The sequence below is a fragment of the Falco rusticolus genome, chromosome 12 (genome assembly GCF_015220075.1).
Source record: "Falco rusticolus isolate bFalRus1 chromosome 12, bFalRus1.pri, whole genome shotgun sequence".
Lineage (NCBI taxonomy): Eukaryota > Metazoa > Chordata > Aves > Falconiformes > Falconidae > Falco > Falco rusticolus.
The window spans coordinates 11,458,121-11,698,464 of record NC_051198.1 but is presented as its reverse complement, the minus strand read 5'-3'; the positions used below and the strand labels follow the sequence as shown (position 1 = coordinate 11,698,464).

At 38.4% G+C, this 240,344-nt stretch overlaps 2 protein-coding genes, 1 long non-coding RNA gene and 1 other non-coding gene across 4 annotated transcripts; 2 read left to right on the top strand and 2 right to left on the bottom strand.

The window, feature by feature from the left end:
• Nucleotides 1-19,397: 19,397 nt before the first annotated feature.
• BIRC6 (baculoviral IAP repeat containing 6) lies at nucleotides 19,398-202,407 on the bottom strand. The gene is given in 84 exon segments (XM_037405959.1): nucleotides 19,398-20,786; nucleotides 21,820-21,954; nucleotides 25,785-25,973; nucleotides 30,837-30,914; nucleotides 32,452-32,613; nucleotides 33,266-33,483; nucleotides 34,702-34,812; nucleotides 35,685-35,830; nucleotides 42,737-42,947; nucleotides 72,078-72,246; nucleotides 74,213-74,377; nucleotides 76,720-76,937; nucleotides 79,579-79,879; nucleotides 82,040-82,236; nucleotides 85,620-85,793; nucleotides 87,712-87,879; nucleotides 90,156-90,287; nucleotides 93,335-93,464; nucleotides 95,256-95,399; nucleotides 96,310-96,438; nucleotides 96,440-96,469; nucleotides 96,471-96,517; nucleotides 96,520-96,552; nucleotides 96,555-96,635; nucleotides 96,638-96,704; nucleotides 96,706-96,922; nucleotides 96,924-96,949; nucleotides 96,951-97,003; nucleotides 97,006-97,087; nucleotides 100,050-100,275; nucleotides 100,770-100,878; nucleotides 102,071-102,327; nucleotides 104,600-104,879; nucleotides 105,497-105,617; nucleotides 105,619-105,698; nucleotides 107,540-107,734; nucleotides 107,917-108,013; nucleotides 108,522-108,697; nucleotides 111,684-112,246; nucleotides 114,388-114,515; nucleotides 115,539-115,672; nucleotides 122,127-122,237; nucleotides 123,107-123,233; nucleotides 124,517-124,671; nucleotides 125,669-125,785; nucleotides 126,566-126,719; nucleotides 128,358-128,491; nucleotides 128,841-128,996; nucleotides 129,420-129,603; nucleotides 129,976-130,191; nucleotides 132,171-132,302; nucleotides 132,733-132,860; nucleotides 133,629-133,766; nucleotides 136,373-136,506; nucleotides 137,434-137,653; nucleotides 138,614-138,960; nucleotides 139,283-139,491; nucleotides 139,676-139,890; nucleotides 140,342-140,441; nucleotides 140,853-141,167; nucleotides 141,819-142,006; nucleotides 142,551-142,697; nucleotides 143,816-143,949; nucleotides 148,242-148,389; nucleotides 149,672-149,769; nucleotides 150,023-150,154; nucleotides 150,266-150,427; nucleotides 151,304-151,434; nucleotides 152,015-152,193; nucleotides 152,458-152,589; nucleotides 153,790-153,921; nucleotides 156,829-156,989; nucleotides 161,397-161,622; nucleotides 166,172-166,321; nucleotides 173,350-174,744; nucleotides 176,081-176,139; nucleotides 178,031-178,191; nucleotides 178,289-178,511; nucleotides 179,705-179,787; nucleotides 181,018-181,129; nucleotides 183,038-183,231; nucleotides 183,639-183,776; nucleotides 187,212-187,393; nucleotides 202,140-202,407. Coding segments are annotated over 84 exon segments (14,571 nt in total). The 5' UTR covers nucleotides 202,393-202,407; the 3' UTR covers nucleotides 19,398-20,606.
• Nucleotides 40,174-40,363, top strand: LOC119156400. The gene has a single exon (XR_005107122.1). It is a non-coding gene; the product is annotated as a U2 spliceosomal RNA (small nuclear RNA).
• Nucleotides 61,437-65,093, top strand: LOC119156327. The gene is made up of 2 exons (XR_005107073.1): nucleotides 61,437-62,507; nucleotides 63,650-65,093. It is a non-coding gene; the product is annotated as an uncharacterized LOC119156327 (long non-coding RNA).
• Nucleotides 202,408-204,822: 2,415 nt separating the features above from the next.
• Nucleotides 204,823-220,401, bottom strand: YIPF4 (Yip1 domain family member 4). Its single transcript, XM_037405562.1, has 6 exons — nucleotides 220,135-220,401; nucleotides 216,465-216,618; nucleotides 213,327-213,498; nucleotides 211,161-211,238; nucleotides 209,183-209,296; nucleotides 204,823-206,822 (listed from the first exon to the last, which is right to left on the bottom strand). Exons 1-6 carry the CDS (start codon nucleotides 220,217-220,219, stop codon nucleotides 206,685-206,687), a joined length of 741 nt encoding a protein of 246 aa, XP_037261459.1. The 5' UTR covers nucleotides 220,220-220,401; the 3' UTR covers nucleotides 204,823-206,684.
• Nucleotides 220,402-240,344: the final 19,943 nt, after the last annotated feature.

The window sequence follows — 240,344 nt, the reverse complement described above, 5'->3', positions numbered from 1 at the left end:
TCGCTAACTGTATGTTCTTCTAATCTCTCTGGATGTAGATCAGACGTTGTGGTTTTTTAGGACAGTTTCACAAATTTATGCTGAGGGCGGTATGGGTGAAACCAAAACATACTTTTTCCAGAAGTTGTGATTTACACACACACACCCTCTTATGCTTATCCTCTTCTATAACATTGGTGACACAGTGGGTGACCTGTCCGTCTACAAAGTCATTAGAATTGTTGCTCGCTGCATTTCTCACAAGGAATTTTCAGGTACATGTTAGTATTACCGCCAAATTGTTGCCAGCATGTTTGGGCTAAGAGCGTATGACTTGACGTGTGGCAAAAGTCCTACAGGAGTTACTTCTAAAAATTCATAAGCCAACACAAGATGAGAAGAGATCAGTCCAAAGAGGCATAGTGATGGTGCCCTCCTGGATACAACATCCTGTCTTAGAACTTCCAAGGAATAGGTTTTGGGTTTCTGCTACTGCCCGTGTCTTGATAATATTCTCAGATCTTCTTGTCCAGGGTTTGTTTGTTTGTTTGTTTAACTTCATGAACCCACATTTTGCCTTTCTTATCAAGGAAATTGAAGCTTAGGTTATTTGATTTAAATTTTCCTTTGGAGTTGCCAGTAATTCTAAGGCTGAGCGCCAATTCATTGTTCCCATGCTGGATGTTCGCATGCCATTTCAATCTTTGATGCAGTTAAACTTTGTAAAACTGTTTTTGCTGTGTTCTCTTACTGTCAATTAATCCTTATTGGAACACATTTCTAAATTCTTTTTTTCAGTATGAGCTTTTTGGAGTAGTGAAAATGCATTTATACATTACATTTTAATGAGTATTTTTAAATTCTAAGTTACCATACTTGATTTCTGTAATTTCCTCAATGAGATTAAGTAAATGAGTCATCACAGGGTTTCCGAATGCTCCAGACCAAGTTAATTAAGATTTCTTGATTCTCAGGGATGGGTGATTTTGTTTTGGGTTGCGTGTTGGTTTTTTTTTCTGACAATGGCTAAAGAGTTAGGGAACTAGAAGGTTTTGCTTAAATTTCATAGCTTTATGTTTTCCATTAATCAGTACTTCTCAACTTCTCTCTGGTTTCTTTCTCAAATTTTGCTCTTTTTTTTTAATGAACTAGTCTATGAGAAAAGGTTTAGGTTGATATTTAATTCAAAAAAGAGAAGCCTTAAGGGAGTTGATGATAGCCTTCCCGTTTGTAAAAGTTGCTATGAAGAGGACATACAGGTTGTTCAGCACCCCCATTTGGACTTTTGTGGTTTTCTGAGGTATGAGTTTTGCCTAAATGATCTCCTGACCTCCCTGGTGAAGTTTTTCATTGCGATTTTTGTCTCTTAAGTTTTTCTATGAACCTTGAATCACCTTGATGGGAGGAGGTTGTGTTCACGTTTGGCAGCTATGAAATATGCTTTGCAGCTGTACTGGCATAGAAATAGCTTTTATCAGTATAGACCTTTATTGGTCTGCAGTGTTGAGGGTGTAGTCAGGAACAGGGAGATGAGATCTTTCCATAGATGGTTGTGATCAGACAAATAAGCATGTGTGTGGTTTAAAACTCAGTATTGCATTTGTAGTGCTGGTCAATCGTACTTTAATACTTTTTAGTCTAATGATTTTAGACAGATGATTCAAAGCATTAGTCAAATGTTTCTTAAAAAACCACAACAAGAAGAAAAGAACTTTTCCTTCTCTTCTTCCTCTGCTCTCATCTTTTAGCTCATTGTCTCAGTCCCCACTCTGTACCTAGGCAGAGCCACAAAGTGAATAATAAGTCTCACTGTGGGAATGAGACTTACATGACCTTAGAAAGACAAGGTGAAATTACAGCTTTGACTGGAAATTGCTGCTGCTCTTTTACTGGTGGATTTAAAGTTATGTATTACACAATCTTAATGGCATTAGATGTTTCATCTACTAAAATAACGCTTTTTTACTATTCTGTAAACTTAGCAAGGTTATCAACAATCGTGTGTTGCTTTCCTTGTTTTCTATGGGTAAGGATATTTTTTAATAGCCGAATTTAGATTGCGGTGCTGACATTGAGACTACCTGGCATGGAGCCAGATTCTGATAGCATGGAAGTATGGTGTAGGTCAGGACTTAATTTAGTCTGGCTTCTAGTGTGAACAGCTTCTCCTCTAATGTCATCTCTTCGCTCATGACATAGAATAATAGCTATTTCTATTTACATCTCATTTTCAAGCCTTAAATTTTCTGTGTTAGTACTAAAAAGGGAAGAAAGGTACAGGATAAAGATAGTGTCCTTTCTATACTTGAATAGTTTCTAGAAGGATAGAAGTAGGTGTTGGGGACCAGATTTTTGTCCTGCTCTCTTGTAAATGAGTAAAGGTAAGATAAGGCTTGTATCTTTAAGTTGCCTACTTAGTCTAGCAATATATGTTGTTTTATATTGTGAAGCCCTCCAGTTTCTAACTTTAATCTGCTGCAGGGATTTGGTATGTGAAAACTGAGTTTTGCAGAGACTATAGATCCTTATTAGAAGTACACCTAGCTTATACTTGTAATGGTGTGTCTTGATCTTTTTGTTTTTAAACATGTAGTAGAATCACAAACACATTTCCCCATCTTCTAGTTGCTTCTCTGTCCTTGCAACAATTTCCACCTTAAAGTCCTTCTTGACAAAGTAATAAAATGTATTCTCTCTCACACTTTCTCTCTTAATGAGCCATTCTGTCCTCCATTTCTGGCAGTCCAGTTTCCGGTCTTTCCAGGCTTTCAATCAGTTAGTTGGGAGCTCTGCTGCTGTTTTGTTTCATAGTATTCACATCATCTTACCCTTGCTGCTTATTGGGACTTTGGGGTTATTACATGGGATCTTTAATCACTATTTTTTGGCATCTTAACATCTTGAGTTAATTTAAGCTGATGAAAGAGATCAATAGGTAAGGTCTTAAATATTCTTGATAGCCAGATGCTCCTCTGTTTTGCATGCAGAAATCTTCCAGCTGCTGTCAGGCTGACAAATGAACTGAGGTTTAAATGTATCCCCTGTTTACTTTAATGGCTGAGTGTTCAGGTATTCCAAACCATGCTCTTATCTCTCCATCGAAGTGCACAGGCCTAACAGCCAGGAAGGTTCATGTTTATTAGTTTAGTAGATAGTATGCTTCCGTTTTAGTGGCATCAGAAATAGTTAATTTTAAACATTTTTAAGTCTGTGTTTGGAGTTTAAGTCTGAAAATAATCTTTTAACTGCTTTAGGCTTGCACAGGAGGCACTTGGGAGAGGAGGAACTTATTTCAGTAGCTGGCTTTTGAACACTAGAATTGAAAATGTAATTCTTTGTCACCTATGTCCCCTAGAATATTTTTTTTTATTTGCTATGAAGTTGCTATAAATAAACCTGTCTTATCTTAGCATGTATACAGGTGGTTCTGTTAGTCTTAGCTATTACTGCATTATTCCAACCTTTGCAAACAAGCTTAAAAAAATCTATACCAGTTGCTATATTCTCTTATTTATGGTAAGGACTGGTATCAAACACACATGCTGTCCTGTTGTAGGAAGGTCCTACACTCGGAATTTACAGAGTACCTGTTGTCACTATGTAAAGCCTTGAGACTGTTGACATGTAAGTTGGAAGGTAATACAGCATGTAAGAGCAGGATTTAGAACACATTATAAACTATGTTATCATCATACTACTAGAATAATTGTTGTAAAATTCAAGACATTCGATATCATAAAGATTTTATTGTTGTTTAATGACTTAGAAATACAAAAAGAGTGAAATCCCATAGGTCTAAGCACAGCCAAAGTCTCTGCCAAGGTGCAATTTGGAAAGATGCCATTTAACCTTCAGGAAAAAAAATTCCGCCAGAAGCTTGGACTGAGTGTTCAGACTCACTGCCTAAATAAATAGACTTTTACAGTCTATTGGATGATGATGATACATTAAAATATATTAACAAATCCCAATAATGGGATAATACCAACATCTTAGTCCTACATACAACTGAAAATAAACAGAGCACTTAACACAAGGGAGCAGAAAGAAAGTATCCAGCTCCTGTATTACTGTTCTTGCTAACTTGATTTCCTAGGGAAAACAGATCTATGCAGTCATGTCTTGTGGTCTGTCCTCATTTAATACATTCAGAACCCACTGGCCACCTTCAGCCAAACTTAGAGAGGCATAACTTGTCCCTAAGATTATTAAGGGTTTTTTTTCTAGGTTTGTGAAAAAGCTGAAAAGAAATAAGCCCCAGTTTGTGTCTCCAGTGAGAAAACCTTTTGTATTATTATGCAATAGAGAACTCAGCTTTGGGGAGTGAGGGGTGTGGGGCTGGGAGCAGGGAACCATTAAATGCCCTGAGAGCAGAAAAGATTTATTTCGGTTGCAGCTTGCGGTCAGCTGAAACACAAATCAGTCAGAAGTCAGGCCTCAGCTAACTCTTGTGTATGCAAAACTCCTGATTTAGTTATATCCCCGTGAGCCTTAAAATTCTGCTCCCAGCACACAAATTTGCAAACTGTTTACTTTCCCCAGTAAATTTTTCTCTCTCTTAATTTCTCTTTGTATAGTGTAGCTTTTTTGTACTTAAACCTATTACTGATTTTCTAGTGTTGTATTATCCATGTACATCATCTAGGCTAAATTCTGCTGCCATTGGCAACACAAGCCACTGTCACTGTTCACTTTTATCCTGTATTGCGATTAGCGGTATAATTTTCTTTCATGACAAGCTTACGTTCATCATCTTTTCATCAGTAAAAATATGTAGCTTAAAATCTCCAGATTTCAGTTCTGACACAGAATTTGTGACTATAACTCATGCTGATGTCTTCTGGGGCAGGAAGATTGGATTCTGATGTATAGTGATTTTCTTTGTAAAGTTTTTCTGTGTCTGTCATTGTAATGCTAGTTGTTGTCAATGTGTTCCAGACTTTCTAACATGGGGGATGTGTTGCTTTGCTTCAAGTTACTAGTGCAGTCTTGGGGAAAAAAAAAATATTCTAAAAATATACTAGCTAAAGAGGGAGTATAAGAGGGAGAGATAAAGGGGAAAGACTTTACGTTTTGTCTGTTGAGTCAGATCTGCCAAAATACTTGGATTGCTAAGTTGATAACAATTTTCTTTTGATGGTGTCCTAATTTCTCTTGGGATTGCAACATATAATCTTACTGAAATACCTTTGATTGGTAGCAGGGCCTAACAGGGGTTTATGAGTAAGATACACAGTATCATATATGGACTTGCAAAGTTTATAATTTAAACTTTAAAAAAATTGGGAAAATATGAAATAGTTCCATAAAATACTCTCACTATAGCTGTCCTTGCGAAGAACAGCTGAATGTTGCCATTAGATTCTGTTCATTTCAATGAAATTGAAAGTTGCTGCTGCCAGAGGGGCACCTTCATGGTGGTTCCCAGCTGCAGCAGCAATTTTCACATTTAATGCTTTATCTGGACCCAGGAAAACAGCTGTGAATTTCTGGAACAGAGTTTCTTTAAGGAAGGGATTCCTGTTCCTCACTATGTAAGAGACTGCAATGCTAAGTTACAATTTTAAAAATGGGCTTCAGTCTTTGGATGAGTGTTTGAGGCCAGAATTTTCTTTTTTGAAACTGAAGTTATTTTCTAATCTCACTTTAATAAAAATAAAAAACCAAACCCAAACCACAAATAAACAAAATCACAACCAACATAATAATTCCCAACAATGATAACAGATTAAAGCCAATTAGAAATAATCAGTTTTAAAGGAGTTTCCTTTGAACATTTCTTTACGAAAATTTCTCTCGGGCATCAAAGCAATGCTGATAGTGAAAGTAAAGCATAAAACATTCTGTCTTGTTGCTTTTTGGTAAAGAAACCTAAAACAAATTAGTAAACTTAAATAAGATGTTACTACTCGTTTATTCATTTGTATAACTTGCAGGACTCCTAAATCAGTTTGTAGCTGGCTTCACATTTTGACCTAAGAGAATGTGAAATTTAGCTTTCATGGCGAGAATGATTGTAGGTGACATTCAGAACTTTCCTTCTGAAGGAATCCATCAAAAGCTTGGGGACAGCCAAGCTTTTCTCCTCCTTGTCCTTTATACTGCAAAAAGCAGCAGCCATGGACAAAAGTAACTGCTGGAAAAGATATACTGTGGAAATCTCCAAGCTCTTGAGAATACGTAGAAAAATTGTTTGCTGAGTTAGCTGTCTTGTTGGTTCTTAAAAAAAAAAATTACTATCCATGTTCTGATCTTTTTTTCATCCTAATGATGTTTATCTATATACCAGAACTAAGTGAGATAGATTTCTTGCTGACATTCATGTTTGAATACGATTTAAGATGGAAGAGTATGAGACATAAAAAGGATTGGTTACCATAAATAATGATCTCCTATTACTTCTGCTTTAAACAGGGGGCAGTTGGACTAGCTGGTCTCCAGAGGTCCCTTCCAACTGACCATTCTGTGATTCTACAGTCTTTGTAGTTTCCCTAGGCCTGAGTGAATTCACAGCCTCTGTAACGTGTGGCTTTTTGAAGAAGATGGAGTAAAATATAATTAAAACTTAAATAAGGCCAATGCTAAAGCTTACTGCTTTGTGTGCTAATGCAGTGGCCCTCTGCATTTTTTTTGCAGCACACCCTTCGGTACTACTGTTGTCAGGAATCTTCTGCCCTAGGAAAGTTTTACACATTTCTGAGGTGGAATACCTACATTTTAAATTTTCTTACAGTTCTTGTAAGTGAACCTCTTAGCTATTATTCAGATGACTAGTTGAAAAGTGAAAGAAATGTCTTGTTGATAAATCTTGCTGTGTGGTGTGAGGCATTGGTTTTATGTATAATTCTGGCAGCTGGTAGATTTCAAATGTGAGAAACCTTGCAAGTTTAGCATAGGACAATCTGCAAGCTGTGAGTAACATGGGTGAAGCCACCAGGTGAGATAAAAACAAGAATGACTTCTTTTAAAAGAAGTGCTTCATCTACAATCACAGAATGTAAGAAAACAGTGACAATTTTTTCTCCAGCGTTGACAGTGCGGTTCAGTGCCACCAGCTAGAGCTTTGCTTACAGAGTGCTCACATAATAGAGCACTTGTAAATTTTCCGATTTGTCGGTATAGTTTTTTTTAATATGAACATCTCAATAACGGGCTTCAAGCTCACATAAATGAAGGATGAGGTCCTTTTTGAATTTCCAAAGTTGCATTATTACTTATTCATATTAGCGTAGTGCTTCTCATAGCCCCTGCTGTGCCAGTCACTATACAAACTCAGCATAAGGGGTTTGTCAGTTTCCAGAGAAATACTGGTCTAAATTCATTACTGCAGTTGGAACTGCTTTGCCTACTTATTGCTTGGGAAGTAATTTTCTTATTTTTAATGAACCACATTAAAATCCGGCCTAGAAATCTTACTCACAGCAGAAGAATCAGGTAACAGTCCTTGCTGTTATGGCTGGTAGGGCACAGTGAGTGCTGGCTGCTGCTTAAGGCTGGTGACCTGAAGAGGGGGCGCACAGCTGTTGGGGCAGGGTCCCAGCCAGCCAGGGCGGGCTGCACACAGTGCCAGAGCAAGGCTGTGGACAGGTTCAATCGAGCCAGGATCATCACACAAACTCACAGTGACGAGACAGGTCCAAGGGCAGGCTAGCCCATGGGTTGGGATCAACAGGGCCCGTGGCTGTGACAGAGCCAGAGACCAACACTGTGGCAGCCTAGCTCAGGCAGGGACGGGTGGCCCTGGTCTGGGCTTAGAGCTCCAGGGCCTATGGGCAGAGGTGGGTATGGAGGCCCCAGGTGAGGCTTGTCAGGGCTGTTAAGGCAAGACAAGAGCTATTTCAGTGTTTAAGATGGGAAGAGAGAGTTCTTACAACTTGTGCTTGGAGATGCAATGGAGAGCTAATGTAGTAAAAGGCAGAGAAAAGAATGTTTTCATAAGCCAGCTCTGTGAACAGCTGCATCTTGTCTGATTCTATCTTTTTAATGAAAAGATCTGAATGCTATGTAAATAACGGAAATCGCTGCAAACCCTCCGTGTGTATACAATCAGTACGTTGCAGGAGCTGTCATGGTAGATACTGAAAAAGGATGAGAAAAAGAGTGTTGAGAAGTGGCATTGCAGACGAGCCTGGAAGCGTTTTGTTTTAGTTTGTCCATAATGCAGTGTGAAAGATAGCATGAATGTGTTTGCGGAGGAAAGGGTAAACAGGCAATGGAAATGGATGTTGCTAGCTAAGTGAGGGATCAGGCTGTACCAATTTACATACAAATATGTTAAGGGCTCCAGTATCATGTTCAGGAGGTGGTGAATAAGGGGAAGGGGTGGGCATTTAAGAGATTTGATAGATTATTGTTACTGACAAGAAAATAATTATTAATGGTAGCATTTTATGCTGAGAGTCATGTTCTGGAAGAACCACCTAGTAAGCTGTGGCAGCATTGCTTGTAAAGGTTAAGCAGCTGGACAAGAGGTTCAGTGGTTGACCAAGACTATTTTGAAGTCTGCTTTGTTTCTTCGGAGTGCAATAGAATTTTCCAAGCAAATGAAACCTAGTCTTTCCTCCCACACACAATTTACATCCTCTTCTCCAAAACACCTCTTGGCTGTCTTGGAATAGTAAGCATTCCAGCCTCATAGCTCAAATACAGGGCAGATGGTGCCCTTGCAGAATTTAAATAAGATATCAGCATGTTGTCACCTGTAAGTGCAGCGGTTAGAGCAGTTCTGCAGTGCAGTCATGGGGGTGTCAAAAACAGAGGAAAAAGAACTTCAGTAAATGCTGTGTACAACAGTTTTGTGAATTAGTTAATGCTATTCTTTGGCTTGCTGCAGTGCACCTGGCAGAAAATTATTAGATTGAGACACATATGCACACAGAAGTACTTAAAAATAATGTAATTAGTTTGTGCATGTAGTAGGTTGAGAGAATTAGAGGGAATTTAATATATGCATAGCTGGCAGGTTTAATTTGTCAGCTTTTAGCATGGCTTTAGATGATAATGGACTCCAGTACGCATTTAAAAAACATACTACCTTTATCAAGGAGTACAGAAGTATGACTGCTAAGTTTTCTTAAAATAAATACAAGGTTGTCAGCTGCAGTCTGTTCGTGAATTGAATGCAATGTGGAGAATGTGTGCATACATTTCCCTTTGCATTTGTGTCACTACGGTCATTATCATTTAAACATTGCATTAACATATTGCCCCAGTGAATCATTGTTTCAATTACGGAATACCATTTTACATTTTCTTAGAAGGGGCAGAAAGGTGAAGAGCTTGAAAAATAATTTAGATGGAACACAATTATTTAGGGTGCTTTTTTAGGAAAAAATTGTGAAGTTTTTTTACTGTTAACCTTGAAAATACTATAGGAGTTAAGAGAATTTGGCATCCAAGTATGAGGTAAATACTAAACAAGACTTTAATAGTCTGGGGTGAAGGGCCTCACATTACCAGAAGAGACCATTTTTTAAAGAAAGTAGTCAAGCTTTGCACGAGCAAGGAGAATATAGAAGGAAAAGAACAATGCAAACATTGGAAAAGTTGATAATAGTTTTTGCAGTGAGAATGAGATAAGTGAATGGAAAAATCTATGAATTGGTAAAAGGAGTCACACAGGGAAACAGCACTCGAACCCAGTGTTTGAGTTTAAAATGTTTTAGTGAGAGGAATTCATACTCATTTGAGTCAGTGGTTTTTTTGGATCTGATTCTGTGTTACGTCTCTTGAGAGTCAGCAGTAAAGATTCTGTTTTGGGGAGGTATACCACCCAGATCCTGACTGATTGCTACCGAGGATGGTTCTCATTTAAGGTGGCAGCCTCCAAGATGCCACTGAACCAGTGTGCAGCTATAGATAATCCAAAGCAGTTGATACTGCACGTTAATCTGTTTCCATTTCCTTCTCCTGTATCAATATTGAGAAATCAATGAAGCTTACGAAAGCATCAGAAGGAAAGAGACGATGACATCCCTGTCAGAACAAAGCATAATTACTTTATTTGATACAGGAATACAATCTCTCTCTTTATGAAGGGTAAGAGCAAGAGGGGGGGAAAGATTTATTGTCCCTGAGGTGGATGGGTTTTATTTTGATGTGTCATGTGAGAGAAGGATTCCTGGACAGTATGCAGACATAGGGAAAAAACAAGATTTCTGTTTGTTTTCTGTGTGTATTGAGGGTGATATACTGTTTGCTTGGGTTTTTACCTCTGAACTGTGTGCTAAGGTTTTCCCGGTGAAGGGCACGTTAATAATATATCTTACCCACAAAATATATTTCAGAGCACATGTAGAGGAATTTAAAATTGGTGAGCTAATCAAGCTGAATAAAAATGAATAAACATCACTGGTGAAGGGATTAGGTTGAATTCACCAAGAAACTGCCCTGTTGTAATGAATCAAATTACTTTGAGGATCTATTAAAGTCTATAAATAGATTTTATATATATATATAATTATTATTTTTCCCAGAAAAAGAAACTGACAGTTACAGGGTAAGTTTCAAAATTAGCAGGATAGAAGAGCTGAGGCTGTACTTGCATGAGCAGCTGAGCTGGCCCAATAGCTCAGTGCCTCTGAAAATGAGAGGTCTCACCACCCTGCCCTCCTGCGTTGCTTCCGTCCGCACTGCCCAGTCCCATCCTCGGAGGTTGCTCCGATACCCGCAACACTCCTCCCTTGGCAGGCTGCAGTTCTGATGGGTTCATCTTTGTACTGGCAGCTTTTTGTCAAGCTGAGGATGACACTGTCACAGTGGTGGCAGTGGTTAGATGAGCGCTGGAGCTCATCGGGCAGCTCGGCTGTAGGAGTGCAGCTCTGAAGTGAGGAAAAGGGGGCCGTTGCCATTCCCACAGCAGTGATCAGTTAGATCAAGTTGTGCTGTCTCACATGGCGGTCTACTGTGCTTCAGGATGAAATGAGTAATTAAAACACTTGTGTTAAATATCAAACCTGCTTAACTTGTATATACAGAAATAAACTGTCCTGGCAAAATTGATCCTTCTTTGGAGCCAGGTGTTGAACTATAATTTGAACACGAAAAGAAACAAATAATGAACCAATCCGTATTTTTAAGTGTTAGTTCTCTTTTGCCCAGACTAGGTGTTCTGCAAGATGGTATGTTTCTTTGGGGTGTCTAATTTGTCACTGAAGATGTCTTATGTGTAAAAGATAAAGTCTTATGTGTAAAAAGCTGTCTTTAGAGCTGATGAGGAAGCAGAGCTATCGCCCTGCAATCATTAAAGGCTGTGAAATGCATTTTAAGAGCTGGATAAATGCTGAGGGGATATCCAGCTTTCTGTTTTATCTGTATAGGAAATACCTGTTTTTAAAGGGCACTTCTTTCATTGCGGCTTGGCTGCGTGAGCTGTAGCACACCTCTGATTAGATCAACTATGTGGAAAGAGAATTGCTATGCCTTACCCAGCAGGGCTGTGATTACTGGGTATACCCACTGCTGCAGTAAGGAGGGGGGATTAAAGCTATGTGAAACATAGTTTTTCATATATTTTCCGCAGTTTGTTTTTCATCTATTTTCCCTGAGGAGGAAAAAAAAAAAGTAAATAGGAAAAAAAAATGGTTTGAATCAAGCCAAAGTCAGTAATTTCTTCCAGTGCTTGGCTTGGAGAGTTCTTACACAAAGAAACAGGGAGTAATGGCTTTGACTTCTAGGTTTTGCCACAGTCCTTGCATTTTCCATGATGCCATGTATGTATATTTGTTCAACCGTGCTGCTGTAGGATTTTAGTAGATGCATTTTGGTTAAGGTATAGACTGCAATTCAGGCAAGGCTGGTTGCTTTTAGGGGGAGAAATAAAATTCTGTTTCTCTACTGTACTCCTGTTTCATTGTTTGAGAATTCTTATGCACATAGCCAAATCGGATGCAAACCTATTTTCAGTTAAAAGAATTTGGGTGTTCAACTATATAGGTACATGTGCAAATGGTGAACATGAAGTGCTGAATTACTGATCAAAAATTGTCCTTAAAAAAAGGAATGAATTTATACAACTTGCAAAGTTAGTTTTTATTTTAATAGTCTTTTACAAATGTCAGAAAATCTTACTGTTAGCTGGAGCTGGATTTTTATTCTAGAAAGGTCTTGGGTTCTTACTGCTCTAGTATTACGTGTGTATTTTCTCAGTCTGTAAAAGTATGTCTGTGTCAATATAGTATTTAAGTCTCTTTTATGAAAATTAAAATCAAATTTTTCTTACCAGCAGCTGACATCAATCATGCCCTGCCCCCCCAGTAACCTTTAATGCTAAACAATGTTCCAAAAGGAAAATGTATTAGATCACCTATTTAGATTCTCTGACATCATTCTGTCACAGCAATGAAACGATTTACATGGAAAAATGTATTACCTCTGCTTTTAGACAAAATGAGTTTATGATGATTAATGCTTTTACTGCAAGTATGAGAGAAACTGGAAATGGCCAGCCTTTTTAAAGTGAAACATGACCTATGTTCATTTTTCCTCCCCATTTTCTTCACCTTTTGTAAAATGGTTTTGGTTTTGAGTAAATTAAAATGTACAAATTATGCCTTGTAACTGAAGTGTAAGCTATAAATGCAGGGTGTCCATGGTAACATCACTACTTAACTGAAACTAGAGACAAAAGGGAGAAAGGAATTAGTTTGAAGCACAGAGTCTAAACTCGTGATGGCAGGGGACCTGGATCACGTATTCCATGAGTAGTCGTAGTCACTGAGGGAGCTAGATGTCTAGTTTGGGGAAGACCAGGCTAAAGGGTGATCACCTCCAGCATGGTAACAGTTAGCTTTGAGTAGAGAACTTAGTATACAGAATGGTCATACAAATGGCAAAACAGTATTTTAACAAGAAAGCAAAGAGCAAATCATCTTTTCTGAAATGTTGCTGGAAACATTCCTCTTAGCTTCACACAGAACTGTCGTTTTCTTCAGATGTCATATAAATAACAAGTAATACACAAAGGCCTGAACTAATGTGGATGAGAAGACGATGTTGAATAAGAACTCTGAAATATTTTCTTAACATATGCGAATTGAACTAAAACCCAATGACCATTAAGGCAAAAGCTGTTCAACTACGGGAATACTTAAATTTAGGAAAAATTTAAATAGTGGCATTTTTTCTAGAGGGCTTATGAAACAAATTCAGTTTGATTAAAAAGAAGGCAAAGGTTGAGGTGAACACTGCTGACAACGTAATCTGCATGGAAACTTTGTATCAGTCACAGGATGTAATACTTGGCAATGAATAGAGAATAATTTGTGTGACAGATGAAGCATGTTCTGCTGTGAGACCCCAGATTCTGACCAGTAGGATGCTTAATTGCAGCTTGTGATGAATGCTGGGGCACTGAGCACTGTTCCATTGCCTTAGTGGAGCTCTGATGCATAGAAGGTCAGCATGTTCAAATGGGGAAAATGAACTATCAGGGGAAAATGAAAACTGGATGAGTTTACAGGCATGGTTTGTCCTTAGTGGCATTGGCTGGACAACTGTCCTTAAGGGCACACTTGGCAATGGAAAATCACTTGCTGTTGGATTCTGTGCCTGAAAACATATTTGCAAGTCAAAGCAAAAGTGTATTTGAGTAGTAATTAAAAATACTTAAGCAAGTCATACTAACATTTTCAGGAAGACAGCAGTATCACAACAAGCATTTTAACAGTGCTATTTTTATTCAGAGGATTAATCCATGTCTTGCGTTAGGCATCCATTGAATTTAGCATTCTACTGCAGTTCTCTATATGCAATCTTGAAATTTCAGCACTATCCTTCATTGATTTCTGCTGTAGCAGTACAGACTCTTGAGAGCTCTTCAAGATGAGAACCATCTTTCCAGAATTACACAGTTGTTTATCAGGAGCCATGTACTGTTGTTCTCCTATTCTTTGTTTAAATGGCTTGGCTTCTCCTCTGATACAGGTTATTGATGTTCAGTTCCCTGCTGTGTGTGTCATTTGTTCATCTGGCTACTTATTTTCTAACATGAATGATTTCCTTGGAGGAACAGCTAGAAAAGTGTGGGAAGAGGTTTAACACATCAATAGGCAGTGCAGATACAAAAGGGTATTTTGTTCTCTGGAGTGCCTCTGCTTCAGTCTCCATTCCCTGCCATCAATGGCAATTGTGACTGTACCTTTGTAGTGTTTGTGCTTTTTGTTTAAATCAGAGTGAAATCTGTATTGAGCTAAATCATCTTTATCATCTGTAATTTCCACCTTGTCTTCGCTATTCTGCCATATGCATCAGGTGGTCTCTGTTAGATCCTTCGTGTTTCTAATGTTTAAAGCCTCCCAGGGAGCTATATGACAGCAGGTTTTCAGTGTCTGTGTGACCTGCCTGCACATTGTGATACCTTTAGTGACCATAAGGCAGACAGGAGATGTGTTGAATTGAATCTGGAAGATTTTTTTTCTCCCTAGTTTGGGCCTTCTATAATGCTTTGGGACTTAGCCAGAATCCCACATGCTATGGCAGAATTCAGCCAGCCAGATGGTCGCATGATTTCTCTTGTGACTGCTGCTGAGCTGGAGGCCAGCCCCCGTGAATTTCATGTATCACACCGAGTTTCACTAGTTGAAACTGCCTCAAAATCCAGTTGAGATTTGCACAGTGACAAGTCGGTAGTTGAGAGGATGGGTCCTGCTGGCAGGCATCTCAGTTTCTTTTCAGCAATCCTGCTGTTAGCTGTTAGTTTTTGATCTGCCATGTCACCTCCGTTTCCTCTTGATTCATTGCCACAGTACGTTGCCAGCAAACATTTGCAAGGTTTTCAGTACAGCCTGAACTGTAGGTATAGCCAGGATGGAGGCTGGGACTTGCACCCCGCGGGACCATTCCCAGCCAGTGTGCACAGGGAACTGGCACCCTGACTTCCCTAATGTGAAAATGCCAGTGCTTGGTTAGGCTGGTTGCGCATATGTAAGATGATGTCCTTGTTACATCCTAAATTAACCACGCTGGTACCCCTGGTGCAGTGTTAAAGGGTTGCTGTCATACTCTAGGGTTAGCGTTGTGCTGTGCTGGGCTTCAGCTAACACTGCTGTACAGTTGCGTGGCATCCAACTCATTGCCACCTTCTTACAAGCTGCTTAAGTTATTGCTGATTTAGGTAAGAACAAAGGTTTTCTGTGGCTGAAAACTTGGAATTTCAAGGTGGGAGAACAGGACTTTTGGAGCCGTCCAAACCAGTGTTCAGGAGTAGGTTGCAAGACATTTTCTGTTGGTATTCTTTTCCTGAATCACGTACTCGTCTAAATATCTGAAAGAAAATAGAAAAGATGGGAAAAATGCCACATTTCGCTTTTTCCATTTGCTGTTGTGGTAGATGAGAAAAGGCTTAATGAAGCAACAGAGTCTTTAATGATGGCAGATTGGTTGGTTTGTTTGGTTTTTTTATAATGATGAGATTTTAGTTTGTTTTAGTTTTCTGGTTGGGGGGTGCTTTTATTTTTTTTTTTTTCTTTTAAGATGTCTTTATCAGATGTTTTCTGTTGGGTGACCGGGATATGGTTGCTTTCTACCCATAGAGCTTTATGCAAAGAACTTACGAACTACTGAAGACTTCATCCATGGCTGTGGATGTGGGCTGGTAGGTGAGGAGGAGAACAGTGAATGGATGTGTAGGGCAAATACATTTAAAAAACGCAGTAAGTGGTTAAGCTGAAAGTACAGAGCACAGCAGTGGCAAGAGGGAAGTGTCTGCAGGTTTTTAAATGCGGTGAAGCATGTTCTTCATGTAAAACCATGCCTGACTCATTGCTGTAACAACCATAGTGGATCAGCCTGCTTGCATTTATATTTGGTTTAAGTATAATTTTGTGCATTACTCTTGAGGCTTAACAACTGTAGTGTGCAAGTCTCACCTCAGTTACCTCGTTTCTAAATGCCTTTTCTTACTCCTGGGAGATCTCCTTAGTGCTCTGCTTGCGCTGGTTCCCAAGATTAACTCAGCCATTTTCCCCACCAGGAGCAGGGCTGCTAGCTGCCCTGTGTGGTCTCCTGCTTATAAAGAACCTGCTGCATTGCTTTCTGGACCTGTAACTAAACAACCTTAAAAAAATTTGCTTTCTGAATTACAGAAATGTTACCACCCCTAATATTATCTAGACTTTTGAGGATGATACTGTATTATTAAATGATAGACATTATAGGCACTCTTCATGTAAAGGAGTAGCATTAACACAGCTGGAGAACTAAGTGGACCAGGTTATGACATTTTGAGAGCCAGTAAGTTGCTTCTGAGGCAAGAAGCACAGAAAAGAAGAGATTGCAGTCTGTGGAGATGACAGGTCACAACATGCAGAACTCTCAGCTGAGATGGAGCAGGGTGGTTTGGGATTTGTTTTCTCTCAACCTTTATTAAAAATGGAGGCAGCGGTGAGATTATTTTAGAGCTTTGCTATAGTAATTCACTGGGTAGAATACTGTATTTTCTGCATTTGTGTTTTAGGAGGAGAAAACAATGGCAGCAACACAGTCTCTGGAGAATGAACTGTTTTTAACCTGTGATGAAGTGTAGTAATTGTGGACCTTCTACCCCCCTTGAGCTTACTGTATTTCAGATAGCTCATGCTCTAAGTGCTGCACATTCCCCCTAATGTCACTCTCTGTGGAAGAGGGAAAATAAAGCTCAGAAAACTTCTTTTTGAAAACAAGTAACTGCCAGACCTGATTAATTTATACATATATATGTATGCATGTGTGTATATACATGGTAAAAAAGTGAATTGAGAACATGTATCTGAAATAGCTTTTGTATCTTACACTTGATCCTTATAAGAAGATAAATGTAAATCTGTGTCTCCTTTCCATTGAAAAATGCTTCTAATTTCTGTTTCCTAACTACAGGGAGTTGACAGTCCAGGGAGGTGAGTCCACGCGATGGTGACTGGCTTTGGAGAAACAAGGGAACAAGAAAAAAACATTTCTATACCACACTAATACAAAGGCAGCACAGAGGGAGCACATGGAGAAGACGTGCCTAAAGAAGTCCAAGTAAAAACCCAAGCCTAAATAATTCTCCTTCACAGGGATTACAGTAATATACTATAGTCCTGGCTTAAATGTAGGTCAGCTGGATTTCTGTTCAGATATTTATAGGTAAACAAGGTAAATTAATAATATGGTTGTTTTGCTTCTCAAGTTGTTTGCCTCAGGATGTAAACCAGAACATTTGTCTGTGTAACACCAGAAACATTTTGGGGAAGAAAAGCTCCCCTAATAAACACTCTACATAAGGGATTACATAGCTGTGTGGAGTAAAAGATTGTTTTGTAGTGATGTTTTCTTAACAATGTGATTCCTGCTAGAAACTGAATGCCCTATCTGATGTAGCAAGCAGAGGTTAAAGCCATCACACAGAGTGTGGTACATTTCTTTCCTGTATTGTATGGGGGCTTTTCTTTTCCAAGTAAAGGGTTCCAGTAAAGGGTGCTGCTTAACAGATCATCATCTAACCATAGTACTGACGACAGACCCACACTGAAGCTCCCTAGAAGCTACGTAGTCCAGTGCCTTACCTGTGTTGGTGTGATTTTACCTGCTGCAAGGGAGTCTCCTTGACGTGCTAGCAGATGACAGGCTACCTTGAACTTGTGTCAGAGACTTACAGAAGAAAAACAGTAACACAACACCAACAATGCCAAACAGGCTGCTGTAGACCCAGTCAATCTCTAGTCACTCATACTTTATTCTGCAAGTACCTAAACATCTAACTACTGGAGTGAAACTTGGAAGTTGTTTACAGGGTTCATATGTTTCATATTTCCTTGTTGGTTTTTTTTTCCTAGGTTGTCATCTTTGGCTTTTCCTGTATAGCAGTTGTAGGATTGCAGAGAAGCATTAATCCATACATTTATGCACAACTTTAACCCAAAAGAAATTCCAGAGGAAACCACTAAGTCTTGCAGAGGCATCATTCATGTCTGTATATGAAGAGCACTGTGTCTACAACAGAAACAGCACGGTTGCTTAGGCACAGCAAGCGGTATAGCAAGTGGTTTGAGTGGTTTGCTCTCATGGAGCACAAGGTCTCACACATCGCTGAGCTGTTCCCTCTTCAGTAGAGTGTAGACTGAATCAGCCAGAGAAACTTGGTATTATTGTCTGTGAAGCATGAGGAAAGAGACTGACTTACTATGCGATGTGCTTTTCCTTTGGCAGAGCAGCTACAGCGATTCCAGTGGCTGGTAACATCCCACACTGCATTGCACGGCGATGTGTCAGTAGTGAATCTTGCACCAAAGGCAGTACCAGAAACCATAGGGTGAAATTCTGTAACGATCTAATTAGCAGTTTGTTGACCTTTGCGCTTTTGAAATTAATTTCTGTGGATTTTTAAAGCATTTTCTACAAGAACAGTGTAACAGTTAAAACACAGGACTTCAATGCGACGGTTAGAAACTGTGATCTATCTATACACGTTTCTGTTCAGTTTGATAAAACGGTGAAAGATGAGGGGAACTGGTTAAAAAGTACTTTGTTGCCTACATACCCCATAGGATTTACTGTGATTTTACTGCAAAGTAACATAACTACCTCGTGGTTATATCTAAAAAAACTATAAAGCTGTGTATTTTTGTACCTTTGTTGCCAAGTTTTTACTTGCTGGACTGTAATATAGTTGCAAGTTATTAAGGATTGAATCTCTGCATTAATTTGGTACAATACCATTATAGCTTAGGTTGGAGGGAAAAAATTATAATTGCTATGTGGATACAAATTAGAGTTTAATATCCCATGCAGCTGTTTACATCTGCTTAATTAAGCAGCAGTGACTTCACATTAGCATTGCTGATACTGTAAATACACACTAGAGAAAAAGATACAATCACGTTAGCCACCCTCCTAATGTTAAATCAATGCAAGTTGGGTCCTTTTTATTTCTTTGTTGCTTTTTAGTGGTAAAAAACAGTCCTCATGTTTAAGGAGGATCTTCAGATCTGAGACCTTTGGTTTTGGTACAAGTGCTAGGATTTTATAAAAAGACTGCTAGCAGCTTAAGTACTAAATGAAGAGCTTTAATGGAAACTAACTTAAATATAGTCAGTAATATTATATATAATATTTTATTATAGGATAATTCTGCTTTTGGAGCCTTTACAAGAGTATCACAGTCATAGAAGGTAAGTAGATACCCACCTAGAAAACTGCCGTGCCATAGTAACACTGATGAGGACTATGTGGCATAAACTCTTGCTTCATGTATTTCCCAGTAGCTCTGGCACAGAGCTGCTTGTCTTGCTTTTTGATTAAGGATCCCCTGAAGTAATGCAAATGTGCCGAAGTCGGTATTTTGAGAGGTATGTACAATCAGGACAGGCCTTGGATTAACACAACATATCTATACACCAGAAAAATTGTACTTTGATTGTTCTGACCAAAGTCTGTGAACCATCAGCATAAGAACACAACCCTCAGTTGGTGCCATTTTTAATGATTGAAAATAATACATTGTAAAACAAAAAGTGAAAAAATTCCAGCGTGATCTTATAAACAAAGAACAAATAGAAAACAAAAAAGCTTCATTTTTGCCTGATTTATATTATTTATAGTACAACAGATCATTAGTCTGAGGTAATACCAGTAATAACTTTTTAGTCCTTCAAGGACTGCTCAAAATCGAAGAACAGCAATAAGTAATGCATGTTATGTTAAAAGTGAGACTTGATTATTAAATCAAGCAAATCCCTTACCCTTTTTAGTTAGGGATCTGTGGTTGCAAATACAAAATTGGAAATAAGTCTGTACAGCAGGAACTACAGAACGTTAAGAGTCCCGCATGGCACGTCATTAGCCCATGTCAGTACTTAGAGTACAGCTGATTATGTAAAAATCAGACATTTCAACAGAGAAAAGACTTTGTTCCAGAATAGCCCTTAAGAAATTTAGAATACTGTTAGTTTGCATAAAATAGCCAAACAAAAGATGAATTCAGAAGTCCAAATTTTGGCATGAGGTAAACCATGTGCATTTATTTCATCTGCATTTTAGAATTAGTAACCATAAAATTAAATATGTTGACTGCAATGAATTCAGTCATACAAGTGCAAGTCTTCAGCTAGAATGTATTTTATGGCAGTTTATTTAAAAAATGTACCAGTAAATCATAAAAGAGGGATCATGTCCATTTAACATTTATTGAAGTATACAGGAGGTTTTCTTTAGAATCAAATATGAGCATGAATATATGGCCAAACGTAAAATCTATCAAATTCAGTGAAAATTTTCTGACTTTAAATAGTAGCTGTAAGAATGACCAATATATATTCTTTGTTACAACCGCCCTCACTCTACAAGTAAAAAAAAATAATAAACATTCAGTAAACATTCTTTCCTAAGGTAGTTTCCCTTATATATCAGTGATTTATCCATTTCTTGTATACATAACTTTTTTAAACATACCAATCAGTGGTTCTCACAATTGAAAAATAAAAGCACAAAAAAGTTTACACTCTTGTACAGGTAAATAAAAGATCATCTTGAATTAAACTGTATATCCTTAAGGGCATAGTATAGTTTCAATTTCATTACCTATTACATAATTAGCTTCTTACATACAAATATTGACATATTTGGCTTGTGCTTCAAAGCCTTTGTGTCTAGAAAGTCCATGTCAATGCAACTCATAACTTGAAACCAGGCGGGATATCTTTACTGCTGCTGGGTTTAACCTGTTCGTGCAACATAGTCTCTTCCGAACTTGTTGTGGCACAGCATTTGTCTGTGGAGTCATCACTATCTGGATCCAATCCTTCAGGACAGGGAAGTTTTAGTAGTTCTTCCCGCAACTGAGCTGTATGACGCTGAATAAACAAAAAGAAGTCAGTGTGGAAAACCATAGTTAAAACAGTACTTTTCACAATGTTAGACAACATAAAGCAAAAAAAAAAAAAAAAAGAAAAAAGTTAGTTGAAAAGGTTTAAACATACTGTTTCAATGACTGGATGAACTTTTCTCCTGTATTTAAGGATTGGTATTTTCCCTGTAGTGACAGAATAATTAGCAGGTGCTGCTAGGGACAAATTAAAGGCAGTAAACAGAACTGCAGCAAGCAAGTGCATGGATATAAATGTTATGCTATTTGTCTTGCAGGCGAGTCATCTGTGTTCTGCGATCACAGCAGAAACCCGCTTGGATGAGGTAGGTCATACAGTCAAAACATAAATTTACAAGAGTTCCCGATGAGATCTGTTACAGACACATATACAGGGATTTCTATACTGATCATAGTAACTAACAGTAACTTAATTTTGAAGACCAGTCACAGCAAGTCTAGCAGTAGAAAAAAAGCAGCCTTTAAAAAAAAAAAAGTTTTTGTTGCTCCTCAGGGGAAGAAAAATTGAAAAATTATACAGGTCTGTTGTCTGTGTGGACACAAAATACACAAATGATAGCACCTGGCTAGGAAGGAAGAAAACATGTGTAATGGTTATAATTTGATAAAAGTTATTACAATTGTAATGGACCACAGTTTTAATAGCCATGCTTGTCTATTGAAAAAGCTTGCCTCCTGGCAAGGCATTAGTTGTAGTACAACTTTATCAGAAACTCCTTAGACAGAACAGTATGAACTCTCTGGTATCTTAGATAAGTATTTTTAAAAAAACAGGCAGGAGAGGTGCTACAGGAAAATCTAACTTGCAGAAAAAACATGACTGAGGAAGTGGAGTGCACATACACTTTTATCTCGACAGTTGGGAAACAGGTTTGTTTTCATGTTTCAAAGTTGCTGGGTTTTTCTATTAGCGTTATTACAAAACTCAAGCTGGTGAGCAATTTCATTGTCATTTGTCACCTTTGGACTAAAGAACATAAAATTATAAAAGCACATCTCACCTTTAGAGCTGCTGCATGATGGGACATAGTCCTGCCTACCCGTTTGTCACTGCTGTACTGCTGTATGTCTGCTATCCACTCCTCGCACTGAGCCATGATCTCCACTCTTTTCAAGTAAAAATGTTTGTGGATGACCTGCAAGAAAATATTCCCAATGAAGGAACAGCGTTCACGGTTTTCTAAGAACCTTATGTTTTAACAATACAAGATTTGCAAGACCCCTATGAGTCTAATTGGGTATAAGGAAAAAAAAATCACCCAAACCCAAAGAAACAAACAGAAAACCAGTGTGAGGATAATTCAGCCTTGAACCAGGTTGCAGATAAATTGTGGAATTTCTGTCCTTGGAGGTTTCCAAGGCCCAACTGGAAAAAGCCTCAAGGAACCTGGTTTGAAATCAGGTGATCCTGTTTTGAGGAAGTGGTTGGCCCTGACCTCTCCCCCAGTCTGTATGAATCTACTATTTCTGTGCAGGCTGCCATCTCGCCATTCACGCGTGTCATCTGGGGGAAGGGTAAATGAGTGCCAGAAATACAGTATCACACCAGGGAAAAGAAAAAGTGATAGCAGAATGTTAGACACATTCTTCAGTTCAAAGATGATCTTACTATGCAGGCACTATGTATGGATGTTTATGTTTGCATGCATAGTGCAATATTCAGGCTTTTACTGTTGCTTTCACAGCCCCGTTTACTTCCTGCCTATGCTGATTTAAATAAAAGCACCATGTCTTCCCTTGATGCTACCCACGTGCTGTTTGAACAGACAACAGGTAAGCAGAAACACTGTCAACCGTGTGAGCACGGGAACATAACAAGCTTCTGCATATAGAAGAAGGATCATTGCAGCTTCTATGGAAGAGGTGCAACCACAGTTAGATGCCCCCGGCAGAGGCAGCACCTCTGGGGACACTAGAATTCCCAGGGAACAGTAGTTGAACTGCCCACAGTTTGGGTGGGAACCAGTATTTGATCGCATAGTAAGCCTGGTATTTCTGTACAGCCTTGAGTTTAAAAAAACCCCAACCAGTCAACCCTCAGACAAAGCTGTGAAACTACTTAGCGTTGGCTTTCTCTTAAACAGTTTTCTAAAACTCTGCCTGCTGAAAGAAACAATAAACCTGAAATTTTACTGAGCACAGAGAGTTCTTGGCAATATTGCAACATAATTGACAAAATCATCTTTTCCTCTAGAGGTTAGAGAATGTAGCTATCTGTCTAAAGAAAAACCGCATATTGAAAGCATAATTGACTTCAGTTCTGGATGCGCTCCTTATATCCATAATGGAGCTTGGAAAAACTCCCAAAGACAGGCAGTTTAGATCTCCTGAGCCTACCTGTCATTTAAGACACCTCAGATTTGTGAAGACAAAAGATCTTAGGAGCTGAAGGGCGTACACGTTCTTTCTTAGACCTCAGTTTTCAGGATGCCTTTGCATTTATGCTCCTGAATGATCATGACTCTTGAGGTTCCTCACAAAACCTAGAGGTCTTAACAAGAAGCTAGTCTGTCAGAGAAGTGCTCAGATAATCTATGAGAGAGATGCATTTTCATTTGGATGGGGCCGCAGATGGAATCTAGCATTCTTCCAAAATTCTGCTATTGCATCAGGGGAAAATGTCATGCATTCCAGTGCATAACTTCAAATTTTTCATATGTAGAAAGAAAGATCCGTGCCTCTTTACATGATCGTGAATATGTATTTAGAGTAGTAGAAAGGGAGTTTTCATGTTGCACAAGTTGATAAGGCACAGGGGTAGGACCCCAAGCTTAAGCTAGTATGATTGTGGTTTTAAACACAAAAGCAGGCTGTCTTTGCCTCAAACTTCTCCTTACAGGAGCAGGCTATCGTAGCTTCAAACTTCTCAGAATCTTCAGGATTTCATCATAGTGTCATAAAGACCTCAACACAAGGAAAACCAGGAAACTATCGTGGGAAATGAGGAAAACTGCAGTTACCTAAACCAGAGCAAAAGCTGTTGTTAAGTGTTGGCCAGTTCTCTTCTGTGCAGCAGAACTCTTACCTGTTCAGAGGTAGCAGAAGGGAGTTTCAAATGTTTATGATACCTCTGCAAACTGCTGTCTACCTCTTAATACTACTTTTAATTTCTCTCTGTGTGTGTGGCTTAGCTTAATTCAGTCCTAGCTACACACCACATTTAGAAAGCTAGTAGGTGTATTGTTTCCGACATCTGTCTTTTGTTAACTATGGGCGCGTTCTTAAGTTATCTGTTCTCAGGGAACGACTGGTTTTCCACTGAAACATCACCATTTGGATACACCTTGTTACTTCACCTTCCTGAAGGGGGGCAGGATGTCAGCTTACAAGCTGCCTTTTCCGTAAAAGTAGTAGAAATGCTACGCTGAAGAGTAAGAACAATATTGATGAGATTCTTTTGAAGACAAGCGCAATAACAGCAAACTGGGATTCACTTACCTAACACTGTAATACTGCATAGCCTTCATTTTAGTGTATGTGAAAAGAAAGATGGAGCATTACTGTCAGGGAGCCCACCACCTTCTGATATCTTCAATGAATTTAAACTTACTGTAATTTGAGGACCTTTTTTGCAAAAGTGTAATTGTTACCTTCAGCTAGAAAAAAATCACCTGTTAGCAGACATTATTTGATTGTGTGTCAGGACACTATCTTTATCATGGTCTTCAACTTACTGAGTAAAACATGTAAGAGGTAATTTAGAGCCACCACCATGGTTTTCTTCATTAGTTCAAGACACCAGAGTACACTGCACATCCTTATCCAGCTGCATGTAGATAAAATATTTGACTCCTGTCATGCAGGTGGAGTGTCTATAGCTTCTTATGCCACAAGACAGAGTAATTTTAATGGTAAAAGGTTTTTGCATTGCAAAGGATGTTTTTATGGACAGCAAGGAAGTGATGGGAGACTACCCTCTCACTCAGATGCCACGCTTAGCAACGTCCTAAAATCCTCACTTAGCATCACCCTAAAATAACTACACTTTTTCAAAATTTTAGTAGGCAGACAATTGAAAGCATAGGTGATGCTACAAGATGGTACCACACCTCAATTTGGAAGTGGCAACAGTCGTTGTTCAGAGTAAAATGTATTTTTCTAAGTATTTGCTGGTAGTACTGTGAGGTGACCCATGTTTGACCGTCCATTTTGCATTAATATTCATAGAGATTCTCTCAGTGTATCCTCAGCTCTGTTTTCTTTGAATCCTTTGCCATATATGTTCAAGTCCCTGGGATCTTATTGACCTGCTTTGAGGAATTAGTTGGACTAGAGACATCGAGAAAAGTCCCTAACAAGTAAATTATCCTATGATGGTATGGGAGAGGTAGTCTATTTTCAGGAATGTAAACAAACTAAGCAATAAAAATTAAATTTTTTAAGACACTGCAAATGCATGAAGGCTAGCATTGCTTTTATCAGCATCAAGACAGTTGTTTTCAAAGGCATAGATTTCTAGTTTCGCACAGATGCTTTGCAGATCCTGCCGTACATAACATGCAGGCTGGAATTTGTTTTAAGGCACTTTTCCAATTTTTTGGTGTATCCAAAGCATCTCCCAATACTTGCTCCGGATTCATGTTTCTTGGAAAGCTACTCCCTGTTAGCCCTGCAGGCTAACAAACACCGAGTGCCCATCTGCAGGGCTGACCAACAGCTTTCACGTGAAATGGAGAAGGTACCGCCTGGCAGTAAGAACAAGCCAAGGTGTGTGAACCACGTTTTATCAAGCTGTGCACCAAGCTGCCTTACAGGTCAGTCCCAATTTGTCTGCACTCTCCTTTCACAGAAAAGAATCTGGGAAGTCAGATGCATCCTTGTTCACTTCAGTCTCTAGATTCAGTTGCCCCATGGAGTAAAGAGGAAGCTAAAACAGACACCTACCTAATATGTGACATTTCCAAATATTTGCATTATTCTTAACACTCAAACAAAATAAGTATTTCTCATGTTTCACAAAACCTACCTCCTTAAAACATGGCGAGGGATTTCTGATTTGTTCAAGCATTGCCCACTTGACTGTTGCCTGTCGTATATTTCCATCGTATTCTCTGGAGCTCTGGGTACCACTTGGAGTACCTCTTGATCGTTCATAACCTGGTTCATTAAAATATGGTTCTGCTACCAGTATTAGGGATTGAACAGACACTAACACCTGTTAAGAGAAAAAACTAAATATTAAAATTGTGCTACCACTTGTTTTTACAAATGTACATAGTTTTGCTCACCTTATATGCAAAACCACTTCTATGGCGAACTACTTTCATTTGTGATACAAAGCAGGGAATGTCCACACCTCCTTCAAACCAAAACCGTTACTACACATAAAAACATTAAGTCTCACGACTGTGTATTTAGCTCAAACACTGAGAAAATGACAAATATAAGTTAAAAACCAGAACCAATACAAGTATAAGTAAAATAAAATGTTTTAAGGAAGAGATGCCTGATTGCACCCTTTTGTAAAAGGAAAGTGTATTTGTCAATTTCTCAGTCAACAATTCTTCAACCTTTCCTGTGGCTGAGCTTACTACTTCTAATTCTGAAACAGACACAAAAGGAACAAGGAAGGTGAAACATGAGCTGTTGAAATTAATCTTGGTATACATGCTCTCCCATTTTTACTTTCAAATGCATTCAATTGATTTACATCTGTTTTTATTAGCACTTTTGTTTCAGATTGTACATACAACACTGTGTCATATGCCATTAAAACAAAACCTCACTATTTGTTTAAGAGAGGAAAAAAAGATGTTTTCAGTACTGTATCAACAAAGCACCAACTATTCAGTGATAAGGAAATCAGTTTTCCTCCTTTCAATTTTTTAATCAAGTACATGTAGGAATAGATACTTGCATTCATACAAGGCATTTAACTATATACCCAAATATTCCTAATACAAAACAAAGAATTCCTACATAGGGCACTTAGAGATCCAAATGTATATGTACTGCATATTCATGATTTGATGGCTTGCTAGTTTTTTCCAGTATTGGACTGTTCATCCCTGTCTTGCTGTACTTAACCAAAATTATGTTACTGCAAAAATATTATTCTATAGGTAGAAAGGCATAATTGACTTTTTTTTTTACCCCTCAAATGAAGGATAGTTTTTTCTTACAAACTCAGGACCATGAATTTTAGGGATTATAATTCTCTGACACAAACCTAGTTCCAGAACTGTAAAGGATTCAAAAAGTGATTTGAACACTTACATTTCCTCAAATACTGAAAAGCTGATGATATGTTACATGCCTACGAATGGTACTTCCAGCTATCCACTGAAATAGATGAAAAATGTCAGGGCAGCTGCTTCTAGAACTGACTCTCCTCCCAGCCTAGACACAATTGAAAGCTTGAAGCCATTCCCTAATTTAGCAGCCCAGTTTGTGAATCTGGATATGGAAGACAACAGTCATCCTTTTCTTGGAATACAGAGAAAGTACAGCTTCCATCAGATAGATACCATGTCAGCAACGAGACAAGACTGGTTCTTTCACAGGCCAGCGCCCCAACAACTAGAGCAAGGGTCCTTCAAACTTTTTAACCAGGGGGCGGGCGCGCGGATGAAGTGGCAGGCAGTCATCTGCGGCTGCTTGGTTTCCCCCCCAGCCAGGGGCTGGGAGGTCCTGTAAATACCGGGGGCCGGATTGAGGACCCTGGGGGGCCGTATCCAGCCTGCGGGCCTTAGTTTGAGGACCCCTGAACTGGACAGTTGTGCTCTGTGTGGCATTCTCTCACGAGTTTCTGTTGTAGCAAAGCCAGCACAAAAGCGTTCCAGCTTCCCAGCTCTCTGCGCTGTGTACCCATACCATAGACACAACGCCAAACCAGTAACGCGCATCAAAGCAATCGCCCAAGAATCAGCTGACTGACCCCGGTTAGTCTCAGTCCCACCATCACCCCCGTATTCCTTCTGGTGCCGTGACACTTCTCTTTGCAGCTGTGTGGTTGCTGTGCTCAGAAGGGCCATCTAGGGCAGGTGAGCCTTTGTGCTGACGGACAGGGCACACGGCTGTGCAGTGGGGAATGTGAACTGGCATCCCCCGCTGGGATGAGAAGGGAAATTAGACACATTTCTCAGGCAGGTGCTGCAGCTACCTGCTGGTATTGTACACACCATGGCACTGTCTCCTGTGCCTGCCACGCATTCAACTAGAAGTAGCTGTAGCTTTCTAAATCTTAAAAAATTAAATACTTATAAATGCATTAAAATACAGAATGTGCCTTCCAAAGCAAGATTCCAGCAAGAAAATGGCCATTTATGACACTAAAAAAGGCAGAATATCAATGCCAATGTGCTAAGCCAAGGCAGAGTACTTCAGGTCCCTTAGGTGTTTTGGTGATCTGTGGCCTTTACATATGTCTGGAAGTAGTTGGGTTTTGCTTTTTTGGGTCTTTTTTGTTTGTTTTTTTAAAAATAGTAGCAAAATCTGAGACTAGGCAACATTGTAATTTCTTGGCCTTAATAACCAGTTGTTACTTTGAATTATAATTGTGATGAATGAGAAACTAAACCGATCTTCCAGTTTCATTTGGGTTATAAAATTTAATTTCTGAAGTATTTTGGGTGGTCTGACAATAGATTAATCTCTAAGCCAGAAAAAACATGGTGCACTTAATTCTTTCCAAGCAATTTATTTAGTCTTACAGCTGTTTGCCATTTAATAGCTATAAAGTGTTTTTCTCACAGTATGGAGGAGCTTTTTCCAACAGCTCTCCTACTATTTTCAAAATGAAACCCTAAAAAAACTTCTAAATTTGAAACTTAAATGCTACATGAGATTACAAACAATCAAATCTAACATTTTAATCTAAGAAAAAAGACTGGTGAAAATAGGGCTTCCTAATACCTGCACCTTTCTACACAGATTTTATAGTTACAGTCAAAAATTTCAGTTCATCTCTTGATTAACTAGTGGTGTATCTTGGGAGTTAACACTATGTAAGGAACTACAACTTACATCTCCAAGTCATAGTTGTCCCATGAAGGGAGAGAGAACATTAATCTCCCCAAGAATGGAAATTCCCCAGTCTTTCTTGGATGCCTGTCCCAGTGTTTGATCACCCGCACAGTGAAATTTTTTTTCCGAATATTTAATCAAAATCCCATCTTGTGTCAACTGGTACTTGTCCTCGTGCTCTGTATCTTTAAGAGGCGTCTAGCTCCGTCTTCTCCATACCTGCCCTGTTTAGGTACTGAAGACAGCAGTAAGATCCTCCTGCCATTGGTCCAGCCACATTTCCACCCTCTTACAATACATGTCTCGCCGGTCTGGGTACTCAGGGAGACGGCATCAGAGGTTTTGCCCAAGTCAAAGCAAGCTACATCGGCTGCTCTCGTTTTGCGTAAAGCCAGCCACCGTGTCACTGTGGAAGGCAAGCAGGTTAGGCCCTGCTCACCCCCAGTAAATCCCCACTGGCTGTTCTCAATCACATTCTTGTCCTTCGTGTACTTGAAAATAGCTTCCAGGATGATTTGCTCCATCAGCTTCCCAAGGACAACAAGGTGCTGCTGACCAGCTTGCAGGTCCCCAGATCCTCCTTCTTGCCCATCTAGAAGTTGAGCGGGAGATTTGCCAGGAAGCTCCGTTAATTGTTTTGGCCTTTCAAAGGTGAGAGCTAGTGGCTTTGCAGTGATACTGCCTGGCTCCCTCAGCACCTTGGATGTGTAAGATTTGGTTCTATGAACGTGTGGGTCCCGCCAGACTGAACGCCGTTTCCTCTACTGTGGGCAAATTCCTCATTCTCACAGACCTTCCTCTTGAGGGCTCAGGGACATGGGAAAGCAAGCTTACCCCTAAAGAGTGAGGCAGAGATGACCTCTGCCTTTCTCTGCCCTGGTCTGTAGATTCCCTGCCCCACTGAACAGCAGGAAAACCTAAGGAAAACATGTTCATTTGCTGCCAAATACTTAAAAGGAGCCCTTTCAGTTCCTCTTTACATCCCTTACCATTATCAACACCACCTGAGCGTTGGTTTTCCTAATTTCTCTCCTGAATATTTGGCCAATGTCTTTTATTTCTCACAATTAGCCCTTCTACTCCTTCCACTTGCTGTGTACTTTCTTTTTGCAGTCATGCTTAGGCAGGAGTTCCTTGTTTACCCGTACTGGCTTTCTGTCACTCTTGCTTGACTTTCACACACTGGTACAGACCATTCTTGAATTTTTAGGAGACTGATCAGCTGGCTCTGCAAGGGCAATTCCTGATCAAGCTGAAATCTGTTCCGCTGAAGGCCAGGCCTGTAATTCTACTATGCTGAAACAGAAACTATACAGCCATTCAGGATTTGGAACAGAAAATAATTACTCCAAGGAAGGAATAAACTCAGGAAGTGCCTTGGGAAAGAATCCATTGCAAGCTTTACTTTTACTTAACATATGAACTTATCAGTCATTTCTACGGTGTAAAGCTGAAAATTGTAAGGACTCTATGTCCTAATAAATTCTAGTCTAATTTAACACTAATTGTTACTGAACCCAGTGTGCCTGCACTAACTCCCTTCAGTTTTATTCCTCTATTCAGCGTACTTGTAGACTTTGGAGGGGTATCTTTACAGTTTGCACTATTATGCTTCACTTTCCCATCTCTCACAACATGGAGCCTACTTTGTCTTCACCATAAATAGCCTGTGATAGAATTCCAGGAGGTGATGCCCTCTTCCAGTCTTTTTTTTTTTGTGTGTGGTTTTTTGTTGGTTTTTTTTTTTTTTTTAAATACAGTATTTGAAATCATCCAAGCAAAGTCCAGGCAGCACAGGAATGAGCTGCACACATGAACAGCCGCTCTTCAAGACAAGACCAATAGAAATACTGGTTGGAAAAAGCACTTTGAAGAACTTGCCTACTCCACAGTGTTTCTCTAGTGTTCCAAGAATGATTTCTGGACTTTTGTCTTTTTTATGCTTATTTGAGGAAGAAAATTCCGGTTTAAAAGCACTAGAAAAAGAATCCTTAGGACTGACAGAACGCTTAATACTCCAAAATGTCATCTACTGAAGAGAAGAAATGCTCACCTGTAAAAAACTTGACGTTTGGGGATTCCATTTCTCTTCTGGCCTCCCATGCCATGTGTTAAGGATGCTTAAACACACCTGAAAAAGTGACCTTATTAACACCGTAGACAGATATGATGATGAAGTTGTTCTGCTTGGGCAGAACAAAATGTTGACATTACATTTAATTTTTTTTTAACAAAGAAAAACATTGTGACAAAAAAAAGAGACAAATTTGCGTCCTATGAAACTAATTTGAAATGAAAGCGTATAAAAATAATGAAGATAAGAACAGCATGTTAATAAATGAACAAGGCAAGATAGATAACTTCTCTTCAAGGAAAACCTATGGATTCTAGTGGCTCCAAAAATAAATGAGTCCTGAATACTACCCGATTCTTTACTTTCCTCTTTAAATACTGTTCTAACACTTACTGTTGTGGTTTTTAAAGACAGTCATTCTGCTTAAACATGTGAATGGTGGTGGTTTCTGTCACACAGACTATCAAGGAATTGAAAATATTCCTTAACTTTTATGACTGATCTTGACTTTAGGGAAGTCTGTGGTCTTCTTGAACCTTACCATGAAATGGAACAACCAAAGATAGGGAACATAAAGAGAAAAAATAAGCAGAGAAATTTAGAGGCAAGTATTTGCCAAGACTTCAGGCTGGGCAAAGAAAAAAGGAGATAATCTGGTATGAATTACATTCTGTGTCCATGTTAAGAGAAACCCCCGTGTCTAGTACAGAAAAGGAGTATTAGAGCTTGCAAAAACAGGGAGCATGGGGAACCCATGAATGACAGTGGCATAAGGGAAAAATGTTAGACTATGGATTAAATGTTTACACACACCAAAAAAAAGCTGAAGGAGTGCCACAGTGCTACAGCCAAAGCTATTTTGTGGGTCTGTGCTTCAGTGGAGACATGCACATAGCCACCTCTGTAGCTCCACAGAAAATTTCACATGTGCTGGTTTTGGATACAAACAGAAGTTGCATCTCCCTCATGTCCACTTGACTTTTGTTAGCTTTTTGGAGCCTTTAGAATGAGCCACAACATACCAAGGAGACAGAGGTTGGGAAGGGGGAAAACTTGTTTGTTTTAACTTTTAATATTATCTCCAAAAGCTTTACTATTTTTTGAGAAAACTGTCATTAAGTCCATATTTTAGAGCTGCATTTTCTTGTATAAAGGATATAGAGGTTCAGGGAAGTTTTCATCTTCCCTCAAGAAAAAGCACTTTTGCACGACAAAAGAGAGCCAAGGCACTTGGCAAACACATTCAGTTGCAGCTGATGCGAAGCACACTTCGTCCATGGAAGGCGCATTTCAGCTAGCCAAAATAGATTTCTGCCTGGTTAATTCAACAAAGAAGGTGGAAAAGAACAATTTTCTAGGTCAAAATTCCTTGCTTTTTTGGTCCAATCCAGCTCATAAAGGCTTTAAAACAATCTCCAAGACTATTCAGAAAGGAGACGATTCCCATTTGAAACTGGTAAATCACTCTTCCTTTCAGTTTGAAGACCAGTTTTAACCAAACAGGTTCCTCCAGCGGCTGACTGACAGCAAAAGGAAAAAAAAGTTTCATCTGTTTCACTTGTTACATCTATAGCTAAGACCAAAGCCGACCTACCTTGCCGTCATTGTAGAGGTTCGGATTAAATCTCACGCTGTGGCCTCCAGTTGTTTCCAGATTCACAAGTGGAGGGGAATTAGGATAGTCTTGTGGAAAATACACATCAAATTCAAAGCAACCATTTGCGTAAGGGGTGTCTGCAGGACCAGTAATGAGAACCTACCATTGTAAACAAAAGACAGTTTTCAGAAAACCCCTTGTGTTTGTCACACAGTTGAGATTTTTGTAAGTTATATGAAGCATTATATTTCCACGAGCTACTTATCAGAAAATACCAGTAGACATCACAATCATATGCAGGCTGTCAGCCTGTTCATTTCGATGCTATGAAGCCCTCTGCTAACCTGAATTTTTCCAGATTACAAATGGAAAGCGAAACGGGAGCTAAAACTTTACCCCCTGTTGGATGCTATTAAGATTTTTTTCTTCAAACTTGAGGTCCAGAGATGTTCCGTGTACTTCACCATTGCTGATGCTTTTTAGTTGACTAAAATGGTCTATGCAAAGATACACTTTGACCAAAATGGAGTAACAAAATTTAACTTTTCCCTTCAGAACAGCTGAAGAAGAACAAACCTGTGAAGTCTCCTTGGATAACAGAGTACTCCTGGGGTAGATGGGCCCTCCCTGCCCCCTGCCAAGTTTTTGAGAAATCAGGATCAGACTAAAACGCTCCTACTTACACTGACGTTTGGACAGCAATTAAACCACACATGAAATACTTCTGGATTTCCTTAAGATTTAAGGCACCTTCTTAAACATTTATATGCCAAGCTGAAAGAGGGAAACAAAAATAACTTTGCTTCTTTACCTTCATAATGTCAAGCCGCTCCTCATCACAACGTACGAAAACGCTGGATGAAGACGAGAGAGGCAGTGAGGTTGAAAGAGTCACAGCTTCTTGAGCGAGACGTCGGGCTCTGGCAGCGCTGTTGGCGTCACTTGCATTTTTCACCTGAGACATGTAGTGGTAATTTACTTTAAAAACCAATTTCCCGTCATCATCTTCAGAAACCATTTCAAATGTATCTAGAAGAGAAGAAAAATTTCATGCATCAGGAAAACATTGGATTAGTCTTGGATAAAGATTCTGAGCATTAAAATCAGGAAGTTTAATTTGCATTATACTAATGCAAAAAATAAGTATTTTGTGAGTTAACAGTGATCACAGAAACCAAAGCATTAACAGTCCTGGGTCGAATTAATTTCTGCAGCAAATTTACAAGCTTTCATATACAATGTGTCAAACATATACCATTGCTGATTTGGAAAGCTACCAGCTGCTCCAGACCAAGAATATAATGATAACTTATGAATACGTAATAACGCTAATAAAGGAATCAGTGTGAAGCAAACTGCCAGCAGTATTTACTTGTGTGGAGGTTGCAATATTATTAAATAATCATAAAAAAATTAGAGCGAAGCTAGTTTTCTTTAATCACTTACTATGCAAAATCTGCAGCACAGCTGCCAGGGTGAAAAGCCACCATGACAAACTTCCTACCTCCTATTCTTGGCATACGCTCCACAAACATCCGTGAGCAAAATCCCTTACAAATGTAACAGCAAAGAAATATGGTTGCAAATGCTGTCACTGCAACTCAAAAAATACTCATAGAACATGTTTTTGCAATAATTTTATAGCTCTTTTAGGATAAGATACTCTTTGTTCTTTAGGATATTTTTTTTAACACATTCCTTTTCTGTCCAAAATTAGCACTGATTCCCATCACATGTTCCAAATACAACATACTGCACTTCATGAAAGGACACAATGAAGTTTACTACAGTTTCATTTTAAAAAACACATTTTGATCTGAATTCTATTCCATTTAAAAATATAAAAGCTACATTAACAAAAGCTTTAAAAAAATCTACTAACATTTCAATTCAATTTGAGGACTGAAAGACTGACAAATCATTACTGGAATGAAAACATAAACACTATCATTAAATTTGGTGGACTTCATCTTAAAGGTCTTTTCCAACATAAATGAGTCTATGAAGTCATCTGGTCCCTTTAATTAATCTAGCATATGCTAAAAACATTTATTACTAGTTTGAAGAGTACCTTAGTCGGTAACCTGAAAATACAGACTTACATAATTTTCCACATGTGAAAAGTATTGGTCGTCACACGTAAAAAAGTTGGTAACTTTTAAAATAGTTAGGGGCTCTGTCCAAGAGATTACATATTTCTTCAGTATCTGCTTTCTAAAAAACAAATATTCACACTTCTCAACCTACCAAACTGAAGTTTTTTCATGACAGCCACATACTTTTCTTCAAGAGACCGTAAAACAGACAAGGGCTTGGGCTTCACAGCAGCTTTTTTGGAATATTCAGCCATCTTCTTTTCTGTTATGTGAAATGTGATGATTACTTGTAGTTAGCCATGTAATTTTGAGACAAGTACAGCAATCATTTGGGGACTGTTCAACTTGAAATGACATTTTATGGTTACATTGTCTGCAGAGAAGTCTCAGAACTGGGGATCACTCAAAATATATAAATCTGGTTTTCTCACTACCATGTATTTCATTATCTGAACAGCTCAAAGTAAATAAAGGTCATAATCTCAGCTCAGAAATACTTCTTGACTGCTGCTGCTATGAATATTTTTACTGTTTCTTCCAATCCTTTTTTTTTTTTTTTTTTTTTAAATAAAATAGAAAGTATGACATGCTTGTGTGGATGGACATTCACACACGTATGCTTGATGCACTCTCCAAAATCAGGAGCTGGTTATAAACATCTTTTTAAAATCCACTCCCCTGATTAAGCTACTTCATCTTTAGTTTTCTTTACTAGACATCCACATGGTCCTTTGAACATCTGCAGGTTCAATCCATGATTCAGATTTTTGTTCTGCCTTCATCTAGTTAAGAGAATCTAATTCATAAGATCTAGTTTTAACAGCAATGGCTTTACTATTAAAGGACATGTATGTTGCCTTCTGCCTGGGGCGGGGAGGGGAATTAAAAAAAAACTAGGTGCTACATAATTGTGCTGAAAGTCATGAGATGTACTCTAACTTCTTTGAATTAGTCTGTTTCCTGATGGAAGCATTTAAGACTACCACATGGTTCCAACCAACTTTCAAAATTAGTTAGTGGCTAGGGGCAGGAGGGAAGTATTTTTTCTTGCTTTAAGCTAATTTATAAATGATCTGTTAATGAATATATGACAAATAAACGCTACACAATATTTATAAAAGTATTTTATTTTACCTTGGTTTGCTTGTCGCAAACTGGTGGTAGCAGCATAAACTATCTCTGCAGTCTTTTGGATGTCTGGTACCAAAAGTGTCAGTCCCTCTGGCTCTTGATCAGAAGCATCAGGTTTTACTCCTGCTTTAGCTTTGTCTTTTTTAGACCTGTTTGGGGAAAAGAAAGAGGATACAGCATGAGGGAATATTTTTCGACCAGTCTTACAGTACTCAGCATATTTGTCAACAGATAATATATTCAAATAGAGAGATTAAAGGATCAAAATTAAACCAACTCTTCTGAAATGGAATGTCTCTGTGTACCTCCAGGTTAATTACTGAATGTAGCGATCAGCTGTGACCACACTGAACCTACAGTCTTGATTTGACAAACAGAAGCACATCTGATACAAAGAATAAAAATGTACACAAAGCCAGTGATGGTGGTACACTAGTTTCTGTTTCAACCGCTCGGTGCTGTTGATGGCTACGCTGCATGCTGACCTTACATTTGCATGTTTTCAGAAAGTATTAGAAAAGCTTACAAAATCTGCGTAACAAAGATCGTGTCATGAATATGCATTTCATCCACCCACACAGATCCTCCTAAGAAATCAAGCCCTGCATCGGTAATAAAGTACTCCTTCCTACTACACAATACGCGAGCAATTATTTCAAATACACTAACGGTAAAACAATAGGAAACTTTTAGTAAAAATTCATGGCATGACAGCCTGTGGATGAACTACAACCTAGGCATCACAAGGGAGTGGGTCAAGAATGCAGTTTGTCTCACTCTGCAGTTCTCTTCTGGACTATAGAAGTTAAGACTTTTATTTCAATAAACAGTTTAGTGTGACATAGTTTTAAAAGTCTTACAAATATAGAAGGTGTCTATATTATAACAGACGTTTATAATCAATGTATTGCAAATTAAAATATCAATTTAAACACCTCAATTTTTTACAATAAAATATCGTGAAATACAGTATATACAAACACTGTGGTTTGATAGAAGCTAGTTGCTTAATGATTTAGGATGTATTTAAATCTTTAGATTGTGACAACCCAGTCTTTACTAGCATATATATTCAACTGTTGAAATGAAGACGTGGTACTTGATAACACTGTAACCTAAATGTGCATATTTTAAAGGGTCTGTATTTTAAAAGCTAGCATAAATTTACACTGCTACCCTGCAAAACTTACGAGATTTTAATGCTAACAGCCCCCAAATTATTTTACTGCCATTTCTGTAAATTTTTTGTTTTAATAGCACTTGTTCATTTAATGACCCAAACAAGTTCATTAGCCAAGAAGCACTGGTTTTCTCTTTCCCACTACCATCCCTAGAAGCAAAACAGAAAGCTATCTACACAAGAAAAATTAGCAATTTAATGCTTTGATGTCCCAAACATACTTTAGCAAATACCACATACCGTATTTTAATCTAGACTGAAATCATGCATAAAGAATGAGCCTCTGTGTTGAGGAGAGGTGATTACAGTAATACTGAAAGCCTCTGTACTGTACCTAATCAAATGAGAATATCCCTAGAGTGCATTAACAACAAAATTCATTACTGCAGCATGGTACATTTTCACTGTTCCAGATTTAATCCAAAAGCATGTTGGCCCGTTGTTGACTTCAAGCAATACCGAGCTTTCAGATGCTCAAAGCTGGAAGGAAAGCATCAGAGCCAGACAGTGTCATTCAGTATTTGAGGAACAGTTTAAGACAAAGAAGCAGCAGCTCCCTCTCCCACTCGTACTTTCCAAAATCCTCATCACTGCTTTTTTCTGCATCTAAATTGAGGCCAATATTTTTTAAATAACCTATTAATCAGGTTCAAAAATGTCTATTTAAGCCCACTAAGCCTCACCGATAACCTGCTTTAGCATCACAGACATACCAGCAGCCACCAGTCCCAAGGAAGATGTATGGATTTAGAGCTCCTTGTTGTTGATGTAGAATCCTCAAACTATTTGCTACAAAACCCTTGGAGAAATTTTGGCCAAAATGAAACATTAGTGGGTTATCCAAGAGAAAGATGTGTGAAAAGCAATAATACTGTGATTGGTGCAGGTAATGGAAGTAAAATTAATTCTTACAAATTTGTTTTCAAGATCGTTATGTTGTAGGTCTTTCTTCTGCATGGTTTTACTATTTAAACTACTAGGGTTTTTTTCCTTCTACCTGGTCTCAGAATTTTTTTTTAAAAAAAGCACTGACCTCATTAGACAAAATGCTTAACCACATGCTTCAAACCTCCTACAGATATAGTGACTTACTGACAGTCAACTACCCAAGCAGACAAGGAATACATATCTAGTTGAAGCAGCAGGAAAAGGAGACATCTACTCAAAGGCAAATTCTCAGTACCAATAATACGATTTCCTCTTGTTCTCCTCGCTGTCTAGAACAGTTAACACTTCAGCACTTTTGAACTACCAAAAGAGAATGGATTTTCTTAATGTCTCCTTTACCACCCACATGACAATTCTGCCCACTGTTACAATGAGAAAAATAGACAAAACCCACGCTCTCCTCAGAATATACTTTTTAAATCAAGTGTTTGCAGGACAGCTCACCTGTAGTTATCTGGAGCTTGTGTGATGGTCTGCATTACCAAGCTCACCGTAACTGTGGGGAAGCAGTTTTAGGAAGCAAAGTGCAGCAATGATTCCACCTTGGACATTCCCCCTGCCCTGCCCTGCCCTCAGATTTGGCCTTGATCTGCCTACTCGGAGATTTCACTCTGTTTCTCAGGGAGTAAAAGCTAGCTGGCATCACAGAACCCCCAAATCAGACATACTGCCTTATCGACATTTCATTACCTCACCCAAGTCATGCTTGCATATTCTGATGGTTAGGGCAAAGACAGTTTTTCCCCCCTCTCTTTGGAAAAAACACAACTGGCATTGCCATAACTCACAAGACTCCCATTAATGATGACCTCCATTTTTTCTTCCCTCATTTTGTCTTCTACCTTTATTTGATTCAAGTCTTTTGCTGTAAGAATACCAACTTAGTGCGATGAATCCTGCATGGTTTGCAAGATGTCTGCTGTATTATCTTATTCTCTACATATTTAGCGTTATATACAAGTATTTGGAGATACTTAACAGTACTTTACAGTTTCTCAGTTTATTTACAGTCGACATATGGTAAATCAAGTAATTCCCTAGACTCCAGATGGGGAAATCTGTCAAGGGTTCCCCAGTGGTATGTATTTTCACACTGATTATAATTTTTAAAGTCCACACAGTTTCATCATCACTTGCCACCTGAGACAGCAATGACCTTCATTGCAGACATGAGCTACTACACTTGATTTTATATTTCTTTTATTTTAGAAGACCACAGTACCCTTCCTAAAATGATATCCTTAAAACATGATGATGAAATAAATACAATTCAAAAGAAAAAAAAAAAAATTGGGTACACACTGTAAGATTAAAAACTCACTCAAAACAAGTCTGGAACTGAAGATGGAGGTGTGAAGCCCGTCTGTATACCCACCTCCCCTGATGTTATGCCATGTCCTGTCTGGAAAATCTCAATGTCTACACAGTTTCCTAAATGATCTGGTTATAAAAGGAGTGAGACTAATGTAATTCAAGGCCTTGTGCAAAAGTAACTGATGCACTGGTGAACCCTGGAACACGCAAAGTGAACAAAGGCCAAAGTCACTACGGCCTCTGCAAACCTGCTGGGGCCTTGTGGCTGCTGGGTACATCCAAAGTCCTTCAGCTGGCTTTGATAGATTTGATCTTGGAGGTGGGAAGCCGCATTTTCAGCAGAACACAAACATTACTCCCAGGAAAAAATTACAGCATCACTGAAGATTTTTGTATTTTGGTCCATAAACCTATTTCTTAGTGTAATTTGAAACACACAGTATTACTTTGTGTGCTCATGAAAAGGCAACCTGGTGACCATTCTACCATCTATTGACCGTTCTACCATCTGTGAGCGTGTATAACACAGGCAAACCAAATTACTAATTGTGAAAACGTCATCCTCCCTTCTTGGTGTCATCTCCACTTTTATACCGCCCGGATTCAGGGCTGCAGTGGGCTCTCTCCAAGCTGTGTGTGATACACAAGTGTTTCAGGGGGACAAGTAAGAGTCCCAGCACAAGAGAGGGAGCTGCTGGGAATTACAAGGCTCTCCCACAAATATGTACGAACAAGGAGCTGAAAAACCAGAATTCAAGTGATAAAGCCCGTAAGTGCAGTCCTTCCCTGCACTCTAGCAGCCTGCATATAAATTTACATATGCAGATCAACCATTACCAAATCCTCAGCTCTATATGTTTTTCAAAGGTATTCCAACAGCCACATAAAAACCAGTAATACTCCTAAGTAATAAACTATGGTCAAATAGATAACCATATGAATATTTTGCTGTACATTTTCTCTATTTCTAGAAGACATTTAAATGTCTGCCACATACTGTACATTGCTTTCTGCAAGGATTCTGCTTATGAAGCAAAATTTAATGCAGTTATTTAATACAGGCCAAACCTGTATCTAAAGTCTAGTATCTGTTCTAACCAGTTTAATATCTGGTATGTCTTTGGTGAGAGGACTTTCTATTAAATGAATTTTTACGCCTGGAAGTTGGACCTGGAACTTGCTCTCTCTGCTCCACGCATCCGTCCTGGTGTGCAGTGCCTTTGGGAACAGTGCACTAATTTTATTAGTGACAGGACAAGGGGCAATGGGCACAGACTGCAGCACAAGAAGTTCCATCTGAATATGAGGAAGAACTTCTCTACCCTGAGGGTGTCAGAGCCCTGGCGCAGGCTGCCCAGAGAGGCTGTGGGGTCTCCTTCTCTGGAGACATTCAAAACCCACCTGGACGCAACTCTGTGCAACCTGCTGCAGGTGACCCTGCCTTAGCAGGGGGCTGGACTAGATGGTCTCCAGAGCTCCCTTCCGACCCTGGCCACTCTGCAATTCTGTGGTTCTGTAAACATTACAATTTTCAGATTGAAGGAGGAGCCAAATATTTAATTTAGATTTAGAAACTTCCCCATACAGTTTTTCAACCATGGAAGAAAAAGCAGACAAAATCATGTCAACTCATATTTAAAAGGATGACAGTCACTAATATATTTGCTAGAAGAGACAGCAGTGTACATGCTAATAATTTAAGCCATTAATTTAGCTTGTGCTAGAGGATGACAGCCTTCTCTTCACACTGTGCTAAATGAATAATGAATGATATACTCCCAAGGCAACTTTAATTTTTAAAGCCAATACTAATACTTACTCACCCATGCCTGATACTTGGAGGTAAACGTGATGATACGGAATGATACCTTTATCAAAGTGTTCACAAAATGAAGCCAATGAACCATTCAGTCCCTGTGTACTACAGGGACAGTGCTTAGAGCAGAATTCTGTTCAGTTTTATATTGACGCTCCCCATCTTAGGATAAAACTGCCATAGGTTTGCAACCACGGCATCACTCGGCCCTCGTGGTCCCCCACCTTCCACAGGTTTCCGCAGGTACCAAACAGCAGCTCATTCCTTCCAGTAATTCTGGAAAAATTCTGGAACAAAATCTAAACAGATTCTTAAACCAATCTCCTGAAATCAGGCAAGACAAGTAAGGGACCGGACCGTGCCTTTGCAAATAAAGGCTGGGGAAAGCTAGTAACCTGCTCCGAGATGGCTCCACAAACTCCTCCTTGGGGCTCTGAGCACTGTTTTTACAGACACTAAACCGAATCATTCCAAACCAGCAGAGGCTGCAGGGCTGCTCTCTGCAGCCAGCCATCAGCTCGGAACATGAGCTTGAGAGTATAGCAAAAGAAACTGACAAGTTGTTTTGTCTTTTTTTAAAAAAAATAAATTAAACCAAATTAGGCCTCAATTCTTGGGACCCAATTCTAAAGAAAACCTTTTGTTTGCAAAATGCACTGTTTCATACAGACGTTCTGCAAAATTACTGTAGACAATGAAAAGCCGTAGCAGAGAAAATGCCTCAGGCCCACCTGGTTGCATTCTAGCACACACACCCCCAACAGAAAAACATCCAGGTCTTAACAACAATTAGATAGGCAGGGCCTGACACATACAGACAACCTCAGAGTGGGATGTGTTCTCTTAAAAAGTCAGCTGAACTCTGGCAGGTGTGCAGAGCGAGCTCACACAGGGTTACACTGCAGCGCCTGATGGTACCACAGCCCAGATGGGATATTCAGATCTTTCCCATTTGTTTGCTAATTGCTCTGCCAGTCTGCAAGTGCCTGACAAGAACTGTCAAACGCAGAGTTTCTTGGAGGAGGCTGGAAGACCCCAAGGTCTGGCATGGATGGCTCCAGGGCATTCATTTGTAATTTCACATCACCTTCAGCATACCGGCTCACCTCTGACGCCTGCGCTAACGGACAAACTAGCTGTCATAAAATCAGCAACGTACAGAAACATGCTTTTCATATGTACCAACAACAGATACCACAGATCAAAAATTTTCAACCATCTCCATATAGTCAGGGTTCTCACCACAAATAATAACTCCCAGATCTTATGCCTCCTGAAACTTATTCTTCCTGACAGAAGCCAGAGGCTTCTCTCCTAACCAGTTAGCCTCCAATGGAGAAGCCGTTAAGGCACCTGGTCCTTACTCAATGGATCAAGGAGCACAGAAGATAGTTGGGACATTTCTTGTAAAAAACACCATTTGGTTTGGCTCTCCCCAGTCCCACTCTTTACAGAATGGGCTTCTTCAGCAGCTCCTGAGGAATGCTCCTGCCTTCAGACTGACAGAAGGACACGCACACTCCTGCGTAATAGGGAATCACCTCACTGAAGAGGAAAAGGAATTTAAGAAAGATATGAAGGTTCTAGATTCTTAAGCAGCAATCCTCTGATTAGTGGGCAGTTACTGACAAAGTGACAAGAGTATGCAAACCTACCAGCTTCTTTGTGTCATACAAAAAAAGTTCCTTGTAAGTAGTACAGTAAAACAGAATATATACATATAAATGTAAATCTATTCATAATGTGTAAGTACAAAATACAGTTTAAATGAAGGTTAGGGATGATAAAAGTGATTACCTCAGTCGGTTGGTATAGGTATCCACACAGGTCTTCATTTTAGCCAGCAAAGTCCCAACAGAAGCTTGTGACTCCAACCGTTCTTCCTCCTCTTCACTACTTTCTCCCGACAGAGGAAGCAGTAACGGTACCATCGATGTGCAGGATGCAATAGCACGGAGTAATTCTAGCAGAGCTCGGTAAAGGGGAACATGCCGGGCCATATCCAAAACTGAGAGAGAAGAACAGTTTACAAAGATTACTAAAATCGAAGACCCTTCCACTGTTAGTACAGATATTTTAAATAGAAAAGCTAGATTAATGACATTTAATGGTAAAATACAGTATTGTAATAGCCATTTGTAATTTGTGTTTTAATGGACTTGTCCAGAAAAAAATGCATAAGATACCTGGAAAACAAAGGTTAGCAAAAGACAAGAGGACAAAAGGGCTAACAGGGCATGGAACAGGACTACCACATGCTATATTCATTTCTAGTAGCTTAATATACAGTTCTGGCTAGAGTTGTATGCCGACAGCAATTGCACATAAATATCTATGGAGAAAAAATTGTCAGCTATAGTGTAGCAGGGTAGCAGTCGCTGATTCTAATAGCATAAGCATTAATAAGGACAGACTTTCATACCACCCACTTAATTTAGAGTTTTCTCCTTTGGGAAAATTTGTCTGCAGTATTGCAGGAATATTAACGGTCATGAAATAAATGAAGTTATCATCTAGCTTTGCTCCCTTTCACGGAGAAAGTATAATTTTAAAAACCATTAATGCATTCTTCAGAGCATGCAAAGGCTCTGAAGAAGATGCAAATTTTATCTGCATACATATAAACCACAAAATAGTAAAGATGAATAAGAATCTTAGAATAAGAACATCAGGTAAGCAAACCTCGCTGTCTTAGTGCTGCTCAGTGTGATGTATATTATTGTAGAAGTAACTGTGGGTAGAATATAGATATCAGCTCCTCTGACTCGGAAAGACAGGCAGACACGCACAATTCTAATGGATTCTCGAGCACCACATTGTTTATTTTCTTTTCCACTTGCTTGGAAGAATATATGTAATGGATGTCATTTCAACTGACTTTATCGTTAATAGAAATCCTAAAAATGTAGCAATATGCAGATACTTCAACACAGCTGCTTCCTCTGTCCCTAGGACATGCTATTTTTAACCTAACTGCAGGAAAAAAATTGCTCTAGTTCTAAGTATTTACAAATGACTGAATTTATGATAAAATAAATTTATGCTTTTTCCAGAAAAAAAACCACCAACAAACAAAAAGCCCCTGACAACTCACATTAGGACAGAACAAAGCATAGAAGAACTCTTTAATGTTTCATTTAGCACATTTCACCCTCCGAGCTAAAGCAGATCACAAACTTTCATCTCCTGCCACCAAACCCTTAGCTCTAAATACAGCACTATGGGGCAGTATAAATAGCCAAGCAAAATTCAACAAGCCAGTTTATCCAGGTTTAAAGCTGGATTTATCTCTACTTAGAGGTCTTTGATCAACAGTTGTATGTTGAAACTATTACAATGGCACAAACTCTTAACTCGGTGAAGTTCTGTTGTGTTGGAACAGGAAGAAAATTTACTGAAACAAAGCATTAATCTGTCAGGCTGGTATCATGGCTCTGAAAATATCCTTTGTCAAACTATTCACACATTTAAAGCAAACTCCATGGAATTTAAACACTGGCACTAAGAAAACCAGTTTCAATTATCTTTCAATTCTTATATATATTTTTTTATATATATATATATATAAAAATATATAATATCAGTTCCTTATGCTCAGTGCCTAGTGAACAGTAATTGCTCACAGTATAATCCCCACAATATGTAAAACGGCCTTAAAATAAAACACAAATAGATCTGATGATGTGTGAATTTAAAAAAAAAAAGGGGGGTGGGGGAGCAGGGCAAAAGAAAGGGAGACCATAAAACCCCATATAGTGTAGCCCTCACCAAAATCCATCTCCCACCTGTAGTGCTAAAGATCAAGCAGCTCCTCAATTTAATCAATAGCTGTTTATTATGAAGATAGTGAGTGGAGGAGATACAACCTCTTAGATAACCACAGCATTTCACTTCTGGAAAGCTTTTATTTATTTATTTTAACCATGAAATTTTCATGAGGCCAGAATAAATAATTTCAAACCCTTCAACGCTTGCTTGCCCTCTCCTTTGCTAAATGGATAGTTAAATTCAAAATTACTGTCACGAGGGAAACTTTAAAAAGGGAATGTTTTCCAGAAGACAGGAGAGATTTCTGGTTTTAGCAGATCCAGCTCACTTGCACTGCTCTGCAATTGTTCCCATGTGAGACAAATGAAATGCGTTCACTTGGTTTCAATTTAAACAATCTTTTAGAGAACAACTACCAAATTCTTTTACCTTAATGCTAGGCTCTTCTAAACTCAATTTCTTGATACCATTATGTGTCTTACACTATTTTTGTCCAAAGCCTTTATTATACTTACCAAGGATTATCACCCATGGAAGTGGGTTTATCTGTCCAAATGCCAGAATTCCCCCTCCCATCCCCAATCTGAATCCTAAAAATGTTTACCAAGACTGGATGTTTGGATAAGTATCTGAAAAACTTGCCGTAAAGAACTCAAAATTGGCAAGTTACTGTTTATTCCCTTTATTTGGCAGTTCATCTACTCCTTGTGCCTGCTTTGCTTTCAATTGAAACAAGACTGCCAACCTGATACAGTACATTTTCTGAAGATACAGCTCTGCTTTCCAAAATAGGTTAAGAAGACTTGAGCAATTTTTTTAATCTCTACATTTACATTTAGTTAGACGTTCCGAATTGGATAACGCTCAATTTTTAAGACACTATGTTTAAAACGCGAAGTCTACAAGACACTCCTTTGTAAAACACCCCCCGGCTCAGATCTCCTGGGTGCTGACCTGCCCACCTCCTCCCGGCGTACACCTCTGGCTACAGATGTCCTAAGAGCACCCTTCTGGGCTGACAGAGGCTTAGCAAGTCCAGCAGTGTTCAGACCTTCAAACTAGAACCTCAGTGTTCAGGCTGTACCATTCAGCCTCCATCATCATCTTTACTGCTCTTAGTGTTTGCAGCATACTTCATTGGGATTTATGATGGATGTCTTCCCTTTAGATATAATTACGTATCTGGGGAGAGTATTTCAGAAATATAAATGATACAGCTTGGGAAAAAAATAATAGATCCTGTAACAAAGTCCTTGAATTACAATACTAAAAACATGAATAAAAATACAAAATCTGCAAATGAACAAATCCTATCTCCATTAAATAGAAACAATGGAACCTTTGGACCATCTACCTCACATAAAGGTATCTTACCAACTAAGACACCAGCAATTTGGATTTTGACCAAATAGAAACTTCCATGAAGAACAAGTGTTAAAAGCAATCCACTGTTTTCTTCAAAGTATGCTATTCCTTGGGAACATACCCAACTTTCTTCTGCCTGACTGAACTGGGCAATGCAGGTGTAACAACATTTTACTTGAATTAAATAAGGTGCTGCTTGTGTAGGGAAGAAAATCCCAACACATCACAACAGAGAAGGAAATACTTTGGCTTATAGCATAGCTATAATTTGAATAGCATTAGCACATCTTAAATACATCGGAATTCTTTAATATAGATACTTCAGTTGTATAAGGTGGCACTAACAATGTTTGATTTATATGGGCAGGCACATAAGCACACCAAACTGCAAATACACAGCATTCCTATGAAAATGAAAACGGGAGATTAAAATTCTCAGCTTTGTAAAAAAAAAAAAAAAAAAAAAAAAAAAAAAAGAGAGAGAGAGAGACTGATGGATATATTATCCAGGATTCTTTGTTATCCCAAAGGCAAAGATGTTATTAAATAATGACAAATTCCTTCCCAAACAGCTCAGTTTGGTGCTCTCAGACTCCCGCACTGAGCGTAACTGGTAGGTACACACAGACTGTGGGGTCCCTCACATCTGTCTGTGCCTGTGCGGTCAGTGCTCCCCGGTTCTGCAGGGCAATGAATTGCTGAGGAAGGTCCAACCTCCAGTACCAGGGACCAGTTCAGAAGCTCCCCCTTGTTGACTCTGAAACAGAACTGCTGCCCGAGAAAGGGTATCTGAACTTTTGCTGGGTTTCCCGAGCATTTCTTCAAACTACTGCTATATGTGCCAGACATTTAACATCAAAATAAAGGTAAAGATTAAATTATTTTATTACTAGACTCAGAGCAGGAATTTCTACTCAGTTTTTATTTTGCTTCCTTGTCTGCCTTAAACTTAAAACTTAAACTTAAAAGGATAGGGCTGCTTGCTGGCAACAGCGCTGTCTTGGAGAAGGCTCCAAAACCAGTGCCTAGAACGTGGCTTTTGCACCACCTGACCCAGCCTGCTTCCCCCGCGAGCTTCCCATGTACTTCGCAACTTGCATTCAGTAAATATGTATCATGGTCTCACCTTCTGTCTGTACCAGTAATTAACCAGTTCAAACAGTGGAGGATGAAGCAGAGCACAAGCTAAAAAACTGCTGGTGAACCTGGAGCACGACCTGTAAAACGGCTCCTTTTTTCAAGGTCGGACTCCCAGTGCTATGACGGACAGCTATTCAAAGGACAGTAACTGTGGCACCTTTATTACCACGTTTTACTAATTGCAGGAATCACAAGTTCTAGAAGGATGTGTGGACATGCCCCCAAACCAGGCCAATGTCTTACTGTGCTTTATAATTAGCAAGGAAGTTCACTGTAGCCTTTCTGGACAGCATGTATCAAAAAAGTGTCTCAGGTCTGAATTTATTCTGTTGCACTTACAAAAAGCAGAAATCTCAGCAAGGTCATTGCCATTTATTAAGATAGGTAGGGATGGCAAACGTCTGGAAAACATCTCATGGTTTAGTGGGATAAGGTCTCAACCCTCCCTCCCATTCCTTTAGGTAATAAAGGTCATGTTTTACTGGAATTGCTGTAATTCAGTTAGCCTCTTGCCACAATATTTGCAATTCTGAAAGACACTGAAGACTAAAAAAAAAGGTTAAAAAAAAGAAGACATTTCATAAAACCAGATCTCTCTCATACACTAATAATCAGCGCTCTGATTTGGGGCGGGGGGGGGGGGGTGGGTGGGTGGTACAGGGAAGAGGAATCTGACTGAAGTTAATTTTAAGTCTTGACTTTCAGAAACTGCTGAGCATCCTGCCTTTTGAAAACTGCCATCTTTCACAAACGTCTAAAGGTCATAAGATATTACGGCATTGACCACATTTTTTAAAACTTCCAGACACAGCCCACTTATTCCTGGGAAACAACTGATTAACATTCAAAGATTGCATGTGTGAATTCAAAACATTTCAATTACTTTCCACGCATCTATTTATTCATCACCAGTACAGATCTACCTCCTACAAAGACCTAAGACTACCCACATGCAATTACAACCTTAATATAATGAAAAAGCACACGAGGGCAGGTAGTTTCGCAGGATCAAGGTATCACCTTAAATTGCACATATATCTGTAACAAGATAATGGCCCAACTGAGTCTAATACTCCTTTGCTTTCTTTTAATATTATACAATATTCAAACAAAGAATAGCCAGGCCTAATGGCCCATTAAATAGATAGTACTGAAGAGCAATAAATTTTTTTCGCAATTCATTTAACATCCTCAGTACAACTTAACTGGGTATGAATAAGATTATAAAACTTATTTCCATTGCAAAGGACATTTAAAACGTATCAGAAAGAATATGCACATTTATTTTAAAATAAAGGAAACTATTAATATAGCATATCCATTATATCTAAAAATCTTCACACTTTACAGTAGATTAAAGAAACAAATAGAGGGGAATAATTTGTAAGAAAATGATGAAAAGCTCTGCTTTACTTGCATCTAATGTGAAGACCTTCCCACTGTGGTCTCACTGTGACCAAACTAGGAATTCCTACCCCAAAAGGGTCTACAAACTTGATGTAAAATAAAACAAAACAGGCACTTGAGGAAAAAAACCTGAACACCTTTACCAGTTTCAAATACATCACATTGCCAGATGCACACCCTCCTTACCTCTGTGCTACAAGAAAAACCATATATATGCTTTGAATCTCTCTCTTGTACATAATTTCTCATTCACTAGACCTGCACCATTTAAGGACTTCTTGAATTTCAGTTATTTTAGAGGCCCACAAAACTATTGACTATTTTTTTCTTATGCCCAATTTCTTTTTACTTCTGACCAATATACATGACTGACTTTCTGCCTTTGTTGAAATAAAGAAGGGTGTGCTGGCAGCCACAGCAGAAGGCACCACTGGAAACTCTTTCCAAATTACAGCCCTTTTATTTGTTTTCTCAAAGACATCTGCCACTGTAACCATGAGAGGGGTGGTCACTAATGGACAGTTAAAAGGAAATAACTGAAAAGAAAAAGGCGTTCTGGAGAGAATGTGTATCTAAAACCACAAAATGTAAATTTAAACAAAAAAATTCTTGCAAATGGCTACAAGTGTGGCTTACATTTAACAGATCGGGGGGCCGGGAGGGGGGAAGGTTAAAACTTGGAATGAACAAACTGACATCTATAATCAAAGATGAAGTTGAACTGTGATTTTATAATTATGCTCTCATCTTCCATGCTAAGAAGTCTCCTTCTTGCATGGACTAGAGTTTCCAGTAACCCAACAGATGCCTTCCAGTCTCATTTCTTAATTTGTTTTGGAACTGTTTTTCTCTTATTTCAATAAGACTTTATACCTTTCCAGAAAGATGAATGATTGTATTTTGTTAAATATTTGTCCAGAAGTAGCCACCCAATCCTGCCTCTGTTTTAAGTAATGTGAAAGAAAGCCACAGAGTTATGTAGAACAGCTATATTATAAAACTGTTCTATTTGCATCACGCACAAATGCTCAAAGTTTACTACAGTGTATCCAACCCCCCCTGCAAAACCCCCCAAGAAAATACCTATGTATTTCAAGATACTTATTTTTTGTTATATAGCAATAAAGTTTAAAGAGCATCAGTCTCATCAATTTAAGAAGCTGGACGTAAAATAAGACATTCTTATTGCCATGGTACTTACTAAAAAGTTGAAGCCCATTGTTAAGATCATGACTGCAGTAACACATACCTGCCACTGATTTTTTCTTTATTTTACCTTTTTTCACCTCTGAATAGACCTTAAAGTTCTGTCAATTTTACACCATTTCTAAAACACGCTTAGTAATACTGAGGATGTATTTTTGATGCCTTGGTATGTTATTCACAAACCTAAAACCCATAGCCATGATTAAATTAAAGACTTCAGGATCTCATTATCATATTAAAGACTCGCAGTAGCTACAAACACCACTGTTCAAAAAAGCCACACAAAGAAAACACTCATTTTGTATTTTTAATTAAAACCTACAGACACAGTCTTGTGGCCACAGATACTGCCAAGCATGAGTGAGACACACTGTCTTCCAATAGGGCCACACTAAATATTTTAAAACCGAAGCTGTTCCTCAGACCCCCTTTACTGCATCTTTGCAAACATATGATCTATGAATGCAGTCCATGCTGCAGGCAATAGTGTCAGTTCCAAATATGTCATGCTCTGCTGCCTCTTGATTTTCTGTTTCAGAATCAACCCAGGGCAAGCCTCTTTTATAATAGGCCTAATTAACACCCTGTGTTCTGCTCCGTTTTGATAGAAAAAAAGATTGCCCACAGAGTATTTCAAAAGCCGAGGTTTAAGAAAACATTAGCCTTTGGGTAAAAAGAAAACAAAAGCCTTCTAAATATTGTCATCTTGCAATAATTTAATTAGCTTGACTTTTTCTTCATTTTTCTTTATAGGAATAACACCAGGATTTTCACAGTACCATTTTGAGCATCAGAAAAAACGGCACCAGAAAAGATGAGCCCCCTTGCATAATGAAGCAGGAGCAGGAGGGGTTAAGCCCCCCTACAGGCTGTGAGTTACAAATCCCTTGTCAAGACAGTAAAACAATGCAAGAAGGGTGGGCCCCTGAATTCACTGGGTACAGCATCAGGCTCCAAGTTCATTATTGTTATTGTTCAAATACAGCCTTAAAATTTTGCTCTTCTGATGTCAGCACTGAGCCCATTAGCAGTCCCCCCCAAAAAATAAAAAATAATCATATGTTAGGAAAGGCGAAGAGAAATTACCAAAAAAATAGAATGAGACTGCATTCAATTATTAGTACCACTTCAACACCATGTGCATTCTTCCCCGTTCTCAAAGACACAACAGAACTGGCAAAAGGACAAGCGAAAGGTAACTGAACAACCCAAGGTATGGAATGAGCTGCTGTACTATCTAAAATGAAATAAACTAAGGCTTTGCAGCCTCAGTGGCTATGAAGCGTATCAAAGTTTTTTAAAAAAATTATGAGTATTTCAAAAAGTGAATAGAACTGGACTGATCAGGTGCACCATTAGAAGAAATGGTGCCACTTGTGAAAGAACACGCACCACCCAACACATCACTGTTGAGCTTTCAAAAAGCTTAGCACTAAATGCTGGGGCAGTAAATAGCGTTACAGGTTCAAAAGTAATTGGGTAAACTCGCGTAAGAACAGGCCATCAGGGGCTAATAAAGGTGGAGCTGTCGCCCTCGGCCACATACCAGCACTACTCCACAGACGCTGCCCCATTCCTATAGCCTCCCGTAGGCAGCTGTCATTGCCTACTGCTGGTGATAAAGAAATGGGCTAACAACCTCCGTCTGTCTTGGCACTGCTATCTATTCTTTTAAGCATCTTCTAGGAAACTTGGAACAAAAAATAAGTTTAGCCACAAAATAAAAGGAAAACCGTGTTCAATTATAGAAGCAAAATGCATTGCTCAAGTAAGTTGGTCAGTCATCTGCGGTTAGTGTAATAATGTGGCCCAAGGGAGCAGACCATTGCTCTTAACGATTTCTGGTTTGCTTCTTTTTTAATAATATTTGATATTCGTGAAGTTAAGTATTTTCCGGAAAGTTTTGTTTACAAGACAAACAACATTTAAAAACCTATCACAAATCTATCCATGAATCCGGAAACACACCTTTGCTAGAAAAAGCAGAAGATATTATTTCATTAGACAGGTGCGTGCAGTTGAGTAAACAGACACAATTTCCGGTGTTTCCAAAGGACAGGAAAAAGAAACCCGAACAATATAAGACATAAAACCCAAACTCAGCTTTTAAAGAATAACTGACTACTAAAACTATGTGTGGTCCCCAGTTTTGGAGACACTACTATTTCCATGGCACACTCTAATCCCCAATAATGGAATCCGTGAGAGAGATCACACTCTGCCATTAAATAGGGCTTCACATAATCTTGAAAAGGTGGTCAGGTAACGAAGGGATGCTTCCTGGGGGCTATGGAGCCATCTAACATGGGGGGTGGGGAATACGTAATCAAGTAAGAATAATTAATGACATCTAAAATTACAAAATTTTATATTCATTAGTTTTGTTTGTTTGAAAAAATGGCTCAGCAGGCATCAGTGGAGAAACGATGCGAGTGAGTACCGCAGAGGGAGCCCATACTGCCATGGGCCACTTTTCAGAATCTCTCCTCTGAAAGATCGCTGGTTTTACCCAACATCAGTTCTCTAAAACCAACAAAGTATGACCAAACACAAAGCATAAAGCTATGACCAAATCATGTTTGCATCCAAATCTAGAATATAAGTGTGCAGAAGCATCAATGTAAAGCTACAGGATTGCTTTATATAATAAATACATAATGATATGAAGAAAGGCATGTATAAATAAAAGATTAAAAAAAGATACAAAGAAAGATACATATAAAGAAGGGTATTCAGAGAATGCCTGAGAATAAAGTGTTTTGCATGGTCAGGGGATGAACCCCCCCTTAATTATTAATACAACTCTTTACTATAGCATTTAGTAAAATAAAAAGGATCAAAAAATTCTATTTGAAGTAAATGTAATGAAATAAATCTGGTATTAAAGGTAAGCTAGAAGTGTCAAATTAATCTTCCACTTAGCCACGAAAATGAAAAAAATATTTTCTGTAGAGAAAAAAAATTACAGGATTTATATATTCTACAGACAAAATCTTTTCTTGAAAATAAAAATAAACCCAAAACAAATCAGGTGCAAGCTTGCCTACCACCTCATGTTAAGTGTCTCAAGTGCAGGCATTCCACAGAGATGAACAGAAGCATACTGCTACTCTAAGAACACGAAGCAGGATTTTTAAGGAAGTTAATCTGGCTTTCATCATCCCTGCACCGGAGGAAGGAGTAGTGATTTCACTATTTTTGGCAGAGGAGTGGGCAAGCAGCCACCTTGAAATGGTCCTCAGTCTGAGCATTACCCCTTCCAGACCATAAAACAGTCACTAGTATTTTAGAATAAGATGGGAATTGAAAATAAGATGGAAAGCTGCCATTTCATTGCACATGCTGCAGAAATCGACGTGGAAATTCAAAATCAGATAATGAAGTTGTGGAGCGTTTTTAAACCATTACTTCAGCAGATGGAAAAAGGCCAAGACTTGGGTCTTCTGTCAGCAGAGGATACCAGCATCGTTACTGGAATGAAAGGACGTGCCATTCCTGTGCTTTATGACAAACTTTCCATATGTGTGAGCACACCTACAAGATCACATCCTCAGGGGGAAAGAAAGGAGACCACTCAAGAATCTCATTCTGCCTTAAATATCTCATTATTTTGCTTGGCCAAGATGGCAGAGCCCCCATGCATATGCCACACAGAACGTTTACCGCTTCGGCGTATTTTCTAGAGAACAGCTGGTTGTTTAAATACCAAGATGGGCTTTTGGTAAATGTACAAAGTGCACAATGAGGAGAAAAATTCTAGCCTAATAGCCTCCCTGAGTCTCAGTTGAATGAAAGGTAACACTTGCATTCACTGCATATTGATAGTGCCTTAGATCCTGCATCACTTAGTAAAACGGATCATCCTCCACTGTGTTACACTGTAACAATAAAGACTTAAGTCAACAGAAAAAAATAGTCTTTTGTTAATGAGCGGTACTTGTCTTAAAGCTGTTCTCTGGAGAGGACAAGAAGATATAAATACTATTTAAAAAAGCCAGAGTTGGTGTGTTGCAATAATCTACCATAGATGAACTTTTTTTCTAGGCCACCTCCATCAGCCACAGAGATGTACTTCCTTTGCCTTGCTCTCAACACTAGGAAAACCCTCAGAGAAATGGAAGGGGGGGAAACACTATGAATGGGAAGTGTCTGCATAAGAGTACGGGAAATGCCAGATACATTCACAACATCGTATTTTCAAAACCAGGAGACAAAACAAGAACACAAAAGAAATACAAGACAAGTGAGTTAGTGCCTGGCATAATGAAGATTATCGCTTGACCAAACAAATCAGACTTTCAGCCACCGAAAATGAAAGCTGGCTGTCACCTCAACATCCAGTCAGTTCCTTCTCAAATGCCTGCCGAGCTACATGCCTGAGGGGACAAAACTCTTCCCCGAAAGTCCAGTAAGCTCGCTCTTAGGAAAGGCAGGGTAAAAACATCTAGAACTAACCCTGGCAATCTGCTCTGTAATGAACAGAAAGGGATTGCTAGTTTGTTTGGTCAAGAAATTTTTAGCAGGTTATTGACATGTGATGCTACTAATTGACAAAGCCACTAATACGAAAAAGACAAAACCAGTGAAAATGCATTACTTACTGGTGCATACAAGAGGCTTCTGACAGGACTGTAAAACACCTGTGCCCTCTAAGTGGCTAATGTCTTTTTAGCAAAAAGGACCAGGAAGGCATGAGTTTAACTAAAATACATTAAAAAAAAGTAGATTGTACATTCCTGTGATACAATATGGAACTGTAGGACATCTAGTGTGTTGTCACATCCTCCTCTGATGTCATATCCTCTTTTCAAAAAGGGCTGAGTCAGTTGGTAATGAGATGCATAATTTTTTAAATTAATTCTTAATGCCTCCAGTAAAATCTGTGAATATTTGTAACGAGCAGATTCGCACAGCCATCTAACCCACAGACACCCAGCACTCATATTCCCAACTGTGATTACTGAGTCTAAATGAAACCACTTGAGATGTACTAAAGTAAAATGAGAAAAAATTGGAGGCCCAGTAGTGTTTACTCTGGAAATTATGAAAGATGCAATGTAGTATCTCAGATTTTAAAGGGCCTGCTGAATGTCTCTACCAATTACCCTCAGAGAGAAAACCAGTTGTACTTAAGAGATTCCCAATCTTGTCCTCCAAGCAAGGATATAGCTACCCGATGTTGGCTTCCAATTAATGAAGGGAAAAAAGAAACTCCTAGATGAAACACTCATGGGCCTTAGCAATGAGACAGATGGACCAGGAAACCTCAAGGAAAGGCTCTCTCCACTTTAAACAAGGCAGACACTTTACTGCCTTGTGCCTTGAAGAGTCACATCAGTGACCTGCACCGTTTTCTGTAAATTAAACAGCTATCACAAGATGTTGACAGTCTACTGGCAGAGGGAATTTCACGGGACACTTATGGCCAAACCAAAACACTTTTGAAGACAACAGCCCCTACTTTTTATTTCTCACGTGAATAATTCAAAATAAACATACAGAAACTAACTTCAGGAACAAAATGGACACCAACTGCATCTCATGTGTGATTTGTTAGGTTCTGTGTGTCCTTGTATCATGGATCAGCATCTAACCACAGTTCTCCTGAAAGTTTATTAAAAAAAGATACCTCTCTGAGGGGGGCAGGAAGGCAAACACCACAGTTCAGTTTCCTTTTTACATAGAACATATTACACAGTGGAGTGCAAGACATCAAAGTCTGTCAAAAAAAAAAAAAGTACCCTCTCACGTTAGTACCAGAAGAGTGATGTCTAAGTGGATCCAAAAGGGAACAGCAAAATAATTACAGGTCCTTGGCAGGCAGATACAGATGCATAAGCAGGCTGTTGCTCATACTTTCAAGACAGTTACACTATCCTGTAACCACAGAGGTCCAGAACTTCATAGCAGCCTCCAGATGAGAAAGAAATTTTGTTTACTTATGTTTTCAGGATTGTTCTGAAAAGCACCTCCAGTGGCTTCGTCATCGTTTGGAAAAATTTCTGTAATTTAAAGGCTCATAAAAACAGACACCCCCCACCCCCCACCTCAATTTCAGAGTATAGTTTTTTCTGAAAAGTACTCTGTATTAATTAGGCATCAGGACAAAGAATATGTGGGTGAGAAGCAGGTGAAGAACAAGGTGAGATGTGAGAAGCCCCACTGTAATCTAGCCTTTACCCCTCCTATTTCTCACCGGATAATTTCTTGACTATCTTTCCCACAAACCTTACTTCCTTCAGGAAAATCTAACATGCACTTTCAATTCACTGTGATCAAGTGTGTGGGGCCAGAGGTTGCTAGCTAGCCTCAAGTATGCCCTGCGCATGCAGCTGCACAATCCACCACCAGCTGTATAAATCAATGAAGAGCTCTCTAGTTAACGGGTTTATGTTTAAAAGCCATACAAAACAACGTGCAGTACAGAAACAAATAAAGACTGAAGCAGAACTTACAGTCTCTCAGTGATCTTTGCTAAATAATGATTTGTTGAAAAAAAAAAATATTTCCATTAGCTCTTTGAGGTAAGTAAACTTCGGTCTTTAAAGGACCAAGTGCTTTATCTGCCATGCAATCCAGTACCCAATTACAAACCAAATCTCATCTGCTTCATTTCTTGTAACAACTAGGTTCTTAATTCTCAAACATCTCAACGTCATGATGTGTCAATACATAGGTTCATAATTACTCCCTACAAGTTACAACAACTTTCTCCAACACAACTAGAAGTACAAATTTACAATCTGTTCTTTCATAAATCTTTTATATTATTAACAACTGAAATGGATAATCAGTTCTGACATTTAAAAATATTCTATTATTAAAATTCTACTTCAAACCCAGCGTACTATGAAATAGTCTGCTACTTTAAATGTTTTGAAAATATAATAAGCATGTATTCATATTCTTTTGCAATAGAAAATAGGAGATGTCATGAGATAATAATTTCATCCTCTTATTGCAAAACTATTTCCAACTAAAGATGAAAAATCAGAGGAAAGAAATGTGGGGAAAGATGCTGGGATGATGGTATCTTGCAGATTTGTTTTGGTTTTTAAGACCAGTCACCTGAAACTCATAGGGACAAGATTTGTTCTTTCTCACAAGGTAAGATGCTTTGGAGATAAAGAGGAACTTGTTTCAGTACTGTTGTTCCCCGAGAGCCACCCTCCTGGACTAGGATCAGCTCCCACTGCTCTGCTTCCCCTTTGCTTACCCAGTAAGGACGCAGTCATCACTCAACGAACGCCTCTAACACAATAAAACTTATGAACATTACATCTCAAAAACCTGGTACTTGAAAGCCCTAATACTCCTCCAGAAGAATACTCACTCAAATCAATGGGAAGAAAGACTCTGGGATACCTGCTGTCTTTGACAAAATCCCTCTTGAGCTACAGAGAACAGCACTGAATCATGACCGAAGCATTTTAAAATTTACTAACTGCTTTTTAAAGGTATGATACCCACACAAGAGGTTCTTTTTGACACCAGCAGAGAAAAATTAAGATTGCCCGATATCCCATGTGAGACTAGAAACTGAAGAAGAGAACAAAGCCTCCTGCCTTTTTTCCATCATTCCCTTCCACCATCTCCAGAAGGTGTCACCACACAGCTGGGGCTGAAACCCTCACTTCTAACTCAGGAATATTCATCCGTCACCAAATTCTGAGTTGCGTCAGTTCATCGAGAGAGTGATTAAAACAGTTCCCCCAAAATAAATATGCAGTATGACACTTGGCACCCTCCAAAGGCAGATTTGCTCAGTTTTTTTTATTCAGCTGTCAAACTTATCCCTTTTCTTGATAAAATACTGGTGTTCACTCTGACCAGATTCACAGACAATAAACCAGTGGTGGAACTCAACTGGTGCTACGAGAAGCTGGTGTTGAAAGGGATGTAGCAGAAGAACTGGTATTACTCCACATCCGTTTAATTGATTTCTTAACACTGAACTATTTTAAAGCAAGTTCGAGAGGCTGGAACAAGTAAATTTCTGGGAAGTGAAGACTGACAGGTGGGAACAAACTCGAGGAACTTACGTAGTTAGTTAGGAAAGAACTGTGAATTTTTCCAAGGATATTCTGCATCAGTAACTAAGTTACAAAACCAGGAAAACCCCCAGACATCAGCCAAAAGGCACTGAAGTTCCTCAGGCAGAAGGAAAACAAGACGCAGACACATAGCTGAAGTGCCAAAATCATAAGGTCAATGCTAAGATGAAACACATGAAGGAGGTGCCCATGAGAACAGTAAGAAATCTAGAAGTAACTTGTGTTGCTGCAGATGAAGGATCTGCGTTCTTCCTGTTTTCAAGAGAAGAGTGAAAAAATACTTTGAAACCTGGCTCAAATTGGTCATGCCCATCACTGCTGACTCAAGGGCATCACACATCAATCTGTATCATAAAAAATAACCTAACAGCTCCTGCAAAGAAAACAGTAGCTGTGTTTAGTTCCCAGGAGAAAGGGGGGAGGGAGGGGGAGGAAAAAAAAATAAAAAGGAAAGAAGAAAACTAAGGAAGGAGCATGGATATCCACTTCTCTCTTATGCTAAGTGAACCAGTTCATCTTAATTTGTGCACACTATTGCATCTCCCAACAGACACAGCTTTGCTCTATTGTTCTGCAAATTAACTGAAAAAAGTGTCAGACCTCATAAGGAGAAGTTTGTGGAGGCTGTCAGAGAAGAAAACTAGAATGCATCACCTACAGGATCCACGTGCTACTACATTTCAAGTAGTTTCCTGCATCTTAGGGGAAATGCAATACTACAAGGGAAAAGTGTCTTCATGGAAAATTGATGTATGAACGATCTTTTAGATTTCATTACAGCATTTTAACATAAGTAGATTTTTAAGTCTAGACAGCCGTTTACATTTTCTTTCAATTTTTGCCTTCAGATCTTCCACTACATTCTGCTTTACTTTGCAATCTTATTCAGAGCATTTGCTCTCTGTAAGGGCAAACTATCTGACTTAGAACACACTAATGAAAAAATACAGCATATAGAATAATCTTAGAGTACATGAAGAACAGAATTATATAAATCCATACAAATACATGAGGAAAAAGAAAACTGACATTCTGGTTAAGAGCATTTTTTCCTTTTTCAAATGTGATGCTAGGGGTGTACCACATTACTCGTAGCAGTAGCATACAGCAGGATAATGATGATCTAAGGATCAAGACTGTAAATCATTGAATTTATACCACCGAGTTTTTACAAGACAGCCTGGCAACTTGCCCTTGAAGTATGAATATCTTTAAAATATGACATACATTTGTATTGCCTGAGGTCTATTCCCATGCAATACAAATGCTCAAACATCAGCGGTAATGAACAGAATGACCTCTAATTTGTTCTGCTCTTGGGATACTACATAAATCAGTTACCAAGGAGTCACCAGTGTCTTACTAAGTGCTTAAAAACTCTGCCTAGACAGAAGTAACAAAATGAAATTTAGGACATTTTTGGATACCAGTGGCTAAACCCAAATACTATGTAACCATGTAATGTTCACCCCAAAACAGGTGGTTTCAATTACTGACTTGTATAATGCTCCCAGACTCGAATGTTATTGTACACAAAATGCAAAGTGTCACCCCAGCTTTCCAAATATCATCAAATATTATAGATAAATGAAGGCCTTTTCAAATCAACCTACAGTTCTCACTTCAGTCATGTTAGAAAGCTCACATTAAATTTTCTTTTCATACTGGAGATGCATTATAGCTATAAGGAAGTTATTTATAAGTACCAGTTTCCACCCAACATAGATGACTTCCTCAAGTTTTCTGTAACTGATAAACATTAAGCCTGACAAACTTTCTTTTTTTCTTCCCAAACAGCAACTCTTTGCAAGCGCTGACAGCCTAAGAAGCTACTGCCCCATCCCTCTCAGTGTGCTGTGCTAAGTTATTTATTTTTGGCTGGGCTGGTTTTCCAGACCAGTTCACGGCATGTCCGCACAGACAAGCCTATCAGTACAGCGGAAGGATGGCAGGGCAGCAATGCCATCAAACCAAGGGCCGTGGCAAACGCGGGATGTGAATCATGGTGTGCAGGTGTCACTCCCCCTTGACTGCATGCAGAAGGAGCCCAGATGGATTAGTTTCCCAAGGTTCACCTTGGCCATTGAAGTGCCAGTTGCATTGCAACTATGAAACCGGCAGATCGCTGAGACCTCAACCATGGCAACAACCTGGCCAAGAAATAGTTTGTGAATCTTTTGCTGCTTTCTGTGAATACAGCTTAATTAGCTGGTTATTTCTGGTGGAGCTGTTGAATTTACTTTATTGTCATTATTTATACTTCGTAATATTGCAAGAAATTCTTCTGCTGACCTTGAATCTTTATACCTGGTTGTGTTGACAAGGTGCCAGAATCCTACTCTCCAAATACATCATTAATCTTTTATTTAAAAGATGCATTACATTATTTCCTCTCTTTCACAAAAGAAAAGGTTTGACTTTTAACACATGAGGGTTAATGCAGTATGATGGCTTTAAAATTTGGTTACTGCTAGGTGCTCTCAGCAACATGAATGGTCAGAACGTACAGGTGAAAATTTCTCCATCTTTCTATCTTTGAATGGATTTAAATGAATACAGAAATATGTTCAAGATACATAGACAGAAAACAATTCCAGGAACAACTGAAGTTGCAGCAGCCTTTTAAGAATAAGGGAATTGCTTAAGACAAAAGGCCATATACAAATATTAGAATGTATTTTAAGGAATCTATGCTGGAGAGATTTAATCTAATCACTTAATTCTTCTAGAGTCAAATAATTTCACTGAGGCAACATCACTTTCAGGATAAAGGGCAGATCATGTACAAATACCATAGAACTCACGGTACTTCAGACATGGTATTTGCCACTAAAACAATGCACATGTAAAATATGCAGTTTTGTCCATCACTAAGAAACTAACAAATGTACTTAGACCCTTCAGAAATATAATGAGAAAATGTATTTACATATTACAGGGGTTAATTTGAAAATGGAAGTATTTAAAGCAATGACTTTGCCCTCTATTGCCTTCTCACAAAAAGATTACTGAAGACAGAATTCCAAACAATGCCTTGTAATTTCTAAAATATGCTGTTCTGGAAAGTGATCAAGGTTTCCGGTTACATTCCTACTGCTTGTATTCAATGTAATTAACTATCTTTTGATTTTTTGTATGCATAAGCTTTTTGTACTTTTGAATTCTGAATTGCTTGATATTGCAAGTATTTTTTTAGAAAATAAGTTTTCCAATATATGTAAAATATAGTTGCCTTCATAGCATGTAGCTAGGCTATACCGACAAACACGTTACATTGGTAGCCTTCACAGATGAAAGCGATTGAATAAAATTATTTGAAACACAGCTCTCTGCAGAGGTTATTAAAATTGTAGCTTTTTATCTGAAGGGGTTGAGAAGAAGAGAAGACTTTGCAGAGCTCCCCCCCCCCCCTTTCCATTAAGGCAGACAAAAAAATACCTCTCTGATTTACCTAGGAAAAAGCTGAGTTACTGCTTCCTATGAAATCAGAGCAGGAATATTTTTCTTGTCTGCATTTTCATTAATTACACACTAACCTGCATTATTTGGGTGGCAAATAAAAAGAGGAAAAGCATTAGAAGTAGCATTTCCCATAGAAACAATTGCCTGTCAAACAAAGCATAAAAAGACAAAAGGCAGAAACAGTGTTTCAGCTTGAATGCCCTAATGTCACCATTTGTCATGCAGCACTTCCTCAGAAAACCCCAAAGTACAGTTAACTCTACTCCTCTTTACACCACACACTTTCTGTGTCGGTACAGGATTAAAATGTGCCGGGCCTGACAATGAAACAGCAGAGCCATCGCACATTGTTATGCAACTCACTGTCTGCAAGGGTGGCTTGTAGCTCCTTCTTTATTCAGCAAGTGCCAAGTGCATGTTTAATCAATGTCACAGCTCACCACAGTGTGCAACTAAAGCCACTGTCATTCCTCTCTCCAGATCTGCTTGGCTAAGTTATGCAATGCTCCGAAGAATACCTTGGAATTCTTTCCGGAGGCTCTGAATGCAGGTGTGTGACAGCGTTCACACTATTGCCAGTAAAGCAGACTTCTTTTCATCCTTTTTCAGGCTGGACCAAAATTACATAGTGTGACTGCACGTAGCTCACTGCATTTGGAATTGCAGCATGTCAACGTGAGAAAGCCTCTTCAGATGGCTGCCACAAAGAGTAAATCAAAGGCTGGGTTTTTCTGAAGTCTTAATAAATAACAAAGTATAACTGAATAAAACCAGGAGCTGTTTTTTTTGTTTGGTGTTTTTTTTTTTTTTCTCCAAAGACAAAATCGAACAGCATGCATTTCGTTGCTCTGCATCATCTAAGGAAAAAGAATCCTCATTTTTAATGAGAATTAGTCAACAGTGAGGATCATTACCAGAAAGGGTTTTAACTGTTTTTTCGACTACACTTGCTTTAGTGGATTACTGAGAGAAAAGGCCAGTCATTTGGAAGATTCTGTAACATTATTATCCTCACTGATAAACTTCATCAAGGAACTGTTAATGTTCCTATCTGGTCTGTCTGAGAGAGGAGAGCAGCCCCTTCATGAAGATAAAAGCCTGGTTTGCCACTGAATCGACGAGTAAGAAGCATGTCTGATGACATTTTATTCCTGATGCAATGTAGGGTAAGAAACATTTTTTTTTTTTTTACCTTTCTGTGAGATGTGCTCTGAGCTGATGGCTTTAATTAGACTCACAGCAGAAATACATTTATCTCCAATGATTAAAGATGTTTGCCAGGAGAGAAAAATGCTATTGTGCTATAAAATGTGATTGCAAATCTTCAGTAAATTGGGGCTATCTGAACTAGTAGAAATCCCAATCAAATTTTGGTTTAAGGTTAGAATTTTCAGATCAATTAAGGCTAAAACAGCATAGCACATTAGATAAAGTATCAACCTCTCAGCCACTAATGAACATAATTTTACAGAGAATATGTTTCTAGAGAGTATTTGACTGTAAATTAAGAGTACAAGAGCAGCTAAGCAATACAGACAACCTGTCAACCCCACTTTTGCAACAAAAAAGGTAATAAATCATACACACATCTGTAAACATCTATCTCAAGTCTCTATATCGTACAGAATTTTGTTACTGTAAACATACTACTGTCCTTTGGCATACTGCAATAATAAGCATATATAACAACAACCACCACCTTTGTATTTGAAGAGACAGGCATTTTCTGTTAAATGTTTACTGTTGCATGTATGTCCGAAAGCTGATCTATTAAACAAGTAAAATGATAAGATCTCACCTGCAATTGCCTGCTTAGGGCTCACTGGTCAAAAGAATGCGATACTGTATTAAGGAGGCACAGATTCCATGCTCAAAAACAGCAGACAGGAATATTTCCAACTGTTTTTGTACTGTGACAGTGAAATATTTAACCACAGCTGAAAATTCACATAATCTCCCCAGGCATTTCAGAGTATTCGACAATGCTCACATACCTGCTTTCATCAGTTTGATGTTTCAAAAGGAAAGAAATTAGCTGGCTAAAGACAAATTTTAGATTTCTTCTACAATAAAGCATGTTAATTGGCTTGAAACATCAAGCTGTTTTTCACTCCTACCAAATCTGTATCTACAGAACAATTCCTTTTAACATGGACACGTTCATACAAAAAGGAAACAAAAGATGAATACCACTCAGTAAACAAAGCACTAAGAAATACTGTACAAAGAAGTACAGAGCTGTTTTTTGAAAGATCAAAGCTTGCATGTTTGTCAGATCAGATTTACCATTTGCTTTCTTTTCTTCTAGCTAGCTGCCAGAGTACTGGTGAAGGTATTTGCAGGAAAAATGGGGACCTCTGCCATCACAACATTGGAAGATGTAAAAAGGCAAGAGGAGAAAGAGGAGAAAGAAGAATCTATTTTAGCACTGCTTGGGATTATTGGAACTGTGCTTAATTTATTCGTTATTGTTTTTGTGTACATCTACACTACACTTTGATGACATTTTTGAACATCAGTTGCACAGAGCACAGTGCAAAGACCAGCGATGGTAAGAATGATTTCTACATCTAAAGCAAAACCACCCCACTGTCTGAAAAGATTATCAAAAACATTCCAGAGCAAAGTGTCTGGCTAAGGGCGCTGCATCAATGACTACTAAATGTATCTGTGAGCCCAGCTAGGGTGCTAAATTACGTAAATGAATGCAGACAATATTCAACTCCTCATTGATAACAGATGAAATCGAAATCACAGAAACAGAGATAGCACTGTTCTGTTGCCAGCAAACATGCAAGACACAAGAGATGCAAGCAAACACTGAAAACAATCAGAAGATAGAAAGAGATTAATTAAATATATAAATACATATAAGCAAGCCCCATGATGCTTCCTATGGTTTTGTGCAGTATGTCTCTTCATAGCTGAGACCAGAAAACAGACAAAAGAGTTTTATTTTTAGATCACCGTAATTTAGGCTTATAACTTACACTAAAGTATAATAAGTGTGGAAACAGGAAACTGTTATACCAAAAATTGTAATATTCTAAATAAAATTTTAATTATTGACTATATTCTACAGCATCTTTGTTAGTCTTGTGGAAAGCTGAAAAAGGTTAGATTTTCTTGTCTTTACAGAACCTGTATTTGAAATCATCATGCTATACCGATAATGTGCTTTTCTAATTAAAAATCTTTTAAAGTGATGTGAAAAGAACAAATAGTTTCAGTACTTCTTTGAAGAAATATTAATAATTACAATGACACACTAATACATATTCTCCAAATGAAATAAATAAGTTACACTTTCTATATTGCCATTTTAAAATGTGTTTAATGGAAATCAAATACTTTCATGTTTTCATCCTGAAGCTCATTTTGAAGTAAAAGAAAAGGTACCACACAAGGATTCATGGTGTTGCATGGAAAACAGGCTTAGTAATCTTTGCCCAGAAGAGTGTACTCTCTCCTTCTGGACCAGGTCCTGAAGACATTTTCCCTTTTTGTACCGTTGATGACTGAGGCCCAGAACTGCAACTCTTACGCATGGAACATTCAATTAGACTACCAAAATTGATGAAACTATTTCCACATTTTAAATTAAACCTACGTATGTCTTTGAATTAGATCCAAACCTGCAGACAGTCTGAGAGCACAGACCTTTTTGTATACATGAACATATCTCGCATATATCTTCTAATAGAAAAGCTACTTTTGAGAGCTCAGGATTAAAAATACAGTAGAAGAACACAAAAAAAAGAGGAAACACTGATTTTAACAAATACCATTCTTACTATCACATGTTCCACAGAGGAACAACGGAGGGGCTGCATTTCTGAAAATCAACTCAGTTCCTTCTCCCAGGCTGCAAAGCTACATCCAGTCCTTCCATAAAATGACACGCGAAGAAATTCACCACTTGTATAGGTGATAGCTTATTATTGTATAGAACTTCATAACTGCTGAACAACTGAGCCTTTGGAGTCGCTTTGAAACAAGCACATGCATAAAATAAGGTCAGGTATCTAAGAACAGAACAAATTTGACAATGACATTTCAGTCAGTTGCAGAAACTACGCTGTAACGCTGATTTATGGATGAATGAGGTGGAAGATGGTATATTCTGGTTTTGCATCTCTGAGTCAATACTGCCTCAACCAGAACAAATGATAAACAGCACTGAGGCTGCACTGGAAGGAAGCATGTGCAGACAAGAAAATTTATTCACTCTCCATAGTCTACAGCAAGTCTCTAGTATTGTATACTCATTTTCAGTATATGAAGCACCAAAGCCTTCTGTAAAACTAAGCTACATTCTAGAGGAATTATGCAGCAATTCATGTTTATTTAAGACTACAGAAAAGAGTCAATACATTATTAGATTTTTCTATGTACTTCTTATATCTACTTACTTATGGGTATTATTGCATTAATCTCACAATACAAGGATATTTGAGATGCGTCTTAAAATGAGAGATTACAAGAACCTGAAAACTGAACAGAAATATGAAATTCAAGTAGAAATTACTGCTGTTTACTTTGATTCTGAAGTTATTTAAAACTTGTCAATTCTGTGAAATAAATAAACAGTTTTATTTCATGTCATTTCAGTGCATAGCTCTCTTCTCAAAACTGTGAATCAAACAGTGCACCAGCACTGGAGTGAGACACTGCACCTTTTTTTATAAACACTTCAACATCAAAACAGATAAAAAGCAAACCCAAAGTTTTAACGAAATGTGGCAAAGGTTCAGCATCATCCTTTTACCAATGAATGAGTTCATCAACATTAATGAAAACTAGTGGAATCTTTAATTTTGCTAACTATATACTGTCTATCTAAACTGTCATTGTACTTCTGATTTCACTTATAGCAAAAGGCTTTGACCTTTTGAAGGAAGTCACAGGGTGGTATTAATATCAGAGATTGCCCCAGCATACGAGTTATATTCTGTTTTAAAACAGGACTCTAATATCCTCTCTTAATAGGTAATATTCACGCTCTATACTCATGCGGACTTAAATCTAACTTCAGTTAAATAAACTCCAATATACAGCTCTGGTGCTTATATGTTTAATCCAATAAATGTGTAAGGATCTCAACAACAGAAAATATCTTAACAGCCTCAACAGTCTAAAGTCAATAGCCTAGAGAAAAGCAGCACTTTGTGATGATGCAACATTTACACTGCAGTAGTACCTTTACACCTTCAGCAATGGATGAATAAAGATGCAGTATTCTTAGCTGAGTGAGCTCAGTGTACCAACCTCAGAGATCCGTAAGGGAACACAAGCTTCCTAAAGCACTAATCCTACTTGGTCCAGTGGAACTGGACTACTATGCAAAAAAGTAAAGCAACACCATATAAAACCTTGAGAGTAAGTATGTTTAATAGAAAAGAAATACCCTTAACTTCAGCAGGCAATCTAGTGTAGTTCAGACATGGAGGCAAGGCCTGAGAAGTGTGACCTTAGAAGACTCAACTAACAGGTTATCTCAAGACAGGCAGAAAAAAGAATTCAGTACATTCACCTTCAACAGGTTTGTCCACAGTACTTACTAAATAAAAGTTCATTACAAGGTATTTGGCAGCAGGATAAAGTAGCACAACTGTTAATGAATCCACAAGCCCAGGTGCAATAGTACTTGGTAAATTACGAAAGGTGCATTAAAAGCAAATACTGGACTCTTGCAAAGTGGGACATGCTGGTCCGTAAACGCAATCCCTTTAGTTAAGCCCTCATATAGAATCGCATCATCTCTTCTCAGCAGTCAAACCCAAGATGACTGATCTAAGCTAACACCACAAGCTGTGCTGACCGCATCACATGGATGATGGATCTGTCCACCCAAGAAGGAAACGTGGCTAAGAGAGCTGAGAGGGGAGCATGCAAGAAAACCTCAGCTAAACCCACCATTATCACCTGCCTCCTGGAAGCCTGGGAATTCAAGTGAAGAGAAATCAGGCAGAATTCTGCAACTTGCTATAAGGTCTGTCACCCAGGGAAGAGGTGGCAGCAAGCCTCTCTCACTCTTCAGCTTTAAACAAGTTTAAGTCATCTCAGTGTTTGCTAGGTACTAGTTTAGGGACAAACCAGTACAGTACAACTGTATTTTTAGGCAAAAAGAGTCTACCTAATATTGTGGTATCACTGAGAAATCCCCACTTCACTGGGCTTTTTCCTGTCCAAGCTCACAACAAACAGTCCCTGTCCTAAAAGTCACTTGATTTTCCTTCTGCTTCTTGATTCCCTTCCACTGCCTTCTCTATAAAACTTGTTAGCTACAAAGACTACTATTACTGCTGCTTTCTTGTCTCTGAATTGTAAATACTAGCTTGTATAAGTCTTCATAAACCTAGGTCCATCAGTCAAGTAACTCTCACTTTTATCAGCAAAATCTAGACCTTCAAGATAGCCACGTGCTCCGGTTAGAATCTGATGGTCACTCATTTGCCAGGAACCTCTTGTTGCACTGTGCAAATTTTATGGTTGTGCAATTTATTCAAGTGTTCACATATTTGGAAGAGTTCCTACAGCAGTAATTCTTTCAATGAAATGTGCTGTACACAAGACAACAGTTAAAAGGTTTTACATGACAGCTTTTGGTATGAAATGTGCATAAATGCACGGTAATGAACGCATACTAGATGTTTCATGATACAGAAGTTAACAACATCGATTTTACAAATGTTAAGTCCTTAGGAATAAAACACAAGTGTAACAAATAAAATCTCATCATGTTACAATGATAAACTCTTAATTTATAAAAAGAAAGATAATAAAAGCCACAGTAATGCTGCAGCAAGACATGAAACAAACACAGGGGAAAAAAAAAGATCCAAGAAACAGGGTGAGGATTAAGCAGCTATTGCTCCTTGTGACTAGAGCTATCTTGTGTAATAAGGAAAGTCCTTCATTGACAGATAAACCTTCCTTCTCTACAAGAAAAAAGCAGTTATGGAAATTAATGAAAGTGATAAGTTCACAATTTTCAAGGACTTCACAGTCACCTCACTCTGATGCAGATGAAGCTGCAGAATGTGTCAGAGCAATCTGGTTTGTAATGATGTACTTCAAACTGAGGTTTCTAAAAGATTAAATGATATGCAAATACTCCTCTGATCAATATTCCTTTTGTCTAGAACAATCTAGATAACAATCTAGTCCACATATGTTTGGGGCAAATTAAAGAGGGACAGCAAAACACATCTAAGTAACAAAAAACTAGGTAAGTTTCTTAACTGTGATATAGGCCAATTTTATATTGTGATACTGAAACTATTCCAAGAACTTTGTCAAAACAACTTTGCAAGCAGGATACATCATACCTGTAGCTAAATGAACAAAATACAAAGTTCTCGTGAATACCAAAATACTTACTATCCTGGGTCACCACAGTGATATCAGCCTACTGTGCAATAAAGGGAAATGGCACATCCAGAGCTTCATTGCACGTATTTCTTTATAGAAAAATTTTCCTACAGAATTTTATGCATATGGCAGACAGAGATAGATATGTATATATTTGAAGATCATTGTTATTGCAACCACTGATGGCAAAATCTAAAAATCTAGTAGAACACCCCCAGCATAAGGGTAACCTTTAACTGGCCCCACCAGCATCCATTCAACTCCAAGAAAGTTACAGAGTTGCTGAAAATTGCTATTTTCTGTCAGCACTGTGCTGGGCACAGATTGTTCCTGCTGGGATGCCAAAACCTGGGAACACTCTTATTAGCATTCTGCATGCAGTGTCTTAATTTCTCAGCCCAGCATGTTACAGGAAAAATAAATAGTTACCTGCTTCTTTCACATGAAAGTATCTTTTGAGCAAGGTACGCTAGTCTGAAAATTAGAATACCACGTACATGAGCGTTACTACTAATGCTGTTCCCTTTCCTCCTCTGCCTGGGTAGGCATTCAGCGCTGCTGGAGAAGAGACAGGGAATTCAGAGAAAAGATTCAGGATAGGGAAGCCTGAAATTAGATCAGGTCTAACAGGAAAGACTCAAATCTGTTCTACTACAATTGCATTGGTTTCTGAGGTTTTAAAAAATAAAAATAATAATAATAAAAAAGTTGCTTCCACCCTTGAAATGTTTCAATTATGTACACATTAAGTGAATTTTTCGGTCTTACAAACATTGTACCAGGGCTTAACATAGCTCCACAGCTTCTCAACCTTTGTCTCTTGTGACAGCCAGGCTCTCTGTTAACTACACCTCCTGACACTCTTACTAGTGACACTGAGAGCCCCAGCATCACCTGCAACTCACACTCATTAATGTGGGAATTATCTGTCTGCTTTTGAACTAAACAGTAATTGATGCATTGGAATCATGCCTTGGCTATCACCAAGACAAACTGTTTTCACGGATGCCTTTCAAACTGAATGCATCTGTCTCCAATATTCACAAAGAGAAGACATTCTTTCCAGAAGTTACCCTTTTAGCAGCACATTTCCCTCTCAATACTGATATCCTCTTACACGTTCAAAGACAAGCTTCACTGATATAAGCCTGGAAAGTTGTTAGATTTTTGTGGGGTTTTTTGGTGTTTTTTTTTTTTTTTTAATCCAGAACAACACTGTTAATTTTAGTTTTATGTATAGATTTTTGAACAAATACAGTAGGAAACTTTCAAGACTATCGCTTGGATCAATCAAAGCCTAACAACTTCCAGATTTTACAGTTTTGAATTCCAATAGAAATAACCTCATCCTTTGTGAATCTGTAATCAGAAGAGTAGGTAACAGTTCTTCTCTGAAAAGTAAGGTTTTGATTTGCTTTAATATAGTTCAGCTGCTGCATTAAGAGCTACACATCTATTTATGAAACAGCAGGAAGCATCTGCTTTGTTCATTCTTCACTAACTGTTAATTCACAAGCACAACATTTCAACATCCCCTGCCAACCACAAATAACAGTAGTGCAGCAGTGGAAAAACACACCTAAAATGAACCTTTGCCACTGAAACTTTGCCTTTTCTTTGTACTTTGGGAAAACAAATGGTCCCTGAAAGCCAAACTAGTTTGAACTTCTTGCCATCAGCCACATAGCTCATCTCTTCTATCAGTACCTGAACTGCTCTTCCCCAGTTAAAGGTGACTTATACAGACAGATACGTTTTTCTATTGAAAACCGCAAAAAGCAATTTGAACAGCTGTGATTCATCTATAACTCAGAACCAACAGCTTCATCCATTAGATAAAATAGCATTTTTGCCAGGTCTTTCAACGACTTTTCCTTCCTGCCTCAACAAAGAAGAATTTATGAGTATGTTAGAAAGATTACTATATTGTTTTACATTCCATTTTCATTTGCAATAATGAGCCTGGTGTATAAGCTACACAGTTCATTTTCTTTACTTTAATGTGCAAAATAGAACCAACAAATGCCTTGCAATATTAGGGAGAGGTGTCAGACTGCAGACTGGCAAGTGAAACATCTTCTATTTTTAATTTTACTATAAGGCCCCAGCAGACATTCTGAACTACTTCCCTTCCATCATATAAGATTATGCAATGCCGTAGTTACTACAGATTAAAAGAGCCACGTTCTTGTTTTAGTCCTATGTAGCTTTGTAAACACCTGTAAACATCCACATAAACATGGGTAAATTCTCTTTTTTTACCTGGGAGATAAAAATATACTGTGTAATCCAACAAGAAGCTATAACATTGTTTCAAGAAATTCACATCACCACACCCTATAACTGGCATCCAAAAGAACTGCAGTAAATGTGACATTATCAGTTACTCCAAAAATAGGGCAGGCAAAATAAGGCAAAACTCCAAATTATTCAGAATTGGAACAAACTACTCCTGCTACTTAAGCATTAAATCCATCTTAACAAACCAAGTACCGGAACATAAGTCCAACCTAAGGCTCAGGCAGTACTTAAAATCTTCAGGTTGACAGTTATCTGAAGAAAAAATGCTTATCAGTATCTACATGCTAAAGTCTGTCATCTAGTGAGACTAAACATAAATCACAAATGCAGTCTGCTGGTTTTGCCATTAGCTCCAGACAGGCATTTGCTCAACTCGTACTGCTTAAAGCTACCTTGTACAACCAAAAATACTTCCACAGCAAAGTACAACATACTGGATGAAAACTATCAAAACATTTTTGTTTCAAAATTGTGTTGCCGTTACATTTCTACTCATATAACTAATTTGGTTTTCTTTAAAAAAAAACAAAACCAAAAAACCCCAACAATTTCATTATTCCCATATTTCAAGTATTTTGCAGTTTTAGTAAGAGGCTTATTTTTGTATTTCCTCAATAAAGCAGAAAAAGCTCTGATCAAAGTAAAAGAGAATTGCCCTAGTACGTGCAACACTGACCGATTTCAGATATATATTTGCTCAATTTTCTTCACAGTAAGATTCACGGTCTTGTACAAAGTACTCTATGTATCTTCTGTAGAAGAACTAAAATGTAGACTTTTCAGATGGAAATACTGTTTTCCTGTTAGCTTCAACAGTTTAAGAATTAAATTTCAAATTTTAAAAAAAGATATTAAACCAACAAAGTTTAAACTTTACAACAAACAAGTATTTCAAAGACTGTAATTTTGTTTCCTAAGGCACAAGTGAACATTCCATTAGTGTGATTCTAAATTGGCAAATGTACTGGAAGTAGCCAGAACGACCTCTTGTTTACAGAAAACCCCAAACTTTTGACAGAAATAAGCCAACTTTGATTAAGAAGGAGACAACAGCACATTACCTGAATCGTTGCGGAGGTACGATGACATTGCTGGGATGAGGCAAGATTGACTGAGTAGCTCTAGGAGAACGGATGGGAGAGCACTGCTGTTCTGTCCTCTCCCCTCATGGCTAGTTTGGGTCTCTCCGTTTGACGTACTCCCTGCAGGATTTATGTAACTGGCAAGAACCTGGAATACACAAAAATATTGAATCAAAACAGATTTATTTTAGGCAAAAGAACTTTGACTTTCCCCCCTTAAGGAAGACGCCATAATACTTCACCAGCTGTTTTGCTAATTCGGCACTGGTATTTATTTCAGCTGTCCCAAAGATGTCTACAAAGAAATTCTATACAGTTATTAGATCATGTTCCAACTTCTGCTAATGATAAAACTAAATAACTATTATAATTCTGAATGACTTTAAGACATCAATTAATATGAATCTTGACAAACCTGCTGGAGCTACTCAAAGCAGGAGTTTGCCAGCTCACACCACCTGAGACAGGTAGCTGGCCAGTCCCACTCGCTTTCAAACACCAACTAGCAACAAAAGATTTAGCTTTTCTTAAACCGCAGACGTTTCAAAAACCTTTATAACTTCCTTTTGCATGGGTCTTCGGGGTTTACAGATGAAACAACTATATACGATGAGCATGACAGTTACTTGGAACAATCACTTGTGAGCACAACTCTTGCTTCAGTAAAGAAAGAGCAACCTTCCCCCGTGACGGCGGGGTAGTCCCCTCATGGCTGCACCCCGCCTCATCCCAAGGAGAGTTCTGGAAGTTCACAAGCCCTTGCCACCTGCTGTAGCCATACAACCCAATGCACTTCCATGGGGCCGATTTGTGCAGTTGTACTCTCTACCTAAGCAGTTTCAAGGCTTGAAAAGCTGTATTATTTCAAGTCTCAGGGGCTCTACTCAGTTTTTTAGCCTCTTCTCCCTTCCTTCATTCTCCCTCTTTGCTCTAACACCATTACCCACGGTATTTTGCTGCAGCACCTTACCAGCACTCCGTACAACTAAATTTTTCTACGGAAAGGACCAGAGAAAGTCTGCTGTACAAATGACTGACACCTTCAACAAAATGGTGAAGGGTTTTCTACTTCCAATTGCCGACTGCCCAAAGCAAATGCCTCCTTACCTCATCACTTATCGCAGTTATAGCTAAACCTCTGCACGGCCTAATACAGCATACTGCCCAGAAGCTTTGTCGACAGTAATACAGGTGATTTTCCTCTTTCTTGCTTAGGAAAATTACTTCAGATTTTGTTTAGCTTGTGCCTTGTACTCACTCTACAGTGACTGAAATAACTGATTACATCCAAATGATACCTTCATCAGTCAGGGCATGTGCATTTTCAGAACTTCATCTCCTTTGTGCCCTACCCCAGCAGTGATGTTAGCTAATGCAATTGAGCTGACAGTTCTGTGAATGAAATTTTTGATGACTAGATAGAATCTAATTTTCCTGACACTAACCTAAGAGAACAGGGGTTGGTTGCATTTCAAAATGGACTGAAAAGCCTAATTATGTGGGATTTTCTTCTCCTTAGCGTGAGGCATTTGGAAGGTAGAGTTTTACTAGGATCTGTGTGTTTACTGGTGACTTACTATTGTCGTTTAATTGACATACTAATGATTTCATAGTATATCTGAGTGAGATTTTGTTGTACTGGCATAACAAATTCATGGACATCAGTAACAACTATGGGCATTTCCTTAAAGCACAGCAAAAATATACAAGAAATGAATAGGTAGCATTACTTGGCACACAAAACACTGGCTATTCCCACATCCTCCTGCTTTAATGGACAGTCCTGACAGACTGAACGCAGCAATGTTGACGGAGCTATGTGACAGCTCCAGGGAAATACATTGGAATGCCTCTTTGTTCACTGTCTATTCAGAACTGTCACCCACGTTTACCCACACAGGTCTTTATGCAGCAGCCTAGCGATATTTGAAAACAGCCTCAGGCCAAATATGATCTATACCATTTTTCATGTAGACAGGTAGTTGCAAACTATTTTTTACCCAAAATACTGTAATTGCTCTGCTAGATGACTGAAGAAATACAAGCTCCATTTTTACTATACAATCCTAATGTTTCAAGTGCTTATCATTAATCAAAACTTCATTATTACACACCTGTAGAAGGCAGGTCACATGCTCTTCTTCTAGCCTTTGCTTAGTCAAAGCTTGTTCAACATCCCATCCCGAAGCTGTGGAGCCTGTTCCAAAGCCTGTACCCTTAGCCCAGTACAACTGCTGTTCTTCTGTTGATGCACTGTTGTGTGTACTTGACACCTGTGGCTAAATTTAAAAAAAAAAGTCGTAATAATCTCATGTTTTTCATCTTATGAACATTGTCTTCACAAGCTTTTATTCTGCAAAAGAATGTAATCCCAATTAATTAACTTTATAAAGGTATCTTCAGGATCCAGCGAAATTCAAAGCTTTAGACAGGAAAGACTGCCACATACATGGAGTTCTGCTACAGGTCTGTGCTAAATTGTTGCAAGTGATTCTCCAACTTGTCTAGGACTGTAAGCCCATTTTGGTTCTTCTAAGATACTCTCACTGCTTAAACGATGAAAGATATTAAAATGCTACTTAATCAATATCATGCTAAACATCACAGCTTTGTAATTATTACTGTTTAACACCTCGTCATGTTTAATAACATAATTAGATGTAGGGGATGGGAGTAGACAAGTTATCAGAAGTACACAACTGAAATGTTAAGATGCCCAAGCATGTGCTAATTTTGTATAAAGGCTCCAAAACAGCAGGAGCTGTAAGACAGATGCATAGCTCTGACACGTGATCTCTGGGTCACTGAAACACACTATTTCCGCTCCATATAAGAGATGGGGGGAAATATCTTGTTCTTAAAATGTTCTGAGAGAGTGCATTTTTTCAAAGGTGCTTGTACAGCTTTTTCCAACGGTCTGCCTCACTGCATTTTACTAACACAACTCCAATATTATATTGCTTAGCCTCTAGAAAACCATTTAAGTACTTATTTTGAAAGTTTAACAGACCTTTGGTGAAAAGGATGCAGAAAAAAATTCTGATCAGCATTTTTGAACTAATGCTTTCTTAATTATATATTTAGCACCCTAAACAAGTGACCTTGTTTTCTGAAGCAATGAACACTTGCTACTTAAAATACTCGGTGACAATCAGCCTTACTGGAAACCAGGTCATGTAAGTAGGTACCCAACTTTAATTTTTAGTATTTGATTTATGGCTCTGAAAAGTTTCATTTTCTACTCAGATCTTCTTCAGTGACTTTACTAAAGACTATACTTGAAGGAAAAGAAATTATGTATGAACAGACTGCAATGGTAAAAAGAAGTTATCACCCATGAAGTACCATGCTGACAGTAGTCTGGAATCACCATTTAACTTTTACATTGGGAATGTAATGCATCTCGGTGATGAAATACCTGTGTGGTTATTCTCATGTAGACATTACTCATTACATCACTCAAGAACATGTTGTGCCTTTAACACTCAAGAGAACTGTCATGAGCACTGAGTTAAAGCACTTAAGGGAAAGCCTGGCCCCAGAAATACAAGCCTCAGTGCAGGCCTGATGGATGTCTAGTTTCAAGTTACCATCTATCACCTGATAGATATGAATTATGAGAAATCAAGCTGTTTAAGGGGTCATGGTAGAACTGAAGCAGAGATAAGAATTAATGGTTGCTCTTTCCCTCCAGAAGCGCAAAAATGCTAAGGCTTCAATGTGTCAGCAGTCTGATACCCCATTAGAAGCAGAGTATCTCAGCTTCCCCTAAATTTGACTAGCCATTAAAGTGAATTATTCTCAGGCACAGCTTCATCTCTTCCTTGCTCAACCCCTCATCAGTATGAGAGCTGATAAAATATGGACAGCCCCATATTTTGCAGCTATTTAACCATATTTAGGCACCACGAGCTTTTTCATGCAAGCCTCTGCCACAACAACGCTAAAGAAAACAAGCGATTAAGGTTTTTTTAAACACTTTTATAGACAATTGGTATGTTATGTAGAAATGGCAACTCGTAATCCTAAAAAAATCAGGGGATACATATTCTGAATAGAGAGTGGTATAATACGGGAAATACCTTTAAAAAGTTTAATTTTGGAGGTTCACTTGGGCTTTTGAATGCTATGGAAAATTTGTCTTTAGGTCTCATTTCCCCATCAGTAAAAAGGGTATAAAAAAACTTATTACTGCATTAATTCATTAATTTTCACAACTCATTTATATTTGTGAAGCACTGAAAAGCAAATAATTTGCAGCCAGCAGAGTTTAGATGATGAATGCTAAATAAGGTAATGAGGTCATGCTACCTAATGAGGATTAAAGAACCACCATCCATTGAGCATTATGCCTCTGATGCCCTGAAAAACAAGGTCCTGTGAAAAAAAAACTGATTACACTTTAACGTCTTCTTTGTTGGTTAAATTTTATTATTACTATGTTTATTTGCAACATTCAAGGACAATTACCTAATCAAGTACTTTGTAGTTATTTCTATTCTTCATTCAAATGGCAGCTGCAGAAATTAGACTATAATGACAGCAATGAGATGATTTTATTTTTCTATAGTTAAAACTCTTACTACTTCTCAGTGGCAATTATTCTGCCTGCTAAGCTTACCTCTGCCTGGTTGGGACTAGAATTGGGCACTCTCGGTGCATGGTGGCTTAGAGCAGACAGACAAGCGAGGATAAGATGTATAGCACCAATCTCCAGTGCCATCCGCCTGAGCAGCACTCCATCATCGGTAGTCAATGGTGTAGTGCTGAACAAACTGCGCAACACGTGGAAGGGCAGAGTTGGAAGCACGTTTGCTGAAGGAGACTGCAGGATATGACCTAGGTTGAAGAAGACGACTATCAAAACCACATTTTCCTTCAAAAGTTAAATACAGCCTGTTGATCTCTGCAATAGTTTATAAACAACACATACAGAAATCTACTAAGGACTTAAGCATTTGCACATAGTAAGCGGAGAAGAGTATAAAAGAAAGAATGTTTCTTTATTTCCTTTATGGATTTGGTTAAGAACCAAAGTTATAAAATTTGATTCACCATTTCCAGGGATAAAATTTAGTTTGAGAATAATAATGAGTATACTTCTGTATTTGACTACACTTCAGGTCATATTTTGGAATGAGGAAAATGAAGGTAGTTCAGATTAATTTTATTTATTTTAAACATTCCAACTGCAGCAAGCTAAAGAATGCACATGGTCAGCTCAGCTGACAAGGAGCTGTAGTTTACCATGATGTAAGATTGCTTTTTTTTTTCTTCCATATTCACGTGCCTAAAGTTGGAATTAAGTCACTGACACAATCCAAGCTGTGATGCTATTCAAGTTGAATACATGGTGAAATACTAACATCATTTTAACTAAACAAGCTGCATGTTTGAATTTTGTAGTAGATTTTAAATGTTAACCCTTTTGCATTATGAGCAAAAATTACTTCTTTTAAAAGCCGTATTTCAAATAAAAGTGACCTGTTAATGCAACATACTCAGGTTTGGGAACTGTCTCAATTTTTTCTGTATTTAACAAGGCATTTCACATTCCTTCCCCAGTGCATATGTAGAGATACTCAACAACTGAAAATACTTCAAAACAGCCAACTGCTATAAGAAGCAACAAGCTTCTTATTTTAAATATATTATTTTCTCCCTCGTTCTTTATCAGCTATAATATCATCATCCAGAGGTCTAAACTAAAATACATTACAAATATGTATGTCTACATTCGTATGTGTATGTATCTACACGCATATATGCATACACACACTAGTTTTTTCATAACTATCTGATACTCTTTGTAAAGACAATAACAAGAAGGAAGCAAAAAGTCCTCTGACTAGGACCTTCATAAATAAAACTGAATGCCTCTGGAAAAAAGCCCATCTGACAGACTTCCAGAACTGCAAGTGTAGCCAAATGACAAAGAAACAAAACCAGAAATTGTAAACATCTGCCCATGATTTTATCTTTGCAGACAACTGAATCCATGTTTAATCAATAAGCCATGGATTTGTAAGTGCAGCTCTTCATATTATGCGAGAAAGAGATTCTACATTTATGAAAACATGCATTTCCAACAGAAAAGAAAAATATTAATGCTTTATACAGAGAACTAATGTGGACTACTGTGTACAATTGATCCCACTATTTTGTAGAGCTGAATTCAGGCATTTGGCTTAGGGAATGGAGAAATTGACTGTTTAGTCCAGCAGAAACAAAGACTTAGAGGGAATACAACTGCTGTCAACAAATGCATCAGAGAAAGAAGAGCTATTTATGACGAGGAACAATGCTGGCACAATGATAAATGGGCACAAACTGGGTATGAATAAATTTAGGCTGAAAATTAAAGCAGCCCCTACCTATTATGAAAATTATGCTCTAGAACTGTGTTCCAATAGCAACAGTGGATGCACACACAGGAGAAAGAAAGCAACCCAAATTTTAAGGATTTGAGTTGGTCTCTTTATAAATTAAGGGATGTAAAAATTGTTCGCAGCAGCAAGGCACTGGAACCACTCAAGGACATAAAAAGCTGAGGGACTACATACAGTCTTTCCATTAATTACTACTCAAATTAGGTGGGAGCTAGCAGCCAGAATGAATTTTTGTTATCCAGTTTATTCTTGTCTACTGTCCTGTACCTAAATGCAAGAGTAATGAAAAGATAAACAGGAGAGAGGGCAAATGAGACTCTTAGTTTCTCAGTCGGTCTTACGAGCTACATGTTGTCCACCACTCTATAGGCTGCTGAATAGACCGACTTCAGTTGATCGCTGCATAGAAAACCCAGCATTCTTTCCAAAGTTATAATCAAAGGAAATTCTTAAAAGCACTAAAACATCTTTCACATACACTCTTCCAGTTTTTCAGAACACTAATATGAATATTAGAACTATATGCAGAATTCCAGGTTTGGTTGCAAAGACACTGACTACAAATTGTCTCTCGGCTCACTCATTCATCAAAGAATACCCCATTTCTCCCTCCGAACTCACACCTTTAAGGCAGAGCTCCTCCTCAGCAAATGTAATCACTATGATGTGTAGAACCCTCCCTCCTATTCTAGAACAGTATTATTCATCAGTTTATTCTATACTTGCTGTAGCTATGCTCCTATCCATGTTATTCTGCATTTGGTTGCAGAATCATATGTTTCCTCAATTAGTTGAGCATACCCAGCTACTCAGATTGTTCTGTCTGAACACACTGTCACTGTAAGGTTTATCAGCAGTTATTCTACAATTATTCTGACATCTAGGTGAGAACTTGAATACTGATGACTGTGACAAAACTTAGGCAGAAAGAATTTAATATTTAGAGACAACAGACTATTAAAGATGCTAGCAACATAGTTCTGTACAAACCAATTCTAACTTCCTGCTAAAAGCATTACACAGTGTAAATAAATTTAAGAAAAATAATCTAGCCGTGGTCTACAAAGAAACATAATAATTGCAGCACATACTTCCTTCACCATCATCTGTAACTCCCAACACCAATCTCAACAGACACTGAGCATGTTTCCGTTCTTTTAGCAGCACCTCAGCATAGCCCGGGAGACGAAGAAATAAACCAAAGGCAGCCAGAGAATGCGCAGGTATGGGAGACATAGTCTGAACTGTTGACTTGATAGGTGGAGGTTCTGCAGCAATCGTTTCTGGTGCTTCATACACCAATTCCCCTGATTGTTCAATGGTAACCCATTCAAACTGATCACTGTCCTTCTGCTTTTCCTGTGTGGTCGATGTAACCACTGGAGTGCTCACCTTAACAAACAGAAACAACAAAATTTGGTAGCCATTCAGTTAATCACCTAGGCAAAATTTTTATTCACATTAGGATCTAAAGGACATACAATCTTAATATAGGATACCATTAAATAGTCACATGAAATACACTACCATTTACAGATACGGGGCCAGGCTAAATAGCTAAAAAGGACATAGCTGTTGCATTTTCAATACCGTTCTAGAAAGTCCTGCCTACAAAAGCAACAAACTGTATTTTCCCAATCTAAAATCCTCAGTTAAAACACATCCCTTAAAATCCAGAGGCATAAATAACACTGAAATAAACAATACAAAGATTAGTTTATATATCAGACTTAAATAAGAAATACCCCCTTTATTTTTAGCATTGAACACTGAGTGTGAACTCAAGTGTTCTATTTTTAATTATGTATTGCAAAAAGGAGAACAATTAAACATAGTAACTTTAAAAACTAAGAAAATATTTGGGTATCTTAACAGTCTTGCAGCAACTCATGGGCTTCTTTCAGGTTTTCGATTGATTTGGCAGGCTTTATTACTATTATGCTCTAATACAACAGTGTCGTTCTGTTTTATGAACGGGCCTTATGATGGGGATCAGAGTGTAAGGGGGTGACAGTTGTACAATTCCCCAGGAAACGGTCATACACTCAGTTAGAATGAAGGTATGACACTCGGGTCCTTGTCATGATTAAACATCACAGAAGTTTCAAGCTTTTATGCTATTCAGATGAACCGATGCACTGATCTAAACTAGAAATTATTAATCTGAAAAGCCCTTGCAGAATTTATTCAGAATACCAAATCCCTAATTAAAAGTCAAAGCCATGTTTAGCTGCATTTATTCCAATCATCTACACATTAAGAAAATCAGAAGTATCAGTGACTTAGAGAAATATAAAAGTAAAATTAAAGAACTAAGTCTGGAGAATTCATCAGTCTTTACTCAATCTTCTACTCAGTATTATTGTACTTAATTTGTTTTTATGGATCACAGAATTCTTATTTGGTATTTGAATCCAAACTTATATCTCAAGCTAAAAAAATATGAAAAGAAAATAACTTCTGAGGACCACAGAAAAAGAAGGAAAAAAGCGATGAAATTTCTCATGGTCATATGCTGCCTTCATCTGTTGCAGAATTCCATGAATCAGTATTCTTCAATACAGAGTACATGTTATCTCTCTTGCATTTCAAAATACAGTAATTCTTTAAGTGAACACACTTCCTTAACTTTTAATTTTTGAACTGGCTTCATACTAGCCCTCTAAAACATCTTTGCAGAACTATTTACAAAGGATTCATACTAATTATCCAGTCTCACTACAGGGTTCCTATTCCTGCTACAGTTTCGCAGTCAGGTTACTGAACAGCACTATTTACTCATGATTAACTTAGTTCCAAAGGAGTAAACACTCACAATCTTTCCTCTTAGAAGGATCAGCCAAACATGTCAAAAATAGAGCCAAACAGAATTTGAGTAATTCACAGGTTATTTTCTTCCCTTTTTAATAAAGATCGTGTACCTAGAACAGCAGCCAAAGGAGTAATTCCACAATAATGCCAATACTGACACTTTTGAAATGCCTGTCAGTGCCTCCAGAGAAATTATATACATAATGGTAAGTATACAAATAAATAACATATATTATTTTTAAAATTTCATTTTAGATATTTATGAATAAAAAGATAATTAAGATTATAGTTATTTGTTATTTATAATAATAAATAATATAAAATTGTATCATCTGCTTTGAGAACTGAATTTCTTTTAACCATAAAAAAAAAATATCTCAGAGGTTACATAGGCAATTAAATTATAAGCAAGTATGGCCTTACAGTACATCTGCAACTTTATGTTACTGCATCCTCCAAGTTATTTTATGAATTAAGAGAAGCGAGGCAAGCAACAACACTGAATTCATGTGTTCGCTCCTCAAGGACATGGCTACTCAAGCAGTCCAGAACATCTACAGGGCAGCAGCATGTAGACCTGGCCGGGGCTGTGCAGTTATGCACTTGTCTATTTTAAAGCAGCTTCCCCACATAACTGAGATGTCAAACTGAACCACAGAGAAATGTGAGGAAAACATTGCCCTTAAAAAAACCAAACAAAACACTCTTAGCATGTTTTTCTACACTGTTTTTTTCACTCACTTGCTGAATTACATCAGGATAAAGCATAGGGAGTCTCTCTGCAATAAGGGCCAATCCACCCATTCCTGCAAAAACTTGTAGTGGAGACTGAATGGGACAGGTTTCAAGAAGCGATTCGTCTAGAACTGCGTCCATACACTCATCTCCAGGACTGATGGCTTCATCTTCAGGGCAAGGTCCCAGTAAATCTGCATGTTCTACAGAAACACAGAGGTAAGAGAAATTAATACATAATCATCATCATCAATATTGCGTTTGTTTCTTCATCTTCACTTAAAAAGTGGACTTCAAAAGCATCAGTTCCTTCTGAAGCAAACAAGAACCTGAATGAATGAGTCCAACAATATCAAAAGAAAATAAAAGTATTTGTGGTGCCTTTTGCAAGCAACAGCAGAACCATGTTGTAACTTGAGATTATTTATACAGGGTTATATGTTAACTACGAGAATTTTTTTTTTATTAGAATTTGATCTACGCCTTCAAGATTTTGTTAACTTTGGAAATACAACATTTTTTAACACTGTCTTTCAACTAGACCATAAGACTATGTTTGTTACTCTCTGATAAAGAGTTTATAGCTGAAGAAAGGAAAGATAACCTTACTTAAATTAGTCTTGCTTTTTCCTCAAAAATGCTGAGCAAGGATTTTTTTTGTTTCATCTTTCCCATCATTTAACTCGCCGTCCATAAAGTTACATCACCTATTGCTCACCACACCTATCATTCCCACACCTCCTCTCTGTGAAGTGTCAAAATGCCCCTCTAACAAAGCTGTGAAATTTAATTCTATTCTTTCTCATAGAAAGGATCAAGATCTCTATTTTTAATTTTCTACTAGCCTCCATCCTCCCAGTTTATGATAATATTTTGTACAATAGACAAAAAAATGATAATTTTACACACTGATGCACACTGGTTGTATATACAGAACCTTCCCACAATTCATTTTGTCAAAAACCAACCCACTTTGCTCATTATCACAGTCAAACTTCACAGTGAACATTCAGTATATTTACTCTAAAAAATCTGTATTGCAGATTACCTTGTTAAATACTGGAATGCAGTGGTCCTTAAAGCCTTCACAGTATACCACCCACATCAAAAGGCAACACAGATCAAATGGTCTTACCACCTCTTTGCTGACACCCAGCTGGAAATCCATGATCATACTTAGCATGCTTGTATGCACACACGCTATGATTTGTTATATAGAGTTTTAAGTGCAGTTACTTTATCTTTTAAAACCTTTACTTCCCTAATTTGAAAGGGAATAGGAAACAGCCAGTCTTTCCTCATCCTAATGGAAGCAATATGATCATTTTATCAGATCTATTAAGTTCAAATCAGGGATATGTGGGGGTATGTACATTAATTTACCCTAACTCAACCTGACAGACTACGAGAAACAGGAAAGGTCACATACGTTTTCAAAGCAGGATAGTCCTAAGAGCCAGCCCAGCCACAAGGCTTTCAGTAGTTTGTTACAAGTTACAAAGTTTCAGTTTCGATGTCTACTGTTCTTAGGGATACAGGCAGGAACCACCTCTGTGGAAGTTTTCCCTGTCACCACAGACAGTGGGTGACGATGTCTGCACACGTGCAGGTCTCAGCAAGGGACCACCTTCCACCAGACACATGGAGGACTCCACCATGCTGGGCCAAACACAATTTACAGTTTGATTAATTGTGATGACATGAACTGAGCAGACCACAAGAAAGGTTAGGTTTCCTTGACAAGGAAAATTTTAAAATAAAGATTTTGAAGCAAGACTCACCCCTCTGTTTTACACTATAAAAAGGTGTAAGCCTTGCCAAAGAAGGAAAACGAGAAAACAGACACACACAGATAATCACAATGCACAGGAAGTTCACTAAGGCCAAATGCTTTTCTGCAAAAGACACTTGAAAAATACAGTATTAGTAAGGGTACAGGCAGATCTTTTATTATGATAGCAAATACAGTCCTATTCCTTTCACATCTTAAATGTTGTTGCAAGAAGTTACACTTAAGTACGCTTCTCCAGTAATTGCTTTAGCTGGTCCTTTATAACCCAGTTTAAGCCATTTAACCTCCATGAATGTTTGGTGAATTTTCAGTGAAGTCATGCACTTCAGCTGTGAAAAACTGCTGATCTCAAAGACACTGAAGCACACAGAAAAAAATATAAATAACGGACACTTCCTCAAGTATAGTAGTATAAATGCAGCACTAGAGACAACATGTGAAGCTATAAAATCTATCCAGCACAGGTGGTGTCAAAAAATAAACATCTCCTTTAAGGAGCAAGTAAGGAAATACTGATATCTAAGAATGATTTCTATAGATATTAAAAACTAGTCACAAAAATGCAGCAGCATTAACCTTCATAACTGATGAGTGGTGATTGTAAGACATCTGAATGTAATTAATATTTTGCTGTATAGCACAATAGATCAATGGATTTGTAATTACGAAGTCCAAGTTTCAACAGTATTAATCTCAAGTTAAAAAAAAAAGCTTAGGAACTTAATAGAAGTTCAAAGAGGTCCTTCATGTTTTCACATCCAACTCTCCTACTAAACTGAACCTCCTCTAATAATTTTTGAGTTCTATTCAAATATAAAAATATTTATCGTAGCTTAAGAATGTAAACGGCAAAACAAAACAAACATATATTTTCAAAGAGAAAGGCCTCTCACAGTGTGAGATCTATATACCTAGCCATTACGTGGAGTCAATGGCAAAAAAATAATTTCTTCTTTTTTACCTCTTCTTTCTGCTTCCTCTCCTTTCTAGAAGGATACTGATCTATCAAGTGAGCAGTTTTTAAATGAAGCCCCTGTCTTAAAACAAATGAATGATTACCTCAGTAATTTTGTGCTGTGTCAGCAGGCTGGTGATCAGATCACCTTAGCTAATTTCGAGGTCCCGTTCCTCTAAGCCCTTCCCACTAAAGGAATGATATCAAAGTAATTCAAATAGATTCCTGGGACACAGCTTCTCCTTTCCCCTTCCCCAGCACTATGAGTAAGTACACAGCAAGCAATCAGAAAAAAACATTACCAAGAAACAGACCGTATTAGAAAATGTTAAAAGTAATGTTTTTAAAAGCTAAAGTTACAAGGCCTGTTTAGATGGGCTTAAGAAAAATTCCCATTTTCAAGGAAGCATTTAAGTACCCAAGATGCTTCCACAACAGGCTTCTGTAACTCATATGGTTTCAAACTGCTCCTGCATTGCTTAATCTGCCCTGGTTATCAGCACAAACAGTGCAGAGAATCAATATACATGTCAAGAAATAAAATACACAGTATCTATACAATTATATAATCATATCATATATAGCACTATAATGAAAAAAAGAGAACTGAAACCAGGACAACCATACTGCTGTATCTCATAGATACAGTCTGAAGCCAGGCATCATATGAATTTGTTCTTTATCACGACGTTTAGCACTTGTCTTGTAGATGGCGGCTCAGGAACAGAATCCAAAAAAATACAGAAAACTGCTGTTTTTTACCAAGAAAATCAAAAATATTTTTGTCCAAAATTGAAGTATTTTTAAAAGGAAGAAACCAAAAAAGTAAGAACACTCACCTTTTTCCGTGTGAAGACGTTTAAATGAGTCTGTTTTTGACAAGCTTGGGTCAGAGATGACTTTGGAACCAAGCTTAACTGTCAAATCTATCGATCGGTATCCTTGAGGGAGTTTACGGTCATAGAGCAGAGTCAGAAGCTGGGCAAGTGTCATTTCAGCTGGTAATGGCTGGCCTAAACAACATTGGCATCAAGTCAGAGAGGAAAAATCACGATTGAGTTATTTTAATGTACACGTGTCCAGGTGCTGTTCATTGCCTGTACCACAGATGCCAAGTAGACTAAATATTACGTGGCTCCAAACCAAGGCCTTAATTTTACCATTTTTTCTCTCAGGAAAAGGGGCCACATCAGTTTGGAACCAACCATTGAAGAACTATGCCAAAATTCCCGAGGGCAGCTCTGTGCTGAGAGCCTAGGCACTTGGCATACTTAGCAAATGGCTAAGGCTGTAATTTGACGTGCATTTTAAGCAGGTACTGCCTGTCCCCTACTAGTAAACCCTACACCTGCATCACCTTAACACTGGTGACATAAAGGTGTGCGACCATAAGGTAAAATGGCTGAAGTGGAACAAAGTGGAAAACAAAGAAACCTGCAATTCTTTTTCAGTCCTATTAGTCCCCAGCATAGCTCACTACTCTTGTGTCAGGACACAACTCGGCATGAAAAAATGAATGGCACTGCCAAGAAATACTTCTCTCTGCAGCAATGCAGACTTGAAATGCATGTGAAATACAGCCCAAACTGATTATTCAAATCACGATTTTGGCCACTCTTTTGTTTCTGAAGGATATGTTCTTCCCTGAACTACAAGTTACTCTCAAAGCAGAACAATTTTGCCTGATAACAAGTAGACTTACACATGAAGTGAAATGTTTTAGATTCAGATCACGTAATACAATTAGCATGCCCATTTCATCTTGACTGTACTTAAGTAACACAAGTTCCAGGAAGGTCTTTAGTAGCAACCTGTTTCATCAGTGGAAGACACTGTCTTAAATAAAAATTTAAAATGTCTTGTTACTGTGCAAGTGAGTACTGCGCCCTTTTTCATCACTGATTCTGCTTTCTATGGCTTCTTTTTTTGTAACAACTGGCTGTTGTGCAAGACACGTGATTGACCCGATCAGAAATGCAGAATGATCTACATTATCATTAGTAGACAGTCAACCTTTACCAACTAGATGCTGAAAACAGGCCCTGAGTTCTTATCTCCTGTCCAAAACAGCAGCATTAACTGTAACAATTTTAGATATTTTAATCTAAGTATATTTTCCCTCTAATAATAACTCAGAGCCAGTAATTCTGTAGTAATTTACAAATCTATTTTTTATTGGGTGAAAACATCTTTGCTCAGAAGTTTACCACTTAATTCCATAGCTAGTTCCCCGGTTTTATGCTATTAAAAAGATAAGAAGCTCTTCTCCATAATATTAAATTGTTTCACCCACGTTCCTGTCCTTTATCCCTGTTCTAAGATTAAGAATTCCAGTCACACCAATCTCTCTCTACAGGAGAGAGATCTCTACGCCCCCACTACATCATTGCCATCAGCCTTGTCCAGATAGCCGATAAGATGTGAGTACATAACTGCTATACCTAAAACATGACTAACTGCTTAAGACATACTGGTTTTGAAAATACAAGTATTATGGAATTCAAGAACATTCCTGAACTGCCAAATCAACCTTCCAGAGAGCAATGCAAGTTGGCTGCCCACTTAGAACATGAAATAACAGCACAAATACCAGTTCAGCTCTGCCTTGCAGGTGAAAGACAATGTGAGTCACCTTACAAATCCACCCCTCTTATTTCTGAGTGAAAGTGGAAATGTTTTTGAGATTTTGTTCAGGAACAAGGAACTAAACTTCAAGAAAGATCAGCATAATTTTACTTTTGTCAAGCCACTATGATGTTATAATGCTTCACTTCCAATTGAATGCTGTTACCAGCCCAGAAGGACTCTACAATTCAAAATGCTCAATAGAATGATGAAGGCGTCCATTGGCATTGCAGCTACTTTGTGTTGACGTATCAGCCACAAAAAAAGAACACAATGTTTAAGTTTAAAATGGATTATTAAAGTTACCTGGTAGAAGTTTATGGTATAGATGAAAGACTGGAACACTAATAGTCTTGCTGGAAGATTCTCCTCCTGAAGAAGAGGTACCCACTTTATCCGCCATTACTCTCCCTCGCCTTGATGGTGGACGTGGAGGGGTGGATGAAACTGCTCTTTTTGACTGAGATTTCAAACCTAGTACAGAAGTAAAAAATTCAAAGTCATTCTAACATTTAATAACTTCAGTTAGCCAAGATGCAATGTACTCAACACCCTCAATGACAGTGAAAAAATAGTATTTTTCAGCACCGGTTAATTGAATATCAGACTAGCATTCATGTATAAAATCTATTTGGATATAATCCTGGTTAATTTTACAGTTACAAGGCTGCACATCCTCCTGAGCCCCTAACATAAACGAAACTGTAACTGTACTAGGTCATATTATCCACAAAAAAAGTACAAGCTATCTGATTCTGCTCTTAAACTTAAAGAGCCTGTCTACCAATGGACCCTACAATAAAACTTCTTTAGGTTTGGGTTTTTTTTTTCAGTTGAAAGCAAGACAGAAGAAAAACTCTAAATTGAGAGATGTTTCAGCACAGACTATAGATAACAACCACTTGTCTGGCCCACAAAGGTGACTTCAACTGCAGTACTGACAGTACCACATGTGATGAAAGGCATCTTTAAACGTGCTTTTAAAGTTGCCTAGTTCAAAGCATTTAAAGTAAGCACTACATGAAAATTTAAAGGCAGAACAGGCGCATAAAAGCTTACTGAGCTTATACAGCAAGATTGCTGTATTTTTGGGACAGCTTAAGTTGACTTAAGGTACAGGGAAATTACACTACTATCATGTACCCTTCTACACAGGTGACAGACCAAGTAAAAAAGCCAGAGATCAAGATACAAAGACACATACAACCACCGCCTTATCATTAGCCAAGAGCAGCTGCAAAACTAACACCACCCACACCTGAAATGCTCTGGTTTCAGGTGGTCAGTAGGAGCAGCTATAATATGCAATGTATCTCCAATAATCTCAGTACACTAAACTAGCTTGTCTCAGAAAGACCAGGCTCCAAATAACATCTTTGCTCTCTATTAACTTTACCAATAGGGAACAAGTTAAATACTGGCTGCATGAGGCTCTGAGGACACTAAGACAGAGACAAATGATGTGAAGATTTCACAATCAGGCAATAAAAACAAATGCAAACGCAAGTTTACATTTATAAACTGTTTTACTTAACTGGAAAAAATACAAATGAAAAGAAAGAAAACCTTAAGTCTGCTTCTATCTAAATAGGGAATGGGTTAAAACATGGCTGACAATGCTATGCCCTACCTTCAAGCCTGGCATATTATTTTTGTTATTCCTAAATTCTTTATTCATATTTTAACCCTTCACTTGGACCTAGTAATCTTTAAATATTATGAAATCATATTCACTCTTTTAAAGTGGTACCTACAGCAAGTATCTTTCCAGACAAAGATGTTGTAATTAACATTAGCTGTGGTGCTTTACATACCAAGATCCATGAAACCGCTGCCCTATTCAACACTTGAGTTTAGTTATAACTACATCTAAAAACCTGAAATAAAAAGCTGAAGAAATATTGGCGCCAGAAGTCAAAGGAAATCAGCATCTCTTCTTCATGCTTCATGAAGTGTAAATGAAATTGAGGTACCTCAATGAGGCAGAAAGCTAGATAGGAAAAGAGTAGTTTGAAGTTCATTAATCTCTCTCTCACACACACAGAACTTCAAACTGAAAGACTAATGATCTATACAGCCATCATCTGAACTGTGATCTTGTATCATTGCAAAATTACTATGTTCAATCTATAACCTCCATAGTAGTTTTGGAAGAAAAGGGTTTACATGAATAATTTCAGAGGGATCTTCACATTAGTTTTTACAAGGTGAACGCTTTGGAAGAAAATCCTGTATTTGTGGTTTCCAAGTGTAATAACACAGTTTTACACTTACATCTCCATCTGACAGTTTTTAGCAGAGTACCACCAGTTGTTATGCAGAGTGGCTCCTTTCATTTCCAAAGCATACTGCAAGAGCAGAGGTGATTAAACTCTTATACTCCAGCCACTGCAGAAATGCAGAGGCAGTAATATCCGTATCACAGTAATAGTACACAACTGCTAATATATTGCCATTTACTCCAAGCTCCAGATGTGCCTCTACAAAATCCTGTAAAATGCATTAGCAACAGCATCCACAACACATCGCTGACACACACATTTAGGTACGAATTTGTCAAAGTATATAATCCACTAGAGACACCAGCTCTACCAGGAACCAATCTTGGCTGCGTAACAGCCAGTTAGATTATCTGGGCACTACGATTTTTTAACCATCATTAGTAATAAGAAGAACTGTTGGTACAGATTTTCCCCGCACTCGTAACATCAGAAAAATCCATTTTTCAGAAAGGGAAGGAAAAGACTTACCAGAAGCAACAACAACGCTATAATTGTCCTGAAACCCATTTTCTGCTTTAACTTTTTCTTTCTCTTCGTAGTTCTTTTTCTCTTTGTCCTCCTTCTGTTCATTAATTAGCTTAGCTGTAATACTGGGTGTATCTATACCGGGGTGAGGGGAGTGGGGAAGAAGAGAAAGCACAATGTATTTCAATATACCAAGCTCATTTTATTAACAGTTTCTAGACTGTTAACAAGGCTATTGTCAACTATCTTAGTGGCTTAGAGTTCATCCCAGGCAGCAACAGTCTTGTAAATACCTATGAATTAAGGTATTATGATAATTATGTCCCCTCTTCCCCCAAAAATCAGTCTTCTGACAATTTAAAAATGTAACAGTTTAAAACCATTACCTGAAGAATCAAGTGTAAAACACTTCATGTTAAAATTCCAGTGCAATAACCAAAAATGAGATAAAGCAAAAAAACGCTACCCAACCCCAAGAACCACAAATGAAAACAAAACACCAAAAACGCCCAATAAAACAGCCAAAAAAATTCCAAAACTTTTTTTTAAGGACACCTGCAGACTTATATAAATATATTGTTGCATTTAGGTCTGGATAGCTAGTGTTAGATACTGACCCGATTTCAGAACTGGCAAGTATGACTACTCCTTTAGAATTGGAAGATGCCTAAAGTATACATCCAAAACTTGTGCTGTTCGCTTAAGGGAACATTAGGTTACTGCAGTTCAACTGTTCTGGTTCAATCATTAGTGAGGATCACAAATATCAGCAAACAACTATTAAATTATTGATGACTGGTGACAATGGATCATTTCACACCTTGTAAGGTACAACACTGGCACCAAAATGGTCAAATAATTCTCTAATTGCTTCTGAGCAGTAACTTGTTTCCAAACAGACGCTACAGCATTAAGCTGTAACCACAGGCTCAAGACTTAGAAGTACCACCCAGCTACCTTCATCTGTGTATCATCAGTGTGCGAGGTGCTGAAAGAAACTTTGTTTGACTGCTTGGAAATATATTATGATTTGTGCCTAAAGACATTGGTTATATCCGTGTTAAGCAGCTGTGCAGACCAAAAGAAGATACAGAGTGTGAAACTGCTGCTACTCAGTTATATATATATATATATATACATATATATATATATATATACATATATATATATATACACAGACACGCACACAGTAAGACTGGGTATTGGCTATTTTAAAAACTCTATTATTTTCCACTGAGACTATATTACTATTAACTTCAGAGTTGCTCTAGTTTGGTTCCATGGACTGAACGCCCATTTATTGCTGAAGAATTTAAAGCTCATTAATAAAATTACTAAAGCTTAAGCAACAGTATTTTACTACTCAGGTGATACCCAGATTTGTTGTTTAATTCCTCTGACCAGCCAAAAGCAGTAATTTAAGACTAAGGTGAATGAAATACAAAACAACTGGTACCATCCTAGACAATCTCATCTGCAGTGATACTGCACATTTTCTTCCTATGGTAAAGGGATGGGAGTAGCAGATTAGCAATGATTTTTGACTCCCCTCCTGCCTGCCCGCTCAACTCCCCGCCACCCTTTTTTGATATATATACTTGTGATATACAAGTATCACAAAGCTTTTAATACAGTCAGAGAGATAACATCAGACGAGGGATGAAAACATACATGAGAACTGGATCTTTTGCAGAATTAATTCTTCCAATTTAAAATGAGAGTTAAGCTGAGGGGTAACATTTATGTAGCAAAACCCAAAGTTATGGTGCCCTACAAAGTCAGCATTTGATCAATTTCTGTTACAGTCATTAGCGTGTATCACATCATCCCGTTCCCCTCCCCAGTCCCTATTAGCACTGGCTATCAAGCTGACCCCAACACACCACCTAAGGCAGCTATTCAGTACAGTTTATGTCACTGCTCAACAACTATCCCTACCTCATACCCAGTGACTAACCCACCCATTACAGTAATTCTGACCATAAATTGTGCAAACATCTAAAGACTTAGTCACATTCCACACATGACACTGTCTGGACAGTAACTGAATACAGAATTCTATCAGAAATAGCAAACTATTCCCTGGTAAATAAGCTTCAAGCATTTTCCTGGGATTCACTTTTTTTAATTAAAATCCCAAGCACATCTTGTTCCTCTAGTATTCTGCCCAATACCATTACAGTACTTCTATCACCTCGTTAAGTAACATACTTATTGTCCTAATGAATCCATTAATAATTTTGTTGTAAAGTTTTTCAGTAGATATAAAAAAAGCAATAGTTCCTCTGAAGTCCATGAAGATCTGCTTCAGAAATTGAAAGTTGATCTACACTGACTTCCAAGAAATTACACATACAAACATATCTACATATAAGAACACACATACCTAGTCAGATAAGTGCGCAGCTAAATGCACACATATCTGCAATACAGCAAAATCATAATTGCTGTGATGATCTTTGACTTTTCTTTGCTATTACTGAGATACACATCTTAAGAGCAAAAGAAGTAGTGCTGGAGTTCCCCGCCCCCCCCCTTTGTTTTTTAGATTAGATACACTTAAAACAGATTTTTGATGTAACATGACCTAACAAATTTTTAGAGAGCTCTGGCATGGACATGATACCTTTAGTATGAATTCTACTCTAACTACGTTTGAAAAAAGATCACTAACCCTCACCTGTAACATATAGTTCTGTTTTCGGAAGTATTAAAAAAACATTGAAGTTCAAGGTGGGACTAATTTTAAGACATCATTTTAAAGACTAATATTTGGAGTATGATTTGTATGGTTTTTCAAATACCCTATGAGAGATTTGAGAACACCTTAATACTAAAAAGCAAACAAACCCCCAAACCAACCAAGCAACCAAAAAACTCCCAACCAACCAAAAAAACCTGAAAAAAATATTCCACCTTCCCCACCTCAGTTTTATTGAAGGAAAAAATAGCCTTTGACTAGTAGAAGTGCATTTTACACACAATATGTAAGGCAAATGGAAAAGCTTACAACTTAAACCACTGTTTCATAATTGGCAATTACGGATGAACGCTGCAAATATTTGTTAGACATAACGCAGTTTATGTGGTTTTTTTCATTTTGGTTTGGGGTTGGTTTTTTGGGGGTTTTTTTTGAAACTGTACCTTAAAAAAAATTAAAATATGAACTACTGCAAACTTGCCTGACACGCGATCAAGAACCTCTGCTAGAGTTGTTGAGACAGGCAAGTGAAGAGTACGAAATTTGTGTCCAGCTCCATACATTGGATGTTGAATTACATGACTAGTAGCATTAATTCTACCTTTGTACAGCTGAAAGGAAAAAAAAGTCAGCATTTAACATAACTTATTTTTGAATGATACAGTCAAATCACTCGGTTCTTATAAACTTAACTCAGCTAAATAAAACTAAATCTTTAGTGTGCTAAAAAACTGACGTATCCTTCAACTTTGGAGATATACAGTAAAAATGCATCAAATCAGGACAAGTTTAATTTTTTAACTCAAAAGAATTTGCTTCAAAAGCCTAGAATATTTTTAGGATCAGAAACAGTATGATACTGTATTTGTTTTTAAAAACCCAATTATTTTACTTAGCTGTATATGAGAGAAAAATTGAGTGTCTGAGATTTGCAATTATTTATGAAATTAAAACTTAATTCTGAAGTTAAATTAGGAAAATCACAATATACTTGGAGTACAGAAAGATAATTCCTCTATTGCTCTGACTTTAGTATGAAGTTTATTCTGGACTTCGTATCTACTTTTTGCTATTGTAACGGATAACAAAGTCACTACCAGTTAAAACATTTCATCATAACATACTGTAGTCTGAGTTCTCTCTGCATTTTGTATCATTCTTTGCTTGCAGTAACCTTTTACAGGCTTTTCTGCAATGACAGTGCCACTTAATCCCTTCCTCCTACTGTCAGACTTGTCTACTAATATTCACATACAGGACCAACTTACTGTTGTGCAGTACTATCAAAAGCATTTATTTAACAATTGATGACAATCAGAATTTAGCTTCTAAAATACAGTTTTAGTAAGAACTTGAGTTAAAAATGGGGATCTGGTCTTTGAAAGGTTATGTTGTTGGATATACTAGATATATATGCTCCACATAAAACATTATTTTTAAGGTTTCTCTTTGGATAGTAGAGGAGGAATCACCTCAGTAAGGACAGACTGTTCCTGTGTGTTTTTAACAGAACAAACCGAATTCCCTGACAACTTACTTTCAAGATATTTTTACAGAATGTCACTAAATACGTAAAAGCAGATAAAAAAATCTGTTGTATGTAAACCAAATTATTAGCAAATTGATGTTACCCTCACATTACCAATGGCCACGTTAACAATCTCAGCCAGGTTAAACCAAAACATTTAAGTTTGTACTAAAATTGTATTTGTTCCTCCTTTTCTGTTTTATACTATATGCTCTAGTTTCCCTGTCATTATCTCACGTAGTACTTCTGAGATGTAGTAAGAACAGCAGAAACCAAAGCAGAAAACTCTTCCTTGTATGGGAGTACCAGATCTTTTACTAAGTTCTGGTTTTCCTATATTCCTTTATTCACAGCCTTCAACTGAGAAAATAGCACTTCAGTCATTAATTACAATTGTGTTCTGGTGAAGCATGTGGAATTATAAAAGCATACATCTGCTTTTGTCACTCAAGAATTTATTCATGGTGCTTTGGCTAATGCTAAAGATTTTTTGCCAATTCTGAAGGATCAAAACCATGACTGTTTCTTAAAGAAACTGAATGAAGAACTGCTGGAAGGATGAGAACTTGTATCTGTTTTTTCTGCTAATGTATAAGGATACTATTAAAAAGTATTCCACACGATAAATTTCAGTTGTCAGTTCTTTCAGAAGCAGTATATTTTCAACAAGATGGCTTTGTCTTATAACAGTGCCTTAAATTTTCTTTTAAAACACTGAGTTACAATGCACCAACACATTCCTTTCCAAAATTCTGCAATGTGTACGGTAGGAAAAGCTGCCATGTTACATTTCAAAGTTGAATATACCCAGTTTTGGGTTTTTTAAAGGCTAAATTTATTCCATATTCACCACACAGATATCAAAAATTCTTACTGGACACGGGGACTGAAGAAATAAAGTCACTTTCTCATCCTCTAGCATCAGCTGCAAAAAAAGCCTCCTAATAAATCCTGAAATATTTCCAGAGGTTGGGAGGTTCCCACGCTGAGGAGAGGACTGGAACAATTCACAGAGAACCTGGGAATGCAAAATGACATCAGATTTAATATGATTCTACATTTAGATCTCTAAAATACAGCTCTACACAGCCATAATAGGCAGTACTAAGATCTACCTTCCAGTTATTCAAACCAGATCAGAAATGAGCACCACTAAAGAAAATATTAGCAGCAAATTAAGGGATTTTTTAAATGAAAAAACTGACTACAGCATCAAAGTAATTGTAAATGCATAGACCATTCAAAAAGATAAAAAAATGAAGATAAAAAGTATTTAAAAAATAGCTTTTCCTAAAGCAAAAAATTCCCACTGCATAATGCAGTATTACTACCAGCCATTAACAGAGAATGGTACCAAATTTTTTTACTGAAGTCCACCTGTTCCCAGGACACTGTCATTCTTAATGTTGAAAAATCATTTCTTAATTACACTTTTATCCAGCTAGGTCTGCAAGGTTAACAAATGTGAGAAAAATACCTGAATTTGCACTAGAACGTCAAACGCAAAGCCATATTCTGCAACAGCCCACATTTCCCTGGTCACAGACTGCACAGGGTACATGGTTGCACAAGCAAATTTACCTGGAAATCTCAAGTTACTAACATAGAAGATGTGTATGAAGCTTGATTTTCAAATTCCATTTCAGAAGATTTTAGACCTATCCAACTAAATACAGTACTTTGGATTTTGGTTTAAAGTTTATTCCTCTAAACCAAGAAGAATACAAAACTATACGTAGGACTGGATGGCCATGCCAAAACATTTTTTAAAGTCAGACTAACAAGCTAACAATTTTAATATAAATTTTTTCCAGTCAATGACAAAAAAAAAAAGTTATTTGAAAGAAAGCTATAAAAAAGTAAGAAGTTTTGCATGTTGGCTGTAGTTATAATAAAGAAATTAAATCTTATTTTTTTTTCTCTCTCACCTGTGCCATAAGTCTCTGGTTATTAGGATGGCAAGAGATGCATTGCAAGAAGAACGCAACCGTTGCATTTTCAATTGCTGTCCGCTGCTGAGTGGTCAACCCTGTTGTTACAGTTGAAAGAAAGCAAGCTAGATCTTGCACTAGCCTGTTGTGCCGTCAAAATTGTGTCCTCCAGAAGTAGCACCAGAATGGCACAACAGAAATAAAGTGCTGTCCACAAAGGAGTGACTTCAGAGCCCCCAACCAATCCTTCATCATATGGCTGTTGCCAACTTCTGTCAAAAACCTGAGAACAGGAGCAACCAGGTCTGCTGTGATAGGCATTTATTAAAGTGCTGTGGAACATGATGCCTCCTGAGCCTGTCCTGGGTGATATCCGTTGATTGTGCAGTGCAAGTCAGAGCTAGAAGTATGGGTTAAAGCAAAAACTAGCAAGACTTCTTACAGCAGTGAAGGCAAACCTGAGTCCAGTAATTGCTTGGTAGCTTCAGGAGACTGAGATGAGGCAGCAAGAGTAGCCAGTGAGACTCTGGTTAGTGCAAGAGGGGCTTGTGCGTTTTTAGAGTCATCTGTTAAAGATGAACTAAGGTCCTGCTTTTTGCTGTCATCATCTGGACAGTCTGTGTTGACACTGCATTGGAAGGAGGAGTGATACCCATCCACCCCATGAGTAAGGAAAAATAATTTGGGTGATGTGGCACATTGAGCAAAGCAAACTATCAACAGCCTTCTTCAAAACCATGTTGCAGGGAAGAGACATGGACCAGTTAAACATGACCTGCAGAAGACAGAAATCATGTCAACACACAGTTGCCACTCATATTCCCCTTTTCTTAACTGGTTCATAAAACAACTTTACGTGATTATGATTAACTATTGCAGAAGCTGTTGTAAAACACACTGTGCTGAGCTTGAAAGTCTCTTTTGGATCACAGTATCAGCAAGATACTCATTACACAAAAGGCATTCCTCAACTGTATGTTTAAATTTCTTTCATCATAGGTGTATTTAAAATAGATGTAAGCCGACTTTTCTGGCATGCTGCACATGAAAGACCAGAATTCAGTTTTTTGACAGTTTACCACATAATTTATGCATTTTGGACCCAACTGCAACTTCTTCGTGCCTTCAACTCAGCAAGCTGCAGATATAGACTCACAGACTGCGTGCACACATACTCATTTACTAAAGCTCTCTTAGTCCGTTGTAAGAACTAAAGTATTTTAATGTGGCTTTCAAAAAAAATTTAAATATGCTTTATTTGAGTTCTACCTAAAGATGTTGCAAACAATGAAAGCAGCAACAATCTTGTTGAATGATGTTACCCTCACCATCGTTACTCACCTGAATTTTGACATGAGTTGACAACAGATTATTCTTTCGAGATATTAAAATCTCACCCACCTTGAACTCACTTCCATCTAAACACTATCTCACAGAATGCTAATCCAAGGCATATGAAGGCAAAGCTAATTTAGCTTGTATTATTCCAGCTTAAATTTCAGAAGTATTTGTCAAATACTGAAATAAACTTTTGTCATACAGACTTGTTCAGAGTAGCTGAATTATTTAAAAAAACCCACAATGTTCTGAAGCTGCATTCACAGTACCTGACCCCATAGAGTTACGTTATCTTAACCTTTACATACAGAGGTGAATGCCGCTTCGTGCCACTTTTTAAAGAAGTTTGGATGGTATCATCATATATCACAGTCCCATTGAAGACAAGGATTGTTCTACATCTCTGGATGGAAGTGTTATTCTATGCTTAGTATAAGGGTCTAGAACAGAACATGGGTCTAATAAAAAGTTACCTTTATCACCAGTCCAGTGAATGACTGATAAAAAACCCTCTCCAAAATGAAACACTAAAAAGTCAGCTCAGTGACCAAATGACCCATAACTTTGGGAAGAGAGTCACAATTTCCCAAAGCCCACGTATCACAAAGTTACACTTAAACTCTTCTCAAACTATATATTCACAGAATCCTTCTGCCAGAAATTTCTGGGTAAGTTCATGCTCTATGAAAAACAGATTCTTGTCCACTAGGTATAAAAATAACTAAGTAATAAGTCGGTATCCATCAACCAAAGCAGAAATGGAAAATGGGGATGACGAGAAAATACATCCAAGAAAAAAGTGAAATATCACATGGAAGAGAAATCAGGAGTTATAGCTGGAATCAATGAAAATATTTCAAAAGTTACAATATCAAAGAGGATAAGGAATACAAATGAAAAGTAATTTTCATTAGAAGAATTATTACTATGTAAGTATGACAATAATTCTTCCGTTATTTATTAAAAATAGTATTTTATAATTCTCTCCAGATGCTGGTTGATATGATTATAGTTTGATTTGGCAGGAGGTAGAGGAATAGGGCTATACTGCAACATGCATACTCAAAGCTATGTACAATAGTTTTATTAGTATTCCTGCTTTTGTCTGTGATGAAAACATATGCTCCCTCCAAAAGACAGAATTCGTTCTAAAATTCACAATTTTGTATTAGTATAAATCTAAATGGGCTATCCAGTTTTGGAAGTGTAGTTTTATTATGTTCTTCCTTTTCAAATGGTAAGATGTTCCTGAAAATGTAATTCTGTTAAAATGTATTGCTGAAAGACTGATTGACCTGCAATCTAAAATTCTTAAATTGATTACCAAAATGAACAAGCTTATAGTGAATAACAATTTTTATATAACAGCATCACTGAGTATTTTTGGAAAAGGGCTAGCTTGTAGTCATGTATCTAAAGACTGTCATGTTGCACACACACAAGAGCTCTGTTATGCTTATGCCAATAACCGTAAATTGTACATTCCCAGTGTTCGAATGTTTGACTGTGCCTAAAGGAGACAGCTGACGTGTCTTAAGATGATGGAAACATTTCTTAAGGGCAACAACAAATTATGGCTGTCAAAGTTCCTTTCACTAACTGGAATTGTGTTCAACAGTACAAATGAAGACACTTACTAGATAGAGGAATTAACAGCTCTGCTTCTATAATACCATCGTGGTTGTGAAACAAAGCTATGTGGCTTCTCTTTTTTTCGTTTTGTTTCAACAGAAGAGATGGTTAAGCAACATAAATGAACAATGTCAGGTCATATATTTTCAATCTGGAGTTGCTTAAAAGTACACACCTGGGTGTTAGGGTGATCCTGCTTTAGAATCCAGCACATCCAGCAATCACAGCTCAAGAGTCACTCAAGATTTGGTGCTTTGTTTCTTTCAAATCAGACTAACTAGAACAAAAGTGGTAACTTCCAAAAAAAAAAAAATCCTCCCATGCCCTAGATCTTTGGCTATCAGTTATAGATACTGGTACCATAAGTAATAAAATAAGCTTACATAACAGGATACTAATGAAGATCAGGATTTATTAGGGTACTGTGGAAGTTACTGCAACAATTTCAACAAGAACAGCCTAGAGTTATTCATTTAAAAAAAACCACAAACAAAAACACGCCATGGTTTACCTTTTACATTTTGAATTTGCTGTTTGTTTCAAATTTTTGTTTTTAAACCAATTATACCTGGAATATGTGAATGCAGTTTTGAGTTTAGAACGACAAAACTACCTTTTTAAATACCTTTTAAGTAATCACTCTAACAATCAGCTTCAGGGATGGCCATTTCCACTAAATTCACAACGAGCATTCTTCAAGTTGTATCATTTCAGTGAACAAAAATAATTCAGTTATAAAAAGTAGGAGGCGGAAAAGTTCACTTTACTCACTCAAACAGCTCTCTGTCCAGCAACGCTGGTAAATCATATTCAACAAGCAATTCATAACTGTGCCACAAAATTGCTGCTACGCAATGCAAATGTGAAGGAGATGGCATCAAAAGACCATACTCTCTTGTTGAGCTATTCGGACAAATGTAGCTGACCCGGCCACTTTTTTTCATAGCTGCAACTCTTGCGGAATCACTGACCCATTTCAGCAATGCTTGAATTCTGGAAGGCAAGATGATACGGTACATTATAAAGGGTCAAAGAAACACTCAAACCCAAATTATCTTGCTGTCTTTTTGTAGTCGGATTTACACATTTATCTCTTCCTTTGAAGCAAAGTTCAAGAATGAGCCTAAACTATGTTTTCTCAAGACTTAAACCACGAACAGGGAAAAAAATTAATTAAAAACACTTATCATTTTGGACAGCCAAATGTAAACTTTCTACAGCAGGTACCCAAGTTCTAAGTATTTGAGACAGAAGACAAACAACAGAATTATCACTTTTATAAGAGCAAAAAAGAGGAACAGCATTCTCTGCAAAGGATGCAAAGAGCTAGGAGGGAAAGCTGGAAAGCTTCTTTAGATTTCTGCATTTTTCATGCTATCTCATAACTACCAGATTTCAAAAAGTCTGGTTTTGTGCAGTAACATCAAGCCACTATTTAGCAGATTATTGTCGTATATGTTTCCACATGACAATCCAAATTACATTACCTATCTTTTGTTCCAGGGTCTTGAGTTGTTCCAAGCTGATAAAGAATGTCTATTGTGGAGTCAGAAGAGAGACCATTTAATCTTCCAAACAGTAAAGGGCTATTCAGATCTTGCCGCATTAAAAAAAAAAACACAAACAAACAAAAAAGGGGAGGGGAAATAATACAAGTACTTACATACATATTTTTAAGAGTACTAATGAAATTATTACAGAATTGCAATATTAACATTGTATTGAGTTTTGCCATTAACATAAGGATGCAATTTTCACCACTATGCCAAAACTGTGCATTTTGTATGTTCAATGCAATGTTCAGCCTTACTATGAAATGAAAAATCATTGCAACATTCGTCAGATCCAGGACTTAAAAAGTTTAACTAGTAGGATTTCCTTCAACATATTCCAAAGACATGACGAATTCCAAGGTAACTGTCAAACCTCATGCTTCACAGAAGCAAACATTTATTTCAAAATGGAAGCTTATTTAACTCCAATTTCCACCAATGAGACTAAGGCTGAAGATCTCCTTAGATTATTTCCTATTTATCATCTACTCACTGTGTTCACCTCCTACCTTGTAGGAAACTACTGTCTTATCTAACAGCGTTCCAGCAAAAGACAGTAGGTTACACTGAACCATTAACCCATGGCAAAATAAGTCATGGAAGCCATTTTGAAAAGAGTGTTTTCTGTTAGTATCACCAGCTCAAAACACGAAAAATATGAATTCAGTTTTATTTAATTTAAAAACCAGAAAACAGCTAAGTAGTATGGAATCATTAATACAAAACCCCCAACGCATTAGCAGAAAAGCTACTGCAAAATGTCTCTGTGGGACATGGCTTTGTCGTTCAAGTGTCTTGATTATGTACCTCCACCTGTAAATATTTTTCAACACTTGGTGCCGTTCAGAATTTATACTGTCCTACAGACGATTACTGCCCAAATGTTGCTGCATTTGTTTTCCTTAAAACTAGTCATGGATGCTCTTTATCCTGAAACATCTAGACATAGTATCTATAGTAAGACACACTTTGGATATATCGCATGCCCTAATAATGTGTCTTCAAAACATTCACCTAATTATCTGTTCTACAGAAAAATCAAAACAACCCTGGTTGCACTGCTTTACTGTTGTAGAACTACCCACATATGAAGATTATGATACTTAGAAGCATAACAAAACACAATGGCAAACCAAATTCAGAATCAGAGAAGTAACACACAATTCTACTATACTTGTTCATTTATACGAGCAGTATTTTTAAGCAAAATCTGAAAAGAAAAACATTGCACTCACCTGCAGGATCACTCCCTGATGCTGAGCAGTTTCTTAGAAGAATGTCAATCAATTTTAGGCCTATTCTGGTGGACTGAAGCCCAATTTTTACGAGCACAGCCTCAATATTTGGAGAATGCATACCACAGTAAGGTGACATCAGTAAAGCAGCACATGTCTGCAACAGGTTGGCAGTGGGTGCTGCAGCGCTAGCCATCATTCCTTCTAAATCACTTATGTGAGTGAGGCAGTGGTGTAGTAACCTTAACCATCCGATACTGAAAAGGAAAACAAGAAAATGATACATTAGCTCATCTTTATTATTTTAATCTATAACGTAACTACCAGTATTAGATTCTAGGGCAAGTACTGAAGAAAACTGCTATGACATGATCAGACATCATCTGGAAAAGCAAATTAGAATGACTGAATTTAAGACTAAAATGTAAGATACACTAGTAATGTTGTCGTAATCATTGGTTTAAGAAAGGAAGCGTTTGTGTGTAGGAAGAGTTAAGAGTCTGCAAGTTTTATTACTAAAGTTTCTCCATATTTCTTGATTTACATACGTATTTATTCCAAAAGGGCCAACCTACTGAGGAGAAGGTGCAGGGGAGGGTGTTTATACAGAGGGATGGTAGAGGGCAGGTGTGGTATTGTGTGTGGGGGTTTTTTGTTGTTGTTTTTTGGAATATTTTTTTTGGTTGGGGATTAATTTTTGCTTTGTTTTGTTAGGGTTTGTTTGTTTGTTTTTTTAAATTAAAAGGAGCTGGACAAAACATAAATGTTAAACATGAAACATCACACTGCCTCATTTCGGCACCACTGGATTTATTCACATGTAAGGCCAATATTCTGCAATAGTGTTTGGCATTACAATTATACCCCTGCGCAGCTTCCCTGACATTACAAACTTTTAGGGTCATATACAACTACAATAAATGACAGTGAACCTTACTGAACCTGATTTTAAAAGCACACACAAAAAGTGTAGAAATTAAAAACGTGTTAGCCACTGCATCTCTCCCATGTGTCTTGTTCTTTAATAATACTGTTCTGTATTCCTTTTAAAAACAAATCTTGAAAAGTAAGCAAACTGTAATTGAATCCATTTGGAAACAGATAAGCTAGACTTTATTTATAAAAATACACTACAGTGCTGTTTAAACTAGCATTATGAATGAGACAGCAATCTTAAGTTGCATGTGAAATAAATGGCGTCATTTCCCTGACAAGTTCTAAACCAGCAAGGTTAGCTGTGAAAGCAAGTTAACCTTCCTCCCATAGCTCAAAAAAAGGGCAAACTTGCATAGTTTACAACTTTATTTCAGGAATCATTTACTCCTAAACATTTATCATTTTAGACAAGAACAAATTTTCTGTAATGTCTATACTAAAACTATATCTACGTTTATTGAATACATCTATCATATTACTACCATTACTCTGAGATAGTTATAAAACTAAGCTGAAAGCCACAATGAAAGACTTCCAGACATTAAGAATATACACTCACCTTCTTTCTTTAGATACCGATTACTTTTGTGTGACTTTAACATAACCTTTTCTGAAGTACAAATATAACAACGGTATAATTTGGCTACGAAAATTTGTTTTGCTGCTCTTCAACATCAAAGAACAATTTCAGTTATACAGCTTTTATCCAATATACACTGGACAGTATTAATGTTCTCCAGACTTACTTATTCTCTCAATTTTTTTCCCAGCAAAAGAAGAAAAGAATTTCCCAGGCTCTCTTTTCAAAATTAAGGTTCGAAGATTAAATATTTCAAAAAATAATGAATTTTTACAATGTAGTAAGCTAAATTACAGAATCGGGAAATCTCAAAACCCCACCCATTAAATTAAAGTTGAAGGACTCTAACACTTTTTTTTTTTTTTTAATCCTTATGGGTTTATTTGTTATTATTTTAAAAATGAGTACGAAACTAAAGATGCCACTTAGCCAAATAAAAGCTTTTGCAAAGGAATCTTGCTGATATGCCAGAATTGTAACAACATTCAGTTCCTATTTCTCAAGTGTTTGCAAAAAGCAATATTAGATACGACTTCCACAACACATCCCATTGTCCTGTTTCTATTCCTGCTTCAATACTTATGTAACTTTGTTGACTTCAGTAGGGATAAGAAATATGTTGCTACTTCAAGTTTTTTTGACAACTGTCTACCCATTAAAAACAGAGAACGTAACACTAAATGCTTTCCTGTGCTTTGTACCCTTTCATCACTGCCATAGTGAAACATCCCCTTTTACACAGGCAGGTTAAAATCTGCTTACATCTGCCTTCTGTAAAAAAAACCAAAAAAAAAGGCCAAAAAAGCACAAGAAAATAAGGGGGGAAAAGCAAGTTTTCCAAGATATTTGAAATAGATTCTGCAACTGCTACAACTCAACTACAAAAAACAGGTACTCATGAATACAGTTTTTGCTACTGAAAGGTCTGACTCAGACGCAGAAAACATCATAAAACCACCCCAACCCCATGACCTGGACGAACATCCCTCTGGCCGTTGAAACTAGAACCTTACCTTGTTTTAGAGACCTGATCCTCCGAGGGAAGGAACGGATTGTTGACGGTTGCAGACGAGGTGTTCCCGAAGGCAGTGAGGCCTAACAGTTTGATCTGAGAAAGGCCGAGTGTACTGGCATCCCGAGGGCGATGGAGGCGAAGGCAGACAGCTGAGGCAACTTCAGCTTTTACCAGCTGGATTTTTATATAGGTGAGACCGCTTGTGATAACAGGAGTTGACAAAGGCAACATATTGACACCATCTGCGCTTATTTCAACAGATACTGATGATGGGCAAGCTACAGAGTAAGACAAGAAGGTGCAACATAATTTAAAAATCTGTACCGGTTTGAATTTTAAGTGTTAAAACCTGTTAAAGATACAGAACGAGATGATTGAAATGATGGTAGGCAAACGCTACTACAGAACTGCAGCCGGAGCATTTGACCTGTGCGACGGTATATGCAAAAAGGCGTAAGCATTTTGATACATGGTGTGTACAGTTAGTTTAAAAGACTTAAGATGAAGAAAACGTCCTGTCAGTGTAAATGCCACATTTCCCTAGCAGGGCTACAACAGTAAGAGCTGAAAATCTCATGCTTTATTCCAGCAAAACCATTTTGCCTGAAGACCCCTGACCAATATCGCATTCTCACTAGGGAAAGTTCTGAGAAGTTTGACACAGGTTTTTGGTGTTTTAACATTGTGCCACAAGACCTGTGCTAAGCTAGAAGAAATCAGGCAGAAGCAAGGCCTTCCATTCTCAAGGTAAGTACAACGAACAAGTTTTTCAACTATTTCACAGGGTATTTCAAACAACCTCTCCACTTTAGCTCCTCTGATTATACTCCGTGTCACATCTAAATCCTACCCTTCAAATTTTCAAACCGGCATCCATGTCAGTGAATCTACTTACTTGCCAGAGAGGCCAGATGAGGCTGGATGTGGATCTCCTTGAGCAGCACAGCCGCGGAAGGTGAATCGTTGAGGTCACACCAAGCTTCCTCAGGTAAAAATATGTAGGACCATGCAGCAGACCCGAGCGCGCCTGTGGGGAGGAGTAGCCTGCAACAGCACTTCAGCCGGCTGGGCAGTGGGGCTGCTTGAGGTAATTGAACCTTCAAAAACAGCACCAGTAACATCGATTATTAATGTTTATCATAAAACCCAGATTAATTTACAACCTGAACTGCGGGTAATGCTTTTTTTTGGTTATCTCACCTGTTTTGGTTTATTACACTTGGGATGTTATCAATAATGACAAGTGCTGAGGTATTTTTCTTATACTCAGCCTGTTTTACATTGGCAGTTGACATATGCAGGTGCTCGAAAATTTGCTAGGGGACATACCAAAATCCTAAACTTCCTATCAAGAGAGTTCATTACAAAAACAAACCAACCAAAAAGGTGCCGGTTGAACAGTATGCTTAGAACTTGAACTCAGTTAATGCACAGTTAATATAATGATAATATAATGAAGGCTTTAAAGGTTCAAATATTACAATGGTAACATCAATGACTTTATAATCAAAGTCTGCAATCAAAAAGCCTTATCACAGAAGCTACTTATTTTTTTAATCTTAGCATGACTTAAGAGCGAAATAGGAAGTATCTAGGCTATGTCTTCCTTAGTAAATAGTATAGCACAGCAAGACCAGATTTGTGCTGGTCAAACTACAGGTACTTGAGGTGTTTCCCTTCAAAGTAGCTCTAGCCTGGCCCTATGACTGAATGCCTAGTAGCAGCTGGAGATGAATTCCTGGACATATTTTGATAGACTTTCATCCCAAATGAATAAAGTTCGTTTCTCAGAGAACACTACATAATGAGAATGAGAGTGTAGTAACTAAGAACAACCAGAAGGTTAATTTCAAAAGCACACTACTGACAAAGTAAAAAATTAAGATAGATGCACTCACAGCAAAACATGAAGAACTCGGGCACTTTGCAAGTTGGAAGATAAGGCATACAAGAATTCACCACCATATATGCTTATGATTTTTACTACTCAAAGTAATGAAGTACCAACATTTGCAGGATTCTTAATTTTACCTTTTAGGAATTCACGAAGGTCAAAGTAGATGACGTCTAATGGCCCCCTATTCTGCCCCTATTCTGACAAATAAATCTTTTTCTGTGGTGCTTTTTTTTAAAAAAAAAAAAAAAAATCACTATTTTTGACACTCTTAAATTTAAATGACATGTCTGAATAGATTTCTCTCTGGTCTGACAATTTTTCCAGAAATTTTAAAAATAATCCTTTCCTTCTTCCCTCTTGACAGTGAGAAACAGTGTATGAATACATTCACAGACTACGCTAGGCTAGTGGGCAGCAACAGAAAAGATTAAGACATTACTAGTGAAAAGGAGCCTTTGTAAGATATGAAGAGTACATCTACATCTTAAAACACATACATTTTAGTTAACTGGCAGCCATTGTACTGATACCAAAACAGCATTGCAATTCTAACAGAAGTTTGATGCAATCAGGTGCAGGTGCGAGAGCAGCATCAGCCCTATGCTCCAGCTTCTCTGTTGGACACAGCTCCGGCTCATTCTGTGTCACCCAACTTTGCTGTGCTTCTCTTAACAGCTCCATTTAACCTGATGTGCTGTAAGTGAAGTCAGTGAGCCTTAGTGTGTCTGTGGTAGATGGTCAGCTGGAACTGGGTATTCCCTTGACCCAGGGGAGCAGGAAGGGGCCCACCTTGATGCATGACTACATCAGATATAGATCACTCCCTTTCCTTCTTTCCTCTATCCACACAAGGCCTTATTACCTGTGGAGGAGGGGCTAACCTCCTCCCCCAACATCGTCTTGAAACACCAGCAACCTCTCTGTTTAGAAGATTTAATAGTACCGCATCATTTGACACCGTCACAATAGTTTTTGTTAAGAACTTGATAAAGATTCAAATGACAAGCGGATATTAATGTAAAAGAAAGTAGTGTTACTTACCCAAAGGTGCAAAATTGTGAATTCCTTCTGCATTATCAGGCTCAGAAGCTAGGACTCTAGCTTTCAAACTGCTGTCTGTTGCTTTGGTGGGACCAGAATCAAGAAATTTCATAATAGTTGAAACCATACTTCTTGCTGTGTTAACAATAGCTCTTGTGCTCGTTACCATATTGTTACAAATAAGCTGAACACCACCTGTGTATAGCGGGCACGGGGAAAAAAACCCAACACTGTTCAGAAGCATGCAACAGATTCTAAGCAAGCAAAGGCCTATTTAGTAAATTTGCTCCTCCAGACACACATCTATACTCTTTCTTTAAGTGTCAAAAAAATCTACAATAAACCTTTTGCATAATGCAGTTAAAAGACATCCTTACCCATATCATGGAAAGCCTTCAGTGCCTCACTTGTATCCAACACTCGTAAAATAAACCAAAGCAGCGGCTCAGATAACTGACAAGTGGCGAGAGAACCCTACAAGAAAGCCAGTTAAGAAATACATGGTTTCATACAAAATTAGTATGACAGAAATATGCACGACTGCTCTCAGCCTCCCCTTTTAGTAGGCAAAAATCCCAGAGAGGAAATGCCACCACAGTTGACCTCTCCGCCACAAAACAGCAATACCATGTTCCGCGTGTTTCACTCCTTATGTAGGAGAAGTCTTTGTGGTAAGGAAAAGATCAAACTGCCAGCAGCAAGCAGCTGAAGGGAAATAAGAATACTGAGCGTTTTAAATACCCACTACTATGAACACAATAAATGTGTTTCCCACCTGCACATAATAAAATATTCAACCCATCTTCAAACCTTTAGCCAGGAACATTTACTGGAATATCAAAATGTCCTTATACAAACCCTCTCTCCCTCTACCATGGCCAATGGAGGAAGGCTTCCTAACTTCTGTTTAGTTTTCCAAGTTTATTATTGACTACAGTATCAACTAATTTATAATTCCCTTGAAGCACAGCAAGGAACTTACCTGTCTTCCCATGTACCCACAGGCCATGTAGGTAAGAATCGGCTGAAGCATCACTTGCACTGTTGTTGCTTTTTTACTAAGCGTGGTCAGGATAGTGAACAACCCATCTCCAACTGATATTGCATCTAAGCCACCGTGAAAGTTTTCATGTTTAGTGAGATGTAAGCCACTTGCACCTTAGTGAAAACAGAAACAGTTGATAGGTCAGAAACCAAGATCTAACAAACCATTACAGCACATAAGAGAACTCAAGGATATTTAAACTTCTTCTCAGTTAAATGTTCACATGGATTTCACAAACTACAAATGGGCCAGTTTTCAGGATCATATAAATTACTATCACTGTTCCCAGATATATACTATGTTCTTTACAGTATAAATAGGAAGACTTAATGCAGGAACTCAGGGAATTGAAACCCAAGTTAGGTAAGACCATAGAAATGTGTGTAATTAGCGAAGGAAATCAAGTAAGAACTACAAGAATCAGAATCATTCCAAGCCAGAAGCAACTAACAGGTATTAAAGATTTTTTTCAGATAATAATAGAAGTACACTTGTCAGCCAAAAATCCCCAAATGTTTAACACATATATTCCTATCAGAAATATCTCTCCTGGAATTCTCCTCAGTGTTATGTCTCAGGATTTATTAATGAGTATTTATTGAGTATTGATATTCAGCAATACTGATCACACATTGCTGAAATTGAGGATGGAAAGCAAAAGAACAGTCTTCCCAAGGAAGACATCACCTCCATAAATACAACTGTCTTACAAAGCATATGGCATCAAGCTGGAAGAGCTTTTAAAAGTGATTTTAGATTTGAGTGGGAGGAATCAATGGAATAATCCCCTTCCATTTAGAGAAACGGGAGCTATACTGACAAATAACAACAAAAAATAATGTGTTCAAATGATCTTTGGAACATGCCTTACAGAAACATTTTGGCAAGAGAATTGACAGCTGAAGTACTTTAATCACCTTTAAGCTGTCAAGAAAGATAATCTTGATAAGCACTGGATGCATGGAGACAAAGAAAAGTCTTAAGACTCAGTCTCTGCACTATCTAGAAAAGTTAAATGGAATGAATGATGGAGCCTAAGCCAACCAAGGTGAGTTTGCTGTGAAGACTTTGAGGCAAGGAGAAGGTAAGATAGGAGGGGAAGACTGTTGCTTGTATGATTGTATGCCTGTGTCAATGACAAAGCATAAAAAACTAATGAAATTAATAGACAAAATGGTCATAAAAGAAAATCCAACAAATGTAATGTGACAAGTGAATTACTCAAGGCCATCCTGGTCTGGACCAGCTGACCTGCCAGGTGCAGTAAAATAACATTATTAGCACAAAATTTGAGCCACTACTTATTAGTACACATCTGCAGAAAACCCCTTGTTTATCTTCCCTGGGTAGCTAGCATGCTGCACTAGTTATCACATGTTTACTACTATATGCTGATAACAGATTTTTGGATCGAAGACCTTGGCTGCAGTCTTCGAGAAATGTTTTCTTTATAGAAATTGGCTGAAGAGAGCTTAATACAATTCTTCATGAAGGAAGTGAAAATGATGAATAGCTGTGTTACATCTTCCCAAAATACACATACAAATTAGTTTCAATAACCCATATTAATATACATATTGGGAAGAGCAATCCACTGAAGGGTCAGCTGGCCCTGTCCCCTGAATTCAATGAAAAAAACATTTTGAAACAACACTATCTTTCCAAATAGCCTTTCTGAAAATGCAAAACAACTGCTGGACAGAAATTGGTGGTTTAAAAAGACATCAAAGTTGAGGAGAAGAGTATCTGAATTTCAGTCCAAAGAAACACATACTCAGAACAAACTATCATTCCCAGAACAAACAACTTTCAGTCAATATGACACCAACCACCCAGAGTAAAGGAGGAGATGTTCTGGAATTAATTTCAGGAAGGTTCCAACAGCGCAATTCAGGCTTGTCAAATCCTGCCTGCTGTTTAATTTGACTACTGGAGATGACTACTTTTTCCTCAATTGATTTTATGCCAAAATGAACCACAAGTCTAACATTCACATGCTCTCACCCCAAAAACATACTGCTCTCTGGTAATAGCACTGGTTAACACTTTCACACCTGCTTAAAAGAGACTAGCACAGAAAAGGCCAGAGATACTTCTTCAAAACAAGAGAATCACTACAAAGAGAACAAAGTTTTACTACTATGCCTGAAACTGAGTGCAAGCTCTTTGCCCATCCTGCAAAATGTTCTTCCAGTTATTGCGCGTGCCACAAACATCCATGTTATTTCAGCCAGTGGTTTAATTTGTGCAAATAAACTCTACGTTATCATCACGGGTCACAAGCAAGTCACATAAAGAGAGTCTCTCTGAGAAAATGCACCTTAGGTACAGATCTGACAAACAGCAACTTTGCTGTTCAAGGTATCATCAGCTTCCTCACTTGTTGGCAGTAAAAAGATCCCACCCACAAATGTATGACTGGAACACCCAGAATATGCTGTTGATGCAATTTCTGGTAAAACAGAGGAATAGAAAATTTTAAGTATTCTGTGCAAAGGCCACAGCTGTAACTTGTCTTTTACAGAAACAATTAAAAAAAGGAAAATAACGCAACAGATAAAGAACAACTGAGGTAATGTGTCTATAGAACAAACCAAAGACTGATCCTAATTAATGAAAAAAGGCATGTGACGGGCACAGATTGAAATACAGGAAATTTCATTTAAACGTTGAGAAAAAGGCTTTTCTACTTTAAGAACAATTGAACACTGTAACAGGTTGCCCGCAGTGTTTGAGGAGTTTCCACCCTTGGCGAATTAAATGCCCAACCAGACAAAGTACTAAGCAAATCTGCCTCTCAGATGACCCTGCTTTGTGCAGTGAGGTTGGACTAGACAGTCTCTAGAGGCCCCTTTCAACATGGACCATTCTGAGATTCAGCAAATTCAAATGCAAAACGCATTCATGTCTAAGTACTGTCTCCCACCTCATATTAGTTTTTTATCACATACCTATCCCCCCTTCACTTGTTATCAGTCTTTTTTTCCTGTCGTTTCTGTGATACGTTCTTTCATGTCTATACTTAATTAGTGAGTTTGTAGAAGTGTTAAATGTTGCACCACCCCAGAAGGTCTTCCATTTTATTTACAAAATACTTACCGATAATCATTGCCATAGCACTGCTGTTACACTGGCCAAGTGCAGACAAAATCTGGCTCATAATTTGTTGGTTGGCTAACACCAAGTCTGCTACATATGCAGTTGATCCTTGAGTATTAGGGTTGCTTCCATTGCCATCTTTGCCTCCTGAAACCTTTTCTTCATCAGACACACTGTCTGTAGTACTGCTTGCTACTGGAACACGGGCACTATATTCTCGGTTACTGGAAAGTGGCAGCTGAACTAAAATGTTGACCAGCTTTAACAAATCAAACATAAGTTGATCCCTTGTCATTTCTCCACAAACTGCTTTAGCATCACCTGGACGGATAATATTGGCAAAAAGCCCTCCAAAACACGCTCGAGCGCCCACGGAGCTGTCTGAGCCGCTGCGAGACATCACTTTGTCCGAACACGTAATGTAATGATGTACAAGGAAAGTTATAGACTCAATTACTGCGGAAATAGTGCTAACTGATACAACTTCAAAATTCTGTTCCAGGGTAAATTCCAAGAGTTTCACTTGTGCATCCAAGGGGCCCTGGCCTGTCTGGAAAGCACCCCTGAAAGAAAGAAAGAAAAAAAAGAAAATAAAGAAACAAAACCTCCAGATATTTCATTGTTCAATATTAACAAGTTAAATAGGTTTGGCTGTTAGTGGTTTTTTTTTTTGGCGGCTTGATTTTTAAGAATCAAAAAGCACACTAGACTTCCAATAAGTAAAAATCCAGCCATTTTCAGAAATGTGTGTTGAAGCACAGATCACATCTTTCACAAGTCAAGCATTCTTAAATTTTTAATATACTGGTCATTACACAGTCTGTAGGACCTGCTCATGCTATTGCTTTCCTGATACCATGAAGGATTAAAGGTTCCTTTGAAAAGGTCTAGGATCCATATTTTTTTTAAAAAAATAAATATAATCCAGTTAATTTTGTAGGTATAGGCTTAGAATACAGTCCTGTTCAGTTGTGGATGAAAAGTTTCACCTGTTTGCAGGGAAACTTCATGGGAGGAAGTAATCTAATACTTCAATATCACTAAGATTATTTGTTTTCTAACAGGAAATTATGATGTGTTTTTTCTTCCCATAGTTTTTTGGCTTTGGATTTTGTTTCAGCCCCCTGAGGTAGAATGAAGAATGGTCAGGTTTTAGCCATTTCAATAGTAACTCTACATCAGACCATGATAAGTTACTCAAACTGCCACAGGCTGGTGCTTATAGGATCTCTTTCAGGGATAATTTTATCTTCCCAAGCGCTTTTATGTGTATACTGGCAGGCTACAAAATTAAACCTTTTGAATCAGTATGTTTAAAACAAAACTGCTAATTCTTGAAGCATTAGTTACTGATTTTTCATATATTTCTCTGTATTTTTGACACCGATTAATTTTACTATAAATTTTAAAATTAAATACAGAACAAACCAGTTTATAGACATAGCCATGAAGAAAATATTTGGCATTTAATTAGTTCTAACAAATACTGCTTTTCTTCATAATCAATCTTATGCTTTGACCAGACATGGTGTACTTCAATAACTACCATCTAAACTATTTTCTGATATTTTGCTTCCATTTTATGACATTTCAGTCCCACCTTTGATTTGTCTCAGAAAAATCGAACACATTGCAAAAACTATCCTTTCAGTGGTCTCATTAGCTTAATTCAAATAAATTATGTCATGCAGACACACATTCCAAGAACCACTGTGAAATAATGATTTTACTGTATTATGACATTTCTTGTCTAAGCGACTGATCATCAATGTAACCTGAAAAACACCACCCATCCAATTGAAGTTACTGAAGTAAACTCTCTTAGAGAAGGCTGAAACTGTTTTCTGTACAGTTAAAGAATAGGTAACACCGAAGTGCCACCTACTGGGAAGCCAGAAACTGAGGAAGCTCATCCCTATTTGTAGGAAGCCTTTGTCTAGGGATGAGCAAAACATCAATACCAGAAATAAACAGCAATTCCTAAGCTACTTCAGACCAAACAATTGTCACATTTCCAGTGTACTGCTGTACAACAGTCTTGTGCCCACCAACCTAGCCTTGAAGGAGCAGAGCTGTAGAAGACAAGCCATAAGCTCTTATCTCTCCCCTGGCCAGCAGCATTTCTCTACACTAGTGGGGAAACACATCAATAAGCCCCAGAAGGACAGTGGGGCAGAGGAGGTTTTCCACTGTCAGGTGAGGAAAAGAAGAAAAAAACCCAAGGAACACACATATTGCATAAACAGGATTATGCAATTTCATATTTTAATCCTACCATGTTATAAAAGCCATGCAAATTATTTTCACAATCTACAAATAATTCTTAGGAACTTTCATTAATCGAGGCCTCGCAGTGTACTTTTCTCTTTTTAATAGGTAAGCTCTTCCACAGTGCCCTTATTTCAAGGATTACTTTAACAAGGCTTGTATCTTAGCTCTAGATAAGATCAGTCCAAACAACTGTTGATGCCTCTGTTCACTGCCCCTCTCACACCGAGGCTGTGTGTGGATTCCAGTCGCCCTCTTCCACATGCCAGAAGCAGCCCAGGCCCCGCTGGCAGTACTGCCCCAACACCTATGATCTCCATCCATATATAAGTTGACAGTATGACAAGGCGAGACATACACATCTTAATTGTAATTGACACTCACATAGATCTTGAAGACAAAGAGAGCATGAAAGGAAAAAAAAAGTTAAATTTACCTTTCTGTTGAAAGAATATGTATTAATTTCAATAAAAATTCACTGAACATCTGAGGACAAGTTGAAGAAAGGTGCACTTGTAATCGAGTAAGAAACTCTTGCATAGCTTGCGTCGCTGTTGGCCCAACCTGGAGGGAAAGGCATTTTATTAAGTATTGTGTAAAACTGAAATGTCTTCAAGAGCATTAAGTAGTATCTAACAAGAACTTGTTCTAAGAACAGAAAATTATGATGTAGCTTAACTTGCTTTTTTTACAAGGTTTCACATAAGAACTATTCCATATCAATTTATATTGTTTTCCTATCACTAACCATGAGTAAAAAGCAAATAATTCAGTTCTTTGCCTAAGACTCCTCTTACAGCTTGAGACTTGATCTTTTCACAGCAATGTACGACTACACTTCACACAGAATACATTTCTATGCTAATCTGTATGTTTTTCCACAAACTACACATTTACATGTAAGCGCTTTAAATTAATGGTACTGCACAATGCTTAAGTTCTGGAAAAGACCATGTACTTTCTGGAAAGTACTGGAAATAACAGGTGTTTTCTGTCTCCCAAAGTATGTGTTTCTGAGACTCCTGTCAAATATTACATACAATTAATTTAACTTGAGCTTTTTTTTTTTTTTTCCCCCCATCACTATTCACAGATGTTTCAAAGACTGCAAAAAGGAAAAAAGCCATTAGTTGAAATCAGGAGAAACAGTAGACACCACACGAATTCAGAAACAGGCAGAAATTAAACAACATAATTTTAAATTCTGGAATTACTAGATATTTATATTTAATCATCATTGGCATTTTTATCTCAATCCAGCAAGAGTTCAGTAAACTGACTGAACTCTGTTACTTTTTTCATGCAGGCACCTATGGAATCCTAACATGGAACACATTAACTGACATATCACAAAGCATTCTCTCCCTTTGGTAAGTCTCCAGATGCTTGTAAAAACGTATGATTGCTACTCAGAGTGTAACACCAACATGACTTCCCTGTGATTGCTCATCAGAACCCACTAAGACTATAACCATAAAAAAAAGAAAGCAAGGATATAACACATTATGAATGACATACATTCACGTCAACTGTATTGAAATCCTATTACAAAGAGTTTTGCCTCTATTTTAATTGCTAGTTAGTTACCTGTGGACTGTGTTGATTTGTTCCATGAGGATTAGTGCCAGAAAGAAATTTCACTAACACATGAATGAGGTTTGGATCCGACACCAACAATTGGGCAGTACTTTCCTGAGCTCCAATGGCACTGCTTGGACCAGCTTAAAAATAAAGACATCAAAATTAAATCCATAATCTTAAGCACTCAGTGTAAATCAAACATTTACACTGCATATCCCTCATACTTGTTTCATGATGTGTAAATATTCTCAGCAAAATAAGCTACCAAAAGCTGCTTACTCAGGACTACAATTTTAAGAGTAGGGTTTTCAGTAAGTACAGCTAATAAAGCCCCCCAAAATCTGTTCCACCAGCGTTCCAAGCTTGCTAAGGCAGTATTCCTGAAAGTAGAGCTTCCCCTTGTAGAAGCAATATATACATTTTGATTTGTTTCTCTTTGCTATTAAAACACCCTAACAAGGCTTAAATGCATTTGTTAGTTTGCCAAATACCACATGGTCTATTATCCTGTAAACAAGAGACATTTTTGTCTTTGGCATACTCGGAGACTTCTCACCATTGACTAAAACTGTAGGGACCTTAACAGATAAGGACTCTGAAGACCAGAATTAGAATTAAAATACACCCTTCAACGATCAAACAAATGATCTTTATTAATGTGAAGTCTTACTCATCATTCAGTAGTGGTATATTGAATCAATTCAAAATACAACTTGAAAAAAAGCATAGCTACCGACTGAATAAAAAACATATTCTTACAATATTACACCTAGCTAAATGAAGTTACAGGTTATTAACATGCTGAGGATGCAACCACTTTCAGATTACCTCATCATATATAAACTATTAAATCAAGAGGAAATGATGCTTTGGTATGAGAGCTTGGCTGGTACCCTTTTGCATCCCAAGATAAGATTCTTAATTAGGGAGGCTTTTAAAAGAACCAAATCCTGAACTACATGCTAGTCATGCTGTTTACCAGAGTCTTCATCATTCATAATAATTTCCTTCAACTAAGGGAAGTTAAACTAAAGATCCTAAGCAGGAGGGAAACATCTCTGTCAAAACCAGAATTAAACCCTGACTGCTTCCATCCCCATTGTAAAGCTTTCAGAGCAATGAAGTAAAAATAGCATTGCAAACACACTTCAGCAGAATGACACATATGAGCAGAAATGCTTACAGGAAGATGGAAGGAGAAGGTAATTCACAGTAAGTTTTCCCCTTAACAAATGCCATTTTATTTTCAAACAATAAACCAATTTCTTTCTTCAGCTGCATGCAGAAAACTTACACTGGAAGTATTCCTTGTACAGCTACACAAACCATTTTGCATTGATTTAACTACATTAGTAGTGGAACAAGACTGCATGGCTATGACTGATGGCATGGGCAATAGCTGGAGTTGAATAAAAGAAAGCACCCCACAGTATTCCAGTTTCATTGTATTTTAGACAATCAGGCTGCTCTAGTTTACATTTAATAGTGCAAAGGATGAAAAGGTGAAGTCTTGTCTGCTGGGGACAAGTCTATAAAAAGGAAGTACAAAATTTCACAGGTTCTCTGAAACAAAAAGCATTTCAGAACAACGCCTTCCACTGCAGGACGTGCCTTGGAAATACCGGTCTGGGTGAACTGATCAAGTTTATTTTCCCCTGCTGAATCAGCACCCCTGAACATCTACTGAAGTAAAACACACAATACACTGATCCTCCTTCTAAGAAAACTAGGTATGTAGGCTGTTGATGGGGGTTGGGTTTGGTTGTTGGCTTTGGGAGGTGTTTCTGTGCATATCATCATACATGTTAAAAATGAATATGGCACTCAGGTCATTAAGAACACTAACTTGCTAAGCTCAAGCCCTTGCATGTATACTTAGACCTGTTATATTACTGCCTTTTGGAGTTTTTTTGGGGAAAAGTTCCACTTAAAAACTTCTTCGAAGTTTAAGACAAATCACTGTCACTGAAACTACATTCAACTGCAACTGGCATAACTAATCAAAATGAGAAGTTAACCTGAATCTGGTTATTCTGTTTTTTCATAGTTTTCTGAAACATTTCATTGTTTCAATGTAATTGCATCATTCCAACTTTGTATATGACTTCAGTTTTGAGCTACATGTCACCTGAGTTTGTCCAAAAGTACTTACTGAGTATCCAAATTGATTTTAAAATGTGTAAAAAGTGCCCAAAGTTTTTGTATTTTTATTTGAAGAAGGGTTCAAAGTGCTTTTGTGCTTTCCTGCATTCCTGAATGGTATCTTCATTGACAGAAGGTATTTAATTTTCTTCAGAGACACCAAATCACCTACGAAGTCTATAAGGATCATGACCAGTGTGACACAACAAAAAAGTAACAGTCAATGTTGTTTTTTAAACAAAACAAATCAAACTCTCCATTGAAACTACAGCTTTTAGAATACGTATGCTTGCATTTTTCTGAACAGGGCACAATTCGGGTGTAGCTTTAAGTCATTTAATTTGTTCACTTGGTGTTTCTCTGAAAGTAACATTATTTTAAGAACTCCAGCATTTTCGTGCTGTTTGCACCTTCACTTGTTAGGTTTGTACTGTAACTACAAAATTAAATGTGGCTACTTGCAAAGACTTCACATCTTAATACAAGCAGATGTATGTTAGAACTTCCCCCAGCATGTACAGTCCCAGCCCATCTTCTTTTGACACACAATAGCCAAGTCATGCTAAACCTCAACTCATTTCCTTCCAGGATTAAAAGGATCCATAGTTTTCCTACTGTTTTATGATAGGGTTGGTGCCATAACTGAATAAATACAGCTTGATTACTTCATATGTTATTTTATTTTTATATTTTATATTTAACAGCTGAAAATATCCCTACAATGTAAAACCCCACTTTTCTTTCCTACATTGTATTTTTAGTCTGACATGTTTCCTTTGACATTTTAACTACAGATTTCAGGATGCATCTACATTATCTACTCTGTCAGGTGTGTTTATCCTCAAAACACTGCTCCCAAACAGTATTTCTGGTGACAACAATAAAAGATAAGCAAAAGGGCATGTGAGGAGAGCATGAATAGTTCTTACTAAAGGAACAGATGAGTAAAGGCACCATGAGAATGATTTGACAGATTACAGCTGTTTACTTTAGAGCAACTGTAGTGCTGAAATACTTCTTAGCCAGGTATCATTGTAGATTTGCTTCTATCCACCTCCCTTTACCTAATGTTAAATGCTTTTAGACGTCACCCATCAAATACTGATTTTAAACACCATCCTTGCAAAATTTGTCCCTGGAACTTGTAAACTAAGGTCATTGCTCCAAATAGAAATGACGTGGGCATTGGGTTTATCCCTGAAAAATATCTTGCACTCCTCATATAAGAGTTTCTGAAGCACAGAAATTACATAGCCTGAGCTCCTATTCTGATGACATTTATCAGCACATAATGGCATATTGAAGTAAGATTTTCTGACCATGAACTCACCTGCCCTACACAGTGGTTACTCATAAAATCCCAGCACAGGCCAGTTCCCCATAAGAATCCGCCCTATACTCAGGTGGGGGAAGGAACCAACTAAAAAGCTTTGATTAATACTATAGAGATCTGGGGTTTTGGAAAAATAACTAAGAAACGGCTTTGAAAAAAAATGTTGTCAGGATGAGATCTCTAGAACCACCTCATTTCTCATGACAAAAACTTCTAATTCATTGACCTCTTGCAGAAAAAGCGACTGACACCTTAATCTTCAGAGTACAATGGTTCAGAAGTGGGTTCAAAGAGACTACTCATAAAATGCAAATAAGGCAAGACCCTTATCTAGAATGGATGGAGAATTATGAAAAAGCACTGCACACACCCCACACACATACACACACACCCTGCCCCCGCCTTTTCTTTTTCCCTTTTGTTTCCTTTCTTCTTTTTCAATGGAAGACGGGGGGAAAACAGAATGGCTGAATCTATGTATCAAATGGCAATAATGAATCTCAGCTCAATAAAGCAAACCTAAGAAGGAGGGTCTGTGAGAAGGCTTTGAGATCCAATGGTTCAGAAAAAAGGGATAGCGGGATTTTCTCAGTGCTAAAATGCTCACCTGCAAAAAGAGTTTATCGAACCATCTATAAGCAATTATATCTCTAAGTTGTTTTTCAGTTTCTGAAACAGCAAATATGATTATCTAAAAAGGATTATGTCAAGAAGAGTTGCTTTCTTGTTTATTTAAAAGGCTTAGTGCATCTGAAAAGGGTTATTACACCTGAAATCATCTGAATAAAATATTTTTAGTGGTGGTGTTTTTTTCATCAGTGAAGATATTCTGCAAATGAACACGTCTGGGGGCTTGTTGTATTTTGGGTATTAAAAGGGCAAAGAACCTCATTTTATAACCACACACATCTAGCAAGACTAACCTAAATTGTTCCCCATTAACTGTAATTGACATCTTAATGGTTTAAACAAAAAAAGAAAAAAACCCTACCCATAACTTGGCAATACAGTGAAGATATGTGAACAATTTGTACTTCATAGCTTAAAACATTACAGAATTAAAGACAAATGCAAGAGGAAGTTGACTCCAAAGACAGTTGACATGTGACATACATTTCACCAGTCTCAGGACCAACTTGTCTTTAAATTGTTTGTTCTCTACTGGCTGTATATATTTAAAAAAAAATCCAAACCCCTATCTCTCTTGGAAAGCAGGATCTTGCAAACTGTAAGTTGATAAGAACTCCTGTGAGACACTGTCTGCAATGGATTAAGAGACTATTATTAGTCACAGTTCTGAACTAAAGCACATGGAAACCAAAATTTTTGATTGGAAAAGTGCTCTGATGGATCCTACCTTCAATTGTCAAGAACTGAACAGAGATTATTTCACTTCTTAAATGTGATAACTCAGTGCCATTAAGACAGAATATTATCTTGACTCATTGGCAGCTGAGGAATACTGGCACAGAAATTACCTGATGGGTGCTTAAACCTACTTAGCTCCTGGTTCTATCATTGAGTATGGGGAAAGGGGCAGTTAAAGAATATTTATCTGTGTTAATCCACACACATATATAAAAGGAGACACACTTTCAATCCTTTAATTTACCCTCCAGCAAGCTTGCATCTCCAACTCAACTCCAACCTTGGGCTCACAATCCTATATACACAAAAATGCACAACCACATCCATGTGCTGAGGTGTGCCTGCGATGAATCACAGTGATTGCTTCTGAGCAGCTTTTCATTCAAATCATCACTTGCTGATCTCAGGCAACTGCTAAGAAACTCCTGCAAATATGCAGCTGCCTGTCAGCATCACAGCGTAACACTGAGCTTTGTACCACTTGGAAGAGATTCACATATGGTCTCAGTGGTACACACAGCAGTTTTTGGAAATTGCTAGTCTACAGTTACTAATTGGAGTGTTGAAAATATAAACGGGTGTTAACTGCAGGCACTGGTATCCTACAAATCAAGCCACATTCTATTCTCAAATACCAACAACAAGATGGACGTCTCAGTTTGTGAATATCAATTAAGTCTCTTCCATTAGTTTACTCACAGCTCTATTGCTTCACCTAACAGCAAAAATTTCAGTAGACTTTTGAGACTGATCTCTAAATAACATCACAGAAGAGGGACATTAAGTGAAAACTTGAAGAAAAAAGTGCATCCAAAACCCAACAATTTGAAATGGCATATATGAGAAAAGATTCATAAGCATCTTTGAGGAAAACTGTGGGGAATAGCTGTGTCATCACAGGGTGGCAAATTGCTTCATGTAAGTGTGATCTTCAGGTGGCTCTGGGTTTCTTTCTTCTGTAATTACTACATATGTTTGGAGTGAATACAGAATTTAAGAGTTCTGACATGGTCTAACATGTAGGGTTTAAAAGATTCCAGTCTCCCAGTTCTTACTGTTTGCTTACCTTCTTTAGCTTTGAGGACAAGGCCACCAAAGCATTCCTCACGACAGCTGCCCTATGATAGCAAGCCATTTAGAAGCTTAATGTCTTCATTTTAAAGTTACAACCTTTACTTTCTACCCGTCTTGTGGCAAAATCTCATTCACAAAGCAAGATTCTCTCTAGTATGTAATGGAGCAATGTACAGAATGTAAGATATCTGATGTGCATAGGGAAATGAAATGAAAGGGCTGGATTTCTTTTTTAATAGATTCAGCTTCTAGGGGCTCATTTTCAGATAGCTTAACATAAGCAGTAACTAGTGGCTGTATATTTACAAAAATATCCCTACTGCTAAGAAAAACATGAATCTCTCATAGCACCTTAATCCTTCCTCTCTGCTATCTCTTCCCATAGTCTGAAACTAATTCCCAAGGATCATTAGCTAGTCCTAAAATTAATTTTTAGGAGACGCTGTCAAGCTACTTACAATGATATTTTCTTTTACCACTACAGTTTCAGTTTCCCATGGTACAAGCAATTAAAGGACCCCACTGTTAAAAAGCCTGAAGTTATGGAGAACCAGAAAAACTACTTACATGACAAAAGGAAAGTTCTGGTAGTCTTTCAGATGGGAATCAACACTCATTTGTACATCACTAGAACAATCAACATTTAAAAAAAAAAAAACCCACAACCCAAAACTTACCATTAAGCTGCATATTTGTCATGAGAGTTAGGCTATGAAGCACAAGGCACCATGTCCGGAGTAGGGTATTAGGATACCATGCCAGAACTGACAGGAAGCTAGTTACTGAAGCTGTCAAGAAAAACATGTTTTTTCCAAGCTTTAATCTTCAAGGTATTACTATGAAATTCTTATTTTTACTGCAAGCTGCTATATTTATTACTGTTGTTATTATTAATATAATTGTTTATTGTATTTACTTTGTTTTGACAACTATTGTTCCAGGTAATTGGGTAAAGCAGCCTCACCAACACTTCCCAGGAACTGCCCCACAGAACTTTCTACAATGTCCTGACCCTGACACCTCAGAGAAAATGATGCAAAGAAACTGGCTGCAAAATGCTCTCGTGGAAGTCAGTGTAACAGGTTCATTATAGCAAGCATTAACATTTTGGACTATCACCACATGATACCACAAATTTTCTAAACTATACAGTATAAAATTGACATGTCTTTGTACTAGACAGTAGTCTACAGTATAAAATTGACATGTCTTTGTACTAGATAGTAGTCTGATGCCAAAAAGTAACAGTGCTTCCCCCCTCCGTCAACGGCTTTGAAAATAAAGGGATCATAGGACAGTATACAAGAAGAAGAAGTTTGTCAGAGAAGTGCGTACAGGTGCACAGTTCACCTCATACTAAGTAGTAATGGGAATAATTATGAGTTAAGAACCACAGATTTTACAAATTAGTTTCTGAGAAGATTATGCAAAATCAAAGAATCTCAGTTACATATTAGCTACACAGTTTTCATGTCGAGAAGATAATGAGCCCAAGAGCTCTTTAACAAGAACAGAGTAGTTATCCCAACACTGATCTTATCAAGAATACTTATTATAATACTTTTTACTCATTAGCAACAATTGGGTACTTAAAAAAAAAAACCCAACCTGTCTTACACTTTCTGAAAATTAATTTCCCATATTCAATGTATTTTACCTTGGTTCAAGGAAATTACAGGTATTCGGTTAGCGTTATAAAGGAAAACATCAGCGCCACTATCTTTACTTCCAGAGGAGCTGGAATTCAGGCTTAATGTGAGCCATAACTGTAAAAGGGATTCAAGCTGAAAAAAAAAAAAAAAAAAAAAAAAAAGGAAAAAACCACTATCAGACCAAACTCAAGTGTTTTTCCAGAACTCCAAAGCAGTTATCTGTTTTAAAAGCCTTATCTACATTCTCAGCTGCTACTGTTTCACTGGTAACACACGTTCTCTCTCTCCCCTTGATTAGATTTGAAGATTCTGATAAACCTGAATATTCAAGACAAATTCAGCATAACCAGCAAATGCCTCTGCTACGTTTTTGTAATCGAGTTCTTCTAAATACAGGTAAGTTCTCTTAAGAAGTTTCTTTAAACTTATGTTAAAAAAAAGCAGCTTTAAACACTGCCCAGAAATGTCTGTATTATAACCTTACACCTGAAATGCTGGTTTGCATGTAAGCTTTTGGAATGTCTCAGTACAATAAAGTGATTTTACCAGTGAACTGAAATTATTCAAAAGGCCAATGTAATTACTGGGAAACCTCCTTTGGTATCACACACACCCCAACGCTCACACTGCATAAATCCCTTGAGGAAAGTAACTATTTAGATATTCTGGGGAAGTATCAAGACCCTTTACATCACACAACTGTATTTTGGATGAGATATTTAAAGAATGACTGAAGGATGGAGTCAGCCAGCCAATTAAAATATGAACAGGCAGGCAGGCACGCACCTAATCACTCATATATATCACGTATGGCATTCCTGTACATGTTCTGAGGAAAGCATTGCTAAACCAATGATTTTTTCAAAAAGCACACTAGATGCGGTGTTTAGGGACACGGTTTAGTGGTGGACTTGGCAGTCCTGGGTTAACGGTTGGACTTGATGGTCTTCAATGTCTTTTCCAACCTAAATGATTCTATGATTCAGGATCACTGGGTAATTCAGGTTGGAAGTGACCTCCTCTGCTCAAAGAAGGACCAAAGGCGACGTGAGAATGGGTTTCTCAGGCATTTATCCAGCTGGGTTTTGAAAAACTCCACAGATGGAGACTGCACACTTGTTGATACTCTTCACTAATAAGTTAACAATTATCTTTCAGGGAATCTACGAACTTGTTTTTAACTATGAAAATGTATACCCACTTTTTCACTGTAACAAGAAATGTCCAATTTGATAAAAGCTTTCAGCAGCTTGTCTACTAATTTATTGGTACTGTTGTCCATGACAGCTTCATCAGCAATACAGTACATTATGTAACAGGTTACTTGAATTCTAAGTAGTAAGAAGTACAGGAAAAGAACTTTCAAATTTAGAGGGAAATACTGTCAAAACATTCCAAAGTTCACAATTCTATACCTGAACATGGTGGACTTGTAGCATGGAAAAGAGTTTGTTGAAGCATGCACTCAGCATAGGTATAGATGACAACTGTACAATCAACTGAGCATTTTGGCTAGCAGCATGTAATCCTCTTAGCAGTGAATCATCTGTTCCGCTAGGAGACTGGGTTACTAAAAAACAAAAGAAAAAGTACCACCCCCCCATGAATTATTTTGTAAAAGTTGCTAAAAGCAATCTCACATTTATCTCCATGCATTTCATACTTAAGGGAAAGACACTTATAATTCACAAGAACATCTTCAATTTATTGTTCAGCTGAGCTGGACTACTGACTACCATACTGTGAACAAGTACCCTTGCATACTTGAATATCAGGCACCTCCACCTTCACAAAAACTGTTTGGAAAGTGAGCCCGCACAAACACGTTTTCACACTTTTTGCTAAACACGTATTAAAGGAGTACCCTGATAACACCATGGTAAGACAAACAATTGGAATCTCTCTCACGCATTATGGTAAAACTACTGCAGTCAGTAAAACTTCCAGAGAGTAAAGGCTGAGGATGTCACTACACCTATTCCATCGTCAGATATTCAACTAATGACTGCATGCATATTAAGCTATCCAGAGAGCTACAAAAAAGCACATCTTAAAAGATGGGCAGTGCAACTCACTGAAAATATGTTCAAGAGCAAATTGGCATTGTGAGGGTTTTTATAACACAAAGTTTACTGAACAGCTGGGCTCGAAATTGTATTCAAATATTTTCACTTCCACCACTGAATAGGTGAAAGTGTCAAATACAAAGCAGCTTTCAAACAGCTGAAATTTCACAATGAATGCAAGAATGAAGCTTCACAAAACCAGGAAATTTAATGTTAACTTGCATCTAGATCAGAAAATGAAAACAATTCCTCCATTATAGTATAATGCACTGTAAAAGAAATCTTGCATATTTGACCAGATTCACAAAATGTCTTAAACATACGTATACACATAATTAAAATATCTGAATAATGAAATATCTCTAAAGCTTGGTCTAACAAGAAAATTCAAGCAAAATATAACTTGTCCTAAGCTGCTAAATGACTGCAGAAAAAATTAGTACAAATTTCAAAGCATCATGGCCATTATGCGAAGAGGATGATTTGACAACAGGTAGTTACATGTAGGAGATGTGTTTGTTAATGCTTGTAGAATGGAATCAGCCTCCAGGGTGGACATCATCTTCAGCATCAGCTCAGCCTGCTGTTCCAGTCCAACTTCTAGACGTGCATCTAAAGCTACACAAGGCAACAAACAGGGTAAAACTGAATTATATCAAAGACACGTAATTAGTTACTCTAACTTCCTGTGCAAGCAACAGAGATACACAGTATACATTAAAATTAAAAAAAAAAATAATTCTCAGTATCACTAATCGGAAGATTCAGGTTTATGTATAACAGAAGCAGAATGTAGAAAGTTACACTCTGAACTGAGCATAAAATTCTTACAGACATGAAATATGTAATTAATGAAATACTGAATTTCTGTGAAATACACACATATTTCTTTTCACAGTCACTTTAATATGACACATGACCAAATCTACATGTGTTTAAGCCTGTTTTTCCTACAGTAATAGTTCTCAAACAAGAACCAAAAAGCTGTTTTGCTCCAGTGTGGCAGCAGAAAAATCTATTACCCCATTTCAGTAGTGCCACTCCAAACTAAACAAGTGTGCCACCTCAGTCCTTAGGGTAGAGGCAACAATCCAAATTATCAGCCAAACAGAAAAGATGTTCCAAAATTTCCTGAGGAAACAGGAAAGTTTTAAAACTGCCAATAAGAGTGTGTTCAAAAATGTTAGAAAATAAGATTTTCTGTTATGTTAGGCTCTTTTAAAAAACCTAACATAATATTCTTTAAGTTACTACAAAAAAGAAAAACTGTGGCATTTAAAAATGTAATTCTTTCCACTTAACGGCCTTAGAGAATGTTAACATACTCTGCTAAACAAAAGTGTCAAATACCGTCTCACAGAAAAGAGATGCTGAACAGGTTTTCAGTTCATTGCTTACCTTGAGAGACTGATACGCTTACAGTTTGTGATCCATTTTTCTCTGTAGTTACTGGTGGTTTTGCAACTGGAATTCCAACGCCTCCAATATAAGGATTGTAATTGTAGGTGCCATAATCGGCACCCCAGTAATCATACCAGGTGCTGCTTATAGGCTTAAAAAAACAAACACAGACCCCAAACAAAAAAGGAAAAAAGAAAAAAATAAATAGCAACTCTTTAGACTGCCCAAGTACAAAAATAAAATTTGCAATGACTAACAACAAACACTGAAGTTAGAAAAAATTAAAACCAGAAGATTGGATCCAAGAGCTTTAGAAAATTCTGTTTCAATTTTACTTCCAGTATAAACTACTTAATCCTTAGTGATTGTCAAAATCCAGCAATCTAGTTAGCTATCTCAAACATTCAGAAAGCCAATCTGAACACATTATCAGTTTTTATACACACATCTGTATCACACTAAATTTGGAAGTGGAGTGCCACACAGATATTTTGAGAAGTTATTTATCAGGACAGAATACTATATTATTAACTATACCATTAAAGTACCCTGAGGCCTCAGTGAGGCTCAGGGATTATTTGTACTGTGCTCTGCAACAGAAAGGAGTTGAATAATCTTGTTGAATCATGTAAGACACTAAGAAAAGATACAAATCACAGGAAAAGAAAACAGCAACATAAGACTGTATGAAGGCAATTTGTATATGCCTGTCTTTTTATTGGCACGATTCAGTATCAACTGTCATTTTACAGATAGAAAAGAAATCTAAGGAAGGATTAAGAATGAAGTAGTGTTTTTCTGGCTGGTTTTTAGAGGACATCCAATCAGGCAATAAGATTATAAAGATATGTGTGGATGAAGCGGACTAAGGAGTACTGCCACATGAAATGACAGCAGAATAAAAGAGGAGGGAAAACCAGCAACACAAAAATTAAGCACTAAGTGGAATTTTTGCTAAGGTGAGATTTAGAGAAAAAAAGTCTTTACATGATAGGTAATCAGTGGAAGGACACGGGAAGGAATATATGAAAATGTAATGTTGTCTAAGAAAGTGGTAATTCAGGTTAATTCAAATGAGGCTGACTGTTTAAGTCAATAGTGAGAGGAGTAAGAAAGCTCCAAATGAGAGTATTGTTCTTAAGGACAGAGAAAGGAGACTCAGTATTTCGTTAGGAACAGCTGTACTTCTTTACAAGCAAAATACTTCAGATTTTTAATGTACCTTGACAATATACTATTACATCTAAGTGTAATTTTACTACCTCTGATTTGTTTAGATTCCATTTTAAGTATGAAAGCATTTAATAATTTTTTTCATTCCACAGTGGAAAGTTAGTTGCACCTCTTTATAGTCTGAAGCTGGTCTACTAGTTACTTCTGACTTTTTTTTCCCAATTCCAGTACTAGCAGTACTATCTCTCAAGATCAATCACAGAAGCAAATGGCACTCTGTTCTTAAAAAAGAACAAAACTAGACCTTATTTTACCTTTATATTATGCTTTTGTTATCTTTAACATGTGCTAAAATATGAGTAAACTCAGAACCTCCTGTTTATACAGGTATCTTGATGCAAAAGCAAAATATGTTGTGGTCAAGTGAGATATGAATAGATCTGACATGTGAACACAATCTTTACGTTCTTTCCTGTCATTCTACAGTAAACTTTCATAAAAAGCTAAAAGCAGGTCTAAGATATGAAATACCTACCACTAATGAAAAAGTGTAAGAGAAAAAGGATTTTACTGTTTCACATGTAAAGGTTATCCTGAAAACGCAGGCGTGTCATACCTTGAAGACTTTGGCTGCAAGGGGATCTTTTTCCAAATCAATATCCAAAGGATCAATATCAACTTCCATCAGGTCTTGCAGTAATTCAAGTTCAATGTCTTTATCTTTTTCCAAAGATGACAGAGGTGGAGCACCTGTGAATGATTAAAAGAGTATTAATACTACCAAGTACAAACTATAAAACATGGCTATATGATACATTTAATGTATCATTTTAAGGCTTTTGATATTACAGCTCTTAGTGGAAAATGTTAATGAATGCAATCAATTTGCCTTTTTTAAATAATCAGAAAAATAACCATTTTTTACTGATCAGATGCAAAACTAAGTTGAAGAATTGCTCATATTCTGCCCATATTTTCAGAAACTAATTACCCTAACGCCAAAAATCCTTTACTGGATATTTTGATAGATGAGTAACAGCAAAGGTTTTTTTACTTTTTTCAGTAAACATACATACATCAAGACTATGGAATAATTTACCTGTGATATCATGTGTCAAAGGCTCATCTATCGTTTCCACTAACTGAACTGCAGACTGCTGGAGACAGTCATCAGAATCCCCAGCCGAAGCTCCAGCATCTTCTCCCAAAGCACTTTCTTCAATAGCTTCAGCTGCTATAGGTGCCAACAACTCTCCTAGGTATTAGATTAAGCAGACAATTCCATTTCAAGCTTTATTCCAGTTATAAATTAACATCCCAGTGTCTATGCCAACTGTCTGTTTTTCTCCATCTAACTCTAAATTCCTCAAGGGCTACTTCTTCAAGGGGAGTTAGTTCTGACTAATTTTTAAATAATCAGGGTCAGATAAATATTAACTTTACAATGCACAAGTCACTAATTCAGGATTCATTGTAACTGTAATTTTAAATTGTGTTTTTTACACACTAATCTCAATTTTATGTTGTGGTGGTTTTTGTTGTTTTTTGGGGGAGTGAGGGGGGGTTTTATTGTAGTAGTGTCAGCAGATTCTAACAAAACAAAAAAAACCCTAAAACATTAAAGGAAGAAAGCTTCAAGTGCAACGTATACTCTGAAAAATATGAACTGAAAACAAACCTGCTAGAATATCCTGCAGCATACAAGTAAGAGAATACTGAGCCCATGCTCCTCCCCAAGAGATGTCTCCTCTGTTAAAGTCAGTTCCAACAAGAAGCAGCAATAATCTTTCCAACTGAGTCTCATTTACTATCTCACATAAGTGAATTGTTGGTCTTGTAGCATTTGCAATCCTAGCAAGAACCTGTTAAAAAACCCATAAATATATGCCTATTCATATTTAATACTATGATACTACATAATAGCTTTAATCTCTATTATTAGATTTTGCTTACAAGTAAATAATCTGTTTTCACTAGCTTAAATTTTAGAATTTTAGAAGTGTAACGATATGAAAATATTTTTTTTAAAGTTAACTTTTTCTACACAATTTCGAAGCCATCATATCATAGGCTACACAAAAGTTGACAGATCAGAAAAATGACCTCACCAGAAATTACTGATTTTAATGCTGCAGCTAACTTTTACCACCAAGCCAACAAAAAAGCAGTAATAGAAAGTTAATTTAATGTGGTCTCCATTGTAACTACAGAGTGATGTTCCATATTCTGCTTACCTTACAAACAAACAGAAGCAAATCTGCATGACAAGTAAAGTCCATGGACAGGAGAAAGAGTGCCAGTTTCTGCACTACAGAAATACAGCGTTCATGTGACAGTGTAAATGGAAGTGGTTCAATTTCTGGAGTTTCCTTTGCTGTTGATACTTCCGTATCTAAAGTAGAACGGGGCCATTCCGCAGTCCGACGTAACCGTATTAAGTCCTTGAAGTGCTGCAGAAATTAAATTTGAAGCAACAATTACATTTTAAACATAACCTCTAAATCTTTTCCCAGTGAAAATCTGAGGCAGAAATAACAGTAACTGTAAAACTCAGGGAAGAAAGAAAAATTAAAAAAGAAAAAATAAAGACTCTCAGAACATATGAGAATCTGGAATGGAATTAAGGCTTTATCGGCAGAAATTTGTTTTGACATCATTTTATCTCAGGTGACAGACTCATAATCAAATCAACTACTGCATAAGTGCCAATACAGCCTTTATGTTTGCCATAAAACATATTGAGGATATGTATTTTAGAAGTTTCTTTCGTATTTCCACACCTCCATATAAAACTATGGCTACCATGAAGCAAACTGCATATAAAAATAGCTAATACGGAAATTTACTCTTAAAAGAATGCTGACTTCCCAGTTCTTCACATCAGATAAATCTATAATTTCCAACTTTCCTAATACTTACAGGGTACAACGTGTCCACTAGCCACCATAAATCAAACTTGTTTGATTCTTGATCAGGGCTCTAAACTAAAGAGTCTTTGACAGAGGGTCTACAAATTTAGTGGAGGAAAGAAGGTGCTTTTATTAATCTTCCCATCCACCAAGGGCAGACATTTAGCAGCTCAGTTCGTTGTATCAGCTACACAAGCAGTCTAATATTAGATAACACAAATGCCTCTTATAATCTCATTTAAGTAGTAGCTACTGAAGTAAACCAAAGAAAGAACTGTTTACTAACACAAAGGTTTCAGCTTTCTCCTAAATGCAATAGATGTTTTAAGTTACTCACAGCTTGTCATAACTGAAAGTGATTAGTAGGCAAAGCAGTAACAACTGTACGAAATGCAACTATCAGGTGTCCAGTAATACCGTAACTAGATGTTAAAGTACTGCAGGGGGAAAACAAAGTACTGCAGGGGGAAAACTCTTTAGCTCAACATGCTTTTTTGATGCAACATGGCTGCTATAAAGTCAAACTTAAATAGCTGGACAGCATATTTCAGTCAGTGACTCATTTAAAGATGCCTCAAGGGGGCCACCAGTGGAGTAGCCCCCTTGACATAACCTGCTGGAATAAAGCAGAAGATAGGGCAGGAAAGAATAGCTCATGACAAGCAGAGTTAGTGAAAACTTATGGCTTTATTTTTATGCTGGTGTTTAAATTTTTTCCCCCAAAATTACTGGAATTTGTTGTAAGAATTCCCTTTGGATTGCCTGTAAGGTCCAACATTCTATAATCTCTTTCCACAGGCACTACTTTCAGTCATCCTAATGAACATGAGCACTTCTGGAACTAAAGAGTAAATATTTAAAGAGACACCTAATTTTGGTAGCTAGAAAGATGACCACATTTTTTTGTGTTCCCTGCAAAGTCCATGTTGCCATTTCTAGAAATCCATAAATTTCAGCACCTCAACTCATAATCAAAAATAATTCTTTAACTACCACATCCACCCTCAGTATCTGGGGGCTTACTGCAAGATGCCACGACTTACGTGATACGTACTTCCAGGAAGCCAAGAAGCTTCTGAGAAAGCTCAGAAAACATTCTCAAAGTCCTATTTATTAGTCTGGGGAGACCACCGTTGGCATGACTGTTTTCTGATTACTCAATCAGGAGAGCATCCAGAAAAGTATCATGCATAAAAGTTAGCCATACAAAATATTATTTCACACTTCTATCTGTATATGTTACTCAAAGTTTAAAGATATGACTGGCATTCCCAAAATTACAAGATTATTAGTGATTTTGGCCACGACTACCTAAAAAAACCCTGTGGAATGATAAACTATTTTTCACGATACAAGAAATTTCCAGATGGCTGCTGTTTTCAGCATCAGAATATACTTGATAGCAGCCATGATGAAACAGCTTTTTAAAATAAGGTCAACGTAGGACAAAAATGACTTTGCAGGAACAGGTCTTTTCACACAAAGGACAAGAAGTCAGTTACAGTTTCAGAGCATCATACCTTTGAAGTAGCCTGCTTTAGTTTTGCCTGTTCTACTAAAAGTTTGTATGATGATCCTTTGTTGCTTTGTATTTTCTCTTTTTCCATCTGTTCCACCAAAGCCTTCTGTTTTGCTTTTAATAAGTTAAGTTGCTAAAAGAAAATGTTAATAGGAAAAAATGAAAATTTAAGCAATAAGATGTTAAAAGGATCAGTATGTTTCATACGATAGTAATCTTCAGTTCAAATTTTAACTTGAACTTTTAGAATATTTTAAAATCACAGCTTTGGTGCTTGCACTCAGGTACACCCAGATTTATCTAGAAAGTAAATTATATTTACTGTCCAATATGGGCCACAGAGTGCAACAGTACACTCCAACATACGTTCTTCCAGCAGATCCCATGCCCCATGGTTTGAGACTAATGTCAAAGAAGTTAGGCACCCTTTAGCTGCAGAACCAGACCTATGCAAAAGCAAGGCTGAATGAGTCCCAAGGCCAAAGCTGTTCTTTCAAGAAATGAGATATACAATAAATGTGATATACTTCCATGAAAATAGCTACTACCATGCTGGAAGTCACCTGTTTATGATGCACCAGCTGTTTTCTGATCTTTCGGGAATACAGTCTATCTAGGCTGCTGTTGCCTTTAGTAGATCTGCTCAGACTCTGAGTGTGAAGGCTATTATTTATAAAACTCCACTGGTTTCCTGAAAGAAATAGAAAAAAAAAAAACAAAACCAAACCAGATATTAATCCATCTTATTAAACCTCACTTAACTCCAGAGAAAAGCATTTAAGTTGCAGCAATGGTTAACACCCCCATATACTAAATACTAAAGAAACAAGCAAAATCTAACTCTCTTAAGTGTTATGTTAGTTACTGATGGCAGTATTTGTTTAATTCTAAAATGCAGTGGTACCACCTTGTTTTCAGTATTTTTAAAACATATGAAAGAGGTAATCAAGACTGTCCTAAGTAAAAATACCTGAATAGTTTCCATTACACAAAAGCTCTGCAGTTTTCATTTTTAGAAAAGATGTTCAAAGAAAACCATAGCTAATCCACGTCAGTAATAATAAAAATACAGACAAAAAACGCATTTAAAAATACCAGATACAAATACCATGGCAAATACTAAAGCCATTAGTTATGAAGTCATATTGTTGCCCTTTTTCATAATACAAACTGTCTCAACATGGTGTACTCTCAATTGCCAGGTTCTGGAGTCACAGGATAATATACAGACATTTCACAAACTAAAAGTAATCCTGTATTTTTCACTTTAAAAAAAATGAAAGAGATCGTATTTCTAAGGAGACGAGGACATAAAGCAGCAGACAACAGTGCAAATAAAATGATCACATCTGCTTTTAAAATCTCATTTTTCAAGAGAATTGAAAATACATTCGAAGTATTTGCACAGCTCCCAAACCAATACCCACTGAGGCAAGTTTTGATAGTAAGTGTTATATACCTGTCAAAAATCGTTCCCTCTCTTTTCCATTTAGAGGTTTCTTGGCTGTGGCTGCTTCATCTTCAACAGTAGCTACATAATCCAGTAGCCTGGACACCAGCATTACAACCCAGCTGATCATGGGAATGTCTAATACCCCTTCAAAATAAATAGATTGAAGTGCCTTAATAAAGTTTTGAAGCCATAACAAACTAGTTTTAAAAGAAAACATAAAAACCATTAGAGCGGCACACATTTCACTAGGCCACAAAGATTCTGCTCCCCCTTTTTTTTTAAAAAAAAAAGAAAATTAAGAGTCTGAGCACTCCTAAATGAGGCAACAAATCAAACATTTAGTATAGAACTCTGGTGCAAAACAAAATGTCACAGGTCTTAGTCTGACAAAATCAGAAGTCAAAAGCTTCACCTCTACAGTTAAAGCTAAAAATTAAGGCGCATTTTTTTTAAAAAAAAAAAAGTCCAAAATTGTACCTCTAAATTTCCTAAATACCAAATGCAGAATGACAGCTGCTTGCGTTAAAGCACATAAATTAGATGTCTCAAATTCCACAGCATGAAATTCCTCCAACCACTAGGGCTCCAACAAGACAGTTATAACCTATGCACTAACACATATAATAGATTCATTTTTATTCATTATTTATTGTTAGTGTATTTTCACATAGCCATTTGAATAAGATGCAGGAAAGCCAAGGCTGAGTTCAGACTAATGAACCACGCTGGCAACACTCATGAATGGCTATTGCCTGTTTTCAGTCTCACACATTAAATGCAGTATTTTTGTACAGGCAGAAGGGAAAAAACCCGTATCTTACATATCATGCAAGAAAAACCTTGGTGCGCATGAGTAAATCTAAAGGAACAGTTCTGAAGTGAACTCAAGAATGCTCAATAAATACCAGAAACCTACAATTTATAACTGCTTAATCACAGTCATTATGCAAAGGGAATATTTTTATGTAACTGTCAATAACAGCAAAGTCATTAGTACTAGAAGTTACACGCACATTTTCCTATCTGTGCACTGTGCTGAGCCACATTTAACTACACTACATTTTTCATGCACTGACCTCAAAAAAGCTTTAATTAACTACGATTAATTCCAGATCAAACAAGAAAACTAAGGCACAGAAATGACTTGTCCAAAATCCCAAGTAGCTGCTGGCAGCCCAAGCAACAGGATGCAGCCCCTGACTGCTAACTCCAGTTTCACATCCACACTGGCAGAAAGCAGCCCACTCCAAGCTGGCAGAGGAACAGGAGACCTCCTCATTACACTTCAACAGGACTTGAACAGGAACTGCAGACTAAGTTGCAAGAATAGAAATGAGTAGCACTGGTGACCACTAACACTTTTTTGTTTGGCAGAATAAAAAGAAAGGAGCCTGCTAAGAGTGAAGTATATACCTTTTCATACTTCTTTTTAAAAAAGTGCATTTCATTTCCTTTTACCTCTTGAAATAAAATAAAACTTTAAAAAAAAAAATACAACCAAACTTTCCAGCTTCTCTCCCTCCCTCCAAGTGTCTTTCACTTATTCTTTTTTTCCTCCCTGTGCCTCAAAGTTCATAACTTCTCTCTGGCCACAACACTCACCTCTTGCTCTGATTGTCCTTCATTTTCTGACTTCTTCCCCAGTAAGTTTTCACCCCTTTGACCCTTAGTTATGCATGATAGTTCTCAAATAGGAATTTCTTCTGCCATACCTGATGCTTCCACCACACATAATAATGCCCTAGTACTCACCTGTACTGTCCAGGAGGAAGGAAGCTGGAAGACCAGCAAATAAAACTCTGAAGTATCAGTTACTTCTGCTTCCTAAAGTCCTCCATGAGGACAACTAGTAAGGCAAGAGCTATGAAAGGAATTGGCAGCTGTGGGGAGAGTGCAAACAGAGGTAGAGGAGACGTAAGCTTGGGTTTGCCTCAGACTAGTTAGAGACTACAGCAGGATATGGCCACGATACAGAAAGTACACGGTAGACCAATGGGAAGCAATAGGACAGCTTCTGACACCAGCTGTAGGCTTGTTTACATCAGGAGACAAGGTAAAAAGTAAGGACAGTCTCAGCTGGCATTCACCAACTTCACAAGGCTAACAATTTTAAGCAACATGCCTTCTACAAGGCTCTCATGTACATAAAAATGAAGTAGCCTGGAGTTTGATGTTTTCAAAAGCAAGCATTTTCTTCAACCTTAGGGCACTTAAGAAAACACTCAAAGAAAATCAAGTTTGGAGAATGTAATTTCAGTAAATTTTTTAGGGTCAAAAAAATGTAAATTCCTTGTGATTGTAAAAAACCCCGTGTAGTTTGCAGACACCATGCAGACAGACCTAACAAACTTGTCTTCATAACCACGTTTCACCTCAAAAGCTTGAAACTTAGACAGGATCTCATGAGCAAAGAGGGGCAATTCTTTCCAAAATGCTAAATTCCAAAGTCATGCGCTAGAGCATTGGATGTTCCCCCCACTCTGTTAAAAGTTTAAAGCTTCCTAGCTGAATGAAAAGCAACCAAATAGATTTTACTCAGGTTTAATCAGGGGTGGGGGAATGGGGGGAGGAATCTCTTTTAGCACCTAAAGAACAAGAAGTTTCAGCACATTTTAAAAGGCAACTGTGTTTTGGAAATACAGTAAACAAGCAATTTCTTTTTTTAACATACCAAAAATTGTGAGCTAGTCTCTCAAGTTTTCTAGCTTATAATGAATATGAAAATATAGTTTCCCAAATTAGAGGGCTACCTTCAGTTCTTCTGTGCACAGGTAAATGAGGCTGCAGTGGTGACAGCAGATTATCCAGCAGATTAAGTAAACTTTCTAACACACCACTGTTGCTGAGCGATCTTTGGCCAATACAAGAAAGCAACATGAAGACCCTAAAAAAAAAATTCACAAGTTTGAGATTTTATTTCTTTTTCAGATCCAGTAATATCCTGAAACACCACTTTTAGAACAATATTCCCTTAGGCTTTAATTTGAGACACAAGTGGACTGCTGCGGAACGCCGTACTGGGGGCCAGCAAGTGAACCAGATTTCATGTTCTGTTGTAACAATAATGCAGCATTTTAGGGTGAACATTTTCTCTTTCACCCTCAAGAGGTCAGCAGAGCATTCCACTTCGTACACCTGAAACAAGATCTCATCCTCTTATTTCCTATTACATATGACATACTGAATAGTAGGGATGGAGAATTAAATGCATGTATTCTTGTATCACCTAACTAATTAATTTTTAAAAGTTATAAAAGTATAAATGTTGCTGTCCAAAGAAGGCAGAAAGCCACAGAACAGCAAATATGTTAAAATAAAGCTAATGTTTAGAATAACTATGACCTCAATCAATAATCTGAAATAATTAACACATCTAACATTCAATGCTCAACTCTATGCCTGCTCTTATCTCACAGAAATCTTTTGCATTAAATGATAATAGCATGCTTTCCAGTCTCAACCCCGCTTCCAAATGCATTAGAAGAGCAGCTCTGTGATGAGTGTGCATTTAAGCCTGATAAGGGAGAAGGCAATTTTTGACACCGGGGAGCAACTCTGCTAGGGATGCAAAGATCTCCAAGTAAGGAAAAATAGCAACTTCCTGTGGTGCAAGCACCAAAAAGGTGCAATACATAACTGCAACCAGATATTTATCGTTTGCAGTGCTTTTTGGGGGCCTGTTTCTTAAATCAATGAAATAGATGGATAATTATCCTTCACTCAAATGTCATCAATTCCAACGTTAAGTTATGAACAATGGAATTATTTAGGTGATACACAGACAATATATCAATACAGACTTACACCTTACCTGTCTTGTGGGAATATGAGAAGTTGCTCTGAATTGTATAATTCCTGCAGTACATTTGAAAGAAACTGACCCCACCATCTTTCTCCTCCACAGAGCTGAACAAGCAGAAGACCTGTATGCAGTCGTATCTTTGGGGTTCCACTGATACATAGGTGTTTAAATAATTCTTCACAAGCTTGAGCATGGAAAGTACTTTGCAGAACCACAGGAACAGAGTGCCCTTTTAATAAAGGAGAACAAGCAACTATATTTAAGGAGACAATTGCTTGAAAACGTCGGAGGAAAAAGTTTGCAGGAGGTTTTTAAAACTATTATTATTAGATTAATTGGCACAGAGAAGAAGGAGGAGGGAACACACGAGGAGATGGTAATTTGCAGGCCATAAAGACCAGGCCATTTGGTCCAAACCAAACCATTTCATATCACTGTGAATACCCCATAGAATCTACACAAAGCAAAAACCATACCATCATTATGCTTAAGAACAAACTGGCACAGAAAATTACAAGACAGAAGACAGACACACCTATACATGAACAGAATGATGTTCTGCTTTTTTTTTTCCTAAAAAGAAAAAGCCACCACTCCTACTCAGGCTTTTCAATTTCAATTCTCCGATAACTCTTTCAATGGCAAGTTTAGCAAAAAAAAATCCTTACAGGATATTAGAAATAATGAACTGAGCAGAGATACTGGTTTTACGACCTCCCCCCACCCCCAGAAGCAACATCTGCTTCCCCTCCCCACTTCCAACTGCCTAATCCATCCCCCAGTGTTAAACAGGCTTCAAAGCTCACAGATCCTTCCATAAGCTGATTTTACCTATGAAAACATGAGTATTATGCCTGGACAGTCTTTTGTTACTTCAGCAAACTGAATCAGCCCACAGAAGGATCAGCTGACTGCCTGAACAAAGGAATATGCAGCCAAAACTACGGAAAAGAGAGAAGGCCTTCGACACGCTCGGCTATCCTTTTCGGAAGCAGAAAGTGGTTACGTCAGCTTGGTGCCATGGGTGAAACTTTACACTGTATGTTGCCAGTTACTAAAATCATAATAAAACATATCTGAACATAGTTTAAAAGCTTTATAGTGGGCAAGCACAGATCAAGAAATAGAAACTCTTGCGAATTGTTACTACTAACTTGAAAAAAATATCAAAACCTTGAAAAATACTAACCGTTGGAAGAATGAAGCAAACTAAGCAAAGTATCCAGTAAGTATCTAATGATGGTGCGTAACTGTTCTGTGGATGACATCTGAATCAATTCTTTTGGATCAGATTGCTCCTTCAGCGTTTTCCTGCTTGCACCTAAAGCTACTTTGAGCCTCTGAACAGCATGGTGAGCCAAGTTGAGTTGAAGCTGTAGCTGAATGCAGTCCTGGTAAGCAGAAAATACTCTGCTATCTTCTTCTACAGCCTTGTCTGGCTTTCGTAAAAAGTACTGGGCATTGTTAGCACTATTGAGTGGTGGCAGGTCAATACTCTGCAGAAGGATTTCTAACCGATGACAGGCCAAATTGTACCTAAAGGGAAATATTCCAACACACAATTCAATAGACATTAGCAAAGAGCAATACATTTGACAGTCACCCTGCCAGAAGACGACTTCTCGTCCATTTTGAATGCACTGTTAAAACAGATACTAAAAAAAATAAAATACAGTATAGTCTTTGTTGCTACTATAAAGATATTCACTGCAACAACTCTACAGCAAAGGCAGAGCTTTCTCTGGTCTGAAGAATATCATGGGAAGAAACAAAAACAAACAAACCAACCACAACATTATGATATTCCAATGTTTCAAGTTAAAATAACTAGTAAGTACACATATTTTTTTCTTCTAACCTGCATTGTATATCTTCTTGCAACGCAACCATCATTGCCAAATGTTGGTCAATTTCTGGCTGATTTGCAGCTTCACCTTCTCCTCTGAGGGGATCATGCATTAGTTTCAGCTCATTTTCAAAGGGTAAGATATAGGTATGGCCATAATAAAATCCTAATGGGATTTTTGCTCTTGCATTTGTGCTACCATATCGACCAATAACAGTGATCTGAAAGAGAACACAACTACATTATAACACAATCTTATCAAACCAGGCAAAATAAACACCCAGTCAGTGACACATAAAAGAATTTACAGCCAACTAAAGTTTGTGTGAAAATAAACTTAAGATAAAGTTCACACACCAAAGATCACAACTTTATAGACAGAGTATGCAGTTTATCTCCTTTTACCTTCATAAACCTGCAAACTGGGGGTGGCAACAAGTCATGTAAAATAAGTGAATGTGTGCTAATGTCAGTAGCCACAACCAGTCGCCTTCCATCCACTTCTTCTCCTAAAGTCCAGATGTCAATTGACAAAGAAGCCAAATCTCCACAAGTGGGAATCAATACATCCGTCAGTAATATAGGTCTTCCAAAATCTAACGTCACGAATCTTCTTGCTCCTAGGGGAAAAACACAGGATTGCCTAAAATACCAGTGCGTGCTAACAAGCAAAGAGATGCTACTTCTCAAACAGTAAAACCTTGTTTATTTATTGTTCAAAAGGTGTATATTTGAGGTTGAAAATAGCTGCACAACTTCAGAATCCCTCACCACAGCTTGTACCCCTTTGAAAACAAAATTTTGGCTTCAACTTAATTTGTTATGCTTTTCATACATTTTAGAACAGGTGCTTTGTCCAGAGACCCAACATATTCCTGCAGTCCCCAGGACTTTTCAACTTGATAAACATCACCGAATGCTGGGTCTTAAAACTTCCAGAAAGAATAAAAATATCTTTTCTTTGGAAAGCCAAGTGGGACTACAGCTAAGCAACTTACTTAAGACCCTGGAAAATATTCCACTTCTTATTAGAAAATGTGTCAAAATTATTATTAGAAATTCTGGTTTTACCTGAGTGCATACGCTCTATAATAATTGACTGATGAGGTGGAGGTTGAAGAAAATGTGAAGCGTGAGATATTGCAAGAGCAAGACCGGATCCAAGTGGGTTCTGAGGAGTGGGAAAACATCAGCAAAATTAAGTCATTAAAATCTATGCATTTATAATAAGCTGCTCTTTACAAAAGACTGTAAGAAAACCTCTTATGATTTAAAGAATCTACAATTCTGATAACACTTCACTACATTTAGTTTGAAGTATGAACCATCAAAATATATTAACTACTAAGTTCAAAGGATTAGTAACACCTTAGTTAAGCTAGCTCCCACTAAACTATCTGAGGTACTGTAACAACACTATCTTGCTTTCATAAGTCTTCCTTTTCATATGGTCTAAACTTAGTAATATAGCTTTCACATCTCATCTAAATAAACAGATATTTACTAGCACTCAAGTACAAATTACACCCTGATAAGGCTACGGCATCTTGTTTCTGTAAGAAAAACAAACAAAAATAATTACCGTTCTAGACTTGCTGGTATTTTTGTTATGTGCTGCAAGGTTAACTGTTGGGGGATCAATGACTGAACCAGGGAAAAGCTGAGCAAGCTCCGCATTAATAACAGCAGAGACTGCCTCATTAGGTGGAGTTAAAGGTGGAGTCATGAACAGAGGAGTTGTTTTTGGTGTGGGTGGAATGACATCTGAAGGATGGATGAAGAACCCTGGGGCTGCTACTGGATTAGAAGGCACAGAGTTGTGAACAGGACCAACTGCTGATGCTGCTGCTGCTGCCGCTGCTGTTGTCTGATGCAGTTTTGCTTCCAGCTTAGCTTTCTGTGGGGAAAATGAAAGCAGTGTATCTAGTCGATAATACGGCTTGTGAACACAGTAGTAGTACTGAACTACAAGTTCAACTTTTGTTACAGAACTAGATTTAATAAATCCAAGCTACCTTCAACACAGGCATGTTACATGTCCAACTATAAGCTGAAAAACAAAACTTTGTTCAATTTGACCTCACTTGCTGAGGAACATGAGTGTTTAATTGAAGTAAGCAAAAAATAACAGAAAAACTACAACTGAACAGTGAAGTAGAGTCAACACAGCCAAGCTTCACACTGACAATGGCTTTATGACTGCTACTTCCTCAGGTTGGCAACTGCACTTTTCATTTCAGTGGGCTTTTTCAGACTTACATACTTATGTATTAAGACTTAGTTTTGATTACAAACTCCCAGCCCACCCTCAAAATACAGAAAAAACAAGTCTGAAAGACCAAGGCAGCATGGGAGACACTCTCAGCATTTTGCTTAATAAGAGTGATCCTCAGTGCAGAGTTGTTCCTTCCTCAAATACACTCTGGGGAAAAAAGAAAGAAAAAAAAAAGGGGGGGGGGGGGGGGGGAGGAGTGACTAGCTCTGCAACTACTTTCTCAGCTTTTGAAGTTTAGAGACAGCATTAAAAAATAGCCAAATAGCCTCCAACCTGTTGCTGAAGCTTCAAAAGCTGCTGCTGTTTCTCTTGCAGCACCTGGAGCTGTTGCTCGGCTGAGGCCATTGCATGAGAGAGAGACTGCAAAGCTACCTGGGCTGCTGAACTCAGTGCTGTCGAGGCTTCCCCAACCGTTCCAGAAGAGAGGCCACCAACTGCTGGGGTAACCCCAAAGGTACTCACTGGCATGAAACAAACAAAAACCAAACAAAACAAAAACATGTATGTAGAAAAGAAATGATAAAACACACCTTTAATTTAATTCCTTACTAATGGCTAAGAGAAATGTAAACCCAACAGAAATAGCTCCTTTTTATCCAGTCCTTGCTACAAAGTAACATCATTTTGAATTACAAATTATATGGTTTATAGACTACACATACATCAAGCATGCAACATTTTCATTACAGAAAAGCCACCTGATGTCCAGGAATTCTTTCACCACATAAGGCTGCAAGGTAAAGATACAAGCTTGCATTTCATTCTCTTCCATAGAAACAAACGTATTCAAATTAATAAATTTGGAATCCATTGTGTTTGTTAAACTGTAAGAAGTTTAACTTCACAGAAAGTAACTATTTAAAAAAAAAAAACCCAAACCACAACACATTTCAATATTTATAAAACTACAGTCAATCTGTTTGTCAAACAGTGCTCATAATGTCCAATTACAAATATCGTATTGTGGAACTATGCTACGTAGAAAAAATGAAAAATTGTATATACCAGTAAACGTACTTGCATCGTCCCTTTCTATTCTAGTTCCATCACTTGTTGAAACACAGGTAAAGTGCAGAGGTTCAACTTCCAGAAGTCCAGTAAGGGAAGTAAAACTACCTTCAGCAGCTGCACAGCTACTTATTTTCCCATTTCCTGAAAGAGAAATAAATCTCTGCACAATCAGCTAATATTTTCTTGATAGTGACATCCGAAGTCATGAAGAGTCAAACGGGACAGCTAAATGTAATCCACATGTTTTATTACTTCATATTGTGGAACAAACACTTTAACAATATCACATCCACAATATAAATGGAAGCGTATTTTAAATGGATAATGCTGCCAGATTTGAATAGAGTATCTCAGTAAGTCAAACTATCAAATGTGACAGCAGAAGCATAGCGTAACCTTGTTAATTTCAGAAATAAATTATATATGGATGGTCTATTCTTTCTACACTGTGAGAATATTACCTTGCAGAAAATACATTGCTGTTACTGGAAAGGAAGAAAAAGAAAGTAACAGACCAAGTAAGATTATACACCAAGTTAGTATAAAAAACAGACTATTAATCAATATGCTAACAAATTCACAGTATGGAGGGAGGGATGGGAAGGAGATGGACAACAGCATGCAAGAAAGGAAAGAAGTCACTACAACCGATGAATATGCTTGCTATGGAAACAATCTCCTGTCAGGTAACAATTGTCTCGTTCTTAGGACATTCCACGGTCTAAATATTCACTTATGAACTAACCTGAAAGGATAGATACAAATACACTTTTAAGGTATTTTAATGCCTCTGAAACAGAAAAAACACCTCATTAAATCTGTTACATTTAAGTAGAAGACTGTCATATGGCAGCTTCCCAACTTCAGAAAAATCCACTTAGTTTTTTGCCTATGAGATGGTTGCTAGTCTAAATTAATAATAACATATCTCAAGAAAGCTGCTCAATAGAAGTGACAGATGCTTCCTAGATGACTCTGACCCAGGGAATGATCGCAGCCTTTCTGTTTAATCTCTAGCCTTTTCTTAGATCTTCTACAGGATAAGAAAAGAACAGATTCGAGAAACAGGCTTTTTCTTGCCCTAAGGGATAGAGGAGATGTAAGAGATCTCATGAAGGAAGAGAATCTCTTGAATTTCATTATGTACATCTATAAAACAGATGGAAAGTTTAAATCCACATCTTCACTAAAGGAAAAATTTAAGAAAAAAAGAGAGAATTACCATTTCTTCCACAATAGATTACTGTAAACATACATACCTGACAGAACATCAGACAAATCAATTTCATCTGACTGTACTCCAATGCTGCTGTTGTATACATTTTTACAGGAAGAGCCACTTATTTCCAAATCAAACAGAACTGGATCAAAAGGCGAACTATATAATCCATATCTGCAAATGCAATAAGACAAACAGCACTACTCAAACAATAAGAATTTATCTAAAATTACTTACAGAAAAAGGCCAAGTATTTCATCATCAGGATTTATTATATTCCAAACCATTCTTTTCATTCAATTGACATCTCTTAGACATTATCATTTACTTATACTCCATTAATGTAATTTATCAGATGTCCTTTTCAAACAGCTTATAATGCTAAATAAGTAGCTCTCTGTTACTAGTTTTGAAGATGTAATACTGTCCTGGAAGCATGACACACAACCACACTCAGACATGGAAACTAGAACTACAAGTCTTAAGACAATTAGCCATAGCAATACGCACGCCTGCACATGGTAAATCAGACATTTATCTGAAGTAAATAAAAACACAGTACTGTTTTCCAAAACAGCAAAATAAATTCCACCTCAGCTTGTTCTTCCAGCTGAAGTAAGAAAAAAGGAAAGGCTACTCGGGATACCAGTCAACACTTTTAAATATCTCAACAGATGAAAATCTCATTACCCCTACTCTGGCTGTACTGCAGGGAAAAAAATGATATAATCACTCAGGTAACAAGGTGGTCCCAAATCAATTAGGGCTTTATAAGCCAAGAAAAAGGAAAATCCAAAGCAATAACAAAATCAGTGTTAGTTTTTTTGTCAGTAAACTGACAAGGGGAGAAAAAAATGAAAGTCAGGCCAAATTATTTAGGAGGAGTAGAAAGAATGCATATGTACAGAAGCGAGAAACATGTAACACCTTGTGCTTTGACTAGCAAGAGCCAGAACAAGTATGAAATATTTCCATTAACACACCGGCAGTGACAGGAAGTTCTCCACCCTCTTTTCCCTCTGCCTCTGAGCAGCTTCTCCATTCTTCAGCAGGCAAGGAAAGCCCGCAAAGGTAATGTACCAAGAGGGCTGGAGTGTTTAAGTGTCTTTTTTGATCAAGTTTGACCAAATTTATCCTTTCACCAAAATGATAAATGCGTCCATGAAAGCTACAACGCCAGCAACAAGGTAGAAAAGGTTCTAGACTTCTCTGAATGTTAAAATGCTTCCATGTTGGCTTGGGTGGGCTCAGTGCTTTTTGCCACACAATATTGACTGTAGCTGCAGTTACACAAAAGGGCAATAATTGTTACTGATCAGGGAGAGAAAAAGAGAGAGAGCACAAAGACAACTGGAGAATTACAGATCAACTCATTTAACATACATTCCCCAACCCAGTTACTTACTAGTACCTACAAGGTAGCAGATTTAAGATGACAACTTTATACTAAGAACAACACATTAGATGAATCTAGGTTGCACTCTACAGGCACGTATTACACGGAAACAGTGCATACTGCACATCTAGCAAGGTGTGTTTGTTGCATGACCTTTTTTCACAAGACAACATGCTACTGTAAAGTGGTTACTAAAGCACACAAAAATGCTCAGACAAAATTCAGTAGGGTACCTTCACAGCCTGTTTCAGACCTCAGATTTACAATCTCAATAAATTAGGTCACTCAACACTACCCCTGATTAATTGCACGATTTAAGTGAAGAGTTTGACTCATTAAGAAAGCAGGTAGTAAAACCTAAAAAGGGGTTACAACAGCTTTGTAGAACAGGATCAGAATTTGAATGTACTGCAGAGAGTTAAATATATTGTCCAATACGGATTTATTTCAATAAGCATAGTGCCTTTTACCGATCCTTCAGCAGGAATGATCAGGTTCACAGTTCTAAGCTACTTTAGCAACACTTCAGAAAAGGATATAGAAGTTACATCACAAGAAGCAAAGAATGAATCAACAATGTCACATAAAACCCCCATCACCCTATTCATCTATGCAGCAAGGAATATAAACTCTGTAATATACCTCTTCTACTTCACTCAGAGATCTCAACTGGAATAACGCTTACAATTTTGTTACCACAATTCAAGGAAGATGAGGACCGAAGAAAACAGCTTAAGGAAATGCTTTAAGAATGACTACAGATCTGGGGAATACAATCAAGCTACAAATATCCTCTAGACATCCAAAACTTGTTAAGAATGAAGTAAACTGTTCTTTATCGCCAAGGTGGATGGGACACAAACATTCAAAGACTTTAGTTGTAGCAGGAGAGATTTCAGATCAGATGTGGGTAGAAGAAGTCAGGTCAAGTGTTAATGACAAGAAGAATTAAGCCATGTAATAGCTTACAATATTTAGAATAATTAAATGCCTCCTCTACTTTTAATCAGGTGCTTCCAAGAACAGGCTGGAGGAATCAGTCGCATTTGCTGGAGACAAAGCAACGTGGCTTTGTTGTAGGACAGCCTAAAATTCTGTCTGAAATTCCTGTTCTGTTGTTCTCTGAACTGCAAGTCATGTAATACACCCATCTGGCCTTATCTTTGTAAGTTTTACTTGCTTTATTGTGCCACGATAGTATACTGAGTAGTACTCTGCCTTACGACAACATGAAAGTGCAGATCCTTTAAGTAGACATCTGCTTTTATTTGATTACCAGATGTTAGGCTATTGTACCTGGGAACAATGACAAAGAAGAATAAAAACAATACTAGAAACTCTGCAACACAAATACATACAAATACGATAAAATACAACTCAGGAAAAGGGAAAGGAGAAAGAGTAAAGCAATGGCTACCTATAATTTGTCTTTAAAAAAAATATACTTATCTTCTACATAAGAAACACCAAACCAAGAAATGACAGTGTTCTTTTGATCTGTAGACATATAAAGAAAAGGCCAGTAAATTCTGCCTAAATTAGTAAACTAAGCCAAGAAATAGTCCTTGCTAGAGAGAGAGCTATAGTAAGCAAATATGGGATTAGACAGATGTGTCTGCTACTATTCTTATCCTAACTATGGGGATACAGAGTTAAAAGAGAAAGCAGATTTAGCTCCAAGAAGAAAATCAGTACAATGCCATCTAGAAACATTCAGAAAACCTAAGCCTGAAGAATGCCGAGAACAGGGGCTCACTTCAGAAAGCTTCCCTTTACATGCACACAGCTGTGTTCACCACTAAGTGACCTGAAATGTCGTATGTGCCAAACTCAAAAGTGGGCACTTTTTCTTTTGGAAAGGAAAAAACCTTCTATTTCAGATATGCTGTTTAAAGGAGGTACTTGGAAACAATCTGTATGAAGGAACAAGTCAGTTCCTACAGAGAGGTGTCATTCTCATGTCAAGTGGAATTTTCACATTTTTCTCCTCCATTGGGTTTCTAAAGAAATTTCAACATGAAAACAAAGTAGTATTTTATTTTTCCAGGTAATTTTGTGTATTTTTCAAAATTCTCCATTATTCAGTCACCATTTCTATTGCTGGGCTAAATATTCTAATCCATTGCAAGGACTACAGATGGTGAAATAAAGTAACAACTGAGAAGAGGAATGTAGTACAGAACATGATAAGGATCCAAGTACAACACCTGAGAACAAATGTCTGTCAAGTATTTTGGGATTATAGTCCTTAAAAAATAAAACCACTAAAATTAAACAAACATGCCCCCCCCTCCAAACTTAGGTTACTAAATTTTAAATTTGATCTGAAGATTCTGAACTAACCTCTATCAAACCTCTTCTACCTTGATCTTGCTTGATTTGGAGGAAAACTCTTGACCACAAATCACAATTGAAAGAGCTCTCTTAACAGCAGCGTGTTCCCATCACTGTAATACAGCTTTGGAAACTGCTACAAAACTGTGCCACCAGAGACTTCCTTTAGAAATCCAAAGCTAAACGGCCAATCAGTTCAATATATAAATGATGCAACACCAGTCTTAAATTACGTTGATACATAATTTATACAAAGAACCTGTATTAAATTATACTAAGAACCTGCATTCCCAGTATATTAATCCAGGTCTCCACACTTAGAATCTGACCTTTAGTAGCAATACATTAAAAGTATGGTCAGCTTACAGAGACTAAAATTTTGTGTAGCATTATGCAGAATTGAAACTATTCAGTGTATTTGATTCCCTCCCATACTCAAAAATAAGACACATTTTGTAAATCCTTAAACTAAACCCCATAAATACTAACTTAAGCATTGCACAGACTTCAAACATTACATACACATTTGCAGATTTAAAGTGCACTGTAAATTGCAAGACAGCAATCAAATTAATCTGTAACTTTGCACAAGTCAAAACTATTTTGCAGAGCTGTATCAAGTTAATACTTGCTCAAATACAGAAAAATGCAAACTTTTTCAGAACACCAGAGGATGGCATCAGACAGTTCATATGTTTGTTTTCATTAAGTTTACAACAACCACATTTCTTAGTACCTTGTTTGAAGCAATGCTTCCATAGGTGTTAGGCGGTCCTGCAACTGCCGGGACACAGCAGTTAGCAAGGATGCACAAGCAGTACTACATCCTGCCAAATCTTCATCCTTTACATAATTCAGCAATACAAAATACCAATACACGGATCCTGCATTAAAAAAAAATAAATTCGTTTCAAGTGAAACATGATGTGAATTTGCCACTCAGAAAGCATACTTTGAAGCATAATCAATGGAAATGGTAAATGAAGTATCTAATAGTTACTGGATACAGACTATGAAGTGTTCTCTCCCTCCCCTATTTTTGAGAGACTTCACTTTAGAAACATTCTGTAATCATTAGTTTCCACAAGTAATTCAAACTCTCTTATCAACTAATTCATAAATGAATTAAAAAAAAGGTTCCCAAGAGACAGCTTTGCACACATTTCTTTCATTGCTTCTGCCCACTGCTTCTACTAAGCACAACAATCAAAATGCTCTTGACACACTAAGGTGCTAGGCTAGGGGTTCCACCATCTTCAGAGCCAAGCCTTACTCTAGATTCAACTCTTCCTTCTCCTCTTATGCTCTGTTTTTGGCTGCTGTCTCCTTATTCTGTATTTGTTGGAGGCACTGTTTCCTTACAGATCAGTTCTGGGAGCACAGTGCAGTGGTTCTGTACAGAAACACAAACCTCAGCTTCCTCCTCTTCCTCCCCTTGTGCATTCCACACCCTCAACAGCAGCATGTTCCATGATTCTAAACGGGGGGTAGCACAACAAACGTTTTGAACTGCAAACTGATTTTCCTGCAAGACCCCTTGGTGATGCCAATCTAGATGCAATCCAACAATGTCATACTGTGAAAAATGCAAAGCAGGTCTTGCCACCCCAAATACAAGCGCTGAAGTCATCTTCCCATGCTATCTGGCATTCAATGGCTTCAAAAAGGTGCCAAGATACCACTACTCTGCCATGCAGATGAGGAAAGAATTTATTTTACTTAAAAATCTCCTTTTGGTGCAGAAGTAACAGAAGTGGATTACTAGTTGGAAATCATTTGGATATCCAGGCTCCCTGGAATAAGTCTTCCAATTTTCAGAAATAACAGACAATCCTGACTCTCCTTTACATCAACAGAATCTGTGGTTGCTGAATACCTTTGAAAATTCTTGCAAAACTTACCTAAGCTCTTCCAAAAATGTCAGTGCCTTAGTACTCTGTTTTAAGCAAGCTAAATTGCTTACAATTCCATCTTTTAATTTGTAAAAAATTGTTCAACTCCAAATGCATACTTCATACTTGGATACCACCCGATCAGACCACACCAAGACGCAGTTTGTACTAGCTGAACAATTACCTAATTCTTATTCCACAAGATAGCCCAGCAAAACATGCCAAACATAAAACGTACTGCATATTTTCCTGACAACAAACATTGTATACATACCACCTGTTGCAGCAGCAGGCAAAAGAGGCATGTTGTCAAGTAAAGCTTTTAGAAGAACTGATCCAAACCCCTGTTGACTTGGGTCACACCTGCCATTGCTGCGAAGAAACACATAGACACTTTAACATTTAATGAAGTAAGAACAAAACATGAAATCTCCTCCAGAAGATGTAGTTGAAAGACTGATGTTCTTTGCACTCATACCCTACTACACTTTTCCTCAACAGATCTTCCTGATCTTGTTGATTTATAACTTCAATGTTAAACAATAATATACACATGTATATAATTCTGACTGCATGCAAACCCCCCAAATATAGATTAAAATACATATAAATAAATAGCACTGACCTGATGCATAGTGCAAGAAATCGTGCACACTTGTGAGCTATGCTCCGCCCAGCTTCAAAGAAGCAAACACGTATTATATCAGAGACACATTTACGTGTTTTAGAAAGTAAGCTGTCATTTCCTTCCTTTGAGCTGTAAAAACAAGTTGCACACTTTATTAGAGAATCACATAAAACTCTGGTTTTTTAACAGAGTTAATACTGAGAAATAGCCATGCTAACTGAAACACAATTTCTCTCTTACCTGCCGGGTCCATTTGAATACACTCCAGCCAGCCAACAAAGAGCATCCAGTACAAGACTCTGAGAGTGTTCTGTAGTCAGACCATCATCTGTCTTCTTGCAAAGAGTGGCAAGCAGCTTCTCATGGAACTCTGAAAACTGTAACATGGCACACCGTTGAACTCTAGTGAGGAGGGGAAGGAAATAAAACACAGAATTATCCAATATGGCCATTCTTCCATTAAAGTGTCCCCTTCAGCTTTGTTTCCTATCTTAGGAGCGGCGAAAAAAAGATGCCTAGATGAAAGTAAAACTAGTACACAAGCATATATGATACATTCCGTGCACACATTCCCGATCTTCCTATTTTCTGCTCACAGAACTTCCTAGGTTACTATATATTTAGTAACCTTCAGAGAATATTTTTTTTCCCTATTAACTTCTAAACCAAAACAAACTTTCACCATCTACAACACTCTTTGGCAACCATTGGCACAAACTTCTTTGCAGCCTTCTTGACCACTTTAAGCCCATTACAGCCAGTGCCGCCACTGTGGGGTGGCAGTTGGTCATACAAATTAAATACTGTATTATTTGTATTTAGGTCTGTAGTACCAATCCAGAGAGACTTTAACCACACTTTTGAGTAACAGTTTGTCAGTTAAATTCGATTCTAAGCTTTTTGACAAATAATATACACTCTGTTGTAAGAAACAAGACAACTGGAAATAGAAAGGAAAGGTGCTTCCTTAAAAAAGAAAAATATATATATATGTCCAAATAATTTATCTAATTTGCCAAGAAAACTTAAATACATTTGCCTTTTCAAGTCAGGCAAATAAATCGCTCAACACAGAATTTCATGCATGGTGTTACTCTACCACAACTGGCACAGCACAGCACCCCTGAAATCACAACTTACAGGATTTTCCATATAGAATACATTTATGAAATGACAACTTGCAACAGTGGTTTAACCCGATCTATTTTGAGAATTAAGTATTTTATGAGACTTGTAACTAAAGCCGGTATTTTTTAGAATTAAAAAACACCTACTAACCTTTCCTTGGAAATAGAAGTTTTTTTAAATCTTCGAATTGTTACAGAGACTTCTTGAAGTAAGTCACAGCCTCTCAGATTATCTGATTTTCTTGAAGAATTAGTGGCTTCAATTTTGCTAGATGGCTTTTCCTGATTTTGGCAGGGGTAAAAGAATTAATTAATAAATCACATTGGTTTTGACTGCTTCATTTGTATAACTTGTTCAGTGAAATGCATAGAGTTCAGTAAAGTCTCTCACCCAGTTTGAGTGTTGTACTAAAACAGACCACTTTTATTCACCAATTGTTTTAATAGAGAACATCAAATTTAACCATGTTCTGTAATTTATTATCTTCTAACCATTCTAATAATGTTCACAAGATGTACAATGCACCATCTACAATGTATCAACTACAATGATAAAGAGTAAAATGCACCCACACCGAGCAATCTTTGTAAGAGGATGAGGTGTGTCTATCAGCTACTGAAAACATGCATGGAAACAAGTTTCTAAAACAAGTGCTCAGAATTGGGAAGTGGCAGAACAGACCTTTTCAACTAAATTTGCACAGAAAAAACAACTTAAGAGATGTTGAACTCTGATTCAACCCTTTAAAAAGTCATTTTTAATGGATCTTAATCCTCCCAACAGCTGTTTCATTTTCATGTTACATAAATCATACCAATTCTACAACTCCTAACACAGATGTCTTTCTCGGCTATTCATTACCTTGCCTGCTGCAACTTTTGCCAACAATGAAGCAAGCGAATGGCCCTTGTTAGTCTGAGGTTTTAAAGGTGGTATTCTAACTACTGGTCTAATGCCGCCATTGCAGATTTCTTCTGTTCCTCTGTCATTCACTGATTTAACATGAATCAAAAATGAACGATACTTGCCACCAGCCATGCCTAAAAGTGGAAAAAGAAAAAGGGGAGGGGGGAGGAGGAATTTGCATAGTTTATGTGGGCAAGTTGTAAACACATTCCAACTTCACAGATACAGTGCACAAGCAGAGCTCAACTACATCAACTACAGTACTTGAGCATCAGTTTGAAAAGGTAACTCACCAATTATGTTACACAGCAAAATTTGTCAATGCAAAAATAAATACAATTCGAAGTCTGACTTTAGTCACACATACCTCATGTGAATAGCATAGTAAACTGGTTTACCTTTAACAAGCTTTGGACTTGTTAGTGTCAACATTCCTGCATGTCCTGACAGATCAAGTCCAGTAGCCAGCCATACTGGACCACAGAGTATATCTTCCTTGTGTTCCTCCAGAAACGGACACAATCTCAGACCTTAAAAACCATGAGTAATATGGACCTGAATTACAATTAAGTCACAAAATCTGATCATTTGCATGGGTTAAAAATATACCGTGTCAAACTCTAATCACTAAATACATCTAACTCTACATTGAAAAACTAACAGTTACTTGAGATTCATTTTTAGCCATTTTCCAGTGAAATCAGTAACGGTAAATTACAGCATTTTCAGTTATATTATATGGGTAATACGTACATTGACTATCTCATCAGAGCTACAAAATACACAACTGATAAAATGATGAACCAATATATATTGATCCACAACTCTCACTGCGTCTTTTCCAAAGCAGAACAAAACTGTTTCTCCTGTGTATATTGAAATTCATTCCTTGCTGCCTCCTCCTCAGCATGAAACATCTCCTTCCGGCACTTTTTCTTTTATCACCCGCTTTGATCCCTCTGATCCCTCCCCTCATCCTTTGCAACACCTTTCTTGGAATCATAGAACAGTTTGGGTTGGAAGTGACCTTAAAAGTCATGCTCTAGATAAGCTCCATCACACGAAAGAAAAGGAGGTGTAAAGGAAAACTGTTGAAAGGACCAAGAAAAAGAATCATAGTTCTGGAACTGATTCACTCCAACTATCCATTCTTAGTCTGTAGCTCCCCTCACTGATCCAATCAGACTGCCTTCCACAGTCTCTCTAACAGATTCTGTGGAAGAGTACTGGTTAACAAAAAGTTTATAAAAACAGGCATAGCAAATCTGATGTGGCTAAAAGTCAACATGGCTAGTTATGAATTCTTTAATAGCTGTTTATTATTTTTTTTGTGGTTTACAGCACCAGTCTCTACAAAAGCCAGGTATGCAAAGAAAAATTCTATTAAAATTAGCTAAGGAAACCAAGTGAAATACTGCTGGAACAGGGTAAGAGTTTAAGTTAGAAAGATGTCACATCACACTATTTCTGAATTCAAATAAATACCATTCTGCTTTTAAGCACCAGAACTTTCTAGTATGCTGGGGGGTTTCCTGGTGTGCTTGCATTTAACTTTCAACCCATACAGTAAATAGACCAGTGAGAGAGGCAACATTCAAGAGGGCTGAGAAATTAGTCTCTTTTAAATGGCTGAGAAAATTTTGCAAAGAAATTCCAGTGTATCATTAAAAAAAAATGCGAAAAGCAAGCTTATATTTTAAACAAAGTATAACAAGACAAATAAAACTTACATTGTGGTTCCTCTACATCCATATACTGCATTTCTTCATTGAATTCAACCAGTCCTGGTTTTCCATTTCTCTCCACTTCAATATTATGAGCTGGAGATAAAGGAAATGTAATCTGTCTATCTACAGCTGCTTCTGGAAATAAAAATATTAGTGAGATTTCATAAACATTGCTTAAGGCTCACTGAAAACAGAAGCAGTAGTTTTCATAGGAAATTTATCAGCTATGAATTCTAATTTATAATACTACTTCCACCATTTCTAATATAAGAACCACTAATATACAAAGGCATGTTTTTCATATGAGGATTGCAATCGAAGTTGCAGCAAATAGTTAAAAAGGAAATATTTCTTTGCATGACCTGTAAAGCCTGCTTGGCTTTAACACTGCCCAAATTATTTTCTCCCAATAATCAACGGTGGATTACTCCTAAGTAATTAGATTCCAGTATTGAAAGTTTGAGAATTTAAACTGAAAATAACTGGATTGCTCCTGCTGAACGTCAGAATCTATTTTAGTAATACTTAAGTACAGCCCTTTTTTCAATTAAATGGTTTTCATGAATCATAGATGAAGAGGACATGCAAGCAAATGAACAAGCATATACAGTGATTTAACTGCCAGATCAAAAACGTTAGTTCCAAACCAGAAGAATTATGCCTCTGGCCGTTATTACACACTACATGTTTAACTGGTTTCAGGGTTCCTGTCATACAAAAAAAAAAATGACTGAGTAAATTCTCCCCTACACATCTTCCTTAGGTCTCATGATCTTAAAATTTCAGTTCCCTCCTACTACAACAGAAGGAGTGAATGGGGTGGGGGGGAGGGTAGTTAACAGAATTTCGGTCTGAAGTTTTTACACATTTTCAAGAGCCACCAAACAATGCTAAATATTACTACTCCCTGAGATCAGAACATTTTGGTTAATATCCAGCACAGATATAAATTATCTAGGTTTGTCTTCCCTTATAATGAAATCATTAGTACCCTATTACTTCATTCAATAGTTCATAGAAATACAGCAAATATCATTAAGGTCCTTTTTTCCAAAACCCAAGAAATTGAAAAAGGCTAGGAAACAACTGCAGTAACACTTGAAAAGGTGCCGGTTAGTTGAGGCTCCCCAACGCTACTGAATAAAAACCAGACAGACCGACCTGGCTAAGGTTGCTTTGCAGGCACACTCATATACCCTAGCTCTTTCTAGGCTGCCGGTGTATAACCTGGCCCTCCACTCCATGCCTTCTCCACCCTGTCCTTAACAGGAAAAAAAAAAAAAAAAAAGAGCAAATTCCACTGCATTGCATGTGAGGAAGTGAAATGCCATTTTCTGGAAGAGCTCTGTCATGCCTTATGATTGGTAAGCTGTACTGTAAAGCATCCACAGAAAGCTCTGGCCATCTATTTCACAGCCAAATCAAAAGTCTTTAAAGAATTACCAACTCATGGAACTGTTTGCTCAAAAATATTTAAAACTGGAACATTAAGGAAAAGCTTAGCTTTTTCTGTTACACAGGTGAAGACTTTCAGATTAATTTTGACATCCAGATCTGTAAATGAACTCAAGTCTAAAATTCTGACAAGCTGAAAATGAAACATGTTCTGTTCAGAAGAACAAAACGAACTATCTGTCCTATTTTTTGCTTTGATAGAACAAAATACTGCTACATGTTAAAATTAAGATTTTACTTCAAGCACTAAACGCAGGAAGAACCTGCAAGAACAGCTCTTAACTGCTATCCTGCAGTCACAGCTAGCACTTCTGTTAGAACTTTTAAACCATCTTGTATCCTAAAAGAACAACTTTTCTCCAATAATATTACTATGCTAGAATATTTTATAAGATTTACAGGTTTATAAGATTTCTTCGAGGGAGCATCTCCGGTATGTTTTTTTCCTCATTAAACACCGGGAATGCTACAGAGTGAGAAGTTGTCTGAAAGCATGTCAATGATCTTTGGTATGTCTGTATTCCTTTTTAAAATTTACAGCTCTGCTACTCTTGTTTAACTGGGGTGCTCTTACTTAGCATTTAAAAGAATTCAAAAAGAAAGAAAGAAAAAAGAGAGCTTTTATAATCACGCTTGCTGTTCTCCCTAACACATTTTATATCCAGCAGCCAATTTAATAATATCTGACAGCAAGGTTTCTCTGAAATACCGAGCTCCTAGAAGCTTTTCAAAAAGAGGTGGCCAGATAAAGCTAACCAATTCATGCCTCAGTAAAAGGAAGTGCTGCGTGTAATACCTTTCATCCCTAGCAGACAGGGCAGCAGGACATGCAATGAACACTCTCACCACAGGAAAATCCCATTGGAGGCACAAACTCTTCCACATCAAAGAAGTGACTTTTCAATTTATGCTACCCCCACACAGGTCCCCTGAGAGCTAGTAAGATGCAGAGTCTCCAGCTAGGAGTCTTTCCAAGGCAAGAGCATTCATAACTTTGGTCTACCCTGTCAAAGCTGCAAGGAACAAAAGGTGAAATCATACTGCAGCTTTCACATAGCTTAGTTAATGAGCCAGATGATGAGAGAATTCCCAAGGAAGCCAGGTTTTGCCTAGCGCCATCAAAAAAAAAAAAAAAAAAAGACTTGCTATTTCTTTTATACATCCAGTAGGCACTGGCAAATAATTTCCCTCAATGACTTGGAATAATTTATTATAATTTTTTTTAATATATCAAGACCTTAAAAAGAGCACTGCTCGTTTCATCAGTCTCTAGGATGATTTACAATTGACTTTCTTTTTAAAATGACTGTAGGATTCAAGCAGTACAGAATAATAACTCAGTTCAAACCTTCTGAGCTATGCACTTTTTATTTATGTAAAATTCAGTATTTTAACTGTTTACCCAGTTTGTTTCCCCAGTTCACATTCAAACATGGTAAGTGAAAATGGACCACCACACAGAAACAAATGGAAATAAGTAAACCAGAAATAATTACGCAATTTCAAGAAATTCTTCCAATATGCATCACAGTAATGAGTTTGAGAAAACAAACAATATTCTGAAAGATATCTTAAGTTCCTTCTTACCATTGACTTTCCCTAAGCCTGGAGCTTTATTTTTCAGTAAAGTCACTTGAATCTGGGGAATGTTGGTGATGTTTGAATTCAAAACAAATTTGAAGTCCACATGTCCAACCATACAGGCTTTTGGTAGAACCAGTTCAAAGACATGCTCATCCCAGCTGTTGCTGTCAGGAAAAAAAGACAACAAATGACTCTGTGTTAAGAGAAATTTCAGATCAAGCAGGCAGCATTACCCAGAGCACTCTCCATCTACATACACTTAACAAGAAAAAAGTATTTTGTGTAAGTTGACATCCACATGCATTTCTGAAGTAAAAGTCTTTCAAGCTGCAGTTAACCACATTTTGTGATGAACACATTAAAAGCCAATTGATAAGAGAGGGCAAATCAATGCTCAGATAAAAGTTGCTGTGAAAAATTCCCTATTACCCTCATTGCAGTACTGTTTCCATATTACTATAAATACCAGTTAATTATTTCTAGCAAAAAAGGAGGGGGGGGGAGGAGGATGTGAGTAACTAAAAAAGGACCTCCCAATAAATGAAGTGTCTGAAAGCACGATAGTAACCAACTTGCATTGGAATCTCTAAGTCGGCCTTCTCCACTAAGCAGTGTCAGTGTCGCTTTGCAGTGGTACAACAGCCACGTCCAGGAGACCCAAAAAACTATTTTCAAATTATTTTATCATTTTTTAAATTTATTTTATTTTATTAAATACATTTCATAACTTATACAGGATGAGAAGTGCTTCTTACCAGGTGCACACTCAGAAGCCTGCACTGTGCAAAATGGGTGCAGCTTTCTTTTAAGGAGTAATACTTCCCTTTCGAAGCCCACTTTGGTTTACACTGAAAGTGTAAACTTGAGATAATAGGTGCCCCTCAATGAGCAGCTCCACAGTTTGATCACTAAGGTTTGCAGAAGACAGTTCCAACCGAAGATTGATTCATATAAAATGAATCATGTGCCAACTGTCACATTTATATACACTTTTAGAATAACTGCACTTCCTGATCTTCTCAACTTATCAGTGAATAATTTTTTAAAACACAGTAACTTTGATAGCCTGTGATTATTTAATTGTATAACTGAGAACACTAAGAAACTGAGTATGCTGCTATAAATACTGGTTAAATGTTTTCTAACATCTAAATTACAAAAAGGTATTATAAATCAAAAAATATGCTACACATTGAGTATTCTGCAGAAAACCATTTTAAAATAGATTAAGCATTGGTACAAATGTCAAGTCTTTGCATTTTTTACAGTAATATCCCTGAAGGCCATTATCTCCCTTAGGCAAGTATAACACACTTATAACTGATTCCAGGTACATATAATGAAACAGCACGCCATCTTTCCAAAACAAGCAACATAGAAAAGCAGTGATTTTGGGAGGAAAGATCAACAGAAGGAAAAGATGGACAGAGAGAACTTGTGGGTATGATTTAAGAAGAGTGAAGAATTTTCAGATAACTGTACAAATAACTCAGGAAAATAAAATAATGAAAAATTATCCTATAACTCCAGGGGAAAAATTGTTAGCAAATACAACATTAAACACTTAGACTCACTCACACCTTTCCTCTGGCTTGGAGAATTTGTAGCCCAGTGCAAAACAGGGAGAGGTTTGTGGGTGGTTTTTTATGTCTGAGTATTCCTATAGGTGTCATGCAAAGCGTGAATTGAATGAGGAATTCAAAGGAGCAAGCCTTCTGAAAGGCTAAGTAATATTCTGCTCATCCAGTTTAACTTACGGATCTGGTAAAAAAACAGAACTGAAAAATAAACCAGCTTGTCTGCAGTAGTCTTTTGTAGCTTGTATGTTGCATACAACGCGTACTGATGGTAAATCACAACTGTTACTCGTCTACTTCAAAAATCTATTTTTGGCAGAACTGAGGAGCAGGTGTGCCAAAGAAAGTTTTAAGTATCTCTCAATAGGCATGTATGGAATAATGATCCTCCATGAAGGTCTCACATTAATCCAACAGTGAAGAAATCTTCTTATACCTGTGGCAATGAACTTCACAATCTAATTCTGTGAGGAGTGGAAAATCTCTCCTTTAAACAGTTTTTCAATTTCTCATAGCTCTGTAAGTTCATCTACTATATTTGTGTGTGAATTTTCAAAGAAGTGAACACATTTTTTACTTCCTTATTATTTTCTCAGTATTTTAGTGTATCCATCCTGAGTATCACATTTCACATATATGCAAGTTCTTTTAGCAACTTTTCTTGCCTCCAAAACCTTTCTAAATCTATGGCATCTTTTTAAAGAATACACAATCAAGACTGTGTTCTAAATATAAATGCATCATCATTCTCACAACTACAAAATATTTTCAAACACACTTCTTAATTCCTTTTCTAGAACATCTCACTAACATTTGATCTTCCACTACAACTGAACTTTGACCTGCAGACCCACTTTCAGAGTTCAAACACTGGAAAGCACATCAGTACTTAGCTCTTCCTTCTTCACATATTTTCAAGTACATCTGCGTAAGATGAATACATAAAATATTCCTCAAATATAAATTTGAGAAACAGCCAGGAAACTCAGGTGTCACTGTTTTATCAGAACACATTAGGAATACCTATACTTGTTTTTTTTTAAAAAAAAGGTTTAACCCAACTTAACATTTCAGTTAAATTACCACTGAAGGGGAAATACTGATACATAGGTTAATTCAACAGGTAAACCAGACTTCTGGTGTTTCCTTTGTTACACAGCCTTCTTAAAATAAAGTAGGAATGAAAGACCATAATACAATGCCATTCCCTAAAATACATTAACAGGATTATCTCCTTCTATTTATCTGAGAAACAAAAGAATTACCGTATCAAACTGCATTACTCATCCATCTAACCCTGTAATCCCACATCTTGATAGGAATCAGTACTAAACACTCAAAGAGAAGATAAAAGGAACCTTATATTAAGGACCAACAACATAATACAGAATTCAAAAAGTTTCTTCCTAGATGACTTCTAATTAAGTGCTAACATTGCTCTCAATCTTAAGAGTGTATATTCTACCTTAATGGACAAAAGGGACTGTAATGTAATCATCTTCATGAGTCATTTAGCAGCTGTCAAAGATTTCCAGGACTAAACCAGAACTTTTAACTTTACCTCTTTTCATTCCTGTTTTACTCTGCAGCGGGCATAATTCTTTTCCTCTAATGAAACAATATTCATAAACTAATGTTCCACCTACCACCTTCCAATTAACAGCTATTGTCTTCACCGTTTGCTTCCATATATCTTTGTATTGGTAGTTTTTTATTTTTCAGCTGGTGCTGAACACACGGGATAATCAGTAGTTTTAACTGGAAGTTATCTTGCAAGGAACCTCCTCCTTTCCACTTGTTACATACAGAGTATTTCACTTGCACAAAGCAAAACCACCAATAAAGGTTTTAAAGCCCATAACGCACTGCAAGTTTTTTTAACTGTAGCTTATGAACATTAAATGAAACCAAGATTCAGCTCATGTTAGGTGTCAGCCCTGGAAATGCCTGCAGCTATTACCTTCCAGACCTGTTTTCCTACCTGGAATGCTTCATTATCACATGCTAGATTTTACTTGTTTATACAACAAGCTTTTTTGCCCCACCTCTAGCTCCCCTGGCATCCTTTGGCTATTTCGTTGTTTCCCATGTGTGGCCGTTCGGATTCTACATTACTATCCAAATCTTATACACCCGTGGGACAGATATGTGACAGCCTGACCCAAAACATCTTGTAGTGCCTTATTATGCGTATCCCTTAATAAAATACACAACACAAGTTATATCTCTATTTTGTTTCCTCCAAGCATTTTTCAGAAAAATCTATGCAAAGCTACTCTGAGTCGGTTTTAAGCAACTCTTTAAGGAGACGGCAACACTGCTGTTACAGTCTTTAGGATCTCAGAGGAATTCCAAGTTCTCATGCCACATGTTAAAAATCCAAGTTGTACTACACATACTGTGTCAGTGCAGTTTATTTCAACAAAAATATTGCCTAAATTTTAACACAACTAGGGCTGTATACTGGCTTAAGCAAATGTCTCTTGTATAAAGATTTAACATGACATGAACAGACATAAATCCAAATTCTATCTTCACATTTTAAAATGTTATAATACTATTTTGTTTAGGACAACTAGTCACACTGGTACCCGCAGGTTGCATTTTCCAATTAAAAAATGTACTAGGAATGTTTGCATGCATAAGAAGGATGAATCAGACTTTCATAGAAACAGAACCAAGAATATCTGTAATTCTGGCAAATGTGCTTGTCTAATGATATAATGAAAGCGCAACATCTGGCAAACAAAACCACACAAATACAAAAATTAACTTTTGCATGTGTTTCAAGGTCCACTAAAACAACTCTGCCAATCTCACAAAAACCTATAATCCAAACTACCAAACAGGGATTATTATCTTCAGAAGTACACGTTCTTAAACTTGTACAGTACTTAAAAACAGTTAAATTGCATGACATTTGTGATTCTACCAGCTATATGAACTAGTAAAGCAATACACACATGATTCTTTCTGCATCTTTACCCTACCTACCTGTCTGTCTGTAGCTTCCAAGTTCGAGTATGCTGAGCTGCATCCCCATGGTGCTGCTGGTGCAGATGCTGAGGATGCCGCCTTTGTTGCTGCTCTTGTTGAACTTCTACCCAACAGGGAGGGACAGTGGCTGAAAACCGTGGTGTCAAGGTCTCAAAACGGGTCAGTTCCACCAGGGATGTCAGTGTTTCAAGGGAAAATGGCTGGTCCACCAAAAGGTCAACTCCTGAATAATTACAGAACATACATTAATTACCGCATAGATATTTTTCCCAGAACATCCTATAAACATTCTGAAATATACCCAAATTGCTGTAGGTAAAATTAACTACATGTTTTATGAAAAAAACCCACAACAACAAACAAACAACAAAACCCAAACAAAACCCAAACAACAACAAATAGAAAACCCCAAAATAAACAAAAAAGCAAACAAAAAACAAACCTCCGCCAAAAAACAGCAACCAGAAGCAAGCAACCAAACAATCCCAGCCTTGAGACCATGATGCTTTGAAGGCAGCTCAACTGAAATGTTTCGTAAGTACTGAGAGCTCTGAGCATGCTGTCTGGGATTCAGCCAGAATCATCAGAAAAAACTAATAAGCCAGCTATACTTTGATGATGTAAAGCTGATTTAAACATCCTTTTTTTAATACCTCTATTGACTCAGATTAAAAAAAAAGAAAGTTTTATATTTAATGGAAACAGACATATGGAATTACTGTGCAATTGTAATATTTTATCACTGTTTAAAACATTACTTTGGCACCTGCTTATCAATATAGACTTGCTTTATGGTGGATTACTAGAATGTTCTGGAAGGCTCCCAATTTAGCTTAAAAGAGGGGCAAACAAAAACCAAACATGTTTCATATAATGCACTTAAAAGACACTGGGCCTAGACAAGTATTTTGCCTTCATATTCAAGTCTTGTACTAAGGAAACAAGAAGTACTGAAAATTAAAATATCCCAGTGAGACAAACACCCCAAGAAACATTACAAATGAACTGTAAAAATAATCAGACAACAACGAAAGGAAAACTAGAGGAAAAATAAAATACACACAATGTCAATTTTCCTACGTTTCAAGCATTTTCTCTTAAAAATGCATTTTGGAGAAAATCTTTTACTTGTAAAGAAACGGTGGTTTTCAAAAGGAGAAAGTTTGCTATCTGACTACTACTGCTACCACCCAGGACTGGAGGCGGGGGGATAAAAATAAATTAAATTCACCAACATAAATACTACCCTGCAATGAAGTCTGAACATAAAGACTAACTTGCAAAGCAAGCCAGGTTGAAACCAGAATAACAAGATTACATCCTTCAGCTTGAGAGTAGAAAGGCACATGCAATTAATTCTTCGTGAGAAGTGGAGGAGCTCAGATGAGATACCCAGTCAAGCAAAAAAACTCACTCTCATTGCAACAACTATGATTTCTACTTTTCAATCTAGGAGGCAGGAAAATGCTGAAGAAATTAGAAATTATAAATGCTTTTTCCTGCTTCATTCCCTGCCCTCCTCAACAGACAGAATTACAAATTCAGAGTATTCACAGCAACCACATGTAATGTGGTATAAACACCTAAAATTGAAAAGTGAGGAACTTAACTTTACAGTGCTGTCAAGTGTACTTGGCTTCTTTTGTAAAATTACATTATTTTTGTTATTGTGTAATAGTGAGTTATAACAAGCCAAAGATCTAATAGCAAACTTGCGAAAATGTTTTAAACTGGTCAGGAAAACTAATATTCTTTTTCAATTCCCTTCACCAGAAAAAAAGCTCCACTGCTTAAAAGGAAGTAATAATTTTAACCTAATCTAAAATTTACAACTCTCTCAACATATTTCCTTCTAAAACAAGACAATTTAAAACATAGCCAATGCAGGGTAGAAGATAAATTTTAAGAAATGCATTTACAGAAAGCCAACAGAGAAAAATAAACATACGAACAAACCCTACAATATACATGGACAAAAGCTGGGCTGGTTGCTGTGGTTTCTGTCCTGACTACAGCATCTTTTAGCTACAGTTCCAGAGAATGCCAAAGTGATTTCATAAAACCACCCTGCTGCTGCCTGCCATCAGCTGTGAACAAGATCTATTATAGATCAAGACTTGAAGCTCAGTCAGATCTGCCTAGGGGTTCATTTCCCCAAACAGAATGCTTTCTGTTGAGCTAAGTCTCTTGTCTGAAAAACATCCTAAGACAAAAGTGGAAGAAAACATTTCTTTCTGCTGTTTAGTACTTTGATTAGAAAAGGAGCAACACTGATGTTACAAACGCTGGGAGCAATGTCTCATCATGATCCATACACACGCTGACAGCTTCATCCCTTAGAAAATATTTGCACAGTCCTAGTAATTATTCGCAGATTATATGCTAAGAATCCAGTATTACTGACTTTAGTAACCCTAACCCAGATGGGTCAGACCAAGAGCTCTACAACCACCATTTGGTTTCAGCTTTTCAGCTCTTCCCCCCAGCCCCCTCCTTTCATCACTGGCTTCCTGTGACTATTAAGCTTCTCTTGCAGCTTTTAGTGGCTCAGTTTGATACCACAGCAAAACTGTACTCAATCTATCTGATCATTACTGTGTATTTAACTCCTCTTTGGAAACCATCACAGACCAAGATCAAGCAATGCTACAGTCTCTGAACTGTACGACTACTTAAAGGACGACCTGCAGCTTATGGACAATCTAAAGATACAGCTACTCTGAAGTCCATACATACAAGTATATTCCTTTCTTGTTCCAATAAGCCATATTCAAGCCTATACTGAAGGCCGGATGGGTAGGAGAACAAGATAAAAAACAAACAAAAAAAATTTACCCATTACAGTACTGGCAGAATTTAAACAGTAATGATCAATTTGACTCACCAGGTTAGTCAAAGTTACCATTTGACTGGAAGTCACTTAAATCTGCTGATAAGCTACTCTACAGGGAATGCACCTACTGAAGCACATCTATGCCCTGGATATTCGTATTCTCTTTATTGCTTTATTTGCCATTAGCAAAAGAAGAAAGCTGTAGAAAGCCACAGACTTCTTTCCCTCATGTATGTTCACTGGTTTATTACGTAGCAGTTTTCAAACTTCAGGAATGGCTCCTTTGGTGAAAAAGGAGGAGGAGGAGGAGACATTCAGTCCTCAGAGCAGAGAAGATGACAGCAACTGCTGTACTGCTGCTTACAGATAGTTTTACAACAAAAAGCATCTTTTCCTTTCCTCTTTTGATCACCTCTTGTACAGTAAAATCAGGGGTCATACAAACATAGCACAACACAAAGTGTTACAAGGCTGGCAGCAAGCTGGGGTTTGGGGAGAAAGACAGCAAGTAGCCTGTTGACAACAAAGATGCTGTGATCCAAAACGGTCCCTTGTACTGCCAACTCAGTCCTCTCCCAGCTTTTTTTCTCTGCCACTGCAGGCAAGGACACCTCCCACCACACACAGACACACACAAAATGGACAACAGTCCTCTGAAATAGCTACATGAATGGTTTGTTTCCATTGTAATATTGCTTTATCTTCATGTTTTATATTATTTAGTCTTGTATTTTATATTCTAGGTCATCTTTTCCCAGCATATCCCTAGTTCTGTCCCAACAGGCATGACCAAAACCTCCAAATTACAATGCAACCAAAATAATTATGCTTTGTGTCTCTATTTTCATCAATTGCAGGTTAAAACAAAATGAAAAGCATAATAGTTTTACAGCTCTCTCAAACAGTTCCCTTTAAAACTCAAAGTAAGACTATAAATATATATATATATATACACACACAGACACACACACTTTAAAAAACTCAGCATGACTCAAATCTTCCTCAGGCTTAATGAACAAAATTAGATTTGTTGTTAAGTCTTAGTAGCAAGTTATCTACACTAAAGCATCTTTGATGAGGACTGAGAAAAGATCGAGAGGCCCCCACAGGAGCTCCCATAATGTGCATGCTCACCATTCTTCTTCACAAGCAGGAGCCCTTCACATTTTTCCCCTCTACCTGACTACAAAAGGAAGAACCTTCTCACCCAACTCCTGATTTTCCCCTAAGTGGGCCACAATACTACAAGAAACAGCAGACTGGTGGCAGGACTGGTATATGAGAATTGCAGTAAAGACAAGACCCAAATATGATGTTCAAGGTAAAAATAGAATTTGGACAATTAGAAGCAATTATTTCTTGCTGTTCAAGGGTAGACAACCTTTCCAGGAAGGAAACTAGTAGGCAAATGTAACCAGAATTTGAGCATCGCTCAACTCAAATCAACTGCTAAAAACCAAAATCCAAGAGTTCACATCATAAGCTTAATTTATCAATAGTAACTGCACTGCTAGAAGTATAGACAGCATCAATCTCACTGTAACAGTACCTGCTGAATACATGTTTTGTACAGTTTATTAAGTAGAGCTGTACAGCTTCTGCATGAAATGCTAAGGCAATTTTACATAATGAACATGTGATTTAACAGTGTCTATACAATTAAGTGTTTTTCTCTGTCTGCCACACATAAAATAGCACGTAGAGACTGGAAAAACAATCAGTTATACAAAAGTGGGGGGTTTTAAATGAAGAACTGCTTAAGTGTTATGGTTGTACAGAATCAGTGACAGACATACAGCATCTACAGAACTACGACTACAGGGAGCAAAAAAGTATAAAGCAGTACGCTCTCAAATATATCAAAATCATCTTAATATGCAACTTGCAAAAATCGCAAAAGCATTTTCACTTATGTTACATTTAAACACATGCAGTTTACCTGTAATTCCTGGACTAGAAGGGTTAGACAAGGGCTTGGTGCCTTCTGATGACTGCTCTACACTTTTGGAAAGGGATCCATCTACAAGTATATCAGCTTCATCTATGTCATCGCAGGTCCCTCCAATCTGAAGAAAATGAAGTTCTCCACCTAAAATCACCAGACAACAAAACAAGAAAGTTTAGACAGGCATACAGCTAAACTCAACTCACAAGGCAGGCTTGCAGTTAGAATGGTATCCAATTATGACAGTAATTATACAGGACCTGACACCAGTATGATCATACAGGAATACTCATATTCCTTTATTACCACAGGTTTTTTTTCAGAAAAAATGCAATACAGAACTACAAAAATACTGACTACAGTTGTGAATGGCATCAAAATAAAAAAAGTAATAGGGGAGAGGGGTTAAAAGGTGATTAACTTAGGAAACCTCAATAGAAACCAAAAATCAAAACCATTATGACACTTTCCATAATACAAATCAGGCTTTTAAACAGAAAAATACTCCATCATGTCAACTGAAGGCCTATATTACTTCATTTGTACAGGCTGCATAAATATCATTTTAAAGTTCATTATTTGTGAAGTGAAAACTCACTTCCCCACTGAACTCTCCTAAGGGGCTCTTCACATTATTCCATCAATTCACATTATGTCCATTTCAGTGGACAAAATGTTTTGATTAAAGCTTGAAATCACTCAAGGAAGTTGCCCATTACTCACCACTACAGATATACATAGATGAATTCTACCATTTACAGAGAAGTCACCAAGAAGGAATGCTCAATTTTATGTAAGGCTGGGGGGAGGGAAGAACTGTTAACAGTTTCAGAAGCTACAAAAGTCCTAATCAGTAGGATTTAAATAAAGGGGAAAATCTTACGAAGTTCAACATACTGACTTGCACCATCTACCAGTCTTACAGCTTACAGCAAGAGAAACACTGAAGAACTTCAGGAAGTTGTGGGTTTTTCTAAGGGAAAGTTATACCAAAGGTCTCATTTATTCTGGAGATGGTTGGGTAGGGTTTCGTTCTAAAGAAACAGAACTTTGGTTCTCAAACCAAGTGTCTGAGTTTCTGTCACTAACTCACAGCAGCAAAACCATCCTTACTATTTTATCCACACTACAAGAGACAGTCACAATCCCTACCAAGAAGATATGAAAGCTGACACTGACTTACTCAGGAGAATAATCTGAAACCAGCACCATTATACTCCCCCAAAATAACAGTTAACACATTCAAAACACTGTTAATTTAATTCTGAATTGTGTTTAAAATCTGTAATTTGCTTGGACTCAAGAACCTGGTGGGTTATACAAACAGAACATAAGAATCACAAATCCATCCAAATAAATCCCAAGCTTCCTTCTGGCAAAACAGTTACCGGTTCCAGGAAAGCAGCACTGGCACAAGTTAGCGAACATGTCAGAGACTAGGCCACTGCAGTCAAAGCTGATCTGTGAAATGTCCAGCATCCCAAACACATCCTAGACTCTCGCAGGAGTCTGGAAGAGTGACAATTGTCGACAGCAAATCACAACACAAGGACATAGTTAACAATACCTGAATAGTTAAAGGAATTAAGGAAACAATGCCATACTACAGGAAACTATCCACTGAACAACTTATAGTCCTCCTCTCGCCACTGGGCTGTAAAGAAAGGGTTAGCTCTAAACATACTAGTTCAGAACACTTGAAAAATGTCCTCAAGAAAGCTTCCCCAAAACCTCACTCCAACAGGATTTACACTATTCTCAGATTTCAGCTGTAAAATTCCATCCAGACTGATGAAAAAATAGAATGCAACTGAATAGGGACATGTGAAAGTTACTATGCCCAGCAAGAAATAATTAAACGCACTATTATGGGATGAAGAAAAATCAACTAGCCAGCAGTTTTGTAAAGGAAGCTCTTGTGAGTCCGAAGGTAAACCTGATCCAATTTCCTGCTCAAAAGTGCAAACATCCCACTACATACACACACACTTGGTGTGCACAGACCGCAGAGCTGCTAAGGAATTCTGTTCCATTCAAAGACACCTGGAGGATCACAGTGCCTGGTTTTCGGTATCTCATCAAGATATGTGGACTGACTTGAGATGGTTTTTTGGGAGTGGAGAGTAAGGGATTTTTTCTTTCAAAGTCCCTGAGGAAAGTTTAAAAGGATTGAAGATACTCAGCTTAAAATAAACAGTTGGAAGACTGTACTTAAACTCTGTCTTCCCCTTCTTTTTTGATGCAATCTCTTTGCCATGTTCATAAAGGACAGTACAACAGTAATGACTTCAATCAGCAAAGATGATACAGGCTAAAAACTAGGGGGAAAAAAATCATCTTCAAGGACAGCATGCAGCAGAAGAAATTTTATGAGTAGACTGTTAAATCTCCACGTTGAAGATCTTTGAAAACAGTCTGATCAGTTCTCTACTGCTGACCGGGTAAGTGTAATTGATCTTGACTTGAAGACTATCTCTCAGCATCACTTTGAACAACAATTCTGATGCGGAAAAAAACTCAGTCTCTCCTCAGTCCCGTTAGACCCCATTGACTATGAAGGCAGAAAACTGAGAACACTAAATTTATTCCTGAACTTCAAATACACCAGTATGCAAGGCTGACAAAGCCTAATGACACAGAAGGGACCAATAAGATATCCAATAAACCCAGAAAAAAGCTATAGAGAGTAATTAATACACAACTCAAGGGCAAGAAATCTGTTATAACTGAAAGGTACAAGATTTGGGGGAATCAATTACCAAAGCTATGAAAGCACTACCCAGTTCTGCCAGGCTTGCAACAAGAAATATCAGCACAGACAACACACTTTGGACATACCAACTTCCAGTCTGAAAAACACTTTCTCCAAAACAGAGGAGTGACCAGGAAAACTCTTGTTATAATGTAAGACTCAACACAAACAATCAAAAACTAGATTTGTGAAAGAATTATTACAAATTTCAGGTGAGCACAACGCAGGAATGCTTCACTCACTGGAAGGGACTCAAGCACTCAAACAGATCATACACATTTTAACACCAACTCAATCAGTCTGGGTGGGAAGTACCTGCTTCACCACAACACCCTGAACATTTCTATTTCTTGTAGCATTTGTTCGAAATGCCACCTCACTTCCCTACTCTGCAATATGCCTTCAGACACCGAAGTTCATAACTTGACAAGGGAGAACATCAGCAGTGATGGAAGACAGAAAACCCACAATTCTTAATGATCTTTTAAAAAATATTCCCAGAAACACAAGTATGCACAATTTTCAAAACTGCCAAAACAAAATACAGAGATTTGCACCTTTATGTTAGATTAAAAAAAAAGGAAGATTTATGAGATACCTATTTTTCTACCCCATTTCATATTCTAAAGCAAAGTTCAACAAAACTGCCTGAATGGCAAATACAGCTAAGTAGCTAAACTAAGGAAACAATCCAAAACAAACCCAACAAAAGAAAAAAAAAGTAGAATGTACGCTGTGGACCATTTTCTTCAGTAATTTTTGGTCGGACTGTAATTTAAAAAAAGAAATATAATTAGATGAAAACTGAGATATAAAGGCAGTGACAACTGTAGCTCTGGAAATTGACGCATCCAAAATAAACTATTGGATCCTCTTAAACACAAGATAATAGGTTTTAAATACCATCAAAAGACCACCCTAGAGCTGTAACCCTATTCAAAAACAGTATCTGTCAGCCTACTGCATAGTTTTGTAATAAAGATTTTACTTATTTTGAATGCTACAAAAGCAGAATTTAAATGGGTTTATATTAATGACACAACACAAAATGCTTAAAACCCCCACATGATAACACACAAAACGCTACACTAAGAGGACTATTAACTACAGCCTACCTGAGCCAAGGGGAAGACAATAAAGCATAATACAAAGCCATTAAAAGTCCACTATGTTTGCTTAACCGAAATGTAACCAAGAATATACTTGCACACTCAAGACCCAAGAGGTCATCTCCGGGTAATCCCTGCAGAAACGGAGAAGCACCTGAAGCTGACACCAAGAAGTAACGTTTTGAAGCAGGATAAGAATAACTATTCCCAGATCACAGATGGATGATGTCAAACGCAGGTCTAAAACATCTTTACTTAAAGCCACTCAAAACCTGAAACACCCCTTCACACAGAGGTTTCTTTTCAGTTATATCTTAAAGGCAGTTTTGGAGAAAATTATATGATCGACCAATGAAAAAAATATGGCAACAAGCAGGAGCAGCAGGAAAAAAAAAAAAAAGGCTCTTCATCCAAAACTTTCTGACCTTAAAGCGTTCTTTGCCTACTGCCATCATTCAAGCAAGTAAACAGAAAAGAATATATTGCTCAGTTTCTATTCTTGAATAATTTTCCAACAACATCCAAGCACTTCCAGTGCCATGTACGTTCCAAATCTTCTACTTAACATTTTCACTTAGATTGTTGCACTAGAAGCTACTTGTTAGAATGATTAATGTTGAATACATCAGTGACTATAGCTATTCTACTTCAACACTTATCTTCCTAATGCTTTCAGACCGCAGGCACCATCCCACATGTGGTAGTAAATATATAAAAGCAAAACACTTCAAAACAATTTCAGAAGAAGTCTAAGAAAACTGCATTTCAGAAAAAATAATAATTTAAAAATAGATATATTTGGCCACGTAGCAGATCAGCAATTTTACCCACTTACAGAAGAAAGATTCAAGGATGATTACAATTCAACACAACAAAAATTATGCAAAAACTACTCCTTACATCAAGTTATTGAAATGTGCAGTAAGACTATAGGATTAAAAAAAATATATTAATAGTTGAGGTTTTTAATTTGCCTTTTTTTTTTTTTCTTTAGTATTCCTGAATTTTATGTAGTACAGTTATTTATGAACATCTAAGATCAAGCCATTCTTTACAAAACTTCATATTTTGGCATAAACATTAGGACTCTGAGGCTTCAGATATACCTAGTATCAGACCCTGAAATCCAGACTTCTAATGGACATTAGTCCCAAAATATTTATCATGGCTTTGGACTTTTCTCACAAAAGTGAGAAAAATTACACCCGGAGAAGCGACTGAAATGTTAGAAAAGGAACAGAAATTGAAAGCCTCTAAAGACATTTAAACAATGAAAATAATGAATTCTGAAGTTCATTCTAATTTGGTTGCAGAGCAGAAAATCAAGTTCCACAGTGCAGTGGGTGTAAATGAAAGATAAGAATAATCAATGGATTAAAAAAAAATAATAAAAATGAAGAGTTATCTAAGTACTATACTCGAAAGAGGAAACTTGAAGGCAGAGGGATACCTGTGGCACACAGGACTACAGAAGAGAAAACCGAAAATCTCAGTCATCTTAAGGGCAGCAAGAACAAAAGAAGTCACAGCAAAACTATTTATAAACTACTAAATGGACATTACAACACTCTCAGAGAGAAAAATATAGATAAAAATACACAGAAAAAAAATACTGAAAAAGCAGAATGATGTACTTGTCTGTTATGAGGAAAATTAAGTGTTCTCTAGTCAGTAACAGAGGTGGTGGTTATCTAGAGAAAATACTCCTACGCACACAGAATGCATGCCCCCAACTCAACAGACCTGCGTATCCTACACTCAAGGTCCCAAAACAGGTTTAGATCATACCAAATGTTACAAGAATATAATTACCATACATGCTACCAACGGATGGGAAAGTACTGTGGACGGTAACAATAAGCCCTTTAATCATTAGTCTTAAAAGACAAGATACAAGAATAGATTTGAAGTGAGAAAGAAATGAATAATAGTGTAATTCTATAGGAAAAAACCTTAGGAAGGTTTGGGGTTTTTTTTAAGTGAGACTGCAGTTTAATCAGCAAAGTAAAAACATTATGACACAAATAAGATGCTAACAGTTTTCAAAGGCAATTAACCTTTCAGGTAAAGTTCTATTTTAACTAGGGAGAAGCACGCATTATTAAATAAAGCTGAAATAGTTCAACAGACATTTCTTCAAAAGCAGTTACCAAAAGAGAACCATTTAGTAAATATGAATGTCTCCATTAGGAATCTGCAAACATAAATACTAGTTGCTAACATATAGAGTTTTCATCCATACTCAAAAAGCAAATCTAAAGTCTCCACTGGTAAAACTCTTGGTAGGTGAGTGATAAACACAGGGCCCTTTAGAGACATGAGATTTTTACATAATAATGTAATAAACATAGTAAGCTTGACTGTTGGAAACAACAGGTAAATCTGATTTGAGTTTAACCACTCATGTAAGGACTCTGTAATCAACACAACACCACCATGAAAGGAGGAAATGTGTCAATTTAAATTCTTCTAGTAAAGTTCAACATGATATTGGTGGGATTTCATTTGAAACGTGAATCATCCCATCAGCTTAGCCCCTCTGAGAGGCCAATTGTTTCCACCAGAGCTGCATCCAAGTGCAGGAGAATGAAATGAGACAGTGGTGGATGGTGGAACCCCACTGATTGAAGCCAGAGCTGTTTCCACTGCCCTAACATGACGCAAGGAAGCAGGGAGGTGTGTGGTGGCTGAGGGACCTCCATGAAGTAGCAGTTGCCTGGACTTGTGTTACATTCCCCTTCTACCTCCCTCCTTCCCTCAAAATGTCTGGTGTTCCTTTTGAAAAAAAAATCATTCATGCTGAAAAAAATTCACAATCCTCCATGGCTTTCACGCTCAAGAGAGTGTTATCCCAATTGAAAAAGGCTGAAGCAGAACCAGCAGCCCTATCCGAAAGGAAATACAAATGATGACTGGAATATGGTACAAAAGCATTATCTTCTCTACCCTCTTGAACACCACCAATTACAGACAGGAAACATTTTGCTGAAATGTGGATCTCTAGCACAGAATTAATTACATAAAAAAACTACCTTTATTTGTTTTGGATTTAAGAAAAGCTGCGCCTTTACAAGAACAAGTTTACCAGTACACTGGACTACCCGAGTTATTCCCATTTTAGAGGTTAAAATCTACATTTAAGAAGAGGAGTTAACTAGAGTTTATGCTCGCTAGAACAGAATTAAACTGTACATAAATTCAATGCAATTTGCCCATTACTATTTTGAAACACAGTTTCTAAAATTCTGTAATATAATCTGAATACAGTCAAACCAAGCATTAAAAACAAACAATTTAAAGGAAAGTCTTACCTTTGGTGCACGCACATAATCTGTCTGTGCCCGAACAGTATATCACAGAGACAAACATATCTGGTTCCTCAGTGCCCTCTTTTTTAGGTGGCTCCACTTTGGCCAGAATTTCAAAGTTCGAAAGATCTAGTATTTTTACATATCCTCCCTGAGTAGTTATTACCAGGTGCCCAAGAGTAGAGATCTCAGATCTTCTTTCTCTCCCACTGCCATTTTTAGAAGTTAATTGTATTTCCTCTACGGGCTCCTCACAGTCATCCTCTCGATTATCCAATATATCTGGTGGGAGCAAAATCATTGAGGTAATTGTGTCTTGGGGGTCTTTGATACGCTGGATTTTTACTGGTTCCTCCTCTAGAGTAACTATTCTAGTGGCATAATTCATCTTATAAAGCACTAGGTATCCACCACTAACACTTCTCTGTTCAGGCTGAATTATTAAAGGAGTTGGTACATCTGCTGGTGACTCATGCTGGATTACATCAATACTCGTGCCATTCACTACAGCAAGACTTGATTCTAGTTCCCCCTTCCTTCTATTACATAGTGCCGAGTTTAATTTATTTAAATTATTCAAGGCCTCTACTTGATTTATTGCACTCAGAGATTCAACAGGACAAGTCCGCAGTCCTACTAACAGATGAACTCCATCTGCGCAAGGTGTGATTGAATCTACACACAGGTTCTCCTCCTCTGCAAACTTTGGCAGACGCAGGCACTGAACCAAAGTCCCAGGCTTGGGAACCATAGAGCTCCACTTGTCCGAGTCCGGAGAAGTTAGGTTGGCGGCAGCATCTGCAAACTGCTGAATGTAAGTCACGGGGGGATCCTGCAACAGCAACTGTTCCTGACTGTCCAGCTCCATTTCAATGATCTGTGGAACTGTGAAGCCATCATCATGTATACTTTTACTCATAATATTGTTCATCTGTGAAAAGAGTTTTCCTGCTTTTTCATCAGACTCCTTAATGCTATATAGCAGCAATACAGGTAAAGTCCTCCTTACCAGAGGGGAATTCAGTTCTGAATTAGTGCAGGATTCATTGTCAGTTGATCCCTGTTCTGAGACACTCTCACCTCGAGTCCTACTTAAGCCATCCAGTGACCTCTGAGAGTTACTGCTAACAGGAGAGGTAGCAGGTGATTTGTATGTTAATAGACCTCCAGCTAATAAACAAGGAAAGGGAATGTTGTGTTGTTCTAGATGTTTTTCCTTCATCTTTTCACTCTTACAGTTGGCCAAACAGGGATTTGCCCCAAGTTCTTCTAGATCCTTAACCGTGTCTTCCAGAACATTTGCAACAATTTCCCACTGAAGTTTCTCAGGTTGCTGAAGAATGCTGAGAGCTGTTATATCAAGGCTGACTTCCATAGTTTCTTTTTGTGATGTATGCCCTTTAAAACAAAAACGTGTAATATTATACATGTTCAAAAAAATGGAATTATATTGCATATATTATGGACTTATCCTCATAATTAAGCAAGAACTGACTGCTCTACAGTTTCAATATGTTAAAACATTTCACGTGTTCAAGATCTGATAGTCAAAAACAGTAAAAGAGGTCCAGAAACATTCCTTCCACAGAGACTAATGGTTCTCCTAATTTTCTCCACAAGAGTAAGTAGAGAGAACAGGACATCAGCCTTTTTATCAAGTCTCCCAGTAAACAGCATTACCTTTCTACCAATTATCCTATTTGGCTAGACTACCACTCTGAAATCCAGATATCTAATCAACTCAACTCAATTCATGTTCTGCCATATATTATTCCCCTTGTCTCCCAGACAATCCAGTACCACCAAAAATCTGTAATTCTGCAGATTCATTGTCCGATCTTAGTTGAAAAATATGTCACTTTACTCTAAAACGTGACACTTCCCACCATGTAACAGACCACCTGATAGAAAGAACTCCAAACTATTATAAAACAAAGAGCCCGATCAAATTAAACAGCACTGCAAGAGTTAACAACGATCAGAAGAGTTCAATTAAGTAATGTGGAGATATAAAAGATTAAAAGGACACCATACAAACGCAGATTGAGAGGATTTAAGCATAAATGACAGAGCACCATCTTTACTAATACTGTTGTTGAAAAAAATCCTTTTTATATCTCAAGTCTATTTCCTTGCGTGTATTAACATGCACATGTTCTTTTTTCTCCCCACTTGCTGATTCTTACTCATAGTAGTAAACTGGATTATGGAAAATAAACATGTAATCCTCTCTCCCATCAAAATTTCTCATTCAACCTCTAAGAAGAAAACACAAGAACACCATGCACTGCACTGTTCTGCTTCCAGATGAAATCTTTATTTGGGAAGAGAATACTCTATCAAAGTGAATACCCACAAGGAAACAGTCAAGATACAGGAACCCTCTCTGGCAGTCCCCTGAATTTAAAGTGTTTTGTACAGATATGATTTGTTCCTGTTGTATGTAAGTTCTTTCAACTTGGTTTGTGTTTTATTGACCACAAGATAAGCAATGCTTGATGTCAAATAAGACATTTATTAACAAACAAAGTGGGGGGCTTCCTCTTCTTCTGTATGTAATCTCTCCATCACACAATGACTTAAATATTGGCATTGCTTTCATGATCAATCTTTTTCCTTTTTTCTAATACAGTGACTATAATATCATTGGTTTTGACAGGGCTTTTTAAAAAAACTAAAAAGAGCAATTTCCCTTCTGACCTCTAAATTATTGCATAAATTGGATACAACCCACCTGTCACAGATTCCGATCTGGAATGTTCTTCACTGTCTGAATCCTCCAGTAGGTCATCACTGAAAAAAAGTAATGCATTAATGACACCATGTACACTGTAGCTGCAATCTTATTTTAATTAAAAAAGTACAAAATACATTATAATCTGGCATTTCTTTTAGTCAGCATTGCAAATCCATTGATGAGTTGGTCACAGACACTAACAATATAAAGATCTCCTTCTCCCTATCATCAAACCAATAGATCAGCTTTCTATTTGCCTCATTCTACTATTGTGTTCCCAACAATTCAGACACAAATGGAATGAAAATGAAAGCCAGTTCTAAGGAATCTTTCCAAGAAAAACTAAACCAAACAAATAAAACCTCTAAAAGCTGACGACACCTTCTTCAAAGTTCCTCAAAACAGTCTCTGAAAGGTGGAGCTGCCAGACTGGTCTTCAATTCTACCAAGGCAATTTTGTAGCTAGTAACAGAATGGGCGTATGAACAGTGTGTTGCTTTTAAAAAAATACTACCAGATGAATTATTTTTTCATAAAAGCAGATTCTGCTCAAGATAACTCTTCAAGAGATACAGGCCCTCCAGTAGTTCTAAGAACAGATGAAGATTTTATGCACCTGGCTTTTCCAATATAAGAAACAATTTCTTACTACAGGCTCTTTACACACAGGAAAAACAGTAATGCCTTTGCAGCTTCAGGTAGAACTACTCACAGTACTAAATCAGATCCCCACATTTCAACAAACTGGATGTTTCCTTCATGCCCAAGAAACTGATCTACTTCAGTTCAAACCTCACCAACCTTCGCTTCATGACAAGACAGCAACAACTTAATACTTCTATTCTCATCCAGCTTCCCCTTGAGTAGGAAAGCGATAATAAATTTCATACAGGTTAAGTGAAATGAAAGATAACTTAGTTCTGAGCAGTTGGATTACGATGACTGTCCCATCCTTTAACCAGCTCTTAAAATCGTCTTAATTCTTTAATTCTCAAGGAGTATAGCCCTAAAGCTACAGTAAAAGTCCAGACCCCAGTGGCTGTTAGGCCCCACACTCTGATGTTGCCCACATTTCTACATACCCTCTTCAGAAGAGCAAGCTTCCCATTTGCTCTACACCGATTTGTAATACACAATTACACCAAGCTTAAAATCAAAGATTCACTTTCGTGTGCATTGTAGCAGTACTGCTGCTTTCTGTGATGCTGAAGTTTAAGAAGAAACATTCAGAAAACTAGCAAGACTCCCCAAACAGCTTTTGTCCTGAGTTTTCCAGCTCCAAGAGACTTTACTTTTTTGAGTTTTGGTAACATGAGGAATGAGTTTCCAGTAAGAGACCGTAAGAAGCATAAATATACTGCTTTTTCTCACATGACGCTTTCTAAGCACTGGCTTACCCTCTACCTTATCAAGAGTTTGCCACAGGACTAATTGTTTAGAATTTTTATGCATGTGTTAAATGTACAAAATGAAAGCAATTCCTACCACATCCACATAATTTCTTTTCAGAATGAAGTAACCAGAAATTACAGTGAAGTAATCAGAGAAAAATACGTTCCAGAAGTACACAACTAGCCTTTGCTTTCAAAGCCTTAAACACATAATCCATAACTGAATGAAAAACTGCTCCAAAACTCATATTCCTTTCTGGTTTTTCTGTGCCTCTGGAACATCAGCACAGGGCAGCAATGAGATTTGGCACCCCTCTGTTAGTGGAGTATAAAAACTGAAACAGCAAAAATAAAATGGAACTGGTTTTAAAGACAGAAATTTAGGTTATTGTTTAAGTGTTGAATTGTGTACAGCTACACAATGATTAAAAAAAATTATCCCCATAAAAAAAATAAATCTTACTAAGCTTAAGTTTCATAAAGCGTGACTTAACTAAATGGCACTGACTAGTTACACAGCAGCATTTCATATTTCTCATTTTGTAGATCAGCATACCTGTCTCCTTCTAATTTTGGTATATCTGAGCAGCTAGATGAATCTTCTAGCCATGCTAGTGTTGGTCTCCTTGAGTCAACCCCTGAGCTCTGTTCTCCTGATAACATAAGTTGCTGCACAATAGCTGGATCATATGCATTGATCTCAAATTTTAAGTGGACCTGAGAAATAACAAAAAACAGAAGAGGTCTTTGATTTAAATTGACATATGCTTCATCCATTATCGATTAATAAAAACTGGCTGTTTATATTGTATACCTTCATAAGTTTGGAAACATCCCATATGCAGATCTTTCCTCGTTTTGTTGCAGCAGCTAGAAAATGAGGGCAACTTCCAGATCCAAAGCAGGCTATTCTGTCAGTGCCATCTGTGCAGGGAAATTGTGCTGGACTTGTTGCCAGTGTGACTGAAAGAGGTACATTCTGAGTGTGCTCACCCTTGACAAATGGGCAGTTTGGGGAATGTCTCTCATGTTCAGACCTTTTCATATTAAAAACAAACACAGCAAATATTGATTTCTTACTGTGAAAAATATACACATCACATACAAACTCAGCCCTTGAAGTGAAGCTGACACTGAACTGTTTGAACTGTATTGCAGTCAACCATACAAGAGAGTTCTCAAGTTACTAACACAGCTTTCCCTGCTGTTTCTCAATAGTAGACTGCATTAAAGCCTTTGATCAAGTACTTACTGGCTATTCATATTCAAATGCAGGAATCTAAACACAGTGCTCTTAATATAATTAGTCCATTAAAAAAAAAAAAAAATGTTCTATAGGCAGTAGCCCATCATGTCCTCATGAAGAAAAGCACAGACTGAATTCTACAGAATGTACAATAGAACTCAAGTGTTATTATAAGTGACCTTAATAAGATGAGGCAACGTCCCGTCTTCGGTTCTACATCCACACTCATAAAAAACAAAACTGAATTTACTCCTGAATGACACACTGACCAAGAAGCATGAAAAAACCTTATAATCCCAATATATACCTAAGGCAGAGACATGGCAAAGAGCAATCGCACTACTACAAAATATACGTAAACTAAGAAGGGAAAGGAGGAGACAAGAACTACGAAGATAATATTAAAAAAGAAAGTTTCCAGCAAGTCAGGAATCTGATGTGTTCAAATAACGATTATAAATTACCAAATATTCAAGACAAAAATATCATTAAGGACCCTTTAAAATATCAACATAAAGTTCTGTATTTCTGTCACTATGCACAATTTTAGTCAATTCAGGAAACCAGTAACGGATTTTGCAACTTCACATAAAGGTAAATATGCACTGCATGGCCATTGCAGTTTAAGAACTCAAAAAAAGATGCGTTCTAGCTACAATCGTACAGAAGATTGAGTTAGATCCATGAAAAGAAATGTTGGCTGTCATCTTTGGCATGGAACAATTTGAAATGAAAGAGCAAATCAGAATTAAGAAATAAAACCAACTACAATGTCTTGGGTTTAGTATTATACAGAAATTTGACATAGTACAGGGAATTATTTTGTTATTTGTCCCATGGAATCATTCTGGAAATCCATTCTTGTCAGTGACACACCCTAAACTTACCAGAAATGCCATCAAGATAATGTTGATCCTTGTCCTCCAAAGATTTCTAACCTATTCAGCACAAAATTAAGTCTACTCTAAACATCATTGAACTTACCAAGGTTCGTCTGTAGGCTCCCAGCATACCAAACACACACTACAGGTAAAGCACATTGCTCTGTCATCTCCTGATGAAGCAGGCTATAAAAATAACAAGAAACACTTGATATTTATATAGCTATGTACTATGAAACACTAAATAGGTCATCAAGTCCTCTTCTTCTTCTAGTGGCATAGCAAAGCACCACATCAAACTTACAAAAGGCCACAAATTACACACTATAAAATGGCAGTATTTCACACTAAAAAAAAAAAAAAAAAAAAAAGAAAATATACACCACATTACTACTGAAGAGGTTCAAAACCAACACCTGTGCAAGCCACCCGATAAAAACCACGCAGACATGGAACAGAACTCAGCATCACTTCTAAAACTTTTTTTCTTTGGAAAACATTCACAAGGTCCAAAAAAATTAGAACCTCAGCAGAATAACTGTACATCTGTATGCAACACAGGTTGAACCAGTATTTCTTATTATGCTTCCAATCTGCTGGAATACAAAGCATTCTGTATCACTCCTCTGTAAAGAACAGTTGTTGCTAGCTGAAGTGACAGAGGAAAAAAAATGGAAATTTCCATTCTCTTAAAATTTAGCATTTTCATGATCACATTTTGAGTCACCAAGATATACCTGGGAATATGCAAATGCAATTCTAACATGAATCCCCTGCATTTCTCCTCCTGAACAAGCTTAAGAAATCTTTCAAAAACTTTATCCACTTGTACCTATCAGGCTTTGCAGTTGACATAATGAGGCAGACAATACTGATGTCTACTGATATGCACTGCCTAGCCATCATTATCTAAATCCATACCTTAAATGATTTTTTAATAGTAAAAATCATTTCAAAGAATGAAAAAATGTTAATAAGCAGAAGCAGTGGAATAAAATGTTGAATAAAATATTCACTAAGCTTAATAATTTTGTAATGTGGTCTAGAACTGTTGTTTATTACAACACAGTTTTAAGTCCCACTAGGAAAGTCTTAGAGAGCTCACGTCAAGCTTATTGCTTGTTTTGCTTTACTTACAAAAAGGATATTTACTCAACAGTCTGACAAGGAGGAAAAGAGACTACGTAACAACCAATCTCATCTTTATAACTGCTGATTAACTCAGATCAATCTGATACTTAGAAGTGTTTTATATGTTGAAGTTCAGAACGGTATTTTCTGTGATCTGTACAAAAAAGAAACTGAAACTTAAAGAAACAGCTGAATGACAAACTTTTTCTTTATGCTTTTTGCATCACTGAAGGAATACATTTAAAAAAGGGACTTTTTTCCCTGCAGAACTACTAAACCTTTTACCTGGTGATAGAACCCAGCTTGAGCCATAGGATCTGGCTGTGCCCACCTATAACCCACATGAGGCCATGAAGTGAATGTCTCCCGTCTGTTAGCTTCACTATACATCAAAGACCTGGAAAGGTAAAAAAGTCTACATTACCAAAATTGCCACTTAGAGCAAAAAAATTAAACTATTTATGAGGTATTTTCAATGCTTTAGTAAGCATTTATGAATACCACAGCTACTTATCTATAAGTTATACTTAAAATTATCATTAACAATTACAGAAAAGTTACAAAGTTCTCTCACTTGGGTGCCTAAAGAACATGCTCAGCAGAAGACCAAAAGATGCAACAACCTACAGGCCTTAAAAGGAAGATTAATAAAATAAGCTTCCAGGTAGCCTCGTTTGCCTAACTGCAGAAAAGCATCAGATATTCAAAGCTACTCTGCCTTTAGGGGGGATGCAGAATCTAGCCCAGTGGAACTGCTAGAGTTGATTTTTTTAACATGACTACTACTACAGAAATTTGAGTTTATTAGTTGAACAGATAGGAATACGCATATTTAAAACTACTCAAAAGTGCTATTTTAGTCTTAACTGAATACATGGTACAAATCCTCCAACATTCACCACTCATTGCATACTATAAACTTAAAAATTATAAACTACTAAGCCACAAAATATGAACTCCTCTGCAACTCATTATCTACAAAGAAAAGCTCCTCTCTTTTCCACATGCACTCAGTGCACATCCCTCATCTGAAATTGTACGTAAGAAACAACTATCAGCTTTTGTTTTTCCTTGAGAGAAGTTTTGTTCTCCAGTATCATCCAAGGAATGGGTGCTGCTAGACGGAAAAGTGCCTCACTACTTCTTTCTGCCCCTCACTTTCAGCACACATTTGCTGTCTTACAAGAGAATGAATGCATTAAACATCTCCTACCAAGGAAGTAAACTATTCTTGCAACACCTACATAAGGGCTGTCTTAATTGACATTATACCATCTTAAGAGACAGATCTCTGAGAGCTCAAATCAAAAATACAGTTATGGCAAGGTACATGTAGACCCGGAGGCTTGGGGAGGGGAAATAAGATATGCAATTAATTTTGTTAAATTATTTGGCCTGTAAGAAATTATAATACGCTTGCAAAATAATATTGTAGAGAAACTTTCAAGCAGGAATTAATTTATAGACTTAAAAGATATATCAGTATTCTAACTATAGTCTCAGCTTCTGGAGGTTAAGTAATGGGTTACTTGCTTGTGTACACATTATCACTTAGATCAGAAAGCAATGAAGCAACAGTCTGAGGTAAAATTTTCTCTGACCCCAAACACATAGCAGCTGACTAGAGTTCAGAAGTAGTGTATATATATACACTCTGCAAAGGCAACAACTTCCTAAACACAAAACATGAGCGTAACTCTTTCTTGTATGAAGGAAAAGGAACTGAATTAATAATGCAGCATAGCATATATGCTCTATCTTTGCTAGACAAATGAGTGCTCCCCTTGCATTCAAAAGAGGTATACATGGGCTCTTAAAGCTGTGCAGTTTCCGAACATCTCAACATTGCTGTCTTGGTAACATTTCAGTACTAATTTGAGCAACGCCATAACTAGTCATACACACCAGACTGTTCAGATAAAACTCATAATCAATCACGATGAAGAGTAAAGCCTCAGTGAACATATCACATTAACATGTTACAATACCACCTAGGGACCTATATTTAGGGATGCAATTGTTACCTTTCTGAAAGTATATGCTGGGATCAAGAGCAAAGCAAATTCAACTTGCCTAGCATTAAAGTCAGAATACAAACAAAACAGCCTTGTGGCACCCATAAAGATTTCTCTAAGTTTATAATATGTACAACACATTATGCATTAAACAGTTCATTAGCAGTATGTGTAAGAGCAAGAAAGTACAGAATAGGACTCATTTCTTTGGCAAATAAAAGTCACTTAAGAGCTTACTCTGATACTACTAATTGTTAATCAGATTTATCACATATTTTGTCTTAATGTACCTGTCCACAGATCGACCAGGTCCCACACCAAGTTCTGGTCGCGCGCTGGGTAAGAGGTAAGATAACCTATCCATCACAGAGGATGCTACAGGTAAGGCAGCAATATTTTGATTTATCTTCTTGAGCTCATTTACAATGGCACTGGCGACAGACTTCAAAACATGATGAGGAAGGTGAAAGGTAACCGTTGCCCACTAAATTAAGAAAAAAAGTGCCTAGTTTATATTTTAAAATTTTAGTATCTAAACAACAAATAGATCACGACAGCGTCAAACCCAAAAACAAATGCACGGCTTGCACTCTCTTTTGATTTCAAGAAATAACACAAGAACAGGCACACAAAAGCAACATGAACTTAATACAAGGAAAGTGTCAGTAACCTCAGATTTAAGCTCAGTTGGGTTTATCAGGAAGAAACTAACCTTGTTTATTCCCTTAATAAGTGAAACTTCACACAGACCCACTAAGAAACACATAACATATTACATCCTCTTCAAACAAAATGCACCGCTAAGTCAAGCATTTTGTATGCTTCAATAATGGTAGCCAAGCAAATCAGATTTGGCGATCCATGTTAGACAGTACAGAGACAAACTCTTACCTTTGCAACTTTGTGATTTGCTGCTGTTTCATGTGAGGTATTTTTTAAACCATCCTTCAGTTGTGTGATGAATAAGTCATATCCCTCTGTGCTAGAAACATCTACTTTTTCTATGCAAGCAGATAACAGCTGCTGAGCCTAAAATGCAGATGCGCAAGAGAAGTTAGCATCCATGTTGAGTAACTACAGAGAAGAATTATACCTGTTTTGTTACTCCAGGAAATGTATTGTATATTATATCAGCATAATTCCCATAAAAGACCCAGAGTTGAGCAAGCAGTTCCAAATTTTACTTTGTAGGCCAATCAATGAAAAACTTCAGCAATAGTGACAGTAATTACTACAAGTTCCCTCAAGGGTGCTACCACCAAATGTTAAACAAGTCAGTCATACAAACAATTAGAACCCATATTCAAGCCAATGAAAAAAGGAGACATCTATTGCCCAATGCTTTCCCTTCAAAAGAATTCACTCAGCTTTAGGGACAAAAAGTGAGAGCAAGAACAAAGTCTTGACATTTTTCTGAGTAGCTTTGTATCTTAAAAAAGTTAGATGATAATGAGAAAAACAGTGTTGCAACAAAATTAGAGATAAAAAATTACTTAAAATGGCTAGTATAATGAAGCTGGAAAATGAGGCAGAAAAAAACCAGGCTAGTTTAGAATCTAGAAATTTTTGAAACTCAGAAATAATGCATCTGGAAAGTAACACTATAAACATCCATTTATAGACTTTTTTCTTCCAAATCCCGTCTGTTTCTACCTTGTCCCTCTGTCTGCTAACTTCATGTCAACAGATGAGATTTAAAGATATGCTCTGTGTGCAAAACACAGAGTATTCTGTATCTGTTGTTAGTTGGGCTAACATCTGAAAAACGTTATATCAAGTCTTTCAAGTTACAAACACGGGGAAGTATTTCCTAAGGGCAATGGCCAGTCAGTCCTTTAAACAGCCACAAACTGCTCCAAACAGAATGGGTCAAATGACTACTTGGTTACATCCTTCAGGAGTTCGCAGGAATAAAGACAGAAAATAAGGCAAATCAGTCTCCTAGCTAAGGCTGTATCTGTTTCTCAGATTTCAATAAAAAGACAATTACAATTCCTGTGGTATCTTGTACTTCCCAAGTCTCTTGCAGATGACAGAAGTACACCACAAAGACTCTGGAAGTTCGTAAATTTACAGAGTTCTATGGGGAAATAAAAAAAGCATAGAGGCTGCATCATAACTTCTCAACGCTGACAATTAGGAATGCATAAAGATGCAAAGCATTACCAGCAGATCAATCACATAAAAAGACTATTTAAGTGCAAAGATTTGCAGAACAGTTCTAGAGACTAACAAAACATAAAGGCTCTTGCTTAGATAAAGGTTCTTGACCTTCTGATGATAAAAGAGGTGGACCGATGTGTTTGTATGATATTTGCTTAATATTTACTAAAACTTTGAGGCCTGGGTAACTCATCTTTAAAATGTAAAGCAAGAACTGAAGACTGTTGATTTTTCTCCTCCCACCTCACTGATCTGGCCATCAACTCCCCAGATCTGCTACTGAATTACAGTATTTTCTATTCCCTTCTACAGAAAGGATCTTTTGTGGAGAAGTGGTCTATTTTAACCTTGAAAGAAGGGTCTGTAAACTCTTTAGAACCAAAGAATCTTTAGCTAAAACAGACACAAACCTACAGGCTGTATTCACAGAATCGCGGAATGGCCAGGGTCGGAAGGGAGCTCTGGAGACCATCTAGGCCAGCCCCCTGCTAAGGCAGGGTCACCTGCAGCAGGTTGCACAAAGTTGCATCCAGGCAGGTTCTGAATGTCTCCGGAGAAGGAGACTCCACAGCCTCTCTGGGCAGCCTGCGCCAGGGCTCTGACACCCTCAAAGTAAAGAAGTTCTTCCTCATATTGAGAGGGAAATTTTATGTTTCAGTTTGTGCCCGCTGTCCCTTGTCCTGTCACCAGGCACCACTGAAATGAGCCTGGCCCCATTCCCTTGGCACTCGCCCTTAAGAGATGTGTATGCATTGATAAGATCCCTCTCAGTCTTTCCTTCTCCAGGCTAAACAGGCCCAGCTCTCCCAGCCTTTCCTCATCAGGGAGATGCTCCAGTCCCCTCATCACCTTTGGATCCCTCCGCTGGACCGTCTCCAGTACTTCCCTGTCTCTCCTGAACAGGGAAACCTGGATCTGGACACCATACTCCAGATGTGGTCTCAGCTGGCGAACCACGTGAGACTGCAAAACCAGTGACAGCAAAACTTATGAAAGGAAATGCTGACTTCTGTCTCTTCATACTCTGCCACGCATACCAAGATTTCGTAGTTACCCACAAAGAGTGTAAAAATTATGCCAGTGGCAACAAGCCTGAGGAGCCTGGAAAGCTCTCTTTGAAGACCTCTATGAAGTAACATTTTATTGCTGTTGCTTCTACTCAAGACAAGTAGTTTTAAACCTCACATATAACACACATTCTTGGTTCATAATAAGCACCTATTATTCAATATTCCAAGAGTGCATACATATTTTAAAACAATACTCAGGATAAGTTTTTGTTGGTGGTGCATCATTAAATATAAATTCCATTTCCCACAGAGGTGCATGGGAAGTGCTCTTTTCTCAGAGTGCTTTAAAGACTCAGAATCTGGATCTAGTAGTCCAGGTTTGGGGTTTTTTTGACTGTAAACACTATTCTAAATATTATCACTGGCAGATGCTCTATGCTTTTCCCAAACAAAGAATTAATCTTGCTTGCAATTGAAAGTGAGGTACAGATTTACTTCCCAGGTCTATTACTTCATAATCATTACAAAGGTGAAAGCTGCTTTCCTCATCACCAAGTGCCTCAGAATAGAAACAATTATTAGCTGTCTTGCATTAGGCAACATTTGAAAATAAGAATGTACATGTTGCCTCACCTAATCAACACTAAGCTAGCTAAACATAAACCAACACGACTCTAAAAAAATATAAACGTATACATTAGCTTCACTTGAAGCGATACTAAATGCTGGGTTGTGTCTCAAATCAGGAGGAATCGTGTTACAGCTGTGATAGTCCAAACATAAAAGGGAAGCCCAGTTTGCAGGGAAAAAAAAGTCTTTTATTAGACCAACGGACCTAGCCAGAGAAGTCAGATTCAAACATTAATTCTTCACATATACCAACACTACATTAGCTGATTTTAATTGTCTCTTTTCCCCTGAAAAGCTAAAAAAAATAAAAAAAAAATTCAGGGATGCCTAGCAGCCCAGACTGACTTCTAGAAGTGCATACAGATTCCATACATAAGCACTAACAAAGCTCTAGAAATTAGTCCTTATTCCTATTATTCCTAGCCACTAAAAAGTTCTTGTGTCTGGAATAACGTGCTCTTGATGAGGCAAACTCTTATTCATTTGAGATACAGGTACCTGCAAAAAGCTATCGCCCCATGACAGCTAATAACAAAGAAACTTTTCCATTACATGCTGTTAATATCACACTAGAAACTCAGGGTCAAATGTCTGGTTTCAGTATTTCTGACAGAGTTATTTACATATTCTCCCCTGCCTCCCCCCCATCCCCATATCTCACCTCTGTAACCGGCAATTCAAGCTGAACCACGTCATCTTGTTTTGAAACAGGTGTTTGCAGAGCTGTGTCCAACAGTAAGATGCCATTGAGATCTTTCCTACATCCTACTGCATAATCGTCCACAAAGATCACTTTATCCACAGCAGAAATATACTGACATTTCACCCGTCCACCTGGTTTAGCTATAAAGGGAAAGACAAAAAGCAAGATCCAATTAGGAAACAGCTTTTGAAAAAGACCTTTAATATCTGTTCCAGAAAGTAACATAAAACTTTAGCAAAATCTTTACTTCTTGAGATGATAAAAAACTAGCATTTTAGCTACAACTTTCACCAGATTTTTGTATTTCCTACATCAAAAACCAACCAACCAAATTCTATACATTCCATCAACAACTACAATTATTTTATTCCTATAAAGGAAGCATCACTCAAGTCCTGTTCCTACCAGGAGGCCTAAAGTAGTGTTTTCAAGTCTAATGTAGATACCTGATGTACTTAATGTTATCTGACAATTAATAAGAATTAAGTTATACCAGTCAGCATAAAAATTAAGACAAAACTGCTAAACTACCATTAAGGCTGATTAACAACATTTCATCAAGCAAAACAATACCCAGACTCCTGAAAACCTAAGTACAGCATATAACATGCCAATGCTACACAGCGTCCCTTGAGACACTACGGTAGCTTATTTCTGCTCAGCGCTGCATACGTGACCTAACAGGTTAGAGAAGTTTGGTGGGGATGGAGGAACCACCAAGAGATAACTAAGGAAAGGCTATGGCAATGGTATCCTCCTCAGAAAAGTTTAACGTTAATTGACATTATGACGTGTCTAAGGCTGGATGGATTGTAAAACTAAATCCATGTATTATGCTATCCATGTAGAAGGCAAATTGCTTAATTCACAGAAAGTGTAAGCTGCTGCTACAGAAGCAGACTGTATGCGCGCTATAGGTATATGGACACATCACCCAAAGGACAAAGCTGAAATCGCTGGATCGTCAACATAGATCACTTCTTGTTGCACAGGAATTTCATTAAATTTTGCATTAATCAAGTCCAGTCCCTGTTCTCCCCTTTCCTCAGACACTGGGTACTGTTTTTATTATGAATAATTAAAAAATCAACATTTAGGTAGCTCGCACCCAGATAAGGCGTCCAGATAAAGACAGCTACAAAATTCTGTCGTCTTCCCACTTTGATACAGTTAAATGGAAATTAGAACTTCCCCAAATATAGGGCACATCAATTCAAGTGCATTGCATTTGTCGTATCCTCTCAAAAACTCAGGCCAAGAAGAGTTGTCAGCTGCCCTCCTCACCAAAATTTTGGAAACAATGACTCATATACTCTCAAAATATAGGACATATGCCTTTGCCTGCATGAAGTATACTGCAATTGTAATCATTGCTGTAACAGTCAGAAACACTTCAAGAGCCCTAAAATCACTTGATAGCTATGAAGTCGTTAGTCCTAGCTCAACAAAAAAGGGTCCTCTGAATGGCAAATCAACTAGTTTCAAACTGTATTTCTGCCAATACATTGGAGTTCCTCACACAAGACTTTCTACAGCCAACACAGCTGCAGCCGAGGAAGTCATTCTACAGAGAAATTTTTGACAAAAATTCAAGTAGAAGCTTTAAGGTCTTTAAAAGCATTAGTTTCAACAATCTACTGGAAACTGTTATGTAAATAAACTGAAAGGTATCTGATGCCCTAAACTAGAAACCTCAGTAGATTCACACGGTGTATGCAGTTTACTCAGCATGATCCAAGTGGTGGATTGCTACAGGATACTTTATTTAACACATCACTTCTACTCAACACCATGAACACTTTCTTTCGCACTTTCCTTATTTCCCGACAAGCACAGGAATATGCTCAAGCCCTACAACTAGGAGTTTAGCAGCCTACAGTAGCCCCAGCCCCTGTCACTTTCCAGGCTAGACCATTCTTATCATTTCTGTAGTGAAGTTACTGAAATCTCATGTCTAAACCACCACGCAGCTAACTAATATCCTCTGTGTAAGCAGTCCCAATTTTTAGAAGCCAATGAAGATTACTAATGAGATAGACAACATGCCTAATCAACATTAAGAAACAAACCGAAAAGTTTTAACTACAGCACAAGAAATATATTTCCATATGTATTTCCAAATGTATGTCAAACACCCTGGGAAACATTCTGCAACTGGCTGGTATACATTTTGAATAGCTTCTGAACTGCTGACAAGCTATTTTGCAAATTAGGAGTTTCATTTTACAGTTCAGATAACACATTTCAAGATGGTTCTACTACTAGTCACAAAATGTATTACAGAACACCTATGACTGCCCATATAGATTAAAACAGTAGGTTGAGAACCGGTAAACTAAAGAATTTAGAATTCACCATTACAGAAGAAGTCACCACTGTAGAAGAAATGCCTAGAAAAGTTTAATCATACTCAGAGCATTGGTGGAAGGGTCCTTTCCAACTCAGGATCAACGTTTTCGCCGTGTGCCAAAGGACTCCAACTAATATCCTTTGAAAAACCTACCGGTAGCACTACAACATTATGTCTTGCCTGTCCAGCCTGGCTAAGTTTACCAGCAATAAGTAGTGATCTGCATCTTCACAAATCACAGTTCAAAAGTTTCACACCAACTCACTAAATTACTTAAGCCAGATTCTCATTTTAGCCCTAATTCCTTCAGCTGTAATTTCTTTTGGGTGGTAAAGGGAGAAATAGTCAAAAATTTATAACAATTTTGCTTTTCAGTCTTGGCACAAGTGGATGATAGCTTCTTGCAATACCTCCATCTTATCTGTCTAGGATTAAAAAAAGAACAACTCACAAAACTCACTTTTGTCAGTTCCTGTTAGGAAACCTGGCTGGCTGCTAGCAAGCTAGAAGTGCAAGCCCAACAGCATACTATATTATGGTATGTCATACGTAACAACCTTACCACTAGCAACCTGAAAACTTTAAACAAAGGCAAATAAACATCAGATAGCAGAAATGCAGAATTTGAGAAAAGGAACATTCCCCTTCCACCTCCTTTGTTTCAAACAATACAGAACAGAGATCATCAATTTCTGGTGATCAAAACCTGACCTACAAAAAATTACAGAAAACAAACATGTTTGGAAAATACATAACAGTTTAACCAGCATCTATTGTGCCCCCTTGCCCACAGGCATTAAAATTAACCCAACTACTTAGAGAATCAGCCTTGTGTTTCAAGAAGTAGAAGAATGAAAAAGCCTGTCTCCATTTCTCTGCTATTGATAGCTTTAGCCTCAATGCTTTAGAGCTTAAGAGAAGCTGGCTGTCACCTGAATATGCACGGCCACCATCATGAAGATGTTGATACTAACACCTTTGATCTTTTTTAATATTGAAAAAAGCTAATTCATCTTGAAAATTGCTAGCCAGGAATGGCACTAAAACATATCACAAAGTCGGTAATTCTCTTGACAAGGAGCTCCCAATGCATAGCACGCAAAAAAAACCCAAATAGTCTCTAAATTACAATAAAGTAACATTTTTATATACAGCTATAAAGTCAGAGTGATACACACATGCATCATAGCACTAATTCCAGAACACTAAGATCCAGGACCAATCAAATATCTAAAGGCACATCCATAACTTCAATCCATGAATGCAACTAGGTCTTTAGCTTAAGAATTAAAGTCAAATTTTTTTGAGAAATAGAAATCCCATGAGCTCAGCAAAACACACGCATTATGTGCACTGATACCAGTTTTTGCACTTTCAATTTAAACTAGAATATCCAAACAATATCTCAGTATTCATTTCAAAATACTGCAGCCATGGGAAGCTAAATGGATAAAGTTTCAAGAGATCAAAAACCCTATCTATTCTATTAACTTTGTATCATTAGATTTGAACATCAAACTATTGAAAGGCAAGAGATTAAAAAAAACCCAAACACTCAAGAGAAGGGAATGGTACTACTGCAGAAGTCCTTGAAATTTACTGTTAGAATTAAAAAAAATAATAATAATTTTCCCCTTTCTATTGTGAAGTGTGCATGTAAAGCTCCAGGTTTGGGAGTTGCTATCACTCATGGTAAAATGCTGTGTAAAATCCTCCTTCCAGATGCCAGGTTAGCAGGCAGCAAAACTATCCTTTCCACTAGTGACAAACACACTTCCTGACCACAACACTGCTCAGCTACTTCTCACACATTTTTCACCTGTACTTGGGATTAAAAAAGCATATGTATCAGTTGCCCTCCGTTGTTGTGAGGCAGGTGCCTTTCCTACTGCTACTGTTTCACGTAATCATAAAACCAACTGAAAAATCGAGTTAGCAAGTATAACATCTCATTGTATGCTACCTAAGTAACACAACTTTGCCAAGGCAAGCACATCAGAACACTTGTACTTTGAGGAAGTTCTACAGTTCAAATAAAAACCTGTCTTGAAGTTCAACTTGGTATCTTAACTTGCTATACTTGCAGGAAACCATCCTGAACTATACTAGTCACAACTACGGATTGGTTCCAAAGGGTAACATTTTGACACAAAAGAGGACAAAAAGCAAACCACTTCAAGTCTGGTTTAAAAAGGAGAAAGTTGTCTCTAAATAGTTTTACATCAGTAGCTCCCAAAGGAAACAAAGACACGGTGGTTATGAACGTTTGGGAACACGGTAACCAGAAGATGGCTAAGGCATGGCCAAACCCAGGCCATGACTGCTCGTCATTACTGAATTTATCAGTTACAGATTCTCTCTTGTTCCTCCTTTTCTCCTCCTACAGCAGTTTTATCTTCCAAGTCCAGGGCCAGCCCCTTATTTGCTCACCTCAGCAAAGCACTCTGCTGCCCCACCAACACACTCCACAGGTCCCTCCTTAGCAAAACAAAAGCATTCTCAGACTCCAGGAAAGGATGGCAAGTAATCTATTGGATGAAAACAAGTTCAAGTTGCTATTTTAGACTAATGATGTAGACTGGTTTAAACCAGCTATACACAAGCAGTATTTTCTCTTTTTGATTTCACTACGCAGACACACCTCCATCTGCCACATCACCTGGAAGAGCAGTCCAAAATGACTGAATAAAGCAAAAACACATTCCAAGGGGAAACAGGAAAGAAAACTCAAAACATTCTCCAAACAGCAAGAACGCCCAAGGAGGTAGCTTGACATTACAAAGGGCCTTTGAACTCGCTTATTTGCCAAATCTGTATTTAGATAATCAAGAACAGGACAAGTAATCTACAGTTTATCTCTTCCTTTAGCAACAAACAGGACAGAATTGTTTCAGTGTCAGTTTCATTATATGACAGGTGGTTTTAATGATCCTTATGAGAGTAGGAATACGTGTTATCTGGGCCAAAGCATTGGAGACTGCCACATAAATATTAACTAGATGTGTCTGATCAAGCAATTACTAACAGAAGCTAACATTAACATGCTTAAAAGGTTTCAGAACATAAGCAGCCACTGAGATCAAGGCAGTTCCTACCTCCCTAGCTTTGCAGACGTAGGGTCCTCTTCCACTCTACAGATTGAAACCAAGACTGAATCAGCAGGAAGCCAGTGGCGAGCTCTTTGTGCCCACACTCTTCATGTTTCAGATCTCCATGTACCTAACATTACTGCTGCCTTGTATGACATACAAAATGCAACTGCTCACAGAGCTTTATACAATTATCCTGAGAACAAACTACAAAAGATTTCATAAGGATTGTATTCTACAATCCTTCCTGAAAACTCAGGTAAATCACGAAAATTTAAGCCCCTGCAATTCTCCTGCAAACACCTCTCAAAGGACAGTGTCTTCCTCAAAATTTCTCTCAAAAGTGAAACCTATGATTAACAATTTTCAGAAAGCTGTCTTTCACAAATTGCAGACAGACAAGATGACAGCATCCACCCAGGACCAGAGACAGGCAAGGAATACTTCACAGCTCAGTAACGAGAAGTTCCCATTCTTCAAGAGCAATTCCCATCGCGGCATTTCACAACAAAGACTCTGCCGGATGAAATTTTACTACCAGTTCCTCTTTTTATCACTAAAGTGGTTAGAGCATCTGAGTTCACTCATTATGTATCCTGCAGTCTCTGCAACAGGAGAAAACACCTCCAGTTATGGCACTTTTTAAACTCTCCAAGACTGTTCAGCAGGAAACAGTTTAGCTTCCCCGCTTCCCAAGCCCAAATATCCTAAGAAGTTTCCAAAATATCAACCTGGGAGAAGCACCAGATTCTCAAAAGCAGATGGCTGGGCTACAAGGCAAGCAAAAAACTGGCTTGACTGTCATGCATAAAGTTAGTAAGCCAAGACCGGCCAGTTACCAGTGGCATTCAGCAAAGCTTGATACAGTTTACTACCTTCATCAGTGGCTTGGATGATGGGACAGGCTGCACCTTCCGCAAGACCATGGATGACGTGGATGAAATGGGAGGCAACTGAGGGCAACTAATGCATTAAATGGCAGGGCTGCCTTATAAAAGGATCTCAAAAAGCCAGAGAAATGGCTTGACACAAGTATCCTGAAGCTCAAAGACAAATGCCACATCTTACAGCTGGTATGGACTATAAACCCATACACCGACAGAAGCTGGGGACCAACTGTCTGGGTGGCAACTTGACAGAAAGAACATGGGGATCGTGACGGACAGGCTGAACAAGCGGCAGCAATGCATCCTTACAGCAACATACCGTTACAGGGGATCGCACAGGCAGTAGATCAGGGGATCTACTCAGTACTTTTGAGTCCACATCAAGAATACTGTGTCTGGCTTTGGTCCTCCATCCGAGATATCAGCACATATGTGAGAGTCCCACAAGGGGATACTAAGTTAGAGGGCTGGAGCATACAACATGTGAAGAAAAACCAAGATAACAGGGCTCGTTTAGCCTGCAGAAAAAAGGGTTTAGAAGGAAATCTAACAGCAGTCTTCCATTACTGCAGCCGTAGTTCCACAGCTATGTTAGACTGCTGAGTTACTACCTTTCTCTTTTTGACATTAGTTTTAAGGCAGTACAACACTGAACACAGGAGCAACCTCACTGGATCACAGGAAAACACACATAACCCCACACTTTGTCCAAGACAGTGGTCTAAACCAGGTGTGCAGTGAAGAATTTATGAAAGGGTATGTATACAATGGTACCTTCCTGTAACACACTCAGCCCCTGCCGATTTCTGCTCAGGGACTTCCTGATTTCTTTTTTGTACAATGACCTTTGATAGGTTGTTCTTCCATCACTTTGTCCAACGCTGTTGTAACTCCACTAAATTCTTATGAGAACTTCAAATTAATTAAATGCATTCTCACATTCTCCTAGATCCACTATATTTAAAAGCAAAACTATTCTTTAGGGTGCCTTTTCAAATTCTTTAAAGAAGCCGACAAGGTGGAAGGACCTTGTATGTTTAAGACACCGCTTCGCGGCGTAATAATATTTGAACATGGTGACCACAGAAGTTTAACTTTAGCTCTATCACTAAAGAGACATTCAGAAAAGCTAAATTAAGTCTTGTAAGACTGGTCTTGCCAAGCTCCATCTATATAGGTAATGTGAAGCAGGTTCCTCCAAAAGTTTAGAGTAATGACTTTTTCTGTATTGAATGGAGAGGGAATCTTAAGATGATTTGCTGAGAAATGCTAATCTTGTTAATTCTGACTTACAAAAGCTATAGAAAACTGATCAGAAAAAACACCCCACTATTAAATTAAGTCTGTCAATTACATCACAACATGAACCTAGGATCCTGTAGAAGACAGGCCTACTAGATCTATCACAGCATTTCTCCACAACAGCCACAGCGCCTTCTTGCTCTTCAATGAAACACTCCCAGTCCTTCCAGTCTTTGCTGCCATCTCCCCAGCTTCCTACTTCCCTAACCCTTTCTAACCCTTTCCCCACTGTCATGCGGCCGCTTCATCATAGTTCTCAGTCCCACCCCTCACCCTCCCAGCTCTTCCCTTTCACAACAAGTTTTTCATAAGTCTCTTTAGCCTGTTGCCAGTAAAAAAGTGTTTCTCAAACTTTTCTACATCTGCCACATGCTCAGATGAGTTCCTGACTGCTTCACACTCCGGTCAGGGAAGTGTAGTGGATCAAACCATCTTCCCTCCATGAGCTGTACAGGAGACTGAAGAACTGACAGACTGCGCTATGCAAGCCTTCATTAACCAGCACTTGGGTATGTGTTTTCACTAATGCTGCTAATTTTCAAGACTGATAAGCAAACCTAAGCGATAAGCGAATTCTCTCATCTCTTAAGTTACATTAAAAAAAATTATCAATACTCACTGAACAGCCCTTGCAAATACCTCAAGAAAATTTGTAACATAATAGCATTTATATTTATCTGAAAGGTAAGTTATTTCCGTAAGTTTACACTTTTAATCTAGGCTGTAAAACAAAAGCTGTTCTTTCTCCCCTGTTTCTTGTGCACCATCCTTATCTGTGGAGTGCTCTTTCCCCTAATATACATGCAAATCTTCAAAGTAAATGTTGTGCGTGTACCAGACTTCCTGTCTACTTTTTGACTAGCAGTGTGCACAGGGTCCTTACCAAATCGTGATACTCTTCCGAAAGACAAAGCAGCAAAGGAACTGGGCCAATACACCACCCAGTATTCTGACTCTGCAGAAACCAAAAGAACTGCAAGTGTTGGTATTGGTATGCATCTGTACCTCACAAATGGAAGAACTGAGTGCAAGAGCTCTTCTTTCTTGAACTGTCCACTCAGTAGTAAGCACTCATCTGGTGACTGCAAGAAGTCATTGCAATTAAGAGGGCATTAACTATTTAAAGGACATCTTTCTGACAGCAGAAAGCAATACTGCAACATCACTCAAGAACCAGGAGGAAAGTAAACTGATCCACACGTAAAATTTTTATTTAAAAATAAAACCCATGTTGAGTAGCTACTGATAAGCAACAAGCTATCTCTCAACATGACTTACAACAAACTGATACACTCAAAAGCTGTCCAGGAGTCCATGGTTGTAAGCCTTATCTCCAACACAGCCCAAGAAGCATTTTTGAAAGATGTCATACTGTTCAGGGAGAATTAAAGAATCCTTATAACAGCAAGGATGGACAGCTTTGTTTCCCTATTTGAAAGTAAGTTGGAAAGAAAACCTGTAAGAACAGATCAACGCCATACCCAGAAATCAGGCATAATCATTACTAAAAGCTTGAGAGAAACAGTTAAGGTGACTCTTAAGTCTAGGACTGCCTTACAAAATCCTAATGTTGTATTTCCCTTAAGCTCAAGTTACTGATACCGATGCAATAGCAACCATAAAAATAGTTACAAGCAATATAACAAAAGACTCAGAAAGGGATTTTACTGAGCCAGCTAACATTATGGCTGGCTGATAGGACAGAAGAGTATACAAGACCCAAACCACTGATGCTCAGAATAGCAAAAAGATCAGGGCTTCTAAAGATCACTAGGCCAGGCAATCCAAAGCAAAAACCTTCTCCATGTTTCCATTACTCCGAGTCCAACAGAGGTCTACCTGCCTTCTTTCATAATGTTCTGGACTTGAACCAATCAATTATCTCTGTCAGAACATACTTCTGCCAATTTTCTTCTGTGCTTTATATAATACAGTATACAACATGACTGGGAGCTGAGCTGAAGGATTTATCACATAAGCATATTAAAAGCCATCTTGACCAAAGCTGGACCACAATCAGCACTGAGGCTGAAAATCAGGTTTTCTCCCCGAGGGTTCTCCATATCAATGAGAAATACCTTAACTACCTGTGAGATAGAATAGGGCAGGAGGAAATCAAGGTTCAAATCCCTGATGCAGAGCACAGTATTTCCTCTTTGGGTCACTACAAAGCATTTCAAGACACATCTTCCTGCAGAAGACCTTTCTCAAAGTTCATTCACAGAGGGCTAGGAAATTTCTGATTATCCAACATCAAAGCACACTGCAACATTTAATAATACGATGCTACCGTTGCAATGATAGCCATGAATCCATCAGTCCAGATATGAATGATCTGTCAATAAAATGAAAAATGTTCTGCTATCTTGCCTGGCAACATAACATACGCCTGCATAGCTGTCTGTTGTTACTTCTGAATCCCTACAATAAAGATAGTAATGCAAACGCCCCTTTAAAGGCACGTGATCAGATCTCTATTTTTACTCTATTTTAGCTTCTGCAGAAGATAATCCAGATGTGCTTCCACAGAGCCTGGAAATATCAATTAATGGCGTCTTGTCAGTCTGGCAAGATCCATGGCAAGTAAGAAGGAATATCTGACATACCCTGATCAAGCCTGCCAGACACATGCGGCATATGGCAGCCTAGAATCTTTATTGGAATAAAACACTGAACTCAAATCTTAACAATTCTCCTATTCTGTTTTTTTCAGGTGCTTAAGGATCTTCATGAATGACCTTAAGATCACATAAATCACTGGAACAATCTCTTTGAGAAGCATTTTACCCAGACTAGCATTGTCATTCAAGCATACTCAAATGCAAGGTGGCCTGTAGCAGATCACTAGATACTCGACAATATTCCCCATGCAATGAGAAACAGATGAGGAAAAAATTCTTTATTAACAGCAACAGCCTTCATCATTAGTATTTTTAATTTTTTTTGTCTCATAATCAAGTAAATGAAAATAAGAGCCAAGAAGATGAGAAAACTCGCCCCAATTCTGAGGAATGAAGGAGACAACTTGAGCAGTGTCACCACAGTGAGCTTGAAACAGTTAAAGCCACTGCTGATGTCCCAAATAATTCAAGCCTAGAACTGGATGGCAGAGCATCCCAACAGTTTGTTCCTAGACATCGTAAGAAGCACACACTCCCTCTGTGACTCCTAAGCTGCAAAACATGGGATTCTTCTTGTTTTGCTTCCTGCATCACATGGAAAGGAAACAAAAAGCCAGAACTGGACATCCCTTGATAGATTTCCAAGGTTCCATAATTCAAAGTGAGGCAGCTGAAGACAAATAGGACTTTCCCAAAAGAGAACACCGACAGACAGAAAATGGTGTTGAACTTGCTGGCAAGACGAGCCTCCTGGGCTGGGACCTATTGATTTCTGAATTCTTGTGTTGGAGGAGCAGCAGCTGAGGGCCTCTGGTGATAAGGCAGAGTCTCTGTTTCCCCTACAGGAACTGGTATGTATGTACAATGAACAGATCCTTCCCTGTATGCATTCAGAAGTCTGTATTTTGGTTACCGTTAGGGTCTCTATAGTAATTCAAAGATCTTAACTATGAACACTGCGCATTTTAGTGACAAGGCTCTGAAGCCATTGCTATGTCAAATTAATCTAGAAAATTCTACAGAAACATCCAAGTTGGTCACTGTCAATCTGACAGTACATTTTCGTTTCTGTGTTTCTGGTCAAGCTTCTCTGGGAATTACAGCACTCTCCCAGTTCAAGCAGTTTTCTTATTTGGAAACAGAAGGAAATGATAAATCAAGCATCTCTACAAATACTAAAGAGTCACTCGAGATTATTCTGGAAGTTTGCTTTGATACTTTGGGATTTTTGGTCTGGCTTTTTTTTGGTTGGTTGGTTGGTTTTTTTGAGGTGGAGGAAAAGGTTCATCCTTAGTGCTGTATTTGGAGACTGATCATGCATGCTCTTTGGCTACCAGTGTTCAACTTGAAACTGAAAGCACACAAATATTTAAATGCCCACTGGGGAAAATAAAAGTACTTGATAGACTTGCATGGCAGATTGAAAACTAGTCCTGACTACTACTAGCAAACACACAGAAATGCCTAATACCCAGTAATCACAAGAATTGTCCTTGCACTCCCAGTCTGGCTCTCTGAAACACGTAGTGCGTATTCAACAGCATTGGGAGAACAAAAAGGACAACCTTGTGACCAGGTAAGACGAAGATCAATGTTAAAGGACCATCTGATTTTCCCTTTACCAATAGTACTCTCATTCGCTACCGCAGTCTGGGCTGTTGCAAATGATCACCTGGCCCTCGGGAACAGGCCTACAGTGCCCATACAGGAAACAGATTAAGATGTCACTTTCAAAAGGTAGATCTGATGAAGATATGGTGTGGTATAATAATAATCGTAATCCTCACTGGATTCCTACAGTTTGGGCTCAGAATAACAATCCACGGATCATCACATACATCAGATCAGTGATGTGCACATGAGGAACTGAAGCATGCAGACCAGAGACCACATTCTAATGTCTGGACCTGATCTACAACTGAAGTGTCTTTTGGCTGCGAACCTTTTGTCTTGCTCTTTTACACACCAAAGACAGCAAACTGCATTTACATTCCACCCAAGACAGCCTCCACTGCTCTACCAGATTCAGTATTCCACAGGTTCAATCTTTTCACCAAGGAGCCCAAAGCTTAATGTATTGCTGCAGTCAAACAGCAACTGCAAATAAAGCAAAACCAAAGCTTGGTGGAGTTTCCCCCCATCTCCCTCCCTTGATGGGGGATCTTTTTCCTTGCTCTGCTTTCAGAGAAAGAGAGGCCTGCTATGTTTTGTTTTCCTTGGGTAATGAGCAACAGCATTTCTGTCCAACATAAATCTTTTGACAGGGCAAAGATCTGCAGCCCCAATTACCAGGAGGACAAGCAGTCTCCCAGAGAAGCAGTTTTAATTCCTAGAGACTATTTTTAGTTATAGTACCAGAAGTCCCTGCAGCAACAATATCCTTTGACCTGTCATTTATGGCAGGGGAGGGAGCAGGGACAGAGTTGGCCTACAGGTCTGAGTGCCCAACTACTATCCTACATTAAAAGAGCTCACACTGTACAGAGTAGGCAGACATCAGAGAACAGTTGAATTCCCTTTTCCTCCTCTTCCCAAAGACAGGCTGAAAAGGGAGAGAACAAGAGTGAACACAGCTGGTAACAGCCGCAACAGACACCAGCTGCCGAGATGAACCAGATTTCTGACAGGCATGCTGGTCTAAATCTATAAGGAAATTAATTTAAAGTTTCTTCAAACTAAACTAAGGTTATAATTTTTTTTTCCGCTAACATAATCACCAGCTATATGGCATTGATAAAATTAGGGTAGATAGCAAGCAATTCCGTTGCTTCATATGAGGAGGAGTAGAATCCATCTTTTACAGTCATGCTGTCAGAGAGACGACTGAGACTAAAGGAAGTATACATGACTGAATACAGGACTGCACGCACGTAACAGAAGCAAAGCAGTTAAGTTATTTTTAAATAGTTACTATTTAGGGGAGAAATTCCATTAGCATTTTGAATACTAAATCAAACCCCTTGCAAGGATCCTATCACAGAAAAGTGTAAAACAGCAGCTTAGGCTTTGATTTACAGTTCACTTTTTCTGTTCATGAAAATTAAACATGTTCTCCTCAACCAATTACAAATTAAGTCATCGATTTATGCCCTCTTCATCCACAACTTAAAAGTAATTCTCAAATTCTGGCAATAGCTTGAAGAAAATTGAGAAATAAAGATATTAATAAAAAAAAGCACTTTAGGAGATAGCATGGTAGAAGAAATGGAACTACAGAAGCAGAATGATCTGAATTCTGAACAAAGCGGGAAACACCACACAGGAGCCTCGTTTTCAATACAAGCGACGGACAACAACAGCAGCTGACACCTTCTTAATAATCCCCCCCCAAAAAAAAATTTATTGCCCCAAACATTTAACCTTTACACTTTACAACGTGCCAACTTTAACTTATGAAAGGAAATCGCTGATTTTTGTTTTGTTCTCCTCAGTTTGACATTGTAATACAGCTGTAGGTTTTCAAGGTGAAAGCATACATATTGCCTAGACTATGGCATCCCCATACGATTCATGACATTACTATACCACGTTCAGGCGGCAAATGTCAGCCTTGCACTACCACCGCTCAGCAAAGCTAGTTCTTACTAGCAACGCAGAACTGTGAGGAGAACCTGAACACAGAAACACACAACTAGTAAGAAACGTACCTTTCTGCACCAAGGGCTGGTCTCGTGACACACCAAACAACCCCACCACTAGCTCCAATATTCTGACAAGTACCACAGTTTAAGAAACATTAAGGTATGAGGAATAAAAACTGTTCATACTATATGAGTCTTTTTCTACACAGCTAGTTTGTTAACAGTGTAGAAACACTAATGGGCAACAAAGAAAGCTGCTTCACAGTTATGAAGTTACTACAGTCATGGCCTCCACAAAGTCAGTCCATAACCCTGCCTCCCTAACATCACAGCAGGGATAATGTCACTGGCACCAGAGACAGTCAAGATACTCAGCAGCCTGAGGAACTATGCAAATATATATAAAAATGGACCATGAAATGACTTCACTGAGGGTTCTGATCTTAATTCTAAGCTATAAGGCTAACGATACTTCCATGAAATAAACCTCCTTCACAAACGCAGATTAAGGCTCAATAAATAAAACCACAGAAACATGCTATCAGATAGAATTAGAACTATGCCTGTCCTGCATAATACATTGCTTCTAATCTTTGGAAGGTTCAATGTTGTCATCCCCAAGAACAGCTGAAAAAATAAACTGGAAAAAATTCAGCCCTATAAATCACAGCTTTCCATCCCCATTTCATCTTTTACTAACTACGCCAATACGATTTACAGAAGGAACACGCGTCCCTGCTGCCTACACCAATCCCTCTGCCCCGAAGAGCAGAAACCGTTCAGGCTTGAAAAACCAGGGGTGCAACAGAACCAGGGCACCCCCCGGCACCTGGGCCCGAACCCGGCCGGCCGCTGCCCCCCGCCCGCCACCACCCGTGCTCCCGGGGAGCCGCCGGCCGCCTCCCCCGCGGCTCCGCAGCGCCGCGATCGCGCCCGGGGGCTGCCGCGGCCCGCTCCCCCCCGCCGCCCGCCCGCCTGCCTGCCTCCCCGGCCCGCGGCAGCGGGGGCCCGGCAGGCCTCGGGGGCCCGGCAGGCCGCGGGGGCCAGGCCGCTCACCGTTGAGTGCCGACGCCTGCAGCGTGGCCCCCGAGGTGCCGTCGATGACTTTGATGGCGCCGCGAGCGGTCACGGCCAGGATGGCGTTGAGCGCCGGGTGGTAGCACAGGCTGCAGAGACCGTCGGCGTCGCAGCGCAGACAGCCGTCCCGCAGCAGCAGCCACTCGCAGGAGCCCGGCCCGGCCGACACCGGCCCGGGCCCGGGCCCGGCCGGCACCGCCGCCGCCGAAGAGCAGGAGGCCGCCGCAGCCATCTTGCCGGCCGCCGCCGCCGCCCTCAGGACAAGAGGCCCACAGGGAGCCGCTCAGTGACAGTCCCTGGAGCCGCCGCCGCCGCCAGTCACCATCCGGGTCCGGGGAGAGGGGGAAAGGGAGAGAGCCAGCGTGCGCAGGAAGTGACACAACCGCGCCGGATGCGGAACCGACCGCCGGCCCTGCCGCGGGGGGCGGAGTGGGGGGGGCAGCAGCTCGTCACCGAGAGGGACAGGGGGAGAGAGGGGGCGGGGCTCCACTGCGCGCGCGCATCCTCCTCCTCCGCGGGTGGGGCCACGCACGGGGCGCCCCCCCGCTGCCGGCGTGGGCGTGGTGAGCGTGCTCCGGCGGCGGGGCGGGGCGGGGCGGGGCGGGGCGGGGCGGGGCGGGGCGGGGCGGGGCGGGCGGGGCGGGGCGGGGCGGGGCGGGGCGGGGCGGGGCGGGGCGGGGCGGGGCGGGGCGGGGCGGGGCGGGGCGGGGCGCGGGCCTTTCCTCCGCGCCGCGGGCCCTCCCTCAGCCCGGCGCGGGCAGCGGTCACCCCCGGGCCGGCCGGGAGGGCGCCGGGCCCAGCTCCGGTGAGGGGTGCTCTCCGGTGGGCAGTCGGCGTAACGGCCCCGTCTCCCCAGGGCCCGAGCGCGGCCAGCCGGCAGCCCCCCGCCCCGGTCCCCGTGGCCTAGCGCGCCCGCCGCCCCGGGAGGTGGCTCTCGGGCTCTGGTCTTCTTTCCGAAGGCGGAGCGGCGCGGGGCCGGCCCTGCCGGAGTTGCCTGCAGCTCCGGTGCGAGGCGGCGTGCGGGCGGGCCCCCACCCCCCGCCCGGCCGGGGGCTCCGCTCAGCGGCGGCGGGCGGCGTCCGCCTGCGGGGGCGCGCGGTGCTTCCAGCGTCGGGGTTTCCCCCCAAAAAACGGGATGGAGGCACTGCGCCCGTGAAAGCTTGCTTTTTTTTTTTTTTTTTTCCCTCTGAGGCAATATTCACCACGTAATAAAGTTTTCTGATTGCACCGAGGTGTTCCCGTTCCACCCACTGGCACACCAGTGCACCTTGTCCAGCCATGCCTACCTGTAGGTGCTGGTTTATCCCAGTGACATGAGACAGCTTCTGTGCTAGGGGTGGTCTTACGTATAACAAAGTTTCAGATACGATGCAGTTTCCTACACAAGAGTATTGTTACTAGGACCAAAGCTGGCACAGGCTGCCATAGCAGGGAAATGATTTCAGAAATCGTGTCTGTGTAAGGAGAAAAAGCCACAACCCCCAGGGGTACATGTGCCACCCAGGCCAAGCAAGTTGTCCCCAAGAGCAAAATCGGCAGCTTTTAGGCTTGCTTGGCTACTTCAAGTGAAAGATTAAAGGCTGATAAGGATAGCGACAAAACTTTGAGCAGAGCTCAAGCTGTGTGTTGTCTCCACATCAAAGCAAATGATTTGATACACATTTCAAGTAGGTATAATTTTCTGATAAACATATCCAATGGGGAGAAGATGACAGACATACACGCATGGACGTGTCTAGCTGCTCTGCACAGAGCATCATCCAAAAAGCGTGTCACATTATGGTCTAATACCAACGCCTCTGCCTCAAAATAAGGTGTTGCACCTTACAAAGGGAACTTTTTACCAGATGGATGTGGTCTTAATGCAGTTTTGACAGATAAAAAGCAGTATATATATTGTCAGAAAAACTTATTTATAGCCTCAAAGCTTGAGACTGATGACACAGATAGGAATATAGATGTGTCTTAATTCAGTAAATATAAATGAGCTTCATACATTCTGTAAACAAGTTTAATTCAAAATTTTTATAAAATACATCTTGTATTTACACACTCATCTAAAATATGAGTTTGTTGAATGCAAAGTTATTACAAACTATCAGAACCATTTGAGAGCTGTTTGTACATATTTCTTGCACAGCATATGCAAAAGGTGACCCTAGAGAGACTAAGATTAAAAGGTGCAAATCTGCAATTGTGTACAAAATATGTACTATGTTAAGTGCATATCTACATTGCATATTACATGTGCCAAGTCTGTGGAAAGGAACAGTTAAAATTGCAACTATAAATTTCACAGAACATTAGTATAGAGGAAGTTAAATAGAACATTTCTTGCATCCTTTGAATATTCATAGTCATTTCAGATGCACAGGATCCAGTACAGACATCTAATGAACAGCTATGCAAAGGAAAACTAAGCTTAAAGCTCTCTGACAGCCTAGTAACCTACATGTGTCCTTGCCCTTCATGTTTGTGGTTGTTAGTTAACCATGTATTCACAGGACCTGGGTTGAGTCTTCCAATACTAGCTGGATACTCCTGTTAAAAAAGAAGTGTAAATCATGAAAAAAAAAAAAAAGAGATAAAACCAGATTATCATGCAAGATTCCAAAGCTAACATGCTTTTTTTTTTTTTAATCCACTAACGTGCATTTTTTTTAAGGTTGGTTGGTTTGTTGTTTGGTTTTTTTTTTTTTTAGAATGCGATATGAACGCTCACAGAACACTTGCAGATAAGAAGTAACTTGCTGGTATAATTGGCTTAGTTTGACTCTGCAGTAATTCCACCGGAACTTCTGCAGAAGTCAAGTTAGGTGAAAAGTCAATCACTCTTAATTTTTCTCCTTTAAGGTATTACATCCTAGAGTATTACATTACAATTGATGTCTAGCATCAATTGTAAGTAGTTCTGTTTAAAACCAATACAAGCATCAGCCAGAAAAGCAGACCAAATAAACTAGAGGTTTGTGGTAGAGTTGGAATTTAAATATATATTTTGCATCAATAATGAGTGGTAAGAATAACTGACCAAAACAGCAAGTTACACAGTCTAAAAAGCTGAAAAGCTACAGTTCTGATAAGGAAATATGTCCATCAGGGATCAAAGACAGCCTCTACTATTACCTTGTCATGGTTGATTTTTATTTGCAACGTTAAAAAAAAAAAAAAAGGATGGGGAATGCTTTTTTCCTGTTACCAAAAAAACCACCCCAAAAACAAGAATCTTAAGATCTATTTGTCAATACTAAATACTGAAGATTGCAAATGCCTAAGTTAGTACCATGCAAAGTGAACTTCAGTGGACTTCCCTCATGAAGAAACATTACCATAAGGACCATTACATAAGCCATCAACACAGTACACAGGAAATATTTAACATGTCATCACGTTATTACATAACCCTTGGATAGTCAAAATTAGCAAGACTGTAATTGTTACTAAGGCTGTAATTCTGCCTTATTTAGTGGAGGGAAAATCTGGCCTTACAAATCTTTTTTTTTTATTTCTCTTTACAAGGAATTAATAGTACTGGGGGGTGGGGGGAAGGGAATGGATGCGTGTTAAATAGCATGCTATTAAAAGCAAGACAGAGCAAGATGTTGTAAAACAGTTAGGGAAGCATTATTTTTATTTTGCCATCATAAAATAACATTGTTTAAAGGTCACACAAATTTGATAGATCATCTTTTTTCTCCAACATTAAGCCACCACTACAGCTGAGAAAAGTGTTCCCCCTTTTCTCTGTAAATTTATACTTTTAAGTAAAATAATTTGTTTCTCTAAATATGCATTTTAATTAATAATGTCACGCAGTAAATATCTTGCTCCTTTGGTCAGAGATATTAAATGAAGACTTCAAATACTTGTATCTTCAATCTTTTAAAAACCCAATATACATCCTTAACCATGGAGTACTTACGCTACACACAAGCCATAGATACAAAATACACAGTATATACATGTTTTGAAAACAAATTGGAATTTATAAAAACTCAATAGCCAAATCAAAGTAATTGAGGCACTAAATTAAAAGTAATATCTTCATGTCTTGATTATACAGACTATTCTGTGAACAATCAGGACTGTTTCATAAATATATATTATCTACAGAATTTGCTGTGCCAAAAAAGCCAGCTGTGTTTAAGCTCAAAAGAAAAATTGCACTTTGAGATTGTTACAGTTAACTTCTCATTTTTCCTCTCGAATGTAGTTATCTGGTCCTAGTGCTTTTGGCACAGGTATTGAGTTGTGGTTTTGCTGCATTTTCTTATAAAACACAAGGTTCTTTTATTTTGTTCATTAAAATCTGAAGAGTTTTAAACAAACCTAGAACTTTGATACAAATCTATATAGCTACAATTGCTTCATTAAATAATATACACAAATATGCTCTCCGATCTTAAAACATCTTGACAACCGGATACAAAACAGTCACTTGTGTTATCTCCAGCCTCCTTATTCTTATGTGTTATCAGTCTGCAAGTGAATAAAATACAGTTTCTGGCCTCATATTGCACTAGATCACACCCCAGTGTACAAGGACAGAAAATAAATGTATAATAAAAAGATTGGATAAATTAGAAGGGGTTTCTTGGTCTTGAATTCTTCTCCAACTAGTAATGATGCAGCACTGTATGCAGCCCAAAAGACTCCAAACAACTGAAAAAGAAGATGAACAATCTTAGCTGACACCACAAGAAAATCTCTCCAAATACCAAGACAAAAATCAGTTCTTCTCTCAACAGGATTAAGACTCCCTCAAACAAGAATTTTGGAGAACTACACACACACACACACCCCCCATGAATAGAAAAGAATACACTACACATTTTCATTTAAGTTTAGAGAAACATTTAACAAAGAGTCATATTATTTTTTATTTGAGCCATTTTTACTGAAGTAAACAGCTAAGGATCTACAGTAACTTTTCTCTAATATAAGACAGACATCATAAAGCAAGCCATATACACTGGTAATCTGAAACATCACTGGATTAGTAATTTTTCTTTCTACCTTGACTGACCCCAACTATTGACCCCTCCCTTTCTTTAAGCAAAAGAGTCACTGTACTTGACTCTTCCTCTATAATATATACACCAGAGAGTTTAATTACTATTTTTTTATTTCAGGATTTATCTGGCTCAAACTTTTCTTTAATTACGGTGCCTCCACCTCAAGGTAACTGAACCTCATATTCATAGTTCTTTCAGGTGCAGTGAGAAGCCTGCCAAAATACAATTTGTATCAAAAACTATATTGCTTACTAAATTAAGAAAGAACCAGTTTAAAAGACTGGCAGAAAGCAACATTACCTATGAACATCCACTGTGCTATATGAAGTTAACATGCATATTTAAAAAAAAAAATGTCTTGAGGCCAGTGAACTTAAACCTCAAACTAACAAGGTTATAGCAAAAAGTAATCAGACATCATTATCCTCTAGCAGCACCTCGAGTATTAATAAAAAAAAAGGAAAAAATACTTAAAACCATCCAGCATGCAAAGCCACTGTGATCTTCTGCAAAACACAAGAGCAAAGGGGGCAGACATAGTAGGACCCCAGCAAAGAACTTGTCCTACAGTTCTGTCAGGAGTTGAAGCCCCTTGAGGGATTATGTGGCCTGTTCAACTGCCATTATAAAAACAAACAAAAAAACCCCAACAAAAAATATGCATGTGATTGCATACTCCTGTTTTTGCTGCCTAACCTAGGATTGCAGAGATGGACAGGAAGAACATTCAAGAATCATGACTGAATTCCCTAAGAAACATTAGGAAAATTGCAGCAACTGAAACAATTGAGGTGCATTACTTCGCTGATTGCAACTGGAAAAGAACTGATTGGAATGTCACTATTTCACTGTAAGTTCCCCAACTCTAGGACTGGGAAATATTTCCCCAAGCGCAGAGCTCTCAAGCCGTAAGTAGCAGTACTTGTCACAGCATAAGTAGTTTTGGCCGTATGGGGCTCGTCCTGCATTTTCACACCAACGATGTAAAAGGTAAGAACCTAGCACAGATTCACCCTGAAGTTCATGTAAGATTGTTACCAGTACTCAAGTAACAGACTTTTCATTAACATTTATTTATTTTCAAGTTATACATTAGTTAACTGGCAAGTTAATGATTTGCTGACTGTATCGCTTCACAGTAATTACAAGTTATCAAATCACAAACACAGCAATTTTGTTATTTATCATACACTTCAGTTGTGCTTCAATTATATTGTGTACCAGCACGCCAAAAAAACAGAAATCAATCAAATCAACAGAACAAGAACTCAGAAAGTGTACAGCTTAGCTAGGAAGAGAACTTCCTCAGCCAACCTTTCCAAAAGTTCAGCAATGACCTCAAAGGCTACCTAGAAGGGTTTTAAGTAGTACTGGAAGCGTTCAAGAACATTATGTAGTTTTCCGATCTATCAGGGAACGTTGCTAGTTGCATAAAAAGCATCCAACAGCAGGTGGTATAAGGGAAGTTACTCTTGCTCTGTGCCTTACATTCCACGTCTGCAGTAAATCAGAACAATACTTGCCGTCTCTGCAAAGGGTATCAAGGGCTTTGTAAAGCTACCACTATGGGAAGGTCTCAGAATAATGACTAATGTCATATTCATGCTGCAGTAACTAAAAATAAACTGGATGACGGGGGAAGGGATCAAACGGCTTATTTTCAGATTCTTCATTTTGAGGTTTAGTTATGCATCCTTTTCTCAAAATGATAATCCTATTTATTTTTAATGCGACTATTAGAGCACCACAAAATATTTAAATATAAGCTAACCTGATAACAACAGGTGGTGTTACAGCAACAGGTCTGTACATGCCCCAAGTACTCAAACATTTGAAACAGAATTTGCTTAGCAGTCATGTCCACCAAGAGGATCACAGACCTCACATTGTGGTTCTGATTATTTTGACACATTGTTATGTCGCCCTGAACAGATTAATACTTGTAGTCTTAGGAAAGTGACTTAAAAATAACTGTAAACAATTCACAATAGATTATACTGAACTTACTTTTATTAGGGTAGAAACAACTTCAAATGATCCAACCACCAAAAGTACGGGTGCTATGACAATGAGGGGAAGTAGGGAATATCCTATCACACCAAGAACTTGGCCATAAGCAACCTGAAATTTTCAAGCACATAAAAACAAGCTTTGTAGTACTCCATCTTTGTCACCATACACAATCTGATCTTGTAATAACAGTATGAATAGCAATAATAATTTCTTAGGTATTCATGAGATTTCAACTAAAGGAAGCTTGCTAGTATGAAAATTGGTTTTGTATGCTACCCCCTAGAATTTTTTTAATTAATCATTCAGTTCTCTTAGAACATTGTCATTTTTTTAAAAAAAAAAAAGTTGTAAATGACAATTTTATCACTTCCAAGGGAAGAATTTATACAGGTTCAACATGTAATTCCACCCACTGCTCAAATTTTCATGTTCTGCCTTAAGAGGTTCTCAACTGCCACTCTCCATGGTGTGTGTGTGATACCCAGGAGCACAGAACTAGAACAGACCTCTCAAATCACCAGCTGTAGTCCTGGCTGTCAAAAGTAGCAAAGATGTAATTTCCTGCATTAACATACTCATATCCATTATACATAAATAAATGCATGAAGTACATGAATGCTTTTGGCATCAGTGGAAGACCTAGAACCTGGTCCCTCTAAGGCACAGAAATCTGATTTCCAGTTTAAAATTATTTTTACTATCTTAAACAGATTTGTTCAAAGTAATTCTGTAACTGTTTTTAGCTTCATGGGGATTAAAATGTCTGATTTTCCCCTACTACGGTTTGAAATGTTCCTGGGCCAAATTAGGCTTCTTGGATTTAACAGGAAAAATACTGGCGAGACAAATGACCATCCTGCAATCACTCTCTTGTGGCTGTTGATCCTTCACAGTCCACTGTGCACTTACACTTCCTTGCCAATTTATACATTCTAATAATTTCACATTTTGAGTTGCAAAACAGATTGATTTAAGGGCATCTGGATTATGTGGCATGCAGAAATACCATGTGATCACATTTGTAAAAGCTTTTTCTTTCAAAACAGTGTTCACACTAGAAGACTGTAGCAATTATAATTAGAAGAAAGTTTAAAAAATGTAAAGATAAGTAGGAAATCTGAAACATTATTCATCATTAATGCAAGATGCATAGTAAAAATATAAAAATTGGGCATCACTGAATATTTGGTTCTTCACAACACAGTTCAATGCATTTTTTGCTGCAGAGCCATTTTTAAGAACTTTCTACCCTCCTGACTGTTTTCACTGTAGCTGTCTTGTGGGCCTTGCTGCAAGTCATTTGTTGTCATTTACACCTGAATCACTTAGTGACTTCATTTGTAAACAGCTCAAACCACTTTTCCAACCCTGCTGGTGCAAGCAGCTGGAGGGAGGTATGTAGGTCAGAACATCAATTGGCTTTGCAGTTCAAGAACATGCACTGATTTTCATCCTTTAATAGGTTTGAACTGCATCAGTCCAAAGATAAAAACAAACACTGGTAGGTACTCTACCCACAAGGACATTATACAATTGCTGTTAGCCCCATTAAAAAAAAAAAATAGAAGTTTTAATAAAGCACAGTGCAAGAGCCGTGCAAAGGAGAAAGGATCCCATTTAGCTCAGTGACCAATAAACTGAAAGCACTTGTCCCTCAAGAATGGACTTCAGTTCTGGATCACAGGCACCTGTTAAGTTTCTGGGATTCACAGTACAAATTGCCAGATTGTTTGTCACAACCAGCGCACCATCCAGTACACAGAAAGGCTAGTTGACCATCTCTGTATTTCAGATTTTACTTTGATGGCCAACAACCCAAAATGTAGGCATTACACTTACTAACTGCATCCATTCTTAGTCAGCTACAAGGTCCACAGTCAAGCACCAAGAAAACCCAACTACTACTGAACAATGTAGTCAAGAGACTTTACATTACCTCCCTCTTATGTCCTTTTTGCATACAGGTACTTACTTCTCCTCCAAGAACCCTGGCCAGTAAAAAAATTGTCAAGGATCCAAATATCCAAATAGTTATAATCCAAGAAACAACCTTAAGAGACAAACAATAATTCATTTGTATTAATAATTATCATTGTGATCAAAGAAAACTCATTTCTATTACCACTTTCACTGCTGTCACAGCAATTTGCTGTCACAAAACAATTCTGAATTGCAGCAAGAATATTTTTACTTAGTATCACAATGCAACTTGAGAATAAAATTCAGAGGTTACATTTACAGAATCACATTAACGGTAAGTTTGGTGAACATGGAATGTATATGCAACGTGTTTTGCTAAGTATTGTAATACTGTGGCAGAGTACAGTTTACTTAAAACTAAAGCTTAGACCACCCTAGCTAAATAAATGTCTTCATATCCTGCCTATTACAAAATGTGACCTCAGTTTTTAAAAGCCAGCTCAACCAATACAAGGAGTTGGAATTCTGCTTCTTTCATCCATAAGGATGCCACTTTACGCAAACTGGGAATGCTCAGAAGACGACATAGGACTAACTCTCAGTAGAGCCTGATAATGATTACAGCTTAATAGAAGCCCCAGACTCCTGGGACATACTCTGCCATTTTTTTCCTGATTCTTTCATTGCTCTGCTCTTAAACAGGTGAAATCTTAAAAATCATTTTCTGGCTTAACAGAATCTTCAAAGTAACTTAGCTATTCTTGGAGCTGAGCCTCTGGGAGGACTATAGTCTCCCCTTTGCTCTCCCTTTTGAAATACCTTTTTACAAGGAAACAACAGTTCAGTCCAGTCTATTTTCAAATGCATGACGGCTGAATTTAAAAATTAAGTCCATAACAATAGCTTTATGCTATCTGTGAAACTAGCACATGGCCTCCTTCTACCTCCTGCTTTCCTCCACTGTCTAAAGGAAGAGGACCAGATTAAAGTCTTAAAGCTGGAATGCTCATCTCTCCCCAGCTTACAGCCCACCTTTCAGTTCATCTAGTCTAGCTGCTGTCAGTCACTCTGCTGCTAGCTACTGCCTTCCCTCCTCACATATATACAGTACTTTCACATCAGTATGTTAAATCCACTGTTTCTAAGAAATGTTAGACCTACTGTTCATGTACAGTAGGTACTCAAACTGCAGAAAGTAGCTTATCTGTCGTGGGGTCAAGGAACGGTCCGTGCTTTGCCTGGGAGACAGCTAAGTGGTCCACCCAAAAGACTTGAATAATACAGTGATTTAGTCTACTCACTTCAAGTTCATAGAAACAAGACACAGAGTGAATTCTTTGTCAGCGTTGGTACACCATATGGAAGCCAGAGGTCATAAAGGGAGTGATTTTATCTCACCATTCACAAAAATCCTTGCATAAGCACATTCTGCTGCTTCACATATGGCTTATTGCTTTACTACTTTGTATGTTAAACAACTGTAACTACACATATAGTCGCAAAGGTTTCTGAATCAGAATCACCTAGGCTCACATATAAATTGTGACTACGAAAGATACCGCTTCTCTACTGTCAATCTGAACATAAAGAAAAAAAGCTAACAGTGTTTATGGAGGCCAATTACATCTGCACAATGCCTCTGAATAGCTATCCACCCTGGAGTTCAAAAGGAATTACAGAAAAAGCCTACTGACCAGAGGAAAGTTATTTGATTGTAATTGAGCAGGGAGGACAAAATAGCAAATGGCACTAATGGAGATTAAATATACCAGGTAACGGCAGTGATACAGTATGAATTAAACAAGTAGCTTTATTTGTCAGAAAATAAAAAATATGGCATCCAAACAAATGTTCTTTGGTAACATTTTCTAGTAATAAAAAACATGTTAACAAAAGGTCACAATTCAAGTGGGAAGATTCACTAATATGACTATAAACCTGTTAGTATCAAGTTATTTCCTCCAGAAACCACATCTTTCCTTTCTTTTACTGTATAAAACCAAACCTGACATTTCATCATGATCAAGTTATCCATGGGCTATCTAATACATTTCTTACTGCTGTCTTTCTACAGATTAACTTGTGAAACAGAATTTGAAATGCCCCGCATTAGTATGCGAAGAAAAGACATTCTACCTACGTAAGAATGCAAATTGCTTAGCAATCATTTCCCCAGATTTAGTTTAGATTTCTTTTTAGGTAGAAGGCTTATACCTACCTTAAACTGTCCATATAATGAAATCATTGAGAAGAAGAGTACAACCGCCAGAGGACCCCAAAAGTCTGGATTGTCTCTCACTACCTGCCTATTAAACCCAAGAGACGGCATAGGCATCAACACACATCGAATTTTGTAGTAAATATCCTTCAGATCAATGTCGAGTTCCTCCCTGAAATTGTAAAGCAAGTGAGCATTACTATACACCATAGTAATAAAATAGAGCATAAAAAAGTAAGTGCAGGGGCAAACAGTAGGTTTATAGAGCAAGCCTCCCGTCACCCATAAGGCTTTCTGAAGCCATAACTACCAAAGGAACAGTTTGTCCACAACAAAGCAACACCATACCTTCATCCCACATTCAGTAACCGCTGTGACACAGCTAGATATATTTAATTATTCAAAAAACAACTACAAGACTGAGAACAGAAAACACACAACATACCCTACCAGTCTAAGACAGTCAATCTATTTTCTGACATGCAGGAATACATGACACATTCATACCATTCTAACTACTTAAAAAGTCAAAGACATGGATACACGGAAGTAGAATGTCTGTGCATTCCTATGCTGAGCACACTTACTACGGGCACATTTTATTTCAAACTCCACAAGAAAGAATACCTTTACATTCACTAATCCTAAACCATTCAAAAAATATCAGGTAAAACCAATTTTCTAAAGTAAAATCGGTTTTAACTTGCTTCACCACAGCAGTTTTCAGGAGACCAGTTTATACCAATTGTTTAATTACTGGCTTGCTTCCAATATGGTAAAAATAAATAAAAGCCAACTAAACAAGCAATAAATTCTATCAACAGATCTGCTCTTCTCTAATTGCCTTCTCCAATCCCTGTTACAAACTATTGGTAAGCAGCTACAAATGGACTGGAAGACTCTTCTGCACAGGAGACTATGAACTGGTACCTCTTGCTGTGATTGTCTTAGTAATCCCTCCTTATGGGAGGGAATCACACTTTCTAAGTAAAGGCCAATTCCACTTCTTTGAGTTTATGCATGGAACCTTACGATAGAACTGTACGTTAGTGTCTTCCTTATGTAGTCATGACCGAGGAGCTCTGAAGAGTTGCAAGAGACTTCCAGCAGATATCCCTCTGCTCTACATTTAGGAGCACAGCAGAGAAAAATGCAGAATCATGTCCTAAGTCCATTTATGAAAGTTTTGTACAAGGCCTTGAATTATGGGTTTCCCCCCAGAAAAGCTGAAGCAAGAAATAAATGCAAAGACATGATTCACCAGAATTTCTCTTAGAAAAAAAACCAAAACAACCGCAAAATGACAACTGCTCATTCAGTCTCTCAAGGCATTTTCAGGATTGCTATTACTGAAGCTATTTCAGAATTGATATTACTAACTTGTGAGTAAATAACAAAAATTGTTAACACATCCCTGAATTTAAGGATTAGACTAGGAGCTTCTATTTTCCTCCATTTACCTAAACAGGATGTAGTATTCCTATATTTTACTCTAAAGACTGTGTAACACAAATATTCTCCTGCCCAGAAATAATTCTTTGTCATCACCTAGGGCTTCTGACAGTTTCTCATGTGAATAAACTGCATTTCACATGAAGCTCACAGCTATCTCACCTCAGAAATGTGGCAGGTGTAACAGGAAATAAGTGTCTGGAGTAAGGCTGCCCAATGAGAACAAAAAAAAATAATCATAAAATAATCTCAATTCTATTGAACAAAATGCTTGCCCAGCAGCACCACACTGGTGAACCTCCCTTAGCTGGCTGCTGTTCTTGAAATCCTTTGTAGGATTCAGGTTACCAAGCTTCATTACAGCACATATTCTGGGAATAATCCTAACTGCATAAAAACTGCTACATGAAAGTCAGATTAAGGCCTTTCCTGTGAGGATGATTATATTCATCCCGTTTGCCACAAACTGATCATTTATCTCCCTGGCATTCCTCTCACTTCCAGCAATCAGCAGCTAAGAACACCTAGCTGTCTTTGAATCACAAACTTGGTTTTCTGTGGGATAAAAAGTTACACAAAAAAGAGAATTCATATGTTTTCACATCAGTACACCATTCTGTTTCGAAATGAAAAAGTAGAGATTTATAGAACAGACTTATTCACACAAGGAGCTACTTCTGCACACTTTAATTTACTTTTCAAGTAGCAGTGTCATTTTGTTAAGCTCTCCAGACATCTGTTCTCTCCCAGCACTCTCATTTGAGTTCTCCAGAGTACTCACCTGCTCACTTCAAGCTTTTAAAGCATCATTATCTTTAATTCACACAGGAAAACACTGTATATGTTTTCCTGTATGTGAGACACTGAGTATGAAGTTGCTTAGGTGCAGCACAAGGACCAAAACCCAGGCTGCCTGACTCACAGTGTAATAACCTTAAGATACTAACATTCTTCAGCCACCCATGTTTCTGTGAACAGAACAAGGGATGCTGAGATTTTTCAGTTTTAAGGACAGTTTTGTCTTTCAACACTACCACCCTTTTAATCTAGCTTTATAACATCAAAGATCATAAAGTTTGCGCAACCTTGCTTCTAGCATCCCTACTGTAATAAGCATGATTCATAATGCTTTCACTTCAGAATAACTGACAGAATTTACTTACATTTACTTAACATTAATCTTTCCACAGGATTGCCTTAGCCTCCAATTCTTTGACAGCATTAAGAACTCACATAATCAGTGCAGAAGATGGAAAGAATACAACCTCATTTTTAAATTACCATACCAGATACCACCCGGGCAGTCCTGGGTTAACAGTTGGACGCTATTGATCTTAAAGGTCTTTTTCAATCTAAACGATTCTATCATTTTAAGATCAACACCTAAGGGCAGAAAAGCCATAAAAGCTTTATACTTCTAGAGATTAATAAAATCGGATTTTACTTCCTCCTTCCTTCCTCCTCCACAGTGAACAACAAGCCTCTCTTTTATGCTAAAAATAAAACCCATAATAAGAAACATCATGTTTTCATTCCTGCACTAGAAAACAATCATTGGTCAAGTAATCTGTCGAACTGAATTCCAGTCACAGCAAAAGGCTGGGGTATAACTTAAGAGGCTACAAGTTGGGTTTTTTTTCCTACACTACTAATAAAGACAGATACCCAAAAATAATTATGACATACAGGAGTGGCTTGTTATCTTCTGGGTCATCATCTTCCACTTCCAGAAGCCAGCCATACCCTCTCTGTCTTAGGAATGTAGTTGCAGTAGATTCTTTGATGAATTCTCCTCCAAGATTTAGCTTAACATCTGGAGTTGTTATGGAGCCACTAAGATCTTAAAAGAAAAAGGGAGAGAAAGATACACCTTTTTATGTACGGCCAAAAGCCATTAGATTTCATAAGTACTGGAAGATAAGCAACAGATACATAAAGCCACATGTGCTGCTCCTCACCACAAAATATTTAGTTACAGAATAAAATTATACTTTAACAGATACAGAATTTGAAAGGGTACTTCCAGTTTTAATGCAAAAGCAACAACATCGGTTTAGGTCTCGAATTACCAAGCCTTAGCTTCCAAATGGAATTCATGTTTTGATGACACAGTGTTATGACAGAAAGCCTTCAATGTGTGCTTTATCATTAAGCATATGGCATAAAAGGAGTTCACTAATGAAAGTCTCATCATACTCTAAGTTGTAGATTATTTACCACTTCTTTTCTGATCATACTATACCTCTTTTGGAGCCCACTTCTGCACAGTGGCATTGCTTCAGCTAAAACATTCTCTGCTTTTATGTCCAATTTCTCATGAAAGAAGACCAAATGTTTTCATTTGTAATTGTAATTGCCTTTAATACAGCTGAAAATATTAGAAAAAAAATACTATCAGAGATCCTTATGCTCCAGCCAGTAAGAAGAGATACAAGGAGTTCTCTTCAATATACTATGATCTTGCTGTGCCACAGTATTAAAGAAACCAAAACAAAGAGCAACTTATATATGTTCTGGCTGCGTCAAAGTCACCAATAAATACTACTCTGTTGTCTCATATTGTTATATACAGATGAAAAATGCAGAATAGTAACTGAAAATATACCAAGCAACTTGAAGGAAGAAATAAAATGTAGAAGAAGGAATAATTATTCCTTTATGAAATCATGGATTTCCATTATTTGCTAAAAAGGAAAAATCCAAACAGAAACATGTAAATTTTTTTGTATAAACCTTATTACAAATACACTGAGACACAAAAACTCTCTTCTCATCCAATGCCTTTTCATTGTTGTGCGTTCTTCACCCAGAAAAGTTCCTAGGCACAAATTTCCCAAAACACCTAGCTATCACGAGTATTCCTGAAACACATTCTCACAGAGGCAAATCGGGTCATATTTTCAGATCACAATTGCAACATTTTCTATCAAAATGCAACGTCGTTTTCTAGAAACAAAGATCTGACAGAATCTCATAGTGTCTTCAGCCAGCATGTCTGAAGCATTCACTGATCACTCAGTATCACAATTAATTTAAGAAAATTCTCCTTCCCAAATAAGCTTTCTAGGCTAGTCAAGCTTAAATTCAAGCTTCTCCATAAATGCTTTTCAACCATTTCATAATCATGAGAGTTAATGATCCATTGCTTTGATTCTTGGAACATCATCTGAGCATGATCCTTGTAAAGATGACCATAACTTAAAAAAGGAATTTCTCTTCACTCCTGTCAGTACCAGCACACATACACTGATCTCGCAAGACACAAGAAAAGCCTTTCTCTGCTGTTTACAGAGGGAGGAAAAAAGAAAAATGTATTCTCAATGCCTGGGTGTCAAGGTAAAGAAAGCCTCCAAAGTTTTCTGTTGTCACTGGGACACTTTGGTCACCTAAAAATATTTGCTTATGCTACAACAATACACTTCTTTGCAAGGACAGGTTCTTGCTACTCTTTGCGCACAAACGTGACTGTCAGGACAAGCAAATATAACAGTCCAACCAGCCATTTATTTCTCCTTTCTCAGTGACCGCTCACTGACAATCCATCCTGAGGCAGGGAAACTTCCGCACCAGTCTTATTTACTAATTATTTACTAAAAGATTCCTTTTAGCAGTCCAACGATTGGTGAATACTTAGAACAACACTTCTTAATCATGAAACCTATTAACATGATTTTAAGTCTATTTTGCAAGACATCTCAGATAGGACATTAAGGTGCAGAAAGCAAGGAAAAAAATCCACCATCCCCTGTTCTACAGGCTGCTTTGAATGACAAGGTTAACAGCAGGCCAACCAAGCACTGAAGAATCTGCCAAGAATTGATGGTTCTGATGCTTGCCAGGAAGAGTTAGGGTGCCTTCACTGCTACTGTCTCAGGCAGAACACCACAGAAGCAAAACTGAGGTATTGCACATGTCATTTCAACCAGGCACTGTGGGAAACCAGCTTTCAAGACAGTCTTTGCTCTCAATTTTTAAAAGCTCTAAATTTTTTATAGAAGGGGGAAAAAAACCCCAACCCTAACAGTTTGTTCTTTATACTGTATCTGTCCACTTCATTGAGAACACCTCTCCAGCATTCTTTCCCACAAAGAGCCTAACTCTTATGGAAATAAGATGGGAAAATAAAACAGCTTATACTTTCACAGGGATCAGGATTTGGGAAACATAGAAATCAGAGTGCAACATCTAGTATTTTTAGAAGTATCAAGCTGTTTACTTTATGTTTTTATATGTTAGGGTAAGTCTATGCAGGACTTTGCAGACAGAACTACACTTGAACAAGCAGGAGATCAAACCTCACTTATGTTGATAAAGAACACACAGCTGAGCCCAATTTAGCACATCCTACTGGAAAGGTGGCTGTATTGGATTGGGTTCAGCATTGCTCAACAAATACTCCTGGGGGAATCCAGAAGAGGTACGTGGATCCTTTTTCAGGCCAAGGTAGAGAAGAAAAACAAAACAAAACAACAATGAAAAAACACAGCCAAGATTGTACCTGTTGATTAGCGTTCCTTGTCAGAAGGACTGGGAAGTTCACTAAAGACAGGTATTCTCAGTAGTTTTCCCACTTCAGTAATTCTTTTCCAGGGTGGGGCACATGAGTCAGTATTTACATGAACCCCTACCCCTATCCACAATTACAATGGTAACCAAATTCACACATAAAGTGGAATGCTTGCTGTTTAAATAGGTAAAGCCCAAAAGATCATCCTCCACCAAAATAAGTTTGCACAACACTGACTCCTGTACGTTCATTTCTGCAGTCTTAAGGCGGATCTTCACGGCATGCTGGTACACCACAGCTCTTTGTGCTGCAGCAGTTGGCCACGCTTCAGCCCTAAACTACACGCAGAGCTTCTTTTCCCCCGCGATTACTGTGCTCAAGTGAGACACGGCACAGACTTTGGCACAGCATCGCAGCGACTGCGAACATACGGGGCAATCTTCGAAAGACACCAAACTGCGCTCCCATCAACGCGGGGATGAGGAGCGGTCCGTGACAGCGCTTGTCACGGTTATGTCAGGCCGCCGGCCACAGCCTGGCGTACGGCTCGGAGAGCCCGAGGGACGCGGCCCGGCCGGCCCTGCCACGCCGGGGCTGCCACGCGGCTCGCGCCGCCCGGAGCGCCGCTCCCGGCACCCGCCGCGGGCGCCCCGCGGCCCCGAGGGCAGCGGCCACCTCAGCCACCCCGCTCCGCCTCCGGCCACGCCACCGGCCGCGGGGGCGGGCGGGGGGAGGGCAAGGGAGGCACCGCTCGCCCCAGCCGCAAGGGAGCCGCCCGCTCCCCCGGCGGCCGGCCCAGCCCTTCCCTCGGGAAAGCGAGAGCGGCCCCGAGCGCGGCCCCGCGCTCACCTTCGGCGTCTGCCGAGGATACAAAGGTGAAGTCCCCGCTGCTGGGCGCATAAAGCGGCGGCTGCTGAGGGCCCGGGGGCTGCATCTCCCCGCCCTCCGCGGGGGCTGCGGGGCCGGTGCGGGCAGGAAGAGACGAGCGGGCACCAGGGCCTGCGGCCTCCCCGCGTCCCTCCTGCGGCGGCGGCCGGCACCCAACGACCACCGCGCAGCCGCCTCACAGGACAACAACAAGCGACACCGCCCCTCCGATTGGCCGCTTGCAAGGCGCGCCGTGATTGGTCGCCGCAGGGCCAATGCTGACTGGCTCCCCGGCTCCGTCTCGGGGATTGAGTCACTTCGACTCCGGTATAAAGCTTCTGCTGATTGGCCGAGGCGCGACTCCACTCGTGTGAGGGGTGGCAGCGGTAGGCTCCGGCGGGGCACCGTGCCGAGGGCCTCCTGCCCGCGGGGGGGGCCGCTCCGCCCGATCCCCTGCCCCGGAGCTGCCTGCCGGCGCCGGGACCGCGCGGGGGCCCCTTGGCGGCGCACAGGTGCGGTGGTGGGCTGGGGCCGTGGGGCTGTGGCCCAGCGGGGGGCCCCCACCGTTTGCCGGCTCGTGGCGCCCCTTGCCACTTACCTTCCGAGGCTGCGGGGTGACCCGTGTGCGGGGTCGGTGCGGCATCCGAACGCCACGCCAAAAGGTGGCCCCGGTGAATTCCCTGTCTCAACCCCCCAAAAAAAAGTGTTCCTGCAGCGAATGCTGCTCGCGGAAGGGCGGCTGGCGAGGTTCTGGGGGTGGTGAGAAGCGACCCACTTGCAAGCAGGGGCCTCGGAGGCCGGCCAGGCTGCTTCGGTGCTGCTGGCCGCTTCGGTGCCAGAGCGGCCGTCGTCGCGGTGGGCAATGTGTGAGGCGTGAAGCCAGATGTTTTAGTCCAGCCTGACCTCCCAGATCTGATCTGAAGGCTGGCAGCGGAAACTCTGCATCTGCAGCGCCCTAGGATGACAGCTTCACCCCCTCATCACCGTCTGCAACAGTTTTCCTAGTTTTCTTCTACAAGTTGTTCATCCACATGGCCAATGCTTTCTGCTTGCCCCCGCCTACCAACTGTCTGTTATCATGTTTAATTTTAAATCTGCTTCTCATTCCATAGTGAGATATTTTATTCATGTCTATTCATTGTCTTCATGCTGCTTGACACATGCAATTTGCTTCCTGCATACTGCTAAAAATAGTATTTTGAACTTCAGTATCAAAAAATCTGCTGGCAAATACCCTTTCGAATGTAACTATGGACTTTTTATTTCTTTGTTGAATTAATAGCATCATCCCAAATATTTTCCATCCATAATGGATGTTGAAAAAAATGTGTCCTTCCTTTTGGCTGTTCAGAAGGATTTGCTTCCATCTTTACTGTCCAGCAATACTTTATATGGCTCCACCTCCCAGCATTGTCATGGCCACCTGCAACCCTTTTGCTAATTGTTTTACATATACAAACCTAAATGTATTCTGTTACCCTACATCCTCTTTTTCTCTCCCTTTTTTTTTTTTTTTTTTTTTTTTGCTCCCTCTCAGTATCTATATGCGGTTTTCACAGGATTTTTTTAAGCTGTGCCCAGGCCCTGTGTATTAGTAGTATCTTTGGTATCCCTGTAGTTCTGAGGTTTCTGGACTGCTTTCCTGCAGTTTGTCCAGAAGGAAATCTGGCACAGCCACAAATCAGATATAGAATGTGTATGCAACATATTGTATACACTCCAGAATGGGTGCCTTTTTAGTTCATCATTAAAATAAATTAGCAAATCCAGAAACTTCTCCCACAGTTCAAGCTGCTGCATCCAAGATATCCCCTTTGCCAAGCCTTGCTAGCAGCAACTGTGGTGAATAGAATAGAACAGATTTCAGTTGGTAAGGACCTACAATGATCGCCTAGTCCAACTGCCTGACCACTTCAGAGCAGACAGGCTTGGGCATCAGCCACCTCTCTAGGAAGGCTGTTCCAGTGTTTGGCCACCCTCACTCTAAAGAAATGCTTCTTAAGGTCTGATAACCTGCAAAGCATCACCAAATGGTCCATTCATGATCTGGTTGATGATAGTGCTGTGAAGCGTTGTTTTTGACTGACCTGCAGAGAGGCCTATGTAGTGCTAAAGAAGTTGTAAAATAATACAATTGAGATGCTGTTGCCAGTCCTGGCTCTGGTTGTGGTCTATGCTTTGAAGAATCAGGAATCAGGTTCTCACATTTTATGTGTTCAATGACTACAAGGCTTAACAGAAAAGCTCCCAGATAACCCTGCTTAGGCTTAGCCATTAGCTCCCTCCCTCTGCTCCCTGCTGAATACCAACATTTGTTCTCGGAGGACAGTTTTTTCCCTGACGTCTCAGCGAAACTTGGTTGAATTTGGTATTCATGCTACCTATGTTTAATTCTACTTCATACATAGAGCTCATCACATGCTGTGGAAGTAGAAATACACATGCTGTGGGAGTAGAAATATGGATGTATTTTAAATGGAAAAAGTTATGGGATGAGGAATTGCGTTAAAGGAGTGGTTTGATTTGGAGAAGGAACCTCCTTTCTCGTATATATCCCATTAAAAGAAATCACTGCGAGTTCCATCTCAAATACTTTTGGACAAATAAAAGCCAATCTGATTTGTATGGAGAGAGCATGACTAGATAGTTACTACTTTGCCACATCCAAAGATCACTGAAGTTTGTGTTTATATCAAATATAACTTGGGTTCAGGTTCTCTGTGGACATTTTACAGTGTTTATTAGTTTCCTTGCAGCAGTGAAAAAAAATCACCTATAGCATGTAGCCTATTTTTAAACTGAAAACTGTCTTGATAAAACAGCCCTACAGACATGTGTAATCTGATTTCCCCTTTAAAAAGTTGAGCAATCAAGACAGTTGGTAAGAGGAACTAATTTTCTTAACTATTATGTGGAACTTATTTGTTACAGGACCTTTGCGACAGGCTTCCTTCAATTTCTGGTGTCTCTTCCTCTTTACTCTGTTACAGCCAGTTTGTCAGAATTCAAGATGCTTTTGGATGATGCTTTTAGTCATGATTTATTTGCAGGTAGTCCTGTGAGGAGGAGGGATTTTTACTCAGTCATTCTTTTGGGTCTCTTCCAACTCAAGATCTATGATTCTATTCTATTTACCTACACTGTTACGATTTTGCTGCTCCCTGTTGTTCCTGGGATGTCTTGGATGCTTGTGGAAGGTATGCGCTCCATAGAATGCCAGACACATCTGCTATTGGACAAAAGTAGAATCATGAAATCAGAGTCATAGAATCATTTAAGTTGGAAAAGACCCTTAAGTTCATCAAGTCTAACCATTAACCTAACACCGCAAAGTCTACCACTAAACGATGTCCCTAAGCACCAGGTCTACAGGTTTTCTAAATACCTCCAGGGATGGTGACTAAACCACCTCCCTGGGCAGCCTGTTCCAATGCCTGACCACCCTTTCAGTGAAGAAATTTTTCCTAATATCCCATCTAAACCTCCCCTGGTACAACTTAAGGCCATTTCCTCTTGTCTTATCACTTGTTACTTGGGAGAAGAGACCAGCTTCCCCTGTTCACAGCCTCCTTTCAGGGAGCTGTAGAGAATGATAAGGTCTCCCTTGAGCCCCCTTTTCTCCAGGCTAAACAACCCCAGTTCCCTCAGTTGCTTCTCATCAGACTTGTTCTCCAGACCCATCACCAGCCTCGTTGCCCATCTCTGGACACGCTCCAACACCTCAATGTCTTTCTTGTACTGAGGGGCCCAAAAATGAACACAGGATTCGAGGTGTGACCTCACCAGGCTGAGTACAGGGGGACGATCAATCACTGCCCTTGTCCTGCTGGCCACACGGTTTCTGACACAAGCCAGGATGCTCTTGGCCTTCTTGGCCCCCTGGGTACACAGCTGGCTTATGTTCAGCCAGCTCTCAACCAGCACACCCAGGTCCTTTCCCTCTGGGCAGCTTTCCAGCCGCTCTTCCCCAAGCCTGTAGTGTTGTGTGGGGTTGTTGTAACCCATGTGCAGGACCTGGCATTTCTCCTTGTTGAATATCATACAGTCTGGCCTCAGCCCATCAATCCAGCCGGTCCAGATCCCTCAGTAGATCCTAGGCTTCTTTCTTTGGGTTTTGGGGGTTTTTTTGGTTGGTTTGGTTGGTTTTAATTTTTTTCTATTTCTTTCTAACTACATATAGGAATACAACAAAGAATGCCAAGTCAAGGAATTGCTTGCACTTAAGGCAAACCCTTCTGTTGCTTTATTGTAATTCTTACTGATTGAAGTAGGGTCTTAAAACCTTTGAGTTCGGTACCTGTCTCCTAACAAGATCAGCAACATACACTGCTAGAACAAGACTTGGGCATGTGTGTGACAAAGGTAGTGTACCTCTTGAGTAGTTCTCAGGGCACTGTAAAAGGATGGCAGAAGACAAAAGAGAGAAAGGTGAAGTCTCACACTGGATCGTCTCTGAGGAGTGAACTTGGGATGATCGTAATCAAGACGGAATATTGTGCGAGAAAATTAGTGACAACGCCAGCAGAAGGCACTCTAGCACTGCTTTTGCTAGGTCAGACCTCCCCCAAGGTTTCAATTCAGGGTGGGATGCTGAAAAAAAGTGTTCAAAAAACAGTTGACTAGCTGTTTCACCCAGATGCTGGTAGTAGATTTCTCAGCATTTTATGCATATTTCCTTTCTGTGCACTTTAGAAATGACCATCATTGACTAAGGTCCAGACCACATGTAAAAATGGGAGCGATCATAAATTGCTCCAGTTGGTCTGCTGAAGTTGAGGTTGTCTTGTAGCTCTTTGGACATAACCACCCTTCCACATACCTTAACTGTTTGAAAGTGCTGGCTTCACCCCTACCACCAGCAGGACAACTTGCTTGTGCTGTGGCTCACTGTATAGTAGCCGGGGAAAGGAAAAAAGAGAAAGGAAGTATCAAAAAAGGCTGTAGAAAGCTGTGCTGCATACGTATGCCTTGTCGGATAGCCACAAGTACAATCTGTCTGCAAATGGTTGTCTTAGGAAGGGCTCCTGCTTAATTTTAATTTTAGAAATACAAGAATTATGCAGTACGTGGATTTACTGGAACACTCTGTAGTATTTATTGTGTGAAAGGAAGCTGGAGTCATTGATGGCAAGAGTCATCTTCCAATTTCTTGGGACAAGTCTGGAGTCAGCTGCTGTGACAGGGGAAGGAGGAGTTGCTGGGGAGTTTTATGCCTAATGTCTCAGAGTAACACCAGATTAGGTTAATCTTTATGCTGATAGTATAAATCATCCACTTTGAAATTACTTTTGGATTTGCATCAGGGGTTGTTAGACCCTCTCCTCTCTTTAGGCCTACCTCACTATATAAAAATTAATGTGAAAATGGACACATGGATTTTAATAGTAAATAATACCTTTTTTTTTTTGACACAGAAAGGACATCTCAAAATAATACAGTTTAAAGAAGACAGTCTCATCAACATTTGTGAGTTTCAATCGTTTCAATTTCTTAGTTGCTTAGCAGAGCAACTTCATGCTTCAAAGCTCTATTTCACATTCGTCAACATGTGAAAGAATAACCAAGCTCTTGATAACCCCTGTGTCTCTCTTCCCACAGCTGTATTTGGTTTCTTTCCTACCTACTCCCTCAGCAGTCTATACTTCTCAGGAAAGACCTTAGTTAATGTTGTTTACAGTAGAAACAATGACATGAAGGTTGAAGAAATTAGACCATTTTTATTCTGCGTATTTCCTTTGTTTGCTCTTTATCACTGACACTTGATGCTGCAGACCCAGGCAAATTTCTTGCCCCCCACAGCTTTGTTCTGTAAGAAAAAACAAGTAGAAAAGCACACTTTCTATTTTCTGGTGGGTATTGAATTGCAACATACTGAGTGTTCCTGTCTTGACATATATAAATCCACTCTGACAGTTGATATGATACAAAACCAAAGAGCTCTACTAGACCTCATAATTAATGTACTAGGATGTGGACAGGTGTTTGAAACAACAACATATCTTCAAAAAAGTCTTTATTTTCCATTTAAAGTTAGTTGTGAAAAGTCAGATCTAGAAAGCAGCTGACAGAAATGGGTTTATAGATATTGCTGAACTTGAACCAGACAGTGTACATAGTCCAGGCTGGTGGCCTTGTAAGAGCAAGATCTTGAACAGATGGTGGTAAAAATTCAGTCCTGGAGTTTGAATGGAGATGGGTGATCCTTTTTTTGAGGATGATTGCAATTAAGGGACCTTAGGGAGAAACTTAGAAAGCAAACCAGGAGCTCCAACAAGATGCTGAGAAATTAGAATGATCAAGAAAATATTTACATTATACCCCAGGTGGCCGTGCAGTTTTGTTGCCAGTTGGTATGTTGGATATAATAGGACCAAGCTGGAAACCTGAGCTGTAGAGCAGGCAGATTTGGGTAAGGCCTAGAGAGAAAATAAGAGCCACATGGGGGTTTATGTCTGATGCCGCGCCAAAACCAAAAGGACTACGTGAGCACTGAGGCAGTTATCTTCCTAGAGCTATAAATGAGATATGGAAAGTTTTTTGGTGGAGAAAAGGAAAGGGGAAAAGAACTGAAAAACAAGTCCATGAAGTTACAAAAATGAACGAATGATGTTGCTCAGATAGTTGGGGCCAAATCTGTACAAGTTTGATTGGACAGTCTATCAAATTGAACTGCTGACTTCACTTGTTTTTAGGCTCACATGCTATTCATTCTTATTCTTTCAGTCAAAGACATTTCTGTTTTCTATGAAAAAATCAACGAAATCACACATAATTTAGTCATTGTAATTAAAGGACTATTCTTCTCAATGTGTTGTGTTGTCTTTTATCCCAGTGTAATGTTTCCAGACAGCGCTCTTTGCAGGGGCAGCCTTTTGCCCTCACTTTGTGCTGATTTAAGTAAGTACATGTGGTGTATAGCAATGGAAAATCAGGCACTAGGGATGTGGAAGATTATGTTGTATAGAGAACTGGAGCGTGTTCCATGACTTGTGAGATCAGAAACAAGTGCCATTATGTCTAGTCATTGGAGGAATCTTTTACTTTTGGTAAGTAGTGGAAAAGTCTTCGTTAGGACTGTTGAATGGGGGAAAAGAGCAAGCAGATGAAGAGCGATGTTTTAACCACTTTCAAAAATGGATAACTGAGCCTTTGGGAGATGATTCTAAAGGGCAGTCAATCATAGCCTGTGGATAGTCTCAATCCTACTAGAAGAAAGGCAATAGTAAGACCAGAGCCCAGTTGTTCCATAGTGCAATCAATGAATAAGCCTACCTTTTGGTGTCCTGTTTTCCTCACTAAACCAGCACATTTCAGTACATCTACAAAATATTTTGAAAGTGAAAAATTAGCCAGTAGTGTCCTCCCCTCCATCCTATAAAGCAATGGAGCCTGAGGCGTATATAAAGCTGATTTTTCACATTGTTTCGGTTGCTTGCCCCAGTTTTCCTCCACAGTATCTTGGATCATATTCTTTTATATTTTGTACATGCTTGTAGTAAGCACAGTAGTGCTGCCTGTAAACATGAACAATTTTACGTTTGTTTTTACAGTCTATCCCCTTCCTTCCTAAAGGTCTGATGATTAACAAGCTGAATTATAATGCTATTGCTACACGTTCACAACTTTGGGATAAAAAGATGCTGATGAGATACTTAAAACGTCAAAACACAGATAGAGAGAAAGCAGGAAACTGCACCCTACAGGAGATCATTGTTTGTTGTTACAATACTGTATAGTGTATGCCTTCAATGATTTATGAACGATCATTTAATCTGTCTTCCCAGCCCTCTGGACCTGAATTAGTCTCTTGATAGCTCTGATTAACTTGGCCCCCTTCAGTCATATAATGCTGTTTTTGCTTGTAGATAAGCAGCTTTTGGTTCGTTGTATTTGGACTGTTTCCCACAAGTGGTATAAATGTGTCCTTAATGCTTCTTACAAGTCTGTTAATAAGATTAGAAGGATGATTGTAATATTTGTTGATTACTATCCAGTATACTGCTAATCCATTATGGCGGTGAGGAAAGGGAAGTACACAGCATGGATTTGAACATAAATCTAAAACAGTAGCGCTTGTTAACTTTCAGCAGCTTATGTATTTTATTGTGCTCATTGCTAATTAAAATTCTTACACAGAAAGCTTGCTTCACCCTAGGCTTGACCTGCCTCATATGATGCACTGAGGTGGCAGATTCCTTGAATTAGGGTAGTTTGGGCATGTGACAAGTATTCTCTGATCACCTTCCTTATTGTGAGTCTTTAATAACTAGCTAGCACGCAAGAAGAGCATTAATGTCCTTACTGTGTTAGTTCTCTTCTGTGATAACATAATGGGTTCCAGTGGAAGGGAAGTAAGATTGGGACTAATTCTAACCTTAGAGATGCCTTCATGTATGGCAAGCGATCCTTTAAATGTACTCCTCTGCATGCCTTTCCTTTTCTTGTTTAACTGTACTCCTTTCTATTCCATTTCCTTTTTTATTTCCCTGTGAATCTTCCCTGACAACCTTTTTTTATATAAAGATATTTCTAACAAAATGTATTTAGCTAAATTTTGACTGGGTATAGGAATGATAAAGTTACTTCTGTGGGAGCCGCAACTGCTGAAATTCTTTCAAGACTGGGACCTCAAAAATTACCTTGAGATTCAGATCAAATGGTACCACCTGCCAAAAGGCAGAAAATAACCATAAGAATAGGTGTGTCACTGTTAAAACTCAGAAAATTTTCTCCAAATTACAGATACATAATAGGGACAACAGCAAAAGGGTGTTTGTCTTCAAGCCTGTGAATATCTTACAATCCAGAGTGAAATCTCATTGATCTGGAGCCACTTGTAGAAACCTCACTGCTTCTAGGCCACCTTCATGGCACACAGATGTCTCGGGAGCTCTGCTTACAATCCCTTAGGTTCCTTACTCAAAATTACCCCAGACCACTTCTAAGAGAATGTTCAAACGTACCACTGTGGAACACACCTAGCTCAGTGCTGCTAGTAGCAATGGTGTCTTACTGGAAAATTCTGGTAGAAGCTCATGCACTGAGGGCAAGGGGACAAGTTATGTCACAGATAAGCCTAAAAAGGGCCTAAACAAACAAGCCCTGTTCTGAACTATATATTAGAAGATGAGAGTGATCTTGTGTGATTGGTAGGAAGCAAATCTTTTTCAGCACTACATGAAAAGAAAGAAGGGCGGCTAGGAGGTTTTTCCGCAGGCTTTAGGGCAAAACCAAGTATTTCATTAAAGCCACAGCATGGACAATGATATACTACTATAGCGCAACAGTCGGGGTTACACTGTTGTAGCATATTACTCAATTCATAAGCATTTGTCTTCCCCAGCCTTGAGGGATTTTCACTGGCAGATTTGCAACAGCATGAATCATCTGGCCCAACATCATAGGCTGTTGTGCACAGTTATGCTCCACTGATGGCACCGGGAGTTTCTCTGTATTTCCAGTGGAGCCTGGACTTCACCGCTCCTTTGCCTCCAGACTCCTGATCTCTTCTGCAGTGTACTAATGCTAGTCTGTGCCTGGCACAGAACTGCCCTTAAACTGTAGTACTCCTTCTGCTGACCATAACATAAGAATAACCTCTGAGAATCTTCAGCAAAGATTCAACAACAATTTCAGATCAAAGGGAATTGAATGACTTAGCTGCTGCTCTACATAAACAAACAATGACTTTACTGCTATTAGAAGAAAGTACAAGATGTAACCTAAAAAGATGGAAACTTGTGATTTTTATTATTCTTTGCTTAGCATGATTAGTGCTGTGTATTTCTATTTTATTTTAGTTTAGAAGCTTCAGTATCAAATAGAAAGAGGTACTGAATCATGTTTTTTTGTATGAACAGCGTACGCTGGAACTGCCCTGACCCTGGAATGCATATGAGCTAGTTAATAATCTGATCCAGTATGCTGAATAAATTACGGGTTGTCTGTTACATTTATTAGTAACCACTGGGTGTCACCATGTCTCTACAAATACAGCCAAAATAGACTTGATAATCTATTAAGGAAATATGCATATCAGTTGCATATCATGCATACCGTTATTGTGTCTTTTTATGGAACTGTCAGGTTGCTTGTTCTCCTGCGTATACAAAACTCTTAAAAAAACCCAAAGTAATGAACAGCCAGTGATCAGAAAACTAGCAGCCAACTAGAAGACTGTCCTAGGGAAAAAATCCTCCTTCATTTGTTCTTTATGCAGTCTGTAATTGTGATTGCTGGCATCAGCAGGGGTGTAGTTCATTTTACATTTCTTTGTTTGCAATGCATTGGCTACAAAAAAACAGCTACCATACATTTTGTCCAACCTCTGCAGTTACTGTATTATTAAAGCCTCATACCTTATTGCAGTTAGAGGCCATTCTCCTTTAAAAGATTCATAGTAGCTATAAATACCGACTTCAGCATGGAATTCAGCCTGTAAACAACGTGTGTTCAAGGAGGAAGTTCTTTATTCGGTGAATGTTTTAAAAAGATTGATTATGGCACACAACAGCTCAAAGCGCTGGTTTCCAACCCTCTGTTTCACCAACAGCTTTCACTGTGACCAAGGAAGCAAAGGCCGTGGTGACTTTTAATAATATCTTCTGTGGGAGATTCTCAACCAAATACTTCTCCAACTATTTAGCTTTCACAAGACAGAGCATAATTGTCAGTGAGGGTTACCGTGCCCTGCTCACAGGGATGGCAAAACTAACCTCACCAGCACCAGCCCAGCCTGGAGCTGAGCTCCGGCCAGCAGGGCTCAGGTGTTGCTGCAGGACTGACAGAGGGTAGAGCACAGGCAGAAAGAGGTGCTGCTGTCACAGGAAGAAGGAACCTGGATCCTGCTCACCATGATACTTGACATGACATGAGAGTCCAAGCATGGGAGTGGCCTCTCACAGTCTTTCATATCATTCTGCCATGCATTGTGTGCAAGGCTCAGGAGAAATACATGGCAATACTGTTCTGGCATCTGTGGACTTAACACCAGCATGAGTGGGAAATACTAAGACTGGCAGGTTCTTCTGAAGAGATTAGATGCAAAATCTTTTTAGCCATGCTCCTGTTGTTACCACAGAGCAAGCATAGGAAGTGCTGATAAAGTACTTTTTTTATTTAGGGTCAAATTCATGTGATAAATCCAGCTGTCTCAAGCACTTATAAGAGAGGCAGCTGTAGGTATCCATGACAACATTCTGATTGATCAATCACAGCAGGAGAGGCAGGAAAGTCAGTGCCCTGATGAAAATAAGAGACTGACTGAAGGACTGGCTTAGTGTGAGCCATACGTATTTTGTCTTCTAAAGTCTGGATATGCATCAGAAACATTCCCCAGTGAAGAGCTGGAGCAACGATGCAGTTAGCTCTGCCTCTCTGAATCTGTAGATGCCTAAGCACTTGCATAGACTGAGGCCTTCAGGCTGTGGCCAGAATTGCCTGGAACTTACTTTCTTGTACTCTGAAACAAGGAAGATTTCCCCTCTGATCTGGAATGGAAACTGCAGTCATTGTCATCCCCCACAGATTTCTCCAGTCTTCTTCCTTTGTTTTTGGTTGTTTTTTGTCTCCAAAAGGCGACAAAGCTGACTTATCTCCCGGGGACTCCCTGCTGGGTTTGCTGCTGCAGCCCTGTGGCCTGGCACAGCGTTCTGCTCTCTGGCAGGGAGCCCAGGACACTCAAAAGCCCCCATCTGTGTCCTGGCTTTCCAACTCCTAACCCCAGCTCAGGCAGCTAAAAACTGCAGTGTCTACATTTGGCACCCAGTCGTCTGTGGGGGAGAGGAGAAGTCTTGTGAGACCCTGTGTGAACTGAGTCTCCCAGTGCTCCTGTGCTTGGTGTTAAAGCCTGGGGGTGGGTGGGGTGGGGTGGTCCATGAGAAGGGACTCCTCCAGCTGGACAGGCAGGGGACTTGAAATCCTGGGGACCTCTATCAGCTAGTCTGAAGAGCAGGCACCAGTGCTTTGCACGTTCTGTAAGCACAGAGCAAATCTACGTGGAGGCCACCACCAACCTGCCATTAGCCCGTGCCCTGTCCAAAAATTAATTCAATCTCTCAAGCCCCAGATCAGATCTATGCCTGTGGAAACAACATTTATGAAGAGTTGCTCTCAGCTGCTGCTTCTTTCCTCCCAAGTCTGTAACGGGCAATGTCCTCATCCTCCTTCCTGACAACAGGCAGAGCAGGGTGCTCTTTGGCTCTTCCCCTTTGTCAGCAAGGTTTTTCAGGGATGGAAATGAGAGGAGCAGTCCTGTTGCTACCAGGATGGAGCCTGTGGTGCTGGTTTATTGCTGCTCTGGTCTTCTTCTGTCAGGAGGGCTAAGCAATGGACCTTGCTTGCTCTCTGCAGAAGTTGTCATCAGCTGCTGTAGCCCAGAAGCAGGGCTGTGAAGCCAGCAACCAATTAGAGGGAATTCTTCTGAATATTTTGTCAGGTGCTGTCTTCTGCAAACCACCTTTCTGCTCACAAACTGTAAACTTTGGGTCTTCCAGCTCCTTCCAACTCAACTCATCTTAAGCTTTGCCAGAGCTTTAGACCTTGGGAACACAAATTACTGAACAACCAGCTACATGAATTGTCAGAAAGCTGGGCAAGTTTTTGAAGGAAATATGACTGTGATTTGGGAAAATTTTGTTGAAATCAAACTATTTCCAAAGAATATGTAGATTTTGACAGATCAGCATTTTCCAGTGACATTATGTTTTGCCCTCCAATTCCTGAACAGTTCCAGTCAGGTCTTCATTCTGGTCCAGTGACAACGAGATCATCATCCAGTCATGCCAGACAGCAAATCCAGTTTTGTAAAATTAACTTTCTCAAGCTGTGAGTTTCTACTTTGCAAAGTGTCTCACCACTACTTTAAATTGCTGTTTGCATTTCAAATTTCCCTTTCTTGAAGGGAAAATCACGGAATGATGAGAAAGAGAAACACCAAAGGCATACATTTATAGTGAGATCATTCATTCAAATGCAACCAACTGCAAGTGTTGATGACATTTTTGGAAAGGAAGGATAAGATAATTACCTCAAGCCAAATAACAAGAAATCAGGGTGCTTGCACACTCCCTCCTCCGTTCTGCAAATGTAGAAGCAACATCTGTGAATGTATGTCTTTTGGTTGAAGGCAAACAGGGGCTGTAAAGTAGGAAATGACAGAACTAACAGGAATTTGCTGACATTCACCTCACATGTTGTGATTAAATTGACGTGTCTCCCAAATACCCAGCAGTTAGACACACTTGCAATACTGCTGAGAGGGATCTTCACCAGGAGCATCTCTCTTTGAATATTTAGAGTCCCTTTGTGCAGGATTACCTCTGAGGTCTTAATTGGTTTACCATGTTACACACACTTTTATTAGCTGGGTTTATTTTTTATCCCACTACTGCAGCTCTTAATGATATGACATGGAATATACCCAGTTTCCTACCCCTAAATCCATTTTTTTTCATAAGCTAATGTCAGAGTGCTCTCTGACTTTTCTGTATTTTTTTTTTAACCATTATGAATTGTAGGATCAGACAGATGCTGTGATTTTAACACTGTGGTCCTTAGTGGTAAGATCACCACCAAAAGCGTGCATCCAGAGGTTCTCAGATTTTGTCGGTTTGCACTGAGTAGAGTCTCAGATGATGTAAAATGTTCCCTATTTCAAAAAGGCCTGTGGGGAATACTGTTGGATCACCAAGATCCAGCAATAAGGTTTTAATCCTTTAAATTTCAGGTGATTAGTAAATTGAGATTCAAAGATCACGATTCAAATTGTCCTCAGAAGTGCTTAATTCAAGACAAATTAAAATGTAATGGGGCTTGCTTTTCAAGGCTATTTCTGATTTGCCTGCTTGCTAAGGAAATAAGAAGGTCACCAGAGAGGGAGAGACAAAGCATTCTGGAAATACCAAACAAGAATTTGATACCATCAAACTTCACCTGTTTATCGCTTAGATTTGTCTTCAAAGTAAGACCAAATGCAAACCAGCCATAATGCAGATTCAGTCCCAACACTTTTCAGTCCACTCCTAAGCAACATGAAACAGTGACAGCCATAAAAGTCCACTATGCACTAAGGAAACTTGTTAAAACATGCATGCTTCTGATCACTCGAGACAATAAGTAAACAGAATAGCAAGCACTCCTAGACTCAGGACTTAGGTGAATCAAGTTGAACATACTTACATCTGCTGACCATACAGTGAACTTTACTGAGCTGTGGACAGATGGGGTTACCTTCCACCATTCGTAAGGTACATAGTGGCACAACTCCTGACGGATCAGGCACTTCCAGGCCAACCACTCAATCAGAACTGAAGGAAGCAGCTGAGAATGAGCATTTTCTTTCTCTGGCCTTTTGTACACAGATGTAAGATTTGTTCTGAGCTTCATGGTTTCACTTGGGTCTGTCTGCCCAGCTCTGCAATATGGGATTTACCACAAACTTCTTTACAGGTCACTTAGGACCCTCGAAAGTACATAGCATGTGGGGAGCTTATTGCTTAAGTTTTACAGGACTTATGCAAATAAAACTGAATAATAACAATATCTCTTGAACTCAATAAACCCGGAGGACTTTTAGATACAGTTAAAATGGTGCACAAGCCAGAAGTATTATTAAAACTGATTCACCTCAGAGCTGTTTTAGCCTGAGAAGCTTGCAGCTGGTTTATGTCAAGGTTACTGTGGCTGCAGCATCCTGATGAAACCAATTTAAACCTCCCTTATTCATTTTTCTACTATGTTGGAGCTGTCAGCAGTGTATAGACCCAGTGCTAACCTCAAGGATCTCTTTGAAAAATAAAGGTAAACTTGAGTTTATAGGTTTTGGTTAAACAGATAAAAAACCCCTGTAAAATATGAGCGGCTATCTAGATCTTCAGCTCAATGTAAATTCAGAGGATTGCCATAGAAACAAGTGCATTTTTTTCCTACTGGAAAAAACCCAATTAATTATAGCAGTGAGTTAAATAATTTAGATGAATATGGGTGACTGGTTAACTCTCAAGCAGCAAGCTTGTTCTATTTATAACATACTTTCAATTTTTTCTCCTTCTTTCTGTATGCATTTTAATAATTTACTTATTCACTAACAAGATATGGAGGTCAGTAAGCCCAGTGCCCTGTTCTACACCATCCCATGGAAAATGTAAGTTTAGGAGACTTGCTTCTGAGGTCAGATGAAGAGGGTGCATAGAGAAGATGATCGGTTTGAGGGCAGAGGTAGCGATGCTGACGTGTTGTCATATATGAACAGTCCTGTGACTGATTTATCAAATGTAGTGTGATGACACTGTTGCATGACTGAGAGTTTCATTTCAGAGTCTGGGATGACGCTACATAATTATCCTTCTGCCTAGAAATAAAAGGGCAAGTTGAATGTTGATCTAGTTAAATAGTTCTGGGAAAGGAATATTCCACTGGAAGTGCAGTTGCAATGCAGAGGATCCCCTTTGAATTAGGCAATGCATTACCAGGTGCGTGACCTCTTAATTGAAAGCAGGACCTGGGCAGAATCTCTTGTCGTATTTGAAGGGGGCACATAAAAGACAGACTGTTATGGCCAGGTATTCAGCCAAGTGAGAAGGCAGCAGCAAGGTCCCAAAGGCAATGACAGAGGGTCTGGAAAGGAAAGTAAAGAGATAGATGCTCTGGAGGTCAAACAGCATCATGATGTGTGTGTTTCCCTTGATACCAATGAATGTTATATTGATGCTGGAGAGATCACTGATGGGTATCAATGAGCAGTTTTGTCTCCATACCCATTTTAAGCTTATCGCTGCTAGTCATTCAAACTCCCTTCAACAACACTTTTAGCTCTCATCAGCCAAAAGGTGGGCAAGGCAAATGCTGCTTAGCAAAAAGAAGACCAAGGAGCTCCAAATCCTAATACATGCAGCTTATGCCACAGGACAAGATACCCAGAGACAAGCAGACAAGACAATACATGGCATAGTGTCAGAAAAAAAATCTGTTAGGTGGAGTCTCCCTGTGGGTGAAAATGAACCACTATTCAAATGAAAATGAACTATTATGTGTCTAGATTTAAAATCTAGGGAAGCAAAGTTTTGAGGAACAACAAGTCTCCAAAATCTCCTTCAGTAGTAGTTGATTTTAAAAAAAACAAAAACTATGTGAAAAGGAGAACTCCTATTGAAAAAAATACCTAAAAGGGGCAATTAAAAGTGTAAATGTTTGCAGTTAACTTAAAGACTATTTATAGGCAGGCTCAGAATGATGACAGGTAGATTCTACCATGCAGGCTTCAGATATACCAGCACACTCTGCCCTAAGCCCAAAGCAGTCAATCGACATGATTTAATATCAGGCTAATGGAACGTATTTGAAGTAAAAAGACAAGCTTTCAAGTATCTGAGGCTACACTGAAAGGAGGAAAATGGAAAATAATATGAAAACTGGTAGGTTAAATATAAATGCATACGAAGGCAGGTTGGAAAAGAGTTTGAGGAACAACTTGAAAAAGACATAAAAGGTAATATGAATTATTTTTTTCAAATAGATGAGGAATAGAAAGCTAGCCAGAAAATTTGCAGGACAATTGATGGCCATAAGCAGAAAAGGGAGTACTCAGACAACACGAGGTCAGAAACACTAAAATATTTTTTTTGTGTAGCTATGCTCTTTGGAGGTTTTGGGAACATTTCCCCATCAGACTCCTTCTTCCCAATGGATGAATCTGAGGATGTGTCATGGACTGAATTTTCAGTGGAAGTGGAACCATGAACAAAGTAAACAGTAACGAATTACCATGCTCAGATGTTGTTCAGAGCAGAGCTGTAAAGAAACACAAGTCTGAAATGGCTGAACTATTAACTGTCACATGTAACTTCTTGTTTAAAACCACTTCGATACCAGTTGAAAGGAATTTCTTATATTTGTCAGAAATAAGAATTCAAAACCATCAAAAACACCAGATGAACTGGTAAAAACAGTGGTAGAAAATACAATCGTGAGCTAGAAAAGGGGTTAAACAGTGAAGTGGCAAAATTTGCTGATGATATTGTATTGTTCAGGGTAATCAAAATGAAAGCTGACTGTGAAGATTTACAGGAGATCCTTAAAATGGTAAGGGAATAATAAAACAACATATGAAACTGAATGCATAAATGTAAAGTAATGCCTGCGGGAGAAACAATCGCTTATACATGTTAGACTCAGAAATAGTTTCTGTCACTCAGGAGAGAGATTTTGTAAGGTAAGTCCTTACTAATGAACAATTAAGCTGCTAAAACACTGGGAATTATTTGGAAAAGAGTATAGCATGAATCCTTAGTGAACCCAGAACTTGAAAACTCTGTGCACTTTCAGTGCTGACATCTCAAAAAATTTATAGTAAAAATAGAAAAGATAGAGAAAAGGACAAGAAGGACTGCTGAAGCTAAACAATGGCTTCCCTGAGATGAATAGCATGCAGGCCAGAAAACAATGGAGGGATGCTGTGATAGACTTCTGTAAACAGAGATTAGCAAAGAAAAGGTGAATAGGAGTTAATTGCCCACTGTCTTTTCTAATATAAGGACTATGGATATCAAATAGACCTAGCAGGTGACAGGTTCAAGGCAAACGGAAAAGAGACACTTCAGATGATGCATCACAAATTCTTAAATCCCTGATCTGAGTATGCACCAGGTGAGCATCACTAGATACCTTCCCTATTCTACTTCAGTTCTTCCAAGTATAAGAACAGGGACTCCCCTAAGACTTAGGGATAGGATGCTATTCTCATGTCTTAGGAGAAGGTTGCTATTCTCATGCCATGAGACAAATTAATTTCATTCCTCTCCTTCCTGTTTTCTGAGTTTGTTAAAGGCTCTTATCATGTCAGCAAGATATACAAGGACCTGGAATTGAACCACTGTAGCAAAAGCTTCCCAAGAAAGCTGGGGATAAACAGATAAGTTTAGTTTCTGTTGAACTTCAAGCAGAAGTCATTTTGGTTAAACACATATCTCCATAGAGAAAACATCCCTTTTAAGGCAGAACAGTATTAGATTGCAGGGTATGTGACACCATTTTTTGACATTCCAGTTTAATGTTCACACAAGCTCTTCCTCCCAGATGTGACATTTCGCCTGACACTTACTGCATGTCATGCACTGGCCTGAAGGCAGTAGGTGAAAGTGACATGGCATTTAAAGAAAATGTTCCCGACAGTGTTGTCATGATCTGCAATCACATGAAAATCACTACCGTTTATTTACAGTGGCTTGGTTAAAGATCTGTACCCGGCCCAACGGCATAAAACAGTGACCTAAAGTCTTAAATAGAATTCCACTTGAAATAAAATAAAACAAAGGAAATATGCCACAGTAATAATATTTGAAAGATCTGCTGAGTGGTAAAATAAACACTGACTCTATTTATCTGGCTATCAATCCACGGAGAACATGAAGTAATTTGTCACGTTGCAATGGTGAGCCTTGCGAACATCTTTGGGATCACTTAACCCACATACATGAAAACTTAGTGGGAAGACATAAGATCAAAACCATCCCTTTTTTAATTTGGAGTTATGGCCAGCACTGAGTAAATATTAATTTCCCTTTCTTTTTCCCAGTGGTCATCTGTCTTCTTTACCTCAGGAATTCTAGCTATTCTGAATTTTAATTTAATATCTGAAACAATCTTGTAATGTGCACTAAGAAAGCATTTTTGTATATTTGCATATTTTAAAAAGGAATTTACAGATAAGTTGGATTTGTTTAAACAACTGCATTTTAAAGTATACGTGATGTTCTATAAGGGCAGTTGGGAGACAGGATGCATGGATTACAGTGATTTCCTTCTGCAGATGTGGTGGATAGGCTTGGGAACCACGTACGACTGTCCCGTGGCACATACCGCAGGGAGGTCTGCAGGGCGGAGGAGAGGCTGGTGTATGGCATATGCCCGTCACACCTGCAATGCCCGCTGTGTGGCACGGCATGCCAGCCACATCCTGCAGCTCAGAGAGCAGCCCAGGGCTATCCTTGTTGGCCTGATGAAGAGTGGTACCTGCCAGGCAGAGCAAAGTGTCCATGGAGATGGGTGCTTGAACTGGCACTGAGGTGCAGGATACGCCCAGACTCTCTCCTCTATTATGTGCTCGATCCCACTGCCAAGTCAGGCCTTGCATTTGTACAAGGAAAAGGAGCAAGTCTGGGCTCAAATATGACCCAATGACCAACACAGATGCACCTATGATTCTGGGGAATTTTCTACCTAGTCCTCCTTTTGGCTCATACTTTTGACTGCCTAGTAGATGGGCGTGAAGATGAGAATTCTTCTGCATAAGAACAGAAGAAGCATTCGTTGCTGTTCCTAACACTACCTATTCAGGTACAAAAAATCAAATCAGAATTACAAGGCTGTTCTTCCATTTTGTGTATCCTTGTGCTGCATTTACCACATGCTTCCACATTTCCAGCAAATTAAGTAGGAGTGCTACAGATACTCTCGGTCATGACAAGGCTGCCTCACTTGCCATGTACACCACTGAACATTGAACAGAAACGTTGCTGGACAAAGCAGTAGATAAAACTCTCAAAGATTCAGTGGATTGCTTAGCAGCAATGAAAAAACAAATCCACATTGTATAAGTAGATGCACTGCCTATAATCTGGCAGAAATAATTTTAGAATGATTTCAAGTGGACAGCAGTATGCAAACATGAACAATATGCACAGAGATTAATATTCAGTGATTAGTGTGAGGGGAAAAAGTGACTGGAGTAGTGTCTGAGCACATATTCTGGGGTTACAGAGAGGGTAATGGAGCAAATGGCCTGGTTCTCAAACAGCAGCTGCATGAGGAGTTGCAAAGGGTACTCTCTCCCCATTGTATATCCATGAGCAAAAGAAAGAAAAGTGTCCAGAAACAAAGTATCATCTACTTAGCCCTGAAATCCTGATTCCATCAATTGTTCCTGTAAATTCAGTGGGCTTTTGATGAAGCCTTTAATATATCCAGAGCAGGGGAAAGAAATGGGAATGACCAGGAGAAACATTCTGAAAGGTGGCTTGATTATCTGTTTGGGTGATTTAAAGAAATGGGGAGGAAACAGTAAAAAGCCCAGGGCAATGACACTGCTGAATGTCTCGCCTTCTTTACATTCTGCATCTCCTTAGGCTTCTCATTAGAACCGTATCTCTGGTCTGAAACAGTAGGAATCAGCAGGATAAATGTACTGTAAGAAACAC

Excerpts from the sequence above, each read along its gene's own strand:
- YIPF4 (XM_037405562.1), bottom strand. The coding sequence starts at position 220,219 with ATGCAGCCCCCGGGCCCTCAGCAGCCGCCGCTTTATGCGCCCAGCAGC. Across the intron at positions 213,499-216,464 it reads GAAGATAACAAGCCACTCCT|GGAGGAACTCGACATTGATC; the intron begins GTATGTCATAAT and ends TTACAATTTCAG. Across the intron at positions 206,823-209,182 it reads TTGTTTCTACCCTAATAAAA|TTGTTTGGAGTCTTTTGGGC; the intron begins GTAAGTTCAGTA and ends CTTCTTTTTCAG.